This window comes from Acomys russatus, chromosome 13, assembly GCF_903995435.1.
Source record: "Acomys russatus chromosome 13, mAcoRus1.1, whole genome shotgun sequence".
Classification (NCBI taxonomy): domain Eukaryota; kingdom Metazoa; phylum Chordata; class Mammalia; order Rodentia; family Muridae; genus Acomys; species Acomys russatus.
Genome location: NC_067149.1, coordinates 64,913,232 through 65,187,876, shown reverse-complemented (window position 1 = coordinate 65,187,876; position 274,645 = coordinate 64,913,232). Strand labels below are relative to the sequence as shown.

Here is a 274,645-nt window from a genome sequence, read left to right as displayed (position 1 = left end):
CATCGGTAACACAGAGATGATTACAGGCGATGGGGCGGGGGTGGCATGGGTTATACGCAGGCTTTATATAAGCAATGTGCATCTCAGAATGTTGGTGACAGAGAATTCTGGAACCAATCTCCTCTGTGCAGGAGGATGACAGCAGTGATGTTTAAAGTTGTCATTGATCTTTGTATTCCCCATAGCCTCACAAAGGACCACACACGGCTTATGTGCATAGAAACACAAGGAAAGGAGTTAAATCCCTCTCCAAAGTTCTCCAGGCTTGAGGTAGAAGCAAATAGGAAATATCTGGATGTAGAATCTTTATTTTTTACATGAGAGTGCTCTGTCTGCATGTATGCCTGTGCATGTGGGTGCAGTGCCCAAAGAGGCCAGCAGAGGGCAATGGACCCATAAAACTGGAGCTAAGCAGTTGGTTGTGAGCCATGGTGTGGGTCTGGGGAACTGAACATGGGTCCTCTGTGAGAGTAGCCTGCATTCTTAACCTTTGATCCATCTCTGCACCCCCTTGATCTGTTTTGAAATGTATAAAGTTTTACAGCGTACACAGGCAAAATGTTTGTTAAGTGTATTGGCAGGCATGAGTCTTATTGGAAAGCAAATGTTTGTTCTCCCTCTTTGGCTCAACTGAATATAATCCCTCCCCCCACCCCACCGACCACACACACACCGATCATTTGCCAACCCATGTGTAAAACACACATTATCTTAACTTTGCACACTCTCTATTGTTGTAGTTCAGGCTTATTTATGGAGAGTCATAAAGCTGAGGCTAAGAAAGGAACCAAGCACTCAAATCAGTAAATGTTAACAAGCCGTTAATTCTGGAGCTAATATGCAAATTTTGAAAAAAAAACATAGCATCTCTCCTCCAGACATTCATGTTCCAGACAGAAATGCACAGTGCTGACAGCGTGAGCAACTGTGACTAGGAGTGGGGGGCAGGGTGTGGGGCCAGGGTCATGTTCCTCAGTGAAGGAGAGAGCTCTCGGTAGATCTGGGGCTAAAAGTTCGAGAGATAGTTATGAAAATGATAGGAGAGGAAGGCGTCCCAGGGAGAGCCAGTGCCAGAGAGAGGCGGGGGGGGGGGGGCAGGGGAGGTCCAGCCGCAGCTGAGTCACATGGTGCATGCGAGAAGATGGAGGGGCATCCTGTGCTGCAGGGGGACATGTGACAAACAGAATGAGGGAGGTGAGAAGCTATTGGTGCCAGAGAACATGAACTTTATGAGAAGCCCTTCCCTCCCATCCCCTCCCATCCCCTCCCCTCCCATCCCCTTCCTTCCCATCCTCTTCCCTCCCCTCCCCTCTCTTCCTTCCCCTGCCCTCCCCTCCTCCCAAGCTCTTTTCCTGGTTGAAGAGGGGCCTGACACAAGGAGGTCGGTGTGCTACCCAGTGGTAGAGGCAGGGTATGAACATGAAGGGTGTGGAGGTGAGGCAGAGGAACCGAGCCGAGCAAGATGCTGATTAACTGTTTAGGTAAGAAACATTGTCAGTGACCCCAGGGGCGACAGTGACAGGAGTCCCGCTTGCATGAAATTTAGTCAAGAAGTCAGTCAGGGAGCCATTGGCAGATTGTGGAACAAGGCGGAATCGTTTGGGTGAGAGCCAAGAGCTGGTGGCACAAGTGACAGAAGATGGCTCTCAGGGGACCCTAACATCCAAGAGGATGAAGCAGCCCAAGGGGAGCCAAGAAAAGATACGGGCCAGAATTAGGCGGAAGGCCAGGGCCACACATGGCAGCCTGTCAATTATTCATTAGCTCTGAGCAATTTCCACAGTAATGAGGATGGAGGTGGTGGGGAGCCTTGACAGGAGACAAAGAAGAGAAGGAAAGGCTCCCGTGAATGTGCATGGAGGAGAAACAGGAGTCAGAAAATGTTAGGAGGGATTCCGGAGAAGAAATGAACTGGGGACAGACAGACATTAGAGGAGAGCATGTTCAGGAAAGGCAGAAGGAACAAAGAAGAGAAGGGAAAAGATTACAAGAGGCCGTGTGAAGAGTGAGAAAGGGCGGAGCTCCTAGGCCATGCAGTGATGTGTTTTATTATGTCACCCTTTGGGACTCCAGTTAAGAAAGCCTTCATTACTCTGTGTGTCACTCAGTAAATGTGTGAGACCCTCCTGCGGTGGTTATTTGCCCCCCCCCCTTGCCCCACACCCAACCCACCATGGCTGTAACCATGGCAAACATCCCCAGATGAAACCCTATGTGTGTCCCACCTGTGCCTGTTTTCTTTGCATGGAACACTGGCTCCTGCTGGAGATAGCTACTGATGTAGCACATTTATATACACAAAATAAATCAGTCTTTAAAACAACAGCAGCAGCTACAACAAAACCAAAAGAGACAGACGGTGATCAAGTTTTAGTACACAGGGCCATAGCTTTCTGAGTTCAGGGTCATAATGTTCATCTTAACGAAATCTCAGTATATTAATTTTCCATATGGACTGGGCATGATAGCTTACATCTTCAACTCAGGACTCTGGTTCGGCATGCAGTCGAGCCACATGTGTCTTCTGAGCATGTGATATAAGACGCCTAGCTCTTGGCTGCACACACAGAGTGCATGGTAGGCCCCCAGCTTTGAAAGGGTAGGCGAGCTAGCCAGAAACAAAAGAGCACAGAGAACACGTGTAGAGATAAAACAAGGTGCCGCTGGTCCAAACCCGGGAAGACCCCGGGTGTAATGATTAACAATGAGATGGCAGGCAACAGACATGGTATGGAGAAGTTTATCACAGGAGTTGTGGGGGAGCAGGTGGGGGAGGGGCACCCCAGAGAGAAAGATAGACGGAGGCAGCAAGAGAGATGAAGAGGAAGAGAAAGGAGAGGAAGAGAGTGCGAGAGGAAGAGGGACAAGAGAGAGAGAGATGAGGTGGGTTTGCCCTTTTTATATCATGGGCAGCTGGCCCACCTAGTGGCAGGCAGGTGATGACGTCATAGGTTGGTGGGCAGACTGGGGGCAGTATGCTAACACCAGAGATGGAGCCTGAGCCCCAAGTTTGACAAAGGGAACATAACAGAGGTGAGAAAGGGAGCTCCCAGGGCTTGAGAAACAGAACTTTTTAAAGTAAGAGAGGCTGTCACCAAACACATGCACTGAAAACTGCTGCCTAGGTGTGCCCAGTTCTCTGGTGTTAACTTTATAGGAAAGGGCTTCTGAAAATAAGTGAGCTGCCCACTGCTGTGATGTGTCCTCAACTTAGCTTCCACACATGAGGTATCTTTGTGTTCACATGGCCTCCTTACTCTCTTGTCTCATTTAGACTAGGATGTTCTCGGCTACTCCAGCAAAAATACACTGATATATTTAAAAAATCTTTCTTTAAATAAATAATCTATAAACTGTGGATATTAATATCTAGCCATCACAGAAGTAGCTAGAAACACCAACGAAGCAGGTGAAAAATAGCCCATCATCTTATCACCAGGAGAGACCAAATGTTCCCATCTGACTATGAAGCTGGCAGACTTCCTCTGTGAGTGCTGTGGGTTTAGGTTCCATCTTGCCTGATACGTTTCCTGTGTTTTCAGGAGTGGTGGGTGATTGGATAAACTACTTCACTCCAAAGCAGAAGAGAGCCTTTGATGAACTATTCACAGAGAAGATGAAAAGCAGCGAAGTGGGAAGATGTGTGAAGGAGTATGTGTAACACACGCGGGAAACGGAGGAGATTCCCGTTTTCTGCAGCGTGGTGCCTAGAATATTCATAAATATTCCTTACTGGTGTGGAAAGCAGGTGTTTCTTTCCATGAGAAACACATAGCTCAAAAAGGTGTCAAAAGTGGCACACATGAGAGACTATTATCCTATTTTGTGACAGCAGAGAATTATTAATAAAAGGGGGCATAAAACTCTCCAGCCGCTGAGCTCTGTATCCATCTCCGCATGTTCAGTAGAGCCAGAGGTTGCTGCTGTGCCAGAGACGCACATTCCTGTAAATCCCTCCTGAGCTGCTGTGACATGGTACAGTGAGGGATAAAGTCACATACCTGAGAAAATGTTATCTTCTGCCTAGTTAGACAATCATGGCGTGTATCTCAGCGTTTTTACTCCAACGTTTCCAAGTGTCTGTGAGACATACTTCCCAAAATCACAGTAACAACAGACATCCTCCGAGCAAGCTTGAAACACCTAATAGGCTGGGTCCTGTCAATCATCGGTGACCATGAAGAATGAACATGGCTGGACATGCCTGTATTTCCCTAATGTTACCTCGATTAAACTATAAATGTTCTCGTTTTCTGATTTCAGAAATGAACTTTTCTTTAAAATTTTTCCATGTTTATGATTCTTGATAGTATTTTTTTTTTCTTTCTTGTTTTCATTTTTTTTTTAATTTTTTTTTTATTAATTTATTCTTGTTACATCTCAATGTTTATCCCATCCCTTGTATCCTCCCATTCCTCCCCCCCCCCCATTTTCCCATTATTCCCCTCCCCTATGACTGTTCTTGAGGGGGATTACGTCCCCCTATATATTCTCATAGGGTATCAAGTCTCTTCTTGGCTACTTGCTGTCCTTCCTCTGAGTGCCACCAGGTCTCCCCCTCCAGGGGACATGGTCAAATGTGAGGCACCAGAGTACGTGAGAAAGTCGTATCACACTCTCCACTCAACTGTGGAGAATATTCTGACCATTGGCTAGATCTGGGAAGGGGTTTAAAGTTTACCTCCTGTATTGTCCTTGGCTGGTGCCTTAGTTTGAGCGGGACCCCTGGGCCCAAATCTGCTTATCATATTGTTCTACTTGTAGATTTCTAGGACCCTCTGGATCCTTTTATTTTGCTGTTCTCCCATGCGTCTCTCATTTAGAGTCCCAATAGGATGCCTTCCCCTCTGTCCCAGTTCTTGATAGTATTTTGAATACGCACGTGCTCTTCCCGACTGATTCCCAGCATTAATCCGGCTCTGTAAAGTACATTACATATCGCTTCCACTAGAGGGCACTGTAATAAAACTTCAGTGGTGCTTCCCTCTTCCCCCCCACCTCCTCCCCGCCCAAGTCAAAACTGTACTACGTATAATTGAGGAGGTTGATTTGCTAAATTCAACTGAACCCTTTGCTTTTCACACCCTGGTATATTATGAACCTACGTAAATGTTTAGTGTCAAATCTGCTGGGTGGGGTCTTTTGTGTATAGTTCAGCAAGAAGTTCAGTTTGCATAAATCTTCTACACACACACATTTGTTACAAATAAAGAGCATTCCTTTTGACTTCCTGCAGCTCTTACCTTCAAGATAACTGGCTGACTTTTGCCACTTCCCTTCTTCAAATAAAAGTTATTGAAAGATAAAACAGGGTGATCTTGGTGCAGCCTTCCTACTGGAGCTGCGAGGATGTGTGACAGAGCTGACTCCACACCTGCCCTTGATGAGCAGGGGACAAGGCCATCAGAGCCAGCTAGGGAGACGGATGAGGCTGACATTGCAAGTACCACGTCCTATAAGGGTGCCTTATCTCTTCACAGCACTAGAATGGCCCCTGCAGTTAAGATGACAAAGATCCCATGGCATCTTACTCTTCTAGATCTGTAAAGTGACTTTGGTTCAGTTTTGGTAAGAATTTGCTGGCAGTCAATAGCCTAAGGATTTAACCAAGGACCCAAAGCCTCAGCCTTGTGTGTGCCACAGACACAGGATGAAGTTGAAAGAATTTCTGTTCTAAAAATGCTATATATACAGTAGCACAGAGGTTCTCAACCCCTTTTGGGTCAACTGGACCCTTTCACAGGGGTCTCATAAGACCATCAGAAAACACAGATATTTACATAATTATTCATAACAGTAGCAAAATTACAGTTATGAAGAAGCAATGAAAATAATTTTGTGTTTATTCAGCGGGGGGGGGGGGGGGGCGAGTCCCCACTACATGGGGAACTGTATTAAAAGGTCACAGCATTAAGAACGTCGAGAACCACTGCTCCAGCAGGTTTCCACAGAGAATCTTCCAGAAGCACGCAAATGAGATGCCTCATGCTCCAATATACTCCACACAGAAAGAGGAGATAAGAAGAGATGGAGAAGCAGAGCCCTGGTGGAGGCTGAGGCATGACAGAGGGGTTCCAATGCAAATGAGAGCGAGGTGACCCGTGGATGCAAGCAGGCCAATGTATACTGTGTTGCTTAGTTTTCTGTCAGCTTGACACGAGCTAGAGTCATTGGAGGAGAGGGGCTCTCCCCGAGGGACTGCCTCCATCAGGCTGGGCTGTAAGCCGGCCTCTGAAGCAGTCTCTGGATTGCTGACTGAGTACAAGAGCTCATCCCATTGTGGATGGTGCTACCCCTGGGCAGGTATATGAGAGGTGACTGAGCAAGCCAGGAAACAGCAGTCCTCCATGGCCATTGCTTCAGTTCCCGCCTTCGAGCTCAGACTAGAGTTCCTCCTCTAGCTTTTCTGTGAAGCTAGGTTCCAACTTGTAAGCTAAGAGAAACCTTTGCTTTGGCCAATGTTGTATCATGGCAACTGAAAACCTAATTAGGATCACTACGCATATAACTGTTATTTATTACTGAACACAACCCCATTGTGTATATATACCTCGTTTTCTCTATCCATTTATTTGTTAGCTGACCTGGAGGCTGACTCGATAACCTACCTCGGCTAGCATGGCAGCAAGCATGGCTGTGCAGGTGCCTCTGTTGTGTACTGGTTCCGGGACCCTTCAGCTGTGTACCCATGTGAGGAATGGGTTCCTTGGCTCATGTACAGCCAGGATCTTACTGTACAGCTCACACCGGCCTTAGATTCATAGCCTGTGTCCTGCCCCATCCTCCCAAACACTGAGGTGACACTCCTGCGCCGTAATGGCTGCCTAGGAAACCTTTAGCCAAAGCATTCTTACTGAGGCACTGAATTTTGTACCGAATGCCACCAAGAAGCAACACTCAGAATTGTGTCTCAATAATGGAGAACATGGGAGCATAAATTATCAACGACAGCTCGGGGGCGGTGGCACACTTCTTTGTTCCCAGCACTTGGAAGTCAGAGGGAGCCAGAGCTCTGGGTTCGAGGCCAGCCTGGTCTACAGAGTTCATTCCAGGACATGTAGGGTTACACAGAGAAGCCCTGTCTCAACAAACCACCACCACCACCACCACCAACACCAACACCACCAACACCACAACCAACACCAACACCACCACCACCACCACCAACAACAACAACAACACCATCACCACCACCAACAACAAAATTGTCAATGGCTTTTGCATCATAGGAGACAAAGCACAACTGAAGAAGAATCATTGGTGCGGCTGTGGTTTCATCAAGGCTCCTCCTCTTTCTTGACGAGCGGCTTCCTGGAAATGCTGTATGCCCTGGAAATGCTGTATTTCCTCACTGTATCCACAGCTGCTGTGTCCTGCTGTTTCTGGAGGAAGCTCAGGGCTGGAGAACGTAGACTTGGAAACCCTACTCAACCCCGTTGTTGTCCTTGCCTGGCTCATTGCAGAAGCGAGCAGACCTGCAGCCGATCGGATGGGTTATGAACCAGTTTTTACAGTCGTGCGGAGGCTGTGCCTGCTGATGGACAGGCCTGGTGCCCACCGGGCTGGTGCCTTCTCAGAGGTGCCGGATGTGCTCTCCCGCCTCTTTGCGTTTGCCTTCCTGTTCAACAGAACAGCTTAGTAGGCATTTCTTAACCCAAGTGGCCTCCTGTCTTCCCACTGGTGGCTCTTTTTCTCTTTGCCTGCCTCACCGTGTGCCTACTTTGTGATAAATAAGGAATTCCTGAGCCTCAGAGATGATCACCCTTGAGGGGTCCTTGGGCAGCACTTGTGTGTGTCTCAGCAGCTCTCCGTGCCTTGGCCGTTTTCACACACACTGAAAGCCTTCTGCATGCCGCCAACACTCCCAACTTCCCGCCCTGCGTGTTCATCTCTCCTACTGACTCACCGGTGTCATTTCTCTTATTTTATTTTCCTTCCTACTCTGTTCACCAGGCTCTGCCTAGGCCAGCGCAGTAGGTGAGAGGTACAGTAAGTGTGGGCTGATGCTGAGGGCCCGGACAAGCTCCTGCTTTTAGACCTCTAGAGAGCTCAGTTCCTGATGACAACCCACATGGATCCTGTTTTTGTGTTTGCTGAGTGTTTCGAGTCTGCTTTTAAGCCTCGTCGTCGCCCATTCCCTTGCGTTGTTATTTAAGCTCCATCACACTGGGCCAGCTATTTCTTCCCAGTTTTCCTGTGAATGATCAGACAGGCCGTGGGAATGCATGACGGATGCTTTCGACAATGAATGAACATCTCTCTGTCTATTGTTTCCACTCTCTGCACCTGTAAACATGAATATGTCAGCTGACTGAGTAGAGAGAATTGCACATGTAATTCTTTACCTTTTTTCCATTTTCTAAGCCGCTTTTGTCAGTATTCATTAATATATTCTTTAAAAACAGGTTAATTTTTGACTGTTATAGAACAGTAAGAATATATGTATTAATAGGGAACCAACCAATGTTTCAGTTTGTGTTTACATTGTGTAATTGGGTAAGAAATCATACATTCTTAGTGTCAAAAACATTTAAAAATCCTTTCATCTAGCTTTTTGAGGTGTGCAGTATACAATTACTGTCTACAATCTCTAAAATAATCTAATCTGAGTGTAGTGAAATCAGACGGAAAGCCAAGAAGAAAGGCCAATTATGCAATAAGATTATGAGCTGGGCATGCTGCTGCTGCTGCCTATAATCCGGCATGCAGAAGACTGAAGCAGGCTTGGCAAATCTCAGGCCAGGCTGGATTTTGTATTGAGTTCAAGACCTATAGACCTATAGAGGGAATTCGAGACCAGCCCGGGATAGAGTGAAATCCTGTATCATACATTGTTGAAAAATACCATGGCATCATTCATATAAGTATATTTTAGAGTTCTTTTGTGTGTGAAGTCGTGTGTGTGTGTGTGTGTGTGTGTGTGTGTGTGTGTGTGTGTGTGTGTCAGAGGCTAATTTTTGGTATCTTCTTCAATCACTCTCACCTTTTAAATTTTATTTTATCTATTTTTTATTTTTCAAGACAGCGTTTTTCTGTGTACCCTTGGCTGTTCTGGACTTGCTCTGTAGGCTGGCCTTGAACTCAGAGATCTACCTGTCTTTGCTTCTTGGAGTATTTGGGATTAAAGGCATTCACCACCACACCCAGCTCCAGTTTAGTTTTGAGATTTTCTTATTGAACTTCTGGATCAGCAATTAAGACTAGGTGGCCAATGGGCCCCAGGGACCAGGGGTCCTTCTATCTCAGTGTCCTCAGTGTGGGGATTACAAGCTCATACAGCTGTGCCTGCATTTTTATGGGTGCTGAGTGTCAGAACTCAGCCTGTCTTGTTTGTGTGACACTTTCCTGACTGAGCCATCTCTCCATCTCTTTTTCTGGCAATTTCTCCTTGTACAGAGCAAGGAAGGCAGTCAAATAGAAATATTCTTCATGCACATATAAAATACCAATGAAAATCAACTAACTGAAAATCAGGGTCAAAGGGAAACAATGCTGCATTTACACAGTTTTCACACCACTGACTTTTACTTTAGTCTCATAAAGGGATTAATGCATCTGGCTCTCTAAGTACAGGAGGAAATTTCTCAGCGAGCAGAGCAGCCCATGGAAGTGGCTCCCATGGCTTTTCCGGATGAAAAGCTACAGGACACTGGAGCCAACGAGCCATCAATCCAGTAAGCCCCACAAGTAGCCAATTAGGAAACTAATTAGAGGCAACTGCTGTGTTCCATTTAGATAAAGACAATCTGGATGATTCCTCTTTCAAAGTATGAGGGCTGTCATCTTAAAACTACAGCAAACAGATCTGAGCAAATAGAAACCAGCAGGTTTGAGGGTTCCCCACCCCAGTTTCTTCAAAACATTTGCAGAAGGAGTTTTAAATTTTCAATGTCAGTGACATGCAGCCAGGAGGGCTTACTAACCCTGGGTGATTATTTGGTTCTTACCACCATTATCTTTGCCGTAAAGAAGGGACTCTTCAGCTGTAGATAATAATAGGATAAAATCCTGCATCAACCAACAAATATGCGTGTATGCATTTATTTATTTATAAAACCATGGTTTTGTTTCATTTCAAATCTGCTATTTATTTTAGTGATTTATATTAATTTATGTAAAATTTGCTCCCATAGAGATAAGTAAATGGTGGTTTTTAGACATTTTCCATTATTTAAATCGCCCTTCACCAGCATCTGTCTGTGTCACTGACAGCTGAGGGGACATTCAGCCAGGCTGTGGGACAGTACCTTTGATGGCTAGACAGGCTTTGGGGGGGAGAGGGTATATTTCTGAGTAATTGGCCCAAGGGGGGATTGTAATTACAATATATGAAGGTGGGCAGCTAAGCCTTGCTAGACAGCATAGGCTGGAGTGAAAAGTGACGTTTATTGACCTCAGACTGAAATGTTTCAATCAGGCAATTATGCAAATGGTACTATTAATATTACTTGTTTCTTTCTTTCTTCATTCCTAATGAAGGTCAATTGTATCCTGTTTGGCAGGTTCAGCCCCTGAGTTTTGAGCTTTCATTAGCCAGTGAGTTAAAGTGATGTTTTCCCTGAGATCTCTAAGACCTGTGGGAACCCCTGAGTCTTTGCAGAATGCAAATAAAACTGAGGCCAGAGGGTGACAAGCTTGTCACAGTACTCCTTCCAGGATGCCAATCAAGTGGGGGGCTAATGATGGCGGGAAGGCAACTGGGAAATGGACTATTTATGGCCCCCTGGTCAAGCAGCACTTGGTGGACTCACGTAAGCCGTCGGCCCCTATCAGGAGTCACTTTGCAAAACTTCGTCTCGACATAGGTTCCTGCTATAACAAATTTGAGATGCACAATTCAAAGAAAGTCAAGTGTTTCGTTATTTCCTGTGAAGCGAGTGGCTGGGGTTTGGGAAAGCCAGCCTCTTTCTTTATGCTGAGGTGCCTTCCTGGGGGACAGACTCCCCAGAGACAGAAGAGAGAGGACAGGGCACCAGTGCAGGATGGAAGGCACAGTGTGTAGTGACGTGGTGCCGTTTCCTCAGACACGCCCTGTCCTGACTTTCATGGCTTGCTCTCCACCTGTCAAAGTACCAGGCTTTCTGCTAAGTAGACATGAAAAGTCCACATGTGAGAATGAGCTCGTGACTTGTTTCTTTGGGAGACAGGGTGTCACAAAGGCCAGGTCAGTCTCACGCTCTCTATATAGCTAAGGATAACCCTGAACTCCATCCTTCTGCCTCTGTCTCTCAACTGCCGGGATTCCACATGCATGCCACACGATCCACAAGCCTGCTCTTTTGTGGGTGACAGGAAGATTATGGAGTCCTTTAGAGTGGACACCAGGAACTGTCTGTCTTGGAAGTACTAATGTGGACACTGTGCACTGGGACCCTCTAAGTTAGTGACACATCTGAACAGGTCTGAACCTGGAGGAAGGTGCATAGGAAGAGGTATCTGAGGCTGACTGATAACCAGAAGGAAGATTGTCACGGAAGAGTGTCAAGTAATGAGGGCACAGGGCGGTCTCTGAACCTGGGTCCTACCCTGCTGTGTTTTCAGACCCCAGCTCCTCCAACTAAAGGGCTCTTGCATTTCTGTGTGCACAGATCACCTAATAGACTTTCCTTACGTGCAGACTCCGAGACCTGCGGCCCAGGTTCTAAAGCTGTCACTCCAGGATAGGGCTGGCACATGTATTTGCACAATTATTAATTATAATGAGTGAGTATTTAAAAGCTTTGGCTGGTGGCTGAGGGGCAATCTCCAGGGAAGCCTGATTGGTCTCCCGTCTGCTGCCTTGCCATGTTCTAGAGCTGCCACCTAGTGTCTGACTTTTAGTAGTTATTGCATTGCTGTCAATTGCTCAATTTCCACATCTATACAATAGGGGAAGAAAAAAAAAATACTCCTTCTATAGAGCTGTGTGGATGAAAAGAAGTAAGCTATATAGAGGTCATGTTTATGGTCTGCAGAAATCAGGCAACAGTACTAGGTAGTCATATAGACATTGAACGTGTGTGAAAATTGAGTGAACCACCTCGGGTAGACAAAGTCACAAGAGGCTTGTCTTTTGACAACACTCCCAGCAGAGGTGCAAGTGCTCCAGGCTGAGAGGTACCCACCAGGTCGGAACAAGACCATGACACTAAACAGATAGGCAGGCAGGAAGTAGCTCAGCTCTCTGCTGATGCCATCATCAGTGTGGCTGTGTGTGTGTGTGTGTGTGTGTGTGTGTGTGTGTGTGTGTGTGTGTGTAGTGAGAGCTCAGCTGGGGACTAGGAAGAGCTTGGCATTCAGCAACCCAGAAGGTAAGGTGGAATCCCACCAAGTCTTCTCTTGGCAGAGCCTCCACACTTATTCACTTTATTTTTATATTTTAACATTATTTGTGTCTATATCAGTGTATATGTATGTGCACATGTGTGTAGGTGCCTGTGGAGGTCAGAAGAGGTTGCTAGCTCCCCTGAAGCTGGACTTACAGGCCCCCAATGAGCACTGAGCCACCCACTGTGGATGCTGGAAATGCTCTGGGACCCGCTGAAGGGCAGAAAATGCTCTTATCCTCTCGCCTCTATACAGACATAGTTCTTTCAGTGGCTGTCCCAAGGTGTAACATGTGCATTTACGAATACTCTAAAAGCCCCCTTAAATAGCATCACACACCTCCTTTTTATAGGACTATGTACCCACCACATCCTTTTCATCATCGTGCCAATCACTTCCCTAGACACTGTGATAAGCCTATACATTGTACAGTTATTTTTAGAGCCATCACCTTAAGGATAACTGAGTTTTACCTTTATTTCTTCTATTGTCTTTCGCATAGATCAGAGCATCTACGTCTTGCATCTTCTTCTTTCTAAACAACTGCTTCCTCTTCTGTGCAATGAACCCCTTTTTGTGTGTGAGCATCTTACTGTCTTTACTCTTGAAGGAAAGTTCCACTAAATGTAGAGATTGAGGTTGGTAGCCATTTTCTCTTTAATAATTCAAACATTATATTCCTTTGCTCTTGCTTCCATAAAGAAAATCTGAGAAAATCTTCATTCTGCTTTGCTCTCTCTGTTGCCTGTGGATTTCTTTAGGGTTTTCTATTAACCTGGGGAGGCTCTTGACCACTGCTGCTTCCAGTATTTCTTCTATTCTGTTTTGCTTAGATTCCTTTTTTTTTTTTTTTTTTTTTTTTTTCTCCTTAGTCTCATAGACTTTTTTTTATTTTGGTCTCTGTCTTTGAATTCTAGTATTTCATTTTAATTCACTTTTGGGTTGCAGTTGGGGTTACGGCAGTCTCAGTAGAGCAGCCCAGGTTGGCCTTGGGTTCGGATCACTCTAATCCATCCTTGCAATTAGCATCTCTCTAATGGCACTACCTATCTTGCACATTGTCTAACTTTCCTGTCACCTGTTTGCACTGAATCACAGCTGTTATAAATTGCCTGTCTGATAATATAAACACCCATGCCATACCTGAGCATGGGTACCATGATTGTTTTGTCTCTTTAGATTTAGCCATTTCTTGCCTTCTGCTAAGACTTGTTATTTTGTTGTGGAAAACTGGGCTTTAGGGACTGTGACTAACCCAGTTTTAGTAGGAAGCTTTCACTCTTGCTGGGAAGTGGGTTATATCTTTACTGAAGCTATAAATGCCAGGTAAATAAAATTCTTTCAGGGTCCTTGCCTGTGGCCCAGGCATTTCCTTTGTGTGTGTGTGTGTGTGTGTATCCACTTAATTTACTGGAGATTTGGTGAATGTGTGAGGTGTGCAAGCGGAAGCTGGAGGCATCCTGAATGCTCACTCTTTAAGCCAGCCCGTTCTTCCTCTAGGACGTCCTCCCATGGCTCTGGTGCTGTACCAAGGTGTTGCCAGTCTGCTTCCCTGATGCCTCCTTTGCTGTGTACTATAGATTGTCCCGAGCTGAGGGGCAGAGCTCTCGGCACTGGAATGCAGTCGTATTAGGGAAGAGAAAGTAAGGAGTTCCCAGTAGCTATCTTCCCCTCTGTGTGTGGCCATGGAAAGTCTCTTGCTTCGATCCTCAGATCTGTTAGAGCCTGCTAGAACTGCAGCTTGCAGCTCCCAGGCGTGTCTCACACTGTAGCTCACACTGACCGTCATCAGATGTGACTAAAGTGCTCCTCCATGGCATCTGGCTGTGACTGCTTTGGCAAGTTGGAGGTTCTCTGGGTGAAGGTGGGCTGTTCTGTTCAGACATCCTCCAGAAGTGTCACGTTCACTGTCAGGAGGATGTGAGTGGTGACCTGTAAAGAAGCTCCTGTCTGTCACAGCTCAACACAGCATCTTGACCAGGCTTTCTATCAGCAGAGACAGAAGCACTAGATTCAACAGGGAAGCTGCATCCGTGCCTTGTAGAGTCTGGGTGACTGGAACATGGGCCCTGGTGTGGTTTATTTCCTTACACAGTGGCTCCTGAGGAGAATGTTTCTGAGGAATGAACAGTTCATGCTGCTATGGGTGGTACTTGATAACAGGCTAAACAGGGGCGCTCTTGGGAAGTAACACAAAACCTTGACTAGATGGGGCAAACCACCGCCATAGGAAGCTGGGCTGAAAATACTAGATTGTGGCCAGACAGCGTTTGCCCTGAAGTGGCTTTTTCTGAGGCCAGCGTGAAGTCACTAGAAGACTCTGCAGAAGATAACATCAAATGCAAACAGAGGACTAGGAACACCGCTCAGAAACTGAAGGGTGCAGCTGGCAGCACCAGACTCAAGCCTGCTGTCTCAACAGAGAAGCCAGGGAAAGCTCTGCTAACTTGCTTTAAGTGGTTACGAGACGTTTCACCATGACACTGAGCTCCTGACTCTCGTCTTGGCCTCCCGAGTGCGAATGCTAGGCATGCACCACCACGGCCATAGCTTATTACAGGGGTCAGAGACTTCACAGGTGAAGTCAACAGTCTGTGAAGCAACCAGGGCTCACAGAGCCTAGAGGGTGGTAGTTAGATCTGACACCACTGCACTGAGGTCAGAGGGGAAAGCAGGGTGAGAACCTTAGGCATGGCAGAAACATGGAAGTCAAGAGCAAAGTCAGCACAAGGGGCAAGGAATGAAGCTGAAGACACCTGTCTTCCTTTAATCTGCGCCTGCCTTCTAGGAATGACTCAGAACTGCCGGTCCATGGTACACACAGCGGGCATGGAGGACTGACTTGCAGGCAGCACTCGTGTGACTTTCTTTTCAGTGGTGGGAAGAGTTGTGACTGTTCTGAATGTCTGCACTCATGAACTGATGCCTCACTCTCGGAATCCACTGGGGACATGTGCACTGGCTACAGGGCCACAGTGAAAGCAGGAGCGTCAGCCAGAGCTGTCAATGTTCACCCCGCCTTCTCTAAGTCAGTGTGTGACAGGCACAGACATGAACGGATTTAAGTCTGTATTTATGTGTGTATGTCCTCCCTGTGTGCACACGCAAAGCTGTCAACATGTTTCATACTTGGCGTCCAATCACTTGTTTCTGAATCTACACAGCTAGTGCTCAGAGAAATGCCTAGAAAGTATGTCTATATTACAAAGACTTCATCAAGTTTGTGAACTGTAACTTTATTAACACAGGTGTATCTTACCAGACACACTGCCCTAAAATAAATAAAATCCCAATATCATTAAAACCACACAAACACAGCTTGACAGGGACCAATATAAAGTTGATTGTTTATGATGTCTGACTTGCATTCACTAGAAGTCTGAGAAAGACAGGTCAATCCCTCAGTAATTACCTTGTATCAAGAGGAAAGCAGTCATAATTAACTCCTGGGTTCTGGAACAATGATTTGAGAAAACTGAGCTTTGAAAAGAGTAAGGAATTTCACAAAGTAGATCACACCATGGGGCTTGATCAAAAACAATGCAGGGCGGCAGAAGGAGGCTGCACCCTGCCTCCCACACCACACCAATTTCTATTTTTGGCATGAGTTGTTAACCTTTTCCATCAGGAGGAAAATGTGCTCTGCGAACTCGCGGATGGCTCCCCGGCCACCATTGCACTTGCAGATGTATCCCACGGCCTTCTGGGCCCCGGAACACGCGTCGGCAGGAACAGCACTTAGGCCCACTCTCTTCAGGCACTCTTCATCAGACACTTCGTTGCCTATGAGTGAGACAGACAGTTCAATAGGAAAGACGCACAGGCTGTTCCAGCTAAATGACGCAAACCACAAGCAGTAAGTAATAGGCTCCATCAGAAGCAACACTAACAAGCACACAGAACAGAACAACACCTTAAGTACAAGTGAGAACGGAGCATACCTTTTACCTACTGTGTATATTACAATTATCAAAACTTCTGTACTTGAATTACAAGTAACACTGTTAAGTGGAAAACTGAATATATGCAAGGGCCCCAGATTTACTTAATAATTATCAGTTTTAGATTATTTAATCACTATTTCTCTCTATGCCATATACCCTAGTTTTCTTGGAGGTGGAGTGTGGAAGGAATTCCTGGACAGATCCTGCCTCTGCCTCCAGAGTGCTAGGTTAACGGTGTGCACCATCACCCCACATTTATTCCCAAACTTTTAAGCATTTATATCTAATTGAAAATTATAGTTATCAAACTCATACAATAAATGATTCCTTAAAATACTTTAATACTCTATGGTGGTCAAATATCAACAGCTCAAAACTTGTCACTCTGTGTATGTAGGTGTGCATGTGCATGGAGGCCAGGGGTCAAAGCCAGGCGTCTTTATCAGTCACTGTCTTATTCATTTAGTGTGTGTGTGTTTGTGTGTGTGTGTGTGTGTGTGTGTGTGTGTGTGTGTGTGTGTGTGTGTGTATAGACACAACAACCTGTAGGAACTGGCTCTTCCTTTCTATCATGTGGACCCAGGTTGAACTCAAGTTTTTCAGCTCGGTAGCAAGTGTCTCTCCCACTGGCCAGCTTGCTGACTCCTCATCTACTTTGGAATGGCAGGGTCTTTCACTGGACCTGGAATTCCCAACTGGCCTAGACTAGCCAACAAGCTCCGAGACCCTGCCCATTCCCTTTCTCTTACTGTTAGGACTGGAAGCACAGGCCCAGCTGCCAGCATTTTCCATATTCGCTGGGCACCTGAATTGAGGTCTGAAACTACTTCTTTAAGCCCTTCTAAACTGGCTTTTTCATTTCAAAAATTTTTAAATCAGGAGCCAAACCAAACCCACATGGCGTTTTGCTAATCAAGTCCCTTCCTTTTCTATCTGCACCAGCGCTCTGGCTTCCGTGTCATATGCTATTTTTAGGGAAGCTGACATATTAAAAACACTAAAATAAGTACTAAATTACATTAACAAAACTCTTCCCTCCCTCCACCTGCCTTGTCCAGAGGCCACCAGTGGGGCAGTCAGCATTCTGGACCTAGCTACCAGGTGGCTTCAGAGCAAACAGCACTAAGAAGGCGCTGTTTCCCAAGTGCTCGGTGTCTGCCCACAGAAAAGTGCTCCCGTAACTCAATACTAAACTGCATAGCATCCATTGAAAGGAAAAAGTCAAACCAGCAGTACTGTATTTAATCCTGTCTTCACAGTTTTCTCATGAGAGGTGTTGAGATGCAAGTTTCAACTTGTAATCCCTTGCCTTCCCATGCTGGGGCTACAGGCACACACCACCATGCCTAGCACAGCACTAATACTGTTAAGGGGTCTCACAAGACATGTATTTTATGTTTATGGGTTTTTTGCCTGCATGTATGTCTACACACCATGTGTAGGCAGTGCCTCTGGAGGCCTCAAGAGGGCGCTGGGTCCTGTGGAACTGGAGCTACAAAGGGCTGTGAGCTGCCACATATGTGCTGGGAATCTCCTACCCAGTTCCGGAATGTGTTTTTATACATTTACAAGCCCTTCTGAAACACTGCTTACATTCTGAAGTAAACACTTAGGAGGGATTCTCATACTAACTGTTCAAGCCATACACAGTCAGCACAGGAACATTTTCCTAAATGCAAACAGATGGCGCCAACCAGCATGATTATCATGACTCTGTTACCAATACCTTCTCAAGTCTGACTCTAGGCCTCTGCCTACATACGTGACACATTTCCCACTTGATGTGAAGCCTCAGTTTTTCTCTCTCAGTCTTTCTAATGTTTGTGTAGTTTGTTCTTTGGCTATGAATATGCAGTCAGTCATCTGGAAGCTTCTCCGAGCCTCACGGATAATGAGGATCCTACGGATCACATGGTACAGAGGGATCATGTTTCACACGCCTGGTGCTTTCTATAACAAATGTTCTATTGTATTTTCTCTGCAGTTGGCTCTAAAGCTATTCCAGCCTCTCAAGGCCACAGGCACCTGAGACCTTGAGGCTGTTCTGATTTAGCAGTATGGCCTGCAGTAGCCATGCACCGCAGCAACTCGGCCTTCCTCATACTTACAATGTGGAGGCCATGAGGCCGTCAGCTCTAGGAGCACCATGCTTATGGTCCTAGCAACTAGTTCCATGCCTGCACACAATAGGGATCCGCTAAGCCTATCTGCTTAACACTAAGGAGAAAACCTCGCACTCCTCTGAACACACCAATCAGCACAGATGCTACCACAGTCCTCAGTGGCGTCCCAGCATCCACTGCGTGCACACACTGCTATGGGGTTATAGGTGGTTCTTTTGCCCACCATTGTCACATTTCTCCAGTTTCTTCCTTAACACTGGAATTTGTAGGTAAAAACCAACAGTAAAAAGTGTGCTCGTGTATTAGAATCTCCGGGTTACCGAGGCTGCATACTCTCTGTAGGAGCCCTAAGGCATCATGTACTCCTGACACCTCCAGCTTATTGATGAGGTAACGGCCTGACTCCACAGGAGTCAGTGCTGGAGATACCCTACTAGGCTATTCTGACACATACTGTTAAGGCAGCCTTCAGGATAGCTGCTTCCATGGGTATTGATTTATTATTTACTTGTGTGTGGGGAGGCATATGCCATGGCTCTTGTGTGTAGGTTAAAGGTTAAATGACTCTCAAAGGTCATTTCTCTCTCTCTACCATGTGTATCCTGGGGAGTGAACTCTGGTCACCAGACTTGACAGTGACTGCCATTACCCACCAAGCCTTCTCACTGGCTCAGACGGCTGTAAGGTAATTTCTGCTCTGTAGTTTAAGAGCTATCCACTTGGGGACTTTCCCTTCTGGTTAGTTCTGACAATGTAAGCAGATCCTTGAGTGACCCACCAAGATAGGCCACTTCCTTCCAGCACAGGCCCATCTCCTTCCTCCACTCATCCACAATGGCCACTTTGTCCGACACACCGACTTCTGTTTTACAGTCCAGCTTTAAGGCGGAGATTGTCTGCTTGGAGCAGGCCCTTTCTGAGATGAGCCTCACCTGGAAAAAGAGTCTGTTAGAAGAAGAGGGAAACAGACAGGCTTGATGATAAATCAAGCTGTGAAGACGCAAGTCACAAACGGAATGAGTGTCCTCTGATGCCCTGAAGGGCCAGTGAGGAAGGACCGGCTGCAGAACAAAGCTTGCTTGACTATCAAGGTGCCACAGCGCCTGCTCCCTGTAGGTCAACTGCTCAAGAGGAAAGTGCACCTGGCTCAGCAGAGCATCGCACACTGAAGACCACTAGTGAGCTGTAACTATTTAACCTCTTTCTTTCCTGCACTGTGGGCTGAATCCAAGGTATCCCTCATGTATGCTAAGCAAGTGTTTAGCACAGAGTTATAGCCCAGCCCCTTCTCATGTCTGATCTAGAGACAATGTATTGTTGAGTTACACAGTCAGTCCATGAACTCATGACCATAGTACGTGGGGTTTCAGGTCTGAGCCACCCGGCCTGGCTTAACCTTCGTTTTAAGAAAAATACACATATACATTAAGTTATTCTGAGTTAATAATTTCATTCACACGAATAGGCCATTACACGGTGCTTGCCCCCTTCCAGTTGCCAATACCAACTAAGGAAATCTTTCTTGTTCCAAGGTCCTTAGGAAAATGAAGAAGTGTGTTTAGGGTATGATTACGTAAGAAATATTAACTGGCTGAGAAAACCCTCAGTTTCTCTTTCCAGGGTCAAGGTTCTCTAGGCATATGCCAAGCAGTTCTCTGAAACCCTTAAATCTCTTAATTATTGCAAGGTCCTATGACCCTGAACCAGAGTGCGCTACACACCACATTAAGGGAGCACATACCTCAACACCGCATTAAGGGAGCACATACCTCAACACCGCTTTAAGGGAGCACATACCTCAACACCGCTTTAAGGGAGCACATACCTCAACACCACTTTAAGGGAGCACATACCTCAACACCGCTTTAAGGGAGCACCTACCTCAACACCGCTTTAAGGGAGCACATACCTCAACACCGCTTTAAGGGAGCACATACCTCAACACCGCTTTAAGGGAGCACATACCTCAACACCGCTTTAAGGGAGCACATACCTCAACACCGCTTTAAGGGAGCACATACCTCAACACCGCTTTAAGGGAGCACATACCTCAACACCGCTTTAAGGGAGCACATACCTCAACACCGCTTTAAGGGAGCACATACCTCAACACCGCTTTAAGGGAGCACCTACCTCAACACCGCTTTAAGGGAGCACATACCTCAACACCGCTTTAAGGGAGCACCTACCTCAACACCGCTTTTCTTTAGTAAACTTATGCCGACAGCGTCTTTCACATCATAAGATATTATTTCTTTTTGGTCTCCTGACACATAAATGTGGCCATTGGTGAGACATCCTTCAATATTACACACGAACAGCTTTATCTCTTTCAGCTTCTCTTTTCCAAAATAGCCAAATCTAAAAGAAAACGAGACAAAGCCATGAGTGCAAACCCCCCTGCTCGCCCCTCACCTGCTCGCCTGGCCAAGAGCAGCAGCAGAGCCTGGGCCACTCTTCAAACTCACTTCACACACACTTTGCTGTCAGAGAGGGAACTCCCTACGAGCAGCACCGCTCACACAGACTGTGCACCTCCCAGCAGGTGTGATTTTTATACACCTTAAGTGTCTCTCCGCTCAAGGGGATGGAGTACAGAGTCTAAGTCAAATCAATGTCTAGACGGAACCACACGAGCTTCTGGTCCACAGCCATCTCAGCCTTTTTCTTCCTTTACCTCAAAACTCTCTGCTCTGCAATGGGCCAGTCGATGTCCACGTCTATGTCCACACTATGCTCAGCTCGCATTTCGTAATATGCCATTTTTCCACCCTGAAGACAAGAGGAATGCTGTGAGTGCTATTCTGATATCCACTATGTATATGCAGCTAGATTTGGGCGTACATTGAGAACGCAAATAATCCAGTAAGCCAGCAACATACCCACGATGATTATTTTGAAAAGAAAGTTCAAACCAAACAAATGAGTTTTTGATTCCTGTCTACAGTGCAAGTTCCCTGTTTTCCTTTAAACAGGCCTGTTTTAAGGTGAAAAGAGTACCATGGCCACAGGCGGCTAAGGACCCTAACATGTGCTGCTCCTCCTCTGTCAGATGACACCTGACAGCAGCACCCAGGTTTTCAGGTCTTTGGTCCCAGGCCAGGGCTGGGGTGGGTACTTGCAGCAGATGGTTATCATAAGCTTCCATGGTGTGCTCGGAGTTGAACCTGGGGCCTCTGGAAGAGCGGCCAGTACTCCTAACTCCAGAGCTGGCTCCTAATTATATTATTTTCAGAGCTGCAGTTGTCACCTCTGTAAATGCAGTAGGAATGACCATGTCCCTCAGCAGCTGTGCAGACTGTTATAGGTGACCCATGCAGAGCTTTCCAGCCCACCCTAAGCCTGCTTGTCATCTAGAATGAAAACGAGCCAATTTCAAGTTTACAACACAGCCACGTAGGCTCTGAGAATGAGAGACGGCCAATCCTCTCAAACCAGCAAGCGAGTGAGCACACAGAGCGATACTGTCAAGGTGACACAGAATTGGCCTTCCAGAAAACCAGGTCAACGCTCTTAGATCTCCTGAATTGGTTCTTTTCTGTTTTTAAAGTAGCAGAAATTATTTAACCACACAGCCACAATGTCACTGTAACCTAATATGGACCACAAACAACTGAGTGGGCTAATGTGACCACTGGGGCACGACGAGCTCTCAGCCTTACTGCATTTTCACAACACTGTTCAACTGAACATACTCCCAGAAATTCACTGGGAACCTCAAAGACCACCTTGGGGGAATGAATGCTGCAGGACAGCAGCCCTGAGGAGAACCCGGCCTCTCCTCAGGAAATGTTAGAGCCAAACGTTTCTCCCAGATTCTAAAACATAACAGAACAGTTTTAAGAGTGTATAAAATGAGTATACAAACCTGTAAGTAACCCATCTCTATCAAATGTCTTTTAGCAAAATAAAATGAGCCATTTTCATATAACTCTCCATCCCAGTCTTGTCGACGAGGCCGTTTGGCTGGATTCAAGTTCAGAGGCTCAGTCACTTCCCGGACTAAAGCAAAAGTGACAGTAGTCAGCACTGCCTTCAACAGACTGTTCACTTAGTAACTCTAAGCACAAATAAAAACCCCCTCAGAATGCAGGCATCTGTATCCACATAAACAAAAGGTACTATTCTAAAGGGCCAAGCGCTAACATTCCCAATGATCTGTCTCTGCTTTTAAATAGTCAATATCAGAAAAAATATTTCATGAATGAATTAGGAAACTCAGGTTGACGGAATTTAGACAAGTACTGTGGTTTTGCAGGGCACGTAGACAACCTTCCAACAGTTCCCAAGGATCAGGACTTGCCATAAATTACCATTCTGTAGTTAACCTCTTTAGTCTATTTTTCATTATTTCCAGCATCAGAAATAGAGTGTGTGTGCATTTATGTAACATGGGTAGAAACCGCTTTCATAGAATTATCATAGACAACTAAGGAAGTTCCTATTAAATCACTGAAGCTTTTATGTGTGTGTGTGTGTGTGTGTGTGTGTGTGTGTGTGTGTTTCATGTAACCCATGCTGGCCTCAAATTCCCTATTTAGCTGAGTAGGACCTTAAACTTCTCGTTCCACTTCCTGAGTGATGGTATGACATGACAGTTATGTGTCACCATGCCAGTGTTGTATGGCGCTGACATGTGGACTCAGGGCCTTCGTATGCTAGGCAGGTACTCTGCCTACCAAGCTACATTCCCAGCCCTCATCAAAGCCTATACCAATTGAAATATTTATGTTTTTACTTGTAGTTTAATATATATTAAATACAAAGATTAATATTTACTCTATTGACAATGAAAGCCCAGCAGTGTCAGCCTTAGTCATATAATGGATGGAGCCGTGAGGCTGTGGTTAGCACTGCAGAAATGCCCGTCTCCTCACTGGATTTCACCCGACTCTGGGCACACATACATGTGTGTGTGTAGTTTTGGGTGTATATACCTATGTGTATGTGCTCAGGTGTGCATACATCTACATGCTTGTGTTCCTGCACAAGCTCCCATGACTACCTTCCATGCAGTTCTCTTACTAACCATTTTCTGCTTCACTTTGACTCATGTCTGACATAATTTAGGGAAATTCAGCAAATATGTCTGAACAGCTAGTGGCAGCACAGTTTACAACTATGTGGAGACTGCAACAGAGGGGCCTCTCTGCTCTCAGGCGACCTGCAACAGAGGTGAGAACAGGTGGCTCAAAGTCCAGAGGACCCCACAAGACACGCCCTTCCTCTGGGAGACACTTTATGGAGTGTGAGGACAGGTGAGCAAGCTCACATTTGGCAAAAGCACAGTGATTGTGCTGTGTAAAAACCTGAGGAAACATTCCGGCTCCCGGATGTGGGTTACAGGCTGTCAGGCACAGAAGCACAACTCTGACACCACTGCTGCCGCCACTAAGGCAGGCCCTGGACAGGGGACAGCCTGGAAGACTGGGCAGAGCCTGGGGCTGGCATCTGTATGGCACTGCGCGCTGTCTTTGGTGGTTGACTGGGAGCCAGCTGTACCCACATGATCTTCCTGCAAGACAGTGTGAGTCTAGTGCAGCTTCTCACTGCAACACCCTGGGTGTCACACAGAAGAAAGTCAGTCCCCTCTGAGGAAATGTGGACTCCAACGTCTACAGCAAGTGCACATCACACCATGAGACACACAGAGAAGCAGAAATATGATGGTCACATTCAGGTGAACAAACAAGGAAAAAGGACTGGAATTTGCACAAAGAACTTTCCAAAACCTGCCTTGAATATGCTAAAGACATCAAAGAAAAATATCTTGAAAATGGATAAACATGGAAATTTCAACAGAGAATGGAATTACTAAAGATAAACTTAAAAAAAAAAAAAACTTGAAGTAATCCAAGGCTGGACGGGTGAAGAGACGGTTCATACACTCACACTCCAGCCGGGACTGCTCCTCACTGAGGAGAACTGACTGCGAGTCAGCCAGAAACACCTCAAACCTAACTCAGAATGGATTCCAGAGGGAGGAGAAGGCAGAGGTGCAGACAAGCATGTTAGGCCAGCGTGTGAGGAGGCTGCCCCGGCCTGCGGCAGGGTGAGCTAAGGGAAGCAGGCCATGCCTCGCTGTGGAGAGGGCAAGCAGGGCCTCCTGAGGGGCGGGCGGGAAGGACAGACTGATCATGGGAATGACGGCTGCTTATGGCCGAGAAGAACGTGGAGACCGAGGACATGTTCTCGCCACTGCTTCAGAAAACAGCCTTAAATGCCAGAAGAACCATCATCACGCCGTAAGTATAAGATTATTAACAAGTTCCCCTGACTCTTGCTTAATTCACACTAAGTCACAGAAATGCAGTGTGGACTTTTTCCTTCTTTTTGATATGTGCACAGGTCTATGATGGTCACACATGTATGAACGTATGTGTGGAGGGGTGAGGGTGGGGTGCACAGGAGTACAGGCCTAATATTTGCCTTACAAATTTCCCTCCATCTCTCTGAACTTTATTTTGTGCAACTGGCTCCCTCATTCAAACCCAGAGCTTATAGACTGCCAACAGCAGTAAGCCAACTTTCCTCAGGAATCCTGCCTCTGTTTACCAAGTGCTGGCACCATAGGAGGCTGCCATGCCTACTCATCTTTTACACAGGTTTTGGGGATTAGAATGCTGGGCCTCACGTGCTGTGGCAAATGCTTCACTTGCCAAGCCATCTCTCCATTCCTCTGTGATGCGCATTTGTACTTTCAAGGGACATTTGAGCTTGGCACTGCTAGGACCACCATGTTGGACATGCGTATCTACTGTAACAAGATACAACGTGTCACAGAGAAGCCGTGATGGACTGATAACAACTGACCTAGTTAGCAGCTATGATTTTATAAACAAGGACTGTCACCGAGCCCAAGAAATGCTGGCCTGGTTTAGATGCCGTCCAGCAGGAGCAATCTACTTCCCAGGGCACAGGCAAAGATAAGAGAGTCCCCAGCACTCCCAACTTCTATGTATCCTGTCATCTCTTTAATCTGAATGCTTGCTGAGGGTATTTAACTGACTCTAACTGCACGTCGCCCTCAACCCTCACTCTAAGTTCAGGGTTCCCCTGGGAGGTGCTGCACTAATTCAGTACGGAGGGGTCTGGTATGACCTGTCTGGCGCTTGGCCGACAGAGGCCAAGAGCAAACACAAAAGTATCTGCTCTGAAAACTGACGTATCTGCTGTACAAGCTAACAGAAACACGGACTGGAATGTCTGAAGAGTGGGAGACCGAACTGACTTGGGTTTTACCATTTTGCTTTATAACAAGATCTAGGCTGGAGTATCCTGTCACTGCCTACTGCAGCTGTGCACCAGGCAGTTACTGCTCCATAGCTCTCCTATCTGTTAACAGTGTTTACATTAACAAAACAAGACAACGCCTAGATTTCAGTGCAGTGAACTAGTTACCTCCTTTCTGAATTTCACTCCATCGAAACTGATGGCGCCTCACAACAGAGAAGACAGAGTCGTATCCTTCCTCTCGAATCATCTCTGCAACTTTCTGGAGGTCAGTGGGATGTAAACATGGAGACGTAGCTTGGATATTCCCCACAATGTCAACCTCTGAGGACAACACAAAGGAAAGGCATCAAGTGCAGCTCTGGGATCGTGCAATGCTGAGATCTTAAACCAACTGTTAACACACAAACCATGGCTGCAATCACATATAGTTTAGTAGCCAGACTCTTACCATTGTGATAATTAAGGAATTCTACGATGGCATCTAATGAGGTAGAGCTGTCTTTGGACGTTTCAGAACTTCTTCGATGAACCTGTGCACCGAACTGTTTGGCCACATTCTCAATTTCATCATGGTCCGTTGAGACCCACACACTGTTTAGGCAGTAAAAAGAAAGTTAAATAAACTCCGGCAGCAGAGAGACTGCCAAGGGTAAGGCAGAGCTCTTCACCCATGTACATAGCTTGGTGTTGGAAAAGCTTTAGTACAGCTAGCGCTGTCTAGGCGTCCTAGTGCACACCTGGACCCACAAGGCTCAGGAGGCAGAGTCGGAGTGGGGTGCTGTTCCTACGGTCCAGGCCAGCCAACGCCACATAGGAAGACCCTGTTTTAAAGCTGCCCCCCTGCAACCAAAATAAACAAAAACATAAAGATCCAAAACAATGTAAAAATAAAAGCAACTCAATAAACTTATCTAGATAGTTCAAGAGTGTAATTCTATAAACTAGGAAAAATGAACTCAGTATTTTTAAGACAGCCACACTAAGTAAGATATCTCTAGAAGTCAAATCTAGAGCAAAGTGAAGGTGTTTCTGCTTTGTTTTGCAAATTTGAACCCACAATATCATACACACAGATGAGACTAATGTGTGTAGAAACACACTGGGCTTGGCTGAACTGGAATAGTTTTAAGCCTTGAAGAGAGTAAGTATCCAGATCTGGTTCACATTGATCAGAAAATCCAACTTTATTTTTAAAACAGTCAATGTGTGGATACCCAAGCGAGCGCTAACGCTAAGGCGGCCAGGGCTGCACTGCCTGTGGGCCGCCTACCTCTAATCACCACAGCACAGCTGCCTATTTGGATTCTGTAAGACCAAGAGCAAACTGCTTCTCTGTAGGGACACGCTAGTCTCTACTGAAGCTCTGTTTTCTGAACCTTCACAAATGCTCATTTCTAGAAATAGAGGGTACAGATGTACTCGAGCCACATGCTTTAGTAATGACAGTATGTGGATATTTTCAAGATTTAGAGTCTGTCAAGCGCATGTGCTCCTTTCTATCTGTCCATTCATTTAGCATTTATTAAGAGAAAAAGAGTATATATGTTGTAAGTCTAAGATCACATAAGGAGAAACTTTTAACCTCTGGATCTCATTTATTCCCTTCAGAATTTGTAGAAAGAGGATTTAAGAGCTGGGAAGATTATTCCGTGGGTGTGTGTGCTTGCTAGGCAAACATAAAGACCTGAGTTCAAATCCCTAAGCCCATATCAAAAAGCCAGGCATGGCTGCAAGGTTCCTAACCTCATGTCAAAAAGCCAGGCATGGCTGCAAGGTATCCTGTAACTCAGAGCTGTGAAGGACAGAAACAGGAGGATTGCTGGCAATTGGTGGCTGCCAGCCTAGCTCCAACCTCAGTGAGAGAACCTGTCTCATGGAATAGGGTGGAGAGTGATAAAGCAGGACACTTAACATCCTCCTCTGGCCTCTGTGCACCCCTGCTCACCCACATCACCACTGCCTCCACCCTCACTAGCACCCCCCCCCCCCCCCCCCCCCCCCCCCCCCAGCCTACCACCCCCACCCCCCACCCCCACCCCCCACCCCCACCCCCACCCCCCACCCCCAGCCACCACCACTACTACTATGACACACAAATGAGGATTTAAATGAAAGAATAAAGTTAATAAGTCCCATTTGCTTTGGTTTTGGTTTTGCTCGCAGAAAGTTGGTGAACAAGATGGCTACAGGTGGATGGTCAATCTCCCAGCACTACTAACCAGTGAACACTAATGCTGACGGAGCAGCTGAGGTGGGTGAGGGGCATTAGCAGAACATGCTAAAGACGAAGCACAGCGAAGGCACACATGTCCTGGTATTTGGCTTACGGCTGAAGAACAACTGAGTGATGGTTCAGTGGAGGCTTCTGTGAGCTTTTAAAATGTTTGCAAGATAAAGTTTAAAAAAGGGGAGGACAGGCCCAGACAATGCTGTGATTCCCACTAAACCATCAGGGAAAGAGAACCAATTAAGTGACCATGCTCCTCCTAGTGCCTGACCTCCCCCACACCCTTTAACGTTCTTGCTGTCTACCATACACTGGGTTTGTGTTTGACACGAAATGTCGAGTACAGAAGTGTGGGCTCCATGGACCATGCAACCGAGGAATCAGGAACTAGTGGAGGTGGAGCGTGTCCAAACCCGGAGATCTCAGTCTTGAGCCGGCAGGAGAAAGGACCAGCCCCTCCCTGCTCTGAGCCTGCATGCCCTGACCCCTACCGCCACCATTCTCAAGGTGATCACGTAGCCTGGCACTTGGAATTCTTCTCCATGCAAATAGGGTATCACCAGCATCCCAGCCCTAACCAATATGAGCCCACCCTGGATTCCCTCTCCACTCCCTGAAAATTCGTATCTACCCCTCACTCACTCTGAATAAACACACATAAGCTGTTTCACTAAACACCGTTCAGAGCTGTAACACTAAGATCTTCAGAGAAGCCCGCCATCCCCCACCCCCGACCCCAGCACTCCCAGTCCCCAGACTCTCTCATTCTGGCTTTGCCCTATCTTTCCCAGCCTCGGGTACACTGGTACCTGGACGCCCTGAGAAAAGAAAGTGAAGCGCAGAGCCACACTGAAGAGCAGTGATGGCTCTACCAAGGCAAAAGTTGTGGTAACTGTAGGTACACCTACGGCTATGGGCAATAAAAATAAACCGCTTGTCACCGAAGTAAGAGGTAAAAATGTTAGCTTTTCTAAGCGCTGAAACAGGAGAGGAAATAACAGGACTGCACTGTCTTGTTTAATTGGAAGAAGCCAAAAAGCTTTGTGTGTGACATGTGACAAGAGCACTGGGGACAGGAGCAGAGCATGCACAGCACACTTAACACAAAGGCCCAATCTACTAATGGGTCAGGTGGGCAGGTCATTCTTTGGTGGAGGGGTGTCAGAAGACATGGAGAAAATGAAAGAATGAGTGAGAATGAACAGCCAGGTCTAAGTCACACTCCACCTACCTCAACACACAGAGTATCAGCCGCGGTGCGCGGGACAGTGACTTTGAAACACAAAATGTAATTTCAGGGATGATAAGAGAACACAGGCCCCTCAGAAATCATAAGCCCACAGGCTTTGAAATGAAACTAAAATGTATGTTGATTTTCACCATAATGTTACACAAGATTCAAAAGATCAACCCGATGCTTGGTTGAACTGAGGAACAGGTCTCTCGTGACCATGTTCATCAGCCCATTTTTGGACTGCAGACCCACTTAGCAGAAGAGTTTAGCAATCTGGAAAAGATCTGTTAACTGCCATCACGTGCAGCCTGAGAAGGCTGCTCCCACTGAGCCAAAGCATGACCTTGAAGAAGATAATCTCAACCTCCAGTCTCCTGCAGGCTGCCCGGTTCTGCCATGTCCTCCTACCTAAGCGCTTGCTGAAGGAAGAGAGGCAAGAGCTGCTCCAAAGTCCCCCAGCGGCCCTTCCAGGCCAGTTCAATCCCAATCTATACATTTTAATTGAAGCTCTAAGATACACTGCTCCCCAGAATGAGTAGGACAGTGTCCCATTCCACCCCCCAAGGCCGCCTGCAACGTTTTACTGGCATACGGCCACCTTCCTTCATTCATGTACCACCACGGCCACTTTTGCAACATACAGGCTGAGAGCTGAGACGTTAGAACTGAGACCATCTGGCCTGCAAAACCGGCAATACATACTGTGCGGCCCTGTCTAGACAAAGTCTGCTGAAAGACGGAAGACAGTATAAGGACACATTTCCATTAACTGTTTAAAGTCAAAGGATGGTCAGGACTGAAGGCATTCTCAGGATTTCTAATTCTCCATTCACGAGCAAGGAAACCAAGGACCCTGGGAAGAGACAGATTGCTCTGTAAGAGCATTTGCTACAAGGGAAAACTGTCAGTGTCACATCAGAGCTGAGTGCATGTTAGTTCCTTTAACCCTCAACGAGCCTCTCCTCTTGGGTGTACACTCAAGTCCATCCGCAGGATGGAGATGTTGGGGTACAGAGAGGTGATGGTGTCGGGGCAATGGCGCAGTGGGAAGTCACATGGTACAGGTTAGAGAGGGCAGAGCTGGACAGATGCCCCAGCTGCTGGCCCAGGGAAGGGGTCTCTTCCTTCTAGTCACTGTCATTATAAGCCGTCTACAGATGGATGGCTGCTCCAGGCAAGCTAATGCTGGCACCACTCCTAATGGGGTTTGTGTGGGCAGATCTACATTTTTCTTCACCTACACATGTAGTACTTAGGGGCTGGGGGGGGGGACGACGACACACAATGCCTCTGTGTGTGGAGGAGCCCATTTTCTCCTTCCCCTGTGAGAATTCCAGGGATCCAATTCAGGTTGTCAGGCTTGGCGGCATGTGTACTTACCTGCTGAGCTACCTCACCAGCCCACCAGAGATACATCTTAATAAACAAGACAGGGACTTCCCAGCATTACCATCAATGCCTACTATTCACTACCTGCTGGGTTTAAACAGACAATCTCCCCTTACTTGGTGATTGTCCTCATGGGCTTCAGTGAGGGCTGCCAGGGGGTTCATGAGGCGAGGCTAACTGAACTAGCAGGCACCATGCTCTACTTAACGCAATGACTGAGCTGAGGTAAGTAGGGGATGCAGTGGGGTCTGCTAAATGGAGAAGTTTAAAGCTTGAAGGTGAGCTGACCTGACTATGCCTGGAAAAACCTGAGTGCTACGAATCAAGAAGCCCACTCACCGGTACAACTAGAAAGGCCACTGTCTGTCCTCCACTGCCACTGCAATAAGGAAGGGCCTAGATGCCAACATCCTGAAATCAGAAGCCGGAAGCGTTGTTAAAGACTGGGGAGGCAAGGGAGTGGCAGCAAGAGATAGTCAGTCAGTCTGCACAGGACCGTCTGGATTTATACATCACTGCTTTCGAAGAGGAAGAAAGACAAGGGCCTATCATCATGTCTAGAGACAAGCCCACTGTGCCCACCAGGTCTACCTTTCCACAAGGGCTGATGCTTGCAGCTCACCTGAACTGGGAAGGCACACAGTAGGGCTATACACTGTCACAGCCAGCAGACAAAGTCTCTACAACCGAGACCTTCCCAAGTTCTCTCTGTAAGAGGGGCTCAGAGGCCAATGAGTGCATCATGATTTTCCTGGACAGAAGGTCAATTCTCCTGGGGGTGCTGCATCTTCTCAGGTGGGTATGTCATGAGAGGGGAACCAGGATTGGGAATATGGTCTTAAGATGCCGGAGACTACGGTCATGTGTGTAGAGGCCCGTGGTTCCCATGACACCCTGCTTGACATCAGAAAGGGTTGGTCTACCCTGAAAAAAGGAACTGCAGATTGTGGTGACAGAGTATGCCGCCCCTGCGCACTGCTTTATGTTCCTTGCAGTGATGGGTCTCGTCGGATACTACACATAGGAATGTGTCTACATGCTGCTCAGCTGTGGCCCTTATGGTGACAATTCAAACAACTAGAGGAGATTATTGTGGAGCCGGGCGTGGTGGTGAACACCTGTAATCCCAACACCAGGGAGGCAGAGGTAGTTGGATCTCTGTGAGGGAACCTGTCAAGGACAGCTGTCAGTCACTTCGGTCACCTTTCTGCAGGTGCACAAGATCAGGAATGCCCTCTGACACCTGGATGCCAAAACATCAAGAGAATCAACAACCATGAAAACTCTGGCCATCCAGGGCCCACACTGACCAGAGCAGCAGCCGACTCCTCAGAAGCCCTGCATGAGGTTCACAGTGCCACCTCTGGTGAGACCGGACAGGCGTGGCAGCCCATCATCTTTCTCCTGCTGCCTTGTAGCCAACAAGCTTTACTCTTCTTGTCAGTGTCAGTAGCTGGTGGCTCCAGAGGGAGCGCTGGGGCTGCCCCTGTCATGGGTCACATGGACTGGCTCCTGCTGCTGCTCTACCCCCTGGCTCAAGACACAGCAGTGCCAGTCACACAGTGGGTTGACAGCAGTGCCAGTCACACAGTGGGCTGACGGCATTTGCTGAGTAAAAGATTCATCCTTTGTTCTTAAGCCTAATCACTGTGCTCAATTACCCTGTGTGTACGTGTGTGTGAATGCAGGCATGAGCGCCTTGGTCCATGTGTGGCGGCCAGAGGGCAACCTCAGACATGGGTCCTCACTTTCCACTGTGAGGCAGGGTCTCTCTTTTGCTGTTCATAGGGTACACCAGGCTGGCCAGCCCACACGTTTCCAGATTTTCCTTTCTCTACCTCCTGCCTTGCTGTAATAACCGTCACACTAGTCCCTCACCTGAATTTCCTGTGGGCTCAGGAAATTAGAACTCAGTGCCTCAGGCTTGCAGGGCAAGCACTCTATCCACTGAGCCATCGCCTCCACCGGTTACACCTCCCCCTTTAAAAGACTGTAGTAAATATCTGTGTGTGAGTGCAGAGGCCTGTGAAAACCAGAAAAGGGTATCTAATCTCCTGGCGCTGGAGTTACAGGCAGCTGTGAGCTAACCAACAACAGTGCTGGGAACTGAACTTGGGTCCTCTGGAACAACAGACCAAGTTCTCAAGTGCTGGGTCATCTCTCCAGTTCTGCCATTACTCTTTTCTGAATCCACTTTGAAAGTCATTTCCTGACATGTTGCCCAAGAGTCATAAATAATAACTTTGTTCTCAATCTACTGTCATTATGACTATGATCTCTCTTTTACTTTGTCACTGTGGCTTCTACATACTTAACTTATCACTCCTTTGCCCTCTGTATTCTGAGAGGGTTAAAAACACAAAATCCAAATGTGAGCTCCATGGAAGATTGAACTATGCATGGACCATCTTGCCCTTTCCTTGCATGCATATGGCAAAAGCGGGGCTTGAGAAACGTTTACTGAGCTGAACCAAGTCCCCAGTGCTCCCCTATCTCTCCTTACCACACTTCTCATTGCGTGTTATTTTCGGAAGCCAGCTCTATTTGCTTGACTCCACCCAGAGCTTCCTTTGGGTCAAAACACGGGGAAAAAAAAACATACATTTATACCTTTTGCCTATCTCATTTTTTAAACAAAGCCAGCTGGATGAAAAATCTGTCTTTGAAATATGGGGAATTAAAAGCCTTCAGAATCAATCATCTTAAAAACCAAACCATCAAAGGGTAGCAATAAATTCAAGCAGAATTAGGTTGCAGCTAGCATGTGCATTTAAATTCACTGTTGGCAAGGGATGTTATCTCCCGCCTTTGACAACAGCATCAACTTGTAACTCCTGATCGATCTGGTAGAAGCCAAAACGGTTCAAAGATACAACTGTCGTTTAGTGAGGCCAAAGTTTAAGAGGTAGGCTAAAACCATTCACACCCACCACACAGTCATACCTCTACACGTATAGGAAGCGTTTCCGCATTGTGCTGACTCACAGCCTCACTGGCAGAGGTTTTTTTTTTTTTTTTTTTTTTTTTTTTTTCCTCCCACCAAAGGTGAGGGAAGACTCTAGGCTGGAGAGCCTCAACTCTGAGCTCCATTCCTGCATCTGCTGCCTCCCTGGCCTTGCAGCACCCGGCAGTCAGCGCAGCCCAGGGGTGACAGGTGCCCATCAGCAGGGGCCGTCCAGGGTCAGGCCTGGGGACCCCAACCCCCGACCCCCGGGCCCCGCTCCCGCACATGCGCACCTCTGGAAGACCCCCGCGTCCAGGGCGGCGCGCAGGACCCAGCCAATGAGCGGAACCCCCGCCAGGCGCTTGATGTTCTTCAGCGGGATGCCTTTGCTGCCGCCGCGGGCCAGCACCAGCGCCGCCAGGTGCGGCGGCTTCTCTAGGGCGCGTCCCGCGCCCCGGCTGCGCTGCAGCTTCGGGGGCCGGCCCCGGGATGGCCGTCCGCGCGGGGCGGGCACCGACGTGGCGGCCCCCTTCTCCAGCGCGTCCATCTTCCTCCCACGCCGCCGCGCCAACGTCTCCACATCCGGGAGCTCGGCCCCGCCGACTCCACTCGGTACCGCCCGCCTGCTGTGGCAGCTGCAGGCCACGCCCACGGCACTGCCCGCCCCGGGGCACGCTGGGAGTTGTAGTCTGCCGCGCCCTTGCCCCGGGTCCGAATGGCTAGGCGAGCTCAGAGAAGGAACTGCTAGCTGAGCCCAGAGGTGCGAGAGAGGCACATTGTGCGATGCTCAGTTATGTCTGGCGATTTCCAAAACTAAGGAGGATAGGATTAGTCCTCCTCCACTAATCCCCTCCCCCAAAGCCTTCTTTTTGTCCTACCACTTATCCTCCCTCCTCCTTTTCTCCCTCCTCCAATTCTTCCTCCTCCTCCTTTCTTCTCCCTCTCCAACAGCCTCCCATTCCAGTCTACTAGGTAATAGCCTCAGGTCATGAGGAAGTGAGTCTGGCGGTACTGAGCAATAGCCCCTAGCCATAAGGAATTGCCTAGCCCCAGCCTGACTGACTGTTCCACTCCACTTGCACAAACAATCTGCCCAGTTATCAAAAGCAACCCACTTTGCTCCCAGTGAAACCGCCAGAATACCTGTGATTTCCCATAGCACCATGAATGCATGTGCGCGTGTGCATAAGTGTGTGTGTGTGTGTGTGTGTGTGTGTGTGTAAGTACCTGAGCTCAACCTGCATCCTTCAAAAGATTGGGGCCCCTCACTGCTCCAATAAATCTGTCTCAGTCTGTGGGATGGAGTCTCTCTTTGCCTCATTCTTCTTACAACCATCACTATCTGCCGCCTGGGTCTGTGACCAAGGCTAGCCTTGACCTCACTATGTGACCTTGAGCTCATTATATAGCTCAGACTCTCAGTGAACTCATGGCAAAGGTCAGGAGGCAACCCTCTTGCTGAGCCACCACTCCCCGGGGATTGAATGAATAAGCTAAGGAGCTCCCTGATTTGTAAACTGAGGCTCATTCCTTAGGGCACACTGTGGGCTGCTAAGCATGAGTCAATTGTATGTCTTAACGTATAAGTGTTAAACATTAATCTTTCTTTTATGCTCCCAATTCATCCAGCACCACCCTCCGCCCTCATTTTAATATCCTACAGGTGCCAAAAACTCAACGTTCGTAAGCCATCATCCCTCTCCCATGGGCTTGGCATTCTGTCTGCTAGTTCAGCTAACAGCGCTGCTTTCTGTTGGTGTGTCAGCTTTACCACTCCCTTCGAGTGCAGTGCATGCCTGTCCCCTTCTATGTTCTATGTTCCTTTGAGAAACTGCTGCCTCTCGCCAGGTGCAGACACATGTTCTTTGCATGGTAACGGTGTGTGACTAAACATGACCCTTGAAACACCCTATCTTTCTGAACACAGCTACAGCGTGGACCTCTTTCCCGACACCCTGCAAACAAAAGATCCTTTTCTTGTTGAGTTTTTGGATGTTAAAAGACCGTGTAAGTCTGAAGCCTGGGAGTAAATGGATGGAGATCTTTGGTGTTCTGAAACAGTCAGGGCTCTGGGCTCACTGGAAGAAAGCCAGCCCAAGACGTGCAGAAAAGAAAGAGGAGCATCACTCTCACAGTCAAGAGCAGAGAGAAATAAACACATGCATGCTCAGGGCTTAGTTAGCTTAGATTCCAGGGGATGCCCACACCAGGGGATGGTGCAGACTGGGTCTTCTCACATCAACTAAGGCGATCAAGGCTCCCTTACACATGAGCTCACAGGCCAACCTGGTCTAGACAGCCACTCACTCTCTGCGCCTCCTCAGGTGATCCCAGAGTGTGTCAAATTGATGATTAGAACCAGCCAGCACATCGGGTAGCAGTTCTCAGCCTGTGGGTGGCAACCCTTTTAGGGGACGAATCATCCCTTCATAGGGTCCCCTAAGACCATCAGAAAACACATATATTTACATTATGATTTATGACAGTAGCAAACTTCCAATTATGAAGTAGCAATGAAAATAATTTTATGGAGCTGGGCAGTGGTGAAGCAGGCCTTTAATCCCAGCACCTGGGAAGCAGAGGCAGGTGGATCTCTGAGTTCAAGGCTAGCCTGATCTACAGAGCAAGTTCCAGGACAGCCAGATCTGCATAGGGAAACCCTGTCCTGAAGGAAAAAAGATAAGAAAAGAAAATAATTTTATGGTTGGGAGTCACCACTGGCACAGCCATAGCCACTGGACACAGCTAGGATCATTAAGGCACCACGGCTGCTTGACACAGTTCCAGCAAAGCTGAGCAGATTGATATAATCGCTGTCCTTCTGTCTCTAACTTTTGTGTTTTGGTTTCTGTGTGTTGCATTCTTGGGGACTTTCTGCATTATGATTCAATTTATGTCTTTTCCTGAGAAAAATTATGTCAGTATTTAGGAGAATCCTAAAATGACTTTATCTGGCCACTGTTTGCAAGTCTTCCTTATGCCCTGGAGATCATTAAGCACAGATCAGCACACAGCTAGATGAGGCCATCACTCCAGGAATCTCCTTGGGGTATCTGCCCCTGAGCAAATGCAAACAGTATAATTGGTGCAGGATAAACAGAGACAACTGACAAACTCTGACTGGCCAGGGGAGTAGGGTACTGATTCAAGGGCTCTTACCATTGTAGGCTTAGAGCTCTCTGAAAATGTGAGGAGAGAGGGTCCTACATGAATAAAACTCAGTAAATGAGATCGACTGACTAAAATAAACTTTTTCTACTTTGTAGCATAGATGATGAAACATATAGTAAAGGAAGTTAGGTGTTAGTATTTGTTATTCATGAAAAGACTGATTCAGATATTTTCTGTTTGCCTGGGGTGCTTTAAAACTACAAACAGTGCCAGCCTAAAAGCAGGACATAATAAATGTGTTTGCTTTGGAGGAGACATTCTTTAGATTCTTTAGTTTGGAGTTATAGGAGGAATAATAATAATAATAATAATAATAATAATAATAATAATAATAATAATAACAACAACAACAACAACAACAACAACAACAATAATAATAATAATAATAATAATAAAATATTCTGTTTGTATTTTATAATTGTGACTGAACTTGTAACCCTGGGCCCCCAGCACACCACAACAGGAGGAACTATAGGAAAGGGTCACAGCATTAAGAAGGTGGAAAAACCCCTGGTATTAGGTATAGTGGTCTCTAGTTTTCTTCTGAGGTTTGCCTGGCTTGGATCAGTAAGAATCCCCTTGCTCTTTCCTTTCCTTCGGCCTCTGTGTATATTTTGCACGTGTACACATGCATAGTGAACTTATCTGTGCGTGGGCTCTGTGTAGATATGTTGTTGTAAATTCAACTTGTAGGATTTTTTTAAAAAGGACTTCCCAGGGTTTCTATTTCTTTTTGAGTCAGTTTAGTTGTTTGTGGATTTCTTGAATGCGCTTACTTAAGTTGTCCAATCTGTTTTGAGCATAATTATATCCATTACTATCAGTACTAACTTGTACAGATTCCAGCACTCGCTGGACGACGCGTCACATGCTCATGATCCTAGCACTTGAGAGGGTGAGGCAGCAAAGTTCAAGACCCATCTCAGCAACCACGTGAGTTTGAGTCCGTCCATGGGATGCATGAGACCTTGTCTCTAAAAACAGTGAAGAACAAACAAGCAAAATGTCAACAAATCCCCATAGGTCGCCATACCTGCAATACCTAAAGTTATATGGCATCCGCAGAATGACTGACTTGGTTCATAGTGCTGGCTTCTTACCTGGAAAGATATGTCTGGTATCGAGTTCTTATTTATAATAACAACTGGGAATTCCTTTCATAAATTCATACGTGCGTGTGGTACTGTGTCACACATGGACATAAGCATTCTTGGCACGAAGATATACTTCTAGCCCCTCATATTTGTGAATGCACTCCACTTTTATCTTTCATGACATTTACTGTATATTCAGCAGTACCTAATTTCCCTTCTGCTTCTTCTAATGCAGTTATGTCTTTTACTTGGTTTCCCATTTTCTTCTCTTTTCCGACTTTTACCAGGGTTTATTTCTTCTAAAATGCTATTTATTTGTTATTTGTTATTTGGAGATGTATGGCACATACACTTGAATGTGAGAGTGTAGGTACGTGCATGCACTGGTGTTTGCATATACACAGTCCACCACAAGATGTCTGGTGTCTTTTTCTATAGCTCTCCCTGTATTACCTTGAGCCAAGACCCTTCACTGAACCCAAAGCTTACCTTTATGCTATTACATTCGGCAGGCTGTCCAGTGAGCTCCCAGGATCTGGCTGTGCCTTACTCCAAATGCTGGGTTACAGGCTCTCCCTGGCTTCTCTGTAGGGGTGCAGTGGTGGGTGGAGCATCACGTTGGGGTCACCAGGCTTACAGGCACATGCATGCTGGAGCCAGTGGCTCAGTGCTTCTTCCTCTTCATCCTGATCCCTGCTGCTGGTTCTTGTCTCTGTGTGGAGATAATTGCTTCATTACAGTGTTCCTATTTTTAATAAATAGCTGGTTCTCATTTGTAGTTGCCAGTTGGCACCTCTCTTGCGGTGAGTGTGGCTAGCCCAGCAGTTGGTTTTCCTGGTCATGCCTTCACTTCTTCCTCTTATCATTTCCCTCTGTTGATTTTTCCTGATTGACCCTTCACTTCCTCTCTTATCACCATTCCTTTCTTTCCCTTGGGATCTTTGTGAGGACCCTGAACAGATTTTTCTCTTTTTTATCAGTGATATAGGAAGTTCTTCTGTATGCTACAGGAATTTGGGGAGGGAAGAGAGAAGATTTTTTGGCAGAGAAGAGAAGAACCTAAATTCTGTTTAATTCTTTTTCCTCATTTGTGTGTGTGTGTGTGTGTGTGTGTGTGTGTGTGTGTGTGTGTGTTGAGCATATATGTTTTGCATGTGTGTGATCCCATGTGTGTGCATGTGTATACATGTGCTGGGCTTAGATTGATGTTGAGATTTTTACCCCATCACTCTTCCACTTAAGGCAAGATCTTTCAATCCCACCTAGAGCTCAGACCACCATGCTTTCTGGGCATTTGTACAAGTTCTGGGGATCTGAACCTGGTCCTCATATTTGCACTGAGATTGTTTTTAGCCCCTGAGCTAACTCCCCAGCCCCACAGTTTGATTTTTTTTTCTAGTTTTACTGTATGTGTGTGTGTGTGTGTGTGTGTGTGTGTGTGTGTGTGTGTGTGTGAAGGACAGAGGTATAAATGTTGTATTTATTATCTCAGATGAAAGTCTGAGATGAGAGCCATACCCAGGCTGTACCAATACATGGATTGGGCTGAGCCCAGAGTGTTTCTATCTAACTATGCCTAGGCCTGGAAGCTTTTAGCCTCTATACACTAATCTTCTGCAAATGTAGACTTTGAAGGCCTCAGCTTCTAGCCTCCATCTGCTGTTTTCAACCTCTGAAACTTACTGATGAATAAGGCCACTCTTTCTAGTTCTTTCTGAACTCTGGCTGGCTGGCGGTTCAACACAGCTGTTCTGACTCAAAACTCCTCTCCAAGTTGACTAATTAAAACTGGTTTCTCTCCACTTTTCACTGAATTTCTCTGCTTGGAAAAACTGCCTCTGAACTCTACAAACTGAATGGTTTTTGTAAACTGATTTTTAAATTTTATTAATTTATTCAGATTATAACTCAATTGTTAACTCATGGCTTGTATCCTCCCATTCCCCCCTCCCTCTCGCTTCACCCTATTCCCTTCCCCTAGGTCTATGACCAAGGGGGACCTCCTCCCCTACTATATGGTCATAGGCTGTCAAGTCTCATCTTGGTAGCCTGCTTATTCTTTCTCTGAGTGCCACGAGGCCTCCCCACCAAGGGGAGGTGGTCAAATATGGAGCACCAGAGTTCATGTCAGAGTCAGTGGCTGCTCTTCACATAACTGTGGAACAATGTCCTGTCCATTGAGTAGGGGTTTGATGTTTACTATTGTATTGTCCTTGGTTAGTGCAATAGTTTGAGTAGACCCCCCCAACTGAATGGTTTTTAGAGTAGCATGTGAGCAATGGCATTTCCATACAGATGTGTCATTGTCCTTGTCACAGTCCATCCCCCTTCTCCACTTCCCTCCCCACAGCCCCGGTCCCTTCCTTCTTCTAGACAGCCCTACTCTAGTCTCATGTCCCACGTATTCCAGTTCCTCTTTTCCATCTTCCTCTCTTAATAGTCCTTCCTCCTCACTCATGACACCCTTCTAGTCGCATGCTCTTCACATACATGTAAGTATACATATATGTATAGATGTGCGTGAAAATGAATGTGAGTATATGTGTATGAGTGTGTGTGAGTGTGTGTGTGAGTGTGTGAGTGTGTGAGCATGAGTGTGTGTGAGTGTGTGAGTGTGTGAGCATGAGTGTGTGTGAGTGTGTGAGTGTGTGAGCATGAGTGTGTGAGTGTGTGTGAGCATGAGTGTGTGTGAGTGTGTGTGTGAGCATGAGTGTGTGAGAGTGTGTGAGTGTGTGAGCATGAGTGTGTGTGAGTGTGTGAGCATGAGTGTGTGTGAGTGTGTGAGTGTGTGTGAGCATGAGTGTGTGTATGTGTGAATATGAGTATGTGAATGTGTATGAGTGTACGTGAGTGTGTGTGAATGTGTGTGAATGTATGTTGAGTGTGTGTGTGTGTGAGTGTGTGTGTGTGTGAGTTTCTACACATGAGAGAAAAATGTGGTATTTGTTTTTCTGAGTTTGGCATATTTTGCCTCACGTACCCATTTCCAGTTCTATACATTTTCCTACAAATGTCATGACTGCTCTGTTGCTCTGTACATTCTGGACAGAAGTTCTCTGTCCAGTTGTAGTTGTGTAAGGTTTCTTTCTTCTTATCTGACAAATTTTTTTATTTCTGGTGTTGGAAACGGAAAAAGAAGTTGATTCTCCATAGACCTGAAGTTACAAGGGGGCTTGTGGGGTTTTTTGTTGTTGTTCTGTTTGTTGTTGTTGTTGTTGTTGTTGTTGTTGTTTGAGCCAGGGTTTCTCTGTGTAGCCTTGGCTGTCCTGGACTCAATTTGTAGACCAGGCTGGCCTTGAACTCACAGAGATCCACCTGCTTTTGCCTCCCAAGTGCTGGGATTAAAGGCATGCGCCACCACCGCCCAGCTGGGGTTTGTGTTTTATACAGGGCTGTGTTGTCCAGGTTCACTGGGGTTATGTAGTGGGGTAAAGCAGAGTCTCCAGCTTTAAAGGACAGAATTATATTCCATTGCACAGAAACATATAAATGTGTGTGTGCATATTTACACACACACACACACACACACACACACACACACACACACACACATAAATCCTTTTAAAAATGAGCAAACATTCCAAAGTTTTAAGACTCTAAACTGACAGGGTGTAGGAAGGTATTGAGTTACTTGAGAAAGTCTATTTTTCTTGGCCTTTTTGATCTTGGCATACTTATATTCATCCTAATAAAATATTCTCTTTAGCTGAGTCTGCAGATAAATGATAATGTTGATAGCTTCAATAAGTGTCACAGTGACAAATCTTTCTCTCTCCCTGTGCTGTCACATTTTAAAATATGAATATAATTTAGTAATTACATCAGGGTTTTTTGTTTGTTTGTTTGTTTTTGTTTTTTTTTGTTTTTTTTAGACAGGGCTTCTCTGTGTAGCCCTGGCTTTCCTGGAACTCATTTTCTAGACCAGGCTGGCCTCAAATGTAGAGATCTGCCTGCCTCTGTTTCCCAAGTGGTAGGACTAAAGGTGTGAGCCACCACCGCACAGCCACATCAGTGTTTTATTGGAGTATAATTAATATACAAGAAGTTGCACACATTTATTTACACATTTTAATGAGCTTCAGTAGATATATGCAATTGTGATATCATCACCACAAGCAAAGTACTGGATAGATATATCTCCTCCAAGAGTCATGTGCGTGTGCAAGTGTGCATGTGTGAATGTGCTGGTGCATGTGTGTGTGCACTTATGTGTGTAAGAACATTTACCATAAGCTCCCCTGACTTCTCACACAGCACCAGAGCAATCAGCTTCTATGTCCTATGTCAGACCCCTAGACTCTACCCACCTATATCACTGAGGCTTTGCTCGTGAGCAACACTTTCCCTTGGCTTTCCTGCTCCCAGCCCTGAAAATTTCTTTTCTATTCTTTGCTTCAAACAGTTTGGTTATTTTAGCTTTCCTCAGTGAATCATGTAGTTTGTTCTTTTGTGACTTATTTCACTCAGCATAGTTTCTCCTTATGCTGACCTATATTGTTACCAGTGGTAGGATTTTCCTCTTTTAAGATTTCATTTTTGTTTATGTATGTGTCTGTTTTAGAGTATGTGCCATGTGAGTGCAGTACCTGTGGAGGCCAGAAGAGGGCACCACCCTTCCCTTGGAGCTGGAGTTATAGGTGTTTGTGAGCTACCCTCCACAGATGCTGGGAACTGAACTCTGATCCTCTGGAAGAGCAGCAAGTGTTCTTAATATTCATGCCATCTCTCCACCCTCTGGTTGTCTTGCTCTAAGGTGCAATATTTTTACTGTACTGTAAATTGCATTTTCTTATCCTACTTCGCATCTCTTGATGGACATTGAATTTATTTCCAAGTTTAGTCATTATGAATAACGTCATAGTGAAGAGCTGCAGGGGCACAGATTTTTTTTGTTGTTGTTGTTGAGATTTTGGTTTCCATCTGATTAAACACACACAACTAATTGGGATTGCAAGATCATACCGCAGTTCTAGCCTTGCTCTGTCACCATGGTAGCGATTAAATGAGGGTCTCATTTATACTAGATAAGTTCTCTATCACCGTGGTGTACCCCGGCTCCACTTTAAATTTCAAGTGACCTTGACATTTGCTGTCTAATTTTTCTGTTTATAATACTTAATGTAACAGGTATAAAATAGTGTCTCATTGTGGGATTAATACGCTGTCTGTCTTTAATGACCGAGCTCGAGTTTTGTAAGCAAATGTCTATTTAAGTCTCTTACTCTTAGCTTAACTTTATAGTTATTATTTATAGGAGGTTTTATGTGTGTTGAATTTTAACTCCTTGCCAGAGATCTTTTGAGCACACCTTCCCACCTGGGCTATTAGCTTCTTTATTCTCTTGGCGATTATGTTGCTATTGGAGACCCTTTTTATGCTGATATAGCTTCGCTTGTCAACTCTAATTGTTCGCGTTTGTGTATCAAGCAAAAAAATATTGTCAATATTAATGTCAAGGAGCTTTCCCCTGCCAGGCCTGGTGGACCATAACTACTATCTCAGCACATGGAAAATAAATGTGAAGGCAGGGATGTCCAGGCCAGACTAGACTACATAGAGAGTTCAAGGCAAGCCTGGACTGTCACAAACAAACAAACAAAGCAGCTTTCTCCCCATGTTTTCTTAGAGTGATTCTGTATTTTTTAATCTTATCTAAATTTCTACTTTGAATTGAGTTTTGTGTAGAGTATAAGGACGTAATTATTTTGTATTTTTGGCCTGCTTATCTACCATGGATCAGAAAGCAACATTTGAAATGACAAGAGTAAGTTTTTAAGCTATTAATTATGTCAAAGGTAAATCGATTCTTCAATCAAAAGTCAAACAATAAAGCCAGGCATGGTGGTGTACATCTCTCATCCCAGCACTTAAGAGGCAGAGGCAGTGGGCTGGAGAAATGGCTCAGTGGTTAAGAGAACTTTCTGCTCCTCTGGAAGTCCTGAGTTCGATTCCCAGCGACCACATGGTGGCTCACAACCATCTGTAATGTGATCTGATGCCCTCTTCTTGCCTGCAGGTGTACATGCAGGCAGAGCACTGTATATATAATAAATAAATCTAAAAAAAAAAAAAAAAAAAAGGGAGAGAGAGACAGAGGCAGGTGGAGTCAGGAGTCCAGTGTAGGAAAGCGAGTATCCAAAGACAGCAGCAGGGGGAGGTACTTACATCAGACAGGATAAAGTTTGACGCAAATGCTGTTGAAGGAACAGGGAGCTCACTAATGAATGAGGAAGACTTAGCAATTCCATACAATATCCACCTGACACAACGCCCAGCAATGCAGAGCAAGTGATGACTACAGAAAGAAAAAAAAGACAGTTGTCGTGTCTGGCTGGACTCCCTTCTCCCTTCTCCACAGCACATTTGTCATCCACAGAGAAAACGTGTCACACTGAAGCCCATCTATGCTTTGGACCAAATGGTTCTAGCTAACAGGGCATTTCCTTTCCCTGGGAGGAAGGTATAAATTCATCTTAAGGAGACCCGGAATATTCGTTAAGATAGATCACAGGAAAACAGACGCCTGAAGAAATTGAAGAAAGCCTAAAGTCCACGTCTATCTGTCCATGGTAGCACGAAGCTGGAAGTCAGCAATAACGAGACTGAAGACATCACAGACAAGGGTTGACTATAAAGTGTGAGAATAAACCCAAAACCCAGGGCTGGATAGCCACGTCTATCCTCCCTTCCCTGTGAAAGCCTAGGGCTGGATATCAGCTATCTTTCCTTCCCTGTGAGAGCCTTACAATCACAAAGTTCTCATGATGTTCTTGTTGTTCTAACCTTACAGGATATAAAATAAATTCAGGTAAAATTTATACCCATGGGAGACTGCCAACGTGGAGAAATGCACTAAGAGCTATCAAATGAACATGCTAATTAGCAAGACAAGAGAAAACAAGCCATCCACTGTTAGATGCCAACCACTTCAACTCTCCTTGTACGATAGACGCAACAAGATAGGAAAGATGTTTCCTTCAAGGTTGCCAGATTCAAATAGGCAAAACATTATGGATGTTACATTTATAGAATTTCTGATTGTTTCGTGGTCCTTCTTGCGTTCAGTAGTTTATTGTGTATATGTGCAATAATATAAATGCATATGTAAACAATTTAAAAAGTGATTTAGCGGTTAAATGATGAAACGGAATGATTTAAGAAAATATGGTGTTAGAGTGTTATAAAGAGATAGATGGCTTAGGAACTAAAGGTACTTGCTGCCCGACTTGGTGACCTAAACTCAGTCTTCTGAGCCTGCATGGTACAACTATAAAACTGAGCTCCACTGATGTATCACACGCGAAAGCACGAAATAAATGTTATATTTATGTTATATGTGTGTATAACAATAAATAAATGTAATATATGTGTGTAATAGTAGATAAATATATGTATATACATAAAAAGATATGCAAAGATGAGATGGTATTCAGAATCTAATTAACAAATAGATACAAAGTCATTTGAAAATGTCATGTTATCTACTAATAAATAAAACTATAATTTTATTTGAACTATTTTTATTTCTAAATGTACTTAAATGTATTTAGGCATAGTAACTGTGTTTCTTTAAATAATATCCTACTGTTATGATGTGGGTTGGTTGATTTTTTTTTCACTTTTGGTAGCCCTTATAATTAATACAGGAGAAACCTCAATGACACAAAGATAACATCTGAAAACTGTTCAACGGCATAGTACTTTCTCAATATATACAAGGTCATGGCTCGATCTCTTGTACTGCAAAAGTAATACACAGGGAGATGCTGTGAACTCTTTAAAGACAATAGTTGCACGTATTCTTATAGAAAGAAAGCACGTAACATGATAAGAAACCCCCTAGTGAGCTAGCAGCAAAGGCCTGATAATCTCAACCTAGGAGTTGACCTACAGAATTCAGAAAAATATTACAGGAATATTCTGCTTAATTTATATGTATTTGTGAAGTTTTAAATCTTCATATTATTGGCTTCCAGTTTCATACTGTCTTTGGAAAATTTATCACAGACATCATCTCAAGTACTCCGGAAGCCGTCAGTTTTTCTTCATGAACTGCGCTTTGTGTTAGAAAAACAAAACCGACATGAGAGATTTGTTTGTTGGTTTCCTATAATTGAAGAGGCTGAAAAGTTCCAGTGCTGTCTGTCCAACAAGCTGGAGGGCTGGGTGATTTCAGGGTCATCTCCAGGGCCAGCGCATGTGGGAACCAGGAGCCTACAGCGTAAGCCTCAGTTCAGTCTCACTGCTTGAGACCAGGAGCCATGGAGCTCAGACTGGGGAGCTCAGATCTGAAAGGAAGAAAAGATGGTATCCTGGCTGACAGAACAGATTCCCACCTCCTGTGCACTTCCCTTTTCAGGCCTTCAGCGGCTTAGGTGATGACTACACACCATGGTGAGGGCATCTTTCCGCAGCCTATTGACTCCCATTCTAACAGCTTTCAGAAACACCACTTCCAGATGGCTATGCATTCTTACACCCTGCCAAAGGAATCCATAAAGTGAACCGTCCCAGTCCCACCTGCTTTCATCTGGGCACCACACCCCTTCTGCCAGCTCACACTTGGTCCTCAAGCAAGGATAGCAATGAAGCCACAGGTCTGTCTAGGCACTGAGACCACTGCATATGCAAATAAACGAGAAGCTGCATCGTGGAGTGGTTTACCCTTCCTCTAACGTCTTGTAACTTAAATAGAATGAGGGATAGTTAGGGATGGAGAGATGGTTCAGAGGTTAAGAGCACTGTCTGTTCTTTCAAAGGTCCTGAGTTCAATTCCCAGCAACCACAGGGTGGCTCACAACCATCTCTAATGAGATCTGGTGCCCTCTTCTGGCCTGCAGGTGTACATGCAGGCAGAATACTGTATAAATATAAATAAATATTAAAAAAAAAAAAAAGAATGAGGAATAGTTGACTACGTACTCATAAAGTCAAAATATCTTATATGTATCACAAGAATAGAAGAGACCCACACAATTTCAGGCCATTTTTCCGTAACTGCTCACATGTTTTATCGCTACCTTTTCTGAATCACTTGGTCTATATAGTCCTTGTGTCTCCACCAAGCACAGTGGCTGAGAGCTTCCTCCCTTAAGATAACAACCATGAGACACAGAGAGAGCTAACTCAGACTGGTGTGGACTTTTGAAACCTCAAAGCCCATGCCCAGCGGCCCAGCTCTGCTAACAAGGCCACGCCTCCTAATCCTTCTCAAACAGTTCTGCCAACTGGGCACCAAGTATTCAAATATCTGTTGTTAGGTTTGGAGGCGATGACACCCAGAGTGGGCACCCATGCGCATGTTTTTTTTACCTGTTATTTGTGAGCTGGAAGCAGCTGGCTGTCTGGCTTGGTCTACGCCTTAATCCATGCACTCAGCATGCTGCTGACACTAAAGCCTGCCCACTTTAAGTACGCACCTCCAAGCTTTTACTTCCCGTAATGATAGAGACCTACCTTCTGTGCCCCACACATTTTTGAATCATTTAACCTCTGCTCAGCTTTTAGAATGGACATGACTTATTGGTTAAGAGATTTTTATGAATCACTTTTTCTCCTGCTTTGAGACAGGGTCTCACTATGTAGTTGTGGCTGGCCTGGAACTCTCCAGTCAGACTCGTCCCTGCAGAGAGTGTCTAGCTTGTTTCTGCAGCCTGGCGTGGGGATTAAAGGCATGTGCTACTCCCCACTTTACTTTTTGCATTTAAAGCATTTTTAAAAAATAACCTATCTGAGGATATTGCTACAGCACTACAGTGTTTAAACAACTCCAAATACCCTTCATGTGTCTGGAGAGACCGGAAGACATTGAGTTCTTTGAGCTGGAGTTACAGGCAGTTGTGAGCCACCTACCTCGAGCCAGGTCTCTTAACTTCTGAGCCAGCTCTCTAGCCCCCACATAAAAGAACTCTTGATGCTATATAGGAGACACAGAGAGGGCCCTGATCCTCAACTGCCTTTCACTTTGGCTGCAGAAAGAAATCGTGCCTAAGACAGACTTGGACTCAAGCCCCATTCTGTGGCTCCTCGCTGACTAATTTGAGATGCCAAAGTTCACAAGGCTTAGTGGAAGCAACAAGGTGGCCAGCGGCCAGTGTGTACTCAGCGTGGTACCTGTGGCTGTGCTTTTCATCATCATGGTTATTGTGAATGTCCCTGCCACAAGGCCCTCTGTGTCAGGGAACAGCAGTGGCAGGCTCAGCAGAGTGAAAGGATCTCTGGTACTTTGGGTCCTTCCTTGACAGTGACCCTGGGAGGTTGGAAGGCTGGAAGGCTGGGAAGTCCTCTCGGCTGAAGGAAGACGAGGCTGGAGGGAGGAGAGACTCCTTCTCTCTGGCCTGCCTCCCTTCAGGCATGGCTAGAGCCAGTTCATAAAAGTGTTGACTAGTAAGTAAATCTTGAGAAAGTTTTAAATGAAATTAAACACAATTTATATAAAAACAATTCATCTGAATTTATAATTAGATACATTATACCGGGAATTCGTTCTCAAATTCTGAATTTCTGAATTAATTTTACTTTAGTTCTCGACTGTCTAGACTGCTAAGGTCATTTCAGCTATTTGCACATAGGGTAGAAATGGGGCATGGGACTGAGTCCTGCTGCACGTCTCTTCCCAGCTCCACTTTCTCTGCTATCATGGTGGCAGCCAGAATTCAGCCAAGGTAGAAATCCCTACAGGTATCAGCAAAAGCCATCTGTCCCCAAAGGCCTACCTTCTAGCACAAGGACACATCCTAGTGGAGTCTCAATTAAAGTAGTCTTACCAAATGGTGAGGAGTTCACCAGTAAGAGGAAGCCGGGAGAGAGAACACTGAGCTAAAGGTTTTGTTATGGCCGCCGACATTTGCAATGAAGTGCTAGGGTATGGATCACAGCTCCTCCCACTAATGAAAGGCATGAGGACTCTGCTCACATCAGTTCAGACAAGTGCCTCACAGCCCTCAGTGTACAGGAGACATGAGTTTGAGCAACACATTGCTTCAGAGGGTCAGAGAATGTCGGCTTCAAGGTACCGAAGTTTACAGGCAGAGCCTCACGGAGCCCCGTAGGTTTCCCACAGAGCCCCATAGAGTGCCACAGAGCCCCAAAGAGCTAGCTCCACAAAGCCCCACAGGGCCCCATAGACCTCCCACAGAACCCCATAGAGCGCCACAGATCCCCCCACGGAGCCCCACAGAGCCCCATAGTGCTCCACAGCACTCCCACGAAGACCCACGGAGCCCCACAGGCCCCCTATGGAGCCCCACAGAGCCTTCACGGAGCCATACAGAGTACCACAGAGCCCTATAGAGCCCCCACGGAGCCCCCACAGAGCCCCAAAGAGCACCACAAGGCCCAATAGAGTGCCACAGAGCCCCTATGGAGCTGCACAGAGCCCACAGAGCCCCACAGAGCTCCACGGAACCCCACAGTGCCCCTACGGAGTCCCAAAGAGCCCCCCATGGAGCTCCACAGAGCCCTCACGGAGCCCCCACGGAGCCCCACAGAGCCTCCACAGAGCTCTACAGAGCCCCCACGGAGCCACACGGAGCCCCGTGGAGCCACACACAGTCCCACCTATCTTCACGTATTCCCACAGAGGCCCCACGTAACTCTACAGAGCCACACAGAGCTCCTCAAAGTCCCACAGGGCTCCCCACAGAGACACACAGGACCACCACAGAGCCCCCAAAGAGCTCCACAGAGCCACACACAGAACCCCAACAGAGGCCCCATATAACTGCTTATTTAGTGTTTTCCTGCTTTACTTTTTTCTTCTTCTTTGCCGAATTTGGTATATGTGAATCTGTCATTACAGCCCTAAAATTTAATATAGCTTTTAGTCCTCTAGCCTTAGTAACTGGAATTGTTCCTCCCATTGAATTGCACTTTATCTTTATGTGGATGACTCTAGTTAACCAGGTTTATTTATTTATTTATATTATTTTCGAGGCAGGGCTCATGTACCCCAGGGTGGTCTCGAACTTGCTATATGGCAAAGGATGACTGAATTCCTGGTCCTCCGGTATCTACCTCCCAAGTTTTGAGATTAAAATTAAGCAATGGCAGCATATAGACACACCACTGTGTCCAGTGCAAGGGTGCAGCGCTGTGTGCATGTTAGGGAAGCCCTCTACCAAATGCGCTACGCCCCCTCCCCAAGCAAGGAGGATTAAAAACATGGTTGTTGGTGCTGCTTTCTCCACTCTAGTCTCTCCTGCTTTCTGTAGGGTAGTACTCAACACACGCACGCACACATGCACACATACACACGAGCGATCATATATTCTGTTCTCTTGCTCATCCTAAATAAATGAGACTATGCACATTTTTCTTTTTCATTTAAAAATAGACATAGGTGTACGTCTATAGTAGCATAGTAAACATAACCATTTAATAAAAGGATTGGAGATAGTTTGAATCCATATCCCAAATAAAATTGGGATCCTTTGTAGGGGTTTGTGGAAATCCATTAGCACTGCATTTAGAGTAGTGGCTTAGTGACTGTTTGCAGCAACTGATAATCAGAAGGTAATTCTTTTTTTTTTTTTTTTTTTTTTGGTTTTTCGAGACAGGGTCAGAAGGTAATTCTTAAGGGCATATGCTGAACACGGTAGCTTTTGCTTTGTATTTGTTTCAGTTGGTATTTGTACATTGTATAAATTTTGCAGGGTTTCCATTGATTGGTAACATTTTAATTCCTTATATAATTAATTAAACACAACTTAACACAAACTAAAGTCACAGGGCAAAGGGAATCTCAGATGAGGAACTACCTACATCCATTGGTCTGAGGACACGTCTGGCGGTGTGTGTGTGTGTGTGTGTGTGTGTGTGTGTGTGTGTGTGTGTGTGTGTGTGTATGTGTGTGTGTTCACGTGCGCGCACTCTCGCGCCTCCCTGGGCAGGTGGCCCTGGGTCACAGGATGGAGCAAAGTGACCAAGCCTTGGAGAGTAAGTTGCATCCCTGTGTGGTTTCTGGTTTAGCTTTAGCCTTGAATTCCTAGCTTGACTTCCTCCATGACAGACCAGAACCTGTAAACTTTACAAGTCACGTTTGCTTAGTGTTTTTGTTTTTATCACAGGGACAGAGAAACTAACTAGGACGGGGGGGGGGTATAGTGAAAGAATGAAATCTAGTGAAACAATGCAGCACACTGTCTAAATACTATGATGGCACAATCATCTGCTTTCCGAAAAGGAAACTGTAATAAAGATGGCTTTGTTTCCTTTTCTTAGTTGGCTAATATGGATAAAGTGATTTTGCTGTCCAGTAAGACAGCAGATGGCGCTATAAGCATGCAATCGTGAGAGCCCAGGTTTTAAATGCACACCGTCACATAATTTATATTTAATACTTGAAATGTGTAATGCTGTGCCCCAAGTGAATGATTTAGTGTATAGAAATAGACTGAGATTTAGTCAGATTTTTAAATAAAATGCACATCTGTATTTAATTTTATGTGATAATTTAATAAATCCATCATTTCAGTGCCACATTAGCCAAGCTTCAGACAGGACATTGCTCAGGCACTGAGCATTGGGTCATGTATCCAATATATTTTAAAAGACTGATATTTTCAATCATAATGACTCAGAATTCGGCTTGTCTTCCTTCAACTTGTTTGTTCACTTACTTATGTATTTGTTGATTTGTTTATGTGTGCTAGGAATTCAACCAAGGACCTTCTATTTGCTAGATAAGCACTCTGACACGGGGCTACTACCTCTGTCTTTATTTATTTCTAAACTTCTAATTTAGGTCTCACTAGTTGCTGAGGTGGATTCCAGACATATAAGTCAATCTCCTGTGGGGGAAAAAAATCTCAAATTGGATGTATTCAAAACGTCTCTTATTCATCTCAGATAATATCAACTTCGAGTTTGTAATTGTTCAGGCCAAAATGCACAAAGCCTCTGACTTACTTATTTCCAACCCTCCTAGAATCTTGTTAGCTGGACCTTTCACACATACCCAGAATCTGACCACCCTCAGGGGCATCTCTAAGTTCATCATCTTTCACTTGAATTATCCTGGTAGCCTTCCAACTGATCTAGCCATTTCCATCCTGATCGCCTTGCACAGATGAGGCAGCATGACCTTGTCCAAATGTAAGCCCCATCACACCACCCTTCTGCTCAGCAAGTGGCTGTTCACACTACCCTTCTGCTAAACACCCTGCAGATCACACCGCCCTTCTGCTCAACACCCTGTAGATCTCACCACCTTTCTGCTCAACACTCCACAGATCACACCACTCTTCTGCTCAACACCCTGTAGATCACACCACCCTTCTGCTCAACACTCCACAGATCACACAACTCTTCTGCTCAACACCCTGTAGATCACACCACCCTTCTGCTCAGCACTAAGCAGATCACACCACCCTTCTGCTCAACACTACACAGATCACACCACCCTTTTGCTCAGAACCCAGTGGACCACACCACCCTTCTACTCAACACCTGGCCTGATTGATCAGTCTCAAATCGCTTGGGACAACCACAGTTTTCCAACTCCCAGTAAGGCCACACAATGCTGGGACTGGAACTGGGACCTCTTAAAGCTCACCACTCTTCTCTTTTCTCCTCCACTTCAGCCATCCTGGCCTCTTTGACTCTTGATCAAACACAGCCGCATACTCCACTGTCCAGACCACCGTGTGAGCTATCCCTTTCTCTGAAAGGTTCATGGTCTTCTCATGATACTCTTAATGTGATATATATTGAAATGTTTAGCAAAACTTATTTGCTGCACCCAAACCAACTGCATGAAAAATGAGACAACCCACTGTCTTCAAGGGATCAATAGTACCTCAGCTTCTGGGCCCATCTCTTAGGGAACTCTGGCCCACTCAGAGTTTATCCATTTTAAGTAAAGAAATATTAGAAATATTTGTGTTGAACTTCTGTATAACCTAGATGTGGAAATGTAAAAATGTGTCTTTTCACACCATCATGGTCCTTACACTAAGAACAGAGCAATTTTCACACAATGACACTCTCGCAATAGGAGACAGTCAAGTGGACCACTCCAAATTTTCTTTTTTCTTTCTTTCTTTCTTTCTTTCTTTCTTTCTTTCTTTCTTTCTTTCTTTTCAGGGCAGTGACTTTCCTTTAAAAAGGAACACTTTGTCTGTCCTAAATTTGAAGGGGAAACATAATATAATCAATTGTTTCTTTCTTAAAAATCTTATTTATTTATTGTGTGTGTATACAGGAATGGCAGCGTTTGCATGTGGTGGCCAGAGGACAATTTGCAGGAGTCAGCTCTCTCCTTCCGTCACTTAGGTCTTTGGGATTTGGCTTAGTGGCAAGTGCCTTTTCCCATCATTGGCCCAGAACCAAGGACTTGTGTGTGAAGACGACTTTTCCTCTAGTCCCACAGTCAGGCTGATAGTGGCCAAAGCCCAAGGTCAAAGGGCTCTTGAAAATCGTGATGTCTGGGGATGAAAGGACACATTTGCTTCCATACCTGGGTCTCTGGAGACAGCTGAAGACCAGACACAGCCCAGATTACCCTCGCTCACCTCCCCACAGTCCCTTTGCAGCAAATCCATTGGGGAAAGAATCCTTCCCTTGGTACTTGGGAAGTGGCTCAGACTCCCACAAAGGGCCTTCCTCTCTCATGCCCCGGTGTTCCTCCAGTGACTTCTTAGGCCCAGGGATGGTCTCTATCACTTTTATTTTGGGATTGTATGTCTTGAAACAGCTGGAGAGTGTTAATGGCCCAGCCCAGGCGCTCAGGTCTGCACGTCCGCTCTCTCCCTCTCAGAACAAGGGAAGCATCGAGGGCTGTGGTTCTCACAACACAAAGGGGACTCGAAGCCTCGGGATTGCCTTCAGAGGGAGACCAGCTATTTTTCAATTTGGCTCTGGACCAAGTACTGGAAAATCTGAAACCATTGATTACATATGACTCCTTTTGGCCCCGCAGTAGAAATTATACAAACATACAAGACCAACTTTTCATTTTTCCCACATTCTTTCATTTCCCCAGATATATTGTTTAAATTTGGACTTCCCTACCCCAGGTCCCATGGGAGTGATACTTCCCACATGGAAGAGATTTAGTTCAATTCTAGGCTGTAAAGGGACCAATTTTAAGGTCATGTAAAACAACCTCAAAAGTTCTTGTCTGCCTTTTTTCCCGGGCAGGGAAGGAAGAGATTCATAAAGCCCCCATTGCCACGAGTGGGTGAAAAACATTTTCCTTGGCACCAGGTCTAGAATTACTCTCATTACATCCTTGCCCAAGGCACCCTCAAACTCATTCGGGGGACACAAGAGAAAAGATAAGGCACTGTGAGATCCCAGGTTGCACATCTCCCACCAACAGCCACTCGCTAAGATTGTTCTCTCAGGAGCTAAAGTACTTGGTGGAGATTCCTTGTCCTGAGCTGTGCAGTCTGCTGTGGACTTAACTCACATGCCAAGAGTAGGCATCCCTTGAAAGCGAGGAGGAGCCGTCACTACTCATGAATGGAGTGCTTCCGCTCACTGACTCTACTCTGCTAGCTGCTCCCACTCATAGGCACGGAGCAAATAAGCAGGTTCAAACCTAGGCGAATGGACAGCTGGCCCCATATACTGAAGGAGAATCCCAGTTTATCGGCCATCGGCGGCTCTTTATTCTCATATGTAATTCTGTCCTAAAAAGAGATAAACAAATGGGGTGCAGTTCAGGGTGCCTTCTGCTTATTTTCTGAGTGTTTCAATCACTGTAGTGTCAGAACCCCACAGGGCTCCACTAGTCCTGCCTTCCTAAGACAGAGAGATTTGATTATTATTATTTTTTCTTTTACTATTATGAGGACTCATGTCATAACACGTGAAGTCTTGGTGGCTACCTATTTAGCTATGAACTTTGCCTCACTGCAAAGTACACTGAGAAACCGTGGCTATTACTACATGCCATATGTGTACAATACAAAGACATATAATAATCTTCTTTGCTATTTATAACTAACTTAGCTCCTTTTGTTTTCTTCTGACACACAGTCCCAGGAAGCCTACAATGGCCTCAAACCTTGAAGTTCCTCCCCTGATGGATTATTATCCTTTCAATGATAATGGAGACAGTGGGTTTGTAGCTCAGTTCCTTCACTGTTTCCCCTTTGAAGAACATCACCTGTGATATTTAACCTTTACTACAGCCCGCAAGAAGTAGGAAGCTGCCAGCTCCCCATTGCTAGGGTGAACCACAGCCAGGTAGAGGTTGCGTCTCTATGAAACACCTGTAAATGATTGTTGGTGGGACAGGACTTATGTAGGCTGTGCAGTCTGAATGCTTGCTCAAGCTTTCTTGTGTGGTGGAAACAGACAGCTGTTTAGACTGTATTTGGAAGTTCTTTCTTCTTTTGCAACGTTTGAGGCAGCAGGGATGTCTGAGAGACAAAAGTGCGTATCTACTGAAAAAACACATTTCCAATTATTAAGACATTCACAAGGGGGGCTGCAGAGACAGCTCAGTGGTCACGAGCCCTTGTTACTCATGCAGAGGGCTGGAGTTTGATTCCTGTCCCCCACATGACTGCTCACAACAGTCTGTAACTCCAATTTTTCTGATCCAATGTACTCCTATGGTCTCCATGGGCACCAGGCATGCACATGGTGTGTATACATACATGTAGATAAAACATCCATACACATAAAACATTTTAAAAAATGTTTAAAAAAGGAAATTCACTAAGAGTGTCCTATTTGGAAAAAAAGTTGACATTTACCACTACTGGCCATGTGAAAACATTTTCCATCATTGTTTCTAAAAGTCTTCCTCTGAAGATGACCACTTCTTACAAATCCAGCTATTGTATATGCAAGTCTAGTCACTCCATTCAAAATGGAGCCCTTGTCCTTAGCTGTCTTGTCATGTTTTTGCTCTGCACGTTTAAGAAGAGAAAAGATAGTGGGTTCCATAACCACTGCAAGGAAGATTGGAGTATCACGAGCGACCGACAGATGGTATAAAAGATAACTTTAATTGCCTTCTCTTTAGTAAATACGTTGGTGTTCAAAAATACAAATCACGGCCTGGAGAGATAGCTCAGAGGTTAAGAGCCCTGACTGCTCTTCCAAAGGTCCTGAGTTCAATTCCCAGCAACCACATGGTGGCTCACAACCACCTATAATGAGATCTAGCGCCCTCTTCTGGCATGCAGGCACATATGAGGGCCAAATACTATCTTAAAAAAAAAAAAATACAAATTCTTGATTTCCCCTTGGATCAGCTCTCTCCTCATCTATTCACTTAAAAATGATAATGCTCTGTAAGGTTTTTTTTTTCAAGTTTTCTTTCTGTAGTGTTAGAGATTAAACCTAGGGCCTCATGCATGCTAGGCAAGAACTCAGAAACTGAGCTACAATTCTCAGCTTTAGAGTTGTTGTTTTTTTTAAAGTTAATTTTTAGCATGTATTAGTATCCTAATTCAATAAATTGTTAGATTTAGTTCCTCTTTAAAGGATTCACTTGTTTTTACTTTATGAATGTATTTTGATTTCATGTATCTATGTGCTGTGTCTGCAGCCTGCAGAGGCTGGAAAAGGGTACTGGAGTTCTTGAACTAGAGCTAAAGATGATTGTGAGCCACTACATGGATGTTGGGAACTGGATTCCTCTGCAGGAGCATCCAGTGCTCTGAACTGCTGAGCCATCCCTCCAGCCTCAGGCTTAATTCTTTATATACTATTTTGCCTGCTGTTAAAGAGGCACAATGTGAGTGTGACTTGAATTAATAGATAGTATCTCATTAACCCACACAATTTGTACTTTTGGGTATTCATAATTTTTTTTACATTTAAATATGAGGCTAGTGAGACTGTTTAGCAGGTAAAAGCACTTGCCTTGCAAATCTAATGATCTGAGGTAGATACAAAGAACCCATAGTGGACAGAGAGGAGCCATGCCCAGGACCCTGCCCTCCACATGTATACTTTGGTATGCACCAACCTACTCTCACACATACAAAAATAACTTTAAAATAAAAAAAAAATTTAAAAATCAGGATAACTTTATTTCTTAAAACTCAAGGGCTTATATAAAGGAGAGAGTGCAATATTCTAGAACTCAGACTTGCCGTTACTCTTTCCCACATAAGAGCTAATGATGAACAGGTTGGAGACGTAACTAGTCACCGTGATGTGCCAACTTTTCTAGAAGAAGATGATCTACCTGATGAGCATTTGGTGCTTCCAGGTTCCCCGGGGTCCTCTACTTCCTCTTCCTGTGTAGCCCCACCCCCACATCCTCTACTTCCTCTTCCTGTATAGCCCCCACTCCCACGTCCTCTATTTCCTCTTCCTGTGTAGCCCCACCCGCACTCCATGCTTCACTAATAAAGAGCAGAGCTGAAGACTCACCAGGCGTGCAAAGCAAGGGCCGTGCTGTGTCACCAGGCTGTGGCCATCACAGGTTTTACTTTGCAATCACAGAAAGTGAAGCTTCTTTTTGTACAGAGATGTCCAGGACAAAAGGGATGAGAACTTAGGAAGTGCTCCTAACCTGCTTCCTTTGCGGAAGCCAACTAGGGAAGAAGAAGACCCTCCAAGGAAAGTCTGTGAGTGTGTCACACGAGGTCAAGGGCAGAAGCCAGTGAAGACCTTGGCGGAGGACAAGTGGCACCGAGTTGAGATGGGCTAGAGAGTTACACACCAATGTGGCCTCATCCTGATTGGATAGTTAGACAGCGGATGTAGGTCTATTGATGGCATCTCAGGAAGAAAAACCAGAATTTTGCTCTGGAGTGTTTCTTGGGCTCCCTCTGGGTTAATTTGCTAGCTGTCAGTTCACCCACTCTCAGGCTTGAGCCAGTCTGGAACTCTCTGGTCCTTGAGCTGTAGCTTCCGTAGGATGACTGGGAAGAAACAGTGAGTTAATTGGGAAAGCATTTCCTTGGCCTTTCCCCAGACAATTCTAAAAGCTTGTCCTTTCGGAAAATGTCTCTCAAAGTGCAGAAACGGCTTGCGAGCCAGCTTCACATGCACTAAGAACCAAAGGAAGCATTTGACATCAGTTCTCCAAGTGTGTCAGTGCACTGCGGTTCTATTTTTCTAACCCCGAGGAGTACTGACACACTTTCCCACAGTCATTCTGACTTTTTGACATTTCCTTGTAATCAAATTGTCATTAAGAAATGTTTTTCAGCAATGAGACATTCCCACAGCACTATAAGCTTGTATGTCTTTTCCACACAGACAAGGTAATAGAAACACAAAGACATGGACTACAAACCAACTACCAGTGCCTAAGAAAGAGCTTTGATCACTTAGCATAAGGCTGAGCTTGTGGGTGGGAATGTGAGGAGGAGGGTGCAGGCTCACAGCTGCATTTGTTGAAAACTGCAGAGAAGAGCCAATCAGGGACAGCCTTTCTCGGTTATTCTGAGCCTACCTCAGCCAGCTCTGCAGCCCCTCTGCTCTTTCCAAGAGCCCCCCCCCCCATTGCCATGGCTTTTCGGAATGTTGGGGAGTGTGTGCATGTGCCTGTGCCTGTGTGCACATGCATGTGTATGTGCATGTGTGTGTGTATGTTATAGATATGTATAGAACCTCTGTGTCTGGCCTGGACCTCACTCTGTGCTCCAAGCTCGTCTGAGATAGCATGTGCTCTCTGAGATTGGGAATAGTCTCCATTCCCTTCATTTCCCTGGCTTTTCTCTCTCTTTTCCTTTCCCTAACCATCTCCTAACGTCACACATTTGTAGAACCCTGAACTCCCCAAATGTTGGAACTTGGAGGAGCTAAAGAAGCAAGAGACTTGAGTGAGCTGGGCTTAGGCTTAGGAAACGTGTCCTGTGGTCAAGGCTTAGGAAACGTGTCCTGTGGTCAAGGCTTAGGAAACGTGGCCTGTGGTCAAGGCTTAGGAAACGTAGCCTGTGGTCAAGGCCAGAGGACAGGCAGTAGCAGCAGTCTTCAGAAGGCCATGGAAGTCCTGGCTGTGGAGAGCAGCCCTGTAGCTAAGGCAGAGACCCTCTTCTGATTGTAGGCCCATATCCAAGTTCTCTAAAAATTTTGATTTGCCTTAAGAAAGGGTTAAAAAAATAATGGGTGGAGAAGATTCTTGAGTGATTAAATTATGCATTATTACTTTCAAACTAGAAATCATAGTCTTACATTGAAATAGAATTTTCTACCATTCACACACATTAACTAGATGGCTTCTATGAGTGTCTACAGCAGAATCCAAACCTGCAGCAGATGGGAGACAAGAGAGACAAAAGGTAGAGTTGGCTTTGCAGAAACCTAAACTCATGGAGAAAACCAAAAGAAAACAACAGCAAAACTTTAGCATAACTGAGGTGCAACCAGAAAAAAAAAGTATTACATTTATATTTCCACATAATAAAGCCAATAAAATATCCAAGAATTCAAAAACCAAAACCACTAAAATAATAATATTTAAATGTTCAGTAAATGTGTCTGTTTCAAGGCAGATTGTACAAACAACGAATTGTTAAATTTAAAAATCAAAGGGGTGGAGTGATGGCTCAGTGAGATAGGGTGATTCTTTCTCTCCCAGGAATTCTGTTTCCAGCACCCATGTCAGGAATTTGCTATCTACGAGGGATTGAAAATTAAAAGTCCATAAATCAGCTAGAAGGTCACAGATTCCACCGAGAGTTGAGAGACAGGTGGTCTAGGGCTGGATGGTTCTGGAGTGTCCCTTCTCTTCTCACCTTCTGATTGCCATCTTTACAGAATGGCTTTTCTTCTGTCAGGCTTCCGTTGTGTGCACAGTGACAGTTGGAGGGTCAGCCATCACATGCCCAGCCCTCAGGAGGAATGAGCACAGTCAAATGGTACACACACCGCAGGCGCACAAGCCCTGCTTAGAGTCATCTGCTAACACTCACATGGGTTCTACTGCCTGTAGTCACTAGAGCATTTTGTGACTTTGAAAAAAGCCAAGAACTATTTTAAGAGAGAAAGAAACAATGGCAATTTCTGCCGTAAATGGTATTAAAACTGTATGACAAATAGAATAATCGAACATCTGTTCTTGGGCATATAAAAAACGAGGCTCAAGTAAATGAGATATTTGTACTGTTGAGGGCTCTCTTTCAGGGCAGCTTGAGATGGACTGGGATTACGGGTGAGGGAAGCATGCAGAGGGAACGGGTGAAGACTCTAGCCTTGGTAGGGTTGCAATTGATCACTTATTATTTAAAATTATGAACTAACCCATATGTACCAACCAGCAGTCCCGGTGTATCCTGAGCTAGGGTTTGCTGCCAATCCAGCCTAAGAAGTTAAAAAGTACAATTGTGAAACCATAACTCATTCGAATAATAAGATGATTCTAAAGTTCATCAGGAAGAATGAATGGGTGGAGAAGAAAAAAAGAAAAGAAAAATATAGGAAAAGAGAATGAAGAAAACATGTCTCATGTTATAGTTTTTAAACCTCCAATGTATCATTGTAATAAAACCCTTTGCTCTTTGGAAGGAGGAGCTAGATGCTAGCTCCATGCTGCCACAAAGTCAGGAGTGACAGACAGTCTTTGCATGTTGTCCTAGGGCTGATGGGAGGGGACTCACTGTTCGTGATCTATAGGAAGAAAGGTGACCATTCCTGTGTCTGTTCTATGACATTTTCCCATGACTCACCTGGGAATTTCCTGGCACTTTGTGTGTGTGTGTGTGTGTGTGTGTGTGTGTGTATGTCATCATCCTCTTCTTCTAGACTTTGCCCATTAGCCTACTTCTACCTAAAGTTTCTGCCACCTATCTTCAGTCCACTAAACCATGAATTTATGCATGGACTGATCCGTTAAAAAAGTCAGAGCCCTTCAGAGTTTGCCGGTTGCTGACCCTGTGTTCCCTGCTTGATCACATCCAGCACCGTCAATGACTGGAAGTAGAGATGAGTAAGTTCTGGGAAATTTCTATGACGAAGAGCTGGTGCACCCTGCTCCTGTATCCTTCCTGCTGCTCGGAACTCAGATGTGGCTGATGGGTTTTTCAGCAGGTGCACAGGGCAGTTGAAAGAATCCCTGTGGTCTGTGTTACTCGCTATAGTCCTCGGCTTGGCCGCACTCTGATGTATTACGGACTTAGTATCCACTTCAGTGTCTTTTATATACTAGGGAACCCAGTGATAAATCACCACTCTTCCCTTCTCTTAAAAGGCAAGCATTTTTAGGAATTAGAAGCTGGCAGCAGAATTCTAAGCACAAGCCACTTTCTGAGGCAGGGAATTAAATGTACTGTGGGGAAAGATTCTTTTTCATGTGAACTTAAAAAAAGGAATTGTTAAAGGCGCAAGTTCATCCTATTGTACTGTTTTATTCTTACAAATAGGACCATACTTCATCTAAGATATTAGCTTTCATATTGAGAAGTATATGTACTCATATATTCGTCTGTCTGTCCTTTCCCCCTTCCCTCCTTCCTTCTTCCTTCCTTCCATCCTTTCCTCATTTTTTTTTTCCTTAGAAACAGTCTCATATATCCCTGGCTGATCTCCAAACTCACTAAATAGCCAAAGATGGCCTTGAACTTCTGATTTTCCTCTCTCCACTTCCCAAGTGCTGGGATTATGAGCATAGATCAAAGTGCTGAGTTTAAAGCCTTGTAATATATATGAGACGGTGCAGTGGTAATGGAAAATTCTCTGGAATTAATTAATATAACCATTAAAATGATAAACATTTCTGAAGTGCACACATCTAGGAATAGCATCCTTTTTGTGTCTCGTGGTGATATTTTTTAAAGTCTGTTTTATTTAACTCATAGATCTTCTCATTTGATTCTTCTTTATAGAGCACTAGCCCAAAAGGCAGGGGCACTGCCTGCATACAAATCTGGCCTTGCGTTTTTTATACTCTTCACACCAGTGGCTACACTGATAACAGAACCTCCGAAACCTAAACCAATTGTGCTGGTTAGTTAGGGTATTTGTTTGTTTGTTATCAATTCAACACAAGCAACCGCAAAAGAGAAGATAAAATGTCTCCATCAGATTGGCCTGTAGGCGCGTCATCATTGATGTGGGAGGGGCCAATCTCCTGTGGGTAGTATCGTCCTTGAGCAGGCCGACAAGCAATGGAGAGCAGGCCAGCACGCACATCTTCGCCATAACATCTGCTCCAGCCAGAATCCCTGCCCGACTTCCCCTCATGATGGGCAGCAAGTGCTGCTCACACAAGGACCCCAGTTGTCCAGGCAAAGCCATGGCTTCGGGCCTTGTTGCGTTATGCTCACACTCAAGACAGGCTGTGGATGATGAGGGAAAGCTGAGACCGGGCAGTCTGCGCGCATAAGCTAGAGCACGGTCAGAAGCCGGACCTCATGTGTAACCACACGGTGAGTGGCTCGAGTGAAATCAGCCTCTTTTCCTTCTCCATCCCTGCGCCCACACATGTTCATAATGGATGGAAACCATCTAACGCTTGCCTGGTCTGAGGTATTTTTAAAACCTTTGCTGATCTAAGAAATATGGGATCTGTCTGTCCAACCTTTTCTCCCTTTGTAAACGATTCCTTCTTGACTGCACAGATATTTTTTATCTTTGTAGACTCAAAGGAAATTATATTAGCAGGACAATACAACGAGCAACTGAGAAATAGGAAAAGCGTGCAAAGAGCGTTTATAAAATAACAGCCAAAACACTGAATCTTCTCGGAGAGCAGACTGTGCACTTCAGGCTGTCATTCTTGCACACTCTTGTTGCTTAACACTCATTGCTACTTTGACTGATTTTAGAATCAATATGACAACACACTTCTTCAACTGCCCGCTTCTGGAAAGATCTAACTGAGGAGGCCCATCCAAATGTGGGCGGCCCCATCCCACAACCCGGGGCCTGGCCTGTACTGAAAGGAGAAAGCATTCATCTCTCTCTGCATCCTGGCCAGGGTGGTGTGACCAAGTGCCTCCCCCTCATGAGGAGGTGTCTCCTGCTCGCTCATGCGGCTGTACCTCTAGCTCATGTGACTGTACCTGCAGCTCATGCAGCCATGCTGCCAAGCTCATGTGGCCATGCCTTCCGCATCATGATGGCCTTTGCCCTCTAACCAGGAGCCAAAATTAGCCTGTTCTCGAGTTGCTCTAAAGAAACTAAAACAATAAGAATTGAACTCAGGACCTTTGCACAAGGCCATCTATAATGTGATCTGATGCCCTCTTCTGGCCTGCAGGTATATATTCAGGCAGAGCACGGTATACATAATAAATAAATTTTTTAAAAAAGGAAACTAATATGATCCTATTAAGCACCTATAATTCATTGGGGTGTTTAAATTAGACCTATATTTCCTCAGCTATTGAAAACCCATACCCATACACGAAAGTCCTAGACCACCCTACTTCTGGGGACTTTGACAAGGCCTTCTAGGGCACAGGTGAAAGACAGAGTGTCTGCATTTTCCCTCTAGCTAAAATGATTTTTGTCAAACTTTACATTTTGTAGATTGTTTCATAAAACCAAAAGATTTGCTGGGTGTGAGGCTCATGCCTTCCAGCCCTGCACTCAGTAGGCAGAGGCAGGGGGATCTCTACAAGTTCCAGGCTATCCAGGTCCATACAGTGAGTTCTAGGTCAGCCAGGGTTAAAAATGAAACCCTGTCAAACCAACCAACCAACCAACCAACCAACCAACCAACAAACGAACCAACAAACCTCCATACCACCCCCAATAACAAGACCAAATCACCTATAGATAACTTTTTTAAAGGATGTAAGTATCTTACATAGTGTACATGACTTCTTATGTCTATGTTCAGCTGGGTCCCTTTCTGGTCCTATTATTATTGTAGTGAGGATATCTGTTCCAGATCTGAAGTGGCCAGCGACCAGGAAACCAGTGTAAAGTGGGGTTCACTGTGGAATGGGGCTGCATGGATGTGGGGGTGTAGACAGAGGAAAGGCGAACAGTAAAGACAAGTCTGGGGTCAATGTCAGACCACTGAGAAGATAATTCAGGCAAGCTCTCAACTAGAAGACCTCTCCGGGCAAAGTCAGCTTTGTCAACAGCCCCCACCAATGCCAGGAAGCATGGGATTGCTGGAGACCCAGAAGTGCCATCTACAACAATGAGAAAATATTCCAGAGAGCCAGAGGACACAATGTCTGAGCATCAGAGCCACTGCTAAATTAGGAATTGCCAACTTGCTTCTTTCTGTGTGTCTAATGCTTTGGAAAATGCTAAAAAAAAAAAAAAAAAAAAAAAAGGGGGGGGAATAAATAGCATGCATTATTTCATTTGATAGCTAGTAAAATAATGTTATTTGGGGTATAAATGTTTATAGAACTTTGGGCAGAACCATAACTTACACATTGAAAATTTGTGAATTTTGGAATATGTAAAAATTTCCCCTTCCATTCTGTTTTGTCCTGTGTGCTGGGAAAGGGTGCCATTTTCTTTGGTAGTGTGGGCGCTGGTAACCTGTCCTTGCTCCTGTTTGAGTAAGAAACTCTCGGAAGTAGGAGGGGACTTGCTAAGAAGGGTGCCACTTGGAGAGGGAGTGGGCTGTGAGAGAGTGCTTGGGCTGAAAATGTCTAATATTCATTGTATACATGTATGAAACTGTCAAACGATTAAAAATGGGGGAAAGGCTTTCACTGGAAGACTGCTGTGTGTGTGAAACTTCTGTAACGGTTGATTCTGATTGCCAACTTGATTGGTTTAAAAAATGCGGAGAAACCAGGGAGACACAGCAGTGACTGAGTCTGCTGAGGGCATCACTCAGCTGGTTAATTGAGGAGCAAAGTCAAATCCTGACTGCAGCGTTGCCTGGTGGTCTGGAGTACTGAAGCGAAGAGGCAGTCAAAGGGAGCAACTGACCGGCCACCTGGCGCTAGCGCTCCCTTTCTTCTGCTTCCCGTGTCATCCAAGTGTGGAGAACAGCGGACAGGACCTTCGAACTTATCACGAGCCCCCAAACCCTCTTTCTCTCCTAAGTTTCTTCTCGCCATGATTTTGATTACAGCAATGGGTAACTAATGCACTTTCAGTATGCAAACGCTGTCATTCTTACACACTTATCAGCGTAGGTAGCCAAAACTAAATCAATGGTGAATATCTAGTCTCGTAGCACTAGAGGGAGCATCATGTGGAGGAAAAGCTACAAACACGTGTGCTTCCTGGTTGTAACAAGTGCTGAACATTACACAATAGCAGACTGGCTGGAAGATGGAGTGTGCCACAGCCACGAGCGTAAGTCTTGGACGTGCTGGTGAAGCAGCCTCCGTGTGAAAGTGGAGGACACTTTTGGAGAGCTGAAGGCTTTTTGAACAAATATTTTTCCCCCAAGATCTACACATGGAGCCCACACATTAAGTAGAGCGCAGCAAACCAAAGCGCGTCCCTCTTATGGCTATCTAGTTATCCGCCATGACTTGCTAAGCCGTCAGAAGAAGGTAAGAGTGGCCACGCGGTGGTGGCGCATGTCTTTAATCCCAGCCTCCGGAGGCAGAGGCAGACAGATCGCTGAGAGTTCGGGGACAGCTTGGTCTACAAAGCGAGTCCAGGATGGCCAAGATAACACAGAGAAACCCTATCTTGGGGGGAAAAAAGAATGGGCGCACGGAAGAAATTCCTATATCACGTCCGCGGATTCCCGCACCGAGCGGACCGCTGATGCAGAGTGAACCTCATGGAGAGTGTAAGCCTCTCTCACGCCTGTGAACGCCTCCAGTGGTGACCTTAACCTTGACTCTAACCGTGAGTTCCAAGTTCAGGGTCCAGATCAAAGCATGCTGGCCGAGGAACCCAATGTGATAAGAAGCGGTCACTAGAAGATGACTTAAAGCTCGGCAGAGTGCTTACTTACGCAGGCTAGGTGACGCACCTCCATGGGCAGGAAGAACAAAGGCAGTGTGCATTAATGTTAATAGATAGCTTGGTGGGTAAGACAGCTCGCTGTTCTTACACAGGTCTGGAGTTCAGTTCCCAGCTCCCACGTCAGGAAGCTCACAACTAATTATAACTCCTGTTCCAGAGATATGACATCTTCTCCCGCCCTCCATGAGTACCACCAGGATACTGTGTGTGTGTGTGTGTGTGTGTGTGTGTGTGTGTGTGTGTGTGTGTGTGTTTGTTTGTCTACAATCATAGATACATACACAAACAGGCTGGGGGCCCAACACCACATTTGGGTCTAGCTCTGTGCTGCCTAACAATGTGACTCTGAGTGACTAAGTGTCCTGAAGTTTGTCATGAGTGTGAAGAACACTCAGTTCCTGTCGGCAAGGTGATGTGACAAAGAGCTGACTATCTCGACCAATGTGCACTCACTAGAAGTAACTTGATACCAGCAGCAGGAAACCACACGGTTATTTTGTGCGTAACTGGATTTTAAGATTAAGAGTTTTAGTGGGTGAGCATCCGTCTCCAGGCTTAGGTAGCACATGAAATGTCCTTACCAACTGTGCATCTTAAGTAGGATTTCTGACACAGGGTTCTCTGTACTGGGTCTGGGAATACAGGTATGTGCCATGTCCTGTTCATGCGGCGCTGATAATTAAACCCAGGGCATCACGCATACTATGCGGGCTCTACATTAATAGGGCTGAACCTCCAGACCATGAAATCTTTAAAATGTTATGTCCATTAAAAGCATGCTACAAAAAGAACTAATTATAGGGGCCAGAGAGATAACTCTGTAGTTAAGAGGACTTGTTAATCTTGCAAAGGACCCAGGCTCTGTTCCCAGTGACAAGCTTGTAGCTGCCTCACAACAAACTGTAACTATAGAACCAGGGAATCCAACACTGACCTCTGACCACCTCAGGCACACTCACGGTCCACAGACATACAGCTAGGAAAAACCCTCAGATGCTAAGAGTTAAAAGTATACTAAGTAGTTATAACCAGAAGGGTTTTGTTTTCTGACAAATAAATCCATTCTATAAACCAGATCTCAACACGACATTGAAATTTTGCACCTTGGATTGCAGCAGCTGTTCTCGGTAAACTCAGTTTGTACGGTTCAATGTTCGCTCTCCAGTCTGGCTTTTTATATCTTGCTACCACCTAGCCTTATAACTCTGTCCTCTGCCACAACATCTTCTCTCTTACATTTGTATGATCTTTTCTACTTGGATACCACACACACACAGACACAGACATAGAGACAGACAGACAGACATACGCGCACACACACACACTGTTGCAAGGAACGTCTTACATTGTTTCTAAAGTATAATTACAGCCCTTCTGCCATGGAGCCCTTCTCATAAATCTTATTCACTTATTTTAAATTTTACTCTTTTGTCAAATATTTGCTGTACAGATACTTGACGCATCTCTGCCTTTGGACAAGACAGACACAGAATAGCACAACAGTGGGAAGACACAGAATAGTAGGGGACAAGGCAGAAGGAACAGAGATAATCCTATCAGTGTAGAAAGAACCTCGCTGAGTGATGGCAGCTGCCAGCTACAAGAACACGAAGTTCATTAGAGCAGGCTTGTAGGTTTTTTGGTCTGTTCTGATCCATCACTGTCTCCCCGTGCTTAAGAAAGGGCAGAGAAAGAAACTGATACTCAGCAGACACTTTTTGTACAAACACAACGCAGGCTGGAATGTAACGGTTGTGCTTCGTGGGCAAAGAGACAGCAAGTGCCAAGGTCCCAGAAAGAGGAGGAGCCAGAGAGAGAAAGAAACCAGGGAGCCAAAAGAGACAGCAAAGTCGGATGTGGCAAGTTCTGGCTCAAAGCATAATAGGAAGCCACTGGGACAGATGAAAATATCCATATTATCTCCTTATAAATTATTGTGATATACACATAATTTTATCATTTTTTAGAGATGAAAGTGAATTTACTAATGTCCTTATTTATTGTCACATAAATAATGAAATCTTGGCTGAATATCTGATACCACAGAACATAGGACATTTTCACTATTTTTAAGAGTTGATCAATATTTTGAGAACATTGCTTTGCATAAGTATGTACTATAAAATGACAAAAATACAATGTGGGCATTTCAAAAGTTGCTGGAGATTCTGTCATAATCCCAAGCCAAAATTCATTTCAAATCAAGTATTCTGGCAGGAGACAATTTAATAAGGCTTGGCCTTAATACTTACATGAGGCATGGCATAGGGAATGGTACTTAGACATCGTTTTCCCTGTAATTAAGCTATTAATTAAGCATTACTCTTCTTCCATAAGATCTGAAAACTATGTGTGCACATTGAAAACACTGCAGTTTATAATACCAAATAGTCTTGGATCTGAGCCCAGCTGTGTGAACCGATGCACATTGGTGCTAACTGATGTGACAGCATGCAGAAGTTGTATGTTCAAAGCCAAGCTTCAGTGAAGCCCCAGGACTTAGCATGGGTAAGTGGTGCCAGAACACCCCACCCCACACTCATTGTTGGTTTGATACTGAATTAGCTTTTGTTCCCGGAAGAGATAGATTTACCGATGGTTGAGAGCCAAGATGTGGGTGCTGGGACTCAAACCTGGGCCCTCTGGATCAGCATCAAGTTGCTATTGAGCCATTCCTCCAGCTCGGCTCTCCAGCTCTTGTTGGTTTTGTTCACATTGTTTCTTGGATCTCAAAATCTTTTTTTTTAAGTCAGTTTTTTTCCTTAGTAAGAACATGGCAACTGCCATCTGACAATACTGTAAGCATAGTTTTCTTCCAGGAGTGGGACATAGCTTGTAGGGGTTGTTCCCTTCCCTTCCACTCTATAAACATTACACCACCGTCTTGTGGACTCTGCTGTTGCTATTGCTACCAAACTCCTGGTCCTCCAATCCTTGTTTCTTTACAGATACTCTGTCATTTCTATCTGGTTCTATGTGTGTGTATGTGTGTGTGTGGGGGGGTAGGGTGTGTGTGTGTGTGTGTGTGTGTGTGTGTGTGTGTATGTGGGTGGGTGCTTGTATGTGCTTGCACGTGGAGACCAGAGGTCAGTGTTGAATGCTGCTTTTTAAGAGCTGTTCACCTAAAAAGAGTGCTGGTTATGGATGGGCAAGAAAGAGTTTCAATTTTACCTTCAAAAACACTGTAAACAATGAGCTAATAGGAGTTGGGTTCTCAGCTACAACCTGTCCTCAAGGGAACTGCTAATTTGAGAGTGTGACCAGATGAGGGCAGTATTTATGCTCGTTTTACAGCTTGGGGATTATTTCACATCACATGCTTTTTTTATTGTTTTGTTTTAATCTTAGCCTATGAGAAGTACAGGCCAAATGAGCCCATTCTCACGAACATACATGCTTTGGTGCTTCGCTATGTGCATTGAGTATCGTCATGGTCTCATACACTCTTCAGTCATTACTATGTTAGTTTAATATCCTCTTGGGCTCCAGAACCTTCCTGTAGTTACAACCTTCCTGTAGAATGGTGGCTTAAATCACAAGACAATTTATCTAATTTTTCGTGGTCTTTCACATCAGTCAACTTCGCGTGGTATTGAGTCCACAGCCAGGAGTCTCCTTTTTCTATCTCTCATCTCTTGCCCTTCTGCTCCCTTCAAGTCTCAGGGCTAGTAAGAGCCCTCACATGAGCCGTCTCCTCTCCATCACCCATCCTTCCAGTTCCCATCAGCATCACCCACCTCTAACACAGCTTTGATGACCTCCCCCACCTCAGTTTTATGAGCCTTCCATTCTTTTCAGTTTTTCATCAAATTTCTAACGAAATAGTAAACTCCATAGTCTGTCACTTGAAGCTCGTGATTTGCATCTCTCTTGCCTTCCTGTGTCTTATCCACTCCTCTGCAGCTCTTCCCTGAACTCCTGTTGTCTTAGTGAGGGTTTCTATTGTTGCAAGGAAACATCAAGACCAAAAATCAAGTCGGGGAGAAAAAGGTTTATTTGGTTTACACTTCCAGATCATAGTTCATCATTGAAGAAAGTCGGGGTAGAAACTCAAGTGAGGCTGGAATCTGGAGGTAGGAACTGATGCCAGGGCCATGGAGGGGTGCTGCTTACTGGCTTGCTCGGTTGACTTTCTTATATAACCCAGGACCACCAGCCCAGTGATGGCCCCACCCACCATGGGCTGGCCCCTCCCCCATAGATCACAAATTGAGAAAATGCCCTACAGGCTTGCCTACAACTGGATCTCAGGGAGGCATGTCGTCAACTGAGGCTCCTTCCTCCTGACACACAAAGCCAGCCAGCACACCTGTCACATGCAGTCTGCCACTGCTTTAAATCTATTACAGCTTTAAAACCTAGCAAACAAACCAACCAGAAACTGTCTGCTCACGTTAGTCTGTTTGCTTTGAGTGTTGTTTGATTAGCCAAGTGTTCTGGTGGCACACAGCTTTATAATGGTGGGAAGTGAAGGAATGCTTGTGACATTTCTCTAAGTGAAAGTCCTGACTTTCATGCAATCCTCCCCTCAGCTTGGCCTGGCCTGTAAGTGACAGTTGGCATCTTTGCAGTTCCTATGCTTTTTTTTTTTTTTTTTTTTTTTTTTTTTTTTTTGTAGTCAGTCACTCACTGTCACCAAAGATTGTTAAATATCGTTGACACAAAAAATAATAAGTTCTTCGACAATCTTGGAGAATTGTGCCCATGGGGAGAGATCACGGGCTTCCTTTTACAGAGATTTGCTGTTCTGCTCAGATAACCCTGCCCCCCTCCCCCTGCCCCCCCCCCCACCTGTGTGGCATCTCGTCTCTTCTCTCTCACAGATGAAGAGTTTCAAGTTAAAACTGGGAGATGTTTGTCCTCCGTGTCTTAGTTTGGATCCTGGCAGTCTCGAGTGAACACTGAGGGGCGTCCAACTAAGTGAGGAAGCAAAGCTGGAGGGAGGCTGCAGGGAACAGGGAGGGACGGAAGAGTTCCGGGAACTAAAGTGGAGAGAAGCTAATGTCCTCAGGAAGGATGAACAGGAAGAGCCCCTTACTGCTCTCAGTGGAAGATCAAGTGAGCATGCCTGTGTGCTGCATGGCCGCCTATTTCAGTAGGATGAAGAGAAATCAGCAGGAAAAGTGTTTTGTATATGTTTTCTTTGAGTGAGTATGCCACATATATACCAGAAGATGGCATCTGGCTTTCTATAGCTAGAGTCACAGATGGTTGTGAAATGCCCGATGTGGTGCTAGGAACAGAACCCAGGCCTTCTAGAAGACCAGTGCATCCTCTTAACTGTGACAGATGGTTGTGAAATGCCCATGTGGTGCTAGGAACAGAACCCAGGCCTTCTAGAAGACCAGTGCATCCTCTTAACTGTGACAGATGGTTGTGAAATGCCCATGTGGTGCTAGGAACAGAACTCAGGCCTTCTAGAAGACCAGTGCATCCTCTTAACTGTGACAGATGGTTGTGAAATGCCCATGTGGTGCTAGGAACAGAACTCAGGCCTTCTAGAAGACCAGTGCATCCTCTTAACTGTGACAGATGGTTGTGAAATGCCCATGTGGTGCTAGGAACAGAACCCAGGCCTTCTAGAAGACCAGTGCATCCTCTTAACTGTGACAGATGGTTGTGAAATGCCCATGTGGTGCTAGGAACAGAACTCAGGCCTTCTAGAAGACCAGTGCATCCTCTTAACTGTGACAGATGGTTGTGAAATGCCCATGTGGTGCTAGGAACAGAACCCAGGCCTTCTAGAAGACCAGTGCATCCTCTTAACTGTGACAGATGGTTGTGAAATGCCATGTGGTGCTAGGAACAGAACCCAGGCCTTCTAGAAGACCAGTGCATCCTCTTAACTGTGACAGATGGTTGTGAAATGCCCATGTGGTGCTAGGAACAGAACCCAGGCCTTCTAGAAGACCAGTGCATCCTCTTAACTATGACACCATCATTCCAGCACTGACTTGGATCTTCTTAAATAAAAGCGGCTGAACTATAGACGTTCTAGGTTGTTCTTCGTATGTCACACAACAAAACCAAGTAGACCACTTCAAGAGCAGTGATACGACTATTAATGCCGATCCTAACATGGGCAGGAGGCTTACAACTTACAATAGTACTCAGGCACCCCACTATCCTGTAGAGTCTTTTAATTCTTTATAAAGGTGAGAGAAGAATGTTTTTGAAAACAACCCTATCTTTACTGTATATAATATTCGCATCTCATTTTATATACATATATGTATACAAGGTACTCATAAGTTATGGTCCTCATCTTTTCTGAAGTTAATTTTTGATGTGTAGAATTCCGTGAAAAAGTACGCCACATATTTCATCTTGCGTCTTGGGGAGTGGGCATAAGGAGTACATAAGAGTTCAAACATCAGGAATCTATCTTACCAAGAAGGAACTCATCACAAGGAGGTGGGAATAGAAACGTAGCTGTTTGGTCATGCCCAGCGTGTCAGTGTAAGAACATTGGCAGGTTGCTCTGTGGCAGTCACTTTTCTATTGCTGCGAGAAAACACCACGACCAAAAGCCATGTAACAAAGAGTTTGTTTTGGTTTCATGCTCTAGACAGCCTGATGTTGTTATTGGTGGGGCAGGCATGAGAGATCACATATTTATCCACACACAGGAAGCAGGGAAGGTATGCTTCCTCAGCAAGCCTCATGTCTTACAAGCGTCATAACCTCTCCAAACAGTGCCATTACCTAGGAATGTTGAAATATATGAGCCCATGAGGACATTTGTCATCCCAACCACCGCAGACTTATGTGAGCACCCCCCACTGGGTGTTTATTTGAAAAGGACTTCTGGGGATTGTATTTTCTTGAGAAATAAGTGCTTTGATAGTTAAAATGTGAATGTCCCCACAAAAGTTCGTACTGATGCACTTCTCAATGTGAGGTGTTAAAAGAGTAACTTAAGCTCAGGAGAGATTCCCGGAGATGTAATTAAGGCTACAGGAGGCCATAATGATGGGGCCCTAATCCAATGCATTTGTGGCTTGATGAGCAGAGCAAAGAAAGACTTAGGCTAGGATGCTCGGTCCCTCTTACCACATGACCTCTCCACCTCACTGAGGAGTGGTAGGAAGCCCTTCACCAGAGGTTTCAAGATGCACACCCTTTACCTAGGACTCTCCAGCCTCCAAAACTATGAGAAATAAATTTCATTTCTGTATTCATGACCTAGTCTGTGGTAATCTGTTATAAGCAACGACAGCAACAACAAGACGGACTAAAATGATTACAGATTTTCTTTCCTTTTATAACCTTGTTTTTAACCAGATCACTGGGCTCTGAAAGTGTGGGGGCCTACGCAAGGTCAGAAGAGGACCAATGTTCTGCTTTCTCTTCATCAATCCTTCAAGCCTGGTTCCTGTCTCCTGCAGATACTGAGGTGTGCTGCTAGGCACTTCCTTCCACACAGCTCTCCACACAGGTGGCAGGAGTAAAGTAGCTAAGTGCTCTCTCATTGGATCCCTTAGGACGCGTCGTCACAGCAAAAGTCAATCTCTTCTCCGTGTGTCTCACAAGCCCGAGACTAAATGCAGTCCTGTAGGGTATGCTACACTTGCATCATACGTGTAAATATTCTCCCTGACAGCCCCAGCAGAGACTCTTGACTTAAAGGGAAAGTATAAGAGTAGGGCTGCAGACATTTAAAGGCGTGTCTCATCATCATCTTTAGCCGACAATAAAGGAAGCCAAAAGAAGAGCTGGACTGGTGGTGCATGCTTTAAAAAAACAAACAAACAAGCAAGCAAACAAACAAACAACAAAAAAGACCGGTTAATACATGCAGAAATAAAGTTCTGTGTATTTTTGAACTTTTAGACTAATTTATTGCTGCTGTTCATTTATTTCTGAGTGAGGAGGCACACCAGATCTTTATAATCACCAAGTTAATTTCAGACATGGACTCTGTGCATTGTGCTATTAGCTATTTCTTTAAAAAAAAAAAAAAAAAAAAGATGCTTGGCTTTATATAACTTCCTCTTTGTCTATAAAATAGTCACTTGAAATATTTTCCTTGGCATTTTCCCAAAGAAACAAAACAACTAGCGTGAATCGGGGGTAGGGAGAGCAATATGGAAAATGTTCCACAAGAACTTAGCTGCTTTAGACTTTAGTTTTTCCTGACCAAGTTTAAAACCTGGAAGTCTTAACTGGACAGTAAATAGATGCCAACACCAGAGAAATGGGACCTGGTTGAAAACATTGTCACACGATCCTGTGTAGTATTTGCAGTAGGGGCTGTTTCTGTGTAGTAGTTCACGAACAGCAAACGAAGCAATACTTCACAATTCTGTGGAGAACTGCCATCTGGCAGGGACTTTCAATTTATCATATGCTGACCTCGTGTGAAAATATTCCCAAGGCTGAATTGCTTAGCTTCTTCATAGTGTACATTTTATGTCACCAATGAAGAGAGAGGACTGTGGTGTGTGTGCCATGGCATGCTGCGACAGTACAGTCTAAAGGCCACAGGCACTCAGGAGCTGTCTTCCTTACTATCTGGGTGAGAGGGAGGCTTGAGAGCTACAACACAGCTCACCCGGGGTGGGAGTGAACTTATGGAACGTGTCCAATTTCATCTCTTTTTAAAAAAATTTTATTAATTTATTCATATTACATCTCAATTGTTATCCCATCCCTTGTATCCTCCCATTCCTCCCTCCCTCCCATTTTCCCCTTACTCCCCTCCCCTATGACTGACTGAGGGGGATTACCTCCCCCTGTATATGCTCATAGGGTATCAAGTCTCTTCTTGGTAGCCTGCTATCCTTCCTCTGAGTGCCACCAGGCCTCCCCATCCAGGGGATGTGGTCAAAAATGGGGCACCAGAGTTCGCGTGAAAGCTCACCTCTTAACCCAGCCCCTCATCCTTCAGATTTATCAAGGATGATTCGGTATTTGTGAACTGTGTCCCCCAAGTTGCAGTTGACACACACCAGCCTCACAAGATCACCCTCTAAACCCCCTTCTCATGGCACACAGTTAAAGGGAGTTTCTCCAGCCCTTTTCCTTGGGGGACAACTCTATTTAAAGGCTCTACTTCCCAAGTCTCTTTCAGCATTTTTTTTCGATCGTCTTTTGTTCCAGAGTCCACAGGACTTAAAGAGTTATCTATATGGTTTTGTGGACCTTGTTTTTTGGCTTCACTCTGATATCTGGTATCTGTGGGCCTGAGTCAGACTTCGTTTTTTTGATGGACTACTAGAGATGTTTTTGGAGAACACCCCCCCATACACACACACACACACACACACACACACACACACACACACACACACACACACAGAGAGAGAGAGAGAGAGAGAGACAGACAGACAGACAGACAGACAGACAGACAGACACTGCTTGCACAGATAAGTGTATGCAAGAGAGTTAGTCCTCAATTAAAATGGATGGATCATACTCCAATAGTCAACCCTGGAGTTAAATTGGTAGTTTCACATATCATGAAACTATCCTGTGACATTGTTATTATTATTATTATTATTATTATTATTATTATTATTATTGTCACTTTTACTATTACTATTATTTGTGTGTGTGAATGTGTGCCACTTGTGAGCAGATGCTGAGAGGCCCAGAAGAGGGTGTCAGGTCTCCCGGAGCTGGAGTTCCAGGTGGTGTGAGCTGCCTGATGTGGGTGCTGGGAACCAAAGTCAGGTCCTCAGGAAGAGCAGCGAGTCTTCTGAACCGCGAAACCATCTCTCTAGCCCCTTTCACAACATTTTGAGCATATATTTATTTATTTATTAATATTGTAAAATTTAACAAACAGTTGCTTACTTATGATCTAGATGCCAAGCCTAGGCACAGAAAAGTGTTTGAAAAAACCCTAGCAAGACATAGAGAAGGCAAAAACAGCATGCACATAGTCATACAGCTGGATAATGATATAGTGACTTCTAGAAGGGGGTATGCCTAGTTGCAACCAACGTGATATGTGTCGCTCCTGAGAGCAGGCATTCGGAATCACCTCTGGCTTTTGTTCACTCTGTCCCGTCCTTACTTGGATTCCCCATTCCCACCACTAGCACAGTGATTTCAATCCTATGCAGCAGTTTGACATTGACGTTCATTCCCCCCTTACTTTGATCAATTCTGTGGGAATTTCTCATATTGCATTTTGATTGTATTCACCCTACTCTTCCAAAACCCCTCCCCACCCATTTCCTACCTTGCTAACTTTGTGTCTTTTTTTATTTTTTAAACCCACCAAGTCCTATCTGTATTGCACCTGCTCTGAGATGTGCAGACTTCCACAGGAGCAGGATTGACTTTGCAGGGCCCACTCTTTTAAAAAGACAGACTCACCATCACCCGCAGCTAGCTGGCCACCCTCCTACTGCTCTGAGAGCTGAGGCTTTGTTTGCTTTGCTTTCTCTCACTTTGCTCTTCTTGGCACTCATGCTGCTCCGGCTCCTAATCATGTACTGGTCAGTCCTTCTACCACAGAGCCCCCCCGCCCCCCTCCCCGGTGTGTGTGTGTGTGTGTGTGTGTGTGTGTGTGTGTGTATGTATGTGTGTGTGTGCGCGCATGTGCGGTGTGCAGAGGTAAGTAAAAGGCACCGGATCCCCTGGAGCTGGGGATACAGGTGGTTGGGAGCCACCTGGTAAGGGTGCTGGAAACTGAATCCCAGGCCTCTGACAGAGCAGCAGGCACTTTTAACCTCTGAGTCGTCATCTCTCCAGCCTCAGGCACTCTGGTTCTCACCCTGATAAGTCCATTACACCTTCACCTCAAGGAGCCTTCAAGTTCTTCTTAACTGTCAGGCCATGGAGAGAGCACCAGCACGGCTGCCCCACTTAGAGCTTACTTTTCCATCCAGAGCTAAGGAACGTGGTTAGCACACAATAAATATTTCAGGAAAGAACAAATTGACAGTAGTTAGTCTGAATATTTTGTTCTATAAAACAAATGCTTGCCAGGTGTTGTGACACACACCCTTAGTTCCCCTACAGGAGAGGCCAGGGCAGGAGGGTTTCAAGAACAGGGCCTGCCTGGGCTATATGATGGATCTAAGGCTAAACTGGACAACTTAGACCCTGTATCAAGAAGAGGAAGAAGAAGAAAGAGGAAGAGGAGGAGAAAGGTGAGGAGGAGGAGAGAGAGGAAGAGAAGGAGGAGGAGGAGGAAGGGGGAGGAGGGGACTAGGGCTGTGCTCAGCGTAGAACATTGGCATGAAGGCCTTGGGTTCCATCCCTAGGAAATGTGAGTTCGAGGCCAGCCTGGTCTACAAAGTGAGTTTATGACAGCCAATGCTACACAGAGAAACCTTGTCTCGAAAAACAAACCAACAAACAAAAAAACAAAACAAAACAAAACAAAAAACTGGTTTGTAGCTGACAGATGCAACGTCAGCCTGTTGATTCCCACTCTATTTTCATCAGTACTAATAAGCCAGACCCTTTCTGGCTATGACCCCTGCTTGCCACATGAGTCATTAAAGAAGGAAATGAGCTCTTTTTAAGTGGTTCCCATTTGCAGTGGATGAAAGCTGTGACTTCGTGACTAAGCTAACGTAATCGTCAGTGCTTATCTAGAGTGTTGCAGGCTCCAGGATCAGCCTAGTCCCACATCGGCCTCTGTGACCTGCTATTCCAGGAACAGCAGGGTTTTGACATTGACCTTAGGTCCTCTTATGCCATTTCCCAGGCAGTTTCTCTGATTCACATTCTCGGCAGGACCTTTCGCATGTCCCACTTTCTGTGCCCGGACGTGAGGCCGTGTTTGCAGGGTTTGTCAGCTGCACTGTTATACAGATGTGGGCCTTCAGTGCTCTGAGCATCTGTCCTTCCCACACCTGCCTTCTGCGGAGGCAGTGTCCACTGTTTGTTTCACACACCTGACAGTAGTACTGGCTCAGACCAAAGTTTAAAGCAATTGCCTGGTTTAGAATCCCTTGGAGATCGTGTCTACAGGTGTGTTCTACCCAATGACTTCTGCAGTATCCTCAACTCTTCCCTTCTCTCCTCTTGAATATCTACCCTCAGGGAAGGAGGACATTGAATGTCCAGCACAGGCCCTCAGGGTGCACTGGGTTGCTGCTGGCACAAAGAAAAAGGGCAAATTCTGAAACCACAAGTCAAAACCCGACCTTTTTTCCCTTTTAAACTGGTTTGTCTCAGGTCTTTGTCATGGTGATGGGACGCTGATTGACAAAGACATGTGTTCAGTGTTGTGTGGTACGTACCCTTCATGTTGCTGTGTATTTATCTGGAAATTACACACAGTCTCTGTGGTCAGTCCCAGAAGGCACAGAGATAAGCAAAGAGAGACATGCACAGTAAAGTGTCCACCCGAGATAGGCAATAGTTAAACTCTGCAATAAAGTGCTTGCCTGGCACATACAAAGCCCTGGTTCAAACTCAGCACTGCCTAGGTAAGGTGTGATGGCACAATTCCTTCACTCAGGAGGTGGAGGTAAAGGAGGAGGCAGTTCAAGGTCATCCTTGGCTATGTAGGAAGTTCCAGACCAGCCTATACTAGAGAGCCTGAAAAATGTTGTTTTTTTTTTTTTTTTTTAAGTGAAAACACTGGATGCTTGTTTTCTTGTAGAACAGACTCTACAGTTCGACATTGGTTTCTATGGTCTTACATTTTTGATCCTGTAATTGCTATTCAGAGAGTGCCTTTTTTTTTTTTTTTTTTCCTTTTGAGACAGAATTGGATCTCCCTATATAGCTCTGGCTAGCCTGGGACCACCAGGCTGGCCTCTAACTTACCAGTCTGCCCTCCCCTGCCTCCTGTGTGCTGGGAATGAAAGACGTGTCATCATACCTGGCCCCAGAAGGTGCATCTTAAATAAATTGCCTACTAGAGTTAATTAAAACTATGTTTAGGAGCAGATATTATGGAAAATTCAGAAATACAAGCTCAGTACCAGGAGATATGTTTAAGTCATAGAATGAAATATTATGTCATGATTAAATGATCAGTTTTAGGTGTTGCTGGGAACAACACCTGCAAAAGAGACAGGTTATGTGGTGTTGCCAATAATAAAAACATGGATAGCAAAAATAGTGTGAGGCCAACACACTCATTAATGTTTATTGCAGGGGAGAGAGTCTGATGCCTTCACATTAAGTCTGTAACACAGGAACCATCATCTGTTCCACTGAAGAACAAGAAAAGAGGACCTGGTACAATTGCCCAGTCACTGAGATAATGAGCAGGTGTGACCACCAGATGCCTAGCTAGTCTCCCCTGCCTCTTCTGCATGCTCTTCTCCTCATCCTGTCTGTCTGTCTGTCTGTCTATCTATCTACCTATCTTTCTTTCTATCACTTCATCTATCTCTATTTATTCATCATCTATCATCTGTTATATCTATATCTACTTATCCATCATTTATCATCTATCTATCTATTTATCTATCTCTCTATCATCTATCTATCATATGTCAATCAATCAATCTACCTATCATCTATCTATTATTTATCTATTATCTATCATTTCATCTATCTCTATTTATTCATCATCTATCATTTATTATATCATATCTAGATCTTCTCATCCATCATTTATCATCTATCTATCTATCTATCTATCTATCTCTCTATCTCTCTATCTCTCTATCTATCATCTGTAATCTTTTGGTGTTATCTCTAACCCAGGCTTGTTTGAACACCCCTTCCATCACCCTCTCTGTGCCTGGATCTTGGTCTGCTTCACACCTGGCAGGCTTTCCTTCCGTGCTCTTCCTTCACCACAGCACACTGCTCGTGTTTCTTATGGTCTGACATGTGCTTCTCATAGTCTCCTGTGTGGTGGCCTCCACATTTCCAAAGTGAACCTGTTTAGTGACGATATTTGACCTTAATAATAATGACATTTTCATGATAATTCTTTTTTAAGATTTATTCTTATTTTTATTTGTGCATTTGCCTGGATATATGTATGTACAACATGTATACCTGGCATCTTTGGAGTCCAGAAAAAGGCATCAGATCCCCCGGAATTGGCGTGAGAGACAGTTGTGAATCCTGTGTAGGTTCTGGGAACTTGGTTCACTACAAGAGCAGCAAGCACTCTTAGCCACAAGCCATAACTCCAGCCTCAGTCATAGTAATATTAAAACAAACAAACAAACAAACAAACAAACAAACAAACAAAAACCTCCTCAACTCAATTTCCTTTTTGTGTATTCCTGTGCAAATGGTATATTTGGACTTGTCTGTCTCCCAGTTCCCAGTTCTCTCCCCGACTTGGTGTCTCCACGTTCTGGCCACAGTTCCGAGACTCCCTGTTCTCGGACCACTGTTTGTTTGGTCCCAGAGGCTCCCTATAGGATGCAGTTACACACCAATCTGAAGCTGAAAGATCAGTCCCAAGACTCTCCCAGGTGTCACCTCTTTTCTGGCCTTATAGGCCCCTGGCAGTAGCAGATTCTGGTCCTGGAAGCTGCCCAAGGCCACAACGACCTTCCCAGAAAGCAGCTTTATTCTCATCTCCTCTGGGGTGAGCTGTGCTGGGGTCAGCTTCTGAGTACCAATTCCTGGAGGTCAGGCGGCCATGGGGGTGCTGAGCTCAGCTTAGCAGCCAGTGCCTCTGGGGGGAGAGGATGAGGAACCACCAGGCTGCCTCTCCTTCATCTGATCAGGACGGTTGCTGAAAACCCTGATTACTACAAAGCACTCAAAACCAGCACCTGGAAATCCTGAGAGCTTCTTCGCGAGTTAGTGGGGCCAAAAATTACCCAGCGTGCTGGTGGCTCAACATCTGTAATCTCAGCAATCCAGAAGCTGAGCCAGGAGGATTACTACAAGTTTAAACCCAAGCCAGGGCGTCAAACCTTCACTCACTCCAAAAAAATTTTTTTAATTAATTAAAAAATTTAAAAATCCATCCCTTAACTGCCCAAGGGAAAATTACTGTGGAGTGTCACATATACGTGTATAGCTATATCAAAATCGTGTGTGTGTGTGTGTGTGTGTGTGTGTGTGTGTGTGTGTGTGTAGCTGTCCTCTAACCCTCTATGTAAGCTGTCTCTCGCTTTGAACTCCCTGCATCTTTCTCCCAAACGCCGGCGTTTTAGAAGACCACCACACCTTGCCTTCAGTAAGATCTAATTTTAAGCAGGTTATGTTATTTCAAGAGTTAATTACATCAGTAGTAGGTGGAAGCACAGAAACAAAAAAGTACTGTTTGTGCTGAAACTCGGAGTCAAGCTCATGTTTTCGGGGGGCCATTGGTCAGTCTCGAGCAGCAGGCAAGTTTCCTGGGTCACTGGAGGATTCTGCCCTGCGCCTGCTCATCGAAGCTGCGCCTGCTCATCGAAGCGAGACACGCGTGTTTACTTAGCCTGGTGGAGGGTTGTTCTGCCAAGAATGAATCCTTCGGTTCCCAGTCCCGCTGGGGGCGAAGGTAGGGGAAGAACAGACCAACAGACCGGCACCTCTAAATCTATTTCTTGGCGGCCAAAACAAAGGCTGCCCTTGGAGCTGGTACTTCGCGGTTACGGAATATCTGACATTACTTTCTAGGGGTCTGGGGGCGCTGTCACGTATCTCCGCTGTGCTTGTCCCTAGCTGAGCAGCTCCAGAGCAGAAAGTGGCGCGCGGAGGGGTGGTGGAGGGTCTGGGTGGGGGTGGTCGTCAGGGCGGATGGCCGGAGTGGTGAAGGGGCCAACGTGGGGATGGTCCCGAGTGGGAGGGTCGGGTAGAGAGCGTCCTGGGTGGGAAGGATCCCCGGCCTTAGGCGATGCACCCGGGCTCCTGCAGTTTCCTGCCTGGGCGAGGCAGTGTCCGCCCTGGCCCTCAGCGCAGCGCAGCAGAGAGAAACGCGATAGGAGGCAGCAGCTGGCTTCCCACCACCCTAAAAATAATCCATCCGCCGGCTGGACCCAGGAGGGGAGGAAAACTTGTTGTCCCGTGGAGTGCGTGAGCTCCTCGGCCTGCTCCTGAGCGATCGCTACTTTGAGGAGTCACTGGCTGTAAGCTGTTGGTTTTGACCTAGTAATTTTTTCAGTAAAGACATTCGCTATTTCTAGGATTCTGGGGACAGGGCTCTAGCTGTAGGAGGGAAGGTGGTGGGGATCAGGTTTCCAGTTTGATTTACACAAGCCTGCAGGCTGAAGCCTAAACCTACTGGAAACAGGGAAAGGTGTCACTGATGTATATACTTCTTAGCCGTTGCCTTTATAATTCACGCAGCAGCTTTCTATTTTCTGAATTTGCTATTCTTTGCTCTTTAGGAGTTCTGTTTACTCGTTTGAAATTTACATCTTCAGACTTTGGTAGGTCGCGCAAGTGCCCTGGTAGGGGGACTAAGTATGGATCCAAACTCAAAATAGGTATGTATGTTTGTTTGTTTGTATGTATGATGTACGTATGTATGTATGTATGTATGTGTGTATGTATGTATGTATACATGTGTTTTTTTAATCTTCTGCTTGCTTTCTCTGGGTTGATTGCAGTGTCTAAGTAATGTTATTTGTGGGGAGTCCCAGCATTGCCCTTCCTGGGTCACAGAAGGTCACAGGCCCCGAAGCATAAATCGACAGATTAAGACTAGATAATCAATCAACTCAGTGTTCATTTTTTGCCAGGAAATGCCCTACTTGGATGGGCCTAGAACCAGCTAGACAGCTATCTAGATAGCCAGACACATCTATTTATTTTGTGAGGTCTCCAATTTGCTTTTGTGAAGGGCGGGCATCCTGAGAGTGCCATGGTGTGACTAAAGACTCAGGTGCCTTCCCGTGGCCTGTTTCTCATCTAGGATAGTTTGGCGAAGCGCCAAGTAACTCGGGGTGAGTTGTTTCACGCGTAGGGAGGACGGCTAGCCTGTGCATGCGTGTTTTACGTTTCCAGAGCCTGGCGGTGGCTGGATCTGTCAATGGGTCACAACTGACCCTTTCTGCTGGGTGGGCAGCGAGGTGGCTGCTTCTCAGTCGTAGTCTAAGCTGGAAGGGGGAAGCTGGCAAAAGCAACTGGCACTTGTTCCTGGTACGTTTTAATGTTGCAGCATGTTTTTAGAATTAAATCAGTTAGCCTTTGTTCTTTTCCTTTGGAAGAATCAGTGGAGTTGATAGATGAATTATTACAGTTATGTACTAATACCACATTTTACAAATGCCAGGGGCTGGGGACATCACACAGTGCACATCTAGGGCTAACATGCTGGAAGCAAGAGGTCAAGCACAAAGAAATCCCCTCTCCTTTGCTCTCAGTTCTGCAGGCCACCCCTGGTGACTATTGCAAATACTTGATTGTATTTCAGAGGGGTTGCACTTGTGGGTAGAAGCTTCTGTCTTCCCTTATGATCTTCTTCTTTGTTGCTGTGGCCTCCTTGATGGACTGAGACTAATCAGATCCAGGGGGAGGGGCACCAGCAATGGATGTCAGGGGACAGCTTGGCCCTCAAGAGCATCAGTGTACAGTCTTCCTCAAATGCTCACAGCAGCTCGAGCCCTGGAAAGAGACCACGGATGCTATTTAGAAATTTAAGGATTTGTTAGGAGGCTGAGGTATAGCATCATGAAGCTCTGGGTTTGAATCCTAGAGCAACACACATAAGTGTTCAGGTGCAGGTAGTCACACACAGGTGTTCGCACACAGGTGTTCACACACAGGTGTTCGCACACAGGTGTTCATACACAGGTGTTCACACACAGGTGTTCGCACACAGGTGTTCACACACAGGTGTTCACACACAGGTGTTCGCACACAGGTGTTCATACACAGGTGTTCGCACACAGGTGTTCACACACAGGTGTTCACACACAGGTGTTCATACACACACACACACACACACAATCAGCTTATTTCAATGTCTTTGATGGATGCAGAAACTAATATATCTGCAATGAATTTCTTCCTTCCCTTCTTTTGGTTTGTAGTGTAGCTGGCTGTTGGAACCTGCTTCCTGGACAGTGGCTTCAGAGAAAGGGACCCAAAGGTCAAGGGGTGAGTAGAAGAGATGTTAAAAGGAAACATCAAGACTTGTGTAAGAAGTGCAGACGGTGGGAAGCAGGGAGAGAGTCAGAGACCATAGCAGAGGAAACAAAGTCTAGATTTTTCTCTGACGTGTCAGTTTAAGGGCTGGGGATAGAGCATGTACTTCAGTAGTAGAGCCTGGGCCCAGCATGCTCAGCGCCCTGGGTTTGGTCCCTTGTACTCCACTGCACAAACAAACAAGTAAATGACTTAAGGTTTCATTTTATCATTTACACTAAACAAGGAAATAGCCTTAAAATCTCATTGCTAGCTCTTATTTTGAACTGTTTTTTCTATCTTTATCAGAATAGTATACATATATGAAAGTATAGCTTCCATTTTGTCATTATGTAAAAAATTTTCAATTCTTTTTCACATATGATTTTTTCTATAGTGGTCATGGTTTGCCAAATACATGGCTAAATCTTGAATTTGTTTTAAAAATATAAAAATTTGAAAGATCTCAAATAGAGAACCTATTAATGATTTATCAAAAAAAGATTATCAGAAACAATATGTGTGAGGGGTTGTATACAAATGTTTGGACTATAATCATAAAGCTTTCCAACTAGTTACTTATATTGTATTCATGTAATGATTTCTAGGGCCTCTGAGGGAAATTTGATTTTCACAACACAATATTCTCTCTGTCACACATTATTTGTCCCTGTTTTTAGGAAAAGATGTCACGTCCATTATTACATTAACTACCAATGAGAAGAAAAATAACAAAGGTCCTGTTAGTTAATAAAACACCAACTTCGAGTATCCCGACTCAGAATCTAACATAAATATGGAAGAGAGAGTGCCATGAGGTTAAACTCTTAAATGACTATTTGTTTTAACACCAATAGTTAAGATTAGTTCTATAGCAGAATGGGTGGGTGGCTGACAGAAGGGAAAACACAGATTAAATCTGACATGTGGGTGCGGGTCTCCAGCTGTCTACTGGTTGACAAATGAGCGAACTTATCCGAAGCTCAGTCGAGTCTGCTGTAAACAACCCACAACATCACTGTCTTTACACGCGTGTTCCGAGAACCTCTGACAGCACACCAGCAGCACCAAGAGCTAAGTAGACGCCGATCAAATAATAGGTTCCAGACAAAGATTTTCCAATTGCTGAGAGACAAGTTGGGGTGCTAAGGCCTTGCTTTAAAGGAGCAGAGCCCTGAAGCTCTACTGTCTTTTCAGCATAGCAAAGAGAAAGGTCTTCCATTTCACAGCACAGGGGCGTTATGCGTGCTCACGCTCACACAGGGTCCTCACAGTGACTGCACGAAGCTCTGTGTTTCCTCCCCAGTCTCACCTACTTTCATTATCCGGGGACACTCATTTCCAACTCAGCAGCTAGCCTTTGTCTCAACTTTGGCAGAAGTTAGGAATTTTTCATAACAGTAGAAGGTTCAGATGTGCCAACTGTGCATCAACTGATGAAAAGATAAATAAAATGTGGTAGTGCCTGTACCATAGAGAGCTAGTCCACTCCCTGCTTAGAGTACTGTCGAGAAAGTGCATTAGGGTCGATGGGAAAAGCCACTGGCTGCTAAGACTCATGACCTGACACATAATCCAGACAGTGGAAGGAGAGAACCGATGCCTGCAAATTGTCCTCGGGGGCCCACATACCCGTTGCAGACACACACACACACACACACACACACACATGCATGCACATACACACACATACAGGCTGTAGACACACACACATACCACCTCTAAACACACACATGCACACATGCACACATACTCAGACATATTGGCTGTAGACACATACATACACACACACATACATACACATACACATGCACACATACCGGCTATAGACACACACACATGCATGCATGCACACACACACACAGACATACTGGCTGTAGACACACACACATGCATGCATGCACATACACACACAGACATACTGGCTATAGACACACACACACATACACATACATATGGACACACACTCAGACATACCAACTATAGACACACACACAGACATACTGGCTGTAGACACACACACACACACACACACACACACGCACACACACGTGCACACCAATTGCAAAACAACAGCAACAACAAACATTGTTTCTTCCTTAAGGAGAGAGGGTGAGAAGATGGGAGCAGGAGGATTAAAGGACACTAAGTTTCTCTGGTGGTGACGAGTATTTCTAAAATTAGTTTGGTGACAGCTCTGCCAATCTGTGACTATAATAAAACTTTGTAGATCTGACCTGAGACCTGAGGCACTTCCTGAACTTGTCAAGAGTTGTGTCCAACGTGTCTTAACTGTTTGGCATGGTCATTCTCCAGAGAAAGGCAGCTTCTGTCTGCAGCCCTGTCTGCTGCTACTGTTCCTTGCAACAGGAGAGAGAGGCGGCTCAGCCATCTGTGTCCAGACAACATGACCAGGAAATCTTTGTTGGTGTTGGTGTTTGTTAATGAGTCTGGGAATCTATTTTGTATTGTACCGTTTTCACCAGTCTTGTTCCTTTCCCCTTTTTCCTTGCCACATCACCATTTCTGTTCTTCTGACTTTATCTTAGTCACATACATGCTTGCTTGAGGTTTTTTTGCACACATATTTTTGAGGGAAAAAAAGAAAAAACAGAGAAGGAGGCCTAATAGAATGCAATGGAAAACTTGAAGTTACTTGACAAGATTTCTGTTTCCCCAGCCACAGAAGCAAGGGGGGGGGGTGTTAATTTAGGCCATGAAGCCCCCTACTTAAAGCCATCATTTCAGGAAAGAAAGTTTAATCCTAAGATGGTCTTTTCTCCATTTTCCAGGCTAAGCAAAGAAGAAGAAATGAGTCTTTCTTTTTGTGGGAACAACATCTCCTCATATGACATCTATGACGGTGTTCTCCAAAACTCCTGCTTTGTGGACGCACTCAACCTGGTCCCTCATGTGTTTCTGCTGTTCATCACCTTCCCAATACTGTTCATTGGTGAGTCATCGATGTGGCACGTTTAAGCACCTCAGGTTTCTGTCTCACTGGTGGCGGGGTGTCTGGATGCTGCTGCATTAAGCTGGTGTGGAAGTGTGTGAGGACAGTGTAGTGTTGAGTTTCGATTGTATATGCTTGCTGGAGAATATTCCACAGGCCAAGCAGTGAGTGTACATACCAGCTGTGCCGCACCAGCTCTTTAAGAAGGAGCAAGGGGTGAATTCTGTGAGACAGAGCTAAAGCATTTTGGGAGCATTTGCATTATGCTATGAGACAGGAGAGAGGCTGAGAGAGACAGAGCGCTCACCTGCAGTGCAGACCAGGGAAGCAGATGGGATTCAAAAGCCCATCTTCTCAGGCCAGGCCGTTTGCAAAATCAAGAGCAAGTCACCCTGAGCATTTACCTGCCAGAGTGGCTGGCTTTGGGGGGAAGGAGGGAAAGGCTGCAGAGTAATACATGCATCCAAGCCTCCAAAGAAGGAGGGAGGCAGATTGTGTCTTAGAGAGAAAGAATTCTTGTGAAAACCACTTGGAAAGTTAGCTGGGTGTGGTGGCTAACAGCAGTAATTTCAGCACCTGGGATGCTAAGGCTAAGGCAGGAGGATTGCCATGAGTTCTAGATTGGCATGGGCCATATAGTGATACCAACTCAGGAAACAAACAGAAAAGCTTGTAAATATACATTATTTAACCATTTATACATGCACACAATTCAGTTTCTTAGGGCAGTTATATATACACTTTGTGAAACTTCCTACAAATAGCCAAAATAGATAATTTTACTAATTTTTAAAAAACATATTTTATTAATTTATTCATATTACATCTCACTTGTTATCCCATCCCTTGTATCCTCCCATTCCTCCCTCCCTCCCACTTTCCCCATACTCCCCTCCCCTATGACTGTGACTGAGGGGGACCTCCTCCCCCTGTATATGCTCATAGGGTATCAAGTCTCTTCTTGGTAGCCTGCTATCCTTCCTCAAAGTGCCACCACGTGTCCACATCCAGGGGACGTGGTCATATATGGGGCACCAGAGTTCATATGAAAGTCAGTCCGCACTCTCTATTCAACTGTGGAGAATGTCCTGTCCATTGGCTAGATCTGGGTAGGGGTTTGAAGTTTACTGCATATATTGTCCTTGGCTGGTGCCATAGTTTGAGCAGGACCCCTGGGCCCAGATCCGCCCGTCATAATGTTCTTCTTGTAGGCTTCTAAGACCCTCTGCATCCTTCTATTTCCCCATTCTCCCATGCTTCTCTCACCTGGAGTCCCAATAGGATGTCTTCCCCTCTGACCCACTTTCCTGGTAAGTGAAGACTTTCATGGGACATGCCTCTTGGGCTACTGTCCAGATATAAGTGAATATATACCATTTGACTCTTTCTGCTTCTGGGTTAACTCACTCATTATGATCATTTCTAGTTCCATCCATTTGTCCACAAATTTTGGGAATTCCTTGTCTTTAATAGCTGAGTAGTATTCCATAGTGTAAATGTACCATAGTTTCTTTATCCATTCTTCAATTGAGGCACAGCCTACAGACTGGGAAAAGATCTTTACCAACCCTACATCTGACAAAGGTCTAATATCCAAAATATATAAAGAATTTAAGAAATTCAACACCACCAAACCAAATAACTCAATTGAGAAATGGGGCTCAGAACTAAACAGAGAATTCTCAACAGAGGAATATCGAATGGCTGAGAAACACTTAAAGAAATGCTCAATGTCCTTAGCCATCAGGGAAATGCAAATCAAAACAACTCTTGAGATTCCATCTTACACCCATTAAAATGGCTAAGATCAAAAATTCAAGTGACACCACATGCTGACAAGGATATGGGGAGAGAGGAACACTCCTTCATTGATGGGGGGAATGCAGCCACTTTGGAAATCTATCTGGCGCTATATCAGAAAACTGGGAATAAGGCTTCCTCAAGACCCAACTATTCCACTCCTTGGAATATACCCAGAAGACGCTCCACCACACAAGAACGCCATATGCTCAACCATGTTCATAGTGGCCTTATTCATAATAGTCATAACATGGAAACAGCCTAAGTGTCCCTCAGTAGAAGAATGGATAAAGAAACTGTGGTACATTTATTTACACTATGGAATTTTACTAACGTTTTGTTTTAATTTTCTTGGAGGTGAGTTTCTGTTATACACCTGCAGCATCTGGGTGTTGATATCCAGCCCACTACGCCCTTGCTTGCCGTCCTCTTGGCTTAGTATCCTGAGTGATGAGGGAGTTACAGGCATCACAACCACATCAGGAAGAAGCAGACCTGTTAACTCGTAAAACATTAGACACTATTTTTATATGTAAAATGATTAAGATTGATGGAAATTTAAATACCTTGACAAAAGCAAGAGAGATTGATCTTATTTGGCTAACAATTTCAGGTTAGAATTCATCCTTGTGTGGAAGTCCAGGCAGTCAGAGCTGTTCCTAGACAGCTGGGCCTGGGCTGTATTAGAAAGGTAGCTGGACAAGTCAGGGAACCGAGCCAGTGAGTGGCATTCCTCCAAGGCTTCTTCTTCAAACTTCCACCTTGAGTTCCTGTCTTGGCTTCCCTTGCTGATGGATTGCAAAGTGTGAGGTGAACTGGATGCTCTCCTTCTTGAGTTGCTTTTGGTCATCATGTTTACCATAGCAACAGAGAAGCAAGCCTACATAGGTACCACACGTTAACACTCCAACTGTGATCAAAGAATTTCTGTTATATGGTATACAAAGAGACCAGCACAACACTTGGCATATTGCTATTTAACTTAAATAAATGTATAGCACTGAATATTTCAGATCCAGAGACTAGAAATACCACTCAGTGTTTAATGTAGGCGTATGTAAAAGCACTACTATTATAAATGCAGGTATATGGTTAAAAATTGGTGAGGGAACATAACGGAATGCTCATTTATCAGCAGCAAAGAAGTACCACATACTAGGGGAATTATGACATCTCAGGAGAGATCAGAACTTGCCTGCTAGAGGTGAGAGCCTGAGCGACAGAACATGTTAGGAAAATGTACCTTCCAGTTGTGAATTACGTTTGGAAGCACTAGGGCGTGAGTCAACTGTCCTTATAGGCAGCACTGCTGGCCTTCCCTTTGGTACACAGAGTTCCTTTCTTGCAATGCTTCCAGAACAAATACCCACTCGTTTTTCAACTACATTGTATATAATGAAATCAAGAAAGAAAGAGGAGAGCAAAATATGAAGGTAGGATTCTCTCTTAGTGAGCCACAAATGAGCTGTGATACCCTCTCTACTTACAGATTGGGGAGGAAAACCCTAAAATGTGATTTTTCAGTTTTTTGTTCTCTTGTGAACTTAGGGCTAACCAATAGTGTTCTCAATCCTTCTCAAGCCGTGTATGGATGATTCAATTATTTATTTATTTTCTGTTTCATTTTAAAGTGTGTGTGTGTATGTTTGTATGCCTATGGGATGCCCATGCTGGCCAGAAGATCTTCTGGAGCTAGAGTTCTAGGCAGCTGTGAGTTGCCTGTCCGTGGTGCTGGGAACCAAACTGTGGTCCTCTGCAATGTCAGTACGCACTCTCATATACTAAGCCATCTCTACAGGCTGATTGATAATCAGCTTTCTTTGAGAAAAGCATAGTGTGTTTATTGAACAGGGCTGGCCCAGCCAGAGGAGATCATTTTTCTCATATGATGGGTGTATGATTCAGGACTACGGAGGCTGATCAGTGCACCATCATTTCCTGTACAAGCATGAGGATCTGAGTTTGAGTCCCAGAACCCACATAAAGAAGATGCACACTTCTATAATCCCAGCACTCATACAGTGAGATGAGAGGGGAGACAGGAAAATCCCCAGATGCTCACAGTCAATAGTGACCAATAAGAGACCTCATCTCAAACAAAGTAGAAGAGGAGGACTACCATATGTACATCATGACACACATGTGCTCACACACATATGAGCGCATACATGAACACGCATGTACACAAAAAATATACATGTGACTCAGAACTGACTCAACAAATGGACACCATATTGTATCACCAAATATGTCTTTCGTTAGTACCATGTAAGTCTCATGTTTTAAAAGATGATGGATGCCGATTTTCTTTTGATACTGTAATTAGTCACTTGTCTTGTCTAGTGAGTCAGAAGTTGTAAGAGCATCAGTTAAGATCATGCTGTACTCGGAGGTGGAGAGTCATTTCTGAACAATGTAGCATGCGTTAATGTGTGAGTCTCCATGGTGCTGTAAATCTAACATAAATAGTTATTTTTAACACAATGAAAACAGACCAGAGTTTCCTTTGCTGTGAGGCACTAGGGTTCAGGAATTTTCCAAAGCTTGCAGCAGCATGCAGCAATGTAATGTATAGTTGTGGTTATAAAGACCCTTTTGTTAATCACATTTTTGCCCCCTTTGTCTCTCAGGATGGGGGAGCCAAAGTTCAAAAGTACAAATTCATCACAACACGTGGCTTCATTTTCCTGGACATAACTTGAGATGGATCCTGACATTTGCACTCCTGTTTGTGCACGTCTGCGAAATAGCAGAAGGCATTGTTTCAGACTCGTGAGTGACTCAACTTTTCCAATTGCTTATAGTATGGCAGCAGGCACATAGACAGATAGAGGCTAAGAGCAAATCTCCCGGCTTAATTAGGGAGAGGGGTGTCAGATCATGACTTATCAGCAGTAACGATTATCCCTCTCTATACAGGGGAACCATGTGGGTTTTGTTGTGTGAGCGAATGTATGATATATGTTCATGTGTGTGAATGAGGTGTGCATATGGAGGACAGAGGACGAGCTCTGGTGTTGGTCATCACTTTGCACGTTGTTTGACATGTGATCCCACTACCTTTGCATATGCCAGGCTAACTGACCGAAGAAGCTATCACTGATTTATATCATCCCTTACGAGCACTGGATTGCAGATGTGTGCTACCCTGCTTTACCTGGGTTCTTACATGAGTTCTGAGGATTTGAACTCAGGTCTTTACACTTGCACAGTAAACACTTTACCTGCTGAACTTTCTCCTCAGTCCCTCTGTTGTCTTGTTACATAATTTCTCTGATGAATAATTTCAGATCTTTTTTACCCAGTCATAGACTTTCATATTCTTTGTTTTCTTATCCAGAAAGTTCTATCCTTTGAAATATTTTGAGATGTACTTATCTTTAAAATTATGTGTATATATAATCTATATTGATATTAGTAATCTTGATCTCTCTATGTCATGGTATTAATTGAATATATAGATCTAATAGCTATCTGTTTATAGTCTAATATAGTACTCAGTCCTCAGATGTTCTCATTTATTTTATAAAGAAACAGAGATATATGAGGCTGGAAATAGGGAGCAAGAGAAATACTGAGATGAAGAGACTGAAGTAAAGGATGAGAGAAATTTAATATCAGAATTTGCGTGAAGTCATATTTCTAATGTAATTTTGTTCTTCCAAAAAAGAACTTTATACTAGAAATGTAAATACAATGAATTTTATTTATATATGTAAATATAGCCTGTAAAATGTTTATATCACATAATAATAGAATAAACCCAAGCAATAGGAAAATGTCAATCATGTGCTTAGGCCATGATACACCTTTCATTAAAACACTGATTTGGAGCCACATGTGGTGGTGTATGGCATTAGTCCCAGCACTAGGAAAACAGGAAAGGGTGGCTCTCTGTCTGAAGCTGGCCTGATCTACATAATGAGCTCCAGAATAGGTGGAGCTATACAGCGAGACTCTGTCTAAAAAATAATCAATGGTAGATGCCTTTGAAGTTTGTTTTTAAAGAAAACCCAAAAAATATTTCCCTCTTATTTCATGGGACCGTCTTTGACAACATCCGTGTTTTTCTGTTGCAATTAGCGAGGGCTGACGCTTCGGTCACAGCGCTAGCTCTTCGGTAATGCTTCATAATGGCTCCTTGCCGACGTGAGCTTGTTTGAATTTCTGATAAAACTAAAAAGGGAGGGAAATCAGAGATTTTAATACATGTCCCTATGTAAAGCAATTGGGGGTTCGCTTTGCCATTATCTTATCGATATCTTTTTAAACCTCTTTGATATGTTTGCACAAGCACAGCCAGTACCAGACTTAATTTCTTTTGCTTCTATACCATGAAGTTTGATGTTGTGTGTTCCTATGTGCGTGCATTGAAAGAGACCAGTCTAATATGACTTAGAGCCTTGATGTGCGAGCAAGGGCGGCTCTTCTCGTCCCGCTTCAGGCCTGATGTGGAAGTGAGACAGAAAACAGGCTGGATGGACAGTGAGCATCCCATGGTAATAGGGGACACTTGTTTGTAGCGGTGATGGTATCAGGAGTTTGTCTGAAAAGTAGACAAATGGAACCACTGTAATCCTGTTCTTGTGCACTCTATACCACTTTTTAGCTATAGTTGGCTTGCTTTTTCTCAAAATGCCATCTTGCCATGAACCTCTTAAACGTTTCCTTTGCTTCCTTTTTTCTCTCTGACCTACTCTGGAAACTGCTTCTACGATAAACCCAATGAACACGCAAGACACAGTCACGGCCACATTAGCCTGTTTCTCATTGCTGATCTTTCTTCCTTCTGTCCTTTGTGTGTGTGGAATGTGTGTGTGTGTGTGTGTGTGTGTATGTGTATGTGTGTGTATTTGTGTTAGGATGTGTGTGGAAGCACATGTGTGTGGAATCACACGCAGGTAGAAGCTTGTTTGTAGTGGTGATGGTATCAGAAGTTTGTCTTAAAAACAGACAATTAGAACTGGTATAATCCTACACAGGCTGCTATCGCCTTCATACATTGGCACTGGTCAACCCTGGGCCATTTAAGGGTTGGACCTTTTCCAAACGCGTGTGTCCCTCCTGCCACTGATGTAAGATTTGACTGAAACCTTCATCGTGTCATCTGCTCCTTGTGGGCCATCTCCTAACTGTCTCTCTCTCTTTCTCCACTTCCTCCCTCCCCGACAACCCCCAGAACACTTACCAGTACCACTATCCCTACAGTATGGAAGACATCTGTCTAAAATGCAGACCTGACCAAGCACTAACTATTAAGGTCTTCAGTTTTCTTCAGAGATCCCTCCCTTTTGCATGGTGTGAAAAGCCTTTTGGGATATAACGTATTTGAAGCTTTCTGACTAGGATTTTACATGTATTATGTGGCTTCAGACTTCTGAATATCTCCACATGCTGTGCCCTAACTACCATTTTATAGACCAGAACAGTGATTTTATTTTCTTTTCATTTGCATATATTCTTTGCCCCCAGTATTGGCTTTCATACGGACACTGCGTCATGTACTCTGTCCTTCTTGTTTGGTCCCTGCCTGCCCTGTGTCTCCCTGTGTCTTCTCCCTCTGCTCCTCTCCCCCTCCCCCTAACCTCCTGCTGCTTCCAGGACATATAAGTACACATGAGTGATGGTGTTATCTATCGGTGAAGAATAGGAGGGTCACCAATGGGAGAAAGCGTATTTGTCTTCCTGGCTCTTATTTTGCTTGACATGGTGTCCAGCTGCATTTTTATGTAATAGTCTCCACTGTCAATCACACTTCTGAAATTACTTTCTCAGATATGTCCCTTTCCCCATTCTCAAATTATTCACTCCTTCAGTTCATCATTTGGCTTTGATCATTCAATCATTTCAGCCAGCTCTGCCTTGATGCATAATTTATATGTTTACACACACACACACACACACAATGGTGGGTATATGCTTGTTTTGTTTTACGCACTTGAAGATATTGTTTGGCTGTGTTTACTCCATGCTTTGTGTTATGATAAGTGTGTCCAGCACAATTATGTCACACAGGTACGATACGTTTGCTCACAAGTTCTCTAAGCAGCTATTATTGCAGTCTGGTGTCTAAACACAGTTGAGTAAGTTCTCATGAGAAGATTGCAAGCACAATGAAGAGCTCTTTGGAGGCCATTGCTTCAGACACCAACACTGTTTTGCTCTCTCTAGGCGGCGGGCGTCCAGACACCTGCACCTTTTCATGCCGGCCGTGATGGGATTTGTTGCCACTACCACGTCCATCGTGTACTACCATAACATTGAGACGTCAAACTTCCCTAAATTACTTTTAGGTAAATATTCTCATAGGTTCTCTGACCATACTCCCCAAAAGAACCATTTGGTTTTAATCCCACATAATATATAAATATACACTGAAAAGGTTGAGAGTGGGAAGCATGGGAAAAAACTTAACCCTTAGTAGCCTCCCAGTCAATGTGGGGTCAGAGATACATTAAGGTGCTCTAAGCTGTGGAGGGATGTGCTGGCCTTGGGGACAGCAGAGCTCTGGCACATGGTGGCCCTGTGAACATGTCGTCTTACGTAGCTCAAGTCTCCCTTTGCCCTGGAGTTTTGAGACCACTTCCAAATGCCCCTTGCACCCTCTGCTGAAGCCATAGGCTGCCACTGCTGTAGAGCTGCTGGCGAGCCCTCTGAAGTCTTGCAGTAGAGTGAGCATTGCAGTGTGCTGAAGAGTATGCAGTCTGGAGGAACGACTTCCCACGCTCGGCCCCTCCCACATGCACTGGGGCTAAGGCTGTCTAGGTAGCCTTTTGGCTCCTTTGACCACTAGAAACTAAAAGTTAAATGCTTTTAGCTTTGTTGATGTCTTATGCTTACATGATGGAACTCTTTCTAGTGGGCTGTGTTCAGAACTTTGGCTCATGGGTCTACTTCATACGTACATTGCCATGAAGACATGACTGAGGTGAAGGCATGGATCGTGGGCTCCTGGTAAACTTCAGGTTCCTGTGACCTTGATAATGTTGTAACTACAACCATGTGCTAGTAGGAATAAAACGTTAGAATTGCTCAAGGCCCATGGATGTCATGTGATCGATGTGGGAAAATGCCATTGACTGCTGACCAGAATTTATAAGAAGAAATAAAACAGGGTAGTGTCTTATTGTCACGAGGATGTTGATGCTCAGGATGGGTGCACAAAACAACTGATCACTTAATTCTGTGTTGTCTTACACATGGCTGCAGGAAAGGCAATCTAATCAACATAAAGACCATGTTTATGTCTTAAAACCTGGATTAGCGCAAAGGCTTCCTAGTAAAAAGGGTGGCCAATCATAATCATAGGAAAAATGAATGTGTTAGAGAGAATGAAATTTCTAATTGGCAACAAAGAAGAAAAACACTGAAAATGTATAACTAAGTTACAGGATGAAAAATGGGAAGAAAATGTAAGATTAAGCAATATAGTTAAGGACACAAAGTAAGAACTGGAGCACAGTTGCTATGTAGGTACAAGGCAGGGCATTGCTTTATTTCTAAGATGAAAGACTGACAGAATTGAAAGATAGGGTTACTTCCTCATTGCTTTAAGAGGAAGACTTGATCCCAGAAAAAAATAAAATCATGATCTTGTGATTGTGTTCCAATTGCAAATTTATGATGAAAACTTCCAAACTTGTAGAAAATTGAAAGAATTATACAAACACTCATTTACCCATTACCTAAATTCTTCGATTTAGGTTTTATTCTGTTTGTTTTAGCACAAAAATTTCTTTTTCTAGTCTTCATTCATATATATGTATATGGATATATATGAATTAAGAATAGAAATATATAAAGAAGAAATAAAGCAGAGTAGAGTTTCATTGCCAAGAGGATGTTGGTATTCAAGGTGAGTGATTATGGATGTCCTTTCTCTCTCTCTCTCTCTCTCTCTCTCTCTCTCTCTATATATATATATATATATATATATATATATATATATATATACACATATATATATAAGATAAAAATAAAATAGAAAAATATATATCTCTAATTAGAGTTAACTCTTTGTCTACAGTTCTTCTTGTGAACTAAAATTTGCATACTGAAGCCAAGAGCTCTTGAGTTGTTATATGTGTGCGGCGTCATCCCAGCACAGCGTGGCCATCAGCCGTGCACTTATTCTCTGTTCCTCTCAGACTTTCCTTCCATCTGCACAGAGAAAGCATCGATCCTGGTTTCCCCCACAGTGCGGAAGCTGACTTGTTCTCCAGGTTCATTGTGGATTGAGTCAAATAGTCTAAACTCTGAAGTCAGACTGCTCTCTCTCAGCACGATTCTGCGGGGCTGGTTGATAGTGCTCTTTGGTCCGCGTTTTGTTCTTGGAAGCAGCTGTTTGATAATATTCCTCTGTCAAACACATCATCTTCCCCGTGTTGTTGTATACGTAGGCTGTGTCGAGAGCTGGGCTATCATGAAAGCAAACGGCTGTTGTGATGCATTTTGTGACTACCTGAGTTTATTGCTTTAGAGTAAAATCCTCAGAGAGAAATTGCTGGGTCAGAGGCCAGGCAGAGATATATATTTATATCAGAAAGAAACTAACAGATGTTGCCTCAAAGTAGCTGAGCCATTTTATATTGTCACTAACAGTCTGTGACACCTTCAGCTCCACATGGATGTGGCCGTGGGGGAGCTTGGTCCACCTAATGAAGCTCTGCTGGTGAGTGTCCACCAGGAACTCGCCGTGGCTTGAGTGTCTACCTTCCTGTTGGCTCCTGGTGCGGAGTGCCATTTCATGAGTTTATTGCCTGGTATCTTTGTAAGGTGCCCAGTTGTTGTCCTTGTTATCTTTTAAAAGCGGCTGTGGATGTGTTTTGTTCTACTTTCAGCAAGTTGTATTTTATCTTTGAGCTGTAGAGGTATTCTGCAAGATTCAAGTTTGCAGCATTCAAACTCATTTCTTTAACTGGGTCTCTTGTTACGCATCAAATTTTAACCCTGATGTGGTATAATTTATCTAACAATTTTATATTATTATTGCTTTCTGTGTCTTAAGAAACCTTTACTGTCTTGTGCTTTATATGATGCACTTATAGTTCCAATTTTTGTTTAAAGAACCACACACGATTCATTAAAATCAACTGTGTATAAGATGCTATCAGAGTGCAAGGTCCTTTTTATTTTAGACACACGGCTACGGGTTCAAGCAACTCCCTTGGATCTAAGTTTTGGGTAGGACATCCTGCGGGTTGCCGCTGGTTAGCCTCCTCACAGGTGTAGAGACATAGCTGCCTCCATTCCCAGCACAGCTTTTTTAATTCTCCCCGCTCGCATTCGCTACGCTGGCTAGAGAGCCACTAGTCCACTGTGATCCTTTCAGAGCCTCACCTTCCTCATGGCCCTGGGCGTGCTCAGTAGCTGTGCTCAGTACATCAGTTGCTCGTTTTGTGTCCCATCCTTTCCCATGCTCACTCCACTGTTTCCTTTCTTTAGACATTGTTCTTTGTCCTCTTTCTGTCTCTCTGTCTCTGTCTCTCTGTCTCTCTCTGTGTCTCTGTCTCTGTCTCTCTGTCTCTCTCCGTGTCTCTGTCTCTCTATCTCTCTCTGTGTCTCTGTCTCTCTGTCTCTGTCTCTCTGTCTTTCTCTCTGTCTCTCTCTGTGTCTCTGTCTCTCTCTCTTACTTTTAAGGTAGAAATGTTGCTTTGGGGCCTTTCCAAAATGAAACATTGAAAACTATAACCTTTTTTTCTAAATTTAGTTTTCTTACTTTTTACATAAAGTAGTAGAACTTTTGTTATAATTTATTTGGAATATTTTCTAGTGTGTATAGGAACTCTTCTTTCCCATGGGTTATTGGACAATGCTTGGCTTAATTTCTAAGCATTTGGGGATCTCTAGGTGGCCGACTGAGCAGAGGATCCCAGAGGTGACTGTGCCGCTAGTCTGTCATAGTCTCCTGAGGTCAAGGAGGGTCCAGCAAAGAACGGCAAAGACAGAAGTTCAAAGTCAGTTGGTCCACCTCTGACCTTGCAGCCCTTGTCATCGCTCAGCTTGCTGCGTGGTGAGAGAACCCAGGTGACCTGTGGAAACCGTGAGACGACACGTGTGGGGGCCATTTTAAGACGTCAAGTCGCTGTCACCCACTGAGCAGCAATGCAGAGGTGACAGGTGTTGTTCTTTACTTTTTTTTTTAACGTGACACTTTTGTTTTAAAATTTAATTTTATTCCTTTTATTTTATGTGTGTGGGTATTTTGCTTGCACATGGTGTGTACCATGTGTGTACCTGACAGGATACCAGATCCTCTGGAGCTGGAACTATAGATGTTGGTGAGCTACTATATGGGTTCTAGGAATTGAACCTGGGTCTTCTGGAAGAGCAGCCAGTGCTCTAACCGCTGAGCCACCTCTCCAGCCTCATTCTTGACTTTCTTCCTTTGTGTTTGAGGCAGGGTCTCAACATGTAGTCCTACTTGACCTCACATTTCTGCTGCTCTTTTCTGAATCTCCCAAGTTCTGGGATTACAGGGGTGTACCACCAAACCTAGTTTTTTTTTTTTTAATTAATTACATTTTATTCTGAATAGAGTCATACTCTGTATTATTTCTGCTGTTTGCTTCCTTCCTTTTTTCATGTATATGTCTGCATGGTATACATGTGTGTATGCACGGTCTTATATGTGTGGGCACAAGTGTGTACAGGTGCAGATATAAATGTGCACATATGTGTGGTCACCTCAGGTGGACATTAGGAGTCATTCTCGTTGCTCTTCTGGCTTCTTTCCTGAGGTACAGTCTCTTTCATGTGAACCAGGAGTTCACCCATATAGCCACTCTGAGTAGCCAGCTTGCTCCAGGGGTCCCCCATCTCTGCCTTCTGGGTCTTGGGATTACAGAAGGCTCACCAAGACCTCTCAGCACTCACATGGTTCTGGGAATCTGAACCCCAGTCCTCACACTGGCTGCTTGTGCAATAATTGCCTTGACTGCTGAGTCATATCTCATTCTTGTTTTTTTCTTTATTGTGCCTTGTTTCCTGATTATCAGCTCCATGGTCAGCTAATGTGAATGTGTAAACTAAAGGTGATGAGTGGCTTTAATAATGCCAAATACCGAATACTTTCACAAACATCAAATAGTGTGAGATGCTTGATAGTGTCTAGCTCTTCAAGTTTTCATTGGGCCATCCATAATTCAACTGTTGAAAAAAAAAAGAGACCCTTTGTCATTATTAGAACCATTTCCTTCCAGCTAATGTTCCGTCGTGAGGTCTACTTGGCGAGAAGTTAGCATGCTGCTCCAGGGCCGTACTTTTCCGGCTTCCGTGCTACGTCTTTTCCATCACTTATTTTCAGCCTGTGTTTTTAGGGCAAATCTCTTTAGGCAGTGGACCATTTGGTCTGTTAATTTCCCCCTGAATCTGACCTTGTTTGTTGACCTATATGTTGAGTCCTGTTGCTGATGCTTGTCTCTACTTTGGTGAAGAAGGGAGGAAACCTTCACCCACCTGGGCTCTAATGTTGCTCACACTGGTTGTCTGGTGTGTTCTGTTCCACGCTCTTACCCTGTATTCATCTGTGATGACCCAAGCATGGGATGGACTGCAATCTTGTCCACGGAGGGGTAGGGATCTCTTTGCTTCTAACTCACATTCCCGGTACCGCGCTGGCTGTGGTGGGGAGGAACGAAGAGTCTCACCCTCCTTACGTGACTAGTTGAGGACTAGGCCACCTGATAGGGTCATCGGTCTTCTCTGTGTCCTGCAGAGGGCTGTGCTGTTTAAACCTACTCATTTGAGAAGAGCCCCTTCTAGAAGGGTAACTGTACAGCAAAAGCCCAGCTACACAGCTGTGTAAATCCCGCGATGACTCTGTGCAAACAGTGATCCACATACAATAAGAACTACAATGAACCAACCTAACAAATACATCACACAGATACCTGCTTGTTAATTCTTCACATAACGGAGGCATCTCAGAGTCCCACAGAATCACATCAATTCTGAAGGAGTCACACTTAGGTCTCTTTTGCTTCCCGCCAGTCGCACATAACTAGAGCGGAAACCCTCAATATTTCTAACGTATTTTCATACCTCCATGGGCCAGAAGAACTAATATGATCAAACTGTGGACATGCTCCAAAACAATTTACAGATTCAGCGAAACCCCACCCCCACCCCGCATCAAATCCCTAATGCCATCGTCTTCAGATCCGCCAAAGAGACATCAACTAACGGAATAAGTGTTGAGGAAAAAAAAGCAAGGCAAGGGGAAATCACATCACTTCCCAAAAGATGCCACAAAGCTCTAGTAATCAAAACAGTATGGCATTGGTATCAAAAGAAACATATCACTGAAAGAGGATGTCAAGGTCAGAAGTAACACCGTTTTCTTAGAGGCAAATGACTCTGCACAAAGGCACAGAAACATACACTGAAAGGAAGGCGGTCTCTTCAGCAACGGAAGCTGAGGGAACTTGGATGTCCTCATGCAGGAGACTGAAGCTTGACCCAGATTTCTCATCCTACATTACACTTTCAATTTAAAACCCATGACACACACTTAAGCATATATGTTGTTTCTTACTTAAGAAGTTTCTTGCAAATAAGATACTTAAATATGTTTGTGTTGAAATGTTAGTGACGGTTCGTATTCCGTCTCATTTCCTGCAGCTTTGTTCCTGTACTGGGTAATGGCCTTCATTACAAAGACCATAAAGTTGGTCAAATACTGGCAGATGGGGTGGGGAGTGTCAGATCTGCGCTTCTGCATCACAGGAGTGATGGTCATCCTGAATGGGCTGCTGATGGCTGTGGAAATCAATGTCATCCGTGTCAGAGTGAGTACCGATCGCATTTGTGTAATGACCGCTACTCAAGACCTCAGCATTAGCGATTATAGCCAGTTAGGAATAAGTAGCATGTAATAAGAGGGATGAAAAAGGATATGTGGTCTCTGTGTGTAAACATAGAATTAAAACAGCCATTGTAGTGGGGCTGGAGAGATGGCTCAGCATTTAAGAGCACTGGCTGTTCTTCCAGGGGTCCTGAGTTCATATTCCCAGCAACCACATGGTGGCTCACAACCATCTATACTATGATCTGATGCCCTCCTCTGGTATACAGGTGTATATGCAGATAAAGCACTCATGTACATAAACATCTTAAAAAAAAAAAAAAAACAGCCATTGTATTGCAGGGCATTTGTCTTAGTTGCTTTTCTATTGCTCTGATAAAACACTGTGATCAAGGCAACTTAAAGGAAAAAAAGTTTGTAAGGGTTAATAACAGTTTCAGAGGGTTAGAGTCCATGACCATCATGGTGGGAGCATGGGAGCAGGCAGGCAGGCATGGCCCTGCAACAGCAGCTGAGAACTCACATCTTGATCCACAAGCATGAGACAGTTAGAGATAGAGGTAGAGGTAGGGGTAAAGATAGGGGTTAGGGATGGGGATAGATTGAGACTGAGATAGATTGAGGTTGAAATGGATGATAGGTAGGTAGACAGACAGACAGACAGACAGACAGACAGACAGACAGACATATTTGGAATGGCACCAATCTTTTGAAATCTCACAGCGCATTCTCAGCGACGCACTACCTCCAACAAGGCCACATCTCCTAATCCTTCCCAAGTAGTCCTGTCACCTGGGGACCAAGAACTCAACCCTATGAGCGTGTGTGTGTGTGTGTGTGTGTGTGTGTGTGTGTGTGTGTGTGTGTGTGCGTGTTTCTCATTCAAACCACCACACCACTTATGTGTGTCTCACAGTCTGTGTGAACCTAGACTGTTTACGCTCTCACAGGTAGTGATTGATTTCTTCCTCCATGGATTTCTTCATCCGTGACTAGCTAAAGGCGCATCTGGGCTTATCAAGATATGAACCTTGCAGTTGGTCATTGTAGAGAAGATACTTTTATCTACTCTGCTCATTTCCCTGATGAAGCTTCTATAGTGGAAACTTTGGGTACATGTCCAAAATACCGTAGTTAGGACTATAATTAAGACTTGAAGCCTACACTGTCAATTCTTTTGTACTTTCTGTTCTATGCATCTGTTACATTGTATGAGACACTACTAGCACTAGCAGGTTTTTCAATATTCATTTTCTATCAAATAACTTAGAAGTAGAAATATATACACTACAATCAAAGTAGACAATGGACAGGTAATGTCATCCAAACCATGTGACTCAACTATGGTGCTAAAATCTCAATGATATCACAATCTTTATTAATTTAACCCTGCCATAGGATAAAGGCAAATACATTTTCAGAGGTTTCAGTGCAGAATTCTGGCAACCAGCTGGTTAATCTAAGAAAAACAAGAGAGAAACATTGCAAAGGGTATTTCAGAATGCAGTGGAAAGAACCATAAATTAAAACATGAGTTTTGGCTGCCTTAAGTGAAAATGCAGAAAGAGTTGTGGTTTTATTTTTAAGCTGTGGAGAGAGAAGTAGGCTAATGGCCACACTGTGGAATTCTCCCTACTGCAGAGATACGTCTTCTTCATGAATCCTCAGAAGGTGAAACCACCAGAAGACCTTCAGGACCTGGGTGTGAGGTTCCTCCAGCCGTTCGTGAACTTACTTTCCAAAGCTACCTACTGGTGGATGAACACGCTTATCATATCTGCTCACAGGAAGCCTGTCGATCTGAAGGCGATTGGAAAGTTGCCGATAGCGATGCGGGCTGTGACAAATTACGTTTGCCTGAAAGATGCCTATGAAGAGCAAAAGGTAACAGCAGCTGTCTTCCACATCCGTAGCCACGGAGAACAGACTTTTTAAATATGAAAAGCGCAAAGCTCAAATGATATCTGTGGCCAAGGGAAAGTAGCTTTTCTTTGTGTTTTCTCACGCAGTGGTTAGGCTTCATGTTAACTACAGCACTGAGTAAAGGAGGAAGGTCTAATGAAGTAAAGCGGTGCTGCTGTGATTACTGTCCCTAATCACATAAGGATGACAGTGAAGGCACGGCGTGCTTTTTCTTTCTGGGATGTGTGCTCAAGCACACATTCAAAATAAGCTCAGGTGCCAGAGAGATGGCTCAGTGGTTAAAAGTACCTGTTGCTCTTCCAGAGGTCCTGGGTTTTAGTCTAAGCACCCACAGGGTGGCTCACAACCATCTGTCAACTCCATTCCCAGGAGAGTCAATGCTTTCTTCTGACTTAGCAGGGCACTGCACACACATACAGAAGGCAGAACACTCATGCACACAAAACATAATAAGTTGAGTGGTCCCATCTAACTAGCCTGCTATTAAAGAGTATTAGCAGCTAGCAAAATTTAATCCTAATCAAGTAGCTTGTGAATGACTTTTCTAAGATGGTAAAAATAGCATATGTTCATTAATAACCACTTTTAAGAAATCAGATTAGTTATCAGTAAACATTGGGTTCTATACTTCAAACTTGGAACCTATGGAAATGAAAGGAGTGTCAACTCTTATTTCATATATTATTATAGATATCTTCAAAAGCTGGCTGCTTCTAGCACTGTTTTGCATGTTTAATAATTGCTTTAAAAGGTTAAAGTGAATTTTTGGATATGTCATTTTAAAAACACCTTTTCCTTTTTTTTTTTTTTTTTTTTTTTTTTTTTTTTTGACAAGTTCATACAATGTATGTGATGTTCTCAATCCAATTTACTCCTCACTCCCATCTTTGGATACTTGAGATTTGCCTTGTTACCATTCCCAGATGGCCCTGGATGTGGTTTTGTTGCGGCCATCTTTAACATGTTGGTGCTGATGGAGTTGAGCCATGCCTGCTGAGTCAGTCAAAGAGTGCTTTGGCAGCTCCCAGTGGAAGTCATCTAGTGCTTATGGGAAATGTTGAAAATGCCCGTGTGGATCAGACTCTTGTGTTTTGAAATTGCTATGGCAGGAAAAGGTTGCTACCAATGGGCCTGAGTCATTTTTTCTGGTTTTCATTGGGGGAAATTATTACATCAAAATCTTTAAACTTCTCTGCCAAAGTAAAGATTTCAAATATGTAAAATATAGAGTAAACTTACCTCAGGTTTCCTGTGTGCTTTCAACAAACAGTTGGAACTTGCCATGCTCATGTCATGTGAGTAAACCTAAGAAAATGAAGATGTAATTGACTTTAATGGGCAACTGATTATAAAGATGAACTCTATTCCATTGTGTGTGTCTATATGTCTGTGTGTGTGTAGGTGCGTGTGTTTGCATGATCGTGGACAACAGATGATAGCCATAGGTTGCCCTAGGAGACAGCCACCTTGTTTTGAGGCATAGTCTCTCAGTAGAAAACCCCTACTGAGAACCCGCTGTGAGGGAGGCTGGCTGGCTAGTGAGCCCCAAAGATGTCTTCCTATTATTAAGAATCTGAGTCACCATGGTTGGCTTTTTTCATTTTTGTTTTTGAGGGTTGAACTCATGTCTTCATGCTTGCAAGGCTAGCAGTTTACCAACTAAGCCATCTCTCCCACCTTTTACTCCATTAAGTTGGCATCGTTGCCACCACAGATGTTCAGGTCTTAAAGCCTTTGCAGTGGTGAGTCAGTGGTTACCTTATGTGTGTATCCGTTTTTTTCCTTTTTCAAACACAATTTTAAAATGTGAACTGACCACTCTCTGTGAGTCTGAGAAAAATGTGGAGCATAAGTCATGTATGGTAACCTATTTTGGCTTCTAGTAGTGTGATTGGGAACCTCTTATAAATATGAAATATTCAAACATATGAGCCTATGGGGCCATTTTGTTCAAATCACCGCAGTGTGTATGTGTGTGGCTCATATGTGGAGATCAGAGGACAACTTGTAGGGGTGGGTTCCCTCTTTCTGCCACATGGACCCTGGGGACTGATCTCAGGTCATGAGGCTTGGTGACAAGCACCTTTACTTGCTGAGCCATCCTGCCTGTCCTATTCATGGTGCTTTTGAAAGGACACATGCGATTGGAACCTCACAACACCATACCTTGCTCCTCACCGTCTTGTTTTTCATGTAATTTTCTTTGGTTATATTCATGAGGAATACATGCTTCCCAAGATGAGGAGAACTAGGTATAAATTTGTCCTTAAGAATCGTGCGTGGTGGCTCACGCCTTTAATCTCAGCACTCGGGAGGCAGAGGCAGACGGATCACTGTAAATTCAAGGCCAGCCTGGTCTAATAAGAGAGTCCAAGATAGCCAAGGCTACACAGAGAAACCCTGTCTCGAAAAATAGACAAACAAACAAAAAAAGAATCCCGTGTCCTCCCTTCACAACGGATAAAAACAGAGACGTAGGACTAGCTTACACACCACATTGTACCTGTTTCATTGTGATGGGTACAGTAGCTACCATTTGCAGAGTTTTCCATGTTGCATTGATGTCTCCACAGTTGTTTTGGGGTCTCTAACATACCTTTGGGGCTTCAGAGAGCACATCACAGCTGCTGAGGTCAGCTGGTGCTCCCAGGCTTTACTCCAGCCGATTGTTTGTTTCAGAAAAAGGTCGCCGATCGTCCGAATCGGACCCCGTCGATATGGTTGGCCATGTACAGAGCCTTCGGGAGACCGATCCTACTGAGCAGCACATTCCGGTACTTGGCTGACTTGCTGGGGTTCGCTGGTCCTCTCTGCATTTCAGGAATAGTCCAGCGTGTGAACGAAACCCAGAATGGGATGAGTAACACGACGGGAGTAAGTACATCGCTTTTAGTTTTCTTACTTAGTTTGTGTTTGTATTAGTTATTTTTGCATTGCTGTGAAGACACCATGACCAAGAAAGCTTACAGAAGAAAGAGTTTATTGGAGTATGAGGTTTCAGAGGGTGAGTCCATGACCTCATGGTGAGAATTGTGGCAGCAGACAGGCAGGCACTGGAGCAGTAGCAGAGAGCTTACATCTTGATTCATAAGCATGAGGCAGAGAGAGAGCTAACTTGGCATGGGATGGGCTCTTGAAACCTACAAGTGTGCTCTCTCTCTGAGCTCCTCCAACAACGAAGGACACACCTCCTAATCCTTTCTGAGCAGTTCCACCAACTGGGGCCAAACAGATGAGCCTATGGGCAACATTCTCATTCACGTTTCTGCTGTGTGTACATTTGTGGACACAAGAATGGCAAGGCTAACACGTGGAGAGCTAAGGACAGCTTGTGGCAGGAGAGTAGGTCCTCAGGCTCGGTGGCAAGCCCTTTACTCTCTGAAGCATCTTGCATGCCCTGGCCACAATACTGGAAGGTTACCTTGTACTTGTCACTTTTTGTTAATGCAGTAGAATGGGTAATTAAAATCGGGATTATCAACAGAGAAATTTAATATTTTAAAAGTAAAACCAATATTTTTATATAGAAGAAATTACACACACACACACGAGAGAGAGAGAGAGAGAGAGAGAGAGAGAGAGAGAGAGAGAGAGAGAGAGAGAGAGAATTTATCTGTTCAACAAAATCGTTCCTAAGATTTGGAGTTCATAAATGTTTCATAAGCACATTTTGTGTGCGAGGAAGTTTGTGCAATAATTAATTATTGATTTTTCATATTTTATTCATTTATGTTATATTTTACTTGATTTTTATATACAACTTTAAATGGGATGAGCAGGTAGTAAGTCACTGCTTAAAAGGCCTGTGTCAATAATATGGCGGTGTGGTTTTTAATAGTATGTGTTTCTCTTTTCTGTTTTATTGTGTGTGTGTGTGTGTGTGTGTGTGTGTGTGTGTGTGTGTGTGTGTGTGCGTGTGTGTGTGCGCGTGTGTGTGTGCGTGTGTGCGTGTGTGTGCGTGTGCGTGCGTGTGTGCGCGTGTGTGTGTGCGTGTGTGTGTGTGCGTGTGCATGTGTGCGTGTGCGTGTGTGCGTGTGTGCATGTGTGTGTGCGCGCGTGTGTGTGTGCGTGTGTGCGTGTGTTGTATGTGAATGTGTGTGTGTCACTGGGTGTGTTCCTCAATCACTCCTCTGCTATAATATTTTTGAGACAAACTGCTTACTGAGTCTGGAGTGAAATTTGGCTGAACTGGAGGGCCAGTGAGCCCCAGGGATCTTCTGTCTCCATTCTCCTGTCTGCAAAGGGCTTTCCACCCAAACACGAGGAGCCAAGTTTGCACCTTCAGCACCGTGTGAAAGAGTCAGGCCAGCAGCCTGCACCCGAACCAGGTTAGAGTGGCCATTCTGAGGCCACAAAAAGCTGCTGAGGTCTTACACTTCACCACCAAACACACTTTTATTCACTTATCTACCACAAAAGAAGAAGAAGAGAAGAAGAAAAGGAAGGAGGAAACTATGACAAAGTAAAAACCGTTTGCTTTATATACACCTTCACAACACTAAATTTCAGTAGAAAAATCAAAACCGTTTTAATATTGCTTCACTGACTGTCACCACTTGCTACTGCTGTGCACAAAGCCGAACCAATGTTTCCCATCCCTATGGACTCAGTCATTTTCTTACTAAGACAATTTTTCACAAGTCATATTTTCTCCCTGGAAGTGACACAGGGTGAAACAAATAAATTTAAAAATTGTTTCCCTAATATGAATTAAGATACATGGAAACTGGAAAAAAGTATATCAGTCGGTAAAATTCTTGACTGACTAGCAGGAAAACCAGGGTGATTTATGACCGTCCTCAGCACTGGGGAAGTGAAGACAGGGAGGGCCCTGGGGCTTACCCACCAGCCAGTCCAGCTGACTGGTGAGCTTCTGGCCACTGCGAGACCCCCAACTCAAGAGAAATAGATGTCTGAGCTTTAAGAACATTGAGTTTTAAATTGAAAATCACAAATCCTTTAATAAACATAAACTATACATCCGCTAGATAGAAAGACTGGTTTTAATTTACTTCATCTTTCCCCTTTGGGATAAGAATTCAGAGAAACTCTCGTCGAAGGAATTTCTGGAAAACGCCTATGTGCTGGCTGTCCTGCTCTTCCTGGCCCTCGTCCTTCAGAGGACATTTTTGCAGGCTTCCTACTATGTGACCATAGAGACTGGCATCAACCTCCGTGGGGCCCTGCTGGTATGTAGAACATGGGAAACCTTGCATCTTGTAAATGCCACACAGCGTCCACTCAGAGACTCCCACCCTCCCTGTGTTCACTTTAATATTATAACAATATGTTTCTAGGATCTGCTTTTTAAAAAATTATCATATAAAATAACAGAATTTTTGTGAAAGTTTCATACGTACATTTCATTATATTTCTCTCTCTCTCTCTCTCTCTCTCTCTCTCTCTCTCTCTCTCTCTCTCTCTCTCTCTCTCTCTCTCCCCTCTCTCCTGTTTTTGGGTCACATATATTCAATCACCTTTCTACCACCTTTGGACACCCCTTTTATCATAGTCCCTTTCTTTTCTTTTCCTTTTGTCTTTTTTTGTCTGTAGCTTCTATATAATGAGAGAAACATGGGGACTTTCAAAACAACACATTAAGAAAGATACTTTAAAAATCTTGCATCTGCAGTTCCTATGACTGTTTATTTTTGAGCATGAGGCTTAAAGTTGAGTGTAAGTTTTGATTGTCACTCTAGCAAACTCAAGTTCATATTTAAGATCATGGTTAGTTTAAGAAAGTAGAGAAACTTGTAAATTTTCAAAAAAATAATAATTATCCTTTCAATGGAAGTAAATAATTAGTGTTGGCAAGTGTGGGGCTGGCATTCATCTTCTCCTTTCCTTCCAGGCCATGATATACAATAAAATCCTTCGGCTATCCACGTCTAACCTATCCATGGGCGAGATGACCCTGGGACAGATCAACAACTTGGTTGCCATAGAAACCAATCAGCTCATGTGGTTCCTGTTCCTGTGTCCCAATCTGTGGGCCATGCCTGTTCAGGTAGATCAATATACACGAGATACTCATTAGCAGGGGGAATAAAACAAGCCGAGCTCTGGATATGGTGCTCAGGGGAGGGTATACTGCTTGAATATTTCAGTATCCTTAGGCCTCCTTTTTTTTTTTTTTTTTTTTTTTTTTTTTTTTTTTTTTTTGTAGACAAAAAAAATGAGACTAAGGAGTGTTAGAAGGTTCACAAGCAGGCTATGGGCTTATAGCTCCAATGCCCACGGTGCCCCTTGGGTGCACTGCAGTTGGACCCCTCCAAGTGTTACTTCTTTAACTGCACAGTGGGAACAGCACACATTTTTTTCTGGACATAGGTGTGGAAGTAGTCAAGTTTAAATAAGTCACTGGGTCCAAAGCATTTGGAAACAGGGTCTTGCATTTCATGGCACTTAGTAACCAACCAGTTGTTAGCATTACTGTCCAAATCCACGGCCAGGTTTGGACTCTTTCCCTCTGACAAACATCCACAGCATTTCTGGTCTATAGTGGTTGCTTCAAACCATCCCATGGTTCCAATGGCTAGCAGAACATCAGGCGTTCTAAGGTGGTCAGAACGTGACAAGGTGCAGTTCTGTTTAGCTGTATAATGCATGGAGTAGAATGCTAAGTGTGGTTTTTAAATGTGGTTTTCATCCCAAGGGGGTAAAAAAGGCCAAAGAAACACTTTCAGTTATTTTTCTGGGTTGCCATGTTGGGTATTTTTCATTATCTCAATTTTTTTCATCTTTATAATGAAACTTACACTGTATACTAAATTTATTTAAAGTACATAAACAATATGCACGTTCTCGAAAGTTTGTTCATAGTGGAAGTTCAAATTCATAAAATACAAGCGTTTGATTATAGTGGACAGCAAGTCTGGGGCAAGCCTGGGCTAGTTCAGCCATCCTTGGCTAGGTAGCATGTTTGAAGCCTGTCCCAGAAGCAAAAATTAAAAACTTGATAGGAAGAGAAGAATCAGATGATAAAGTAGCCTGGTAGTGTTTTATACTCAGGAGGTTTGTACTTATTTAAATTTGCTTGTTTGACTATTCGGTCTTACCTGGTCTTGAACTCACAGCCATCCTCCTGCCAATGCCTCCAAAGTGTTGGGATTACAGGTGTGTATCACCACACCCAGCTTTCTTCACAGGTCTGGCTCGCCTATCTTTCTCATCTTACTTGGCTTTGGGAGTCAGGAATAGGGAGCTTTGATCCCCAGCAGCCCTTCCAGGCTCACGTGCAATGCTGACAATACATCTATTTCCGCAACTTTGAAAAGTTAGTACAATTCCAAGAGAACCTAGAACATTAGGTTTATGGTGCTTGGCAGGCCCTTTCAACCTTTTCAGGTCTTTTTATTTTTTACAAGTTTAGAGCTGCATCTTAAGACCAGAAACACTCGAAGGCTGCTCTGCAACCTCATGCGATAGGCTGGTCTGACACCAATTGTACAGATTGACATATTAAAAATAAATGCCTAGCGCTTGCCCGTCCCAAAGAAATGATAGCAAAACCCAACTGTCATAGCTGAGTTGACCCCAAGTAAGCTGAGCGTGGTAATTAAGAGACAGCTCAACCTCACTAAGAGCATCTTCCCACACGGCTGGCGGCAGCGGCCTGCTCACCCTCCTGTCCTTGTGTCCCCCTAGATCATAATGGGGGTGATCCTGCTGTATAATTTACTTGGGTCCAGTGCGCTGGTGGGCGCTGCCGTCATTGTACTCCTCGCACCGATGCAGTACTTCATCGCCACAAAGCTGGCGGAGGCTCAGAAGAGCACTCTGGTAAGTCCCGTCCCCGGAAGCTTCACTAGGGAACTGAGCAGCAGCACCGCTTGCTGATGTTCATACTTTCATAAAGGAAGAAGTCAGTCCACCTCCATCTACATAAGCCCAAAGTCATTGTGTTTCATTCCATTTCACTTCATCCCCGCTCTCCCCGCCCCCCCCCCCAAAGGTGGGGTCTCAAAACCTGTAACCCTTAAGCCTGGGCTGGCCTGAAATTGGCTTTGTAGACCAGGCTGGCCTGAACTGACAGAGCTCTGCCTGCCTCTGCCTCCTGAGTTCTGGGATCAAAGTGCTACCTTCCTGGCCTTATTTATATCCTTGAGCAATGACTGTATACTTTTATTACTGAAAAAAAAAATACTTTTAAATTTGTGCCTATTCATTCTACATAGTAAATTTCATCCAAGTATTTAGCTTATGTTGAATATATTCTATCTTTATCACTCATATCCCCTTCTTTCTCTCCCATTAAACCCATTTGTTTCACACTTAATTTCATGGCATATACACATATATGAATTTATGTATCTATATAAAATATAGGACTCACAGATGAGAGAAGGCATGATATTTTTATTTTGAATCTGATCTAATTTACTTAATATGATAATCTCCAATTGTACCAATTGTCCTGAAAAAAAAAAACCATAATTTTGCTCTTCACAATGGAACAAAATCCACTGTGTGTATGCACACACTTTCCTCATCCACTCTCCTGTTGGGGGACATCTTGCTTGGTTCCAAAACTCAGCTACTGTGACTTTTGCTGTATTGATATTGACGTGCAGGTGTCTCTGTGATGTGTTCATGTGGCTCCATTTGGGTAAGCACTCAGGGGTGGTGGAGCTGGGTCATGTGGTAGATATAGCTTTAGTCTTTCTGAAGAATTTTCACACTTATTTCAATATGGTTGTATAAGAACAACTCTATAGGCGGAATGGAAACTAGAGACGTGTCTGTCTTCGTCCCCCACTATGAGAATCACAGGTGGTAAAGCTTGGATCTTCTCCCCTGTTTTGTTTTGTTTTGAGACAGGTTTTACCGTGTATCTCTGGTTACTCTGGAATTCACTGTATAGACCGAGCTGGCCTCGAACTCACAGAGATCTGCCTGCTTCAGCCTCTCTAATGCTGAGATTAGAGGTGTGCACCGCCGCATCTGGCTGGGTCTTTTAAAAGAAAAAGAACCATGTCAAAAATTACTCTTAAGCATTGGGTGTAAGTTATGATGAGGAAGAAATTAATCAAGGCAGGAGTCACGGGTCAAGTCTGACCCATCTGAAGTTAAATTTCCTCCAGTGGTGTGAACCTTTGCTTAAAGCCTACAGGTGACAGTGAAGTCCATTGAGTGCACTCATGCTCACTGTGGCAAGGAAGGGACAGACAGTCCAAGTGTTAACCCTTCCTGGCTCCAATTTACCATGAAATCACTGTATTTAAACAAGCACTGGCTTCTTGCAAAGAGCCTTTTGTAAATAGTAAAATTGTTGACAGTCCGTTTGGAAATGAAGCTTGGTTAAACATGAGAGAGGCTGTGTGTAAGTCAGACATGTGTGGGGGTGCTCCCACCCACAGTATTTCTCCTTGAATTGGCATTTCCACTTTGACAAGGAAGTTGTATGTTATGCAAGTGGCAAGCAGCATTTTTTTCCCCCACTCGTTTGTCTGCTGCCAGGCGGGACGGCTCCTTGTCTGTATTTATCCTCACTGCGCTCTGAGCCATCTCCGTTTTTACCGTAGCATTCAAATGCAGAAAGACATGGAAGGCAGCAGAAATGGAGACGGGCACCCTCAAACATCTGTCTTTCATTTGGTTGCTCATGAGTAATCTTTTGATGGGCATTCAAGGTCCCATAGAGATAAAAATGATTTTAAAAAAAAAAAAACACAGCTGGATGGCCACCTTGCTTTCTTGTGTCTGCCTTTCAGCTACTCTGCCCTCCGTTTTGATGGCAGTGGGGCCTCTTGCACCTTACTGGCTGTTCTAGCATACTATTGAGTGGTGGAGGCAGCTAAACAGATGATTAAGTTGGGAACCCTAAGTCCACTACAAATTTCTCTGAAGTCACCCTGATTTTTAGCCTAAAACAAGAACGTATAAAGGAGAATATAGAAACATGCTGAAGGTAGGCTTGGGCTCAGCTACTAGACGAATAAGGGAAAGTGTGACATCATCCCACACTGGACCCTCCCAGCCCCAAAGAAGAAGCAAAGCACAGCCCTTCGCTTCATACTTGTTCTTCTGTGGCGGTGTCAGGGGGAGACGGAAGTCAAAAGGGGCCGTCACAAACATCGTATGTGAGTGCTCATACTTACCTCACCTGCAGCTGCTGCTCAAGAAAATAATGCGAAGCTGAAGAAATAGAGGCATGCGTGCTTCTAGATAGATCTCCTTCATCACATCTTAACTTTTAAAGCCAAGAAGAATTCTTGCTTTGGCAACAGACATACTTTGGCAACACAACATACCAAAGCTGGGATCATTCAGAGACTATGTGTGTAGTCCCTGGGTGTGGATGACACAAGATGAAGATGTATTCAGTGTTCTGTGTGTGCATGTGTGTCCACGGGCATGTGTGAGTGGCATGTGTATATATGTGTATGTTTATATGTGTATGTGTGTAATGTATCTGTGTGCATGTGTGTGTATATTTGTGTACACATGAGCATATGTATATATGCATCCATGTGTGTGTGTGTGTGTGTGACAGTACTAGAAAGGGAATTATCTCAGGAGAGGAAGGTGTCTTAAAGGAGAGAGCATAGGGAGGGCAGCAGGACACAGGGTGTAAGAAGGCAGAAGGTGGGGTTGCTTGGGAGAGGAACAGGATCCAGCAAGATGGGGGAGAACATGGGGAGGACATGGGGGAGGACAGTAAGGAGGAGAACAAACACAAACACAGTATAATGGCACACACGTATGACGAGGCCAAGATGGAACCCATTGCCTTGGACGCTGACCTGAAACATCAAAATGAATGAAGTTGAAATTGAGCTCCAGTGAGCTGAGCTACACCTGAGCATTTTCTCATGTGATTCACGGCAGAGCTAGTCAGAGCCGAGGCTTCCAGAAGGACCCTCTGGGTCCTTCCTCTTCAAGGCAATTGTCGACATCTTGTGTTACAGTTTCTTCCTTTGTCTAATAGGATTATTCCACCGAGAGGCTGAAGAAGACAAACGAGATACTGAAAGGCATCAAGCTCCTTAAGCTGTATGCCTGGGAGCACATTTTCTGTAAAAGCGTGGAAGAGACTAGAATGAAGGAGCTCTCCAGCCTCAAAACCTTTGCGCTCTACACATCACTCTCCAGTGAGTCATCATCATCGTCACTCTGAGTGACCAGTGTGCACAGGGTTAAGTTTGGCTTTTGAGCAGTGAAAAGCTCTGGTCCTCAGAGAAAGCCCATTATTGTCTATGCATATTTTACCCAGTCTCCACTAGCCCCGTGATGCTCTAAAGACAGAGACTAGCCTAGGGGGGAGGCTGGAGTCTGGGAGACCTGAATCTGACGCTTTGCCAGTTGGTTTGGGCTGTGATACATTACATACTGACATCCTCTGCTACTTTTTAGAGCATTTTAAAACTATATTTTGATGATGTGTGTGGGCACACATGCACATTCGTGGCACGTGTGGAGGGCAGAGGACAACTTTGTGGCATTCTCACCTTTCACCTTTGTGTGGGTACCAGGGGTTGAACCCCGGTTGCCAGCCTTGCACAGCTGATGCTCTCTCTGGTAATGAAAACAGTAGTGATGCCTGGCAGGGTAGCCACAGCTGAAACGTTCATCACTTACAACAGGGAGAGCAAGTTAGTTCTCAGTAAAACAGGAACCATTTCTTTAAACTGACTTGACTAGCTTGCTAATGCCCATTTTGTCTCTAAACTTTTTTAAAGCACTCACTCTTGATTTTGTTGTCTGTTTTGGAGAGGACTGCTGATAGACTTTCCTGAAGATTATATTAAGGAGGAAAAAGATCTTCAAGTTAAAGACATCAAGTTTTATTGGCACAGAACTATGCTCCCAGTATATTCTCAATCATTATGTGCTCCAAGTACAAACTCAGTGTTTTCTAGAATAATGGGCTTGTTTTAGTATAATTCACACATGCTTAGTCAAATGTCACATATCCATCTGGTTTTGCTATGACTCAAATGCTATTATCTTTGGTGGTGTGGTGGAGTATAGCCTCAGCCCTTGGGAGCCTAAGGCACTGGGGGCTACATTGAGGTTGAAGCCAGTCTGGGCTACATAGTGAAACAATGTCTCTGAAACAAAAGCAAAAATAAAAAAGGGTCTGGAGAGATGGCTCTGCAGCTAAAAGCACTTGCCGCTTTTGCAGAGGACCTGGGTTCAGTTCCCAGCACCCACACCAGGTGGCTCACAATGATCTGTAACTGCAGCTCCAGATGATCTGGTGCCCTCTTCCGGTCTCTTCTGGCAGCTGCACACATATAATGCACATGCATACATTCAGTCACACACACATACACATATGAATTAAAAATAAGCTAGTCTTTAAAACAAAACAAAACAACAACAACAAAAAATAAAAAACAAAAGAAAAGTCATTCTATGCTAACCCTCTAGGATTTTAGCCTAAAATTCTGGGTTGTCACTGTGTTGGCTCTGTATTTGTGGTTTAAGTAGGGGTGAAGATATAAAATTATTTATGAACTGAAAGGTCTAAAAATGAAAGCTAATTAACTCTGTTGCATTCGGAATATGAAATAATGTCAACTTCTTCATTTTTCATCTGCATAATAACCAAGGTCTCATAAGTTAAATTAGTTCAGTAGACCAAAGAAAGCATAATCTGTAAATGCTCTCAAAATGCACAATTTAATATTCTACTAATTTGCACCATCAAAAGATTGTTTTGTCTGAATTCTGCTTCTTGGAACATTTAGTTGAAAATTCATAATTCTATAATGAAGAAAAGTACTTCCTGGCTAAAGTGTGTATGTGGGAGCTCGTATGACCACAGGCGAGGAGAGTTCAGGGGTGTCCAGGGGAGTCCTGGGGAGTCCAGACAGAAGCTACCGATGCGCCCTGCCATTCTTGTCTTCACAGAGAATTAAAGTAGTAGCGAGTGATTAATTGAAATGAGGAAAATGGTTTCACAGCTCAGTGGAATAACACATTTCCTTTCTCCCCGCAGTCTTCATGAATGCAGCAATTCCCATCGCGGCTGTTCTTGCAGTAAGATGCTTTTTCTTGCTTTTAGAAACAGAAGCAGATGAGTGTTCACGAATGCCTTCTGACAGAGAGTGTGTGGGTGGCCATGGCTGCTACTTCCCACGCCACTTCCTTCTCTGTAGTTTCTAATCCAATGGCTCTAGTCCAGGATTGCTCAGCTCTGATGCCATGGTTACTTTGGTTTGGACAATTCTTTGCTGTAAGGGGATATACTTCGTATTAGTATAAATAGTGGTGTCCCTGGAGTCTATCCTACTTGATATCATTACCTCTTCTTGCTATGAAGATAAAAACTATCCCCAGATGTGGACACATGTTCCTCTGGGATTAAAACTAATAGCAGTTGAGAAGTATCCTTCTTAATCATGGTGACCTGGTTCTCATACATTCTTATAACAAAATCGTTCATATTAGCAACCAGGAAGTGTTAAGTGATTCTATTTCTCACTAACATGCCAAACACAGCCATGTAGTTTTTGCAAATGTGAATAGGTCTTCATTGGTCTACAGTGTTGGCGGTTAATACAGATGCACAGTAGAGACTTTTAAATGCTAGACCACCCTCTTTGCTTAGAATAGTGAGTCTGGGTTGCTTGGAACGTGTCTGGCTGGGTATAGGGGACTCTGAGTTCTCTGTCCAGTTTATTTCTCCCTACAAGTAATTTGAGAGAAGTCACTTTCCTATTCTATAAATAAACTGTCTTGGCTGTCTCTCATGTTTACTGCTAGGATCATGCGCAAACCATTATGCCTTTGCAGATGGCTAGTATTTAGTATTTAGTATTTGTTGAATTTGTAGTAAAGTGATTCCCTTTACATGGTTTCAATGGACATGCCAGCATGGTAGGGTATGCTAAGTTAACCAAGTTGAATGCCAGCATGTGTGTCACTTTCTCCAGTACTTTCTAAATAAACCTTTTTTTTTTTTTTTTAATGTGTAGACATTTGTGACACATGCGTATGCCAGTGGAAACAACCTGAAACCTGCTGAAGCCTTTGCCTCGCTGTCTCTCTTCCACATCCTTGTCACGCCACTCTTCTTGCTGTCCACAGTGGTCAGATTTGCAGTCAAAGCCATTATCAGGTATGCACTGAACCATCCTGCCTTTTTTGCTTATCAATGCATATTGAATAGTATGTGCCTCTGCAGGTAAATCTTCAAAAGCACAAAAGCAATGGTCAAAAGGACAAGACAAACCAAGAGAAGGAAAAGAGCCCAAGAGAAGGCACAGAACCAAAAGACCCGGCACTCAGCAATCCCATAAAAACACTAAGCTGGAAGCCATAGTCCATACACAGAGGGCCTGGAGCAGATCTGTGCAGACTCTGTGCATGTTGCCTCAGTCTCTCTGAGTTCAATGAACCTTTCTTATGTTGCATTAGAAGGTCTTGCTTTCTTGGTGCCCTCTGACCCCTTTGGCTCTTACACTCTTTCTGCTTCCTCTTCCCTGGGGCTCCTTGAGCTCCAAGGGGAGAAATATGATGGAGATAGTCCATTTAGGGCTGTGGCCCAAAGTCCCTCCCTCATTCTCTGCATAATGTCTGGCTGTGGGTTGCTATATTTGTTCCCACCTGCTGCAGGAGGAAGCTTCGCACTGGCCATCCCACAATCGATTCTTTAGAAAAAGAGTCTAATTTATTGAATACTTGCATTTTTACTGGACATTTAGAATGTTTTTATTCCCTTTCACACACACACACACACACACACACATGCTTAACATTGAGGCAACCACCTCCACTTGCCTTTGTAGTCTTCTCTGATGGTTGGCTTAGGTCATATTTCTATATGTGGTGGTGATAGTTATGGTGGTACCTTAAAGGTTCTTGGTGAATTGGCAGTGAAGCTTTCTATTGCAGTGACATAGGTCAAAGCTTGCATGTATACTTAATATATCTATGAATGCAGCCACATACTTCCCACGAAGATGCACCGGGTGTCTATAGGTGTACTCAAACCAACAGAATATGCTGCTTTGGTTGCAATTAATCTACCAAAAAAAAAAAAACAACCCTACAAACAAACAAACAAACAAGCCCTCAGCTCATATTCTTTGAAAATATAAAGACTTGAAAAGAGTTAATTTTCTCTTAAATACACTTACAGCTAGAGTAACTTTGCCTTGGTTATAATTTGCTGTGACGGCTGGCTTCAGAAGCAGGTGTAGCTTGACGATGACCATGTCCCACTTCTTCCATCTGTACCATAGACTCGAATATGTTGAAAAGCACACCACGCTGTCTGAGTCACCATCTGCTGTCTGTGTCACCATCTTGTGAACAAGGCAGTCTTGAAGTTGTATTTTATTCTCATTTTTGTAATCCTGATACATCTTATAGCATCTCAGGGTGTCCCGCAGACAGCTTTAGGCACACTTGTTTATGAGCTTTGAAAGCAATGTCTATACGCTCTATCACCGAAGAAAGCTTGAACATTGGAGGGGCATCCTTAAAGGTACATTCTACCATCAACAGCAATGTAGAACATTTTAAAATGAAATAATTTCCACAAGGCCCACACGTTACTGAGAAACCTAGAGTTTAATGTTCAATATATTAGTTGGAGGCAAGAGTTTATATTGCCTTGCCAAGGACTAAATGCCAGACAGCATTACAATGCAGGTGAGTTGTCTGGAAAAGGTCCAGGTAGGGGGATGGGACCCTAATGGAACTTCAGTCCTCCTCCTGGACCAGGCTGTCAGTAATTGTTCCATAAGCTGTTGGACTTTAGAGCTCAGACCCTCTGACCTCACCTACTCTCATTCTTTTTCCTCCCATTGTTCTGCCTTCGGGATGACTTCCATAGATCACTGCAGTTCCGAGGCCGTGCTTCCAAATTAGGCAGGACTCTGGAAGAGCGGCCACTTCAAACAATAAAATTGATGAATGGCCAGGGTCTGCTATTTTTGGTCCTTATTTTCAATTTTTTTCCATTTAATGGCTATCCCTTCCATGGTTGCGGTCTTAATTAATTGAAACTTGACTTTGCACTAGGAGCATAAAAAGCAGTGTATAACTCATAACATATCACACCTCTGAAATAAAGAGCTTGCCAAACATTAAAAGGACTTTGAGAGTTGATTTGAGAAAGATAAAAGGGTTCTCCCTCAAAATCCATACTATACAATGCTGTGAGTAAATCCTGCTGAGGTGGAAGTGGATAATAGCCTCTGTGAATTTCTTGTAGCCCTCCACCTTTACCCGTCTTGGTGAGAAGGCACTTACTTGCCAGTTTGATAAAGCCCAGCATGCTTTCAGGGCCCCAGGCCAGCTTCCCACAGGCCTAACAGAATGTGCTCCTAAAAGCTCACTTCTCCAAAATGACGTGCTGGGCTGATCTGCAGGTCCTACAGAGGTGGGGGGTCAACAGAAGTGGCCAGATTTTTTTTCCCACTGGGTACTAGTTCTGGGAACCCAAACAAGCATTTTCCCAGTGTTGACTGGCCTCTGCATTTGTTTTAGTGCTGGGAACCCGTGACCAATCTCAAATGCCAGTTGGCCTGCAGTTAGCTCAGCCGCCTGTTTATAATTGGAGTCTTTGTCAGCCGATTTTGAAATCACTTCCTTGGGACTCTAGAAATCCTAAGTTCTTTACTGGACTCTTAAGTATATTTAAAACCTTGCTGGTTTGGAGTGGGCTGAAGCAAGCTCATAAGCTTCTTCTCTGTGAGCATGTGAGGAATCTTGAAATTCTTCACAGGAAGATGCAACGCCACACGGAATCCCAGGATTAGTCCTACACTTTCTTTTGAAACAGTTCAAATCAATACCCAGGAACCCTCGCGACACTCATTGAGTAGGGCCTGGGCACATGCACACATGCAATATACCTCTTGTTATGTTTATGACAGAACAGAACAAAGACACAAATATGATCAGACTGTCTCAAACCTCCCACCCTGTTTGAGTTTTAAGGTAAAGTAGGTACAAAAGAGACTAAAGAAAAGTCATTTGTTATTTAAAATTTGACCCCAGATCCAGAGAATTCAACACCCTCTTCTAGCCTCTGAAAGCACCAGGCATGCACTTGGTGCACAGAAGTAAATGCAGGCAAAACCTCCAGACACATAAACTTAAAATAAATAAAGTTCTTTTAAAATATAAAAAGCAACAGGCATGGCGACACAGGCTCATAATCCCAGGACTTGGGAGATAGAGGCAGAAGATCAGTAGCTAAGGGCCACCCTCTGCTACATACTGAGTTTAAGGTCACCTCGGGCTACCTGAGGTCCTGCCTCAAAAACAAAAATGTACTCGAATAAGAGTGATTTTTTTTTTTCATGATGCTAACCTAACCTCTTCACTTCCTTAGAATTTATGTGTTTTCCCTCTTGGAGTAGAATATGTAGAACTCCTTATAGGTATTTGTTATTTGATGTGTAATGCAGTAACTATGTCCAAAGATGTTATTTGCCAGAGGAAAAGAATGTTATTGAAGAAATCTCTCATTTCCAGGGGAAAGTTTGTCTTTCCTCTTGTGTGTCCCTCAGATATGTTTCTGCTTGGCAAATCTCTCGCATTACCATCGGTAAGATAAATAGTTACTGGTATTTATTATCAGGCATGCTTACACCTCAGCCAGTTCTCTGTATTCCAACTGACAAGACTTCATAATGTTTATCAAAAAAACATCAGTCACAAAATTAGCTATTCTGCATTAAGGTAACACCTGCTCAACACTTTCAAGTTGTTTCTAAACATCAAAAGTGTTATTTGAAGGGTTAGAGTGATGATTCAGCACTTAGGATCACATACTATTCTTCTAGAGGACCCAAATTAGGTTTCCATCACCTGTGCTGGACAGCTCACCACCTCTAGTCATGCCAGCTACAGGGGATATGATGCCCTCTTCTGGCCTCCCCTGGTACCAGCACTCACATGCACACACCCATAACAGATGCATAATAAAAGTAATAATAACAAGGAACCAAAGTAGTATTTGAGAAGTGAACAGGTAAGTGTATACACATAAAACTGTAAGCATATCTGTCAAGTCCCTAAACAGATTAGACATTAGCAAAGTACTGAACTTAACCGTGGTGAAGACAGGTTAGTAAACTTACTGACATCAAGCATGCCTGCTTTCAAAGTCTAACCATAAAGTACTTATTTCTCAACTTCAAATGTGTTGTCTGGTTGCATCTGAGGCTCAGTTTTCTTCTTTGTCAAATGAATACCGTAATAACACCTGCTTCTGGAGGCTAATAAAACAAGACAATGCATAGAAATGGCCCAGAACATGTCCTACACGCTGTAGGTCTTTTTTACAAATCTCAACTTTATTCATTTACCGTCATTTTAACACCTAATGCCCAAGCACGTTCTATGGGTCTACATTCTCTGATGACTACTTCAAGAAGATAGATTCCCTTAGTAACTGCAAAGTAAAGAGATAGACGGACGTGATCAGGGAGTCCAGTGTGGATTCCAAGAGGCCAGGGAGCAAAATGAATCCTTATACACAGAATAGTGTGACGTGTAGATGTCCATCATTTTATTTAAAGGGAAGGGAGACTGTCTGGTGTATGGTGGTCTGAGGGGTGTGACATGCTTGCTAACTCTAAAAGGCTAAGTGTCTCTTGACTTGTGGGAGAAAGAGGGAAAATGAAGTCGACCAGAATAAGGGAAGAGTAAGTATCCTACAAGTCTTAGTGTATTTGGGGGACCAAAGGTGGTTTTGTGTGGATGGAGAGATGCTTCTGACACAAGAATTGTCAGGGGGAGACGTTGAAAGGCAAAGGGGTGCCATGCACCTTGATATCTAAAGAGAAGGCTTCTTTCACCAGTAGGTTTACCATGTAGAGGAGATCCCTGGTAGTGTGACTGAAGTCACTTCACCTTAGTAAAGGTCAAGGGTCTATGTGTTTTCCATAGTTATTACCTCGGTGGTTCCTGAAAAGACTTCATATAAGCAGGAGATGCTTTTACTATTTATTATTAGCCACTTATTCTCTCACCAACATCGCTGAGGAAGTATAGCGTGCACATTGACGTAGACCCAGGAGAGCTGAGAGAGAGAGAGAGAGAGAGAGAGAGAGAGAGAGAGAGAGAGAGAGAGAGAGAGAGAGAGAGAGAGAGAGAGAAGTAACAGACAGTTCTGAAGCTATGATAACACAACAGTGTGTGGACCTTCATCCAGAGAGCCTAGATGAAGGGAACAGGGAGGCCCAGAGGTCTAACACTGGGCACCATCTATTTACATTATAACTTGAGGCCCCACATTGGATGTGTCTTAGTTTCGTTATTGTTACCATGGTAACATAGTGTGACTCAAGACAGCTTAGAGTCCATCACTGGGAGGAGCCAAGACGGGAACTTGAAGCTTCAGTTGCAGAGGAATGCTGCTTGCTGGCTCAACTGGAGGGATATGCTTGGCTGTTTCCTTCTGCTCAGGGACCTGCCCAGGGGAATGAGGGGTCACCCACAGTGGGCTGAATCCTTCTACATCAACTGACAACCAAGACAGTCTCCACAGACTCGACCATGGGTCAGTCTGGTCTAGGAAGCCTTTCAATTAAGTGTCCACTCTCAGGTAACTCTAGGGTATGTCACGTTGACAAAGTTAAGGAGGACAGGATGTTGCTTAGAGAGGAGGAAGTTCTTTCCACTCCCAGTGTAGCTGAGGCCTCATGGCTTCTGACATCCAGCAACATTAGGCTCATGTATTCCGTAAATGCTTCCGTGAGATTTGTGTGCATGCTAGAAGGGAGAAATGGAGAGTTGGCTCCCGCAGATATACTGTGTGAATCACTGTTTGTCCTTTGATTCATCGAGCAAGCATCCATATAGCAATGTGTTCCAGGCCCTGTTAGAACCAGGAGCTTCAGATTCATGAGTCTGGCCTTGGCACTTGGCCTTGTGTTCAGAGGTACAGAAAGAGATGTCCTTGTAGTTGACAAGTCTGTTTCTTCAGATCCCACCTTTTAAAATACAACAGCGTAATGGCGACTACACCTTTCATGCACTAAAAAAAGAAAAAAAAAAGAAAAAAGGAACGCTTGCTTCCGGATGGACTGAACCGCACTTCCGAAGACAGCGCTAATGCTGTGGCTTTCTGGGTCTATGTAGTCACACGTTGGTGAGGAAGGCTCAGAGTGGACAAGCCATTGCTCTTCTTCAACAAGTACCTCATATGGTTTCCCTGACCTGGTGTTTGTTGGTTGCTTTCTGCAGCGTCCAAAAGTTGAATGAGTTCCTCTTGAGTGATGAGATCGGCGAGGACAGCTGGAGGACCGGGGAGGGCACACTGCCTTTTGAGTCTTGTAAGAAGCATACCGGAGTGGTGAGTGTTCTTCCCCTAGGCAGAGCATAGGCTGGAAAATTATACATTTCAATATAGGTACAGTTAGAAGAAACATAGAAAAGTGGCTGCTTGCTTCTACGAGAGTAAGTCCTCACATGCCTGAAATCAATATACAGATGTAGGAATCATGAGAGAATGAACACCTGCCTGAATCAGGAGGGAATTAGGTGGTTGGTTGGTCTTATTCACATCCTTAGGATGTGTTTTAGCTCCAGTGTACATTTATTTAATAGCCTTGGTTCACCTGGGGCAAGGCAGATAGTAATCCCTTAAACTACCTCCAATACCCTGCCCCAACCCCATGCCATCGCTTCTAATAATTTAGATCAAGTTATCTGCCATCCATAATCCCAAATACTTGCTAGTGTTCATCATCTGGGCCATATCCTCCATCCATGCTGGCCATGTGCTTCTCCTCCACCTAACCCACGGTGGCTTCCTTCCTTCCTTTCTTCCCGGTACAGTCAGTCACTGAAGCAGGGAGCTGATTAACGTTAGAGTGAGATCAATACGTGTGTATTTGGCAGTTGGTGCTTTTACAACACTGTCAGCCAAGAAGAAGCACCAGCACTGGAGATGGAAATTTATGAAGCATAGGCTATCACATAAGCTTTAAGTGAGCGGGCCTGGTTGTGACCTTTCTTTGGTTATGGAGGTGGCTCTTTCGTGATTTCCACATAAGCACAAGGAATTGAGTTTATACTCCCCAGCATCCACATATAAATCTGGGTGCAGTGGTGTGTGCTTGTAATCCCAGGGCTGGAGAGGCAGAGATAGAAGAATCAGGCCAACTCCAGGTGTCATGAGACATGCTATCCCAAATCATACAGCGGAGAAAAGTGAAAGACAATACATGATATTGATATCTTGTCTCTGCATGAACAAATATACAACACATAGACTGAATAAATAAGCAAATAAATACAAACCACTTTCATGAAAGGTGTGTCTGAAAAATTCTGAGGCAATCTCTTAAAAGCAATGTACAAGTCAGTAGATTTGATTCCAAAATGTATCATGTTATTATAACTTACTATTACTCACTTAGGTAACTGCTTAAAAAACATGAATACATTTTCCACTTGTATGACCCCCAAAAAAATGTGTGTGCAGTCTTCTGAAGAGAGCTGAGTGGAACTCAGGAAGTCTTTGATGGGAAATCCATCTATAATAAAATTTTCTCATATTGTGTTTAAAACTGCTAAAACAATGTTAAGCCAGGCGCTTGACTACTTTTCGATGTACTATTTTCTTTGATTATCTTCTTTTAGGTTGTTTCATTGAACAGGTGTGATTATTGTCTGAGAAATAACTGCCATGTGTGTTTGTCTTCCCTCTCATAGCAAGGCCTGAAAAGGATGCTTGGTGTTGTACGGTCATGTACATAAATATGAACACACATGGCTGACTGGTTAGTTTAGATCAGAGAGGGGTCGCTGAGTTCACGGGTTGGATATCTGTGCAGCCCACACAGGGAATCTAGTGTGTGTGTGTGTGTGTGTGTGTGTGTGTAGAGGCAACTCAGTCAATATGAACACTTTATATTCTTGCAGAGAATCTGAGTTATGTTCCTAGCACCCAAGTTGGGCAGCTCACAATCACTTGTAATTCCAGCTCCAGGGGGAATCTGATGCTCTCTCTGACCCCTTCTACCTATGTGTGCTCGTGCTCACACACACATGTGCACTTCCACACATACATGTATACACAAAAATAAATATTTAAAAAATATATTCAAGTATATCTATATTTTGAAGGAGAGAGTCAAGTCTTTTGTTAGAACCAGCCCCTCATACTTCTGATGATCTTCATAGCCCAAAGAATGCATTAGACCATCTTCCAGGGAGACAGGGTGAGCAGAGCAAGACGACCGCAAAGTAAGGGGAGGTCATGTTCGTAGAGTTGGAGATATCTGAAGAATTATTCTCTGTATGAGATGAAGCAGAAGAATAAAATTACACTGCAAAAAGATTTTTGGAAGGAAAAAGCATATCCTTCAGTAGTGTCCAATATCTTCAGTTATTGAATCCAGCTTGGACTTCTGGTGCCTTCCAGAGTCATTCATCACTGTGGATGGCCCAAACCACAAATGACAAGCTTTCAAAAATGCTGTGTGTTTGAAAATAGCACCAGGAGAAACTCCTCCTTGAGAGCACTTGAGATGCTATATATCCTGTGAGAGCCTAGGGTTGAGTGGTTTTGGCTGTAGAAGCGTCACAGAGAACTGATGTTCTAGAGCCAAAGCGTCTTCAAGTTACGTCTATGGAGCTGAGACTCAAGGGTCTGTCAACACTCTTCTTCCCAACCTCGCCTTGGGTTCATGAAGAGTGTGAAGTCATCCTTTGGAGCCTCAGAGGCAACACTACTACAGCAGTCAGGACCACAGAAGACCATGACGTTAGAGCATAGGTTCAGATCTCCTTCTCGTGCAAGGTACAGCCACCCTACAGAGTTGTAATTAGAGGATGCTCCCTGCACTGTTCCCAGGATTATCTGCGAGGGCTGAGGACCCCATACTTGTTTGGAAGCATTTTAAAGATAAAGGGCCACCCCTGTCCCCACTTAGAGCTGCTGGCTTCCTTGCAGTGGATAGGTCAGTCTGCTGGCAAAGGAATGCACTACAACATTTGAAGTAGACCAGATCACTCTAAGACTTATGCATCTCCTGGTGAAACACTCCCCATCTCTGTGTAGAAAAAAAATATCCTACATCTTTTTCTTCTGACAGCCCACACTAGCTTGTTGGGTGTGTTCTAACTCAGTCTGGCTTATGTGCATATGTCATATTCAGACTCCTCATGACTCCCAAAGATGACCAGTCACATCCTCCTGGAATGTTTGTTTGTAAGTCTGATGGCTCTCCCAGATGGATTACAATTTGCTCGAAGTTAATCTAATCAGCCTGCTTATAATACATGGAGTTTTAAATATTTATTTAGTCGTCTGTGTCCGTGTATGCCCTTGAGTAGGTGGGAGTGTGCATGTGTGGGTGGGGAGGTGGGTGCACAAGCCTGTGCATACAGAGGGGCTTGGCGAGGGCGTGTATGTCCTCTCTCACTCTCTGCTTATTCTTTGAGGCAGGGTCTCTCACTGAACCACGGGCTCAGGTTCTCTGGGCTAGCCTGAAGCCAGCAAGCCCAAAGAGCAGCACCCTTCCCACCACCATTAACAGGAACTATGCCTTCATCTTTCTGTTTCCCCAAGAGTTCAATCAGATTTAAATTCTTAGCTCAGTCCTTTTTCACTAGTTGTTCTTGCAGAGAATCAATAGAAAAGACTAAAATTTGACATTTGCTTTCCTAATTTTTTGGAATTGAAGTGAAATAGCAATGTGAGTGAATGTTTGGTAAAATATCTGTGTGTGTGTGTGTGTGTGTGTGTGTGTGTGTGTGTGTGTGTGTGTGTGTGTTTTAATCATGCTTCAACATCTGTCCTTCTCTCTTTGGGATGCAGCAATCAAAACCGATAAACAGGAAGCAGCCTGGGAGGTACCACCTGGACAGCTACGAGCAAGCGCGGCGTCTTCGGCCTGCTGACACGGAAGATATTGCCATAAAGGTTAGTGTGTCTCTTAACGTCTTACACAAGTGGAAGCACTTATGTTGCTGTTTGGGCTGAAGCCTGCAAAAGTCTCTCAAATGTGTCTTTAGAGATTCTTTACTGTGATCATAGAAAGCCCTGACAGTTTTTAAAGTGTGCTCCCATGAGTTTATCATCCTTTTTGGTTTGTTTGTTTGTTTGTTTGTTTGTTTGTTTGAAATAGGGTTCCTCTGTGTAGTCTTGGCTGTCCTGGAAATAGTCCATAGACCAGGATGGTCTCGAACTCATAGAGATATGCCTACCTCTGCCTCCTGAGTGCTGGGATTAAAGGTGTGTTCCACCATTGCCCAGCCTCATGGGCATAGGTAGAACTCAAGTAGAAATTGCAGCTTCCAGAGCACAGCTGGGTGGGGACTGAAGGCTGGGAGAAAACCCCAGGAAGAGGCTAAGGGCCATTGCCCCTCTGGAAGTCCCCTCCTCCAGATGCCCTGCACTTCTCAGGCTGGTCCAAGGTGGCGGGTTCAACATCTGCCCCGTGAGAAGCATGCGGCTACTTGTTTATGGGTGAATGTATACATTCCAGCCTCTTACCAGAAGTTTCAGGCCAGATTGTTCCCTCTCACACTCAGATGAAACTGTAGCAGCTTCAATCAATTTTTTATAGATGTCACTAGAGACCTCTTACTCATGTCTTCACTTTCAGTGGTGACATCAGCCCTGATTTCCTTTCCTAGTACATACCAAATGAATGTAATTCTTACTTTGTGTTAAAAAAGACGTATTTATTTGTTATTTTTATGTGCATATGTATGTGCTTGTGTTAGTTTATGTGTAGTGTGTGTGTGTGTGTGTGTTAGCAGAAGCTCCCCTGGAGCTAGAGTCAGAGCTGGTTGTGAGCCACGTGATGTGGGCGCTGGGAGCTGAACACAGGAGCTGCAGGAGCAGAGAGCAGCCAAGGCTCTGAGCCGCTGAGCCAGCCTCACACTCATTTCTCATTTATGCCACTAAACACTTAGATTTGATTCTGCCACTGTGCTGTTTCATGTGTCACAGTTTGAAACTCCAGAAAAGAGCTGTCCTCGAGTTGTTCACTGGGGACACACGTCTAACTTAATTCCTATTTCTTATTTTCTAGGTGACAAATGGATACTTTTCATGGGGCAGTGGTTTGGCCACATTATCCAATATCGACATTCGAATTCCAACAGGTAAGGTTCATTGCTTAAGAATTTTTTTGTATTATAACAAGATAACCAAGCACAACAAAACGTGATAAAAGCTTTATTTATGTTTATTTAGTTTCCATTTCTTGTGTGTGTGTGTCTGTGTGTGTGTGTGTATGTGTGTGTGAGAGACTATGTGCATGCATCTTTGCATGTGTGTTGTGTGTGTGTGTGTGTGTGTGTGTGTGTGTGTGTGTGTGTGTGTATGAGTTCATGTATGTGGAGGCCTGAAGCTGAGGTCTGGAATCTTCATAAAGCAGTTTTCCACATTATTCAGTGAAGTGGGGTCTCTTAAGCTTAGAGCTCGGTGACATGGCTAGTCTGGCTTGTCAGCTTACTCTGGGAATGCCCTGTCTCCATCTTCCAGGGCCAACTGGAACTAGAGCTGGGGTAACAAGCCGATCTGGTGCTTACTTGGGCTTTGGTGTTCTGAGCCCTGGTCCCCATAATCTTAACCATCGACATATCTTCCTTCTCTCCTGTCCCAATTAAGGAGTTTTTAACCAAGTTCCTCATGGGGCAACTGTATCTCTGTGATCTAGAAATTACAAAACTGGACTGTCATTAAATCTATCTTTGGACAAGTTATTTACTGTTCACTCAGTGATTTGTGGTACTTAAGGAATTGGGGTTGTTGGTTTTTCATTGTGTTTGAGAGCAACTAACTTCAAAGAAAGGCTACGTGAGGAAACATCCAAGGCCCTAGAAAATACTGATGGCACTTACTTCAGGATCGCCCCGTCTGATCAGTTCACTTGCCTGTTAATTTGCTTGCCTTTAAGGTTTATTGAGAGACAAATAGACTATAATAGCTGTATCTATTTAATATTTCATTTTGAGTCTCTTTAAAACAATATTTAATTAACTTTTTGTTAATAAAATGATGTTTTGTAAGTCATTTTTACTAATTAATATTTTCAGAAAGCTTTGCCTTGTGTTTTGATCATTTTCACCTCCATCTTCCAAACCCCCCACCTTCACGTTCTTACTCCCCTAGCTTTGAGTTTTTGTTTTCGGTTTTAAAAAATCATCAAACACACTTTCTGCTGTTCACCTAGTCTTAGGAGTGGAGCCTTCCCTGGAGTATGGCTTCTCTGTCACGGGTCACCCCCGTAAATAAAACTGGCCGCCTCTGCTATCAAATGCTAACAGCTCCTCAGTCAGTGGTGGGATTTACATGTTGACTTCCCTACCCCATGCTTGGATTTTTGTCTGGCTTGTGTTTGTACATGTCTTGGGCATGTTGTCATAACCTCTGTGGGTCCATAGGTCCCACTGCCCTGTGGTGTTAAGAAAACACCTATTCCTTGAAGCCATTCAGCACCTGTGGCTCTTACAGTCTATTTGTCTCCTTCAAGAGTTTGGGTCTAGCATAGGCCTTGGATGCCATCATAGCAGTCAAACTTAATATATAGCCATGTCTTTTTCTTCTTCTTTTAGTTTATAAATTTTCGTGGGAAGAATATACCATGAGATATCTTGCCACATATTTAAGTGATTAGATATTATGTTGTGCAGGCATTGAAGCATCTTGGAAACTGCACACCCACTAAGCAGCAGTTCTACCACAGTTCCCTTCCTCTGTCGGCTGGCAACCACCTTCGATGTTTTTGCTACTGAGAGTCACATCCGTGAACTCATGGATCATTTTCTTTTCCTTGCCTATAGACTTTATTTTACATAATACCCCAAGGTTCGTTGCTATTGTTGAAAACAGCAGGGCTTTCTTCTTTTATAGGCTAGCATTTCATTACATGTATGTAGCATGTTTTCTTAACTGTCCATGGACATTGGATTGTTTGTATCTGCTTTGATGTTGGGAAAAGGCTGTCTGTGTTCCTACTGCCGAGAAGCTCAGCCTACCGCTATGGCCAGGTTTTAGTTTCATGCGGCTAAGTGAAGTCTTTCTCATCTTCCTGTCTTCTGTTTCATTTGTCTAGGCCAGTTAACCATGATTGTGGGCCAGGTGGGATGTGGAAAATCATCTCTTCTCCTTGCCATCCTTGGTGAGATGCAGACCCTGGAAGGGAAGGTTTACTGGAGCAAGTAAGTGGATCTGTTCTACTTTCCTCTCTTGTCATGATAAACACTCAGACCAAAGCAACATGGGGAGGGAAGGGTTTGCTTGGCTTCCATGTCCAAATCACTGTCCGTCACTGAAGGAAGTCCAGCCAGGAGATCATGGAGGAACATGGAGCAGAAACAACAGAGGAACTCTGCTTGCAGGTTCACCTGGATCAGCTTAGCTCCTCTCCTTTCCAGCCCAGAACTATGAGCCCAGGGGATTATGCCACCTACATTAGGCTGGGTCTGTCTATATTAAGTAACAATGAAGACAACCCTCCACAGACTTGCCCTTAGGTCATTCTAAGCTAGATAATCCCTTAATCAAGAGGAGTGACTGGGCTGTGTCAAGCTGACAGCACTATCTAGGACAGTGCTTTAAGCTGGTTTAAACTGGTTTATGTTCTGTCACTGCTAAATCTTCCAAGGGAAGACTAGAAGAACAGTTCTCCGTGTTATGAGCCATAGAATCGGTGAAATATGAAAAAGACATAAAAGTAAAAATCACAAAAATAACAGAAACTCATGGGAAGCTTAAATTATAAAATAACTCACCGTGACCGTTTATGATAGTATAAACAAGTGTATGTTAAGATGAAAGGTTGGGGTGGTGAAGACAGATTTTTAAGTGTCAATAGGGAACATTCAAAATTCATTCTGTAACAAAATAAATTGTGAAAAACTTATACTGTTTATAAAGCTTAAATGCAAACAGATTATCAAGGGTTCAATGCTTAGGGAACAAATATCAAACGGTCTTTTATAATGTCTTTGTAAAAGACTGAAAAGCAACAATTTCTCTCCACATTGAGTGTAAACCAGACACTGTAGGTACTGAAGAACGTGTGGGTAGGATAGCCTAGTGTGCAGTGCAGCTTAAAAGATGTGAAGAGGAAGGGACCTCGCCTGGTGTTCCTTGAAGTGCTGAGACACTAGAAGAAAGGCTTGCAAAGAGCAAACACCTCTTTTGACATCAAGAGAGGTCACTAACCCAGGGAAGTGATGCAGGGGCGGGGTCTTCAAAGCACGTTGAGGTAATGGAGTTATATAGGACTATACTAGCATAGAACTGAGGACTGAAGACCAAACTTGCTTTATTTAGTTTGGCCTACTTAGTTAATTCCTCATTGGCCATGTGGGAAGGGTCTAGTCGTAACTTCTGTCAAAGAAATAAATGAAGAAATAAAGAATGAACTAACAAACCAGAGTACTGTGTAGGAGTTCGTATCCAGGTATAGCGCTTCTTCCCCTGTGAGCATTGCAGTGTCAGTCAGGAGACATGCTTGGGAACTATGCTGCTGTCGCTCTTGTTGCTGGAGATTAGAGATACCTGCTAAGCAACCTGAGACTGAAGCCCCCACAAGCCAGCGTCATCCTGTCACATGTGCCACTTGCACCGAAATTGAGAAGCCTTCTTGTAAAAGGCCCAGATTTGGACAAGTTCCATGTAGTGGAGCCAGCTGTTCTTGTACACACGTTTATCTGAGGGGGAAAAAAAAGATTGTTTCTGGGCCCTTTAGAAAACCTTGTACTTGAAACACGCACCAGGAGAGAGAAATGTTTGGCTGTGAGAGTTGACCTAGCGCTCTTGCTTGCAGTATCATTGGCAAAAGAAGGAAGCTGAGAAAAGCTAGGTGTCTGTTTTATCTGCATTGTTGGGTCAGTCTAGACAGTAGTAGCCATGAAACTGGTTGCTCACATTCTGCCGAGCCCAGGAAACGATCGCGCTTCCGTTTGGTGTTGGTCACTGCACTCAGACACTAAGCAGTGTTTGTCCTCCCACTGTCACTCCTTGTTCTGGGTGAAGAAGCAGGTCCCCTGGGGTTATGTTATGTGATGTGACAGTGGCCATCATAATCAAGTTGCTTGGTTTTCATTTCACATAGTTTTACAGAAATTAAAATGGAAAGAATGTGAGATAGTGAGGGCTTATCTGATGTCCCCCTTTCACACTTGAGGGAGCTCAGATCTGCTCCTCTGATGTTCAGTCCTCTGGGCCTGCACTCCAGTTGAGTTCATCTGACTTTGGGCATTACCATTCATGATTATTATCATTTGTTTAATACACAGACAACATGGCACTGTGGAGCTATATTTGCACTCTTAAGGAGTTTATTTGCATTCCAAAGCATGTAGACTATGTATTTTCCATCTTATTCTGTAAAAAAAAAAAAAAAAAAAAAAAAAAAAAAAAAAAAAAAAAATGCATATGGCTGGAAAAAGAAGCCAAGAATGAAATTAAAGTTTGGACAATAGCCCTTGGATATATTTTTCCATATTTTAGACCATGACATGCATGTGTCCACACAAAAATAAATAAATAATTTTAAGACATGACATCGTTAAGTGCACTGGACACACTTTAGGCATTGCCTCACTCTACCTCCTAGTCACTTGATACTGCACTAATATTTTTCATATTCAGATGACCTCCTTGCTTAGCTTCCATTAAAACCTTACAGTTTGGGTCTCCTTTTAAGAATGTAATAAGGCACATTGGCACATATCCGTAACTCTAGGTCCCAGGACACTGAGGAAGGAGGATCATGACTTTGAGGCTAGCCTGGGCTATATAATGAGACCTCATCTTATAAAGCAGCCCAAAGCACCCGACAAACAAACCACTCCTCTTTTGTTCAGCCCATAGATTTCTTCTCCTTAGTCAGTTTGCTCAGTGTGGTATTTTCCAGGGTCCTGCTTTTCTCTCTCTTCTGCTTCTGTATTTACCAGACCATCACACATCCTCCCAAGACTTCGGCTTCCACTCTCTGCTCCTGGTCTTTTGTTCTCTTGTAAACAGATTAGAATTGTTGGAACCAGTTACTGATTTTTTTTTTTTTTTTAAAGTAATAAGGGGAGTGGAAACTGGAGCTCTGTTATCTAACACATGTGTCAAGACAGGAAATCTTTCCAAAGTCCTTATCTGCTTCCTGGATCTCCCCTTGAGCTTAAAAGTTTGCTTCGTGGCCAAGCTCATTTGGAATTCCCCAGGCACCTCAAACTGAATGCTTCTGATCCTAAAATCTCTGTTGTCCTCCATCATAGGCACTTCCCTCCCTCCTGTGCTTATGGTCTCCCGACCCTCCATCTTCCCCTTTCACTGACCCTGCAAGCTCAGGGAGCAGGGTGCTTCTCACCTTAGCTCAACACTGCTCTTCCAAGGACACTGCCTTCACTGTCCTGATATGTTGCCTCCTGTTCCTTCCGGTTCCTGTGTTCCGCCAGAGTGCAGCTTCTCAGCTTAATATGTCTGTCTGTCTGTCTGTCTGTCTGTCTGTCTGTCTCTCTCTCTCTCTCTCTCTCTCTCTCTCTCTCCTCTCTCTCTCTCACAGTGGTGGTGCACACCTTTAATCCCAGCACCCAGGAGGCAGAGGCAGGCAGATCCAGCACAGCCAGGGCTACATAGAAAAACCCTGTCTTGAAAAAAACAAAAAAAAAAACCCCAAACCAAAACAAAGTTCACAGCGGGTTTGTTGGGCCCCGTGATATGGTTCCTGATGGCATCTGCTGTGCCATCTAAATTTGTATCTACTTTTCTTTGTGGGTCTTATGCCTGGTGCTTATGTGATGCTTCAGCCAGATGGAATTTACCCTGTTCTTTGTCTGGGCAGCGTAACTTGTGGACATCTGCTATGCCCTTTCTCTAGCCTCAAGTTCTCCTGGCATTTTCTTAGAGGCATCAGCTCCATTGCTAATTCTGTTAATTAGTTACTTTGTTTGTATCTCTGAAGAAACACCTGACAAATCTGACAAATCAAACTTATTGAGTAAAGGAGTTGTGGGGTTTGTTTTGGTTTGGTTTTTTGTTTGTTTGTTTTTTGTTTTTTGTTTTTTTTTTTAAGCTCAAAGTTTAAGAGCTCAGTCCATCCTGAGTGGGAGGGAGGGTGTGGCTGATGGAGCAGGAAGCAGCTGGCCACTTTGCGGCTTCACTCAGGAGGCAGAGAGACAAAAGTTCTGTCTCCCTTTTCTCAGCCCAAGGCCCCAGCCGATGGGATGCTGTCTGCCACGTTTGGAGTGGATCTTCCCTCTCAGTTAAAACTCCCTGAGAACACTTCCACAGACATCCCCAGGAGTGTGTTTCCATGGAGACTCTCTACTCACCTTGGTACTTTCTGCTTGTTGTGCTCTGATATCAGCGAAGCAGGCCCAGAGTGGGATAGAACCGTCGGCTTCACGTTGTCCTTAGGAAAGTCAGTTCCAGGGCGTGACCAGAAATACACCTTAAGTTTAATGATCTATCTCTTTGTTTGTTTTGCATGGGAAATGCACGTGCCTCAGCAGGGGTGTGGAGGTCAGAGGACAACTCCAGGGAGGCTCTCCTTCTGCCGCATGGGTCTCAGGGCTTGAACTCAGGTCCGTCAAGCTTGGCTGTTAGGACTTTACCGGCTAGACATCTCCCAGCTCCAAGAAGTATTTTAGTTTGCTATTGAACATGGTGGGGAATTAACCAGTCATTATTTGGATAAGTTGATGGTTTCTAAGGTCTCCAGCCTGTGTTGACACATACAGCTGTGTGGTGAGCACTTTTGTGTGGATGAGCTTCACACAGAGGAGCCTACCAAACTTCCAACACATCTGCCTTTCCTTCCACACATGCCTTAAATAAATGTTACTACTGAAACATTAAGTTCAAATGCCTTGGTATCTTAAATTGGGAAATAGAGTATTTTCATATTTGTTTTTTATGAATAATCAGGGGATTATTACTTTTTAATTTGATATTTTATTAGCCTGGTATTTAGTGGTATTATGGCTCTTTGCTTCCATTAGACATCCTAAAGTGTCATCGGCAATTTGTAATGGTGGGATTAACTCTTAACAGTTCTAAGACAAATTTATTACTAGGCAATGTAATTAGATACATTCTCCTCCTCCCTGTATAGGGCATTGTCTCAAGGTATTTTCTTCTAATCCTGTCACAGGGTAGTGAATGAAGACTATAAATAGATTAAAACCAAATTTTAATGATATGGAGTAGTAGGAAACGCAGAATTGTAGGCAGCTGTGTTTTAGGGAAATTACTCAACTTTCCAGAGCCAACAGAAGCAAAACTGGACATAGGATACAAGCTACTGTCCGAGGCGATGCTTGTGTGGGAGATGGCTGGGCCTGTGTAATCTGGAAGCTGGTGATGAAATGTTCCCTACTAGGGGAAGACAGAAAAGAAGAAAACAATTTATCTGCTTTGTCTTTGAAATAAATTGAAAGAATATCTCTGATGTTGCCTATCTAATGCCTGGTTTGCACACATGTCCTTTGGTCATTAATGAGCGCTGTTTGCCGTACTTACAGTGTAAATGAATCTGAGCCTTCTTTTGAAGCAACCCGAAGGTATTATTTCTATTTTCACCCGAGTTTAATAAGAATAACTTCCCCCCTTCAGTCTTTAATCTCTTGCCCCAGTTACCCTCTCCATTCTGATAGTGTGCAGTCATTTTTAAAATGCCTACCGTATTTCCAATGGCAGTGGCTCACAAAAGGATTGGTCGGTCAAGCTGACGCCCGGGGGTCTCAGTACTTTAAGCGCTGAGGCAGGAGGACAGGCTTGATCTCTAAGCCACTCTGCCGTCTTTCAAGTTTGGCTGAAAATCAAGCTGTCTGTAGTAAAGGAGCTTGAGGGCTCACTAAATAAAAACTCTAAGAATTAATACATCCATTGACTGTGCATCAAATGATATCTCAGTATGGTGCTGAGATGGAGAGCCCAGTGGTTAGCTCCTCAATGCAAACAAAACAAAAACTCAAAGAAGCTTTGGGTTTGATCCCCAGCATCCAAAGATACTTCCCCCAACTAAGGGGGAAAGGCAGGCAGACATGCAGGACTTGGGGACCACTGCCTTCCTGCGTATGTACTTATTTAAAAGATGACTGTCACACTAGACTTTAATGTTCTCCAAAGCCTAAGACGCCCTGCTTCCCAATGACCAGTTAGCTTTTTTCAATTCTTCTTAACTGCCCTTCTCCGTTAACTGTAATCCCATTGTTATAACAGACAGATCATGAACTAACTGTAGAAGTCTGACTTCAAAGCTCATCCCTTCCCTTCCCCAGCCTGGTACCATCATCTTCTGCTTCTTCAGCACATTAAATGGCAGAGTCATTTAATGTATAAGCATATGATAGAATTTGCAAGCTAAAGAAATAGAAAAGAGAGGAGGAGTTCATCCGTTTTTATTTATTTATTTTTGTCTTTCTCTTAAAATATTTTATTAGTTTTTTTGAGAATTCCATACAATGTATTATGATCCTACTCATCTCTCCCCAACTCCTCTCCTTAAAAATATTTTATATGTTTGAAACACGGGCCTCCAATGTGTGATTTCAACACTGAAATGCATTCCTCTAGGTACCATTTGTCATTCTGAAATATGTATGCATTACCTATGGATTTAAAATATACGTATGTGATTAAGCCACAGATGGATGTTCTCGTTCTAGTTTCAGTTCATGTTCCTTATATGTCACTGTAAAAAAAAATCCACCATTTCATAAAGTGAGTTTAATACAAGCTGAAGCACCTGTGGCTACTAAAGAGAATGACTTATTAATAACTCTTTAATCTCAATTTAAAAAAGAAAATTTCTCTTAGCAGTTTGTAATATTAAGCGCTTCATCAGCACAGGAGAATCAAATTTTACTCATCACGGTTTAATTCAATCCAGATCCCTGTAATTTATTTAATAAGTGCCTTTGCCTTCTCTTTAGTTGTCTGCCTTTTTGTCTGATGTGCTCTCTCAGCTCTCCTTTCCCTTAGTCGTACAGAAATGCCCTGCACAGCACTTTGTGTAATCTGTGTTGTTTGGCCTCTTCACAGCAGAAGCAGGTATTCTGTGGCTTATGCTGCCCAGAAGCCCTGGCTCCTAAATGCTACAGTCGAGGAAAATATCACCTTCGGAAGTCCTTTCAACAGACAGAGGTGACTTTACATGTACAGCTTTTGCAACTGATATGACGGCTTGCGATCCATGAGTTTAGTCCAATTCACTTATTGAGAAACTAAGCCCCAAAACTAAAGGGGGCACAGACAAGAGGGAGAGAATCATGAGGAAGGAAGGGATGGAGACAGAGAGGAAGGGACAGAGAGGGGGAAGGGAGGGGACAGAGAGGACGGGGGCAGAGAGGGAGAGGGGAGGGGCAAAGAGGAAGGGACAGAGAAGGGGAGGGGGGACAGAGAGGAGGAGGGGAGGGGCAGAGAAGGGAAGGGGAGGGGCAGATAGGGGGAGGGGAGGGGAGGGGACAAAGAGGAGGGAACAGAGAGAGAGAGGGAGGAGGGGACAGAGGGGAGGGGACAGAGAGGAGGAGGGGAGAGGCAGAGAGGAGGAGGGGAGGGGACAGAGAGGAGGGGACAAAGAGGAGGGGGCAGACAAGGGGAGGGGAGGGGGCAGAAAGGGGGAGGGGAGAGGACAGAGGGGAGGGGACAGAGAGGAGGAGGGGGGCAGAGAGGGGGAGGGGAGGGGACAGAGAGGAGGAGGCAGAGAGGAGGAGGAGAGAGGCAGAGATGAGGAGGGGAGGGGACAGAGAGGAGGGGACAAAGAGGAGGGGGCAGACAAGGGGAGGGGAGGGGGCAAAAAGGGGGAGGGGAGGGGACAGAGAGGAGGGAACAGAGAGAGAGGGGGGAGGGGACAGAGGGGAAGGGACAGAGAGGAGGAGGGGAGGGGCAGAGAGGGGGAGGGGAGGGGCAGAGAGGAGGGGACAAAGAGGAGGGGCAGACAAGGGGAGGGGAGGGGCAGAGAGGGGGAGGGGAGAGAGCAGAGCGGAGCAAAGGGAAGTGAATAAGGAGCAAATACAATAAACTTGGGGAACATCTGTATTTTAGAAGATCCTGAATATCATTTCTCCCAAAGGTACAAAGCTGTCACCGATGCCTGCTCACTTCAGCCAGATATTGATTTGTTACCATTTGGAGACCAAACTGAAATCGGAGAGCGGGTGAGCTAAATGTAGTTGAACTAATAATGCACAAAAATTGAGAAAAAGTTGCCTGCTTGTCTTTAATCCTCAGAACATAATGAAGTCTGGGGTCTTAGAAGTTGGATGTTGTTCCAGTGACAAGCCTCAACGTGTAAGAGTGGGCATCACCTGATACCATCGTCCCTATGTACCCATTGAGATAATGCTGTGTGTATTTCATATTGTGTTAGCCACCCAGGGCTTGTTGGGGTGCGTGGAGGTGCAGGACAGTGAACTACCACCACTGGTTTTGACCAAGCATGCTTTTTTGCCTACTGGTTCTGCTGACTTGAGTTGCTTTGGAAACTAAGATTGCTTCTGACAATTTTTTCCAGTCCCATCAACATCTATTTATTTTATTAAAATGTAATTTGTCTTTACACACCCCTATTTCATATTGACATCATGCTTTCCTGAGCAGCTGAAAACGTTTAGACCTGTCATCTTTATTACACTAATGATTAACAAAAATGGTAACCCTTATAGGTCCAAAGCTATGCTAGGAAAAAGGCTAATGTGTGTTATCTACTGCGATAACAAATTCTGTCACAAGTGAGTTTGTCCTCTGCACAGTACATCTGAGGATAACACAACTGAAGAGCTGAGAAATTTTCCCCACATGCAGTCAGTCTCACCTGCTCATGATTAGCCATCTTATGGACCATTCTCTGTAGCAGCATCATGTCTACTTAAGAGGAGTCGCTTCATGTCTGAGCCTTTACCTTTGTAAAGTGAGAGCAATCCTGATCTATTAGGAATAAAGCATAGAAAATTGTAATACCACATACACAAGCTTGGTACATAGTAGGCGCTAATTTAATGCTAATTATTAATTACCATTAGTGTTTCATCGTGACATGAAAGAATATTGTTGTGGAGCATATTTGGTATAATTTAAAATATCAAATTACAGAGCTATGTATTGAGAGCTGGAGAGAGGGCTCAGCAGTTAAGAGCACTTGCTACTCTTGCAGAGGACCCATGCTCAGTCTGACCACCCACCTAAGATAGCTTACAACCTTTTATAACTCCAGCTCCAAGGGATCTGACTCCCTCTTCTGACAACAGGCACCTGACACTCATGTGCACATATGTGCACACAGGAACACACAGGCACACATAAATATTTTATTAAAAATAAAGTAGAAATCTCTGAGAAGAGCTATGTGTCAAAGTATAGGCAAAGCAGAAAAGTAAAAAATTTGGAATTGCTTGTCTTTGGCATGCAGCAGGAGTGTGGGTTATTAATGCTTTCTACAGTAAAGCTCTCAGTCAGCGCAGAGAAAGAGTAATATGCATGGTTGAAAACTTCTGAAGAAAGTTTAGCTACCAGTCACTCGGGGAGGCAGAGGCAGGCAGATCTCTATGAGTTCGAGGCCAGCCTGGTATACAAAGTGAGTCCAGGATAGCCAAGGCTACACAGAGAAACCCTGTCTTGAAAAACAAAAGCAAGTTTAGAGATGCTTGGATTTTAGAGGTAATCTTTACCACCAGGTCCTTATTAGTGATGAAAGTCGCTCTTTCTGTTGTTTCTTTTCCAGGGTATCAACCTGAGTGGCGGCCAGAGGCAGAGAATCTGTGTGGCACGGGCACTCTACCAAAACACTAACATTGTCTTCTTGGTAAGAATATGAACTTTGATTTTATTTATAATTTGGTTTTTTACCTCTGGGGAAAAAAATGGGTCTTTAAAATGCCAAGTTGGATAACTGAGGGAAAGCTGGTTTGATTTGTGGAATTACAGAATACAGAGTGAGCAAATCCTTATAATACAATTCAGCATATCAACACAAAAACTGAGAGTTGGTGGATCTAGGTTGGTGTTCATGAAATTGCAGTAAAAAACACTGAGACACTCTAAGCAGTATCCCTTTTTTGTTTGTTTGTTTGTTTTTTGTTTTTTGTTTTTTCAGGACAGGGTTTCTCTGTGTAGCCTTGGCTGTCCTGGACTAACTTTGTAGACCAGGCTGGCTTTGAACTCACAGCGATCCTCCTGCCTCTGCCTCCCGAGTACTGGGTTTAAAGGCGTGCGCCACCACCGCCTGGCGTATCTTTTTAATTTTTATTGCATTTATTTATTTATTTTGTGTGGAAAGGGGAGGTATTGCTTGCTTGCCATGGCGCATGTGTAGAGGTCAGAGGGCAAATCACCAAGTTGGTTCTCTCCTTTCAACATCTGGGTCCCAAGGAGCCAACTCAAGTTGTCAAGTTTGGTGACAAGTCACAGTTAGCTTTTGAAACAATTTGTCAGCTCCTGGAGGTAATGGTTTATCTGAGTTTCTTGACAAGGAGAATTATTAATGAAGGAGTGTCGGTGGTGTTGGGTAATTAAGCAAGATCTCCTCCTCTGTATTTTATGACAAAGTGATAAAGCTCAGAGAAGAGGTTGCTGGTGGACACAGGGATATTTAAATGGACAGTCCATTGCAGTGGTGTGCAGCGCAGGCTGTAAATAAGAACCACCTGTGATTATTCCTAAAATGATGGCAGGCTTCGCTCAGCAAGCATAGAACCTGCTTCTTGAAGATGCTTCAGGTGGTTTTCATGTATCCACAAAATTTGTTGATTGTATTGGTTATAATTTTGCTATGGTTTAGTTTCTGCTGGAGGTAGGGGGCAAAACAACAGCATTTATAGAGAGTGGAGATTTTACAGTCCAGCAAAGAATGTAAACGTATCCCTCTCCTGTGACATTGTTAATCTCTATTTGTAAATCTGCTCATAGAGGCTTTGAACAGTCACTCCGCTGTGTCTCTTGAAACTTCAAAGTACAAGTTGATTTTAGAGTTTCCTGCTGAAGTTGAAACTATTTGGGATAGAATAGAAATATATTGAAATTCTTTCAGGTTAATCCTTCTTAGATTAACATAGGGAATGGTGTCACCCTTTGTGGGCTGGGTCCTCCCATACCAATTAATATTATCAAGACAATTCCCCCACAGAACAGTTCCCCATGGCCAATCTGATCAAGACAGCCCCCACCACCACTTAAATTCTACTCCCAGGTGATGATTATACATTGTGTCAAGTTGACAGTTAAAACTACCATGGTACCATGTAAAGTAGATCATTTTCTAAATAGTATATAGCAGGTCATTCTAAACTAAAATTAATCAATGCTTAGTAGCAGCAAAATGTTACTGAATTGTTTTAATAATTCATCAAAAATGATAGCTTACTCTTCCATGGTTTAAAAATTCACGAAGGGCTCTCAGCACAATGCTATAGGATTTGGTTTTCATGAGCAAGCTCTAAGGTGTCAGTGCTTATTTTACCATTCCTCTCTCCTTCCCTCCCTCTGTCTCCTCCTCTCATTCTTCCCTTGCTTCCTTCTCCCCTCCCCTCCTCTCCCCTCCCCTCCCCTCCCCTCCCCTCCAATCCCCTCCTCTCCCCTCCCTTCCTCCCCTCCCCTCCTTCTCATCTGTCCTCCATAGTCGCATCTCTTGTGCTAGGTGGAGAAGCAGTGAAGAAAAGGTTGTTACTTTAACCGTAACACTCGTATGTAATTGTAATATAATTGCATGAATGCTTTTCTATTTTTATTTCAATGAATGTTTTCATACTAGCCTCAATACCATATAAAAATAAGCACACATTAATTCATTGACTGTAAAAGATGCTTATCAAGACTGGATAGGTCAGACATGGTCACTCATACTTGTGATTCCAGAACTTGGGAGACCAAAGTAGAAGGGTTGGTGTGAGTTTGATACATCCTGGACACAAGTGGAACGCTGTCTCAAAACAAACAACAAAAAAACACCAAAGATGATTTATGGATGTGTAGTAAACAATGTACAAATACATTCTTTCCCCTGAGGAGTTAGGGTACATGCATGTCACGCTAAGCCACGTCCCTAGCCAATCAACCGTATACTCTTGAAAAGAAAAAATAGACACTTCATTCCATTTACCATTTCAAGATTCTTTTTTTGCTTTCTTTGGAGGAAGAACCTTCTCAACATGTTACTAAACAAACTGAATCATGAAGCATGCTTTCCAATCCACCATATGTGAGCTATGATTAGATCGTATAAAAGGTCGCATGTGATTCTGACACTGGTTGCCCCAGCACCAAGCCATGCCATGTATGGGGTGACAGTCATTGCCAATGCTCTTTACAGCCATGATATTCCTAAGCATGGTATATATACTAGTGCATTTAATTCACATGCTAAATACTTGATTTTTACATTAGTGTTATTACTGGCTTTTATAGATGAGAACAGCAGGTCTTTGGAGGAGGGGCTTATCCAAGGTCATATAATTAATTACTAAAGCAAGAATATAGATAGGGGGAGGGGCTTGATTTCATATCATGTTTTTTCTAGTCCTGGAAAACCTAAACCCACGGCTTTGTGCATGGTTGGCACGTACTATACCAATGAGCTATATGCTCAGTCTTCTTTTTATTTTGAGACAAACTATTGCTAAGTTACTCAAGCTGTCTTTGTATTTATTTTTGAGGCCAGACAAACCTTGAATTTGTGACCCTTTTGTCTCAACCTATTGAGTACCTGAAGTGGCTGGCCTGAACCCCTGGCTGACTGGCTGGAACTTTGAATCATCAGGATCTCCTGTGGGTCCTGGAAGATGAGACATTGTCACTGTGGCACTTTAGAGAGACACAGCACCAATCTACCACAGCATTAATTATAAGACAATAAGAGTAAAATAGCACTTTAAAATGATTTAAGGAAGCACTGCATTATTTTATTGGATCTTTGCATCACTCTAATGAATTTTCTGACAGGGCTTTTTTTTTTAGTGACAGTGGGGACATTGCCCTGAAGAGAGAGGGTGGTTGTAACTACTTTTCAGTTCTCTCATTTACAGCACTCCGCTTACTGTCTTATGGCATTTCCATTCAGAATTGTGTGGGAAATTGACCCAAGTCATTACAAAAACTAATTTCTAACTTGTATCTTTTTCCATATGAAAAATTTTCTGTACAAATGATTAGGGAGATTCCGGTCTGTAAAATAAAAGATGCTCCAGGCCTTACAGGAACCAGAAGCAGAATTTGTGTCAAAAGCAACCAATTTATCCCCTATAAACGTTCTCTGAATCCTCAACTCCAGTGATTGGCCGGTAAATCCTGTGACCAGGCTCTTACATTGTTGCCAGGAAGAGGGAGTGCCCTGTCCATGGTGTCCTGAAAGCCTGCTTGAGTCCCTTTCCCACTGCTAGTATGGCAACAGCGTATTTGGGATGATTACTTTTGAATAATCTGTCCTCTAGAAGAGCATCCATGGCTCCTGACCCTTAGCTATCGCTCCAGATCGTCTGTGACACTTTTTAAAAGCAAGTTATTGGGCTGTGGGAAGGCAGGCCAATCTCTTACATAGTCTATTTCATCAAATGTCTTAGAACTAGTTGGTGTTCATAAAACTAATCCAAAGGTTCAGGAAGATTTTGAAACATTTCAAAGTCATTAAAATTTTTTCAAATATTTTAGAAAATTCTGTCACTAATCTATTTCATTTCATTACTTTCTGAAATACATTCATAAACCCAGATAACATATAAACATAAAATTATATCCGTATATGCTAGGCATCTCCATATACACATATATACACATATAATGACAATTGTCTTACTATTTCACTATCTAGAATATCCTCATATTTAAATGGTTTAAATAAGCTACTGTATGCTTATCTCTGTTACTAAATGTATTTATATAAAATATTTAAAGATATTAATTTGCCCAATTATGTATAACTGTGATACCTAAAAGAAAGTAACTGTTTAATTAGTAATTTTTATTTTTCCTAAGATTGCTCTTAAATTCTTTAATAAAATCATTGCTATTGTTTCTGTTTACTGATCAGAGAGTAATTGAATGATGAATAAATATTGAGCTAATTATATTACTCTCTATAATGGCCATACATATAAACTGGCTGTAACTTCTAAACATACTTGCTTTATTTCATTGCCTACATAATCAGTCGATAATCAATCAATATAACTTATCTGTATAGCAAATAGGATTATGCTCTCAGAGTTATGTACCACAGTGTGTAGAATTGATGAAATAAGAATCCAGCCAGTTCTTCCTTCGGCCCAAATGTGGACATTGATTTGAAGGTTAAACAAACAGTAGAATAACAAAGAGATAAATACAGCAAAGAAGACATGGTCCAACAAACTCTCTGTTCTTCACGTTTTTTTTTTTTTTCTCACTTTTAAATTGGTTCTTTGAGAATCTATAAAGGAACACAGTATGGGGCTCACTTCCCTCCCTTCCTGCCCAGGACGATCCATTCTCTGCCCTGGACATCCACCTGAGCGATCACTTGATGCAGGAAGGAATTCTCAAGTTTCTCCAGGATGACAAGAGAACGGTTGTCCTTGTGACTCACAAACTGCAGTACCTGACACACGCTGACTGGGTGAGGCTTCTTGTGTCTGTGTGGCAGCCATACTGTACAGACATCACCTGGGAAACACTTCCTGAGATAAAGGGCAGTCACTTAGCTACTTCTGGTTTTTGCTGTTTCTGCTCCTGTGCCCCTTCCTAGATCATAGCCATGAAGGATGGAAATGTGTTAAGAGAAGGGACTTTGAAAGACATTCAGACCAAAGACGTGGAGCTTTATGAGCACTGGAAAACCCTCATGAATCGACAAGATCAAGAGTTAGAAAAGGTAAGAAGGGTAAAGTGCTCTGTGTGGTCACTAGGGATGGTTTTAAGGAAGAGCCACGCTGATGAGATGCAGGATGCTCTGTTACAGCCCTCATCGGATGCCCAAGGGAACTGCATCTTCTCATGTGGTTACTGAGCAGGCCACTTTGAATCTATTACATTTTATTTGTTTATTTGTTTCTTTGCTTGTTTATTTATTGTGTACATGTGTGTGTGTGTGTGTGTGTGTGTGTGTGTGTGTGTGTGTGTATACTACACCAGTGGACACATGTGTAAAGACTAGGAAGTAAACTGGGTATCTTATTCCCATGAGAGAGGATCTGTCACCGCACCAGGTTCTAGGCTGCTGGCCACAGGCACCACCTTTGTTTTTGTCTACATGTCCCCTGCACAATGCTGAGGTTACAGCGTGAATGTGGCTACTGAGATTCAGCCTCAGGCCCTCATGTTTGTGTAGCAAGCAGTCCTCCCCACAGAGCTGTCTGTCCTGTCCTGTCCTGTCCTGTCCTGTCCTGTCCTTTGGGTAAAGTGCTAGCTGTGTTTTGGCTTTGAGCCATTTGGAGTACCTGTCTATCTGCAAATTGGATGGACTGTTATCGAGGACTGTGGCCTCCTTGGTTTTCCTGATTTATGTGTCTTGCTCATGATAAGGTCATGTTCGTGCACTGCCTACAATCAGAAGTCGAGGTCAAAATAAGAGCTTTGAAAGAAGGCAGAGCTGTGAGGGCGGGCTGAAGGCACCAGGTGTGCCTGGAATAGCTCTGAGGGTGAATGGAGCTTAACAGAAAGAAAAATACAGCACCTTTTGTCTTTTTGAGACTCCACAATGCTTTTCTTACATACTCTCACTGAGTTCTCATGAGAAGTTATGATGAGTAAGCACAGAAAATATTTCCTCACTTTTACAGGTGAAAAAATTGGGGCCCAGAGAAGTCAAATAATTTTCCTGAGCTGCACAACATGTGCTAATGGCACTGATATGTTTAAAACCCTGAGAATGGTACTAATAGTATTAAAACCCTGAGCGGCACCACATATGCTAATGTTACTGATAGTATTAATACTCTGAGCAGCACAGCATGTACTAATGTTACTGATAGTATTAATACTCTGAGCAGCACACCATGTACTAATGGTACTGATAGCATTAAAACCCTGAGCAGCACAGCATATACTAATGGTACTGATAGCATTAAAACACAGGTCCACATCCAGTGTAGCTGTGCCACAATGCAGCCATATTAAATGAAGCAATGGTAGAGCTGGAAACCAGACTCAGCTCATTTTGTGATTGGGAGAAGAAATAGGAAACTGAATTTTCAAGTCTTTGAGAGCTTTTGCTTTGGAAGTGTGGGCTGAGATGTGTCTAGAATTTAACGCAGTGGCCAGGAACGAGCTTTGAAAATTTAAGCCGTTATGTCATCCAGGTTTTTTTTTTTTTAATCAGAAATTTAAATTGTATTGTTTTAAGAAAGAAAAGCAGAACCTACACTTCCATAGAGAAAAGATCACAAGCCTGCACACATCTCAACATTTCTCTGTCTCGTGACTTTCTGAAGATCTCAAAAGCAAACCCCTCAAGAAAGAAAAGCACGTGTGAAAATGTGTGCAGAGAACTAGACAGATCACAGAATTGCGGGCTCGGGATGTTAGGGGCATAGCACAGTGAGCAACGCCAGTGCCCAGGGAAGCAGGTGGGAGAGCTGCCGAGAAGCATTCTGGAGGTGGCGCCCAAGTACCGTTGTTTCCAGTGCTCTGAGTGCCAAGGGTGAAATAATATGAAGTCAATTTCAGGAGCAGGACAATTTATTGTTTACTTTGGAAAGAAGGATCTGGAAACAAAACAGACAGAGAGGAAAATACAGTCTGCCGAGTGGGATGGTGATGTTCTTAAGCAAGCCAGGAAGAAAGTCTATTCAGCTGTATTTAGAGATGAGATAATCACTTTCGATAGCACAGTTTCCTAATCAAAGACAGATAGCAGGGGAGCCATCAGGCGCGGGATGAACATGGGCTAGGGCAGGGCCATGGCCAAATCAGCTGGGAGGTGGAGTGGAGACCAGGAAGAGCCAGACCAGAGCCAGAACCTGTCCGCAATTCCCAGCTGAGGCAGGAGAGGGGTTTCTGCCACCTACAACAGGGCAAGGTACCCACAGGGCTGCTGCTCGCTTTTCAAGTATGAGAACCTGAGGTTGGACTCGTGGGACTCAAGTAAATATTCACTGAGTATAAATGAAACTGGATTTGTATTTACTTAGCCCGTAGGTCAACACAATAACTACTTAGCCAATAATTAGCTTGTTTGTGAACAGTTACTTTCAAGAACATTTGATTTTGTGTGGGGGTGGGGGTGGGGGGGTGGTTTAAAAAGCAAAGTAAGTGTTGGGCTTTTACATGATATTCTAGGAGCCAGCTTTTCTGTTTGGGTTTACGCCATTCCATTCCAACATTCCTAGAGGAGAGAGCTCCACACTCACCTGATGTTTGGTCTAGTCCACAGACGCAGCCTGGTCTTCACATTACAAGCAACACTAGTGTCTTTGTAAAGTCTAGTTGGGATGGAAGATGCACCAGCTGTTGCTGGCACTCTTTCAGTAATGAATCTAGAAACACTGGAACTTTCTAGAATGTGAGCCTTCCAAAGCACATTTCACACGAGGTTAAAAACAACAACCCTCAGGGAACTGGTCGCCAAAAGTCCACTGGCTTATTGATGTAGCCGCCAAACCGTTCCGTTGATGCTGGCATCGCTTGTTTGTTTTAGGTTTTTAATGTATTGGGCCACACTGGAGGCCACTCCTGGCTAGTGTCACTTACCATGGTCCTGGCTCAAGTGTTCGGAATGCAGATTGGTTTTCCTTGCAAAGGCAGGTGACTGTCCCCCAGCATCGGGTTTAACGTGCCGTGGAACTTAGATGGTCTTGCTGGCCCTCTTAGGCTGGGGCATGAAGACAAAACCCTTCCTTCTTTCTCAGGCGGACGACAGGCCCCCACAATTCTACACGCATGGCAATTTTGATTTCGTACTTTTCCTTCTTACTTTTCCTGCTTATCTCTTCCCTACAGTGTCCTAAGCATGGAGGGACACCCCCCATTATCTGTTTTATTTCCTGTCCCCTCCTGCTGCCACTGAAGTTCCTTGTACAGTTCCCTCAGTGATGTGCTGAAGGAGTCCATCCCAACTTACCCACTTGTAGTCATCTTGGATGCCTGATACCAGTTTATCCAGACCAGAACTACATGCTGGGTTTGTTTGTCTACTTCTTGAGATGACTGACCTCCATATGTAGCTCAGGCTGGCCTGGACTTTTCAGTAATTGCAGCCTTCTGAGGGCTGAGGTGGCAGGCATTGCTCATCACGCCTAGCTTGAATATTTTTCAAAAGAATATATTTAACATAAATGAATCCTTAGGTTAAAATAATTGCTTAAAATTGACGTAAAAACAGGAGGGGTCTCAGTGGTGAAGCTGTTTGAAAGCTTAGTTCCCTGGTGTTGTAACTCTTTCTGGTTTCCCATTGGGCCACACGTCTGAGGACAGAACTGTCCATAAGTGTCCAGCAGTGGTCCCAGCACCTGCGACAGGAGTCCTGCATTCCAGAGCGAGCCAAGGGCCTGGGACTGGTATAAAACCATCCAGTGTGTCATCTGTGGGTGAGTTAAGCCCTTCTCCAGACAGATGCCCCTTCAACGTGAGCATGTTGCTCTCCACAGGACATGGAAGCAGACCAAACAACACTGGAGAGGAAGACTCTCCGCCGAGCCATGTATTCAAGGGAGGCCAAGGCACAGATGGACGATGAAGATGAAGGCAAGCATTGTTGTTGTTTTGTCTGAAACATTCAGACAGACGAGTATGTTGTGAGGGGGTTTGTCCAAGAAACTGACATATGAGCATGCCACACGGGTATAACTAGCTGCTTTGATATTGTGATATTAAACACAATAAGGGCAAGGCAAGGCTTATGTCCCCAATAGCATGCCTCTGTGAGGGACACACTCAGTGAGTGTCTATGCAGTCACGTCACGTGTCACAGAGGATGGAAAGACCAGAGCAAATGGAAAAGCCTAATGTAAAGACTGGATCAGGTTGCTACTGAAATATTCTTTACACATCAATAATGAAAAATGAAAATATAGGTAAGGCAGTGCCTATGTTTGATTCATTCAGTCAGTCTGCATGAAGATGTTAGCGAGCCAATTTTTCATTTCAGTTTTCCCCATCTAATACTAAGTTCTGAAGAAGAAGAAAAAAGATTTACTGGAAATTTGAAAAAAAAAATCACCTAAAATCATTACATTGTCTTGTCACGAGTCACCAAGAAACTTTTAAAATAAATAATTTAAATAAACAGAGTAAATGCATTCCTTAGGCTTCATTTCCTGTGTATATTTTATTTACTGTTTCCCTTTTACTGTCCAACTAAGAAATAGGGACCATTGTAATGTGTAGGTCGAAAGCACTGTACCATCTACGTATTTCAGATATCTCAATGAATGCTCATGAAGTAAAATTGAAAAAAAAAATCAATGAATGAAGGGTTTTTTTCTTTGTGAGAAGACACAGGCTTCTGCAATTCTAAACCAGTTATTTCTAATGTGTTTTAAATATAGAGTCAAGCTCAACTATCTTAAGACTCACTTGTTGCAGTGGAAAATTGATCACTGCAGAAATTGATGCTGTCGTGGGCTTGCTGGGTAGACACAAATTCCACAGCTACTCTTCTCTTGGTGCAGATTTCTAAGTTCAGAAAGCCACAGGTTAAAAATAAATAAATGTTTGCAATGCAGGAGCATGTTTTTATTGGCAACACAATCCCATTATGAACTCGAGTGTCTAGTCTACTCTTTAAACCTAGAAAGCAGCTGTCTGATCTTTATGTGGATTTTATATCTGTTCATTCACACTTCTTCTTTCTCCCTCCCTCCCTCCCGTCCTTTCCTTCCTTCCATCCTTCCTTCCTTTTTCTTTCTTCTTTAGACAGGGTCTCATGTAGCCTAGGCTAACCTTGAACTCCCCATGTAGCCTATGGCTGGGTCTGGCCTTGAACTCCTGATCCTCCCATCTCTGCCTTCCAAGCACTGGAATCACAGAGCATGTCACAATATCTGACCATTTTCAAGCCATTTTTTCAAAAAATAATTGAAGTATGCACTGCTTGAAGTATTTAAAACTTTCGAGGCTAATACTTTTGCTCCTCTAAAATTAAGAGGTTACCTGTATCCTTGTTGGGAAAAAAGAATTATTTCTGGTGCTCATCTGAAGCTTACACAAGGTTTGTTGTGTGTGTGTGTGTGGATGTGCAGAGGAAGAGGAGGAGGAAGATGAGGACGACAACATGTCAACTGTAATGAGGCTCAGGACCAAGATGCCCTGGAAAACGTGCTGGTGGTACCTCACTTCAGGAGGTTTTTTCTTGCTCTTCCTCATGATATTCTCCAAGCTTCTGAAGCACTCGGTGATTGTGGCTATAGACTACTGGCTGGCTACGTGGACATCCGAGTACAGTATAAATCACACTGGGAAAGCTGACCAGGTACGATGCACTCGGAAGCGCAGAGGGAGGCATCCTGTGGAGCTCATCTTACAGCCAGAATGGCGGAGGAATTTGGTGCAAGTTCCTTTGTTAGAAACCAGGGGAAGATCTAAAACTGGGCAAACTGTCAACAGCGTTAACCATGAGGTCTCTTATTATTTTTTTTATCATTTTAAATGTTTCATTACGTGATTTTTTTATATATTGCATATTTAAATATTATATTTTATGTGTCTGTGGTCCAGGTATGTACATGTGAGTGCAGTGCCTGTGCAGGACCGAACAGGCAGCTGTGAGCCACCCAATGTGGGTTCTGGGAGCTACACATAGGTCCTCTGCAAGAGCAGCAAGCTTTCTTAAGTCCTGAGCCATTTCTCCAGCCCTGTTTTTATAATCCTTATGAAAAGCATTTGGACTTAATGTTTAGTCATAGATTCAAGAAGTTCAATATATCTGCCTTATCTGTAATGCATGCAATTATTATATAACATATGTTAAACACGTGTAAGAGAGACTTTGTTACTCTGACAATTTCAGTCTTGGATCAGTAGCCTGAGGTGTCACTCTGTGATTAAGAATTAGGAGAATGGGTTTGACCTCATAGGAGACCCAGAGTCGGTCCCCAGCCTGAAAGATAAATTCAGCCTGCAGGTCTTAGGCCAAGCTGTGAGACTGAAAAAAGCAAGTGAGGGTAGCTGGGTCTGTGGGGCTGACCTGGTGGTGCTGCTGCCCCGAGTATCCAAGTGAGGGTAGTTGGGTCTGTGGGGCTGACCTGCTGCTGCTGCTGCCCTGAGTATCCAAGTGAGGGTAGCTGGGTCTGTGGGGCTGACCTGATGGTGCTGCTGCCCCGAGTATCCGCCACACTTCAGCACTCCAAATGCAAGCAAAGTAGGGATGTCAACAACATGTCTGATGTTGGTATTTAGTTTTCTAGTTAGGAAAAGCTCAGATGATTGTTTCACGTCACTTCCTGTGCTGGCTTTTCCTAGACTTTCTATGTGGCTGGGTTTAGCATCCTCTGTGGAGCTGGCATTTTCCTTTGCCTCGTCACCTCCCTCACTGTGGAATGGATGGGTCTCACAGCCGCCAAGAACCTCCACCACAATCTCCTGAATAAGATAATTCTTGGGCCAATAAGGTAAAAATAAAAATGTTTTTGCCCCTATTCATGTAGTAATTAAAACATGTATTTTAAAATTGAAATGAAATATGAAAGCTTAAAGAAAAAATTTAGTCATTGATCAGAGCAATATAGAAAATCTCATTTTCAAAACTCTGATGTCACTCAGCGATTCCTTTGGTCCAGGCAGTGCACATTTCACTCTCTTTGGTCTGCTCCCTACTTAGGTTCTTTGATACGACACCCCTGGGACTGATTCTCAATCGGTTTTCTGCTGATACCAATATCATCGACCAGGTAAGTATCTGAGTTGCTTCTGAGTTCTAACACAAATTCCCCAGTGTAAACCAAACAGCATTTCAAATAAAGCCAGATGGTGCTTAATGGTAGAGAATTACTAAAATTTAAAGTAGGGCCCATTTGCTCTCATATCAAAATGAAAAAAAAATGATTTCTAGGATAAACTCTCTATGTGTTTCTGTGTGTTGTATGAACATATACACTTGTAAATATAAGCACCCTTGCACATGCATGAGTGTGTGTGTGTGGGGGTGTTAGCCCAAAATGGACATTAGACACAGTATTCTATTGCTCTCTAATTTTCAGGTCTTATTATTTTTAATTTTTCAATTGTGTGCATGAGTTTTTATATATGAGACCCTTGCTGGGAGAGGAGGGGGGACAGGTAGATGCCAGGGGCTTGCCAGTTAGCCACTGTGGAAAAAAAAATCCATCTCCATATTCAATAAGTGACCCTGACTCAAAGAATAAAGTGAATAATTAGTATAGAAGATGCCCAGTGTTAGCCTCTGGCCTCCACATGTTCACTCACACCAATTCGTGCATGTGTGCACGACACACACACACACACACACACACACACACAAATTAGTACATGTAAAAATTTAACACAAGGTAAATGTGGAATCTTGAAACTATGAGAACCATTAATTTTCAAATAAAAGATGTTGAGACAGCCATCCATAAATTATTAAAAAAAAAACACCTATAGAATAAAGATAGCCATAAAAAGCCTTAACACAGTGAAATAAACTATAGCTGGGTAGTTTTGGAACCATGAACTACAAGAGGTCTTTGAAGTAAGACAGAACTTAGAAAAATTAAGAAAAAGACAAACAGAAATAACTATATAAAAATTTAAGCCTTGATTGAGCTGAAAGCACCAAAGGCAATTTTAAATCGTAAAAGAAAGAAGATAAACAGCATAATAAATAAAGAGCATCTAACGTCAATAAGGAAAAGGCAAAAAATCCAATCAAAGGAACTCAAAGAACACAACCACAGAAAAATATAGTCTACATGTCTTACAGTGGAGGAATAAATGAGTTTTAAATGGTGTACATACATAAAAAAAAGAATGCTTGAAAACACTAACATGGAAGTACCTATAGTCCATCATAGTAAAGCAAAATTCAGGGATGAAAAGACCTTCTAGTATAACCATTTACCTAAAGTATTCATGTAAGTAGGAGGATGACATGTCAATGGTACTACACTGTGGAAGCATGTGCGATTGTCTACAGCGAACACGCCTGTAGACTGCTTTGCCCATATCACTCAGCATTAATATGAAAGCGAGTGTTTTTGTTATGCTGCCATGGCCGGTGCGCTAAGCAGAGCACACTGCTCTCCGTAGCACATCCCTCCCACTTTGGAGTCGCTGACCCGCTCGACTCTGCTCTGCTTGTCCGCCATCGGGATGATCTCCTACGCCACGCCGGTGTTCCTTGTTGCCCTCGTGCCCCTGGGTGTCGCCTTTTATTTCATCCAGAAATATTTCCGAGTTGCCTCCAAGTAAGTAAAACTACTCTCCTCCTTCTCAAAAGCCTGTATATTCGATTTAGTGCGAACTGTTTTTGTTCTAGTGTGTTTTTCAAACTAAGGTGGAGAATTTAATGGAGACTGCGACCAGCTTTGCTAACACCCTGTGCTTTGATGTGAGTTCTAATGTCATCCTTTCTATAATTAATTGGTACTTCCTCACTCTTGACATGCAACGACATGCCTTTCGGTTGGTCAACAAGTGGTCTGTTGAGTTGTGAGTCCATAGATGTGCCAGCTCTTTCGTTCCTTGGTTCTTTTTCTGAATGTAACTTTTGCAGGAAACTCACAAAAGCAAACATAGCCCTGGAGAGTGAGCCATCTAGAGCCAGCATATCCCAGAGCAGGAAAAAGGTTAAAATCACAAAACCCTTCAAATGCATGGTATGAAATAGTCGAAGACGACAGATGATGGGATAAACCATACATGAATGTGCAGTAGGAGAGTCTCCAGTGTCTGAGAGTTCACACCACCACTATTAGACAGAATTTTCCACATCAAATAAATAAAGGCTCATCATTAATTTTAGAATTTCTGTCAATATAGGACTTGTTCCCTGAGAATTTGAATGATTGACTATCAATACAATGTTATCATTTGTAAACTTGAAGGTTTACATTGGTGTTTTCATGAAGAATACATAGAGCTTTATTATTGCAGGGACTATTTCTTTCTGCACTCAACAGATCTCTTTCTGTGTTATGGATAATGGTGTTAAGCTATATGGAGGATGATAAAAACCCATTCTCAATGAAACCCATCTCTTGTTAAGATAAGGCCACATATCTAGTGTTAAGTAATCTTAACACTAGACCAAGAAGCAAGTGTGTTATTTAGAACACTGAGCATGCTTCACGTGACAGGAGTGTAGAGAAGATGAAGTTACACAGGGGAAGGCAGAAGAAAGGGGAAGGATTCTAGTGGGTTCCCTGGGCACACAGAACTTCACCTCGTTTCATGTTATTTCTCCGCCTGATCTGTGAGTTAGAGAGTCCTTCACATCCTGGAGAGATGTGTGTTATATTCGAGTGGTTTTTCTTCCTCAGAATCAGTCCTCCCTCCCTCCCTCCCTCCCTCCCTCCCCCTCCTTCTTCCCTCTCTCCTTTTTTTTTTTTTTTTTTTTTTTTTTTTAGCAAATTCAGACCAGAAGGAAGAAGGCACCAGTCAGATTTTCTTTTATTCCTCTGGTGTTTGTGCCAACACTCTGTCCTACAGGGCATAGAGGTTCTGACTCTGTCGATGGCTGCTGAATAATTTATAATCAGCCCTCTCCTCTCAACACTTTATACCAAACTGTTGTATATCACTTCAGCCACAAGCTCATTTGAACCTACATTGGCCATTGCCGAGATAAACGCTGTGGCAAAGATTTCTAACCCACTGCACATGTGAACTGTGTGAGCTTTGGTCCTGAAACACAGTGTGATTCACTTGTCCACACGTGTGGTGACTATAGTAGAGAGCACGGTCTTTTAAACATGTTATAGAAAGAATTTTTATTTTTAATACTGGTGAAGAAGTTTCCCTAGAATAGAACTTTTAAAGAGCCACTGTGACATGACAACCATTTTTATATTTAAGGAATTAGAGTTGAGAAGAGATTTGGCAGCCATTCCAGTTCACCCATTCTCATCTGAAAGTCGGGGGTCGGAGGAACAACCCAACGATGTGAAGTCTTACAGGCACAAGTGTCTTGCTCACACAGCTGAGCAGACTGCTTTTCATAGCTCAAGAAGAACTGAAGTGGGGAGCTCATGGCAGGCAGTAGGGTGACCTTTTGAATGTCTAAGTCACAGGTCTAATGGGAAGCTGCGTGCTTCCTTCTTGCAAGAACGCAGATGGAGCTGTGCTGTCACCTTCTGCGTTCCCAACGGACAGTTCTGTAAACAAAGAGGCTTCTTCCTGACGTTTTTCTTCAGCCTTGACCTCAGTGTAGTGGCCATCTGTTGCTGGTGTCCGCTGTGCCAATAGCCACCTGCTTATGTTTAAAAAGAGCAAAGTCCTCACATTCCTCCACTGCACTTACTGCCTTCCCCTGTCTCCTCCTCGCCACATCTGCCATTTGTGAGCCAAGCACACCTCAGAAACTCAGGGCGAAGACTTGCACTGGTTTGTGGGACGACACAGCCTCAGTGGTTGATGCTACATAACAGCATTTATCAGCTTGCTTGATGCTCACAGGGGATTGGAAGGGCTGCCTCTCTTATTCTCCCGACGTCCATGGCCCCAAGAAGGGCAGAAAGGGCACAAAAAGAGAGAAATGCTTTCAGACAATTGGTTTGGCTCAGTCTTGTCTGATAGAGGTGCTTATATGGCTTAAAGAAAGGTTGTTGGCCTGAGTTTGGCTGTGAATGCCTGTCTTTAGAGCAGCTGGGAGCCTGCAGCGGGAGAGTCATTGAAATTTTGAGGCCATCCTGGGATACACAGTGAGATCCTGCCAACCAACCAACCAATCAACCAATCAATAAACTAACTAAATAGCTTTTAAAAATTCATGAATACACATCTTCATTTAAGGTGTCTACAAAACTACAAGTCTTTTGTCACAGGTCAAAAACACGGCTATAGGGACACAGAATGAGCAAATAAATCTTCCTTGTATGCAGAACATCTCAATAGATTTTAAGCCTGAGGGCTTAGGGGGAAATAGATACAGAAATGACAAGAGCAAGCACCGGGGGCCTGAGAACCTTGCAAGTTCAATGGTGGCCTCAACACCTGAAGGCAGGTGACACATGCCATTGCCTTTCTTCTAGGGATCTCCAGGAACTTGATGACAGCACCCAACTCCCTCTGCTTTGTCACTTCTCAGAAACAGCTGAAGGGCTCACCACTATCCGGGCCTTCAGGTGAGTAACACATCTTCAGGTGGCCAGTGAGGGGCAAATCTTTCTACTGTGTCTACCACCAAACATCAGCTAACTGCTGCCCCTTTGGGAGGCATGCTGTCTCTCACAGTGAACTACGAAGTGGGACTAAGAGTGAACTTGGTTGACTGGAGTTACTCATCTGAAAATTTAAGGGTAAAGAATGAATTCACATCATTGAAAGGAATGAGCTGTGTGGCTTAATAAGGTTTGCTAATTCCAAAGCCTCTGTGTTCTCATCTGAAAAACGGGAAAGAGCTTTATTTATTACAGCCGCTAGGCTAGCTGACACAATAAATACATGTAAGAAATGAACCACAATGGCTGCAGAAGCTCCCAATAAACAGCTTCAAATAAATCTATAAATAATGATAGTAATAAAAATACTAACACAAAGAATACCATCACACCAAAGTTATTTTAGAAAGTAATCCATCCAGGCATGGAGGTGCACACCTGCAATCCTAGCACTTGGTGATGGCGATGATGGGGTGGACAGGAGGATTAAGAATTCAAGGACAGCCTAGGCTGTAGAACTTGCTCTGGGTTCTGTGAGACCCTATCTCTAAAATACAACAAAACCAAACAAGAAAAACAACTCATCTTCCTTCATGTTTGTAAACAGTAACAACCTAAGTTGCCTTGGACCTACATCTATTTCCTGTTTAAGATAGATCATAAAAGTGGCATTATTGACTATTTTCTTCAGTCTGGAAAACTGATATTTTTAAGCATTGTATCTTCTTTCAACCCTATTATAAACATGTATGGACTTTAATCAGAGATTTCTCCAACCTAAGAAGCTTATTTTAATACAGAGTGGGTCATATAGAATATACAAATTGGTAGAGTAGAAACTAACAGGTAACTTTCAATAACATTATGTAGAAGAGAATTTCTACTAAAATCTATGTGAGTTTCATTTACTCTACTCATACTTCACACGCTGGTATGTTTTCCTCAGTAAGAGCTCTTACTGAGAATTTCAACATTAATTATTAGTATTGAGCATATAGAGATTGGCACAAATTTATAGTTTAATAGTACTCAGCAGGGACCACTAATAAATATAGCACATTGAAGATTATTGTTGCCACCAAGGAAGTCTTTTCCAATTAGTTTATATAAGAAATATTTATTAGAATAGTTAACACAACCAAGTACTATTTTTGTTGTAGACAAATAAAGATTGAATACACATGGTTATTTATCTCCATCCCAGTTACAAGTTCTTTACTTTAGACAGCCAATGATTTGATTTTATTTCCCTTACGATATTTATATGAGTATATTTTCATTATCTGTCTTATTAAAAATATTTGTGTGATAATTATCCGATCTCTTCCAACTAGAATACAAGTTCTAAGAGAGCAGGGCTTTGTTTTCATTGGTAGTTTACCATGACTTAGGAAATGCTTGTGACGTTTGGCTAATGAGCTAGTGTAGGCCCTGGGAGAAAGATGACAGTGTAGTGACATCTATGGAGGTGTACCATGGAGGGCTGTGTCTGAGGGTTGGGTGGCCCCTAATTTCAAAGAGAGATGGAGACACTTGTTGGACAGTGGACCTTTGAATGAAGAGCATGAACTGGAAGGCGAAGGGGGCAGAGTGTTCAGAGGAAAACCATGAAGGTTTCTGCTCTGTGTGTAAGTCTCACCCAGTATTAAATAATGCCAAGATGGAGGCCATCACAGTGAAGCTTGAACAAATGGAGGCTGGTGCTAATGGATAACGGATGAGTTGCCTGTGGAGCTTGAATTGTATAATTGTGGAGTCACTGAAGAATCTCAACAGGAACTGGCACAATCAGGGTTATTTACAACAACTGACTCATAAAGGATTATTCAGGATGGCTGAGGCTAAAGGTAAGAAGATGTCAGGAGGCTGTGTTTGAGCCATGGCATCACAGTCAGCATCTTATAAAGGACCATTATGCAGACTGGTCCTCCTCTCCGTAAGACCTCAGGGGTGTGACAAGGCCAAATGCACTCCTCCGGGAAGATCTTATCTTCCTGCCAAGGGAGAGGAACTCAGATGGTTGAGAAACCACATAAGGAGGCAGAAGCTCAAGGCAGTGGGGAGAGTTCATGTTCAGTCACCTGAGAATTTCAAAAAATAAACACAAGTATCAGGAGGGGACGGTGCAACTTGGACGAGAGTGGTGGTGTCACTGTAGTTACACAGGCGAACATGTTTTAACAAAAGAGTAAAAAGACAGCAGTGGTAAGAACAGAAAAGAATAAAAAGAAATGAAAGGTGTCCTCTGCATATGGGAACTGCAGTGCTATTTATAACCCCAACAAGAACAAGATTGATTTAGGGAGGAATGAAGTCAGAAGTCTGAGGGCTGGTGACGTAAGTAGAAACGAAACATTGGGACTGGTGAGGGGTGCTCCATATTTGAGAAACTTTGCTGGCATAGAAGAGTTAAGAAAAAGATTTTGTGTGCCCCCCTACCCAGGGTTCTTTTTTTTTTTTTTTAATGAGAGGAGTGAGCTAGAAATTTGTAATGAAGATGTGAGATGTGCCTGGGATGGGACAGTTGATGGGGCAGGTTTTAATCGCAGATTGACAGGGAGGTGGTCAGGTGGAGAGACAGCTTTTCTTGAAGAGGATTTTGTACAGAGTTCCTCTGATGTGGAAGTCATATAGGGGGCATTCAGGAGGCTGGTGGCGAGCAGCAGGAAGCTCATGAACTCAGCACCCCCAGAACCTTCACTTTCTCTTTGTGGAGCAACGTGGCTCATCGTCTGAAGCTGCTAAGGACGGGAATTGGGGAGACTGTGGTAAAGCATTTTAGAAAGGGAGGAAGCCGACCGCGGGTCCAGGTCCAACTTTCTAGTGTCCCTTCTTCACCAGATGCAAGGGTTCAATTCAGTGAATTGTACTCTGGAGAGCTATAAGGAAGGCAGAATATTAAGTTTATCTTCAGAGACTCAATAACAGTTGTGAGAAACGATGCCCTGACTTTCACCCAGAAGTATCTTGCCTTTTAAATAATACAAGCAACAGCACTTTTCAGTCACAATAAGTATCTTTTTAAAAATGGTGCTGGCCTAGCTGCTGTGGGTAGGTTTCTGGGATTGTTAGGTTGGTGTTCGTAATCTAGAATGAAGCATGCTCTTGGGCTGGAGAGATGTGTAGTGATCATGATGGTACTCTGCTCTCTCACAGAGGGTCAGTTTCCAGCACCTCTGTCAAGTGGCTCGCCACAGCCTATCTAGCACTTTCTTCTGTTATCCACCAGCACCTACTCAAGCTCACTCACATATATACATGCACATAGTTAAAACGAAATCAATTATAGCAAATACCTGAAAAGAGTTAAGCACACAATTTCCCATATCTGCGCCTTTCTTGTGAACACCCAGTGTCCCGTGGGCCAGCTCCCTCAGAAACCCCTCCTTTACAAATTAGGTTTTGTGTTCCCTCTGCACCCAGGGATGGGGGTGCACATATGGGCTGAAGGAAACCTCTAGTCATTTATAAGAAAAGCATCACAGCTAAGTCAGACTAAGTTGTCAGTGACCTTTACTGTTGCTTTGGTTTTTTTTTTTTTTTTTTTTTTTTTTTTTTTCTGTCTGACAGAATAAAGGTCTAAGAATGTTCAGAAGATGGACTGGATGTGGATGAAAAGATACAGGCTGAGTGTGTCAAAGTTTCCATTAGGAAAACAGGAGGTTTCTTGCCAAATAGAAAGAATGCTCACTGCGCTTTCACCTCCCCCTCCCTGCTGCTTCAGGCGGTTGCCAGTTCCCTACAAACGTAGAGGGATAGAGAAGGAACTCCACAACCACAGCAGGAAGAAGGTCCCAGACAGAGCATGTTGTCGGGACCAAGGTTTAGATGTCCACCAGCTCTGATCCTACTGGACATGTTTGTCCAGTGGGGCGAGAAACCTGCCTAGTCCAGGAAAGTACTGGACCTCACTCCTGTTTTCTCTCATGTCACGTGGGGTACTTATGATGCCTTGTTCACCCAAGGAAACTAGCTTCATCCCCTAAAACTATACCCAGATCAGCTTCCCTGTGCTTGGAGAAGCTTGGGTTAGCCCTTCCCCCCTCTCTACCCCCTACCTGGTCCTCTATTTAGATCCTCCGATGTAAATTTCCCTCTTGTGTTCTTAGGATCATTAAAGGAAGGTCCTGGGCTACATTAGACTCACTAGCTAGGACAGTTTCTCCCATCCTGAAAAAGAGACATCTTGTTCATCGTATATCTCCAGAATCTAGCAGGTTGTCTTCTTAGCTGTGGAGAACGGATGCTGACAAAAGACATCTGAATAAATTTGCAAATATAGCTGACATTCCTCTAGCAAGCAAGTCTATCTGGCATGTCTCTGGCGAGAACTTTACAAAAAACCTTCACTGTTCCCTCCCACTATTGCAGTAAATCCTATAAGAGCATAAACTCTTGTACCTTTTACTTGCTCGTGATAGTCACCTTCTTACAAGGTCATCTGGAAGGCAGACACGTTTCTTGGACTGCTCAGTCCCAAGCCATAGCGCTGCCATTCTTCGGGACAGGTCCCCTTGGACGTGGCATTTAGTTCAAGGATACATAACTCAAAGTGAAATCATGCTTTGGCTCTCGTTAAGTTCTCTGATCACTGTAGATCAGACACTGCTGTCCGACCAAATTATCTATCTGGCTTGGCATACTGCAATGATCAGATGGATTGGAGTGATACCAAGTATCTGCTCTATATTGGCCTGTATAGACTCTGATGGAGGGCCAAACGCACCCCACCCAGGGCTTCTCCATTCTTTGATACAAGTGGTGAGTTATTTAAAAGTTTTGAAATATTACTGGAAGATTTTACAGGAGTGGGGGATTCTTTTGGCGAATGGGACTCACTTAGCAGGTTGGCAATTCCTTACAAAAATGACCCATAGATGGGTTATGTCGGAGCAGCCATGGTCACAGAGAGCGAAGAAGCTAACTAAACTGGGCACGTAACCAACTTTCAAACCAGTTGTTTTCCATCTCTGCTGTGTCTATTATTCAAGGAAAATAATGACGAAGTAAGGTTTTTTTTTTTTTTTTGTTATGTAGAAGAGATAGTTTTCAGCACGTGTGCCTGTGGGACCATACCTCCGATGTTCAAGTGCAGAAGGCTCTTCTTAATTTTTAAGCAACTTTCCATTGCACGTATTCATTGTCCATAGTAGTGCAAGGGGACTGGGGTGTAGGGGGAAACATGCTTGACACAATTTATGCTCGCATAAAGCTTATGCCTAGTTCTACTAGTAAAACAGGCTGCACAGCCTTGCGTTTGATTGTGTTGAACACTAAGGATGTGCTTAATTTTCCTATGGGTGAGTCTCTCCATCACCATGACCATTAGGTCATAGTCCCGGAAGATGGAGGACCTTTTTTCATGTCAGTCAGGGTATAAAGCCTTGCTCCCAGAGAAACCCACGATACTTCCAGCTGATCTTCCCCATGCTCTGGGCAGCCTGGCTTTGCTCTCCCTTCTCTCCTCCTGCTTCTCTCTTCAGAACCCGCATCCGCCCAGTAAATCTCCTTCATTTTCTTAGGGTCATTGGGAGCAGACTCTGTGATGTGTCAGCCATCTGTAAGGCCCTAAGCCTTCTGTTTCTTGGCACTCTACTTAATTTCTCTGGTTTAAAACAAAAAGCCAAATGAAAAGACTTTTAAAGGAATATACTTATCTGTTAGAACTGTATGGCTTTCTGTCTTCATTGGTTGCCATCCAGCCCAACTCAATATCATTTGGAAAAATAAAATAAATGTCTCAAAGGAGGTAGAATGTGCTGTGATTTCTGCAGCCCTTATGGCACAGGTCAAGTCTTGTGTGCATGACTTCTCCAATTTTGTGGAATATGAAAGTACCTTTAATAAATATTCACCGTGACAATGACTTCTTTTTCTAGTTGTGACATGAAAAGAGAGCAAGCACTTGACCTCTCTCCAGACTGCAGCAGAGTGGCTCCAGAGTCCACTTGCTGGTCACTCATCTCATCCATGTGTCAGTCTGTTGATACAATTGTGCAGTAGTTAAGCACGACTGGATTTACTGACTCTCCTGTCAGAGGATGGACATCATAGTGTTTTTTGTCTTCTGCAGGCATGAAACCAGATTCAAGCAACGCATGCTAGAGCTGACAGACACAAACAACATTGCCTACTTGTTTCTCTCGGCCGCCAACAGATGGCTGGAGGTCAGAACGGTACGTTCATTATGTGATTTCGAAATGGAAACCAAACAGGGAGAGGCCTGCCATGGAGAGGCAGACATTTGGTAGAACCGGCCTTCCGCTGGGAGTCAGCCCCAGGCCTCCATTGTGTGCACTTTAAAATAGACCGGGCTTGTTTATCTTCCAGTTGAAATTTACTGCACTGTTCTAGCTAATCGCAAGAAAAACAGCCCCTGAAGCAAAACTCATTCTGTACTCGTTGTATTCTCTGAACTACCTAAGCTAATGGAAGAGTAAATATTTATATGCCATTATTTTTTTTAAAGAGATTTTGAAAAGTAACCACATACACTCATGTCCTTCAGTGAGCCAGACAAGCCTGCAAGGGATGGTGACTTCCTTTGTATCAAGCCAGTGGAGGGTTATGTTAGTACAAAACGCCAACGACTAATTAAGTCATCTATTGCCGTCTCCTACCCTGTGTGGCACATGGGAGTAAGCACAGACTTTGGCACTGTATAGACTTCTTGTGCCAGGCTAATTTCTTTCGATTCCAGATTCCTTTTCATTTATAAAATAGGAATAAAAACATGTACCTGATGGGTGTGTCACTAAAACAACAATAAGAACAACATAATTACCCTAGTTTGCTATTCCAGCTTGATTCGTTGCTGTGACAAAAAAAAAAAAAAAAAAAAAAAAAAAAAAAAAAAAATATATATATATATATATATATATATATATATATATATATATATATATATATATATCCTGTCAAAAGGCAACTTAGGAAAGAAAGAGGCTTGTTTCTGCTTACAATTACAGATTATCACTTTTCAGGGTGGGAAGTTGAGGCAGGAACTTTAAACAACTAGTCACATTACACTCACTATCAAGAGCAGAGAGAAGTACACGCATAGAGAGAGGCTCACTCTCTTGTGTACAGTTTACTTTCTCTACTCTTACACATTTCAGGACACCTGCCTAAGGACTGGTGCTGCCCACAGTGGCATAGGACTTGCCACATCAATTGCTCATAGGCATGCCATGGGATTAGCCAGTATAGACAATCCCTTATTGTGACCCTCTTCCCAGGTGATTCTGGGTAGTGCCAAACTGACAGGTAAGCTAGGTGGATGACTTGGTTCCCCAAACAGAGACATATTTTTTTAAAGACAACAACCAGAAGGCGGAAATGATAAAGAAAATTTGATGGAGTCAAAACAAAGGCTCCGAAGTTCAAGACTGGTTTTAAAATAGATTAATATGGATTGACACAGTCTTAGTCTGTGTCTTTCAGTCACTGTGATTTCTCACTTGTTGACAAAGACTCTTCACCAGTGTTAGTGAACAGAGAGAGAGAGAGAGAGATCATTGGCTAATAGGATACAGTTATGTTATGCAAAAATTTGAAAGAAGCATTAGTTGATGAAAAGAACAAATAGGCCATCTTTCCGGTGGTTGTGAGAATTAGAAAAATAAAGACAGAGTTATGTAGGAATTACAGACAAGTGAAAGTTCAGTAAATTGTTGCATAAAGTCTGTAACAAAACTGGGCATTATTACCAAACTCTATCTAGAACACTATTCTTTACTTTAAGCTTCTGCTTGTTTTCTTCTCTTAAAGATCTCATTTTCCCCCTAAGGGGAAATATCATATCTGGACAATAAAACTAATTTTCAGAATTGCAAGGAAGCAGTGAGTGACAGCAGTTGCCCATGAGTTTTTTTCTTAACTTGGAGATCAGGCGTGACATCTAGGGGTAAGTCCATTTGCTTTGGCCTTGAGGTGCCTGACTCTGACTTCTGCCCCTAGCACTTCCCAGGGACAGGTTCACAGACAAGTGTAGGACAAGAATCTTCATGTAAACCATATGTTCAGTTCTTAGAGCCAAAACAAGATATTAGTGCTTGAGACTGCCAAGAAAGAGGAGGGCAGGGCGAGCTAGAAATAAGCAGCCAAGCTCAGAGTGGCTCCGTCTTACCCCAAATTTAATCCCCACAATAAAATCTACCTGGGCATAAAAGACTTCACTTTACCTAAGCTAAAGAAGAGTTACATTGTTAATGGGAAGGGCAGAGTCTGCCCTTCACTCCGCAACTTCTGGTCCACTGGTTGAACATTGGATGGAATACATTTGTTACTTTACCTCATCTTTGCATTTTGTAATATCATCCGGCTTCAGCAATTCACTAGCCCACTTTCATGAGCAGAATCACCCCTCAAAACACTAATGCAGAGGCAGGAGAGATGGCGCAGCTGTTGAGAACACTGGCTGCTCTTCTAGTGGACATGGGTTCAATCCCCAGCATCCAAATATCTGCTTGTAAGTATCTGCAAGTCTGGTTCTAGGGAGTTCGATGAGCTCCTCTGGCCTCCTCAGGTACCAGACATTCGTGTGGTACCCAGACATACGCATAGGCAAGCAAGTTTACTTAAAGCCAGATGCTGTCGTTCAGGAGCATATGCCACAGTGGGTTGTTGAATAAATCAAGCAGATGAACTCTAGAGGGAACTAGCCTCTGCTCCACTTGGCTTCACTACTGTGGGCGTCTGTGGATGGGTCCTCACCACTGTGTCCACAACTTCAGCCTCACGTGACTGGGTTTTCTGTGAGGAAAAAAAATGAACCCTGAAATCAGGACACTGGAGATGAGGGGTATAAGTTGTTCTCAGCCCCACATCTAGACGCACTCTGTCTTGTGAATCCTCTGAGGGTGGATAAAAAGTAAGGAAAGCCTTTATTTGGCTCAAAAAGCCTGCATTGATCTCATCTGCACTGTCCACGCAGCCCTTCCCAAGCCTGTCATTATCCACAGTGTCCAGGAAATGAAGAGCAATGTCTGCTCTGAGTGGAGATTCACCAAGTTCTCGGAACACACATACAAGGAACAGGGTGGAAAGGGGCCGTGCCATTGGGCAGAAGTTAGTCAGGCAACTTTTCTGGAAGCCTCTAAGGGGACTGGAAGCCTTCATGCAGAAAGAAGAAAGCTATGCCCCCTCCATTTCCACTTCTTACCTACTTCTTGATTTTAGAGCTCCCCACACCCCACTGCTGTTGGCAGAAAATCCCCATGAGAAGGAAGAGAAAGAAACCAGAGCAGATCGCGTTTGTTGAATTGGGAAAGATCCTTGGGCACCATCCAGCTTTAAATTTTTGTCTAGTAAACTCTTGGTGCTTGCTTCTTTCTCCATTTGTGTTGAATATTCATGTTCAGAAAATCCTGAGGCTGAGGAGATGGGTCAATAGATAACGTGTCATCACACAGGTCTGAGGAGCCGAGTTTGGATCCTAGAACCCGAGATGTGAGGGCCACCAGTCAACCCAGCACTGGGGAGGCAGAGAAGGGGTTCCCAGGCAAGCTAATTAGACTAGATGAGTTAGCTGGCTGTGGAGGACTGTGCCTCAGTAAATGCACATACAGAGAGAGAGAGAAAAAGAGAGACAGAGACAGAGACACAGAGAGAAGAAGGAGGAGGAGGAGGAGGAAGAAGAGGAAGAAGAAGAAGAAGAAGAAGAAGAAGAAGAAGAAGAAGAAGAAGAAGAAGAAGAAGAAACAGAAATAGTTAAGACCATCCAAGTTATCATCTTTCCTTGGTCCTAGGGTTTCCATGTGGAAGAGTTTGTCTTGCCCACCACATTGACTTCCTATTTGCTTAGACTTGGGGAGGCATGATAATGGCTTTAGCACATCAAAAAGGGATGAACTTAAGGGATAGAATAACTTGACTGGCAGGCAGGCCAGCAGCAAGGCTGGGGCCACCCTGCTTGCCTTGGCAGTGGAAGGAACTGTTTTCCTATCAGTACTGAGTGAAGTGGCCAGGGTTCTGTGTCTGTCCCCAGGGCCTGGCCTTTGAACACAGCTCACATTCTCCCTGCATCCGTCCATATTAAACAATTCCAGTTCTCTGGCATGGCTGTTTCCATTTGCAAAGCTTGTGTAAGTCTATCTACAGGCTGTGCTTCCAAGGCTTTGTCGTGCTGTGCGGTGGAAGGCTAAACGAAAATTCACATCGAGAAGCCAACACAAACAAACAACACAAAAAGTCAGTAGGCATGCCATGCGGAAGTGAAAAACGGCTGGTTAGTCTGTCCTCAGCCTGTTTGGTGAAACAGCAGGCGTCTTTCTGCGTCCAACTCCCCAGTAGACAGGCCTCCAATCACACTGTAATTTGAGTCGCTAATATCATTTTCCTGTTCCCAAGTGCTAGTTTTCAGTTGCTGCTGACTCTGTTTTACAGGTACTTACAGTTTTCACTGTAACCCGAATGCAGATGGTTATCACGGGCTCACTGAAATCGGACCAGAGGCTTCTCTCTGGGCAATGGGAACGAACCAGCATAGGCTTCCCTTCCAGGATCAGTGGTTTACCCCATCAGCAGAGACTAGAGTTCAGGGCTGCCCGAGGAGCCAGCTCCGTTGGTAAAGTTTTAGAAACACAGGCCCTGAGTTCAGCCTCTGCTCCCGGGAACACACATAGCAAACAAGGCAGGCATGGTAGAGTGCAGTCATTTTCCCAGCCCTGCAGAGCGGGAGACAAGCATCTCTCTGGGCCTCTCTAGCCAGCCAGCCTGGCCTACTCGGTGATTTCCAGAGCCTGTCTTAAAACGCATTTGGACAGAGCCTGAGCGCGAGTGCCTGAGGTTGACCTCGGACTTCCATACGCACACGCATACATCTGCATGCACATGTGCGCATGCGCACCAAACCCCTCCTCACACACCCCCGCCCCCCTCTCTCTCTCACACACATACACACACTTATAACTTGGCACTACGTAAATGACTGGCATGGTTGGGCTCTCCCTTGAGAATGGGTACTTTATGCACTTAAGGTTATTTCTTAAATGGAATGTCCATTCCAATGTGTCATTGTGAGAGATATCTGTCACCAAATGGGTTGGTTAGGACGTATTAGGTCTTAGAAGTAAGTCTGCTAGTCCAGTCCTGATCTCTAAGTTTCTTCTGTCCTATGAACTGTTTAGGCCATTTTCTTTCCTTTCCTTTTCTTTTCTTTTAACTTATTACCTTTAAACTATTTTTCTAGTCACAAGTATTTTGTGGAAGTAAAACCCTAGGGTTCATGTTCATCTATAATCTACCATGTGTGCTCTGTTTAATTTCACACAGGATGTGGAAAACCGGGAGCTGAAGTGAACTTCTAATACTTGCTCAAATTCACTTTTCTATTTCACTTTTGTGTCTAAAAGGAATCATTTGAAACTTTGCAGATCATATTAAAATTCTAATTACATGCTCTACAAAGTTTCTAATTCTTTGGAAAATATGTTGTTTTTATGTTTTAAATTTTCATACATATATATGTGTGTGTTCTTACCTTCATTCATTGAATATAAACATACAGACTTAGATGTATGCATGTATTTCTGTGTAAAATTTAAGAACTGCAAATGAGAGAAAACATGGCATTTGCCTTTCTGAGACAGGCTGGAGGTGCCTAACATTGCAGCTGACTGTGAAGATAGCATTACTTTGATTTCTTTTATGGGTGAAAACCCCACTGAGAGAATGCATTATTTTTTTTTTTTTTAATAAAAGATGAGTTTGGCTGGTACCTTATTCTGTACAAAGCACTTGACCTTCCAGATGCATTTGTTGTCAGCCCCCTTGCTTGTGATAAGTCAGATGGTCACAAGGACCCCAGCTAATGGAACTCTGATTCTAGTGAAAGCAGAGCGACCATGAGCATTTGAATAGATAGATGAATCTGAGAGCACTAAGAAAGAAGGTCTCTCCCAGGTGGGGGCACCCAAATTGACCCTTCACTGATGAGAAGGGGCCAGGGACAACACAGGAAGGAACCTCAGTTGCTATCTGAGAAGGCGGAATCTAAAACTCAGAGGGTAGCGATAGGAGGCCCAGTAATCCACTGGGGTTAGAATTTATTATATATAAATGTATTATTTATTAATTATATTATATATATACACAATTGGGAGGCATTGATCATTCTAGATAGGAATTATATGAGATCATATATAATTTCAAAGGAGTATATAAACAAATATATTTGAGGCTTTTCTTCGCAAAGGAACCAACTGTCAGGAACAGAAACTAGAAGTTAAATCACCTTAGCCAAACCCTTTTGTACACACTCACAGATGTTTCTCAGGAGCTGGGTTCTGGTGTCTTTAATTCAATTAAGTACATCTTGCTGGAACTTTCCTTTTGGTCCACATTACTTTATCAAGCATATCCTTGAACCTTTTTGTCAATCTTTTTATTTTATTATTTTATTTTAAAACAAAAATTATATATGTGTATGTGTGTGTGCATGTACATACACGTGAGTGAAAGTGCCTATAGAGGCCAGAAGAGGCCCTAATAACCCCTGGAGCTAGTGTTATGAGTGGTTGGAGCCACCATGTGGATGTTGGGAATTGAACTTGGGTCCTCTACAACAGCAGCAAGTGCTCTTAGCTCCAGGCCCTGTGTGAATCTTTTTAGAAGAGATGTTATGTAAACTGTGAACATACCACACATCGCGTTGAAACTATGAAGTTTACATAGAGAGCTTAGGGAGGAAGATCCTACAACTATAAATGTTTTCAAAGCACTTGGGGACTTTTCAGCATTTACAAACCATAAAAGAAGAGTCTAGACTGGGTGGGCTCTGCACCCATGCAGTTATCGCCTCAAGCAACAGGGGAAAGAAAGGACTGACTGACTGGTGAGCTGTTAACAATGGCTACATCAGAAGTGGCAAGCAAAGAATTTATTGCTCAGGGATATTTATTGCTTTAGTGGGCTAACTCTACATGATTTTTTAAAATTCCTTTGCAACTGTTATGGGATTTGATGTGGAATTTTATCTTCATGATGCACACAGGGTTTTAAAGCTTGCTTCAAACATCTGAGAAATTATTCTGAAGTAAAACCATCCCAATTTCTGGTGTGGAAACATAATTATGACCTCGTTCCTTTTAATGCTTCTGTGAATTAGGTATAACTTCTAGTTTTCACAAAGGAATTTAGACTCAATGGCATCTAAATTAGTTGTCTGTGCTCACTAGCTACTCCAGGAAAAGCCAGCGTTTGAACAGATGGCAAGGCTGGACTCATGGTGGGCACTGCAGCAGTGGGATGTTCGTGACTGATACACACAGGAAGCTACTGGAATCACTTCCTTCTTTGATTTTAGAACATTTATGATGATGATGATGATGATGATGATGATGATGATGATGATAACGATGTCTTGTCATTTAGCTGGGCGTGGTGGTGCAAGCCTGTAATCCCAACACTCAGAAAGACAGAAGCAGGCAGATCTCTGTGAGTTCAAGGCCAGCCTAGTCTACAAAGTGAGTCCAGGACAGCCAGGGCTACAAAGAGAAACTCTGTCTAAAAAAAACAAGCCCAAACAAAACCAACCAACCAACCAACCAACAGAAAATTTTGTTATTCGGTGGTGAGGTGTTTTTAGAGGGTTTGGAGTTTTCTCTAGCTAGAGACAGAGTTCACCAGTCGGCTGTGACTTAAGACAACATCTGGAAGTCTCCCTGTTTCTAGGACAAGTAACACAAGGGCACAGTTAAGCAGAAAGCTCCCTTGCACAGTTGGGGAATGGGATTAGAAGGGCTGTGAGGAAATGGGAAGATGTCTTTCAGCTGACTCCAAGACTGGCCTTTGTGAGGTTTTTGTTTTGGTTTGGTTTGGTTTGATTTTGTTTGGTTGTGCTTTGTTCTGTTTTTAAGTTTCGCACAAGGGTTTATCATTGAGTCATGGAAAATCCTGGCACTTTAAGACATGCCTATAATGCTTGTTACTTATAAGCAAATGCAGAACTTTCCCTCATCTACATGATCTACACATCTCATGTCCCAGACCTGAACACAGGTGACAAAATGCTCAACTTCCTATTTCAACAAGCACCAGAAGCTCATTTCTGCAAGGGCTTCATCACAACATAGAGGGTCCATAGAAACCTCAACGCAAGCGTTCATGAAGTCTAAGCTATGAAATAGCTGCTTGTCTGTCAAGACCATGCATATAGAAAGATGGGACAGTAAATCTGCTCCTGGTTGTAAGAGCAACTGGAGCTTCTCTTCAGGGAGTGCATATCTTCCCTCAAGTCCAGCCTCTTCACATCTCCCTTACCCCACCTCTGATGAATCATTCATGAGAAGCTTGACCGGATGTTCACTGACTGCTCGCTCTCTCTAAGTTAATTGACGTCTTTGGTTTAATGGTTTGGGACTCTTCAGGTCTTTTAACTTGTTTCTCCTCTTTTACAGGACTACTTGGGAGCTTGCATTGTCCTCACAGCATCCATTGCATCCATTAGCGGATCTTCCAATTCTGGACTAGTGGGCTTGGGTCTCCTGTATGCCCTCACGGTGGGTATGGGTGGGAATAGCTTTCTCTCCGTGCATTGCGGGAGGTGGGGGGAACGTCCTTTAGCAATTATCAACTCTTTTTCATAGACACTAATGAAATGTGACATTTGTAGCAAGATGTAATTTACATATAATAGCACATTTGAGCCTAATGTTTTAGGGCATCTTAATTTCTCTCCTTTTGTTTTTTATTTTAAGGATTTTATTTATTTGATTGTTACTTATGTGTATTTGTGTGTGTGTGTGTGTGTGTGTGTGTGTGTGTATGCCTGTGCATGTGTGCATACATGGATGCAGGTGTTCACAGAGGCCAGAAGAGGGTGTGAGATCCTCTAAAGCTGGAGCCACAGGCAGTTGAGAACTACCCAACGTGAATGCTGTGGGTCAAATTCCAGTCCTCTGCATTACACATTCTTAACTGCTGCGCCATCTCTCTAGCTGTGTCTTTTCTCTTTGGGGGTGTATGTGTGTGAGCAGGCATATGTATGTATGTATGTGTGTGTACATGTGCCTGTGGAGATCACATATTGATGATGAGCATCTTTCCTTTATCACTGTTTTGTTTTTGGTTTTTGGTTTGTTTTATTTTATCTTGTTTTTTGAGAAATGGCCTTTCAGTGAACCTAGGGCTTACTGATCAAGTTGGCCGGACCAGCTGGCTGCCAGTCCCTGGGAATCCTCGTGCCTCTGCCTCTCTAAGTGCTGGACTCACAGACTTACACTGCGATGCCCAGCTCTTTACGTGGGCACGGAGGGTCCAAACCCAGGTCTCCATGCTTGTATGACACTCTCTTTGCGGGCGGAAGCATCTCCGAGCCTCTTAGAGTCCTTTCTGCTGTTGATAGCCAGTCTCTAACGCCCTCCCAAATCCCATAGGCATCCTGTTCATTTGCAGTCCCTCTCTTCCACTGTTTACATTGCCACTGGAGAACTTATAACTGAGGTTATAAATGAGACTAACAAGCATCTGAGTAGATTCACTTCTCGACTGTGTAGAGGAATCAGAGAGAGCAGTACATGAAGGAGAGACACGGGAGACCTTTGAAGAGGACAGCCCTTCTATACTGATGTCTCGTGATGCTCTTCCTGGTGTCTGCTAGCCTGCGGTACTTATGAACAGAACCATATGATGGACGCTGTCTAGGTCATTCTGTCCCCAGATGTTGCTTTGATTGTGAGAATTGTTTGCTTATTTTAAATGTAAACATTCTTGTCACCTGACACAGATAACCAACTATCTGAATTGGGTTGTGAGGAACTTGGCTGACCTGGAGGTCCAGATGGGAGCAGTGAAGAAAGTGAACAGTTTCCTGACTATGGAATCTGAGAACTATGAAGGCACCATGGGTACCGTGAATCTGGCTGCTCCTGGCACCTTGCATTTGCTTTGCTTTGCTGCTTTAATACCAAGAAAATCCCTTCTCATCTTGATTGACTCTTACTCTTCCTTTATTTCCTTATTTTTATATATTTATTTGTGTATTTATGTATGGAGTTTAGGGTTATGAAACATGTTCTGTCTATGCAGGCCAGGCTGGCTTTTAAATTGAGATTCTGCTGCCTCAGCCTCCTTGGTGCTGGGGGTACGTGTGAACATCCCACACCCACTCTCGTATTGATATTGCTTGATATTGGCAGCTGAGACTAAGCAAAAATTTAGTCTTGGGCACAGTAGACTCAAGTAGACATTATTCAATATTATTTAGGGAGAATTGTAAGTGACAAGTTTTATCGCAGTGTATTCTTCCATCTAGCTTTATTAACTTAATTGTTAATAAGTTAATTATTAACTTAATTAACTTGAAACAACGAAACAAGGTTCTCAATTCTATAAGGATAACACTGCCAGGAAAGTTGATGATAGACCAAGTATGATCTTCATTTGGTGAAAATCTCAATCAAAATACATTTCTTTGCCTAAGTCCTTTAGTGGCTTTCTAGCTGGAGAGTACATGGTCTCTGTTATTGATGAGGCTACTATGTGAACTTTCACCACCTGTCCAGTCCTTACCTAGACACAGTAACAGGATAAAATTTTCCTTCCACCTTTGTTCTTCTTTTACACATATTTGAAATCAACCTCCTGAGATTCATCTCAAGTACTGCTCCTACTTCAAGTCCCCCTGGATGACCCAAGTCTCCACCCTCTGTGCTCCCAAAGTGTTTTGCGTTTACCTCCCCAGTGTCTGTCCACCTAGAACTGCAGAGGCTGACTTCTTGTCCGCCTCCCAGGGCAGGCAAGCTGTCTTCCATCTTCAGATAACTAATGATCTCACACAAGCTTCAGATGTTTGAGGGTCCACTGACATGCGAACCATTCACAAAAGAACTATCTTAGCTTGAGTAGCACTGAATGTGGGATGCTGAAGAGACAAGATGATGTTAATGCCCATCCCCACGTCCCAGGCTAAACTTGTAGCACAAGAGAAAGACAGGAAAGTCAGTCAGAGAGGATAAACTAGCAAAGGGAAGGGGTCATCAAGAGTGGGAGGGAGCTAGGAGACGGTAAGTCAAGGTGAAGAGTGGTCACTAAATGTTGTGTGTCTGCATGCGGTTTTCAAAAATTGAACTTAAAGGAAAGAGAATAACTAAAAACTTTTAAAATTCTCAATTAACATTGTTTACTTTGAATGTGATTTAATTCAAGAAAGAAACTACCCTAGCTTGATTGAACATTATAATGAATTTATGGAAAAAAATTGTGTGTGTGTGTGTTTCTTCACTTGTGTTTTAGCTACTGTTCGTCTATTCTACTTCCCCCAGATCCTTCTCAAGTCCCAGAACATTGGCCACAAGAAGGCGAGATCAAGATTCATGATCTATGTGTCAGATATGAAAACAACCTGAAGCCCGTTCTGAAACACGTCAAGGCGTACATCAAGCCTGGGCAGAAGGTATGGACTCACCGCCATCTAATTGGTTGTCTGCATCTATCTCTTGTGGGGCCCCCATCACCACATGAGTGGGCCGTCACCACGTCAGCGCCCACTGTGGATGCCCAGGCTTACATCCTGCATATGCTGTGGGGAAAACCATCTGCGTGAAAGAGAAGGGGAGAGAGGATCTGAGCAGGACACCACATACCCTAAGTTATTCTGCCCTTCATTAGCTTCCCATAAAAACAAAAAAGTCAACAGACACACTGTTTAAAGTGTTGTTTTCTGCATCAGGTCTGTACCAGCTGTTTCCTTGGTGACTTTTGCCTCCATTCTAAACCTACTCTGAAAGTGATGTCTTTTAAATTTGTTTTATAACAAAGATTAAGTGGGGGAAAGTGGACTTGCTATTATAAACCCAGCTCTGCTCAGTTAAACTGGACAATTACATAAAGGTCCTACTAATTCATTAACTGAAATAAAGCCACGCGTGGAAAACCACAGAGCCACACAAAAATAAGAATCAGAATAGCATCATTCAGGGTCTACTGGGGACTTCATTTTTATCAGAATTCATGAGATCTAAGCAGAAAATTGTAATGTAGTTGAGCAGATTTGTATGTTTTCCATGATATGATGACCAAGCTAAAAAATACCCTCTCTCCCCTCATGCCTTTGTCTGATCTTGGTTGTGCCTGCTTTTCTCAGGTGGGCATCTGTGGTCGAACTGGCAGTGGGAAGTCATCCTTGTCTCTGGCTTTCTTCAGAATGGTCGACATATTTGATGGTGAGTTGTTAACTAAAATTTTGTCAGCCAGGTGGCCTTTTACAGCTCAGCATGTAAAGGTGATTGCCACAAGACTAACAACCTGGACTCAATACTCAGGAACTACAGGGTGGAAGGAGAAAATTGGCTCCCACAGGTGGACCTCTGGCATCTCTATGCACCAGGGTGTGTGCACCTGCACTTGTATGTACCCCACACACACCCACACACACCCACACACACCCACACACTCCCACACACACACACACACACACACACACACACACTAAAGAAGAATTAAAATGTTTTAAAATAATAAAGCAAAATCAATCTATTTAATTCTGCAAGAATAAATCACATATATTTATCAGGACTTAGCGTCCTGCACATTGGTTGAGGCAGGAACCCCACGGATAACAAATGATGTACAGCTCGCAGAGTGACCATGGCCACCACATTGAACATCAGCAGATGGAGGTAAAATTGTGAGAGGAAAGGAAGGGGGGAAGGCTGCTTTGTTCTCCCTAGATTGAAAAGTTCTACTTTCTCTACTAAAGGAAAAAAATACACAGAGATAAATAATCTGCACTCATAATTTAGCTGTGTGACTTTGACAGTTGTGTTCTTAATAATACAGTTAATGTTGCTGAACATTTTGTATGTAGACAAAACTTGCTGTGAAATGATAAAACCATGTCTACAATATCCAGAAATATTTATTCATCTACAATAACAGCACAGATCATTTAATCTCTGTTTTAGAAAAATAAAGCCACATTATTTAGTTTATCAACTGGCTATAAACAGGCCAACACATAAGCCATCATGAATGAAAGGAGGTCCAGCAATAACCTTGACCTTTAGCCCCAGGAAATGATTCCCACTACTGTCTCTATTGACCATGGTGATAACTATAGTTCTTTGTATTTTTATCACACGTGACATCTTATATTATTTCATCTGAAAAACAACTCTGATAAAAGATTAGCTTGTGAGCAACAAAACGATTGTAGCTGGGCATGGTGGCAACTCACCTTTAATCTCAGAACTCAGGAGGCAGAGGCAGGTGAATGAATCTCTGTGAGTTAGAAGCCAGCGTGGTCTACCTAGTGAGCTCTGCAACAGCCAGAGACATGTAATAAAAGACTCTCTCTCTCTCTCTCTCTCTCTCTCTCTCTCTCTATCTCTCTCTCTCTCTCTCTATCTATCTGTCTATCTACACACACACACACACACACACACACACACACACAAATCTGATCCATAGAAATCAGAAACAGGAAGAGTAGAGTCAGTTGTGTAGTAAGCATCCACCACTAGATGGGTTAGTGACTTGTTCATTCCAGGATGGGCAAGGCCTTCAGCAGAGTTTGTGTCTCTGTCTCAGGGCAATTACACGCTCCAAAGACAACTGAGATGTAAGGAAACTGGCTATGACTGAGCTTATTCAGGTAACCTGATCCTCAGGCATCTAGAAAGATGATTTCAGCACCGCCCCCCGCCCAGACCATAACTAACTTGATGCCTTTTAAGTAGCAGGAGGCTAGTAATGTGCTAATAGACAATGTGTCATCCAGAAAGAAGCCACTTAGGAGCATCTTCCTCGCCTCTGCTTGAGGGAGCCCTGCTCAGTACTAAGGAGGTGGGCTGTATTTGCTCACAAGGAGCACCACCACCTTTGTGTACCAAAGGCAAGGAAATAAATCTCTGAGGTGAAGGGGACGTGGAGAGTGTGTGGTCCTGAAAAGTGCACACACAGTATGGGCGAATGAGTAAAATCAGATCTCAACTGAGATTTTGGTTTTCTACTCCTAAGGCTTTGTGTTATTCATTACAGCAGTGGGTGACAGGCCAAAGGCTTTGTCCTCAGAAAACAGAGACGTGTGGTGGTGCTAGACAATTAGAAAAATTAAATATGTCCAGGATGCCTGATTACAACAAATCCCACAAAGCAAAATAAAACAGGAAGGAAGGATAAAGGCATTCTAGAAGAAAGAGGACCCACAGGAGAAAAGTGATTTTGGCTTACACGGCTAAATACCGAATAATAACGGAACATTCCTTCAGGAAAAAAATATATCAGAAAGACAAATCTCAGCAGAAATGTACACTTTGTTAGAGACAGATGTTTCCGATACTTAAACAGTAAGCTTTGTACTCTGTATTTCAACCCAGGACTTGGGAAAAAAATATTTTATTAATTCATTCCTTGGTGGAATTGGAGATTGAGCCCAGGGCCTCATGCCGAGGGAAGCGAGAGAGAGGAGGGAACACCAGTTCTAATTCTTATTATGAATAAAAATTTCTCATGAGTTTTGCAACATGTCTGTGGCACTTGTTTCTCCATAACAGGGAAGATAGTCATTGATGGGATCGACATTTCCAAACTGCCGCTGCACACGCTGCGCTCTCGGCTCTCTATCATCCTTCAGGACCCAATCCTCTTCAGTGGCTCCATCAGGTGAGCGGAAGAGTCTGAGGACTCCAGCAAGGTGATCAGATTGAGTGTTGCTGCCCACCACTGGAGAGGGAGCCCCTAGCATTGGTGTGTTAACACAGACATGAGCTTTGAGTGCTCTCTTTCTGTTTGGTTCTATAAGGCCCACAGTGACGGGCAATGTTTCTGAAGTGCCTCCCCCACCCCACCCCAGACACCTGCCGGGTTCCTGTGTGTCCGTCCTGAGCTCCGCAGGCGATGTGGACCCTTTCCATCACCTCCCTGCCTTTGACAAATTTTACTCTCCTCTCACATCATAGGACAAAGTGGCTCCAGTGGTCTCTGTCTGTGGTTTGTGGTTTCCTATAAATCAGTAAAAACTATAATATAACTGGAGACATTGACTTTCCCAGTAGTTGCTTTCAATATACTGTCTGATTAAATCCTCAGAAAATGCTTTTGGGGACATATTATCCCCATGTTACAAAAGATTATTTTGAAACTCAGAGCTGTTGTGGCTTTCCTAAAGTTGTATTACAAGTAAGTGCTGGACTTACCATTCCAGCGGCAACCGTCTGCATCCAAGGTCTGCCTAGACTTACTCTACCGGCTCATTGCGGGAAGGGGTTATGTGTGTGGCTTTTTCATTTGTTTGGTTTTGGTTTTGCCTCTCTCTCTCTCTCTCTCTCTCTCTCTCTCTCTCTCTCTCTCTCTCTTTCTCTCTCTCTCTCTGTGTGTGTGTGTGTGTTGTGTGTCTGTCTCTGTCTCTGTATCTCTGTCTGTCTCTCTCTCTGTGTGTCTGTCTGTGTCGCTCTCTGTCTCTGTCTCTCTCTCTGCTTGTCTGTCTCTTTGTCTGTCTCTCTCGCTGTCTCTCTCTCCGTCTCTCTCTGTGTTTCTGTCTCTATATCTCTGTCTGTCTGTCTCTGTCTCTCTGTGTCTCTCTCTGTCTCTGTCTCTCTTTCTGTGTCTCTCTCTGTCTCTGTCTCTCCATCTCTCTCTCTGTCTCTCTGTCTTTCTCTCTGTCTCTCTCTGTCTCTGTCTCTCTCTGTGTCTCTGTCTCTGTCTCTCTCTGTCTCTCTGTCTCTCTCTCTCTCTTTCTTTAATTAAAAGTTCTAGTGGTCCAACCTCAGACAAAGGACTATAGGCAACTAAGGAATGCTGACAGTGAGATAGTTTTCCCCAGGGAAGAACACATGGATTGGTTATCCAATATGAGGTGAGCATCCCCGAAAACATGTACATTCAAGTAACATGGAGTGAGCAGGTTGTGTTTATGTGCTTGTTTCTATAAATATATGTATATGTGCATATACATACACAGAGATACATGCAATTAAATATGCACAAGTCATGAATTTGAGAGACAGAAGTGGGTGCATGGGAATGCTTGAGAGAGAAAAAGGAAGGGGAGAAATTATGTAATTATATTTTCATTTTAAAGATAAAAAAAGTAAGAAGTTTGAGATGCATCAAATTACTTATCTGTACTCTATCAGCTTATAGCTCTGATACACTCTGAATATTTCTGTTCTATATTATGTATTCCCATATAGATTTGTGATATTAGCATCAATTCTATGAGAATATTTACTAGACATTATTCTTGTTATGTTAATCATAATATAGATCCAGAAATTATATTGATCATAATATATTATGTATGCAAATATGCCTAATAACATAAAAAATTTTCATGCTAATGTTAAAAGTCATTCGTGTACTCCTCACTAAAATATGGATTCCTGATTGCTTTGATCTGAGCCCTGTTCTGGCTGGTGAATATATTGTCTCGTGTTCATTATAGACTGATAAACAGAGATGTTCCCTTGCAGATTTAACTTGGACCCTGAGTGCAAGTGCACCGATGACAGGCTCTGGGAGGCTCTGGAAATTGCCCAGCTGAAGAATCTGGTCAAATCTCTGCCGGGAGGCTTAGGTACAGTTTTCAGTTATTATTTCAGTATTACACTCAATTACCTCCACATGTCTCTGGCACCGTGCTCTGCTAAAATGGCATTGTTCTAGCACCAACTTCCTTATTTAAAACATTTATTTTTATCTGTGTGTATATACATGTATCTGTTTGTCTGTATGTGAATCATATGCATGCAGTGCCCACAAAGGCCAGAGGAGAGCATCAGAATCAAGTTACAGGAGGTTGGGAGCCATCATGTGTGTGCTGGGAACAAAATGCAGGTCTTCTGCAAGGGCAGCCAGTGCTCTTAACCGCTAAGCCAGCTCTCAGCCCTCGTCGACTGAAGCCCTACTACACACAACCTAAGCCATTTGGTCTTGACAAGCCATCTGATTTCCCTCGGCCATAGGGAGGTGTATTTTACAGACTCCTGGGAGAACTGGATTAAATCATTTAACAATTCCCAAAGTCTTCTGGTCTTGCAAATGTCAAGCAGAATTTCTAGACTCGCTGGTGGGACACAATTCTCCACATACTGACAAAAATAAGACGAGGCGGCAGCATCCTTACTCGGCCTCCTGGGAGGTCCTCTTTTCAAGAGCACACCATGCCAGTCAGGCACAAGCCCTGTTTTCTTTTCTGACCTTGTCCTCCCCAAATTGTTACTAAAGGAGTCTCTTGCTCTCTTGCCTCAGATGCCACTGTCACTGAAGGTGGGGAGAACTTCAGTGTGGGGCAGAGGCAGCTGTTCTGCTTGGCCAGGGCCTTTGTGCGGAAGAGCAGCATCCTCATCATGGATGAGGCCACGGCCTCCATCGACATGGCCACGGTGAGTTCACAGCTCAGCTTGGACAGCCAGGGTGCTGGGAATGTGCTTGAAAGTGGAAGTGCACTCTTCTGGCTGGGTGCTGGATCTTTAACTCTACTGTTGCAAATGACCCCCCCCCCCCCCGCCAACAATGTCCTTGGTCAACCAAAAGGATTTCTGTTTCCAAGATTCACTTTTGATAAGTGCGGTCGTACTGGAAGTCACCAGGAAACACACTCAGCCCTCCTCCTCTGGGAGAGCACAGATTAGCAGGGTGATACTGCAGAAAGACAAGTGGAATTTGGTTGGGGGGGGGGCATTCTGTCTCTTCTCAAGCCCTACGGCACACTAGCTAAGCATGGCCTTGGACAAGCCACTTGCTCTCTTAACCTCTCCTTCACGTTGTCACTTGACACGAATTCAGACTTCTAAAAGGAAATGAAAGGGAATGAGTAATGAGCACCAGACACCTTGATTTTGCTTTCCTATTTGTCTTCTTACTTACTGGAAAATGTTTTAGTACACACACACACACACACACACACACACACACACACACACACCACTCACACATAACACTCACACATACACACATACACATATAACACTCACATACTCACACACATATACACACTCACATACAATACACACATACTCACATACTCACACATACACACATGCACACACATATAACACTCACACACACACTCACACACACACACTCACATACTCACACACACCACTCACACACAGACATATAACACTCACACACACACATACACTCACATACACATACACACGCACACACACACACACACTCATATACACATACTTACGTACACATACAATATACACACACTCACATACACATATACACATACACACACTCATATACACATACTTACACATATACAATACACACACACATACACATTCACACATATACACACATATACACACTCACACACACACAAAGGGAGAGCAATACGAAGTTATCATCATGTTGTACATTGTAGAAAGAGCCAATCAAGCAAATGAACTTTTAGGGGGGGTTGAGACAGGGTTTCTCTGTGTAGCCTTGGCCGTCCTGGACTCACTTTGTAGACCAGGCTGGTCTTGAATTTACAAAGATCCGCCTGCCTCTGCTTCCCTGAACGCTGGGAGTAAAGGTGTGTGTCACCACACCCGGCTGCAAATGAACATATTTTTAACCAACCAATTTATCACACTTCTTTGTAGTGGGGATGTTGAAAAAATCTGTCAACAATTTTGCAGTATGTGACATTATAATTGACTGAGATGGAGAAACAGTGAGCATAGTGGAGGATAAAGAGGAAAAGGCCCCTGCCATACTGCCTCCTTCTCCCTTGCACCCTACCCCCCGACTTTCTAAGACAGAGTCCCAGTGCATAATCCTGGCTGGGAGGCCTGAAACTTGCTGTCATGCCCAAGCTCACCTCAAGCTTGCAATGCTCCTGCATCTTCTTAGCACTGGGGATTACAGGCACACACCACCATGCCTGGCACACACCACCATGCCTGGCACACACCGCCATGCCTGGCACACACCGCCATGCCTGGCACACACCGCCATGCCTGGCACACACCGCCATGCCTGGCACACACCGCCATGCCTGGCACACACCTGCCATGCCTGGCACACACCGCCATGCCTGGCACACACCACCATGCCTGGCACACACCGCCATGCCTGGCTTCACCTTTTTGTGCCTATTAAAACTAATCAAAATACATTACCAAATTATACCACCTCACAGCTCACATTGTATAAAATGACAAATTGCCTATGGTTGGAGGTACCTCAAATTAGTACTGACCTCCCATTGCAAGGACAACTGCTTCCACATAGTTGAGAGGAGAGGATGGGGGAATATATGACTCAAGAAGGTAGCAGTCAACCTGACTGAGATATGTAGAAACTGAATTTTCCTGTAGGAGGGACTCAGACTCTTCACCCCCCCCCCCCCGCAACACTTTTCAAATATGGTGATAATCATATTTTGTGATATGAAGAAATGTATTGTTTCTTGAACACTCTGTATGGGTCAAAAATCCAAATTTTGGCATGGACTTTAGTTCTCTTTGTTTGCTAAGTCAAAGGTTAGCATCAGGGAAGGTTCGAGTTAGCTTACATCATAGACTACTTGTGGTCTAGTGAAAGCAAGCACTTCTGTGCTCACGTGGTTCAGTTTCTCCTTTGAGTTTCCTGGTGATAAATCTGTCCATGAGATCGACTGCTGAGTTATCTTTTTCAGTTAGCATACAAAGTATGACACTTTCATACATAAATGCCACTGGACTTTGTCCCTTTCTTATTCACCTCCCCACCCCAGCTCTTCCCTACCCACCTCCCACTGTTTGCTTTTCTCTTCCCTTCTGTTTTCAAGTCACTTGTATTCTGTTATTCTCCCTCTCTGTCCCTTAAGGACTCCAGGCTGCAGAGATGCTCAACAGTTACAGCACTTTCTGCTCCAGCGCAGGACCTGAGCCAGTCCCATAACTCCTGGTCCCGGGAGTTTGGTGACCTCTCTGGCTTCTGTGGGTGCCTTCACACACCTAGCACATACACTCACTCAGCACATACACACGAATAACATTGTTCTAAATAAATCTTTTCTTAAAAGTAAGGTCTCCTTCTCCATAGACATGGTTGCCTTTCTGCTTATGACCCACTGACTTTTCTTGCTTTTTGAAGACAATCCAAAACCCAGCCTTCTCCTAGCTCCATTTTCTTGCCAACTTCCACAGAGGACATGGAGTGAGCATGCTCAGAAGGAACCGGACAGTGGAGTGCTGACCTTGGGGTATAAAATATTTTGAAGATAGGAAGTAGGCTCCGGAAGATTTAAACTTTTCTTTTCTCTTTTGGCAGGAGAACATTTTGCAGAAAGTAGTAATGACAGCCTTTGCGGACCGCACAGTCGTGACCATAGCTGTAAGTGACATGCGTAGGATTGCCTCAGTCCTCTGTAGCTTTGGTTACAAGGGTCTATGAGCTTTAAATATAAAAAGGTTTCACATCATGTATATGTATATATATGTATGTATGTATGTATATACACACATACCATATTATATATTTTCAGTGACATGGTCTAGAATGTAAGGACACCAGCTGACCACATGCTAAGTGTGCTAATTTTCACTACCATGATGGTTGAAGGAGGAAGGTTTCTAAATTCTGTTACAAATTTAGCTATTATATATGTATAATTTCTCTATTTCTATTTATTTATCTGTTTTAAAATAGAAGATAATAATGAGATACCTCACAGCGGGGAAAGCTAATGTCCCTACATTCGGTTGCAATCAGGCCAATGTGTCACATGTCCCCTGTCAGTGTGTTTGCTTACAGGGGCATTAGTTTTCTGTCTCTTCCTCCTTGCATTTGGCTGGGTCTTTGCTCTTGTTGCAGCCCACTGAAGACTTTGTTTGATGAGACACACTCATCTGTTTTCCCTCCTGCTGACTCTCCTCTCTCTACCTCTCTCTCCCCTCCAGCACCGCGTCTCTTCTATTGTGGACGCAGGCCTTGTTTTAGTCTTCTCTGAGGGTATTTTAGTGGAGTGTGACACGGGCCCGAACTTGCTCGAACACAAGAATGGCCTCTTTTCTACTTTGGTGATGACCAACAAATAGACCAGAATGACCGGCTCCGCCAAGTGTCTCTTTCTCTGGTAGTTGTCTTGTGCCGACCCCTGAGTGAGGCACAGCTAAGGCTTCCATTGAAGGGGCTGCTGGGGGGCGGGGAACTAACTGTGGGGTCTAACTACACAAGTCAGCTCACCCAAGTGCTTGCTTCATGTGATACTAACAAAGAAACATCTTATGTTTTCAAAGACAGCATTTAAGAAGCAAGAACCAGCTGGTCATGGTAGCTCATGCCTGTAAGCCCAGCACTTGGGCAGGCAGAGGCAGGTGGATCTCTGTGAGTTCAAGGCCAACCTGGTCTACAAAGAGAGCCCAGGGTAGCCAAAGCTACACAGAGAAACCCTGTCTCAAAAAAACAAAACAGAACAAAGAAGAAGAAGCAAGAACCAGGGAACCAGGTTCACCTCTGTCCTAGACCAGTTGATTTGAGGCTGTTTTCTAGTCACCGTTAAAAATGACATGTGTGTTACCTGCCCCGAAGGTTTTTTGGTGATCCCTTAGCGTAAGTGCTGAGGACCCTGAGCTGTGGCAGAACACTTGCTACTCTTGGGAGAAAGGCCACTCTTCGAAGTGCATCTTTCTCAACTCCAGGAAAGGAATTTCTATGGGGCCCAGGCAAAGGAACCACGGTTTCTCTATTTTTTTCTGATGAGCTCTGAGGTTCTTCCCTTCTGAAGGCGTACAGCCTCCTAAATTTGTTCTCACCATGGTAGATGATTTAAAAGGCTATAGAGAACCAGCTGACGTGAAAAGCACTTCTTGAACACAGTTCAAGAATTGTCTCAATAGAAACTGCAGGGAGATATTTAGAGGAAAGAACAATTTTTTCTTGCTTCCTCTTGAGATGGTGGGGGGGGGGAAGGGGAGGTGCGTGTAGGGAGGGGGAGGGGAGGGGGAGGGATGGTGAGAGGAATGTTGAGCCATTGCTAACCCAGGAGAGCAAGTCTCTGCTCTGCATGAAGCACCACAGTGGTGTTGGGCAGTCCTGAGGAGTCTTTTGCATGAAGATGACTTGACCCAATTTGTGTCTTTAAATGAAAAGTAGCGTTCTCTTGCCTGATTTCCACTCTACACACACCTTTTGTCCAGTGTTCTAGACACTTTGTGTGAAGTTCATTGACCTCCCAACGCCCCACACTTACCTAAAGCTCACAGGAATGAGGTATCACTAGGGCACACTGCAGAGGCCCATGCTTCACAAGCGGCTCATCAAAAATAGGCCCCACTTGTTGTAGACTCCTTCCAGAATGATCTATAGCTCTACGAAGATTTTCTGTCTCTGCCAAAAAATTCTCCTGTTTCCTTGTTTAAGCACCACTGAAACAGTATAACATACTTAAAAATACACATTTACCGCTCACTAAAGGAGTCATGACATACCAAAGTAGCTTCTGGTACTTATTTATGGAAACACCTTATACTTCACTCTCAACTGGATTAACTTCACTGGAGCATTTTGAAATTTTTGTTAACACCATTACGACTGACCCCACACTTTCTCTACAACAACTAAGAATAATGCGACTTAATGGAATAAATGCAAGCTGTATTTATTTCTGTTGGCCAAAAGTTTTTAGTGTTTTTATTACGTTAGTAAACATTATTTTAGACTATAATAGCAATGTTCATAAAACTGTCTTCAGAGATATAAAAGTCAAATTCTTTTTTAAAGCACCTCTGATCTGGTTATTGAAGAAATAATGTTTTTCTGAAAAGAAAATGCATTGTTAGAAAACAATTTGCTATGTGTATTTCTTCCAAATGCATGGGGGTGCAAGTGGCTCTGATTTTTGCTCAGAGATTGACACTGCCCTCAACTTTTAGCAAATTCCTACAAATAGCTGTGGGTGACTAGTGAGAACTTGAAACTGGCTGGTGGGACTTGAGAGTCACTACAAGTCTAAAATACATTCATGCATCTCAAACAACAAGGACAAAGCATGTAAAAGGAATCTAAGATTTTTTACATTGGTTACACATCAAAATGCTAACACAGTGGGCAGATTGAGGATATATGTTATACACATGCACACACACACACACACAAGCTGCAGCATCCATGTTTAGGCCAGATGCTGATGAAGATTGCACAGGCAACAGGTGAGGACACTAAAATGAGAGTTGGTCTGGCATGAGAGCCTGCTCACACACATCACCCTCACTGGGGTGGTGAACTTGACCCAAGCTAGCCAGGTTCAGTGGCAGGACAGGAGCACTTTGCCCTCTGAGGCTTATAAACCTGTCTCAATAATGGCGTGGGTGATAATTCCGCTGTTAATCATCTATGTCATCTCTCTCTTTTCCCTTATCTCTCTGAGTCCTAATGGTGAGAAAGTGGAAACTCACAACTAAAGAACATTTTGATGTCACAAGTACATGTGTGTGGTACCCTTAACATACGACACACGGCTTGATAAGCGGCAGTTTTATTATTATTATTTTATTATTATTAATACGTAACACCAAAGCCCTGCTTCCCAGGGTGCACATGGGCAGTGAGTGACGGTGCTCTCCATCAAGCAAGAGACTACAGGTAAATGCCCATGGATGACGCATCCAAATGTTGAAGGCCAGGACGGACTTCTCCAGGTGGGACTCCCAGGCCTCAGCCTCGCAGGGTCCTTCTTATTGTTTGTTAATCCGTGGACTTAGTGGGATCACATATGAGGTCAGTGCAATCAACAGTGAAACGCAACCCAGCTGCCTCACAATGGCTCCCTGAGACACACTTAGTGTGCACAGTTGTCAAGTCTCAGCAAAGTAACGGCACTAATAGCTGCACCAAAGACAGAAAAACAAAACACCACTACTCTGGTTTGTGTTTTAAAAGCATATAAATGGATTTTTAAAAATCAATAAAAGAAAAGGGCATTTCTTGGCACATTCATAGTAAAGAAGCAACCGTGCATGCCGCGGCTGCGAAATCTTCTTATTCGCTGTTTTGGCTCGTGTGCTCAAATTTTTAACGAATGTTGCTGTTTTTCCCATTCATGCAGCATCGGGTTCACACCATTCTGACTGCAGACCTGGTCATCGTGATGAAGCGAGGAAACATTTTGGAATATGACACCCCGGAAAGCCTCTTGGCCCAGGAAGATGGAGTGTTTGCCTCATTTGTTCGCGCAGACATGTGAAAGGAAGCTACAGGAGAGCACATGAACTTAGATGATAGATGCCTCCGGTCAGCACAGCCGAGGACCCTCCCCTTGGCCTTCTAGGGCGGCACCATAACTCCAGCAGGTTTCTGTACGCAAAGTTGGGATCTGTGTCCTGTTTTGGTTTAACAGTTTTCTGAGATACACTTCTTGTGGGGTCACCAAGGGTATTTTTCTAGTGACTGGCCATGTTAGAATAACAGGTTATGTTAAAGCAAGCTAGCTACATTCAGAGGTAAGTCAGTTTGGGTTAAGTCTGGTCACCGACAGTGAAGCACGGAAGCTGAAATCAGTAACCTATATCACACACTCTTACTTGGAAGATTAGCCTTGCCCTGCTGTTGAGGTGCCCGCTTATGAAAAAGAGTAAAAGAAAATTCATTTTCCAGTGAAATACTCAAGTTCATTATCTACCATAGAATATTCTGTTTTTAACATTATTAATATTGATTTAAAAAAAACTTTTCCCCTTTTAAATCATTTCCTGTCACCAAGAAGCTCTCACACCTTTGGTTCCCTTATAAAGCCGACACCTTACAAGAAGAGGATCATGAAAACAATTGAATATTGAAAGCATTACACTTGTTTCTACTTTCCTCTGTCCAAGTTGGGTTCAGTCCTTCTGAGACTGTCCAGCTAAGCTTCCCAAGCTTCATTATCAGCCAGGTAGGGACTCTGAATCCGAAGATGATATATTATTCAGGGCTCAAAAGAATACAGGAAAATGGCTTCAGATATATATATTCACACCATGTCTTAGCTCTATGCTAATCCTGGCAAGTGCACATTCCTCAGAGGAACCAGAAATTCCCCACAAAATGTTTCTATGGGAGGATAGAGCTAGTTCATGCTCTGAAGTTACATAAGTAGCGAGGTTTTATTTCTTACTCGGCAAATTTCAACCACGGGCATTGACGTCACACACGTGGCCATTTTCCTGTTCCAAATTTAAAGAGCGCACCAGAAGCCTGCGTGAAGTTAGTGTCGTGCTTCATTTGACTGCTAACTAATTACAAAGTCAAGCGTACTGAACGTTATTTTAGCCACCACAGTTCCGGTAACTTTACTCATCTGATACAAGCGTTGCTGAATTCCACGTGAGGGTCCTCACACACTGGAAGGTCCCCAAATCTCATATTGGATGGGGAAGGAAAATGTATGCTCCATCCCCGTCATCCCTGTATTCAGTTTACTGTGTTGTTTATTCTGTTTAAAGACTTATAACTCTTGTGTTTCAAGGTGTATCAAGCTGCCTTCACGCGTGCAGAACCCTCATGTAAGAACAAAGTTCATAAAGATGGGCAAACATGGTTCAGATTACTTAGCTTAAATCGCCAGCTTTTGTCCCATATCTAAAACTTTATTAGAAGAAAATAAGAGCGTTATTTACAGAATGCCAGTAGATCACAGCCATTGCCAATAAATTCAACCTCAAAAATACCTTGTAAAAATTTGACTAACAAACTGAAACACTACTGGTGTTAAAAGGTCCTGTTGGGACTGAGTGTCCGTGATGTTTGTTACCGAGTGACACCTCCTCACATAGAAACAGGCTCACTTACAGAAGCAGCCCCTTCAGATGTAAAACTGCTCTGTACACAAGTGACTTTTGCTTCCCTAGAACCTTTTATTTACCTAAGGTGAGTAAATATTTGATTATTTGCAAAACAAACCTGCCAAGTGAACTGAGATGGGTGACACTCTCACTCAGTTAATTGTGAGTTACTCCATTGGTGTCTCCCGTGCCCGTGATGACAGAAACAAGGTTTTGCTACAGGTAAAAATGTAAGGTAATTATAACAGTTAAATCTTACATTTGTCTAGCCAAATCAACTTTACACATGTTTTATCTCACATTTGTCTAAACAAATCAACTTTACTCTCTGTTAAAAAAAAAACCAAAACAAAACAAAACAAAACAAAAAAAACAAATAAGTGCAAAAGGTTTCTTAGTAAAATGACAGGGCTTTTGGTGTCACTGTGTAGGTAAAGATAGTTTTCCTCACAGGCTGTGATCCTCCACTCTTTCTCCTGATCTCCTAGATCTAGACAGGTGTGGCAAGATCTTTCTAAATGACTGGCGTTCTGATCAGGACCACATCTTGTCCATCTTTGTGCCTTTGACACTAAAACAAGTGCATAGCTCCAAATAAATACGGCAACATCGCCATTGCTTTTTTTTTTTTTTTTTTTTTTTTACTGCTAAGCCACACAGGGGCAACTGTGAGCTGTTCTTTGCTACTCCTTATTATGTTTATTCTATTTATTCTCCGAATATTGAACTTGTTTATTATATACACCGTATGTTTACTCTCTACAGTACATGAGAATATGTTGGCTTGCCTGACATAATAAATTAGTCCTTTTGTTTACTCAATGACGGAGAGTGACTTTTCTTCCACACAGCCCACTGTTAACCAGTCAATAGATACACAAATCAACATACTTGCCAGGCAGCACCAGGCCTGCTTGCCTGCGTGATTCCGAGAGTCACACACTCATACCATCACTTGTATAAACAGAGCCAGGCTGGTTCCTTGAGGGGACCCTCTTATTATTGCCGCTGCTGTTGCTGCTGCTGCTTCCTCCCCCTTCTTCCTCTTTCTCCCCCTTCTTCCTCTTCCTCTTCCTCATCTCCTCTTCCTCTTCCTCATCTTCTCCTTCTGCTGCTTCTTCATTTTTGTTTTTTAACATCTTGAACTGTTTCTGTGACTAGATTGTTTCTAAAGGTTTAGTGACTGGTTCATATGACTGTGTTCTAATTTCCCCCTTGTTACTTATTTGCTAACGGCCTTTGGACGCTGTGCTTACAAGACTAGATTCTATATTGACCCAAGTCTACATGCCACCTGTTAGCAGAAGAAGCACCGGCTACACGGGTGCACCAATTCCGTTTTCTTCTTCGGTAACTGCTGGTTATTGACACCATTGATTTATTAAGCATTAGTAGGCTTCACTTGGATCAAATTCACCAAGGCAGAGAGGTTATGTGTTTCTAGCAAGTGTCTCAGATGAGACTTATAATGGGCCAAATTTGAATTAGCTCACTTCAACCTGTCCCACCTCCCACCTTCCTCTCGCAGTATTTAACTAAGGCTGTCCTTGAACTCACTAGTAAGCCTCTGGCCTCAGCCTCCAGAGTGCTGAGTTTATACGTGTGCAGCACCTGGCCTGGCTACACTAGCTTCTCTTTGTCACTGACGTCACTTTACCCTGGATTACTCAGACCCTACTCCGAGTCACGGGATGCATTGTTTTAATTCCTTGCTGATGCAATCTTGTTTTGACTCTCATCTGAGAAGATAGGCAGGACTCCCAGCAACATTTTCCTTTAATTTGTCATTTAGCCAGCAGTGGTAATTCTAAGCATGAATAGTTTTCATGAGAATGCAATGTGTGCTTCCCCCTTCTGAGGTAGTTATCAGATCATTTGCTTGTGATTCTGCTGAGCTTGAGTTCCAAATGTCGACTTCCCATGCCACATACATTCTGGATGTAAACAATGCTCACATGTGCCTGTCCTAGGGAGGGGGTGGGTTGGGGGGTGGGGATGGGGGTTGCTGCTGCTCTTTCCCAGTTTCCCAGAATGGCAGGTGTGGAAGGTAATGTCATAGTTACTCTCTTCTCCACTGTCATATTTTGGTCTCCAAGTATCTTCATGTTTATATGTTGATATTTTCACACTATATGTTTTCTACATGGGATTTAAGTCACCTCTTGTTATATGCCTGCAGCAAGTTTCTACTGACCATTCACACTGTAGTCACCAATATCCTGTTCCTCAAAGAGCAAATGTCAGGAGAGCCTTATCAGTCAGTACAGGGATGGGGGAAATTGGGGCTTGTGATGTATCTAGAGGTCAGTCTGGGCACAGGCCACTTCCTCCTTTCCACTGTCTCTGAGTTTTCCTTTTCTTACTGTTACCTAGCCTTCTCTGCTGCCTTTGGCCTTGAACATAGACTTTGTGGATAATTTTCATGTTTTCTCACCTTCCACACATCCTTTGGGAATGATTTGATGACACAAAGTTCTCTAGCTCCCAGACTGATAGCCACCTCTGTAACATGACAAGCAGTTATCTAAAAAAACCCAAATCTTAAACATTAGTTTTGAGAAGGTAATGATGTACTGTATTGGGTGATATTGCACCATCCTGGCCACTGATGCACTTTCCTAGCCACTGATGCACTGTCCTAGCCACTAATGCACTGTCCTAGCCACTGATGCACTGCCCTGGCCACTGATGCACTGCCCTGGCCACTGATGCACTGCACTGGCCACCGATGCACTGTCATGGCCACTGATGTACTGCACTGGCCACTGATACACTGCACTGGCCACTGATGTACTGCACTGGCCACCGATGCACTGTCATGGCCACTGATGTACTGTCATGGCCACTGATGCACTGCCCTGGCCACTGATGCACTGCCCTGGCCACTGATGCACTGCCCTGGCCACTGATGCACTGCCCTGGCCACTGATGCACTGTCATGGCCACTGATGTACTGTCATGGCCACTGATGCACTGCCCCGGCCACTGATGCACTGCCCTGGCCACTGATGCACTGCACTGGCCACTGATGTACTGTCATGACCACTGATGTACTGTCATGGCCACTGATGCACTGCCCCAGCCACTGATGCACTGCACTGGCCACTGATGCACTGTCATGGCCACTGATGCACTGCCCTGGCTACTGATGCACTGCCCTGGCCACTGATGCACTGCCCTGGCCACTGATGCACTGCCCTGGCCACTGATATACTGCCCTGGCCACTGATGCACTGCCCTGGCCACTGATGCACTGCCCCAGCCACTGATGCACTGCATTGGCCATTGATGCACTGCATTGGCCACTGATGCACTGTCATGGTCACTGATGTACTGCCCTGGCCACTGATGTACTGTCCTGGCCACTGATGCACTGCACTGGCCACTGATGCACTGCACTGGCCAATAACTACTTTCTTCTTTAGGGGAAGGGATGTTTAAGAGGGTAAATCTTTTCTGTTCTGCCTTTGGAATGATCAAATAAGCTAGCTGACAAAAACTTTTGCTCCAATGTCTCCCAATCTACCTCTGCCAGGGCTGGAGGAAAAGCCCAAAGAAGGATACGTTTTTCTTTGAAAGCCAGAAATCAAAAGGAAAATCTGCCATAAGGAATGACCTCCTGATACTTTCCTGTAGAAGTGACGTTGTGCCACACAGTCTACATGAGGCATTTTCCACAACCATTCAAGCAGGCAGTAACAGGCATCTGGGGCTGCACTCACTCGCCATGTGAAGGTTTCTAGCCCATGGATCTTACACACATTCTCCATTTCACCCAGCAACCTTCAACCAGACGCTCAAAACTGCCGAGCCTTTAACCCAAACATTGCATGTCTGTGTCCTTCGCAAAGGAAAGAGGCGATGGAGGAAACATGATGACTTGGCGTGATAATGGGAGTGTCCCTTTCCACTCCCACTTTACTGAGCTTCTACAACGTAGTCAATGTAATAAAATATTATATTGGGAACACAAGGCAACTAGGCCTTTGTCCAATAATGGAGGGGGAAAATTAGCAAGCCTAATATTTCATGAGGAATTCTTGGCTTAGATGGTGTTTTAATAAAGCTCAGCTATGCCTGCCAATAAAACATTGAGATGAAATAATGATTTATGGCTTAAATATTATATAACCTCTGTAATGTCTGGTACCATCTCATATCAAGCAACATGAGAGGAATAAAACTGGAGGGGAAAAGGACAGAAGAGTAACATGACATCAGTTCACACATTAATAGAACACATATGATAAACCATCTCTTCATATTTTTGCTACAAGGTTGACAGGTCTTGAGCATCTATTATAGGAGCCTTGTGAGTATTATCAATTTAATCTTGAATAAACTTAGGAGAAAAAAACGTCTTTATCTCCTTTTATAATTGAGGGTCAGTGAAGCCAGCTTGCATGTACTTCAGTGGGACTAGGAGGCAAATTCAATCCATATGACCCCCAAGGCTGTATTCTGCACCATGGGGTGCACTGAAGACTAGCTGGGTGAGTTAGTGCCTCTTGACAATAAGTAGCTGTCTTGTATATGGTACGCAGTGAAAGAATAGCTATGTGACTGCTCAGGACATGACTGACAAGGAGCCGAGGAAGTTAGAAGACTGTGTTGAATAGTACTTAGCTTCCATCACTTAGTGGATATGCAAGCTCGCATTTATCAGCTAAGCCTGAGGCCTGTTTTTTGGGGAGCCATGCTAAGTTCAGCCATGCTAGAAACCCTGTGCTCAGACTGCATGCTGTGACCTTCGAGTTGTTGACCTCTGCTGAAGGAGGTCTTGTGTTCAGGCTATCTTTGGATTGTTTACCTTTGAAAAGAAATAAAGAAGCGCTTACAGGGAACTACTCAGAGGATTGTGTTCTTGCCCGGGGGCTAGGGGAAGTGAGACTGTAATAGAGCCTATGGTGTCCTTGCTATATAAACTGTACACACTTTTTAATAAAGTGGGCCTTGATCAGAATCCATCTTGGCCTCATACCCCACGTGTGTCTGTCTCTTCCAATTTGCACCCCTTCTTTCAGTCAGGTGAACCCTGGTTTGATATGTCCCATCTGCCAGGATACTGCTTCTTCTCTGCAAAAAGAAAACTCAAGCACACGACCAACTGCTTCCAGGCTGGACTGAGGTTTTTCTCCACCACTAATGATGACAAAATGACAACATGATCACAAAACACACTCCAGTATGAAATATTAGTAATAAGACCTCAGGACAAATACCACATCTTATGAGTCCTACATGTCTTTAGTTTTCAATCACAAAATCAGTTTCCCTTTAAAAAATAAATTGATATACTAACTCTGCAAGTGTGAAATCCTATATTCGATAATGAGAAATTGTGTAATTGTAACTGCAGAATATGAGCACCCCTGAGGTTTTGGCAAGGACAAACAATATCAATGTGTTGCCATAAAGTGTAGATCACTTATGGAATTAAAAGTCAAAAACTTATCACACATTTAAATGGAAACTCTTTGGGAAAATTACCAACCTAGAATGAAAATTTTAAAAGTGTAACAGTGGTTTTATGTGACGTTTTTTCCAGACATAATAGGGCAGTGGTATATGGAAAGAAAGCCACACTGCTTGTGACAATGCCCAAGCTCAAGCCAGCCAAAATGCCAGCTTGATGGGGAAGAGGTGGGCACCAGTACCTCCCCTGGCTGAGATGGTACTTTCTAATTGATAAATGCTTAGACAGAGAAAGTTAATTTTTATCAATAGTATAGCTCATGGGACCCAAAACTGCCTGTTTCCTAATACAGTTTCATTTTAGAATGAATAAAACAGAAAATTAATTGACCACCCCAGTAGGCCACTAACTAAAGGACACAAAGCAGGATGGGGTGAAATGGGGCACTGTATCTTGGAGGACTTAGAGAAGAGGGTGCATGTAACCAAAATATCACGTACTAAACTCTCAAATAGCTAATATGTAAGTGTTAGGATTCTGCTTCAGTCCGCCTGCTTGTGGTGCCACTGGTACCTACCGTGGAGGTGTGGCCCTGCCCAGGGCCATATAAAAGGACAAACCATCCACGTGGCCCTCTCTCTTACCTCCTTCCTCTTCCTCTCTCTTCTTCTCATTCTTCCTGTCTCTGTCTCTCTCTGGGGTTCCCCTCCCCCTTTCCTACTCCTCCATGCTCATTTAGGAAACACCTCTACAGTGTAATATCTGTTGCCTGGTACCTTATTATCTTATCATCATGTTTTCTTTTTATTAATCATAACAATATGGTGCGTGTGCGTGTGCGTGTGCATGTGTGTGTATCTGAGAATATTAGTATGGGAGTTAACAAAACAATACTCTGTAGGGGATTTTAAAGTGCATGTGTTACTTGATGAGTTTATAAAAGTGCGCTCAACATGTTTCACCAGGAATATGAACAAAAACAACTACCTACCAAAAAACTGGCTCACAACATGACACGTACCAACAAAAAGAGAGGAAATGGCATAGCCTGTGAGAGACCCAGGAATCTACCAAGGCTAAATATGCATTTATATCTTACCATGTACACACAACTCAATAGGCGAAGCTGTTGGAGGAAGAACTGTGAAGCTAAGCTCAGGCATGGTTGGCTTACAAGCAGACGAGCCAGATGTGGTCAAGGACGTGGACACTGTCACATCTCCACCTATATGTGGAGCTTCCTACTTGTGTAGACAGTCTCTTTTTTGTAAAATATTTATTTTTAGTTTTTTAATTGTGTGTGTGTACACGCACATGAGTGCAGGTGCCCTTGCCCTTAGAGGCCAGAGGTGTGGGGCCAAGAGAGCTGGAGTTTCCTGACACAGGCACTGGGAATCAAATTTGGTCCTCTGGAAGAGCAGGAAGTTCTCTTAACTGCAGAGCTGGCTCTCCAGCCTAAAATAGGAGCTTGAAAGAACAAATGAAGCGAGGTTTGGTGGTGCATACCTCTGATTCCTCGGGGAGCTTAGAAGGAGGACCTGAAACTGCCTGTGTACTGATACAGCTTCATTTTAGAATGAATAAAAACAGCAAATTAATTGAAAATAAACAAATTAAATTTCAGGAAGTAAAAAACATAGGACGATTATAATTTTTAAATCTGTGGATAGACTAAACAGCACTGAAGCCTACCTAGTGCTCTCCGGTTCTTTCCACTGGAGATGCGTGCAGAAGGCAGCATGGAACAGACAGGAAATGTGCAAGAACATCTGGAGGACACAGGATCAAATGAGGGGGATTTACCTGGGGTCTCAGTGGGAGGGCCAAAGGGTCACCGGCTGGGGAGATGGTTAGGGAGCAGGCAGAGAAGATGGCTCCATTGGGAAAATGCTTGCCTCTCAAGGACAAGGACCTGAGTCTGATTCCCCAGGATGCACTGAACAAGCTGTGGTGATGTAGGTGTGGTGCGTGGCTTTGATTTCAGCATGCAGGAAGCAGAAGCAGGCAGCTGCCCGTGGTTCCGAAGCCAGCCTGGGCTAACAGCGAACTCCAGGCCAGTTGGGGTTACCGATATAAGGCCACGTGTTGGCGATGTGAATCCTTGGGGTTCCCTGGCAGCCAGAGATAGAGATCGTCTGTCACGAGAAGGTGGACAACATATGAGGAACAAGGTCCAAAGTCGTTCTCTGGCCTCCACCTTCACATGCATACACATGTGCATGCATCTCACTTGCATGCACTTCCCCCCTCGTCCTACACACAAAGAGTGATGAAGTAGGTGGTATCAAAGTTCTTGCAAACTTTCAAGAAGCGGCTGGTTCTGTTCTGCTTTGTTCTAAGCCAAAAGGAAGCACTTGAGTCTTCTACAAAAGGCAAGACTGGTATCCAGAGTCAATCAAAAGTATTAATACAGCCTAATCTTGCTTAAAAACTACCTTCAAAAGTCAAAATCAGTTGTTTAGAAAACATAACCAAACACATTAAATAACTGTTCATCATAAGAAAATGGAATCTATCTCAAGAGTGTAAAAAATAGCTCAACATTTTAAGTCTAGTAACTTAATTGACTGTGTTAGTTGGCCAAAAGGAGGAAGAGACACTTAAGCTGATGCATTTTGTATAATTTGTATAATTTGTAGGTGTGGTGCATGGCTTTGATTTCAGCATGCAGGAAGCAGAAGCAGGCAACTGCCCATGATTCCGAAGCCAGCCTGGGCTAACAGCGAACTCCAGGCCAGCTGCATGTGATCAAACACTAAGGAAGCATGAAACACACTGTGTCAAAATATAAGTTCTTTGCTCTGAAAGATTTTATTAAAATCACAAGAAGAAAACTACACTAGTCACCTCTGTTATTATGTATCATGGGTTAAAACTAATAAGAAATTGCATTGCAAGCAAAAAAAAAAAACCAAATAAAAATAAAAATACCAAATAAAGCATTCTTTGTCAAAGCCATAATTATTGTTAGTAATAGATGTTGTACTCACTTCTAAACCCTTTTGGATTTTACCAAAGAGGAACCAACCAAGAAAGTGGCAGCATTGGTTTTTCTGAGCACAAAAGTGAGAATTAAACCTAGGGCTTCATGCATGCTAGGCAAGAGCTCTACCATTGAGCTATACTCCCAGCAGTCCCCAGTCATAAATCTGTCTTATCCTAAGGTTCTGTGAACTTATTCAGTACTTCACATGCAGCTTTCATATTTACTCATTTATTTCCTTCAAAAGCATAACAAACTTATGTGAGTTGGCAGAGATTGTTTTATTATTTCTTTTGTTCTAACAATAATATGACATTTTAAGGTAGAAACAAATTTCAAATATTAGATTCCAGTGTGAATCTGAGGGAAAAGACTGACCCTGTGACCTTTTTTGGCTCAAATAATCTTTACCTAAAGTAAAACACTCGCTTTAATGACAGAAAAGGAAACCCCTGGTTTCCTTGGGCTCATATCTAAAAGTCCCTTTAAATTACCAACTTTTTTTTTAAACAAGCTACAATAAGACCAGGTACATACCATCACATCAAGGCTGGACAAGGCAACCCAGTAGGAGGAAAAGAGTCCCACAACTAGGGAGAAGAGTCAGAGACAGCCCCTGTTTGCACTAGTAGGAATCCCACAGGAATGCCAAGCTACTCAGCCTTTACATATATGCAGAGGACCTAGGTTGTGGTTCCGAGTCAGGTGGTGAGGTGGCAGGTACGGGTCCCCACAGGTGGACCCTTGTCAGGAGCTTCTTGCTTCCAGATGGAAACAAATGAACCTCGAGGTCAGAGATCCCATCTCTCTCTCAGGGACAGTTAGAGTGCTTTTGGGGTAGGCTTTTGGCTAGAGCACAAAGCCAGGTTCCCATCCTCTCCCCGGGAGGTGAGGAATCAGTGTTATGACCAGCTCTATTAGAATGAGAGAGCTGGTCTCAATGGGGGTTGGGGGTTCAGGAGCCTCATAAATGTCACAGCTCTTTTGTTGTCTACTGCACCTGGTAAGATAAGGATTCAGGGTACCCTAAACTGGCTGGTAGTCCGGCCAAAGCACTCTCCACAAGTGCATCCCTAGTAGTGGGCTTCAGTTTGCTGGGATGGAGCTGGTGGTGACTCAGAAAGTTGGCAACTGGTTAGAAGCTCTGGGAGCCCAGCACGTCTTAGTCTCAGAAGGCCTTTTCCCAGAAGACAGTCCTATGAAGTGAGGAATCAAAGGCAACTTTACTTGTGAGTTAGGAAGTTATAAACCCTGGGCAGTGAGGGTGAATGTGTCTGATTCCATAGGGCTAAAGTTGCCAGGATACCCCATCTACATACAGAGATACAGTGCCTCTGTAACATGGAGCCTTTATCACAGGAAGACAGAACTTAATTATCCTATGTGTGAGGGGCTGGAGTAAAGACCATTTGTTGGAGGCTAAGATCTCAGCCCTTTGTGGGGTACTTCCTGGAATTTCCTGTTCTTGCTATCAGGAGAGGTTGGGTCTGTGTTTTCTTTTAGGACTATGTGGTACAGGTTCCCTGATCTCTGTGAGTCCCCATAAATCCTGGTCAGTTGCTTCTGTGGGCTGTGTTCTTGTCATGTCCTTGGTCCCTCTGGCTACCCCCTCCCCTGCAGGATTCCCACGCTGCACCTAATGTTCGGCTGTGGCACTCTGCATCTATCTGCTGCTGGATGCTGGCTATTCTGTTAGCCTCCTGTCCCAGCACACTCTGCAGGCAGGACAAACTGTAGGTCAGGGGATTCATGGCTGGGTTGGTGTCCCAGTCATTTCATTTGAGGCCTTGCCTGTTCACAGAAGATGGCAGGTTCAGGCTCTGGGTTCCCCATTACCAGAAGCCTTTGCTAGGGTTACTCTCATAGACTCCACGGAGTTTCCACTGCACTAGGTTTCTGACTCGCCAACTCCACATCTGACAGAACTCAAGAACACTTCAAACAGAGAATTCTCAACAGAGGAATCTCAAATGGCTGAGAAGCACTAAAAGAGATGTCCAACATCCTTAGCCATCAGGGAAATAAAAATCAAAAAGACTTTGAGATTCCATCTTATACCTGTCAGACTGGCTAAGATCAAAAACACAAGTGACAGCTCATGCTGGCAAAGACATGGAGCGAGGGGAACACTTCTCCATTGCTGGTGGGAGTGGAAACTTTTTTTTAAACACATTTTTATTGAAAAATAAAATAATTCATATTACATCTCATTTTCTATCCCGTCCCCTACATCCTCCCATTCCTCCTTCCCTCCCACTTTCACCCCAACCCCCTTCCCTATGACTGTGACCGAGGGGGACCTCCTCCCCCTGAATATGGTGCTAGGGTATCAAGTCTCTTCTTGGTAGTCCGCTATCCTTCCTCCGAGTGCCATTGGGCCTCCCTCACAAAGGGACATGGCCAAATATGGGGCACCAGAGATCCTGTGAAAGTCAGTCCCCAGTCTCCACTTAACTGTGGAGAATGTCCTGTCCCTTGGCTAGATCTGGGTGGGGGTTTGATGATGACTGCACGTTTTGTCCTTGGTTGGTGCCTTTGATCAAGCAGAACCCCTGGGCTCAGATCTGCCCATCAGAATGTTCCTCTTGTAGGTTTCCAGGGCGCTCAGCATCCACCTACTTCCCTATGGGAGTGGAAACTTGTTGAGCCACTGTGGAAGTCAATATGGCGATTTCTCAGAAAATTGGAAATGTATTTACCTCAAGATCTGGCTATATCACTCTTGGGCATATACCCAAAGGACGTTCCATACTTCACAAGGACACTTGATGAATTATGTTCATAGCAGCTTTATTCATAATGGCCAGAATCTGGAAACAACCTAGGTGCCCCTCCACTGAAAAATCACAAGTGGACTAGGGGCAGGTGAAGTTGGGAACAAGATGGATCAGGTTTGGGGGAGAGAGATGGAGAAAACACTGGGAGAGACAAGAGTGCAATTGGGGGGTGTTTCAGGGATGAGGCAGCAGATTTTCAACTTTTGTTATCATTCCTGTGGCTGGCATTTTTTGAAAGGCGGCAGTGAGCAGCCACTCAACAAGGCGTCTGGGAAGTGTCAGGCTTTTCTTTCCAAGCACTGCATGAGTCCCTGGGGTTGCAAACCATGGGGACCTTTGAAAGCACAGGATAGAGGAGGACATCTTTGGAAGTCTCCGCCTAAGTGCTTCCACCACAGAGGGGCAGAGGCTGAGCTTACACCTTGCCCCCGCCCCCGCCCCTCCCACACCTCCACCCCTCACCCCCGCTCCCCAAACATCTCCTTCACTATCAGCACCCAAGTTCAGTTCCTACACCAACAGCTAACAATATCTATTCCTCATTTCTTGGGATGGGAGCTACCAGCTCTATTCAGAATTAGCATTTTATAGCCTTAGTGTAGACAATTCTCACAGTTACTCTCTCCCCTCGGTTGAAGGAGCCACTTTTCTTTCGGCGACACTCACAATTCCAGTACAATAAACATAGTGATGTTTGAGTTCTTGTCACAGGACTAATATTTTGGTTGGTTCCCTTTCAGTATCTGGTATCAGTCAAATTCAAGGGCTGAGGAGGCACCAATTATGCACCAAATTCTGAAGGTCTCAAAATTAACACTCAGCTCTGATAATGATAATATGAAGTCTCTTATTTTCTTAGCCTCAGGTAAAGAAGAGGATTATATAATAAGTAAAAGAATCTGGCAGCTACACCTCCCTCCCTTCCTACGCTCACCTCTTTCCCTGACTTCTTGCCCAAAACCAATCCTAACATATTAGTAAGAGTTCATAATATGTACATATCACAGGGCACACACTGTCCTAGGCCCTGTATACAGGATAACTTGTCCTGCCTTTGAATATGTCCATCTTCTTCTTCTGTTCCTATAGCAAAACACCTGAGGTTAGTTGCTTTATAAGGAAAGAGAGTTCATTTGGCTTTATTTGGGTTGGAAACTGAAAGGACAAACTCGAGTATACTCGCTGCCCCCATCCCTGCAGATGACCCCAAGGAAGGGAGCATCATGTGCCAAAGATCACATGGAACATGAAACCAGTTATTTAGACATAACAGCCTTCTCTCTTGTGAACTAATTCACTCCTCAAGATCAGCCTTGCGTCTGTCAGCACATGAGTGGATGTAGTGCACATACAAAAGAGGATAGAATTAGGACAATGAGGTGACTCATCAGAAAAGAGCACCTGTCCTCAAACCTGATGGCATGAGTTCAATCTCCAGGACCCACGTGGTAGAAAGACACACCCCCCCCCCAAAGTTTTCCTCCAATTTTCACACCCAAGCCATGGCATGTGTGCTCAAACACACACACACACTCACACACATGAAAAATAGTAAAAGAGCAGCATTGTGTCATTTGCAAGAAAATGGATGGAACTGGAGATCATTATACTGTGTGAAATAAAATAGATCCAGAGAAACAACTATCCCTTGTCCTCTCTCCCAGAGGGCAGAGATGTAGGGAGGGGGCAACATGGTCAAAGTACATGACAGTCTCAAGTGACTATGCCATTGCAAACCCATCTCTTTGTACAATGAATATATACTCACAAAAGTTTTAAGAAGACTGACCAACATTAATATCTTCTGAGGACCATGCCTTCATTACTTACTCACCTCTTAAAAAGTGCATGATTCCAGAGGCTAGAGAGATGAGTCAGTCAGGGAAATTGCAATGCAGATTTGAAGACTTGTATTAGGAGCCCCAGTGCCCAGATTAAAAGCCAGGCTGGTGGTGCACATTTGTAATCTCTGTGCTGTGGAAGCAGAGACCACTGGGGGACTCTTGGGCCTCACTGGTCATCTAGACTAGGCTAATTGGTGAGCTCCAGACTAATCTCAAAGTAATGAGGTGAGTTAAGTCTGAGAAACACCACCTGAAATTAACTTCTGAGGTCCACATACATGCATAGACATATACATGTGCACTTGCACATATATGTGCCCACACACACAATATATAAACAACACATTCACACACAAAGAATTTCACTATCTCTCACACTGTCACACATGTGACCAGGTTTTGGTCCAGGAACCCTTGCAGGACACATTCAGACTGCAGCCACACCACAGCCCCCTCCCTATAAACCCGAGGCTTCTCACATCTCTGGGATAATGTGTGTTTTGTTCCATCTTATTGGAAGAATTCATATCTTCTCATCAAAGACATTTTAATCTACGGTAAGGATTTTATTCTTGTTTTAATCTTTGCCCAACAAATCCTCAGAGAGCCATAAAATCACATCCCCAGGTTTTTTTTTTTTTTTTCATGTAGCTGGACCATGGGTGGAAAAACCTTTCATGAGGAAAAGCACTGAAGGTGAGAGCAAACATTCTTAGCTTGCCACAGCTGTCCACTCACTGAGCATGGTAGCCTAGGTAGGTTATTTTACTATGCTCGAAACTTATGAGTAACCCAAGGAAAACAAATAGCCTAGTTCTCATTGGGTCACTGGTTGTCACAGCCTGGCAGATCCTTGGTCCTTATTCACTAGGTAAGTGAAGGGACGGATACCCCACTGACCCATCCCTCTTTTGCCTTCTCTGTCCTTCCTCTTCTCTATTAACACACTGATGTCTTGGCAGCCTTCAAGTGTGTCAAGATATTGCCCACATAAAGCCTTCACAGGAGTTCTTGGGTCCCCTAAAGTGCTCATGCCCCAGTAGGGGTGCATGTACAAGGTTAATTCACATCGTCTTCCTCAGGTGGAATCCGCCACGCAATGACCTGAAATTCTCCGATTAGGGCAGATTAGGCTAACTGGCCTTGAACCGCAGGGCTCTTCAGGTCCCTAGGTGCCACCCAACCCAGGTTTTTTTTTTCTCACATGATTTCTGGAGATTGAATTTTGGTCTTCTTACTTGTAAGGCCACCATATACTGACCGACCCTGACTGTTCATAAACCTTTGTGTTTCACAATTATATAATCTATTTTTTTTCTGCTTGATAGATGACAGCTTTCTTCTTCCCTCTGAGAGCAGAGAGTTTGTTCCATCAGCCTAGATGCAAATAAAAGGTGGCAGCTGCCATTAACCCCCTCCTCCATCGTGACTCACTCACGCGCCCTCTTGAGTTGGTACACCTGAGTGTCCAAGCCAGACATAAATCCTTTTTAACTTGCAATTCTGATGGATCTCTTTGACAAGATAAGTGGCCTAATTAAAAGACTAGAAATATTTATTATCTACATGTACACACACACACACACACACACACACACACACACACACACACACCTAGCTCAATAAGAAATATGTTCTGAACTCCCTGAAACAGAACTGTAAAGAGTTATACTATCATACTCTCAGTTGACGATAACACTCCGAAAGTGAGTTGATAACATGCTGTTTTGATTACTAGTTTATGTAATGTTTTATTAATCTGCTTCCAAAGCAATATGTTCCCAAGTGGATTAGATGAGGCCACGAATAAAGCGGCAAAAGAAATAGAGCAAGCACCATCCTGCTGTTGACATCAACGCCCCAATTGCCATCTGGGAGATGCTCCAAATCCCAAAGTCTAAGAGCCGAAAACTCACAAGCCATGTCAAGTCAAAATCATCACACGCAATGACCCCACCCCACATCTCAGAAGTCATTTCCAGGGCTCTCTGGTCCTCATTTGGTAACCATAGCAACAGACCATGGAGCAGGACTTCATCAACCTGGAGCCTTTCCCTTGTCTGAGAGCACCTGACAGACAGGCTTTGTTCCTTTAGAGAGTAAGAACTTCTGGAGCTTCTCTGTGTTCATTCCTCCTCTTGGTGCTGGCATGAGATGCCTGACAAGAGTAGGGTGTGGAAGGAGGGGTTCCTTTGAGATAGTGGCTTAGGAGATACAGTCTGTCACGGTGGGGAAGGCATGGCTGGTGGCAGGGGTGCATGGCAGATGGTCACATCTGTGTCTGCAGCCAGGAAACCGAGTAGGCAGGTGCCGGGGCTCAGCTCACTTTATCCTCCTTTCTTTGCTCAGTCTAGAACTCCAACTCCAGGGATGTTGTCCACTCTCCAGGTCAGTCTTCCCTCCCTGTAAGTCTCTCTGAAAACATGCTCACAAATACAACCACAGGTGTGTCTCCTGGGTGATTCTAAATCTGGGCAACTTGACATTGAAACCCAACCCTCATACTCTTTCCTGATTGTAGCTTACAGTGCCTATAAAGGAGCTGGAGGGTACTAATTGAGCAAATACGGTGCTGAGAAAGCTGGGCTGGCAAGGAGCACTGAATTCAAACCTGCTTGCCTGTGGGTGGCTCCTGGATACTAACTAGAGTTATTTCTGCTATGCCAAGGCTCTTACCCGTTTCATGGTTGTCTGCTTGTCTGTGGCACATCCTTTCTGCTTTTCAATATACTCCAACTAAATGTAGTTTTTCAACATCTAGATTGGCTACCAAACAATCCAAGAACATTCCCCTACTATCCCAGCCTTTACTGTTTAACATTGAATTCCTAATGGCACCTTTTGCATTTTGTTTTATTTACTGTTTAAAGTTTTTTTTAATTATTATTTTCTGTGTATAGGTGTTTTGCCTACATGTATGTCTGTATACTGGGTGCATGTCTGGTGCCTACAAAGGTAAGAAATGGATGTTGAATTCTCTGGAACTGAAGTTACAAACGGTTGTGAGCTACCATGTTGGTGCTGGGAATTGAGCTCAAGTCTATTTTTCTTAACTGCTGAGCTATCTCTCCAGCCCACCTTTTTTATTTTAATCACATCCATTCTTGATTGTGTCAGACCTTAGTGACATCACATCTCCACTACCTGCCTCTAAGACCAGCAATAGACATATATTTATATGTCTGCAGCTATCTAAACATAAATTAGATGTTTAATAACCAGGCACTGTACATGGACTCTTTAATCCTAGCACTCAAGAAACAGCATCAGGAAGAGTGAGTGCCTTGAATATGAGGCCTGTCTGGGCTGCGTAGTAAACTATAAGCTAGCCTGGGTTACGCAGCAAAATCCTGTGACAAAGGACGACAAAAATCACACAAAAAGAGAGGAGTAGCAATGTAGCTCAGTTGCTTGAGTGCTTGCCTAGCATGCACAAGCTCTGAAAACAAAAACAAAAAAGCAAAAAACAAAAAAACAAACAAAAACAACAACAACAAAATAAAATAAAACAAAACAAAAAACTCAAAACCCAAAACCAAAGCCAGACAAGTTGGTGTGCGCCTGTGATCCCGGGCAGGAGGGTCAGAGGTTCAAGATCACTATAGGCTACACAGCGAGTCGGAGGCCAGCTTGGAATGAACAAAACCTGTCTTCTGAATAAAAAAATTAATGGTTTTGGTGTTAAATGAATGGACAAGAAACTGCACCACTAGCTGCAGCGCAAACTGTATTTCAGTGCAGGGGACTCACTGCAAAAATGATGTCTGCATGCTTGCTATTGGGTCACAACAGGGATTGCAGAAACAAAGGAAACAAGAAGAATCGCCGCTAAAGGGGCAGTCTCTCCAGCCTTCAAGGGGTTAAAGCAGATCTACCCACAATGAAAAGAGGGGGAGAGGGGGCGCTCATCATTTTCCTTCATTAAAGGCTAATTTTAGGTCTTTCTTGTAAATGAACATGTTGTTTATACTTCATATACTTTCGACCCCCGAGTCTTGGAAAACACATAAAATTTCCAAGAATTAAAGTTTCCATTATACAAGCGCCAAAGCCAGGGACTTGACCTGCGGGAGAAAGCACAGTTGGCCCTCCTGGCTCTTTCTCAAAAGCTATAGAAAGACATTTACTGTATAATCTTTCTTGTTCGCAAATGCGCTGTCTTATCATCCTGGCGATCTAGACGGGAGAGAGGGAGAGGCCCTCACAAGTCAGGAACTAAGTCCTGGCTGCTCCCTGAGTGGTGCTGCCTGTAAACACTAACCCTGTTGGGTGTAAACTTTCTTTATTGGAAGAGACTGTTGATGGGGTTTTTGTTGTTAGCCTCTATTTTTCTTTTCTTTTCTTTTTCTTCCTTTTACAGTGTCTTTAAGTTCCTGAGAACTGGTCGTAGCTGGTGCAGTCGGTATTTGAAAGGATTTCAACCCTCCCGCCCTCTCTGTTCTAATGTGGACAGACCTAACCCTAACGCTCAGGGAAGGGACCTCACCCCACCCCCACGCCACTGCCACCCTACCCTACCTCACCTCACTTCACCCAACCCAGAACACCTACACTCTCTCCGTCTGGTTTTATTCCATCTGAAGTAATCCAGTGATCTCCCCAAGTTACACTTTAAAAAAAATAATAAATTAAAATCTCTTTGCGTCAGTGAACTTGGACTCAGAAAGTTCTCTGAACAGCGAGCCTTTTAAAGACGTGTGTGTCAGGCTGGCAGCGGAGTCGCGGCTACTGGGAAAAGAGCTGGCTGGGCTGACGCCTCCTCCCACGGTGGTCCCTCCCTCCTGGCCGGATCCCTGCCTCCCCCGGACTGGCCTCCCCCCCCCCCCCCGCCGCCACCTTCCTGAGCTCTTTCGGAGGTCTGGCCCCAGCAAGGCGTTTTGAGGAGCTGGCCACCGGTATCTCACCCCCATCAACTCCTCCCCCGCCCTCTGAGGGCCCAGCAGCAGGAGGGGAGGAACCAAACCCACCCTACATCCTCTAACCCTCCTCCTCCCGTGGATCGCACCTTCTAGAGTCTTAACTCAGTTCTGGAGGACCAGCATCCCCACGACCTGCCCATCGGTCTGTGGCGGCCCTTGCTCCCGGGATGCGAGAGTTAGGGATCCGCCGGCCTTGCGCCCGGGGGTGCGCGGAGCTCCTGCTGCTGCTGCTGCTGCGCGCGCTTCCCTGAGTCTGTAAGTTGAGTCGCTCCTCCCGGGGAGGTCTAGGGGAGGCCGGCTGCAGCGCGGCCGGTGACTTCAAAAGCCAACCGCCTAGGTGCACCCAGCCAGGGTCTTGCCCTGAAACTCCACTGCAGCCCTCAGCAGTGCATCTGACCCCTGTTTTGCAAGTTAGTTTCCAGTATATAGCATGATGGGTGCAGAGGGAGGGGAGGGGCAGCCTTTTAAATGCATGTCGTAAATCCTTCAAATTTAAAGTCATTCATTTCCAAGTTCAAAAGCGCATCATTTGGTACATTAATTACAGTTAACGTTTTCTTAATGAGTAGAAAGAAGCAATTTCTTCGTTGTTACTAAAAAGAGGAGTTTTTTTTTCCTCCGTTACTTTTAACCTTGCTACTTTATCTAAATACTTTATAGCAAGTAGATGGCGAACCCAGCTGGCTTTACTTTTCTTCCTCGACAGCGTGAGCGTGTATCCTTGCCCGCAATATTTACAGAAAAATGCTCTAATATTTGCCCAGGGAGATAAGGAAAGAAAGGAAGAAAGAAAAAGAAAGAAAGAACGGTTCCTCTGGTTCTGATAAAAAAAATTTTCTCTGGGATCCAGATCTTAGACGCAGCTAGGGCTGTCCTTTGTATTGACCACACCTTTAATTTTGCTCAACACTTCCAGAGACTGAGGAGAGAAAGTTGACGGTTTTTAATAAGCCTTTCTCTGGTCTAGGAGGACTAGTGTGGAGGAAAGAAGCCGCAGGTTCGGGCAGGTGCATAGACTGGCTATGGTGACAGCAAGATGTTGGCTAGGAAGAGCATCATCCCGGAGGAGTATGTGCTGGCACGCATCGCTGCGGAGAACCTGCGCAAGCCGCGCATCCGCGACCGCCTCCCCAAAGCCCGCTTCATAGCCAAGAGCGGAGCCTGCAACCTGGCGCACAAGAACATCCGTGAGCAAGGTCGCTTCCTGCAGGACATCTTCACCACCTTGGTAGACCTGAAGTGGCGTCACACGCTGGTTATCTTCACCATGTCCTTCCTCTGCAGCTGGCTGCTCTTCGCTATCATGTGGTGGCTGGTGGCCTTTGCTCACGGGGACATATACGCTTACATGGAGAAAAGCCCCATGGAAAGGAGCGGCCTGGAGTCTACTGTCTGTGTGACCAACGTCAGGTAAGAATGCCAGCAATGTAGAAATGAAAAGCTCTTTCACATAGTCGGCTGTGAAATAAAGAGTTTTCATTGGAAAGTTTAGAAATAAAACAAAAACAAAAAATATAGGGTGCAGAGTGGAGACTGGCATACTAAAATCTTTGTAAATAGAGTTTATGGGTGAGTCTCTGAGGTGCTAGCCTTGGATGAGTTCACAGAATTACTGACTTCCCAAAACCACAGCTTATTTTCACCATGAAACTGATGTCCAGCACGCACCAGTAAGTATCTCCAGTCAATCAAAAGTATTGTGCAAATACAAGAATTTCTGTGAGGTGTTCCTGATTTTAAAATACACTAAAAGTAAAATAATTGAAATAAAACTTAAGCTCCTCTTTATCAAGGTTATTTTAGCATATTTGATGGATTGCTTTAGATTTAAAAATTAAAGCTTATTGTAAAATTAAGGAGGGAGGTTTTTAGTGGAAATTAGTCCAAGTGTTCATGAGGGGGCCGAATAGTAGCAAGTGCGTAACGTTCCCAGGCTTCCCGTTTAGGGATGTTTCAGATACAGCTAAAGAGCAGTTGATGTCCCTGCTCTCTTTGGCATTCCCACAAGGCCCTAAATATTGCAGTGGGGTGAAGTTTTTCAATCTGTTTCTTTGGACAGAGACATGATTTATATTAACTGCAAAAAAAAAAAAAAAAAAAAAAATCCACTAAATAAAAACAGTGGTAACATTGGAGAAATTTCCAGGGTATTTTCTGACTCATTTTCCAAATTCATGTGATTCGTAAGGCAGAGAAATTAAAGCAGTATCACCCAGCAAGGAACCTGTGAAGAATGAGCTTCTCAGTGGCCCTGAAGTCCTAGGCAGAAGCAGGGCATGCCCAGAAGCCAAGCTTCCCATGACCCTATCCACCTTTCCAGTTGGCTAAGTAACTGCCAGGCCATGGAGGGAAAGGTCAGCTTGGACCACACACAGATCCCGGCTCAGATCTGGGGAGAGCACTGTTCTAGATTGAACCAGGGCTTTACTGCTGGGCAGAGAGAATTCTCTTTCCTCAACCTTTTGCTTCATTGAATAAGAAGCCCAGGTGTGCAGAGCAGTAGGAACACTTCAAATGCGTTTAATGGAGTTAATACCTTCCTGCGATGCTGTGGTTCTGAGCAGCTTACTGCCATTGATATGGCTGGTGAGGGTATTAATATTCTAACAGGTTTCCAGTAAATGAGCAAGAGATCCTGACAAGAGAAGTAGGAGAAATGACCAGGATAACATTGAAAAGAAACTAATTTTACTCAAGATAGTCTATTGTCACTATCTGTGAAAAAGAAACCATTTAGGAAATATAAATATATAAATATAAATATATAAAAAAATATATATATATCATCAAGATAGATTATTCTTTGTAGGATGTTTTCTCTGAAGAGAATTTTATAGTGTTCACTGGTCCCTAAAAAGCTGCTTCTTGTTACCTCTTATTGTTCCAACAAGATACTATGAAGAATATTTATTTCCTAGATGCAGTCCTGATGGGGTTGAGCCATGAGAAGTGTTGTCAAAATTGCTAAGAAGCAAAGTTGACTTTATCAGTATAGCAGTGCTAGCTTTTAAATCACACTCCTTAGCTTTATTTTTTTTTTCCCTAGCGAACTTAAAAGATGGGTAATAATTCTAATTGTTTGCATGTCCACTTCTTATATAAAGTCAGTGTTAGACAAATGATTAAATTTGGAAGCAACTTTTTCCCCTGTGGCTGCCTACCAACCAGCACTTCCAACATCGCTTGATCACTCTTGATTTAGGGTGGCTCGCTTTCTCCTTTGTGCAGACGACTTTCCAACAGGAGTCAGAAAACAGAACCGGTGTTATTTTCCTCGTTGTTATTCAGCTCATACGGGGGCCCCCAGCTTTGTCTCTACTAAACACTCTTTCACTTGAGATTGCTTAGCAAGACAGGTGTCCAGAAAAGAGTAGCTTTTATACTGAATAGAGAACTTGAACTGCATTTAAAAATAGACAATATGAAAACACAATTCGTGAACTATCTCCCAAGCCCTGGACTGACTGGAGAGGAAAATCTTGCCTTAGGCTCTTCTTTAACATATAAACCATCATTAAAGCCCAGTGCTGTGCGTGCGCCCTCTTCAGGGATCTATTCCTGCTACCGTAGTGTTTTCAGCCCATGCCATGTATCTCCTGGTGTGTAGGTCGGACAGAAGTCAGTTTTTACAGTTTCCCATAAGCCCCTTTTAGCCACAACAGAGATAAAAGGCCCCTTTCCTACTCCACTTAGAAGCTGGTGCTGGTGTGTAGGAACTCACACACTCTTTTGACTTCCTGCCAAAATGCTGTGTGTGTGCTGAGTGTTCTGAGTGCAAATGTTTTGTTCTTTTGTTGTGCCTGGTATTCACAGACACTATTTTGACAGACTGCTAATGTGTGACTTCTCTCCTATGGAGTTAGAGAAATGTGGACTTGAGGTGAGGGGTCGGGGATAAGGGCGGCAAAGAAGCCACAGCAGCTCTGGGTATGCAGCCAAGTAAATAATTTGCTAATAGCAAATTGAGATTCTTCTCAGCCAGAGATAAAGCACAATTACCCAGGCGTCCAGGGGGAGCCCACCAACTCCTTGCCCGGTCTATGAGATGGGGAAAAGATGTACAACCTCAGAACAAACAAACAAAATTTTTCCAAGAAAATCCCGACACCCCTTGCCTCCTTCCTCTTGCCTCTTTGAGAACACCAGGCCAGACCTGACAGGACTCACAGATGTAGTCATTACATACACACAGTTGTGAGCCAGCCATTCACTAACCGACACATGCAACTCCGTTATTAGCTTCCACATTCTCTGGGTCAAATTGAAAACAAAGTGGAATAATCGATGAGACAGGGCCCTCCTCCAAATGGAAAAACTCTCCTTATTAAAACTCTAATGATCCAGGACAGTGTAATTTGTACTGTTTCCTCACTGTGCTAAATTGTATAAACAGAACAACTAATCACTGGATAATGAGCATAATTTTAGAAGTTTTAAATAATTAAAAAAATTTTTTCACTCATAGCTCACTAACTTCCACATGACTCAAGTTGTTTAAACGTGAGTAGGTGCTAAATACCTGCCTGTTAGAAAATTCCAGAAAGCAAGTTAGGCTTTGCTAAAATGAAGTATGTTTGCAAGTTATATTTAGTTACTACTTTATGAATGTCTTCACAAAGTATATGACTAAGCAAATAGAGGAATTGTATCCCCAAATCTTTAGGTACATCCACAGGTGCAAAAAGAAAGGGGGAGTACAGGGAGGGGAAAGGGAGAGAGGAGGAGGCGGCTGGGATTTAAAATTAGTCTTTCCAGAAGCACTGGGCTGCAGTGGCGAGCTCCTCCTAGGCTCCTGGGCTCTTTTCACGGTGCACACTCTGCCCTGGCGTCACTTCTGATATCGTTTCTTGCAGGTCATTCACGTCTGCGTTTCTCTTCTCCATTGAGGTTCAAGTGACCATCGGCTTCGGAGGGAGAATGATGACCGAGCAATGTCCTCTGGCTATCACGGTTCTGATTCTGCAGAACATCGTGGGCCTGATCATCAACGCGGTCATGCTGGGCTGTATCTTCATGAAAACGGCGCAGGCTCACAGAAGGGCAGAGACTCTGATTTTCAGCCGCCATGCTGTGATCGCCGTCCGCAACGGCAAGCTGTGCTTCATGTTCCGGGTGGGTGACCTGAGGAAGAGCATGATCATTAGTGCCTCGGTGCGCATCCAGGTGGTCAAGAAAACAACCACACCAGAAGGGGAGGTGGTGCCTATTCATCAGCTGGACATTCCGGTGGACAATCCCATCGAGAGCAACAACATCTTCCTGGTGGCCCCTTTAATCATCTGTCACGTGATTGATAAGCGCAGCCCCCTGTATGAAATCTCAGCGGCTGACCTTGTCAGTCAAGACCTGGAGGTCATAGTGATTCTCGAGGGCGTGGTGGAAACCACGGGCATCACGACGCAAGCGCGCACCTCCTACATCGCCGAGGAGATCCAGTGGGGGCACCGTTTCGTGTCAATTGTGACTGAGGAGGAGGGAGTGTACTCGGTGGACTATTCTAAATTTGGTAATACGGTGAAGGTGGCTGCTCCACGATGCAGTGCCCGCGAGCTGGACGAGAAGCCTTCCATCCTGATTCAGACCCTCCAGAAGAGTGAACTGTCGCACCAGAATTCCCTGAGGAAGCGCAACTCCATGAGGAGAAACAACTCCATGAGGAGGAGCAACTCCATCCGGAGGAATAACTCTTCCCTCATGGTGCCCAAGGTGCAGTTCATGACTCCGGAAGGAAACCAGTGCCCATCAGAATCATGACTGCAGGATGACCCTTAGGCCGACACTCACCGGGTTCTGATGACTGACAGCCCTCAAGCAGTCACGCATTCCGTTTTGATGGCTGACAGGCAATCCTGAGACAGTTCATTGAGTTCTGGTGACTGTAATATTGGTCGCATCACCAAGCCAGGGCTGGAACACAGCATTCCTACTTTAATGCACTGAAAAATATTCATTAAAAAAAATTGAACCTCCTGTATTAACAAACAGTAACCCACGAAGCAGATGATTCACGGTTCCACCTTGTTTCACACTCAGAATGTCACTGTGACGTGCTGAAGTTATTATGTTGAATATGGAACTATCCACGTCTCTCATTTTGAAGCATAGTTTAGGACTGGACCTGGTCATTGTCTCTGTCACTGGCTGTTCTGTTTCTGTGGCTCGCTCTAGAACAGCAGATAGGAGAGGAAGGGGAAATCGCCAGTCACATTAAGGACCTTCTATATGCCACCGTGCTGAGTGTGGTAGGAAGCCTAAAGCAAACCGCTCGGGTCTGGCTGTTTCGAAGCAGCTTAATTCTTTCTACTGACCTCTCTTGACAGTCTATTGGGTAGAACCAGGCAAGGGTCTGCAGACAAGCTGAGTCCTACCCCGCCCTCCACCCCCACCCCAAGAAAAGCTGTATTGAATATTTCATTAAAACATTTCCTTTATACTCACCGTGTAGTTTTGTGAGTCCTCTTACACAAAATCATCTCAAGTGAAAAACCCATAAAACCCTCATCTTCTGAGGCATGGAGTCCACAGTGATGGCACTGCCTGCTAAGAGTCCAGTCTCAGATCCATGGCCAACGAGAACTGCAGTTTCTTGTTTCCTTTGCCATTTATCTGATGCTTGGTTTGAAATATTCTTTTGGTATTTCTTTGTGAGCTTGGGATGTCATGGGAACCTGTACTCCTTATCTTTGAATCTCCCACCTCTTGTCTTATAAATACATTTTCTTCCCAGCAATCGCTGTAGTCAGAGATAGTTGGTGAGCTTATGTCACTTGACTAAGATGGCCATCGCGTCATCCTTAGCTTCTGTGTATTTGGGTAAGGGAAGGGTACAGAGACATCCTGGGCTAACACAGTCTGTAGTGTAATAAAACTTGGAAGCTGGGTAGCTGTGTGACCTTTTAGCTGGAGTTTAGGGCTTGAATTTGTTTCATATATGAGCCATTGAACCACATGGGCCATCATGAATGTGTTCAAATCTAGCCTTGAAAGTCTCCAACCAGGTATTACCTGCCAGGTTAAGTTAATTATTCCTTAAAAAAAAATGTTCTGACTTGGAACTCTAGACTCAGATCAACCAGGTACTTGAAGCTCTGCTCATCTGTTTAATAAGATACTCAAAACCTGCTATTGTGTCTTTAGAAGCCAATGCTTCGGGTATAGGAGTGCAGCTCGGTTAATGAAGTGCTTACCTAGCATGTACAAAGCCCTGCGTTTGGTTCCCATCACCTCACAGCACAAACGAAGTGTGGTGGTGCAACACCTATAAGCCTAGCCTGGGAGGTTGAGGCAGGAGGATCATAAGTTCAAGTCATCTTCAGCAGCTACACTTTGAGTCTCAGGCCAGCCTGGTCTACTACCACTGCCCAAAATAGGAAAAAATGAACAACTATTAACCCCCACAATACTTGATTCCCACTCAAAAACCCATTCTTCTCTTTAGTTTTGCAGTCATTCGCACTAATACCTGGGGCTCATACTTGACACCTTTTTCATACCTTCTGTGCCAGTCACTAGCAAATATCATGGCTTCACATTAAAAAATAAATACAGAGTATAACTGTTTCTTTATACTGCCTCCTTCCTGGTACAGTATGGCTGCTTCCCACAGGCTGTACACAATGTACATCTGCCAATTATTGGAATATTGAGACACTTCTTTAGAAGTCACTGAAGAAAACCTGTCTTGATAAAACAGTCTAACAGCAATTGTAGATTCTGTAGCAGTTCTGGGAAAGGCTTGTCATGTTGATATCCCAAGGCAGCTAAGAAAACCCAGCAAGCATCCACCACGCTGGCCACAGGAACATGTATAGTGCTGCCTGCTCTTCAGGAGAAGCACAGTATTCCTAAAGGCAATGGGCTGCAAGGCAGGAAATGCTGGACACCCTCAGTGAGGGTATGATATAAGACTTCTGCCAATTATTGGAATATTGAGACATTTCTTTAGAAGTCACTGAAGAAAACCTGTCTTGATAAAACAGTCTAACAGCAATTGCAGATGATATGATGTAAGACTTCTGAGTCTAGGTGATGCAGAATGCCAAACACCTAGTGGCTTTCACATTGATGCATGAGTTCACGGAAGGTCTGATGTGACTCTCTGTGTCAAGTCATGGCTTAGAACACGATGCTATTCAGATAATGACAGTCGCAAAACAACCCCTAAAGATCCACAAAGCCTTTAGAGTGAACAAGACTCTATGACCTACTTCTGCTAAAGCCTTTAGAGTGAACAAGACTCTATGACCTGGGCTGGAGAGATGGCTCAGAGGTTAAGAGCACTGACTGCTCTTCCAGAGATCGTGAGTTCAATTCCCAGCAACCACATGGTGGCTCACAGCCATCTATAATGTGATCTGATGCCCTCCTCTGGCCTGCAGATGTACATGCAGGCAGAGCACTGTATACATAATAATAAATAAATACATCTCTCTTTTTTTAAAAAAGGTTCTATGACCTACTTCTGCTAAGCTAAATCCACTGTACTAGTGATTTGGAGAATATTCTTTATTTTAGACAACAAGAACATCATAGACTGTGTAGCTTATTCGGTAGAGAGCTTCAGAACCTGAGATCAAAACGCAGGAAGCAATATAATGCTTGTAATACCAGAGTGCTGGGAGGTAGAGCAGGCTGACTAGCTGGCCAGCCAGACCAATATACTTGGTGAGCTCTTGGCCAATAGGAGACCTTGTTTTAAGAACAAAGTAGAAAGTGCCTGAGGGACCAACCACTTTCAAGGGTGTCCTCTAGACCATGTGGGAGAGTACACACACACGCACACAATTTGCTCTCTTTTCTGTATGTGTGTATGTTTTTATATACACGTATGTATATATAATCTCATTTATGTATAAAGTTTAAATATTATTTTATATTCAATATTTAGAGTTTTTTCTTCCACTCAAGTCTTCATAGAGCAGCCATACTTTTTCAAACCATAAACCATGTTATACTCTGACTCCTCTTTAAAGGCCTCCATGGCCTTCCCTTTTTCTTAAAATGAAAATGAAAATCCTTTCCAAGACTCATAAACCACTATATCCAATCATGACCAATTTCAATTGCACTGTTCTTTCCATATTGGGTGGGGGGGAGTGTTTTTTGCATTTGTTTGATTGGGGTGTGTGTGTGTGTGTGTGTGTGTGTGTGTGTGTGTGTGTGTGTGTGTGTGTGTGTGTGTGTGTGTGATAAAGTCTTAGTTCGTAGCCTATGCTGGCTTGGGACGCAGTATGAAGCCCAGGTGTACTGAGACTCATAGCAAGTCTCTCTGTGTGTGCAGTTCCCCAGAAGGTCAGAAGAGGTCAGACGATCCCCTGAAACTGGAGTTACAGATGTTTGAGAGCTCCTAAGTTAGCACTGGGAACTGAGCTCAGGTCCTCAGCAAGGACAGCAACTGCTCTTAACTGCTGGGCCATATCTCCAGCTCCCAGAGAAGTCATTTAGTAAGCAAGGAAAACAACAAATATGTAAATAATATTTCTACCATTTGAATAACAAAATTCATACGATTGTCCAATATTAAATTCTCTTGTGTTTGGATTCCTTTTGGAAATTGGTTTTTTTTTTTTACATTGTATTTCTATAGGGGAAATTTTGATTTTTTTCACCCTCTTTTTAACCTTTTGTCACAGAGAAGTTCAACCATGCACAACAGTGCAGATATTACTATAATGAACACTACATAGTCATCACTTGCCTCAATGTCTGTGTGTCTGTGACTATTTTTCATCTCTTACCCCCTCTGTAATGGCACAGATGTGAAATGTCCACCATAAGCTCAGGTGTTTGAATACTTGGTCCTTAGCTGGGCTTGGGCTTAGAAAGTAGAACCAATGGGAGGAGTCTTGAGAAGACAGTCTTGAAATTTGACAGCGTAGTGCCACTTCCTGTCTGTTCGCTGATTTCTAACTGCGGTTGCATTGATCAGCCACTTCCTGCTGCTACAGCCATGCCTTCTTCTCCACGATGAATTGTATCGTGTTAATTATATGTATTGTATACATACTACGCAGGTGTATGTGCATGAGTGCAGTGCCTGCAGAGGTCAGACCTAGGTGTCAGGTCCCCTGGAGCTGGAGTTCTGGGCAGTTATGAACTGCTATGTGAGTGCTGGACGGCAGGTCCTCTTACCACTGAGCTAACTCTCCAGCCCCAAGTGAAGTTTTCTTGCAACCAGAAATTGGAAGTGGTGTGCTGGCTCCTGTTCAAAGCCTTTTCATTCAAAAGGAGGCACATGGCCACTGGAAAAGCAGATGAAGAGTGTCAAGTCTAAAGCCGATGGCCAACTTCCCAGAAAAACAAAAACTATAGCTATGAGCTAAAAGAAGGGACCAGGGAGGAGAGGGCACCTACCAGTAGCATGTCACCACATATTTAAAGCAAACGCTGTAATAGATGCTCTGAAGACAAGAGTCGTGGGAGAACTTTAAGTGATTTCAGAAAGTTCTATGAAATAAACTTAAGCAGAAGTCAAGTGGGAGTTTGGTGGGAGAGGTGTGTATATATATATGTATATAGCTGGATATGCATAATTTATATCTACATCTATATCTATGTATGTATGTGTAGATAGATGATTATAGATAGGCAAAGAGATAGACAGAGATAGGGATAGATAGATAAAGAGATAGATGGTAGATTGGTAGATAGATGATAGGTAGATGATAGATAGATAGATAGATAGATAGATAGATAGATAGATAGATAGATAATAGATAGATGTGGAACTCAGTGAACTTGAAAAGCTGGAAGGTGTTGGGAACGAAGTTGGGAAATGAGCCCAGGAAGCTGCATCAGAGTCCAGCTAGAAAAAATGGGCTGCCATTCCTGAGAAAGTTGGTCTTTCTCCACTGGTCTATGTCAAATGCTTGAAGCCCTTTGAGAGCTCTGTTGAGTTGTAGTGTTTTCAACTGAGAAGAGGATCATGACTTGAAGTTTGTATTTAGCAGTTTCGTCCTTTGCTTTGTCAATACACACTGAAGAAATCCAGGAGAATTTAGGTATTTATTCTCTGTATGTGTGCACACATGTTTGTGTGTGAAGATGGTGCATATGGTGGGTGTGCACTGGTGCAAATATGCATGAGGAAGCCACAGATTGATCCTGGGTACCTTAGTCCTTGGTGTTTAATTTTTGAAACAAGGTCTCTCACTGGCTAACCTGGAGCTCATCACTGTGGTTAGGCTGGCTAGTCAGCAGCTCCAAGGACTTACCTGTGGGTGCTCCCGGTGCATTGGGGTTACAGACACATGAAGCTGTGCCTGCTTTTATGTAGGTTCTGGGGCCTAAACTTAGTTCTGCACACTTGCACATCAAACACTTCACCCACTGAGCCATGTCCTCAGTGCTGAGCATTAATTTTTACATCATTAAAATAAACTGTACTCAAGGCAATCATTTTACCTCAGGTACCCCAAAGTGCATCAGAGGGATGGAAGGATGGCTCACAGTGAAGGCAGCAAAGTCCTCAGGGGACAGAGTCACCTGAAAAGGAGGGCTAATGGAGATGAAGCCCACCGAGAGCAGGCTTGCTTCTAATGCTCTATTTTGTCCTGACGTGAAAGGCTGATTAAGATTTTCACAAACTTGAACTTGAATCTTTGCAGTATATTACCAAAAGGGGTGTAATTGGAGTCACATCCTCTCAAAGTCTGTGGGGAATTTCCATCACATTTGATGAGAATCGTGTAGAAAGATCCTGGGAAGAGCGTGGCCCCTGAGCTTCCTCTTGAGCCGTCTGTGAGATTTGTTGTGGTTGCTTTCACGCACTGCTCCTTGGAGACACACATTTCAGTTTTTTCTTCCTTTCTACATCCTGAAAATAATGAAAAGGTGGAGACAGAAGACGACCCAGGAAGCACAGAGATCTCTTCGTTCTTTATCTGTGATTAACTTATTTATCAAATATGAAATTTCTTTCTCTATAAATGACAAATCGCAAAATAGCATCAACAAGAGGAGGAAATGCTTCACTGTGCTTACAGATGACATCTTTGTCTCTGGAGGTCACTTCCTTGGGCCACGGGAGGACTGTGAGCTCTGAGTCACTCTGTCAGGCCAAGGCCAAGGGGATTTAAATGTGTCTACGGACAGCGGATGCTAGAAGTTCACTCAGGAAGAGCCTTGTGCTAAGAGACAAACAATAGGCAGGAATTGTTGACCAACACCGTGTAGCTGGGAAAAAAGAAAGCCAGAAAAGACAACAGCTCTGATGGTGGCCGGTGTGGTGCTTCCTCTCCCAGGGATCAGCAAGGCCACTGTGTCATGGTTACAGCATGTGCCCTGTCTTCCTATGCCTAAGTAACTAGGGGTGGGTTGTGATTTTGATTTTGACATGAAAAGTGTTCCTTCTACAGTCTATGGAATGTGAGCCAAGTTTTTATTTGTTTGTTTTTTTGTTTTCCTGTCCCACATTTCCATCTGATCCTTTTTGGGTAAAACTGTCATATGTGTCAGCTCTTCCTTAAAGAAAACAAACACACCTGGCTATTTTTTGTTCAATGGTCAATGTCAGAAATAGAAGATGTTGAACTTCAGACCAAGCTTTCTGTATGTGTTTTCTGTGCTTCGCCTCTGTTAGGAGTAGTTCCACATTTATTGTGACGTTCAATATTGCCTACTTCTATTAGTGTCACCCACTTTTTCTTCCAAATTCAGAGTATAACCACTCAAGAGTAAAGAATAATAGCACGCAAGAGCCCCTGTCTAACTAGCGTTAGCTTTGCTTGAAATGGAAATTTTTTAAGTGCAATTGTCTTTCAGGTTTTAAAAAAATAACAGTAATCAATGCCTTTGTCAAATTAGAGAAGACAAAATTTCAATCTGTACACCATGGGCCTGAAGCCACAAGCCTTCCTAGAAGTGGGCAGGCCCAAGATTCCCTCAGTGTCAACCACTTGAAAAGAAAACACAAGGTGCCAGAGCTCTGTGGCAGCCCTGTCTCAGTGTCTGCTCCTGCCATCCATCTCTGATCCGGGTATTTCCTGACCTTTGCTGCAAGGTCAATCATCTTATCACTCCAAGTCTTTTGGATGAACGAGAGTAACAGGTCTCAGCCAGCTCAGATTTCTTTTCCCAGCAACTCCTCTTATCTTCCTTATTTTCCCAGGCGTTCCTCTGAATTTCTTTCCTACTACAACTACTACTACTAATAATAATTTTTAAAAAGTCAATGCTGCAGAAGATTAATTTTTATTGGAATTTTAAAAATTGTTACAGACACATGGGAGTCAGCTAAAGGCAATGCTTACCATGTGAGTGAGAGATTCTACTTAGAATCACTCGCTGTTTCTGATTTGCTCACTTCAAGTTGCTTAATGATGCCCCTAACTGAAAAGAGTGACCTCAGAGAATGGGGCTGACTGCTTCTCCTTTAATTTCTTTCCCTGCACTAAATTACTCAGTGTTAAGACATTCATTCATGTTGTTTGAAAACTAAGGCACCATTCTTGGTGAGAGAGTAAGGCTCCAGGAGCTGACTCAGTTGTCAGCAGGGTCCAGTCTCTATGGTCTCCTTGTGTGGGCAGCATTATTATCTTAATCTATGATGTTCTAGAACAAATTCCCTGGTTCTTCCTTGTCATTGGACTCTTGCTGCCTTACCTGTCAATGAGTCCTTCTTTTCTGCCATTAGGTTGGTATATTTCTGTAGGGCATCACCTGTTGCTATCGCTAAAATAGTATTAGCAGTGGTAACTGTGGTTCCAGCATAAGATGCATCATGGGCTTGCTATTGTGCAGTTACTGTACTGGAGACAAATCATTACTATCTGATCTTTAGACCATGTGCATTCTAGGAAAGTGCTGTGACACACAGCTACACTCCTGTGCTGACTAACTCTTTAATAACTCTGTACATAGACACAGAGTCACGTGCTACTAAAGGAAGGGCGCACACTTTGACAGGTGCATTGTCCGATGCTTTCACAACTGTGCTCACATAAACATACCTGACAAAGTAAGTCACTCACTGAGACCTCTTAATCAGCAGAGGCAAGGTCAACTGCAGCTGGGTGTGGCCAGAGCTTGGCACTGTTAGTTGCTCAACTCTTCCCTCTGAATTGAAATAGTCCTCCTTGGAGGACGAAGAGAAGCCCATAAGACTCAGAAGATAAAGAAACTTATAAAGCATGAGGAGCCTGAATTACAAGATCCACAAAGACCCAACGTACTACAAGTTGTAAACCATTGCCAAGGAGACATGTCAGCGGTGCCATCTGCTCTTGGGTTCAGATTGGGTCATTTGGGTTGAGATTGGGCCATTAGCCCAGTTGGAGTGCGTTTTCCTGTTACTCATGCTCCTGTAAGCAACCCTTCCCCCAGGCTCCTGGAAGTAACCCCTCCTCAATGCTCCTGGAAGCAGCCCCTCCCCTATGCCCACATAAACAACTCCTCTCCCATGCCACAGAAAATAACCCCTCCCACATATTCTAATAAGTAGTCCCAATAAAATGATTGGTTCACCAAACTAGACTTGGGTGGAATCCTTCCTTTGTTTTGTTGTTGTTAATGCTCTAGCTCGGGTGAATAATCACTTACCCATGTCTCCCTCGAAGTCACACATCTTACAGTAAGTTGTGGAATTTGCATGTAGAAGGAACAGACTCTAAAAGAGACAGGGTAGCAGACACATAGACTAGAAGCACAGCTGCTTGGTAGTATGTGATATACACAGTTGCATGCACTGTATTTTTAGGTGACACGATCAGCTTACTCATAAAACACATGAGCAATGCATTGATGTGTTGCACTAAGACATCTAAAATGACTGCAACGTGTCACTAGGCAACAAGAAATGTCAGCTCCCTCACAGTATTCTGGGATCAACCTTGTATGTCGCTCATTGTTAAAAATGTCATCACAGGGCTTATGACTGTATTTCACAAAACTGGAAGACAGAAACAAAGAAAGTAAAATACAGTCAAGGCATACCCTATCCAGACCACTAGGGGACTATAAAGAGACAGAGCTGGGTTTAAAATACAATTAAAGGGGCTGGATAGATTAATCAAAAGTTAAGAGCACTTGCTGCTCTTCCAGAGGACCCAGGTTCAGTTCCCAGCACCCACTGACAGCATGCAACCCTAACTCTACTTTCACAGGGTGAAACCTCCCCTTTTGGCCTCCATGAGCACTTCATACATACAACATATACACACGTGCATTCATGCAAACATCCATACATATAAAGCAATAAAATAATGACTTCAAAAATAACATCCAGTTAAAGTCAGGGAAAAATATACTATTCAACACAGCAGAAATGGCACCAACGAGAGACACCATAACAAGACAAGAGACACATCTTGGAAATGAACACTGGAGGTGTGTAGCAAGTCACACTTGAATACCGTTTGCTATTTTGTTAATTTGAGCTGTGGTGGTCTGCCTTGCATGGTCATTCCAAGAGTCCTGTTAGAGTCAAGGTACATACACAGAGCAACATAGTTTCCTCTAAAAGTAGAAAGGGGAATTTTCATATTGATTTTTACATAGAGTGGCCTGGTTTGTATTGTCTGCTTCCTGCAACTAGTCACCTGTACAGTGACCATTATCAAATAAATCCTGTCAATAGCTGGCTTTAGCAATGCTGATAGCCCATGAGCTTTGTTTTGTTTGTTTGCCTGTGTGTGTGTTATTTTGCTTTTAGTTTGCCTTCTCAGAAATACATATATTCAACTACAATTTCTTGGTGCAGTAATTTTACATAATGACAAATTAATAAAACCCACTTCTAAGGAAAATTATAGACAAGCTAAGGGGTAAAGAAACATTTAAAATGCAAAGTAGAACCTAAAGAGTGTTACAAGTGATATGCAGACAAAGGTCACATGAAATGCTTTAGGAGAACAGAGCGATGTCTCAGAGGCTAAGAACACTGACCGCTCTTAAAAAGAAGCCGGGTCTTTCCTCCTAGCACTTATGCCAGCAAGTTCCCAAACGCCTGTAACTACAGTTCTAGGGGCTCCCACACCCTGTTCTGGTATCCACGGGCACTTGCACACGTGTGGTACACATAGCATCACATAGGCATGTACATGCACGCACGAGAACGCACGCATGCGCGCGCGCACACACACACACACACACACACACACACACACACAAATTTAAACATTTAAAAAGATTTTAGGATAAGATTAACTTTCAGATACAAAGATCAAAGAATAAGAAGATATTGAGATGTGCTTGAGCACTATTCCAAAAGAAAAAAACAAAAACAAAACAAAACTACAAGAAGGAGAGCAAACAGAGGAAGAGGCAATGTTTCCTTAATCCATTCAGTGTTACTTGTTAAATAAAGGATGTCAGTGTGTACAGGGTAGGGAGGACAGTGGTAAACCAGATGGACATAGACAAAGTAGATGAAGACCCTGGCCTCATGGAATGATGATCTTACGGAAGAGAACACACACACACACACACACACACACACACACACACACATACATACACCCACCACCACCACCAGGTTTTTTTGAAGATAGAAATAAAATGAGATGCAGGAAATAAACAGGTAACATTATTGATGAGGCACACGAGGTGGACATGAACAAGCTTTATGGTAGGAAGTTATGAGAAAGGTTTTCTGAAAATGTGGTTTTAAAAAATTAATTCATTTGTTTATTCACTTTACATCCTGGTCATAGCCCCCTCTCTCCTCTCCTCCTAGCCTCACCCTCTCTCTCTCTCTCTCTTCCCCCATCTTCCTCCCCTTCTCTTTAGAAAAGGGGAGCCCTCCAACCCTTCCTCAATATATTAAGTCACATTAGGACTGAGCACATCCTCTTCCCCTGTCACCTGGCAAGGCAACAAGAAATGTCCATGAACAAAAAGCAGGCAACAGAATTCAAGTCAGAGATAGCCCCTGCTCCCCTTACTAGGTAGCAGACCCATATGAAGGCTGAAATGCCTATGGGCTAAATGTGTGTAGGGGGCCTAGGTCCAGTCCATGCATGGTCCGTGGTTGGTTCTTCAGTCACTGCAAGCCTCTCTGTGCCCTGGATAGTTGACTCTGTTGGTCTTTTTGTGGAGCTCCTGTCACCTCCAGGTCCTTCTATCTTCCTCCACTTTTCCACAAAACTCCTTATGTTTTGCCCAATGTTTGACTAGGAGTCTCAGCATCTGCTTAGATTGCTGCTGGGTGAAGCCTCTCATAGGGAGTGCAGAGGGAAATGAGAGTGAGGACAGGAAAGAAAAGGGCCTGCAGAGGGAAGAGAAACCATGGGCAGGGGCATCTCTGTGGCAAGCTGGAGACCTAAGACAGGGCAGGCTTCTGGGAGGAGATGGGGGTGACTATAGCTGAGACACCTAGTAGCAAGGGTCATGGAGATTGAAGAGGATACCCTCTAACTAGACAGGACTCCTAGTGGAGGGAGGGGAACACTAACCCACCCACAAAACTTTTGATCCAAATTACCCTGCCTACAAAATTTGCAGGAATAAAGATGGAGCAGAGACTGAGGGAATGTCCAACCAATGCCTGGCCCAACCTGAAACCTACCCCATGAGAGAGAGAGCCAACCCCTGACACTATTAACAATATTCTTCTATACTTGCAGACATGAGCCTAGAAAATATGCTTTTATTGAAGCCAATTAGACAAGAGATGGCCAGGCAGAGGGTGATAAGAAGGCAAAAACTCTGACAAGCTTCTTTAAGGAATGTGTTAAATGGGACAAAGGCCATGTGCCTGGGTAGGAGGCACTTGTGTCCGGAGAGACAAAGCACCTAGTCTCCAATTTTACTCTAGAAGCAATGGGAGATTGTCATGGGTTTGTGTGTGTGTGTGTGTGTGTGTGTGTGTGTGTGTGTGTGTGTGTGTGTTCTACACAGATAACTCAGCAGAACTGAAGAAATAAATAGCCTGGCAGGGGAAGGTGGTTGGGGGGCAGGGGAGAAATGTTTAGTAGAGCCAAGAAACAAATTTGTTCAACTTCAGAGAGACAGGAAAAGGAAACATCTTTAAAGAAGACAGAGATAATCAGGAAGACAGAAAATAAAGTATAGGAGGTCAAAAAGACAAGAAGTCCCCCACACACAAACAGTGGGGTGATCAGTGGTGTCTTCATTAGAGTTTCTACTGCTATGATGAAACATCATGACCAAAGGCAACTTAGAGCAGAAAGGGCTTTTATGTCTTATACTTACAAGGCTCGGTCCATCACTGAAGGCAGTCAGGGTAGGAGCCTGCAGGAAGTAGCTGAGGCAGAGGCCATGGAGGAGTGCTTGCTGCCCATGACTTGCTCAGCCTGCTTTCTCATAGAACTCATGGCCACCAGCCCAGGGATGGCACCACCCACAATAGGCTGGGCCCTTCTACATCAATCATCAATCTAGAAAATGCCCCACAGACTTTCCTATAGGCCAATGTGATGAGAAATTTTCTCAATGGAAGTTCCTTCTTCCTAAATGACGATGGAGTGTATCAAGTTGGCACAAAACTAGCCAGAACACCTAGTATTGAGGTGTTAGAGGACACCAGGAAAAATGTCACTCTTTAAGTTACTGTGATTATTTGAAAGTTGACTTTAAGATGATTCTGTCACCCAGCAGACTTGAAGATGTAGAACTCAAGATCTATTCTAGGGGTCAGAGAGATGGCTCAGTGGGGAAAGACATGTGACATCAAGTTTGACAACCTAAGTTCGATCCTCAGGATCTATACATTGTCAGGAGAGGTCTAACTTCAATGACCTGTCCTCTAACCTCTGTGAAATGCACAGAGAGAAAGAGAGAGAGAGAGAGAGAGAGAGAGAGAGAGAGAGAGAGAGAGAGAGAGAGAGAGAGAGAGAGAGAGAGAGAGGAGAAAATAAGAAAGAAAGAAAGAAAGAAAGAAAGAGTAAATACAATTTGCTTTTACTAGCCTGATTTAATTTTCATTTCTGAGGCTTACTGCCTCTGCCTGCTAACCTAGGTCTAGTCCTGGAAGCTTCTAGTCTCTATGTTATTTAGGCCTAGAATCATTTCAACCTTATTACAGAATAAGCTCACCCTTTCTAGTTCTTTATGGCTCTGGCTGGTTGATTCAACTCAGCTGTCTGGCTCAAAACTTCTCTCCAAGATGACTGATTCAAACTGCCTTCTCTTAGCTTTTCACTGAATTGCTCTGCTTGGTCTCATATTAAGTTTGTCAATATGTTCCAGTCTTCTGGATCCTTCTCATTCTCTGACTTATTCTGTCTTCACTTGTGTCTAGCTTGCTCTCTCTGCAACCTGCCTCTGTACAACTGTCCTGGTAAAACTACCACACACTCCTCCTCCTCCTCCTCCCCCTCCTCCTCATCCCCCTCCTCCTCCTCTCCCTCCTCCTATTATTACTACTTTAACCATTCTCCCTGAACTGCTCTTGAGAGTTGGCATATCCTATCCTGTCAAATATTTCTTTGATTTGCCACTTCATCTGTCTCTCATTTAGACATCATTGCTTGAGATTAAAGGTGTGTACTAAGACATGTCTGTATTCCAGCAGAGGGATATAAGGTGTGTGGCCTGTCTGTATTCTAGGAAGATCACACAGACCTAGAAGGTCTTTGAATGTGATCAGAGCAGCCATGTTGCTAGATTAAAATTCCTGAGAGAGAGAGAGAGAGAGAGAGAGAGAGAGAGAGAGAGAGAGAGAGAGAGAGAGAGAGAGAGAATTTTAGAGTATACACTCAGGTATGAAGACCCTGTGCTAACACTTAAGAACACCCATATTCAATCAGGTAGTGGATGGGTATTAGTGGACAACAGGGTTTGGTCCCTGTCAATTGTTAAAATGATTCCTTGCCATACAAAACCTTAAGATCCTACTCCCAAGGCATCCTTCAGTTTTTAGATCCTCCATCCCCTTTTTATCTGTAGCTCATTTAATGAAGACTCTAAGTTTGGTGTCATATATACATGAAGCAGATTAATCCTCCAATGTTATGTCAATCACGTTGTCAAATGTGTCAAAGTTTCCTTCCTGGCTGAGAACACTTCTTCCTCCCAAACTTCCAAAACTCGTGTTCACTTAAATCCGTCCACTACATATCAGACAGGAAACTTCTCTTCTTCTATCATAGGAAAAGCTGTTCTCAGAAGATACAAACTGAGTCTGTGGGGGGGGGGAGGGGTGTAACCTGGTTTTAGCATCTTCATCCTTCTCCCTCACCTTGGAGGCTGATTGAAGTGGGAGGGCTAGCCCACTATAGGGTGACATCCCTAGGTAGATGGGTCTGGGTTGTTTCCTGAGCAAGCTGGAGTGAACAAGCCAGCAAGCAGCATGCCTCAGCAGTCTTCAGTTCCTGCCTTGAGTTCCTGCCCTGGCATCTCTTGATGGTGACTATAACTTATAACCTAAATAGGCCCCCTTCTTCCTCAAGTTGTTTTTGGTCAGTTCTCTCTCAACCTCTAGGGCATTGGGGCTGTCAGGATACCTCCATAGGTAAGGGTACATACTGCTCTTCCAAAGAATCCTAGTTTGGTTCCCAGCATCCACATTGGAAAGCTCACAACTCCATCACCAGGAGGTACAACATCCTCTTTGGGCTTTTGTAAGCACTCATACCCACACAGAAATATATGCAAACTTACACATAATTAAAAATAAAATAAATCATAATATTTTGTAAGTATAACCCAGTGTGTTTCCATATGTTACTAGTGGCCTCTGCCATTGTCATGGTCCCCACAGATAGACGTGCAGGTGTTTTCACTGGTGTAATTTTAGCTTCACTGATATATAACTGTGCATCCCAACCAGTGAGTGGTCCCTCAGCTCTATGCCCATCCTTTAGCAGGGGCCACGCACTTACTATCTCTGTACTATATATATCTGTTGCTGTGTAACAGATCATCACAAGGCACTGACATAAGAACACTAATTCCTTACCTCACAGTCCTGGGGTTCAGAAATCCAGATATGATTTAATTGGGTCTTTGCAATAGTTAATCTTCACTGTCGATCTGACCAGATTGGAATCACTATGGAAACACCTCAAGTGTGTCTGTGAAAGCATTTCCTGAAAGAACTGACTGAAGAAGGAAGATTCACTCTAAATGTGGACAATGTCTTTCCATGGGTTTGGGGTCCCAGAAAAATGAAATGAGAAAGAGAGCTAATTACCTGCATCCATGTCTCTCTGCTTCCTGACTATGAATCCAAAGTGAGCAGCAGCCTCAAGCCCCTGACGCCAAGACCTACCCACCACGACTGACTATCTCTTCAAACCACAAGCCAAAATCAACCCTTCCTCTCTCTTGAATTGTCTTTTGTCAGAAATTCTGTCACAGCAGTGAGAAATGTGACAAATGTAGTCCTGTACTTGAGATTCTCTCAGCAAACTAGTCATCAGCTGAGGTCCTTACCTAGATTAGAAAAGCCCCCTGTGAACACTTGGCTGGAAAAGGTTCTGTTCTGAGGATGTGTGTTGAGGGGCAGGCAGAGTTCCTTGAGTGTCCCTAAATGTAGGAAGGATTGTAAACTTTGTCACAGGTGAAAGCAGTCTTGGCGGGCTTTGCCCTTGAACACACCATGGATACTCCCTGAGATTAAACTTGAGATAAACTGGGTGGAGCCACCCTAAACCTGGAATTCAGGAAACAGACCTGGGGACTCCACCTGGACTATTGTGTTTCTAATCGACCCTCAATGGGAGAGGGAGACCGCCCCTTGCTTGACCCTTGCATGTGACAGACAGGCAGGTGGAGAGGACAGAGAGGAGCAATAGGTTGAGACTGGGCTTGAGCACACTCCTGGATGGGGAAGAGAATCAGCAAACAGGCTGGACCAGCACGCAGGCCAGAGACACCAAGGGACCTGACCTGTCCTGTGGAACAGATACTGGAAGGTTCACTCTTTTTTCCCTTTAACCTTTTTTCCCTCTTGGGTAAGCTAGCTGGGTTGTATAATAAAGTTTAATTGTTAAGTAACAGAGCCAACACCTGAATGTTGAATACTTCAATTTGTTGCCACATGAGCCTTCTTATAAGGCTGTTTGAGCAATGGAGAGCCAGCTGCTAAGATACGACCACTGTCCTATTGATATAACCAGGGAAGAGATACCTTTGTCAGGACTCAGGACTCCAGAGCGTGATTGTTAGAGCTGAGATCTTTGGGGCTTGTCTTTGGCCCAGTCTGTCATTGACTTCCCTGGGTAATCTTAGCAACCCCTCCTTTTACCCTAAGCTGTTCTCCATCACTACTTCTACTCCTTTACTTTGACCCCAAAACTGAGGTTACAGAAGTCAAGCCTCTTTGCTTTCCAACTGAGGATCCTAAAAGGAAGGAGATGCATTGTCTAGTGTAGTATACAGCTGCATGGGGAAAAAGAAAAAAAAAAAAATGCCACACCGTATCATATTATCTCAATTACATACATCACAGGGGTCATACAGTTGAAATCATAATATATGTGAGCTGCTATATTTTTAAAGACATATCTGCAAATCTATCCCATTTTTACCTGTTATAAATGAATTGTGCTTCTAAGTTTTACAAGCTTTGAGATCAGATCTCTGAAATGATGCTTACAGAATCTCTGTTTCTCTTGTTACAATGATCAGTGACCCAGGCTAGGAGGGGAGAGGGCAATTAGGCAACTTCTACAATTAGTTAGGGAACTTTTCTGCTGCCTCCTCCAGAAGTGAGATTCCATTTTAGTCAATAAGTTTTCATTAATTCAACATTTGGATGGGGTCCAGAGCCAGTTGCAGTAAATCTTGGTTAGCTGCTGCTTGTTTTAAGTAAAAGCCAAGCCGTTTGTTTATGTTAGACCCTTGCTCGATGGGTTACTCCCCTGGGAAAATGACCTTGTTTTCATCTCAAGCCCTAGAGAACCTTCTTGTACTGTGGAATTTTATTCTAGGATGTGTCTGAAAAGCCAAAATTTGCAGTCCATCTCACTTACTCCATTAACAGAGGCTCTAAAATTCTAAACTTTCCTCCTTAATCTTCCCCGTTCTTGTTAATACAAGATCAGGATTGCTCAAAGCTATCTAAATTACTTCATTCCTTTCTACTTTTAGTTCCTGTTGTGGTGTAAACATGAATCATATCCCAATGGGATCATGTGTTGAATGTTTGGATAAGGAGGCCTAGAAAATTTAGCAAGTGGGATCTGGTTAGAAGAAGCAGATCATCTGAGGCACAAATGTGAGGGTTATGACAGATCCAAGTCGATTTTTTCACTCTTTGCTTCCAATCTGCCTAGAAGTACAAGACATCACCAACACATGTTCCTGCTGCCTTGATTCTCCCTCACCATGGACCCCAAGTTAATCCAATATTACAGACAAAAATTTGTGAGAACATCATCCAACATAAGTCCTCTTCCCACAGGTTGTTTCTGTGTGGTGTTTTGTGTGATAGCAGCGAAAGAAGTGTAGAAACTTGGTACCAGGAGTGGGGTTGGTTCTGTGGCTATTCCTGACAGGTGCCTCGGGAGCTGGTTTGTAAGAGCTGGGTAGAAACTTTGGAGATGAAGGCTAGAGAAAACCCAAAATGCCGTGAACAGTGCTTAATAGGTAATTTTGCTAGGAGTTCAAAATATCATGAGACCAAAATGCAGATAGGAATGAGCGCTCACAAAGTTCCAATTAGAACAGGGATTCTGTTGTTAAATTGACAAGAACACACATGTACATTCCAGAAAGAACACACGCATACATTCCAGAAAGAACACACATGTACATTCCAGAAAGAACACACATGTACATTCCAGAAAGAACACACGCATACATTCCAGAAAGAACACACATGTACATTCCAGAAAGAACACACATGTACATTCCAGAAAAAACACACATGTACATTCCAGAAAGAACACACACGTACATTCCAGAAAGAACACACATGTACATTCCAGAAAGAACACACGCATACATTCCAGAAAGAACACACATGTACATTCCAGAAAGAACACACACGTACATTCCAGAAAGAACACACATGTACATTCCAGAAAGAACACACGCATACATTCCAGAAAGAACACACATGTACATTCCAGAAAGAACACACATGTACATTCCAGAAAAAACACACATGTACATTCCAGAAAGAACACACACGTACATTCCAGAAAGAACACACATGTACATTCCAGAAAGAACACATGCATACATTCCAGAAAGAACACACATGTACATTCCAGAAAGAACACACACGTACATTCCAGAAAGAGCACACATGCACTTTCCGGAAAGTCACTTTTCTAGATTTTGGCCCTGAGACTTTGAAGGTGGTGGAGTAGCCAACATTGAGCAGGAAATTTTGAGCCTATACAGCATCCATCCAGTGGCATGGTTAGTGCTGTCTGTTTTTATTTGGTTATAGCAAGGATAAGGAGCAAACAACAGAAAGACATGAAGAAGCTTCAGTTTGTCTAACAGGTCTAACGTAGGTTGAAGCTAAATGAAGCTTGATTTCTGAAGAATCAGTCACATGGAAGAAGCCAGGACCCAGGTGGTGTAGCCCATGTCTATAATCCAAATACTTGGAAGGCTGAGGCAACAGGATCAGGATTTCAAGGCCAGCCCCAGTACACAGTGAGTTTCAGGCTAACCGTCGCTACATGGTGAGGTTCTGCCTATATAGTGGTGAGAAATATAGTGTCCAAAGACTGGGCAGGTAAATTGCATGAAAGATGTCTTCAGAGCATCACAGTAATTGGCCATAACACAATCATCACAGGCTTGAAGGTATGAGAGACTAAAGTGACTTAAAAGGATTTCTCTTGAGAATATACTACCCTCTACTTACAAAGCGTAGCCCAAAAAGTTATTATCTTGATTTGTTTCACAGTGTTCAGACATCCAGGCATGTGGGTCCACTGTAGGCCAAGCAAGTAGAGTGACAACCTGTGACAGCCTTAGGGTATGACACCATCTGCATCACACTGGTATTAGAGGAATTAAAAATAAATAAATAAATAAATAAATAAATAAATAAATAAATAAATAAGAGCTATAGGGTGATGGAAGCTTCCATCTAGATTTCAAAAGAAACGCAAGAAGGCTAGGCAATGCATGACAGAATAAAATTCCCTGTAGGATGTCCCTGGGTGAGTGCTATGTGAAGTCATGAAGACAAAATATAAAATACCTACTAAAGAGACCAACAGGTGCTGAGAGTAGTGGTACACGCCTTTAATCCCAACACTTGGGAAGGCACAGGCAGGAGTCTGTCTGTGAGTTCATGGCCAGTCTGGTCTACAAAGCAAGTACAGGACAGCCAAGGCTACACAGAAAAACCCTGTCTTAAACAAACAACAAACACAAAAACCAGCAAAAAAAAAAAAAAAAAACACAAAAAAACAAAAACAAAAAGCAAAAACAATAGCAAAAGAGACCAATAGTTGGAAAGATGAGCCAGCCCAAGACAGCACCTGTGGCTGCAAGCAGCAAGTCACTAGGGTGGGGCTGCCCAAGCCCTTTGTAGCTTATATCATGACATCATTTGTCCATGTGTTGAACATGAACCTGCAGGAATGATGATTACCTTGGTAGGTTTTGGTCAGACTTTGTACCACTGTGTAGTGGAAGTCAATGATTTTCTTTTTCGTTTTCAGTAGCTTTCAACTAAGAATTTGCTTTGTGTCTTAGAGGAGACCTTGGGCTGCCCCCGCCCCCTCCCCCATCTCCCGCTATATTGGAACTATCTAGGAGGGCCCGATCCTTAGCACTGTGACACAGTGTTGTCTTCTACAAATGTGTTAACTTCATTTATAGTTTATTGTAAAATGCATGTAACCTGCAGGTCACAGGTTGGACATGCCAGGAAGACTTTTAAGACTCTTAGGAGTTGACTAAATGCATTTTAAATTACGAGGTGGCCAGGAACCTTTGGGGTCCAGAGGTAGGATATTATGCTTTGATATAAAACATTTCCATGATTCTTCTTTGAATGCTTAGTTCCCAGCTGGTGGTGCTGTTTGGAAGGTTCTGGAAACTTTAGAAGGCTGAGCTTACTCTACAGATATGCCTCTGAAGTTATATATATCAGTCACCAGTCTTGCTCAGCCTCTGTTTCTTTTACTTCAAGCCTCAATGCCAATGTCTCATAATGGAGCCATGAGTACTGGAGACAGAACTACAGAGTGAATCCAAAACCCTTTCTTTACGCTGTCTCTGTGAGGCATTTCACAGCCATGAAAAATAACTTACACTGTTTGCACAAGGTGACAGAGATAACAAGCTCAATGGTATAAAGAGAAGCTTGGATATTGTTTGGACCCTCCATGGGAGCTTGGGTAAAGAAGCTTCTGTAAATCTTCCTTGAACCTTGAATAAAGACTTTCATTTACTGACTGTAACAGTTAGCTTTAAATGTTGATGACATGACCTAGAATCACCTGGGAAGAGCGTCTTAATGAAAGATTGTCTCCATTAGGCTGGCCAGTAGGTATGCCTGTTGGGGGAGGTGTCTTAATTAAGTTAATTGATGTGGGAAGACCTAGTCCACTGTGGGTAGAACCATTCCCTGGCAAGAGACTCCTAAATATATGAGTGGGGGGAAAAATCAAACTAAGCACAGCAAACAAGCAAGTGAGAAATGTGCACATTTGTTTCCCTCTGGTCTGGACCGTAGATGTGCCATGAGCTGTTTGAAGTTTCTGCTGTCTTGACTTCCCTTCTATCATGTACTATAACCACATTTTGAGCTAAGAGAACCCCTCTCTCTCCTAATTTTCTTTTTGTTGTGGCATTTTATTACAGCAACAGAAACTGGCACTGAGGAATTGGGGCCAATGCTATGTGATAAACCCAACCATATCGGTTTCATGCCTTTGAACTACTGTGGAAGAATTTGAGACTTTGGGCTGGTAAATCCACTGAGTACTATGGGAAGAGGTTAAGGAATCATTCTGGAAGTTTAAAAACAGAAATGCAGAGATGAATACGGACAGTGGAAGCCCAGATCACAGAGCTGTTATTCATGTGGTATTTTAGCTAAGAAGCTGTGGGTGCTGACCATCCTGGACATGGAGAAGCAGCTGTGGCTGTTAAGGGCTCTCAGCACCAGTGAAAACTTCCCGTTTGGCACAAGGACAGCAGGAAAGTATTTCCTCAGGGTCAGTACATTGGAGCTGGCATAGCTGAGATGCAAAGGGCCAGTCTACATTTCAAACTAGCAGGAATTTCCCAATGTAAATGTTGTCCACATGATACTGCTTTCGAAGGCATGAGAGACAAAGCACTGAAGGGGTAATAGAGAGCAGCCACGACCTGGGATTTCATGTGGCAGGTCATATATTACTGTGGAGAGTCCCTGAGAGGCCATTGCCTGGAGCTATAAAAGTGAAGAAGACTCAAGAATATTGGAGCTATTGGAGGAGCTGTCAACTAGAATGACAGATGTGGACAGGACCTAGGCTAGGGGCAAGCGAGAGCCTGCGTGAGCTGTAGATGGAAAAGCTAGAGGGGTGGTGGGGCTGCCCTGGCCCTTTGGAGCCCAATGAGCCCCATGTAGTAGATATTAGGCTGGAAGATTTGCTTCCTCATTGGGACTCGATTTTTGTTTTGATCACAGAGATTTTTACAATGCCCTAATTTTTTATTTTTGTAATAAGAATATTACTCTGCAACTTCATATGGTGGAAGTGTTTTTTAAAACTGTTTCTAATGTATACAGGTCCTCAGTTAAAGGACTTAGAGCTTTTAAGGACTTTTTAAATTGTGGTATCACTTGGACATGGCTTTAAGCCAACAGAAAGCTGGCTGGCAACTAGACTGGGTGTTAAGGGTCCCAGCGCACTTCCAAGCCTTTCTCAGGGTGATATTTTGAGCAGAAAACCGTGTCCTGGGTTGACACATCTCAATTAGCAAGAACAATAAGCCAGAAGTAGAACTACAGAAGCCAAAAGGCAAAGTTAGCATATTTAAGAACTTTTCCAGAACCATGGACTTTGATGGATTAGGTCCTTTTTTGGCAGATGTCGCTGCTGATATGTTGAGTTTCAAGCTCCAACTTTCATAACAGTGTCAGTTGACTAAGGTCTGTGGGTCTGTTATACTTTAGATGATTGAAATTGGACTGTATTTTACATGGAGACAATGGATGAAATTTGAAGACAAGAAGCAGAAAAATCATGGTTTAAAAGTGATGCGTTTGTGTGTCAAGTTGGCAAGGCTAGAGTTTAATGTTTAGCTATAATTGTCAGTTTGATGTAACCTCAAATCACCTAGAAAGAAAATTTCCATCAGGGACTTATTATATTAGATGGGTCTCTAGGTTTATCCTGTGCCAGGGGCTGCCTTAATTAAGTTAATAGATGTGGGAAGGACCCAGCCCATTGTGGGTGGTACCATTCCCTAGGCAGGGGGTTCTAAATAGATAAGTTTGGAAAAACTCAACTGAACGGCAAGCAAGCAGATTCATTAGTTTCTCATCTTGATTACAGATGTGATGTGATTAAGTTTCTGCTATCTTGCCTTCCCTGCTTTCATAGCCTGTAGCTGTAATGTAAGCTAAATAAAACGTTTCTCCCCTGTGTTGCCTTATGTTGGCGTGTTTTATGGAAGCAACGGAAATGTAAGTAGGACACACAGCATCAGAAAACTAAACTATTCAGGAACAAAACTAAAAGGTAAAGTACTATAAAACTAAAAGATAATCAGGAAATTGGAAAGTTTTTAATTCCCTAGATCCTTGAGAATTTAATTCTCTAGAACTCTAAAGGCTTTTCCCTTTTCTGCTAGCTTCCTTCTGGGACACTTTCTACCGCTCTGTTGGAACCTGCACCGTGACTTGTAGCTGAAGGAATCACTGTTTCTCCATCCAGCAGATCAGAAATGTGGGAAAGTTGTTAGAAGAGAGAGAGGTGGGGGCGAGAGGGGGAGGGAGGGAGGAATGAAGGGCAGGCACATGCATGAGCAGTGTGGCTCTCCTCATCCATCCTGTTGAGGCAAGATCTTTTGTGCTCTACAGTCTACACCAAGTTACCTGGCCCATGGGCTTCTGGGGGATTGTCTTGTCTCCGCTTCCCGTCTTCCCTGCTGCCTCACCCAGTTCCCTGTCATACTCAGGTCTTCACACCTATGCAGGGAGAACTTGGCCTACGAGCTGTATTACTTTTCCACTGTGCTTGCAAGTATCACAGGCGAAGATGAGTCAGAAAGGGCATTCACTAAAGTCTCTGCAGGCGCTCTAAAGTGAGAACTTATGAAAACCCCCCGGAGGGCCAAGGGTTCAGAAAATAGTCCCCGTAACTCTTGGGAGGTGAATCTCTTTAAGTAAGGGTTAACCAAAAGTAAGGCACTCTTAGTGCTTTCAGCACTTAAGCTGGGCGGAACCTCTTGCAGGAAGAAGTATCACTCTGGGCCTTTAGTTATTGCTATGAGTACTTTGCAAATGTAAGGTATCTCAGTTCAGGCTCCATTGTCATGATCTGGTCACCTGTCCATATGCCTGACACTAGGGACTAGAACTTCAGCACACAAACCTACAAAGACATACACAGGCAGTTTATAATACGGGGCCCGGTAGAGAGTAAAAACAGACACATCAGAATCAGATTGATGGGGACAACCCAGCCAAACAGCAGATAGCAGAAACAAAAACCCACAAGTGTTACAGGTGTTAGAACTATCAGAAGGTGCTTTAAGATAACAGTACTTGGGAGCCAGGGACATGGTTCAGTGGGAAAGTCTCTTGCTGCCAAGCTGAACAGCCTGAGTTCGATCCCTGGGACCTGCCCGGTGGAAGAAAAACACCCCACGATAGATAGATGGATAGATAGATAGATAGATAGATAGATAGATAGATAGATGGACAGACAGATAGATGGATAAGAAACCTTGATACTTAGGGCTACAGAGGTGGGTTAATGGTTAAGAGCACTGGCTGCTCTTCTGGAGGACCTGGTTTCAATTCCCAGCACTCACATGGTGGCTTATGACCATCTGTAACTCAGTTCCATGGAATCTGATGACCTTTTTTTGGCTTCCACCAGATGCAGCACACATGTGGTACACAGACCACATGTAAAACCCCAATACACATAAAGTAAAATAAATAAAAATTAAAAAAAGATAACAGCACTAAATCTGCTCAAGTAAATGGCAAGATGAAGCACCTCCATGATGAAGCAGAAATGAGTGGCTATGATGGAGGACGAGAGTCCGGGAGTATCACAGTGAAAGCATGGCAGTGGCAGGTAATAATGAGAAGAGCACTTCTAAAATAAATAACATATCTGAGGAGCTCAGTGGTTAAGAGCCTTGGCTACTCTTGCAGGGGACCTAGGTTCCATTCTCTGCACCCAGAACCATCCAGAACTCCAGTTCCAGAGATCTGACAACTTCTTCTCACCTCCTTGGGCACCAGGCGTGGACATGGTACATGATACATGTACCTACATGCAGTCAAAACACTCATTCTCATAAAACAAAAATAAATGATATTGTTTTAAAAATGTAATCTAAAGAGAGGCAGCATAGCAGCACATACTCGAGATCTTAATATTTAGAGGCAGAGGCAGGAGGATGAAGAATTCAGAGACAGTTTCACTATAATAAAAATTTGGAGGCCAACTTGGGTTACGTAAGACCTCATCTCAAAAATGGACAAATGCTCAACTAACAACTAACACAAAACAAAAGCCCACAAAAACTAACCCAAAGAAGTGAATACATAAAATTTAAGGGTATTTTGAGAAACACTTCACAGGACTGTGGTCAGATCGTGAGTAGTAACATACTTGGAAATGCTATGAAAATTGTAGTGAAATTGTGCTTTAATCATAATTCATATCTATTTCTTTAAAAATTCAACATTCTCTAAAAGTCTCTGTATAACAGTCTAGAATAGTGTAAAACACAATGAATACTCACCGTATGAGTTATTGTATACCCCCTCCCTCCTAGCTTTGATAGTCTTTCAATATAAAATGTGCCAGACATGAGAAGTTGCTGGAATAATCTGGAATTAGTGGAGACAAGTAGATGCATGTGTAGGCAACAGAGAAGAAATGTGAAAAAAAAGTCGCTAACTTAAACCAATGATGGAATCCGACAATCCCTAATGATTGTAGCATGGGACCACTATTTATTTCGTTCTATGTATGGGTGTTTTGTCTGCATGTATGACTCTGCATCCCATGTGTGCTGTGCCCAAAGAGGCCAAAAGAGGGTGTCAGATTCTTTAGAACTGTCAACTGCCCTGTGCCTGCTAGGAACTGAACCCAGGTCCTCTGGAAGAGCAGCCAATGTTTTTTATTTGTTTGCTTGCTTGCTTGCTTGCTTGGTTTTGTTTTTCTAGACAGGGTTTCTCTATGTAGGCTTGGCTGTCCCAAACCAGGCTGGCCTCGAACTCACAGTGATCCACTCTGCCACCCAAGTGCTAGGATTAAAGGTGTGCGCCACCACCGCCCAGCATAGCCAATGTTCTTAACCACTAAGTCATCTCTCCAGCTCCAACATTATAAGTTTATATGCACGTAAAAAGAAACTTTATGGAACTTTTGCACTATGACTTAGCTCAAAACATGTTTTTTAATGGTATGATTTTCAAAAACCACTTTTAGATAATTGTAAAAAACTTATAATTTGGCATCTTAGGAATGCAGAAAACTGAAAGTGCCCATAAGCCTTTCACTGGCCTAATGTGGATTATTTTCACTTAGAAATATTGATCAAAGTCCACAGAGGACAAAGGAGTCAGCCAAGCTCAGTCGTCACTCACCATGACTTGAGTACTTGAGTGATTATCTTTTTTTCTTTTCTTCCTGTCTTTTGGTGTTCACATCTAGTGTCTCATTTTAAAGCAAGAAGGTAAATTTACAAAATGAATGAAAGGAATTGGTTACTAGAAGCAAATAAGCAAGGGAATACCGAAGCCTTTTTTTTTTTTTTTTTTTTGGATTGCTCTTCTGATGCAGACTGTGGTTCTGCCATCAACCATGACTGCCACAGCCCAGTTTTCAAGGACAAAGTACAGTGACTTAGACAACTTAGACAGTACATACACGTGCAGAAGCATAGAAAAATTAACACTGCATTTTGATTTGAGTCCAACAAAACTTGATTTGTTAACTAAGTATTTGGGAACCGCCATCCAACAGAAAAAGAGAAGAAAGACACGAGCCCAGAGTTAATGAGGTTATGATTTTAAAATAGATGCCTATACAATCCACAATTATCGAACAGTTCAATGGTTATGAATATGTACAAATCGTGGTGTCAGTCACCAGCTTTGAGACGAGAAGCCTACCCTGAACTCAAATTTACAAATATTCTGCTAAATTAAGAAATTAGGTGACAGTTAGACTCCCCCTAATATATTTTTAAACACACCAAGCAAAAGTCATAAACTGATACTATCAACCATTCAGTGAATCGAAGCAGGAGGGGAGGAGAGCTGTGTATATCTGCCTGAAAATTCACGTTCTCAATTTCACATGGGCAGACCCACTAGAGACAAACTCCCGGGCATTCACTGAGTGCGCATCACAACTGCGCATGCACAGAGAGCTCTCATCCCCCGCCTCCGTGAATCACACAGAGAGCTCTCATGCCCCCCTCTCCCCGTACCCTCCCCACCTCCGTGAGTGAATTTTCGTTTTCATTGGCTCGTGTCCATGCTCAAGGCTGAAGTTAGTGCTGTGAGCAGTGCCAGGCTAAAAGTGGACTGGAAAGAATTTGCCAGCGTTTACAAGTCTAATATTCTTCGGGACATGGGGAGCTGTGGCTGCTTTATCACCGCGCCTGCACCTCTTCATCGCCCGCTCCTGGAGCCATCTGAAGACGTTCCTCCTGTGTGTTAGTTGCTTTCCTAATCAAAGGGTGGTGTTGCCATTGAGACCTCAGATGTCCCCCAAAGTCCCCTTTGCTAGACATTGCCCCTGGTGCTGAGGGAAGGCACCTGATGTGAGGCCTATGGGAAGAAAGTTAGGTCACTCACTGGAGGATGCTCTTCAAGGCAATGTTAAGATCTGTTTCCTCTTCTTCCCACCCCCCATTTTCACTTCCCAGCTGCCATCAGGCAAGCCTTTTTCACCACTACACATCACTCCCCTACCATGGAGTCCTGACTTATTACAGGACAAAAATAGATAAACCCTGTGTGCCTCCCACTAGTGACTGACATCTTTAGAGTCATTAGCTAAAACAGACCTTTCCTCTTTGTAAGTTAACTCAGGTATTTTGTCATAGTCGTAGAAAATTAACACAAGCAACTTGAACACTGAGAAATATTTTGCAACTTATTAAAACTTAAAGACTTCCCTTAAAGCAGAGACTCTATTTTTCAATAGAATAATAGTTTTAATGATACTGTTCAGTGCCATCAAGTGTCAGATTGATATTAAAAACAAGGTAATATTGGGACTGGAGAGGTGGTTTGGTGGTTAAGAGCATTGTTGCTCTTTGAGGGGGCCTGGGTTCCGTTCCCAGCATTCTCATGGTAGCTCACAACCAACCTTAACTCTAATTCCAGGGGCAGAGATGCCTTTTTCTGACCTTGTCAGGCATGCATGCAGACAAAATATTCAAACACACACACACACACACACACACACACACACACACACACACACACCTCACAATACCAGGCAGTGGTGGCTCACCATCTTTAATCTCAGCACTGGGGAGGCAGAGGAAGTTGAATCTCTGAGTTTAATCCTATCCTGGTCTACAGTGTAAGTTTGAGGAAAGCCAGGATACACAGAGAAACCCTGTCTTGAAAAACCAGGGAAAAGGGGGGAAATCACATGGGGACCTCTGTGGTGGTGCTGGGGGAATCCTACAGATGGATTGTGGTGCAGGCAGATGGCTGGACTAGGCCAGCACTCTACATGTGGGTCCCAGGCTAGGTCTGGTGGTGTGGGGAGGCTGTGGACAGGAGTCAGGTTACTCTCCAGATAGAGCCCAGAGAAGCTGGAGAAGCCGGCTGTGGGAGACCTGGCTGGGTGGAGAGGTCAGGTCTCTGTTTATGTTTTGAGCATGTATGTTCTCTATCTAATGGTGACATTGGGATATCAAACCCATGTTAATTGTATTGGGATTAATCTGTATATTAAAAAGAAAAAGAATCAGATAGTGATTCCTAGTTGATCACTCTTCCCTTGATCCTCATACAACGAATCAGCTCGGGGAACGTGGTAAAATTTGATCATGTGTAAATCCTAATTGGGGTTGAGGGTTGCACCTGATTACAGAATCCTCCGCAGCAGAGCCAGCTTCTTAAGCCCGTGGTCCCTGGAAGCAGCTGGAAAAGTTTTAGGGACGACACTTCTCAGACACCAGAGGTCTTAACACTTCCAAAGACTAAGCTAAGGGGAGGCCTAAGGGCTTCCTAAAGTACCTCTTACCGGATTAGTTAACAGTGGTGCAGCCGGGCGTGGTGGCGCACGCCTTTAATCCCAGCACTTGGGAGGCAGAGGCAGGTGGATCGCTGTGAGTTCGAGGCCAGCCTGGTCTACAAGTCTGGACAGGCAGGGCTACCCAGGGAAACCCTATCTCGAAAAACCAAAAAAACCAAACAAAAAACAAAACACAAAAACAACAACAACAACAAAAACAGTGGTGGGATGAGATACGTGAGAAGTCTCTGGGGGACACCAGAAGGAGAAAAGGAGAAAAAAATGAGTTTAAGGGGAAAAAGGAAGAAAAAGCACGAATGTCAGGATTAAGCTCCCTCGTGTCCTTTAACTTTTCATGAAGTCTCCACGTTTATTAGGAACGGCTTTAAGAATGTACGCGATCGAATTGTTGGAAATATAGAAGCTCGCGGAAGGTGGTAGAGAGAAGGCTCAGTAGGGTAAATGCTTACGTGAGTCACGAGTTTGGACCCCCAGCACCCAGGTAAAAACCAGGCATTTTAGCAGGTAACAGCAAGCACAGCGCTCCTGAGAGGAGGTAGGCAGATCCCACAGGGGCTCCCGGCCAGCCAGTATGGCCTAACTGGTGAGCTTTGGGCTCAGTGAGAGATCCTGTCTCCGAAAACAAGATGAAGGGCAATAGAAGAGCGCTAGAAGGAGGCGGGGATGGTAAGTGCCGAGCTCCACACATGGATGAGCCCAGCCTCTGGCAGCGCTGCTTCCTTAGGCATTGTCTGCTTCTATCTACACAATCGCCCAACCACAGACTAACTGACTAAATAATTACTTAAGAAAGATACAGGTAAAGGGTTGGGTTCTGAGGACAAGTTGGCATGGGAAAAGGAGAAACGGCACAAACAGAGCGGGGGAGAGTGTCGTCTCTGGTCTCTGGGTTGCCTGGAATCTCCGTGCAGATGAGTGTTCTCGAGGACCTGGAGACAGCCCAGGTCTGTAGTGACACTTTGCCTCCTGCGCTTCCGTCCTGGTGCCTTTGCTCAGAGGCACTATCTATCCTGCACACAGGCACACAGAACTGCCCCGCCTCAGGGTATCTTCTGTAACTGGACATCTCATGGACTTCACTCCTTGCTCTGTGGTCTCGGTCTAATAGCTTGATACTGTTTCTCCCAAACCCGGACACTCACAGGGTCAGATCTGCCGTTCTTCCGGGAAGTGGATTTCCTGTCATCTTTACCAGATGTTTGCAGGGAAAATGTCTCCCCAAATGCAGCTGTTTGAAGCCTTCTTCAAACAGCCGTGTCATGAGTTTGGAATTTAAGCTTCCTCTTCGATGGGAATTTCACTTACTTATATGTGGTTAGTCTTCACCTCGGTGCCGCATACTTGGTGCTATGGATCTTTCTGTCCCCGGGGACTTGTAACAGTGTCTGACACCTTAGTAGATAGCTAAGTGTCTAATCGATCAATAAAAGACATAATCAAGAGGTACTATTCCTTTCAAGGTTCTGGCTTCTAGTGGTCTACTCCTGTACTGAATACGCCCCTCTCGCTCCTTGGGTTTACTCCCGTCTCCCTCCACTTCTCTGTACCCCAATGTGTTCCGCGGGGAGCTACTATGAAAATGAGAAGGGTGAAAATGAAGTGAAAGTCCCCCCCCCCTTTCACTGAGAGGAAGGGAGCTATGTTCCCTCCTTGTGCACTTTTCCCCCTGTACCCACCATCTTAGTCTGGTCCATCCTTCAGTCCTTGAAAGAAAACATATTTGTTATTTTTCTTATTGCTGTGGCCAAATATCCAACAAGAAACAGCATAAGTGAGGAGTGGGGTATTGAGGCACACAGGTCAGAGATATAATCAGTCCACAACACGCAAACAAATGAAAGCATAAATTAAATTTCTCTTTCTCACATGACTGTCTATTACAAAACTCTAAAAGGTTTATGTACTGTAATGGAAGTGGATCCTAGTTTGTTTGCTGTGATAAAACAGTGACCAAAAGCAACTAAGGAAAGAAAGAAAGGCTGTCTTGGCTTGCAGGTACTGATCGCAGCCCAGTCAGCTGAGGAAAGTCAGGGCAGGAGCTCAACCAGGAGCAGGGCAAGGAGCTATGGAGGAGAGGCAGTTGCTGGCTTGATCCAAGGCTCCTGTTCTGCCTGCTTTCGTAAACAACCAATAGCCCCCTTCAAGAGGTGGCACCACCCACAGTGTCACGTAATCCCTGGTGAAGATAACGCCCTCCCACAGACTTCCCTACAGGCCAGTCTGATGGAGGCACTGCTCAACTGAGGTTCCCTTCTCCCACGTGACCTTAGCTTTGGTGAAGTCTACCAAAAAACAGACACCCAAGTGAAAACCCTGATGGTATTTGTCCTTCAAAGTCACATCGGCAGTGAGCACCAACATGTATTGGTCCTTTATAAACACAAAAGAACAAAGCCTTCCTGCTGGGGCATTATCAAGTTTCTGATGATGACAGTGTTTTCTTATTTCCCATTATTGTAGTAGGATTGGGGTGTGATGTGTAGTTCTGAGAAATAAGACAGTTAATTATTTTCCATACAGCAGCTTACTGCTGTTTGAGTCCATTGTGCCAAAGAACAAGCCCACAACTGGCTACTTAAACCCTGTGAATCCTGTTTAATTTACAGCCCAGGGAAAGATGTTAAGTCTTAGAGAAGAGTGCCAAGAGGCTGCTCAGCCCAGTTACTCTTAGTGACCTGAAATTTTCTGGCCCATTTACGAGACTCGAAAATTTTCAAATTGGATTTATACATGTTTATTGTACAACAGTCAGAAAAATCAGAGTAGAAGGGCCCAAAGAAAGGCTGTGCTATTAAAGATATTTTGGGAAGGCCTGTTTCTCCCACCGAGCCATGACAGACTCGGAGGGCTGTAGCCTGTGGCTATGGGCTCGTCGCTGCTGAAGGCTGCTGTGGAATCAGCAAACTGGTTCTCCATGACTCACCTTCAGAAGATTCACAGTCAGCAAAGTTTAGAAAGAGACAATGGGTCATCCCGTGTAAAACTGGCAGAAAAAGGAGCATTTCCTGGGTAGGTTTCTGTCCTAGTGACGTTCTTGTCTCTAGTAACTAGAGACCCAAGGAGCAAGCCATCTGGTCCCTTTTGTCAACTTCCTGCTTTTATCAGAGGAAATGAAATGTGTCCTTGCAACCTTTCAATTCCACATAAACAGTGTCAGGAAAATCTCTCAAAAGGATGCAGTGTAAGAAATGCCTGTGTTTTTACACATTGTTTTTAATTCTTCTAGGAATATCACTGACTTGTAAAACTTCAAACTACCTCAATTTGAGCGACTATTGATGATGGACAGTGACAACCACTGGGGGCCGGGGACTGACTTGTCCACTTGACACATGTGTTGTCTCAACAACCCCTAAGGAGGATTCACAGAGCAAAAGGGGAAAACCGTACAGCCCTCTGTCCTTGTTCCTTCCATTCTCTGAAGATGCTAATGACAATCTCCACACGATACTAGTGACAATCTCCACACTAGGCAAGAGCAGACACAATGTAGGTGTAGGCATGTGTCAATGACTTGGTTTCAAATTCATGGCAGTCTTTCTGCCTCGGCTTCTCAAATGCTGGGGTTGCAAGTGAGAGCGCCACAGCCTGCTCACACAGTGGCGTCATGAGAAGAGCTGTGACTCTGACTGGTTGGTCCATGTCAACCATTGCCTGTTGTCTTGTGACCTCCTGAACATGGACACAGGTGATTCCCAATACATCACAGTGTGATTACAGTTTTCTAGCTTTACCGTATCGTGAGAGCCATACACAGCCAGTTGGAACCACGCTCCAAATTTTGAATAATGACCTTTAACCCAACTAGCAACAGGCAGAGCTACACACCCAGGCGATGCCAGGTACCCACAGAAGCTCCTAGACAGGCATGCCACCACAAGGAGTAACACCCACTACTTTGTTCAGCCAGTTGCAGTGGTAAGATAGCATAGTTAGCAAGTTAAGTGATTATATGCATTTTTTGTTTATAGTTTCTACTTACATTGGGTTTATTTGGAAATAAGTAAAGGAGCATTTCTCTATGCATGCATCTACCTGTGAATGAGACAAGTTATATATAACATGCTATTTATTAATAAATGAGAAATATTCACAAGTACTATAATAAAAGAGCTTTACATGAGCATCCGTGGAGAAGATACCAAAGTGCTTTCCACGGAGGAACTTGTGTTTATTAAGGGCACTCTGCCAAGGGTGTTCGTATCCTGCCAATAATTGAAATGTACATATCTTGACCTCATTTTACCACCGACGGGGCCGAGGGAAAGGATGGGGATCTGGCTGAAAGCCCTATGGTCATGAATGAAGTAGAGCATGCCTCACACTCTCAAATTATCAACTCCCCACTTCCGGCTGGCTTCCCACTGCTGTTTTCACTATTGTTCTTGGTGCTGTTGTCACTTCTCTTTCCCGTTTATACTGGATACTTCCAGGAAGATGCCTCTGAGCCAAGGTCAACTCCTCCTCCCATAAGGCTCACCAAATCCATAGGATAGGTTGACTGTGTGGCATGCAGCCCTCAAAGGTGGATGGCACTAAAATCATCTAGGGTCCTTAAGAACACTTCCCATCCTGGGGTCCCACTCGCTCACATGCGATTTTGTGGAGACACACTGGAAATTGGGGATACATGTACATCAAGGCTCCTGGGTGATGGTAATACAAGGCCGAGCTTGGGAGATGCTGTTCTGTGAGTCCTCCAGGCTCCTCTTGGGCAGGACCTCTAGTGCTCCTTGACCCTGCCATCAGACTGCATTATTGATCAAAGAGCTGAGGGGCTTGTTAGGTCCTGCTGCAGGGCATGGATGGCATGGCCTGCCCTCTACCTAGGGGCGGGGCTTCCCCTCTCTCAGAGATTCACTGTATAAACCGGACATTTTGGTTCCAAGGCCCCCTTTTCTTCCCCACCTCCCTACCCTCTCTCCTTCCCTTCCTCCTCACCCCTAGTGAGTGTTCCCCTTCCTTCCCTCCTTCCATGCCGCTTCCAATAAACCTGCATTCACATATTATAGCTTTGTTGCCAATTAGCCCATTCTGTTTATTTATTCAATCAGTGCTGCCCATGAAGGTGTTAGCCTTGGCCATGCTACAAAACTACTGCAGAAAGTCTTGGGAATGCCAGTATCCAAGCGCGCAACTTTGCAACCACCTGGGTCCTTTTCCATCTTGCTTCCTTTGAGCTGTGGTGTCCTTCACTCCACCTAAGTTGCCTCTTGACTGGTCATACTTCTGTTTGTTTTTCCCAGTAATCCCACCACCCCTCCAAGCTCAAGTTCAAGTTCACCTCTTTCTTGTCACCACTTTCTGTATTTCCAGGTCACTTTCTCTGTAGCTGGCTCACAGTTATTCAACTGCTTTGGACCTCTGATTCTCCTATCTCCTTTTCATGGTACTTTACCCACAACCTTCTTATCTAGTTTAGGTTCTTGTATTTATTGATAGAATAGCTTTTATTCAAAATACTCCTTTTCAGCTCTCTTGTCCACCTCCCATCTTCTGGAAACTCCAAACCTGGTTAGTTATACTTCATGCTCACTGGGCTCAATGTTAGGATTTTTAGCCTCAAATGGGCCCAAGTGCTTCCAGGCAAATTCCCTTGTATTCACCACCCTACCTTCTAACTCTGAGGTGATGACCTAGGCTTTTGCTCTCCTAAAATGATAATGAATTTGGGGAGAACATTCAAGAATCTGCCATAATGTATTATAGTTTTCATCTGTGCTCATGAGCTTGACTTCACCCTCTGTCCTGTATAGGCCCCTCCTACACTTACCCGAGCCATCTTCTCCGTGCACACTCTATCTTACCCTTCTCACTTGGGTAACATCTGTCTCCCTAGAGATCATTCCGATCAGAATATAAGCATGCTGGTCCCGGGCAGAAGGATTTACAGAGAAATGTTCCCTAGGTCTTCCATCTGGCTCAAGCTCCTGCCCCTGCTGGTCTAAACTCACCGCTTAGCTACCGTCCTCTCTATTCATCGTCATGTCAGCTCCTAGAGCACCTTATCTTCCACTTGAACACACTCCAGTTGGGCTATTGTCCCCAAACTGAAACATCTTTTCTTTAGGGGCCAATGTAATTCTATCTACAAAGGTCTGAAGATAGAGGCTCTGACATCATCTGCCTGGGACCTGGCAGTGTCCTAGACAAAACATCACTCCTCACTCCCTCAGCTTTTCCAGTGGACCCACATCCTTCGAACCCCTCTCTACACATTCTTCCAGCCCCTCCCCTGTTTCTTCCAATCCCTCCCCCTCTTCTTCCAACCCCTCCCTCATGTCTTCCAACCCCCTCCCCCACACTCTTCCAACCCCCTCCCCCACACTCTTCCAACCCCCCCCCCCCACTCTTCCAACCCCCTCCCCCACATTCTTCCAACCCTCTCCCCCACATTCTTCCAGCCCCCTCCCCCACACTCTTCCAACCCCCTCCCCCACATTCTTCCAACCCCTCCCCACATTCTTCCAACCCCCTCCCTCACACTCTTCCAACCCCCTCCCTCACATTCTTCCAACCCCCTCCCCCACATTCTTCCAACCCCCTCCCCCACATTGTCCAACTCCCCCCTCATCTCCCAACTCTCCCCCATGTTCTTTCAACCCTTCCGTTGCAGGCCTGTCTTCTCAGTCTTGTCATAGGTTCTTCCTCATAGTCATTCAACATTGGGCTTTTTAGGACTCTTCTCTTTCTCTCTCTTTCGACACTTTCAGGTCATCTCAGGCTTACAATTTCTATGACAAAATCTTTTCACATTTTTAAAAACGTAATAAACATTTTATGTGTATGGGTGTTTTCCCTGCACGTATGCCTGTGCATCGTGTGCACATGACCTCCTGTTGCCTGTAAAGCTTCATTACTTGGATGTTAATAGCCACCTCCAAGTGTGTATGCTCAAGTATAAACTCCTAACTGTGTGGGCAGATGGCTCTTGACCTAAACACTTGAGAATAAAGGATAGAAAAAGTGATGTCTAGTAAAAACAAACAACTTGACTTTGCCTCGTGAAACAAATTGTTCTCCTCCTTTGTTGCTAATAATAATAATAGTAATAGTAATAATAAACAAACAAACAAACAAACAAATCTCTGTCCTTGATTTGTTAAACTGAAAGGAAATAAAAGGAATGGAAAGATAAAAATGAGTAAATTCAACACTAAAATCGCTATTGTAAATTATGCATTATTGGCTTCATTTGCTTAGAAGGCAGACTTATTTTCATGCCTCCGCCTGCTTTTCTCTCTCACCAGTCATACTCAGTTCACCAGTCTGTGCAGCTGGCTACCAGTGATTCTCGGGTCTGACTTTGGTTTGGTTCCTCTAGGCTGCCGCCAGCTGTACGCCGCCACTGTAATAAGAAACAGATGGTAGTAAATTGCTACTTATTTACCTCTGTCCTAAATTAATAATTTTTAACTTTGAAATATAAGACACATCCTGCTCCTATTACCTCCAATTATCTCTTGGCCTATTCTATTCCTGATTATTTAAGATACAGGGACACGAAAATTTAACATTTAAGGGCCAGCAAGATGGATCAGCTAAGAGAGGTGCTTGCCACCAAGCCTGAGGACCCAGGTGGGGGTAGAGAACTGACTCCCAAGGTCGGTCTGTGATCTACACACATGCACAATGTCGTATATGTGCCTGCACTCACACATACATACATCATGCATACACAAACACATAGTAAATAAAAATGAAAATATTTTAATTTAGATTTGTCTTATCATTGCATGACTGCATGTATGTCTGAACCATGTGTGTACCATGACCTTGGAGGCCAAAAGAAGCTGTCAGATGCCCTAGAACTGTAGTTACGGATGATTGTGAGCAACCCTGTGGGCCCTCTGGAATAGTAACAAGTGCTCTCAACAGCTGAACCATCTCTCTAATCTCTTGTTTTTTTTTTCTGAAGGAAGTTTTCTCTCTGAACAATGAAAATGATCAAACCATAGAAGACACACAAAAACTCTAAACATCATTGCTCAGGAGCCCAGGAATCCTTACAGCTTTCTCAGTGGAAGATCACTCCAATCCATCATGTGTCCATTGTACCAAGTCTTTAAGGTGGTTAGATGAAAATAATAAATAAATAAATAAAATCAAAACAAACCAACAGGTGGAAACTGATTCCTGGCAACCCACATTTTGGCATTTGTCTATCTTCACCTGTTGATTGCTTCTAGGGCATAGCCAAGGTAGTGTGTCTGTGTCTTTTTCTGTCATTGATTTGCTCATATAAAATATTTCATTCTTGCTGCTGCTTCTGAAATGAAAGCAACAGATGGCCTATCTCAGTTGTTTGATGGCATTTCTTATGTCCATAATGATGTCTTAAACATCTCAGCCTGGTATTCCTGAAAGAAATTGCTAGGGAAATGTAGCCATGCCTGTTCTGTTCCTCCATATAAAAGAAGACAGGTAGTCTTAAAGACAGAAACTGTTTCTGCACCATCACCTCCTGTACATCCATAGTCATGGACACTTATGTACTTCTGTTTACATATAAGACTGTGCCAGATGACAGCAAGAATATAACATGAGAATTAAGAAAACGGGGTGGAAGAGATGGGTCAGAGGTTAAGAGCACTGACTGCTCTTCCAAAGGTACTGAGTTCAATTCCCAGCAACCACATGATAGCTCACAGCCATCTATAGTGAGATCTGATGCCCTCTTCTGGCCTGCAGGTGTTACATGCAGGCACAATAAATGAATCTTTAAAAATAATAATAATTAGGAAAACATTCCTATATCTCTTGAACTTGAGAGGTGGAGGCAGGAGAAACAGTAACTCAACCTCTTTGTTGGCTACATAGTGAGTTCAAGGTCAGCCTGGACTATAAGAGATGCTGCGTTAAATAGTAAAAAGAAAGATTTTTCTTTTCTAATCACAGAAGGTCTTAAAAATGAATAATTAAAAGACAAATAAGTAAGTAGCAAACTAACTGGATTATTTTCTAGTGTAAGGAGGCTATTCTCCATGCCAAAGTGGATTGGGGGAGCAAGGGAGGGGATGGGCAGTAAGGGGGTGTTATGGCCATGAGTCTTCAACCCTGCATAAAAAACCACAAGCAACTAAGGAAAGCCTGGAGTGAGAGAGAGGTGCCTTTTCCCAGAGAAGACACACCAAAAGGTTGTCCAGTGCTAAATACTCAACCCCAAGAACATACATGTGGGTCCATTATATGGACCAAGCAGGTTACATTTAGAAAAATATATGCATATATGTACACAGGTGCATGCAATGACAATTAGCAAAAAAGGAGTTCGTGATTTTGAAGGAGAATGGGGGGTGTATGGGAGAGTTTGGAGAGACGAAAGGGAAGGGAAATGTGATATAATTAAATTAGAAACTCAAAAAAAAAAAAAAAAGACTATTATCTCTGAACAATTTTATCACATGAAGCTGCACTTCTTGAAGTTGCTTTGAGCTTAAAAACTCTTGTCTGCATAGGCTTTGAATTAGCACCTTGTAGCTTTCTAAAAATAAAAGCACACTCAATGTTCAGTGCATATTTCTGAAAGAAAATAAGGAGGTTTCATTCAGATGTGCGTGAAACCAAACCCGGAAACTGTCATTTGAGAAGCTGAATTTATGGGGGGAAAATAGGGAAAAGATGGTTCTGGGATAATTCAAGTCCCAAAGGATGCGAGAACACACATATCACTGAGCAAAATTTCCCACCAGAAACAGGGACACATGCATGGTGGCAGGAAAAGGGAAAAGAAAAAAAAAAAATTGAACGGAACCCAAGAACAATAGATAAGGAGGCTTGGATGAGAAAAAAACATTCCTTGTTGTTGTTCATAAAAAAAATTTTAGATGAATTTTAAGGCTGTTTACAAGAGATAATTTAATTCTTAATTCAAATACAAAGGTTGGTGTCGGTATTTTTGTTGTTTCAGTAAACTTGGTTTTAATAGATATTTTAAAAGATGTATTTATTTTAATTTTATGCATATGAGAGTTTTGTCTGTGTGTAATGAAAGTGCACCATGTTCATGCTGTGCCCATCAAAGGCAGAAAAGAGCATTGGGTTCCTTCAACTGGAGTTACAGATGATTGTAAGCTGCCTGTGGGCACTGGGAATCTAACCTAGGTCAGTGCTCTCAACCAATGAGCCATCTCTTCAGTCCCACAAATAAGCATTTTAATACTCTGTATGTGAAAAGCAGGGCTGTATGAAGTGGGAAAAGAGACAATAAAGACTTCAATTATTTGCAGCGACAACTAAGAAGTGCCATTATCAAATGAAAAGGTAAACACTGGTATTGCCCCCAAATTAACCAATAAACCCCACCTACCCAGAAACTCCCTGGAATGCTGGGAATTGTAGTTCTTGGAAAATAACTAAGCCTCATGGGAAAGTGGCCTATAGGTTTGTCCTCATAAACCCCTGTAACATGTGGCTCGAGGCCATTCCAACTGGGAAATTCCAGGCAATGATCCTGATCAAAGTCCATCTCTTTGTTAGTATTTAATATTTAATAAAGCTTGCTTTAAAGTTGGCCGGAATAGTGGAGTTGCTTTTTTTTCTCACGAATCTCAGGATTAACACACTAAAATGGAAAAAAAAAAATATTTCCAATAAAGATAAATTTAGATAATGTCTTTAGTGTGTGATGGTCTCTTATGTGCCTAACATCAGCGTATCACACACCTAACTAAACTGAGGAAGAATGACAGATAAGCAGTTCTCAAAGGAAAGAACTTAAATGTTGGCCAGACAGATAAAATTGATACTCTTTGTATTAAACAGTGTGATAAGCAAGAGCAGGGCCTCTTTTTCACTTTAAAACTAAAAACTCCCCTTGTGATGCTGTCACATGGCCTTCTAAATATTTACGGTTACATCCTATGTCAGCTTTCATCAGAGAGAAGCTTCTTGTAGCAGGCAGAGGTCAAGGCAGAGACTCAAGTGGTCAACGTGATGATGGTAAGTGACTGTTGAAAGGTCAGCTCTAAGCGGTACGTCTATGTCAATCCCTCTACCACCACCGCCACCAAGGCTCAGGAAGAGGGGCAGAAAAAAATGTAAAGGAGAGAATGATAAAGGGTGTGTGGCACACGGTCTTCTGGACACGCCATGGACACTGCACTCACGAATTCACAGCAGCTGTGGTGACCTGCACAAGGCTAGGCCAGTCTCCGTTCAAGCATGAGAGGGGCACAGTGCATGAGGCCCAGCTCCAGCCGAGGTGATGTTGGCAGTTCATGGGGGAGGAAAAGTCCTCTTCCTTGTGTGTGCAGCCACTGGTATGCTGCCGTGCTTCTGATGGTTGGTACCACATACAGCAACTATGTGCGTGTAGGCAGTACTAAATGCACTCAATGAAACGAGGAGAGAAAAGGTTGTGAAGTCAGGAAGGGGACGTGTGTTGGGAGTTTGATGGGAGCTGACGAGGGAAATGGTGGGTGGATATTACAAAATGCATTGTATAATGTAAAATGCATTATACCAAAGAATAAATAAAATAAAAAACTATATATAGAGATTCTGTTGTGAAAAACAAAATAATAATAATAATAATGGTGATGATGATGATAATGATGATGATGATGAAACAATAATAATAATAATGAAATAATAATAATAATGATGATGATGATGATGAAACAATAATAATAATAATGAAATAATAATAATGATGATGATGATGAAACAATAATAATAATAATGAAATAATAATAATAATAATAATGATGAAATACAAGGCCATGTATGAGAACACTCATCTGCAATCAGAACAGCAAAGCTGGAGTGAGCAGAGCACACGTAAGTGTGTATTTACCAAGATATTTTTACTAATAATACACAAGCAGAAACAAGTCAAAAGTCCAACAACAAAATAAGTATGATGTGTACGATTATATTTTTATGTAAAATTCATACTTAGAATAATTCAAATATTTGGCTCATGCTTGTAATCCTAACACTAGGGAGGCCGAGGCAGGAAGCTTGGCATGGGTGCTGGGAACTGAAGCTGGATCCTCTGCAAAAGTAGGCAGTGCTGTTAACCACTGAGCCATCTCCTCCAGGCCCAGTTTCTATGTCTTTTCAGTGATTATTTAAAAATTCTCCAAGGCATTTGAAACCATTGATTTTTCTCACAAAGAATCTCCGACTGTGTGGACAAAAGAAGTAAAACTCACTGGGTTCCTGAGTTTTGTCAATGCACAGCATTCTGTATTTCTATGACTACAGACGGAAAACAACTTTGCATTGTCATTATATGTGTTCTCCTTAGAGACAAAGGGAATGGCCCTCTTACAGTGGTGGTGGAGAGCAGGGCCTGTCTGTGCGCTATGGACACAGGAAACACAGCGCCTTCCCATGACCTAGAGAGACTCCGCAAAATGACCACAGATGGCTGATACTATGAAAGCTGGAAAAACTAGATGAAGTCCTGTGAGAAATGTCTTAGTTTGGGGAAAAAAATTATTAAGTAGGGGAAACAAATAAATAAGAGGTTGCCAGTCTGGTCCAAATGGAAGGGCTTGCTCCCTGAGCCTGCCTCTGAGAGATTGCAACACGTGCACTTTCTAACTCGCAGATGTCTTCAGCGAAGATGAGAGCTGACGTGAGCTCAAGGTCCTTGGGTTTATTATCCCACTGTCATGCTCTGGGGAGATTAATGGAGACTCTTCCGTAAATGTTTTGAGTCTACCAAAGTAATGGCTGGTCACCAAACCTTTGTATAAAGAAGCCAGGCAGTGTGCCAGGAAGGATCCTGGTTGGTGACCAGCACTGTAGCCACTCTGCTCCTCATCTTCAGGAGACCATACTTTTAGCTAGCCTCAGCTGTCAACTTGACATAGCCCAGAGTTCAGCTAAGGGGAATTGCCTCCAACAAACTGTCCTTTGAGTATGTCTGTGGAATAGTTTTTTTGATTGGTAATTGATCCAGGAGGGCCCAGCCCACTGTGGGCAGAACTATCCCTAGGCAGGGTGTGCTAGGCTCTGTAAGAATGCTGGCTGAGCAGAGGGTAGGGAATAAGCCAGTGGACAGCTTTCTGTCTTGGTTTCTGTCTCCAGGTCCTGCATTTAGGCCCTCCCTTGGCTGTACTCACTGATGGACTTAACCTGTAAGACGGCATAAACCCTTTCCTTTAGCAATTTGATTTTGGTCAGAATGGTTCTTTTTTTTGGCAGGGGGGTGGATAGAGAGGTAGGGGTGGGGAGGTCAGAAGTGGGTTGGTTCTTTTGTTTTCTAGAGACAGGGTTTCTCTGTGTAGCCTTGGCTGCCCTGGACTTACTTTGTAGACCAGGCTGGCCTTGAACTCACAGAGATTCTCTTGCCTCTGCCTCCCTCCTGAGTACTGGGGTTACAGGAATGCACCACAGAGCCCGGCTTTTTTTTTTTTTTTAACATCCTGATTGCAGGATGAAAAAACAATGGTGTTTCCATTTTTGCTGTACACAGATGGAGTAACACAGAGGTCCTAAGGAAGCTAGGAAACTGTTCCTTGGAAGACCTATGAGCCGGAGTGATGGCTCAGTGGTCAAGAGTGTGATCCTGAGCACAGCTGCAGCCTGAATGCCTGAGAGTCTGACACTTACCAAGCTGGTGAAAAAGTTTATTAGACTTTTAATAGTCTATTTCCTATGTACATGCATTGCGTGTATTGGGGGAGAGAGAGTGAGGGAGGGAGGGAGGGAGAGAGAGAGAGAGAGAGAGAGAGAGAGAGAGAGAGAGAGAGAGAGAGTTAGTTCACAGAAGCAATGGAAGCCCTGCACTTTTCTTGGCCATTTCTAAGACTCTGGTTCTCTGAGGACAGCAGCATCTGAACAGCTCTAGTATGGAAGCCATGTGACCACTATTTAAAGCTCTGGTAAAACAGGTTCACTGGACACAAACAAGATGCCCATTAAACCCATTCAAACAGCCAGTTAATCCACTTGACCACATGGAATGAAAGACTTCACTGCACCTGGGCTCTGAGAGCCTGGCTGATTGTGTCACCTGTACTTATATGTTTCAGAAGAGACAGCAACAGACGTGGAGGGGTCTCTCTGGATGGTGCTTCAGCATACTTGAGGGACACAAACGTCCTTCTCTAGGCTGGGCTGTCCACTCCCCAGAGCCTGTGAGTAAACACATAACATCGGCAGCCTTCCATGGAAAATAAAAGTCCTCACGTAAGAAAAAACTGCCCGTTCTAGAGCACTCACAACCACCAAGAGGAAGAACTGCCTAGTGTGTGTTCTGTGACTAGGAAGTGTCAGACTCTCTGCTCTAAATGTGCATTTTCTCCCAATGGTAAATACAAGTGTACATTGTAAGTATAATTAGACCATGCAATTCTCCTCAGACTGACAGAGAGACAGGTTACCATCTGAGGACTGCTCCCAGGGTCGAGACTCTCAGGAGTGAGTAATCTGGCTTCTGTCAATCTAGGCTTCTCACATTTGATGCGATTTGGGATAGATAATTGGTGAAGGCCTTTTGATCTCTAACTCAGTGTCAATCACCCTATTGATAACTGTAACTTTTCCTTCTCACTGCCGTGACAATATACCTGACCAGAACAGCTAAAGGGAGGAGGTATCTGTTTGACTTCTAGTCCTAGGATCCCTGGAGCCATGAAGACCGGCACGTGCAGTCTGGAAACAGAAGAGATGCAGGTGCCTGTGCCCATGCAGCAGTGGCATTCACATCAAGAATTGGCCTTCTCATCTCGACTAATTCCAACTAGGAACTCCCTCAGTGGCATGCCTAGAAAATATCAAGGTCTAGAAGATGAGCCATTACACACACAGCTAATGTTTTAATTCATTTGCTTGATAATAATGCCCATCGCTCATGGAACCAGATACTTGTCCAACAATACTTTTGACTTGGTGTGTACAAGTACCTTAAATTTCCCAGCAGTCCCATGAAATAAACATGAGTGGCATTCTAATTTAAACACTGAGATGACATTTAATTTAAAAGGACAGGTTTTTTGTTGTTGTTGTTTTTTGTTTTGTTTTGTTTTGTTTTTTAAGCTAGTGGTCAAGCTTCATAGCTAACCTGGATTCAAATGCGGGTAGTTTATCTCAAATTTCAAAATATTCATCTTGACCCAGAAGCCCTGAGCATCATAACATTTGCATTAATGCAGCAGCATCTGTGACCTTCCCTGCCCCTTGGGATCGTCGGCCAATATAGGTCCACAAGGGCAAATGGACCAGGAGTTCCAAAGCACCAGGAGTATGAGCAGAAACGTTGACACTCTGGGATCAGCTTCTGGGAGGCAGGTCAACTTTATTCCAGAGATGAGGGGAATATACAGGGCTTTGTAGAGGGGGCGAGGATTTCCAGGGTGGGCAAAGGTTGAGGGGCTAAGGTGCTGAGATACACGTACTTCAGGTGCTCACTGAACGGATTCTTATCAGAAGAAAGGGTGCTGCACCTGTAATTACTCTGAGGGCTATGTGACTTTCCTCAGGTAGAGGGTGTGGGGTCCGGGATCCTCCCAGGGAGAGATGAGAAAGCCTAGCTCACAAAGGGAGTCCACCATGTTCCATCGAACTGAGGGCTGTTGGGTAATGTCAGACTTTGACCTTAGCATCGGGGTTTCTCAACATGGTCTACCATCCCAGAGAAGCTTTGTTAGTGCAGAAAGGAATTTTGAAGTATGTCATGTATTCATATCAATATCTTTATATATCAATATATTGAGGGATGGTCTCTCCTCTTGCTGAACCCAGAACTTGCCATCTTGGCTAATCTGATTATCCTGTTTGCTTTGGGGTGTGCTGAGATTGCAGGCAGGCTGTGATACTCACCTAGCTTCTACATGGAAGATGGGGACCAAACTCTGGCCTTCATGCTTGCTTGGGAAGTGCTTTACACACTGAACTGTCTCCCCAACTCAAAGAATGGAATTTTATATTGATTTAGTAAAGCAACAGTAGTCCTAGGACCTAGGACCTCTCCACAGCACCGGGCGTGAACTCCCTCCTGTGGGTCAAGCTTCAAACTCAATCAGAGTTGTTGGTTACATCCATAACAGTTGTGCCGCTACTGTACAAATGGGCTCATTTTCCCTTAGGACTCGGGTGACAGCTGGGTAAAACTATTGATACCTTTTCTCTCCCTGTATCTCACCTTCTGGCACTATGCAAGCTAGCCAGCTGGGAGGTAGATTCCAGCTCAGCTCCAGCTTGGTTTCAGAAAGAAACTTTAGAGGTCAAAGTTCACCCTCCATCCTAAGATATATATGTGTATATCTCTTGCCCATCCTACTTAAAAAAAAAAAAAAAAAAAGGTTTGTTTTGTTTTTTGTTTTCCAGACAGGGTTTCTGTCTGGACTCACTTTGTAGACCAGGCTGGCCTCGAACTCACAGCGATCTGCCTGCCTCTGCCTCCCGAGTGCTGGGATTAAAGGCGTGCGCCACCACGCCCGGCTAAAAATAGTTTCTTTAATTAAGTTACTTAGTCTTATGACTGGGTTTTTCAAAGATCATATTTTTTATTTAATTATGTATATATGTGTATGCCTGTTGGGGGGGTGCACATGTGAGTGTAACTCCCCCCACTGAAGCCAGAGACATTATTAGATCACTCTGGAGCAGGAGCTACAGGAGGTTGTGAGCCACCTGACATGGGCGTGAGGGACTTGAGACCTCTGGAAGAGCAGTACTCATGCTCAACAGTTGGGCCATCTCTCCGGCCCCTGTGTATGCACAGTAGCACCTGCCTCACAAATACAAACACTTTCTCTCCCCCTCCTCTCTCATCTGTCTCAGAACCTTGGTTCATTTCTAGCATGCCAATAAGCAGGAGAATGGTGAGGAGGGATGAATGAGTGAGCTCGTACTGCCATCTGGTGACAAGGACACAAACGCACAGACAACATATTCTGAGATCCCAGAACGAGATTCTCAAGTAAAAACAGAATTCGGCACAGATATAGGCACTCAGGAGGAAGAGGCAGAAAGGTGGCAAGAGTGAGGCCAGCCTGGGCTTCACAGTGAGCCAATCGATCAACAAGAAGTTCATTATTTTAAATTGTAACAAGTAAATCTTAAAGCTGGCTGTGGTGGCTCATGCCTGCATCCTGGCAAGGGTGCATCGGGAGCCAGAGGTCATCCTCATTTTCACAGTGACTTTGAGGTCACCCTAGGCTATGTGAAAGACCCTGTCTCAATAAAACAAAGATATAGAAAGAAGGAAGGACGGAAAGGATAAAGGAAATAAGACAAGAAAAGACAAGACAAGAAGAAACAAGAGGAAAACATTCAAATGTGTAATCAGAAGGTGATGGTCGGGCAGTTAGGGTTGGCTCCAGCTGGGCGCTGACAAGCCTTGGCTCCCATTGCTGCTTTCTATGCATTCAGGAATAGAATGGGTTTGTTTTTTTTTTTTGTTGTTGTTGTTGTTTGTTTTTTTTTTTTTTTTTTTTTTTTTTTTTTTTTTTTTTTTTTTTTTTAATGCTCAGGACCAAGAGTCATGTAAAATGCTCAATGATCATTTTAACACTCACTGGGAGGACTCTGCCTCCAAGGAACATTCCAGAATTGAACATTGAAAGGCGCGCTGTGCAGTGCACAGCCTTCACAGAAACGCTGCCTCTCAGGGTTACCTTCCCCCAGGTTCTTCAAGTATATTTCCTGGGAATCTGTCCACATAATCACAGGGGAATTCCACAGTCCCACATGACATGTAAGCTTGGCTATAGCAAGCTTCTGCACGACACCGAGGCAGGAGTCCTGCCATTACACTGCACAGTACGTTCTCTGCAGAGAAAACCAAAGGTTCTCAATGATGCATTGTTTATTTGGCAGATTTAGCTGAATCTTGTTTTTTTCTCCTTTCCCCTTCCCTCCTTCCTTCTCTTTCTCTCTTCCTTCTTTCTATGGTATTGTTGAGCATCAAGCTGAAGGAGAAGGCTCAAGCTAAGCCAGCATCTACCACTAAGCTGCAGCAACATGAAGGCCTCTTGTCTTCCCACTCAGATGGCCAGCACATTCTCTGCTCAACTACCTGAGTCATTTCCAAACTTTAAAATTCACCACTCCAAAAATGCTTCCTGAGCCAGAGCACCAGGGCATTGCTGCAAGACAGGAGCTTCTCTAGGAGTCAGGACGCTGTGTCCATGAAATCTCAACAACATGGCCACCTAAACGAGACCTGATCATGGCAACACCAGCTGGCATGCCAACACAGATGCAGAAAAGGCCACAGGCCCTAGATGGACCCACAGGCAACTAATGGCTGCTGAGAGGGGGAGAACCAGTCTTCTTCAGGGACACGCCCCTGATAGGTTCTCCAATTCTAATACAAAGAAGCAGCACTAAATAGACTCAGCGATTGGTGCATGGATGGGGTGTAGAAATGATATAAATACAGGACTCAAACATGAAGTTCTCAAACAAAAGCTAATTAAAACGTAGAAATAGAAGTTCGTGTAGACATAGAAGTCACTTTCCACCCCTTGGGCTCTGTTCTCCGCATTCTGTGGTACAGTACTAGTTTTAAACCTAAAGAGAGAGAGAGAGAGAGAGAGAGAGAGAGAGAGAGAGAGAGAGAGGAGAGAGAGAGAGAGAGAGATAGGAGAGAGAGAGAGAGAGAGAGAGAGGCGAGCGAGAGATTGGGGGGGGACGGAGGGAGGGAGGGAGGGAGGGAGGGAGGAGATCATCGTCCTTGTTTAATAGTTGACAAAGCTTAACTAAGCCATGTCTGCATAAAGAGAGAGAGGAGGAACCAGGCTTGGAAGCAGAATGATTCTTTTCTTCCTAATTAAACATACTTGAACATACTCTGCTTCTAGTTTTTATATCAGCCCTAAGGTATACACATGTGCCAGGACACACACACACACACACACACACACACACACACACACACACCCCTTATATAACAGACACAGTGAATGACACATTTGCATCATTTCATCATAGAGTAACCCTTCTGTGCAGATGACCCAAACGACTTGAGACTGGAGATCACTTCCAGTCCTTCTGTTTAGCAAGCCTGGAACGCCCTTAGCAAGTTGTAGGTTCTGTGGGGCACCTTGGAGGTAAGCGTTGGAGGCTCCAGAGGCCAAGACCACCTTCAGGTGAGGTTAGGTTGGAGACTGACTTATAGCAAATGTGGCCCAGTCTCAAAGAAAAAAAAAAAAATGTAATTAGTAACAACTGGAGAGTTGAAAACTAGACCACTTTCTTCCATGTACTAATTCTGGAACCAGACCACTTCCTTCCATGTACTAATTGTGTGATGGAGAAAAGGTTCTTGTCTTCTGTTCAGCAACTGTAGGGTATTTAAAAGGCTTTAAAAGCCTGGATGAAGCTGAAGGATTGGCTCAGCAGTTGAGAGCACTGGCTGCTGCTCTTGCAGAAGACCAAGGTTTGATTCCCAGGACCCACCTGGGGGCCTACAACTATCTGTCATTTCAGTCCCAGGGGATTCAAAACCTTCTGACATCAAGGACACTACACATATAAGCTACATATTCATACATATAGAAAAAGTACTCATTCACATAACCAAATAGGCTGGACGTGGTGGTGCATGCCTTTAACCCCTGCACTTGGGAGGCAGAGGCAGTTGGATCACTGAGTTCAAGGCCAGTCTGCTCTACAGAGGGAGTTCCAGTACAGCCAAAGATACAATGAAAAACTCTGTGTCAACAAACCAATCATCAACATCATCATAGTTAATAATAGTAAAACAACTAAGTTTGCAAATTGAGTGAGGGTCTAAGGAGAAAGGTCAGTCATTAACGTCTTTGTCTTGAAAGCCAGGTGACCTGAGTTCAACTCCCAGATCGCAAGTTAAAAAGCTATGTATAGTGGCATGTGCTTGTAATCATGTCTCTGGAAAGCTGGCCACAAGAGGATCCCTTTAGCTTGCTGGCCAGCCAGAATAGCCTATTTGGAGAGCTCTAGGCTAATGAGAGACCCGCTCTCAAAAAACAAAGTGAACATCACTTCAGGACCAATACCCAAGGTAAACCTTTAGCCTCCATACTTACATGCACTCACACAAATACACACAGACACAATGGGGGAGGGGGAGGGAGGGAAGGAAGGAGGGAGAGAGGGAGGGAGAGAGAGAGAGAGAGAGAGAGAGAGAGAGAGAGAGGAGGAAGAGGAATTATGAATTATGGCTGCTACTTAATAAAGGCTTTTTAAAAAAATATTTGTGCCTTTTCTGCTCATTGGCTCTTTAGGGCAGACTGCTGGTTTTCAGTGACATGGCCATATTTACATCAAAGGGCCAAAAAGAGCTGCAATTATCTTTAGAATGTGGTATTGGGCCATTCTCAGTGATAATTCTGGAACAATAGGACAAGTCACTTTCCGTGGACTATACAGTCACCTCCTGAGTTCTTAATATAGAACATGTAGATACTTGGAAAAGCCAAGGACACATGCTCCCAGGTTTCTGGCCTGGCTGTGGCCACATGGAAAGTTCTAGATATGAGTAGCAGCTTTATCTGTCCATTCCCAAGGCCTGAAATGGCTCCCACACTCCCCATCCATCCCCAGATAGCTGAGGTGAATAACTCAGTTCCTTTCAACTTTTGCTTCTAGGAAACTCAGAAAGAACAGTGACATAAAACCACGTAAGCCTCCAAAGCTACATCCAGACAGACTTCAGCCTCCCTGACAGACGTGGGTCACCACAGAGCAGACAGTGACCAGCGACAGAAACAGTCCAGTAAAACAATTTTAAAGACGATGTGTATTCATGACCTAGGAATGACAAGTGCTTTCCCAAACTACTGTTTAAAAGTGTAACAGGTTCACAAAGGTGTGTGTGTGTATGTGTGTGTGTGTGTGTGTGTGTGTGTGTGTGTGTGTGTGTGTGTGAGTGCTCAGGTGAGCAAGCCATTCCAAAGCATGTAGATTAGAGGCCAGGCAGGATGTCTGGTCTTTTTCTATTACTCTGCACTCTAGTGAGCTAAGGCGGCAGGCTGTCTCTTGTCTAGGCTGGCCGGCTGGTGAGCTCTCACTGTCTGGCTGTCTGTTCTCGGTGCTGGGATAACAGGAACATGTGCCGGTGCCTGGCTTTTTACCTGGGTGCTCAGGATTCACACTCAGGTCTCATGCTCACACAGCTACCTGCTCAATCCTTTAATATCATTCTTCTGTAAATTCATGAGTTACTGGATTTAGGTAGCGGTCACTAAGAGCTTCTAAAATTACAGAAGTAGAATTTGCTAGGAAATGTGTCTCTATGGGAATAGACGAAACCCACCAAACAGGCATGCTAAAATTAATTCCTAGTCACACCAGAAATTGTAAATTTACCAAAGCTTCAGAAATATGTAAAATGATACCACAAAAAAGCAGTCAGAAAATCCACTTGTTTGTTTTGTTTTTTCAAGACAGGGTTTCTCTGTGTAGTCTTGGTGGTCCTGGACTCACTTTGTAGACCAGGCTGGCCTCAAACTCCCAGAGATCCACCTGCCTCTGCCTTCCGAGCACTGGGATTAAAGGCGTGTGCCACCACTGCCTGGCTAGGAAATCCACCTTTTAAAGGAAACAAATTACAAAAGAGATTGTGATCTCTGAGACCATATGGACTAATGTGGACTTTTTTTTAAAAAAGAAACATTTTAGTAATTGGAATGATTAAGCTTCAAAACAAAACCAAAACAAAACAAAAAGCAGCAAACAAATTTGTAAATGGAATTTTTATTTTCCTGAGGTAATTGTTGTCTGGGAGACTTATAGCCTAGGCCTTGTCCTGGAAGCTTCTAGCCTCCATACAATCTAATCTAGGCCTAGAATGTTTTCAGCTTCTGAGACTTACTGCTGAACAAGCTCATCCTTTCTTGTTTTTTGTTTTTTGTTTTTTGGTTTTGTTTTGTTTTGTTTTCTGAGCTCCGGGCTGGCTGGTTCAACTCAGCTGGTCTGGCTCAAACTCCTTTCCCAGTTGATTTATACAATCTGGCTTTGGGTTTGGCTTTTTGTTTTGTGTCCCCGCCCCCCTCCCTCAGCCTCTGAGTTGCTCTTCTTGGGCTCAAACTAACAACTCCAGCAATCTGCTCTAATCTCCTGTCTCCTTCTCATTCTCTGGCTCATTTGGTCTTCCCCTGAGTTCTCTCTCTGCAACCCATCTCTCTGTCACTGTCCCAGTAAAGCCGCCCTCTACCCCTTCAGTAGCTTTCCTTTCTTCTCTTGTGCATATCCTAGTCTGTCAAATCTTTCTCTGATTTGTCACTTTTTCTCCTACTCAATAAACATCACTTTCAAAACTGGGTCCTTCCTTCTACAAACTAATTTTATTTTCATTGTTTGGGATGTACCACCACACCTGAACCTAAGCTTTTCTTTATCTGAAACTTGCTCTACACCAGGCTGGCCTTGAACTCATATTGGCTTGCCTTTGTCTCCTGGCTGTGTTTCTATGCCAGCCAGGTCACAGAGACCTAGAAGGTCTTGGGATGTGATCTCTTGCCAGAGCAGCCATGCTCTGAGTTAAAATTACTCTATAACAAATCTTGACACAGAAAGGAAAATAGGAGTAGTAATAATTCTTGATGACATTAAGAAATCATTTTACTATATTGGTAGTATTAAATCGCATACTACAACATTAAAGGCAAGAATGAAAGTCATGTGCTGAGACATCAGTGTGAGGTAAGACTGTGCTGTGATAGCTGTACTAGCAAAAGCTCCTCACAGTCCTTCAGTCTTTGGGAAATAGTCTACAACTCTGTTTTTTTTTTTTTTTTTAATGTTTTTGGCTTTTCTATAACAGAAAAGAAAATGTGAACTTCTATAGTAAATTAAACAGGATCCCTATCTAATGGTCCACACCACCTCTCCAGTCTCATGCATCCCAGGGCTTTGTCTGTCTTGAGCTAAGACTATGGCTGCGTTTCTCTTCTGTGAATAGAGTAAGTTCTTTGCCCAGAGAGGAGAGAGAATAGGTGTCTGAGAGATCATGGCAGGAAGCTTTCCAAAGCTTATGCCAGGCACCAGACAGGAAAGGAAGCAGTTGTTTGCTTGGTCCTTTTTCCATGGTACAGTCATCTACTGAGTCCACCACAGTCCCTGGAGACCTGATGCCCCAAAGCCAGCCTAAATCCACAACTGACCACCTGGGGCTGGGTGCCTCGACTGAGGACTGAGAAAACCTCCTTAGTCCCATTGTGAATGATGATGCGTTCCCTCAGAGGCACCGCAGGAGCAAAGCCAGACTAAGACAATCCCAAAAGGCAGTGGACTACTCCTCCCTCCCACCCCACCCGCCATTTACTGTTCTGCAGCAGCAGCAACAGACGGGGAAACCAAAGGAGGTTTTCAGTGGTTCCTCAAGAAAATCCAGATGGTTCTATTGCAAGACAAATAGAGACAGAAGGATGGCTAGATTTGTTTTAAAAGCTTACAGTTTATAGAGAGTAACATCTGCGCTGTCTGCAAATGAGGTAGAAAGAACAGAGAAAACTACAAACCAGGGGTGTTATATGTCCTCACATATTCCTACACAGGGACAGACAGATGGACACACACACACACACACACACACACACTTTCTGTGCTGCAGGCCCACTGTAGAAATATGGCCTTAAAATAAACAGGACAAGACAAAGGGCAAATTGCAACATATACCGTTGAGTCATGCAGATGCTTATATAATTTTGTTCCTATTCTCATCACCTTGGCAAGAATCAATAGTCCCTAAACCCCAAAATAGCTCCACATGTGACTCCCAGCTGACCAGGAACGAGACGGCACCTGGCACGGTGAGCACGGATAATTCCCAAAAAGTGATGACCCAGAATCCATCAGACCAGAATCAGGTCAGAGAAATTGAAGGGGAGGAATCTGGTACCTGGAATAGCTTTAGGGTATGAAAAGTATCATTTGTTATAGCTTAAATTTTGTACAGCATTTAAAATGGGGTATGAACCCATGCTTAAGGGTGGGGGGGGGGGCGGAGCTGGAGAGATGGCTCAGCGGGTAAGAACACTGTTCTTCCAGAAGTCCTGAGTTCAATTCCCAGCAACCACATGGTGGCTCACAACCATCTATACTGGAATCTGATGTCATCTTCTGACATACAGTGTACATGCAGATAGAGCACTCATAAATAAATAAAATCTTAAACAAAAGATATGTTTAAAAAAAAAGTCAGTGTGTAGAGAAGGCCCAGGGTTTGATTCTCTGCGTCTCTCCAACAGTATCATAACACACTGTCTTTGCTTATTTCTTTGACACTATGTTACATAGACAGTTGGGTGTCCGTTTATTCTGAGCCTATGGCTATGAGGTCAGCCTGTGGAGCTGCTTTGCCAACAATACAGCGAACATGGTCAGCCAAATGGAGTGGCCTAGCTAGCCAACATCACTGGACTGAAGCGAGAGGCCCAGGATTCACTGTTACTATTATATTCATATTTCACTATTTAATATATTACCACCACCCAGGCCTGTGCTGATATAAAATGATTAATTCTAAAATGAATTTTATCCTAACAAAATATTTGTTTCCTAGCATAATCTGAATCTCTAGCAAATAACAGAGAAATAATTTTATTACAAGGAGCTGATCTGGAATGAAGAAAGCATATACTCCTGTAAGAATCAAATCATGAGAGAATTTCTTTATTTTAAAGGTGAACCTTAAATCCCAACTTTCTTCTTTGAACTTTTATTTGTATTGTATTTGTAAGGGTGTTTTGTCTGTGTTTGTGTACCACGAGCATTGCCGGCTGCTTGGGTAGGCCAGACCAGGGCGTTGGAAGCCACCACATATATGGCTGTTGGGAATGGAAGCCAGCTGTTCTGGAAGAGCAGCCAGCCCTCTTAACCCCTGAGCCATCTCCTCAGCCCAGTCCTGCTCTTTTGTCTCTACAAAGACCTGCTGCTATGGAACTGAAGAGTCTTCACATTAAAGAATCCGTGATTATTCATTCCCCACACGGTCGGTTTCAAGCCATAATAGAAGGCTGGTAAAGAGCAGGGTTGTAGTTTGAGGGTTGAGCGAGTGTACCTAGCATGCTCTGGTTAGATTTCCAGGTCTTCAAAATAAGAACAGGAGGAGGGGGTGGGAGGTGGGGGGATGGGAAAGAGCCTTGTAGGGAGCGCTAGTTTAACATTCTGCGCAGGTCTACAAAATCTCCAGCAGGTGGCAGTGTTCACGACTATTAACGGTACCACAACTTCACCACTGCTAAGTTTTACAAGGATGGCCAACATAGGGGTTAGGGGAGGGTGAGCCCCAAGACTCAGCGGCATCCTTTGCCGCCGCCAACAAACAAGTCGTTAAGCTTAGCTAAGTTTCCAGCTATTTTTGTTGTTGTTGTTTTGGTTTTTTTTGTTTTGTTTTGTTTTGCCTAGACAGCAGTTCTCTGTATAGCCTTGGCTATTGTACCACGTTGTTTCTGGAGTGAGCTAAATGTTAACCATGCCGTACTTTTTTCATGCGGGGCTGCCCTTTAACTCACAGGCTGAGCATACTGACTTTAATAAATTACAATGAGTTGGATTAACCCTATTTGAGGAATTTTATGTAAGAATCTTGAAACGCATTTCAAGTACCAGTCTGCCTCGCTCACCCCATGCAGCGTTCCCTGAAGTTCCTGATCTCCTCAGACTTGCTCTGAAGCCAAAGATGCCGTGGTGCTTCAGCTTGCAGTCCTCCTACCTCCCCCTCAGCGAGGCTGGAGTCACAGGTGTGTCCTCCGTTCTTGCTGTAAGGCAGTGCTAGGACAAAACCCCAGGATTTGGTCCATGCAAGGTGAGCGGTTCACCAGCTGAGCGCTAACACACTACAAGTCCCGAATACCGTTTCCTTCCCTGTGTTTGTGCCCGGTAAGCTTCCGAGCCGCTGCTTTGTAGATCTTCAGTGTCTTGGCATGCCGAAACACAGGGTTAGGCTCTGTTGACACGTACACAAGTGATCACACCGCTCATGACAGATCTGTTACCTAGCAACAAATAACTGCCTGTCAACACTTTCCTAACAGATAAGGCTTTGTACAAAGCACTTAACTGCATCCTTACCTCAGCTGAACAGCCATAAATCCTCCGAGTTCATCGTCGCCGTTTTCACCTCCATACTTGGTCTCCTTGCTTAAAAATCCCCTGTTGTTCTTGATGGTTCACTGAGGTTGGTTCTCCTCTCTCTTCTCCATCTTCCCATCTTCCCTGTGCAGCCTCTCAGAACTCAGGAAAACAAAACGTTCAGAATTAGATTCTGTATATGCAAATCCTGCTACTCTTAGCTCAACGGTTATAAACCTGTTTTGGCCTTTATTTGTTCCCTGGTTTGGGAATCTTGGGGCCTAAACCCAGGGCCTCAGCAAGCTAGGCATGGATCCTACCACTGAGCTACACTCACAGCCCACACTCAGATCTATATGCTCAGAGAGCATCTGTGGTTCCTGGAGCATCAGTGTGATCCATTGCTCATGTTCAGTCACTTTAGAATTCCCGTGCCTTTTAAGGTAAGAGCTCCTTCCAAAGATGTGCATAAAGGTTGTATCACTCATGCCTTTTCTTTTCTTTCTTTTTTTTCCAGACAGGGTTTCAGGTAGCCCAAGCTGGCCTTGAACTCACTATGGAGCCCTTGCACTGTTGGTGATCCTATCTCTGCTTCCTAAATAGGGGCTGGGATTACAGATGTGTACCACCACGCTCAGTTTATGAGTCACCCAAGGCTTTGTTATGCCGAGCAAGCACTCTACCACATGAGCTACATTCCAGCCCTATTTTTGCTATTCTTTATGAAAGCTAATAACTATAGTGTGACATACTCAGTGTGTTGGTCATACATGTGAGTGTGCAGATCACACAGCTGTAGAATGGGTTAGGCTCACGCAGCAGAGATCCTTTATAGCTAAAACTCCTCTCCAGAAAACGGACCTTGTCAGATGGCCCATTGTGGCCACTTTTCATCAGAATGCCATCCTGACTTCTTTTTATTTTTTTTTTAAGATTTATTTATTTAGTATACAGTATTCTGCCTGCATGTTACACCTGCAGGCCAGAAGAGAGCACCAGATTTAATCGCAGATGGTTGTGAACCATCATGTGGTTGCTGGGAATTGAACTCAGGACCTTCGGAAGAGCAGGCAGTGCTCTTAACCTCTGAGCCATCTCTCCAGCCCTGACATCCTGACTTCTTACAGCAGCAAACCTTATGTACTTTTAAGATAGTTACATCACCTTGCATAGAGGTCCGTTAGTTACTTTTCTATTGTTGTAGTAAAACATGCCGACAACTGACAGCAGGCAGCAGGCAGGCAGGCAGCAGGCAGGCAGGCAGGCAGAAAGCAGGCAGGCAGAAAGCAGGCAGGCAGCCATGGCACTGGAGCAGCATCTGGGAGCTCGCACCTCAGATCAGCAAACAGAAAGCAGAGCAAGCTAATTCAAGTTAGCCAGAGTCCTAAGGCAAAACATCAGTTAATTAGATTGCCATTACTATCTTTTGTCTCTGATAAGCCATCCCCCTTTCTCATTCCCTGTGTGTGCACCATGTTAGGAGAATCCAGTCCTCCTCCAAGGAAAGGTTTAGTCACTGCCGACAGCCCCCATGCCCACTCACAACCCTTAACCTTAAAAACGGCAATGGAGCAAGCTATGAGCATGAAGGAGGTGAAACTCTCACCTAACTCGTTCAGCATGTTTTTTCTCCTCAGAGTTACTGAGACACTTTCATAGGATGCTAACAGGCTGAGTTTGTATAGGCCATTCTTGACTACACACATGAAAAGGTCTAAGAAATACCTGGGGTTCTGGGGCACTCCCGGTTCAGAAAAGAAGACAGCGAGTGGTCGCCACACCTGTAATCACAGCATGTGGAGAGTGCAGGCAGGAACCCGAAACTCAGTCATATCCGTGGCTACATGGTGAGTTCAAGACCAGCCTAGGCTACATGAGACCTCATCTAAGAAATAACAAAATGACAGTGAATTTTTCTGGGACCGTGTATCTCCTAGGTGATCCTAAATACCACCAAGCCAAAAGTTGACATGGATTAATGTGGTATCTACTGGGCACCCTCCAGAAAGACTAAAAAACCAGGAGCCACTAGACATGTATTCGCATGGGTGAAGTGTGCGGTTCATGGTGTCTGCAGGCAAGCAGTGTCTGCAAATGGCTGGAACGTGTGTCTAAGCACTCACATGGCACACTCCATTACACAGTACTGTCTGTGTCTTGGATATGTGTTCATGTGTGTGAGAGAGACAGCAGGTGAGCACTGATGACGTGTCTGAGTGCCTTTTATACAAAAATGCACACACATGTGTGAGAGTCCGCAGGATGAGGAAGGTCAGGAGCCACACATCAGTGGGTATAATTTTAAACAGTGCAAACATAAGCTACATTTTTTTTTTCAGGAAATATGAAATACTGGAATGGGAAAAGACATTCCTTAGTTTAAGCAGGCAAAACACACACACGCACACACATATGTATACACAAAGCATACACACAGGTACACGTACATATACATACATTAAATACACACCAATACACACTCACATGTATACACAATGCACACATACATATGCACACATGTATACAGACCCACGCATGTATACCCAAAGCACACACACACATATACACACATGTATATACACAATGCACACATGTATACACACATGTACACACTCACACACATGTGCACACACACTCACAGCCTGCGATCTGTACCTCAAGTTATCCTTGGCTTCCCTGCATGTGCCCTGCTCATCCAGCCTAGCTCTTTTCCTCTCCTCTTTCTAATTCAATTCAACCTTGTATGTAAAAGCTTCTCTGGCTGCCTAAGCTCCCAGCAAGGCCTGGCTCATTAGCACATAGGTTCCTGTGACCCTGTTGGAAGCAGTCTGAGCTCCTTCTGTCTCTTCAGGCCTAAGCAGTGTCTGTGTGTCTGGCACCCAGAAATGACAGAAGTGACTCCACGTGAATACCCCGCAGTACACATAATATACAGGACACATACATGCAGTGGGTGTGGATTCAGGAAGCTTATTTAGAAATCCTTGAACTTGGAACAATCCCACAGTGTCCAAGTGGCATTGTTCTGAAGGAGCCAATGCCTGTGAATAAATAATGGTCTCCTGAAAGCACTAGATAGACACCTCCTGTCTGGCTGAGGGCTCAAGTGGTTTTCGTACGTGAATTTTTATATTAAGGCATTTCCAGGGCCAGCGAGAAGGCTCTGCAAGCAAAGGCACTTGCCATCATGCCTGACCTCCTGAGTTCCATCACCAGGACTCACTTGGTGGAAAGAGAGGACCAACTCCTGAAAGGTGACCTCTGACCTCTGTATGCACACACATGCACACACATGTACACACACACACCATACATACATACACAGTAACATAACCCCACCTATATGTGCATACATATATACATTTATGCATGAGGGTAATTTCAACTCATTACTTTTAATTATTGTTCTTTAAATAGGTATGTGTATAAAACTTAGATGCTACCAATGGAAAGCAAATTTGCACACCCCATCCCCAACTACACAATTCTCTCTCTCGAAGCCATTGTCCTAATTGCAAGTTTTTCCTAAGGAGCTGAGGCATCTTAAACTTTTAATATTTAATGTTTTGATTTTATTTAATCGTGTGTGTGTGTGTGTGTGTGTGTACTTCTGAGTGTTATGTATGTGTACCACGTGCACACAGAAGCCCTTGAAGGTCAGAAGAGGCATCAAACCCCTCTGGAACTGGAGTAACAGATAGTTATGAGGGATGCTGAGAACTGAAACAAGGTCCTCTGCAAGAGCCCAAGTGCTTTTAGCTGCTGAGCCATCTCTGTCACCTCTCCATATTGAATTTAATACTTAAGATATATACACTATTCAAAATAAACTATTTGCTTGTGGCTGGGTATTATTAGCTTTTGACAACTGCCAGAAAGGAAGTTTGCTGGGTGGTCACTGACATTGACATGCTGGGTGTGGGGCACCTATAAGGGTTTTCCAGGCAGATCTGCCCAGGAGGCAGCTGGAAATAGAGACCTGGGCTTAAGGCTAGGGGTCTGGCAGGACGTGGAAATCAAGGGTAATAAATTGTTGGTGCCATAGTTATGGGCAACAGCCCACACAGCGCGGATAGAGGGGGTGAGAGGCAGATGCTAGAGGAAACCCCACCCAAACCAGGAAGGAGAAAGGGGGAGTTTATGGTCATCAACTGGAACATCAAAGGAAGTCCTAATCCTGTACCCTGCTGTTCGCATATGGGAATGTGCTAGAGAGGCAGCCCTTGGGGTGCAGGAAAGAGAGGAACATGAGAATGTTACAGACAAGGTGAGGAATGGACAAAGGATGGGGATAGAAACAACAGATACAGGTTTGTGTCTTTTCAGATGATAACAACAACAGCATGGCCCTTTATAACCCAGACTGGCCTCAGATTTGCTATGCAGCTAAGGATGACCTTGAGTTTCTGATCCCTCTGCCTCCTGCCCTGAATGCTGGGATTACAAGTGTTCATAGTTAATGCAGTGCTGAGGCTCAAACCTGGGCCATCCATCATGCGGCCTGTGTTCGCTCCCTTACCTGGGTCCCTTTGTAAGCTTGCGTGGCCTTTCCTCCTCCAGACCAGTGAAATATTCAGAGCGGAGACACCTGTCTCAGGTTGCTTTGATATGCAAATCACCCACCTGAGTTTAACAGGAATTTGAAGTCAGCTGCCAAGTCTATTCAAAAGTACCTAGAAAGAGAGGCCATGAGCTCTATGGGAGGTATTTAATAAGCTACGTGGGAGGAGGGAGGGAGAGGAGAAAAGACAGGGGAGGAAAAAGAAGGGAAAGGAGAAAGAGAAAGGGAAGGCCAGTGAAGGGAAATATATTTTATATATTTTAAGTATGTTTATATTTACTTTTTTCCTAGAAATTATGCTGTGCCCATTGCACAAATTGTTCAATATAAGAAAACTCTTTCAGTAAACCTCATGCACATAGACAGCTGTGGAATGTGTACATAGTCTGTGGTTTGCCCCTGTGGGGAACCAATGCCACTTTTCACATTGGAGAAACGCAAAATAGAGACAACACAAAACACATGGCTACTGTGAAATATCGCAAAGTTTTAAAAAAGTAAATATTAAGTGTGTGCGTGTGTATGTGTGTGTGTGTGTGTGTGTGTGTGTGTGTGTGTGTGTGTCTGTAATGCAGTCTGTGTCCCTGCGAGTCATCATGGTTATTCATGTCTGAAACAATTTTTTGACAGATTCGCAAAAATAAAGCATTAATACTGAATAGGGTCAGAGTGTAATGAGACAGGCGGCAGATGAGGGTAGGAACAAGAAAAAACAAAACAAAACAAAACCTGTTCTGTCTGGAGAAGGGTTTGTTCATGCTGGTCGGCTCATGGATATAGGGCTATGCAATGCACATGATGTTAGGACTTTTATGCAATGAAGGCTCAACCGGGCTCAGGGAAAGTGCCCTGACTTCGGTTCCCTGGAGCAGCTCTAGACATGCCGTGAGGAATGCTGGGAAAGTTGTTTCCTCATCAGCTCCGCAGGGCGCACCTAGCTGGAAGTTCACCTTCAAGAAAAACGAAGACCTCGTGCCTGGTGGGTGACTCACCCCTCCCCGCATTCTTCTGAACTCCCTGTAGGAGGACAAGGGCGCCAGGCGTGTTTCACTTGCCCTGGGGAGGAGGGAAATACACCCCAGATCCGCACCAATAAAATACCAGAGGTATAACCCAGCCTGGTCCAGCTTGTAACCTGTGAGCATGCGTGGGGCGGTGTTTGTGAGAGCGGGCGTTGCCCTCAAAAGAGCAGCCCCGCAGGTAAGCCTCACACCAGCATGGGTAAGGACCTGCTTCCAGCTGCAGGCTCTCCTTCCTAAAACCACGTGCAGATGGAATAAAATTAAATACAGCTGAGGGAGGCACAGGTGCGCGTGCTAGCTGTCAGGTGAGGGTCTAACAACCCTCCCGCCCCGTCCTTTGAAGTAGGAGGTCAAAAGGCTTCCCTTGCTGGGGAGGGAGGTCTCTTGCCAATAATCACAGTTATTCTGACTAAAGTGGAAACGGCTGTTTCGTTAGAGAACAGGGGTGGACAATCTAGTACGTTAAAAGCCCTGGTTCCATCCCCAGCCTTGCACATTAGAAAATAAAACAAAATAAAAGGGCATCATTTTCCCCCTAAAAAAGAGAGCAAGATTTAGCACGTAATTACTCTACGCGTTTTTTTTTTTTTTTTGTTTTTTTTGTTTTTTTGTTTTTTGTTGTTGTTGTTGTTGTTTTCCCGAGACAGGGGCGCTCTTCACCAAAGGTGTGTCCATTGCTGCTTTCGGACCTGCAAGCAAGAGAAACCCAGTTCCGTGCACACACTGGTTGCTTTCATGTCGGGAACGTGTTTACCAACAGCACCGCTTCTCAACTGTGGCTGCTCCGGAGCTTTTGGCTTCTCAACCTGCGGGTCAAGACCCGTATAGGGGCTGATAAGACCTTGAGACACCATAGATAGTTACATTACGAATCCTAACCGTAGCAACATTACAGCTATGACGTAGCAATGACGTAGTTTTATAGTTGGGGCCACCACAACACGAGGAACTGTATTAAAGGGCCACAGCATCAGGAAGGCTGAGAACCACTTTTCTAGAACACATAGCAGTGCTCTATCCAGCTAGGTGCCCCCGTGTGGCTCATCCTCGCAGGATTGAGCATGAGCTCCTGAAAGACACTTATGTCCCCTCTTTGGCTATCGAATGAATCAATGAATCATTGAGGGACCTCAAGGACTTGAAATTGTCTTTTAGTTGTTTGGATTCATCCCCTTTCTCTGCTTTGAATGCCGTGTTTAATTGATTCTTTACTTGGTCAGTTGAGGTATTCAGTCTTAAGTTGCTAGGGCTGCCACGGCCCAGCTTTTGACTCTAACAACTAGGTAATACACAGGTCGATTCAAGATGGCGGGTACAATCCACACTATAACTACCTTCGTTCCACAGAGGATAGCTAATGAATGACTCCTCAGAAACATCAGCCCACACTGCCCCTTCACAAGAAATGACTAGACAGAGTGCAAGCAGAGTTCCCTTGAGGCATGAAACATTCAGTATTCCTCTCTCCAACTGCCTGACTTTTCTCTGATAGTACTTAATAGACTAGAAAGAAACACGGCGGCGTAAGAGAGGCCATGGAGAGAGATGTAGCTTAGGGGTTCAGAACACAGGGACTGTGTATGACGCGCCCTCGCTTCATCCCTCCCTCCCTCACGCTGCCCCCTCAGGCTCTGGCAGCCATGATTCTCCTCTGTATTACACCAAGGACTGTTTTAGCTGCCACACTTTTCCATTTTACACAAGGGGGAAGAACTGGCTGCTCTTCGCTCAAGCTCTAGGTTTGTCCCTGCGTCAGATGGTCTCCAAAGCTGCTTTTTGTTCCACGGTTCAGTCGCTCTGGTTCTAAGGCACCTGACAATGGGAAGTAACCCTTTGAAGATACAAGAGGGCAAGAAAACAAAACAGCAGGAGCTCCTTGCAGAGCCCTGAGACCCTGTGCTTCAGGAACCTGCTCATAGTGTTCATAGGGCCAGCACGGCCAGCACCTGTGCCACGTCGTGGTTGTTGTGGTTGTTGTTTTTCTTTCTTTGGACATAGTTTTCTTTGAGTAGCCCTGGCTGTCCTAGAACTCCCTCTGTAGATCAGACAGACGGGCATTGAACTCAGATCTGCCTGTTGTCTGCTTCCACTTCCTGAGTGCTGGCACTAAAGGCATGTGTCACTTTGCCTGGTCACGACCATACTCTTTATCTCCTATTTTACTCACTTGGTATGTCTGTCACCCTCTATTAGTGTATACATTCCCATTAGCAGGCAACTTGTCTCGTGTGTCAGGGTTCCTGAAGCAGTGCTTGTCTCACAGGAACATTCTCAGTACATATTTTTAGAGGGGGAAAGAACCCAACTTCTCTTCTGCCTGTTTCCCTTTTCCTGTGTTCTCCCGTTATCTGCGCCCCCCCCCCCCCACACACATACATGCACACTTCAGTTCCTGGTATCTGAATTCAAACCCCAGGCCCCTCCCTCTCCCCTTCCCCTATCAGCTGCTTAACCTGGCTGTACCAAAGCTTCTCCTTTCCATCAGTTCCTGGTTTTCCCTGTTTTCCCCAGTAATGTGGTATCGCCACCCAGACTCCCCCAAATTTTTGCTAAAGCTGAGACTAGAAGCGCCACAGGAGTGTAGGTGCCATATTCATACTTACACCATCAGGGCTTGGCAGGAGACTTCTATTTATAGAATTAGCAGTCATTTACAAGAGCTCTCCACTTGAAGAAAACAAAAAGCCAGCTCTCACGCACCAGAGCCAGTGAGCTTGCTAGATGGGGAAACAATTTTATCATAAGAAAATGAATGACACTGCCCTGAAATCCTCAGAACACTTGATTGCTTAATCCACCACGTTGGAGTAAGGAACCAGGTGCTCTGCGCAGTGAGACAAAGAACTAAGAATGTGGGAAGGTAGACTTACAGCGCGCGCGCGCGCGCGCGCGCGCACACACACACACACACACACACACACACACACACACACAGTAGAAGGGCCTATTTTCTCTCCCTCTGGGCCAGGCCTTCCCTTAGGACCTTGCAGTTTCCTGGAGGAACTATGAAGGGCAGAAATCAAGGGCCTCTCTATCTTGTTTGGCAGCTATTAGTTGAATTAAGGTGTGGGGGGAGGGGAGGTAATTGCTTATCAAGGAACTTGAATATGGTGATCAAAACTCCCTTTTCTTGTTTTTATTTCGTTTTGCTTGTTTGAAACACTTAAAAAAAAAAGATTTGAGTATTTGTATATATAAGCACTCTATTTGCACATATGACCACATGACAG

General features: G+C 44.0%; 4 protein-coding genes across 4 annotated transcripts in view; 3 read left to right on the top strand and 1 right to left on the bottom strand.

Moving 5' to 3' along the window:
- Nucleotides 1-3,661, top strand: part of LOC127197740 (sulfotransferase 6B1-like) — an 18,700-nt gene extending 15,039 nt beyond the window's left edge. The window contains exon 6 of the mRNA XM_051155689.1: nt 3,543-3,661. Within this exon, the coding sequence (XP_051011646.1) occupies nt 3,543-3,661 (119 nt within the window). The remainder of the gene's footprint in view (nt 1-3,542) is intronic.
- Nucleotides 3,662-15,502: 11,841 nt separating this feature from the next.
- On the bottom strand, nt 15,503-34,028 carry Cmas (cytidine monophosphate N-acetylneuraminic acid synthetase). The gene is made up of 8 exons (XM_051155546.1): nt 33,697-34,028; nt 26,058-26,200; nt 25,775-25,930; nt 22,242-22,375; nt 21,051-21,145; nt 20,563-20,734; nt 19,152-19,305; nt 15,503-16,089 (listed from the first exon to the last, which is right to left on the bottom strand). The coding sequence occupies exons 1-8, from the start codon at nt 33,948-33,950 to the stop codon at nt 15,899-15,901; spliced, it is 1,299 nt and encodes a 432-aa protein (XP_051011503.1). The 5' UTR covers nt 33,951-34,028; the 3' UTR covers nt 15,503-15,898.
- A 52,114-nt stretch (nt 34,029-86,142) lies between these two features.
- Nucleotides 86,143-186,587, top strand: Abcc9 (ATP binding cassette subfamily C member 9). The gene is made up of 38 exons (XM_051155545.1): nt 86,143-86,332; nt 90,763-90,904; nt 94,304-94,425; nt 100,754-100,920; nt 102,579-102,821; nt 105,540-105,734; nt 107,897-108,049; nt 108,712-108,867; nt 110,508-110,642; nt 113,791-113,953; nt 115,807-115,847; nt 116,786-116,928; nt 123,018-123,126; nt 126,601-126,705; nt 127,823-127,895; nt 129,851-129,956; nt 135,267-135,305; nt 136,789-136,890; nt 137,819-137,903; nt 139,466-139,546; nt 144,188-144,325; nt 144,455-144,580; nt 148,293-148,389; nt 149,886-150,115; nt 151,105-151,253; nt 151,463-151,532; nt 152,893-153,050; nt 155,835-155,927; nt 162,037-162,139; nt 170,363-170,464; nt 171,691-171,811; nt 173,228-173,358; nt 174,049-174,127; nt 176,459-176,567; nt 178,376-178,479; nt 179,154-179,287; nt 182,160-182,222; nt 185,935-186,587. The coding sequence occupies exons 1-38, from the start codon at nt 86,149-86,151 to the stop codon at nt 186,070-186,072; spliced, it is 4,689 nt and encodes a 1,562-aa protein (XP_051011502.1). The 5' UTR covers nt 86,143-86,148; the 3' UTR covers nt 186,073-186,587.
- A 19,919-nt stretch (nt 186,588-206,506) lies between these two features.
- On the top strand, nt 206,507-211,391 carry Kcnj8 (potassium inwardly rectifying channel subfamily J member 8). The gene is made up of 2 exons (XM_051155543.1): nt 206,507-206,997; nt 210,441-211,391. Exons 1-2 carry the CDS (start codon nt 206,624-206,626, stop codon nt 211,339-211,341), a joined length of 1,275 nt encoding a protein of 424 aa, XP_051011500.1. The 5' UTR covers nt 206,507-206,623; the 3' UTR covers nt 211,342-211,391.
- Nucleotides 211,392-274,645: the final 63,254 nt, after the last annotated feature.

What these genes read in the sequence shown, in the direction of transcription:
- Cmas (XM_051155546.1), bottom strand. Translation starts at nt 33,950, where the DNA reads ATGGACGCGCTGGAGAAGGGGGCCGCCACGTCGGTGCCCGCCCCGCGC. An exon ending in GCAGAGCAGAGAGTTTTGAG is followed by an intron (nt 20,735 to 21,050) that starts GTAAAGGAAGAA and finishes GTTTTCTTTTAG; the next exon opens with ATTTGGCTATTTTGGAAAAG. An exon ending in TAAAGAAAAGCGGTGTTGAG is followed by an intron (nt 19,306 to 20,562) that starts GTAGGTGCTCCC and finishes CTCTTTTTCCAG; the next exon opens with GTGAGGCTCATCTCAGAAAG.
- Kcnj8 (XM_051155543.1), top strand. Translation starts at nt 206,624, where the DNA reads ATGTTGGCTAGGAAGAGCATCATCCCGGAGGAGTATGTGCTGGCACGC. An exon ending in GTCTGTGTGACCAACGTCAG is followed by an intron (nt 206,998 to 210,440) that starts GTAAGAATGCCA and finishes CGTTTCTTGCAG; the next exon opens with GTCATTCACGTCTGCGTTTC.
- Abcc9 (XM_051155545.1), top strand. Translation starts at nt 86,149, where the DNA reads ATGGTCTTTTCTCCATTTTCCAGGCTAAGCAAAGAAGAAGAAATGAGT. An exon ending in ACATCAAGCCTGGGCAGAAG is followed by an intron (nt 173,359 to 174,048) that starts GTATGGACTCAC and finishes TGCTTTTCTCAG; the next exon opens with GTGGGCATCTGTGGTCGAAC. An exon ending in ATCTCTGCCGGGAGGCTTAG is followed by an intron (nt 178,480 to 179,153) that starts GTACAGTTTTCA and finishes CTCTTGCCTCAG; the next exon opens with ATGCCACTGTCACTGAAGGT.